The sequence below is a fragment of the Symphalangus syndactylus genome, chromosome 12 (assembly GCF_028878055.3).
Source record: "Symphalangus syndactylus isolate Jambi chromosome 12, NHGRI_mSymSyn1-v2.1_pri, whole genome shotgun sequence".
Lineage (NCBI taxonomy): Eukaryota > Metazoa > Chordata > Mammalia > Primates > Hylobatidae > Symphalangus > Symphalangus syndactylus.
The window spans coordinates 146035163-146290000 of record NC_072441.2 but is presented as its reverse complement, the minus strand read 5'-3'; the positions used below and the strand labels follow the sequence as shown (position 1 = coordinate 146290000).

The 254838-nt window shown below is 46.7% G+C and overlaps 6 protein-coding genes, 2 non-coding genes and 2 pseudogenes across 22 annotated transcripts; 5 read left to right on the top strand and 5 right to left on the bottom strand.

Moving 5' to 3' along the window:
- Positions 1-21691: 21691 nt before the first annotated feature.
- Positions 21692-23391, top strand: LOC134734897 (putative ciliary rootlet coiled-coil protein-like 1 protein). The gene is made up of 3 exons (XM_063628252.1): positions 21692-21826; positions 22764-22925; positions 23274-23391. Exons 1-3 carry the CDS (start codon positions 21782-21784, stop codon positions 23352-23354), a joined length of 288 nt encoding a protein of 95 aa, XP_063484322.1. The 5' UTR covers positions 21692-21781; the 3' UTR covers positions 23355-23391.
- Positions 23392-37151: 13760 nt separating this feature from the next.
- On the bottom strand, positions 37152-37653 carry LOC134734896 (FAM231A/C-like protein; annotated as a pseudogene).
- A 2910-nt stretch (positions 37654-40563) lies between these two features.
- LOC129468971 (uncharacterized) lies at positions 40564-42827 on the top strand. The gene is made up of 2 exons (XM_055255009.1): positions 40564-41896; positions 42454-42827. The coding sequence occupies exon 1, from the start codon at positions 40564-40566 to the stop codon at positions 41203-41205; it is 642 nt and encodes a 213-aa protein (XP_055110984.1). The 3' UTR covers positions 41206-41896; positions 42454-42827.
- TRNAE-UUC (transfer RNA glutamic acid (anticodon UUC)) lies at positions 41336-41407 on the top strand. The gene has a single exon. It is a non-coding gene; the product is annotated as a tRNA-Glu (tRNA).
- Positions 42828-44193: 1366 nt separating the features above from the next.
- Positions 44194-44267, top strand: TRNAN-GUU (transfer RNA asparagine (anticodon GUU)). Its single transcript has one exon. It is a non-coding gene; the product is annotated as a tRNA-Asn (tRNA).
- A 16980-nt stretch (positions 44268-61247) lies between these two features.
- NKAIN1 (sodium/potassium transporting ATPase interacting 1) lies at positions 61248-121214 on the bottom strand. Of its 5 annotated transcripts, none has more exons than XM_055255502.2 (8): positions 116367-116409; positions 70423-70565; positions 69612-69749; positions 66804-66884; positions 65382-65579; positions 63994-64054; positions 63327-63408; positions 61248-63222 (listed from the first exon to the last, which is right to left on the bottom strand). In XM_055255502.2, the coding sequence occupies exons 2-8, from the start codon at positions 70504-70506 to the stop codon at positions 63213-63215; spliced, it is 654 nt and encodes a 217-aa protein (XP_055111477.1). In that variant the 5' UTR covers positions 70507-70565; positions 116367-116409; the 3' UTR covers positions 61248-63212. The 5 variants fall into 5 exon arrangements, with proteins under 5 accessions (XP_055111477.1, XP_055111479.1, XP_063484065.1 ...); XM_055255504.2 differs by having other exon boundaries at positions 70448-70565; positions 116367-116406; XM_063627995.1 differs by lacking the exons at positions 70423-70565; positions 116367-116409 and adding an exon at positions 121050-121214.
- Positions 121215-135794: 14580 nt separating this feature from the next.
- Positions 135795-173416, bottom strand: SNRNP40 (small nuclear ribonucleoprotein U5 subunit 40). Of its 2 annotated transcripts, XM_055255487.2 has the most exons (11): positions 173181-173365; positions 169813-169942; positions 168501-168594; positions 165840-166005; positions 157793-157915; positions 147680-147800; positions 145453-145535; positions 144165-144226; positions 137706-137809; positions 137092-137478; positions 136125-136253 (listed from the first exon to the last, which is right to left on the bottom strand). In XM_055255487.2, exons 1-10 carry the CDS (start codon positions 173319-173321, stop codon positions 137108-137110), a joined length of 1395 nt encoding a protein of 464 aa, XP_055111462.1. In that variant the 5' UTR covers positions 173322-173365; the 3' UTR covers positions 136125-136253; positions 137092-137107. The 2 variants fall into 2 exon arrangements, with proteins under 2 accessions (XP_055111463.1, XP_055111462.1); XM_055255488.2 differs by lacking the exon at positions 137092-137478 and having other exon boundaries at positions 135795-136253; positions 173181-173416.
- On the bottom strand, positions 138782-142398 carry LOC129468798 (transcription initiation factor IIA subunit 2-like; annotated as a pseudogene).
- Positions 173417-173513: 97 nt separating the features above from the next.
- ZCCHC17 (zinc finger CCHC-type containing 17) lies at positions 173514-243011 on the top strand. 6 transcript variants are annotated; one of them, XM_055255497.1, is made up of 8 exons: positions 173515-173645; positions 186555-186675; positions 195565-195622; positions 213756-213856; positions 215545-215636; positions 223494-223594; positions 225685-225827; positions 242115-243011. In XM_055255497.1, the coding sequence occupies exons 2-8, from the start codon at positions 186610-186612 to the stop codon at positions 242274-242276; spliced, it is 723 nt and encodes a 240-aa protein (XP_055111472.1). In that variant the 5' UTR covers positions 173515-173645; positions 186555-186609; the 3' UTR covers positions 242277-243011. The 6 variants fall into 6 exon arrangements, with proteins under 6 accessions (XP_055111475.1, XP_055111472.1, XP_055111471.1 ...); XM_055255496.2 differs by lacking the exon at positions 186555-186675 and having other exon boundaries at positions 173597-173783; XM_055255498.1 differs by lacking the exons at positions 173515-173645; positions 186555-186675 and adding an exon at positions 194628-194684.
- On the bottom strand, positions 222172-252087 carry FABP3 (fatty acid binding protein 3). 5 transcript variants are annotated; one of them, XR_008652941.2, is made up of 5 exons: positions 251321-251734; positions 247455-247627; positions 245468-245569; positions 223430-223571; positions 222172-222293 (listed from the first exon to the last, which is right to left on the bottom strand). XR_008652941.2 is itself a non-coding variant. In XM_063628001.1 (4 exons), the coding sequence occupies exons 1-4, from the start codon at positions 251391-251393 to the stop codon at positions 238038-238040; spliced, it is 381 nt and encodes a 126-aa protein (XP_063484071.1). In that variant the 5' UTR covers positions 251394-251733; the 3' UTR covers positions 237967-238037. The 5 variants fall into 5 exon arrangements, 4 of the variants coding, with proteins under 4 accessions (XP_063484071.1, XP_063484070.1, XP_055111484.1 ...); XM_063628001.1 differs by lacking the exons at positions 222172-222293; positions 223430-223571 and adding an exon at positions 237967-238070 and having other exon boundaries at positions 251321-251733; XM_063628000.1 differs by lacking the exons at positions 222172-222293; positions 223430-223571 and adding an exon at positions 240256-240429 and having other exon boundaries at positions 251321-251741.
- Positions 252088-254838: the final 2751 nt, after the last annotated feature.

The window sequence follows — 254838 nt, the reverse complement described above, 5'->3', positions numbered from 1 at the left end:
CTGCCTGGAGGCAGCCTGATTTTCTCTCCAGCACAGAGGCCTCCAAGCAGCTGCTGATCACAGTGAGCCTGGGGGTCCTAGGCTTTGGCACGTGCACTCTGTTGTCCAGCATCACCGCACTCCAGCTAAAACGTGTCTCCAGCAGGCAACTGCTCCAACACCACGTGCCAAAGAACTAGAGGTCGGTGTTCAGTGGAGATGCTCATTGTTGGGTGGTTATGGTGGTTCATGTCTGTAATCCCAGCAACTTTGGGAGGCTGAGGTGGGAGGACCTCTTGAGCCCAGGAATTGGAGACCAACTTGGGCAACATCGCGAGACCCCATCTCTACGAAAAATTTAAAATTAGCCAGGCATGGTGTTGCATGCTCGTAGTCCCAGGAGGAAGCAGGAGGATCACTTGAGCCCAGGAAGTCAAGGCTGCAGTGAGCTGTGATTGCACCACTGCACTCCAGCCTGGTTAACAGAGACCCTGTCTCAAAAAAAAAAAAAGTCTTCCATTGTCCATGGGATGCTCCACAATGTGATGCAGCTGAAAAGCTGCACCTACTAGAGTGGCTGATGGATGAGGTTTATCTGACAGGCACAATAACCAACCCCAGCCTGCCTTCGAAGACTGCTAAGCACAGCATTCCCACTCCCTGGATCCCAGCAACCAGTGTTGTGTGTGGCGTGCTGAATTCGACCCTCCCAGCCTATTGGTAACTGTGCTCTGACCGAAGTCTGTTGCCAAGAGACCAAAGCTTGGGAAGCCCCAAGGAAAGCTGTTTTGCAATATTAATAGGAAAAAAAAGGTCAGAAACATTCTCCTGACAATAAACCAAGAAGATCTACCCCCATTTATACCATTTCCTACCAAGAAAAAGAAAGTGGCACAAATAAACCAGCCAGAAAGCAGCAGTTACTTCCAGATAAAAAAGGAATAAACCTCCTTTCCCTGACATTCGGAAGATTCTGGGCCTAAGAATCCAGCAGACAGAAATTATTTTAGATTATATTTCCATTTCACTTCCACTAATTTTGATCTGGATACCAAAAGATGTGCAAAATAGCCCAATAGTAAGGTTTAGTTTTTAGTCCGGGCACGGTGGCTCACGCCTGTAATTCCAACACTTTGGGAGGCCAAGGCAGGCAGATAGCATGAGGTCATGAGTTCGAGACCAGCTGGGACAACATGGTGAAAGCCTGTCTCTACTAAAAATACAAAAAAAAGAAAAAGAAAAAAATTAGCCCGGTGTGGTGGTGCACGCTTGTAATCCCAGCTACTCCGGAGGCGGAGGCAGGAGAATTACTTGAACTGGGAGGCGGAGGTTGCAGTGAGCCGAGATCACACCCCTGCACTTTAGCCTGGGTGACAGAGCAAAACTCTGTCTCAAAAAACAAAAACAAAACAAAAAACCATCAAGTGACATTTAGAAAAAAAATTTTTGTTTGGTTTTTGTGTCTTATTTCGTTTTTTGAGACAGGGTCTTGTGCTATCATCCAGGCTGAAGTGCAGTGGTGCGATCATAGCTCACTGCAGCCTCTAACTCCTGAGCTCAAGGGATCCTCCCACCTCAGCCTCCCAAGTAGCTGGAATTATAGGTGTGTGCCATCATGCCTGATTAATTTTTTAAATTTTTTTGTAGAGATGGAATCTCCTATGTTGCCCAGGTTGGTCTCAAACTCCTGACTCAAGCAATCCGCTCACCTTGGCCTCCGAAAGTGCCGGAATTACAGGGACAAGCCACCATGCCTGACCAAAAATATTATTTTTAAATGGCTTGCTTTTATTTTTCTTTTAAAAGCACATATGTTTTGAGTGTTATAATTTATGTTAGAATTTGACACCATGATATGAGTGCTTGAACAAGCACCAAAGTTGCTTAAATTTTTTTTTTTTGAGACAGAGTCTCGCTCTTTCGCCCAGGCTGGAGTGCAGTGGCGCTTTCTTGGCTCATTGCAAGCTCTGCCTCCCGGGTTCACGCCATTCTCCTGCCTCAGCCTCCTGAGTAGCTGGGATTACAGGCGCCCGCCACCGCACCTGGCTAATTTTTTGTATTTTTAGTAAAGACAGGGTTTCACCGTGTTAGCCAAGATGGTCTCGATCTCCTGACCTCGTGATCCACCCGCCTCAGCCTCCCAAAGTGCTGGGATTACAGGTGTGAGCCACCGCGCCCGGCCCTAAATTTTTTTTTTCTTTTTTATTTTTGAGAAAAGATTTCACTGTCACCCGGGCTGGAGACAGTGGCGCGATTTCCGCTTACTGCGACCACGACCTTCTGGGCTCAGGCGATCCTCTCACCTCAGCCTCCTGAGTAGCTGGGACTACAGGTGTGTGCCACCATGCCTGGCTCATGTTTGTGTTTTTTTAAGAAATGGGGTTTTGCCACATTGCCCAGGCTGGTCTTGAACTCCTGGGCTCAAGCGATCTGCCCGCCTCAGCCTCCCAAAGTGCTAGGATTACAGGTATGAGCCACCACACCCAGCCTCTTTAATTTTTTTCTAGGGAAAAGCTGAATTAGATCACACGTTTTCAGAGGTTTCTCAGTTTAAGGAATGTGTGTGTTGGCTGGGCGCAGTGGTTCACACCTGTAATCCCAGCACTTTGGGAGGCAGAGGCAGGCGGATTACCTGAGGTCAGGAGTTCGAGGCCAGCCTGGCCAACATGATGAAACACCATCTGTAATCCCAGTTTGAACTGGGAGGCGGAGGTTGCAGTGAGCTGAGATTGTGCCACTACTGCACTCCAGCCTGGGTGACAGAGCGAGACTCCATCTCAAAAAAAAAAAAAAAAGAAAAGAAAAAAGAAATGGTATGTTGGCAGGATGCAGTGGCTCGCTCACTCCAGCACTTTGGGAGGCCGAGGTGGGTGGGTCATCTGAGGTCAGGGGTTTAAGACCAGCCTGGCCAACATGGCAAAACCCCGTCTCTACTAAAAATACAAAAATTAGCCGGGCGAGGTGGGGTGGCGGGTACCTGTAATCCCAGCTACTCGGGAGGCTGAGGCAGGAGAATCACTTGAGCCTGTGAGGCAGAGGTTGCAGTGAGCCGAGATCATGCCACTGCACTCCAGCCTGTGTGATAGAGCGAGACTCCGTCTCAAAAAAAAACAAGAAAGAAATGTGTGTTGCAATCCACTTCCCAGTTTTTTTTCTGCCCGAATATGCCTTAATGGGTAACAAATCAGAGCACAGTAAAAGGAAAGTAAAAGGAACAAAAGATAACGCATGGCACTGTGTACATCAAGCCTTCTTTGTCATTAGGAAATAGAAATACATTGTGCATATCTGGATTAAAATATCTCTTGCAGTCATAATTAGTAAACAAGAATAGCAACAAAGAGACCACACATAGTTAGGTCCCAGGTTAAGGAGGTATTGGAAAGTAAGTTAGTTTGCTGGAGAATGATCAAGTTCTTTGTTCCTGGTGAAAGTCATTGATACTGGCTAGCTTTCAGGCTCTCCCATCTCAGGGCTATTGAGTATAATCTGAGCAGCCATTCTGTAATCATTACGGGACTTGGATTCCTGAGTGAGGTAAAGAGGATGTGCATTTATGATGGTCAGACTTAGGGCGGGATAGGTTAGGGAGCTGTGAGCCGTGTAGCAGAGATGGAGGGGCCGCTCAGTTATGTGCAAAATTACACATTTCACTCTGAGATTATTGTGCTAAATCAAATGCCTATTCATATGGCGAATGTTATTAACTGCCTTTGAAAATGTGTTCCACCTCCTAATACTTTAAAAATTTTAATACACTGTCCATCTTTCATCACGGACAAGACTCTCTGCTTGTTCTTGGCAGACGAGAAAAGAAAATGGACGAGGCCTTTAATAGGATTACAATTACATTTTACTCTCCACGTTTCCTTCTTTATTAAACTTTCTATATGCCACAATTTTAACGTTGATATCCTCCAGGTGCGGTGGCTCACGCCTGTAATCCTAGCACTTTGGGAGGCCGAGGCAGGTGGATTACCTGAGGTCAGGAGTTTGAGACCAGCCCGACCAACATGGTGAAACCTCATTTCTACTAAAAATACAAAATTAGCCAGGCATGGTGGCGCGTGCCTGTAATCCCAGCTACTTGGGGGGCTGAGGCAGGAGAATCACTTGAACCTAGGAGGCGGAGGTTGCAGTGAGCCAAGATCATGCCACTGCACTCCAGCCTGGACAACAAGAGTGAAACTGTGTCTCAAAAACAAAACAAAACAAAACAAATTGATATCTTGTGCTTTTCAAAGTTGTTGTGAGATATTAGACTAAATGATCCATCGCTAGGCTCTAAAACATTCTTTATTGCTTTATTATAATAGAATTAAATTGTGGCCAGGCACAGCGGCTCACACCTGTAATCCCAGCACTTTGGGAGGCCAAGGCGGGCAGATCATGTGAGGTCAGGAGTTCGAGACTAGCCTGGCCAACATGGTGAAACCCCATCTCCACTAAAAATATAAAAATTAGCCAGCATGGTGGCAGGTGCCTGTAATCCCAGCTACTTAGGGGGCTGAGGCAGGAGAATCGCTTGAACCTGGGAGACAGAGGTTGCAGTGAGCCGAGATCGTGCCATTGCACTCCAGCCTGGGTGACAAGAGTGGAACTCCATCTCAAAATAATAATAATAGTAATAATAGTAAAATTGCAGAAGGAAAAGGAAAAGAGGGAGAAAATAAGAAATAGGGAGGCCATTCTGAGAGCATCTAACATACAGTCCAGGAGTTGAGAATGGGGTGGATGGCAAATACTTTAAGAAATAAGATCTGAGGATTTTTCCAGAATAGAAGAAAGACATGAGCCTTCAGATTAAAAGTACCCAAATACTGAGTAGCTTCAATAAAAATAAGTCGTCAAACACATCAAACTGACGGCTGTGGTAGCCTCCGAAAGGGTTGGGATTGGTTTGATGCTCATAGGAGATCTTCGCCTTAGCTGTAACGCATACATTTTTTATGAGGAGACAGGATCGGTGCGTTTCACATGCAGTCAGGAACTGTTTTTAAAATAATCTAACCAGACTTAAACGTCGAATTCCTAACCGGAAAGCTAATACTTGGAAGCCAGGGAGAGACGTCTTAAGTGAGCGGTCACTTGAATCATCATGTAGGGTGTCTGCCCTGGAAAAGCCAGAGCGTAGGGGAGGAGACAAAGCCCCAGAAAAATATACTGGGAAAACTCCCAATATAGACGGAGATACCAACTGCTGGCACCACCAGCCCCTGTTGGTGATATGCTATGTGCCTAACAAACAGTAGCTGATCTAAACTTCATGGCCATCCTACAAGGCTGGGCTATCATTATTTCCACATTATAAAGAATCTGAGGCTGGGCCCACTTTGGGAGGCCAAGGCAGGCGGATCACTTGAGGTCAGGAGTTTGAGACCGGCCTGGCCAACATGGTGAAAACCCGTCTCTACTAAAAATACAAAAATTAACCAGGCATGGTGGCATGTGCCTGTAGTCCCAGCTACTTGGGAGGCTGAGACAGGAGAATTGCTTGAACCTGGGAGGCAGAGGTTGCAGTGAGCCAAGATTGTACCATTGCACTCCAGCCTGGGCGACAGAGTGAGACCCTGTTTCAAATAAATAAATAAATAAATAAATAAATAAATAAATAAATCAGAGCTGTGCTCTTAATTAATTAATTAATTTTTGAGAGGGAGTCTTGCTCTGTCTCCCAGGCTGGAGTACAGTGGCATGATCTCGGCTCACTACAACCCGTCTCCAGAGTACAAGCAATTCTCCTGCCTCAGCCTCCCAAGTAGCTGGGATCAGCACGCCTGGCTAATTTTTGTATTTTTGGTAGAGATGGGGTTTTGCCATGTTGGCCAGGCTGGTCTCGAACTCCTGACCTCAGGTGATTCGCCTGCCTCAGCCTCCCAAAGTTCTGGGATTACAGGCGTGAGCCACCACGCCCAGCCCACTCTCAATTTCATATTTTGCAAATGCAGTGAGGACACAGAGGAGACGAGGGGCTAACTTGCATTTGTGGATGAGGGGCCCAGAGAGGAGCAGCGCAGGACACATTTGAGTGGGCCTTGAAGGGCAAATAGGGTTTTGCCAGAGCTGGGAGAAAGGACCATCTCACGGAAGATAACTCATAAGCAAAGTGGCAGGGCTGGATGTGGCCTGGGGGGAGTAGGGGAAGTGGATGTGAGCAGGAGGGCGAGTGTCCCAGTGAGGGGAGGTCTCTAATGGTCTCTTATGTACTTGAGCTTAAACCCCAGACTATGAATGAGCGAGCCACCTGCTCTGTCCTGTTTCTTTTCGAGATGGAGTCTCGCTCTGTTGCCCCGGCTGGAGGCAGTGGCACTATCTCGGCTCACCACAACCTCCGCCTCCCAGGTTCAAGCTATTCTCCTACCTCAGCCTCCCGAGTAGCTGAGACTACAAGCATGTGCCACCATGCCCGGCTAATTTTTGTATTTTTAGTAGACATGGGGTTTCACTATGTTGGCCAGGCTGGTCGAGAACTCCTGACCTCATGATCCACCGCCTCGGCCTCCCAAAGTGCTGAGATTACAGGCGTGAGCCACCGCGCCCAGCCTCCTCAGTTTCTTTTCTGTTCAGAGTACATGAGACGAAAGCGCTCAAACGTGCCTAGTGCATCCTAATTCTCAGTATGTTCGTTATAATTAGTTTTGATACAAGCAAGAGTAGTTGCCCTCTCACATTTCTGTATCAGCCATGACTTGTTTCAAGTGACGGAAACCCAGATCAGACAAATGGTTTTTATTTTGTTTTCTTTTGGAAGACTGGCATCGCCATGGAAAGTGCAAGGGTCCAGGTTGCGTTTGTTTCAGGGATGGCTAGATCCAGGGTCTCAGACGCTGCCCAGTCTCTCATCTCTGCTTCTCTCCACCTGAACTCTATTGTTCCAAACCTACACTGGAGTCATGGTGACCAGTGGCCATAGAGTCTCCCATCTTCACCACTGAACTGGAAGTCAGAGTCCCTCTCTCTAGCTCCAGGTTTAAGCAATCTTGGGGTTAAACACGCTTTGACGTAACATGGCCAGGGAGGTGGGGCCTGTAAAGACTTGTGGGTACCCATTTGGAACACATGGTGTATGTGAGGGAAAGGAGGATAGGAACATTCGCCAGAAGAGTGAGGTGTAGTTTCTGGGCAGATAAAACAGTCGAGTTCACTGTAACTTCACTTACATCCAAAAAAAAAAAATCCTTGCCCATACTGGTTTTTTGTCCAGTAACAGAATGAGTATCTTTTGTTTACACAGATTTAACATCAGTGACCAGACTCTGTGTGTGCATGCTTGTGCAGTTTACATCAGCGTATTTTCTTCTGAACACAGGATCAGAAAACTTGTTTTTCTCTCTGGAATCTTGTAACATCTTCTTTTTGTCTCTGTTGTTCTGAAATTTTATGCCAAGTTACCTTGGCATGAACCGATTTTCATCCAATTTTCTAGGAACTTAGTAGACCCTATGGAAACCAATGTTCTTTAAACTTCTTGAGTTTTCTTTGAAGATTTCCTTCCCTCTGTTTCCTCTGTTTTTTCTGGAACTGTCGAAACTCAAATATTATACTTCCTAGACTGGCCCTCTGATTTTCTCATTTCTCCCCTGTTTTATTTATTTATTTATTGAGACATGGTCTCGTTTTGTACCCCAGGCTGGAGCACAGTGCTATGATCTCGGCTCACTGCAACCACCACCTCCCGGGTTCGAGCGATTCTCCTGCCTCCCAAGTAGCTGGAACTATAGACACATGCCACCATGCCCAGCTAATTTTTGTACTTTTTGTAGAGACAGTTTCACCTTGCTGCCAGGTTGGTCTTGAACTTATGGACTCAAACAATCAGTCTATCTTGGCCTCCTAAAGTGCTGGGATTACAGGTGTGAGCCACTGTACCTGGTCCTATTTTCTGTCGATGTTGTTTTGCACTATTTTCTGTGACCTTCCCGTAACATAACTCCAACTCTTCTATTCTAATTTTCATTGCTATTGTCATTTTTATTTCAATACCTGTTTTATATGTGTGTCAAACATGATTTTACATAAAAAAACTGCTTTAGTTTTTTTTTTTTTTGACAGGCTGGAGTCGGAGGTTGCAGTAAGTTGAGATCGCACCACTGCACCCCAGCATGGGCGACTGAGCAAGACTGCCCTCACCGCAAGTGAGGGTTCCTGGATCTCGTGCAAGAAAGAATACAGGGAGAGTCCATAGAATAAAGTGAAAGCAAGTTTATTATTATTATTTTATTTATTCATTTTTTTTTTTGAGAAGAAGTCCTGCTCTGTTGCCCAGGCTGGAGTGCCAGTGGCACGATCTCGGCTCACTGCAACCTCTGCCTCGTGGGTTCACGTGATTGTCCTGCCTCAGCTTCCCGAGTAGCTGGGACTACAGGTGTGCGCCACCACGCCTGGCTAATTTTTTTGTATTTTTAATAGAGACAGAGTTTCACCGTGTTAGCCAGGATGGTCTTGATCTCTTGACCTCATGATCCCCCGCCTCGGCCTCCTAAAGTGCTGGGATTACAGGCGTGAGCCACCGCGCCCGGCCGAAAGCAAGTTTATTTAAGAAAGTAAAGGAATAAAAAATGGCTACTCCATAGACAAGGCAGCCTGACGGGTGCTGGTTGCCCATTTTTATGTTTCTTTTTTTTTTTTTTTTTATTTAAATAGCTAAGTAATGGGTATAGATTATTCATGCCTCCCCTTTTTAGACCATATCGGGTAACTTCCTGCTGTTGCCATGGCATTTGTAAACTGTCATGGCACCAGTGGGAGTGTAGCAGTGAGGATGACCAGAGGTCACTCTTGTCGCCATCTTGGTTTTCGTGGGATTTAACTTCTTCACTGCAACCTGTTTTATCAGCAAGGTCTTTATGACCTGTATCTTGTGCCGACCTCCTGTCTCATCCTGTGACATAACTGTCTGGGAATGCCTTAACTGTCCAGGAATGCAGCCCTGGTCTCTGCCTTATTTTATCCAGCCCCTATTCAAGATGGATTTGCTCTGGTTCAGATGCTTCTGACACCACCATGCCCAGCTAATTTTTGTATTTTTTGTAGAGACAAGGATTCGCCATGTTGCTCAGACTGGTCTCAAACTCCTAGACTCAATGAATCCTCCTGCCTTGGCCTTCCAAAGTGTTGGGATTACAGGCATGAACCACCGCACCCAGCCAAACGTTTTTTTTGAGACAGAGTTTCACTCTTGTTGCCCAGGCTGGAGTGCAATGGCTCAATCTCAGCTCACCACAACCTCCACCTCCCAGGTTCAAGTGATTCTCCTGCCTCAGCCTCCCAAGTAGCTGAGATTACAGGCAAGCGCCCCCTTGCTGGCTAATTTTGTATTTTTAGTAGAGATGGGGTTTCTCCATGTTGGTCAGGCTGGTCTCGAACTCCCAACCTCAGGTGATCCACCCGCCTTGGCCTCCCAAAGTGCTAGGATTACAGGCGTGAGCCACAGCGCCCAGCGCAAAAGTTCTTTTTAATTAAAAACGTGATTTACAGCTGGACTTGGTGGCTCACGCCTGTAATCCCAGCACTTTGGGAGGCCAAGGCAGGCAGATCACGAGGCCAGGAGTTTGAGACCAGCCTGGCCAAGATGGGGAAACCCCGTCTCTACTAAAAATACAAAAAGTTAGCCGGGCATGGTGGCACGTGCCTGTAATCTCAGCTACTCAGGAGGCTGAGGCAGGAGAATTGATTGAACCTAGGAGGCGGAGGTTGCAGTGAGCCGAGATTGTGCCACTGCACTCCAGTCTGGGCAACAGAGCAGGATTCAGTCTCAAAAACAAACAAACAAACAAACAAACATGATTTAAAAATATAGACAGAGCCGGGTGTGGTGGCTCACACCTGTAATCCCAGCACTTTGGGAGGCTGAAGCGGGCAGATCATGAGGTCAGATCGAGACCATCCTGGCTAACATGGTGAAACCCCGTCTCTACAAAAAAAAAAAAAAAACACAAAAAAATTAGCCTGGCGGGTGGCGGGTGCCTGTAGTCCCAGCTACTCAGGAGGCTGAGGCAGGAGAATTGTTTGAACCGGGAAGCAGAGGTTGCAGTGAGCTGAGATCGCGACATTGCACTCCGGCCTGGGAGACAGAGCGAGACTCCATCTAAAAAAAAAAAAAAAATATATATATATATATATATATATAGACAGAGAGAAGAATCCAGAAGGCCCAAGGGCAAAGGAGAGACAAAAGACAGCATTGACTCAGAGAGAGGGAGACAGAGAGAAGCTAACAGTTTACCAGTCCCTCCTTTCATTCATGTAGCAACCATTTACTGAGCCTGTCTTCCTTGCTTGTAACTGTGCAAGTCATTATGTATATGGATGAACAAGACTGAAGAGGGCCTTCCCCTTTTGGCACACGCACTCCAGTGGGGGAGAAATACTGAAACACATAGCCGCATGGATAATGATTTCATTAATTAGAATTTTTTTTTAGGCTGGGCGTGGTGGCTCACATCTTTAATACCAGCACTTTGGGAGGCCAAGGCAGGTGGATCACCTGACATCCGGAGTTTGAGACCAGCCTGACCAACATGGAGAAACCCTATCTCTACTAAAAATACAAAATTAGCCGGGTGTAGTGGCGCATGCCTGTAATCCCAGCTACTCGGGAGGCTGAGGCAGGGGTGTCACCTGAACCAGGAGGTGAAGGTTGTGGTGAGCCGAGATCAAACCATTGCACTCCAGCCTGGGCAACAAGAGAGAAACAGGATTTTGCTCTGCCATTCAGACTGGAGTGCAGTGGCACAATCTTGGCTCATTACAACCTCTGCCTCCCAGGTTCAAGCTATTCTCCTGCCTCAACCTCCCAGGTAGCTGGATTACAGGTTTACACCACCACAACCAACTAATTTCCATATTTTTAGTAGAGACAGGGTTTTGACGTGTTGACCAGGCTGGTCTTGAACTCCTGGCCTCAAGTGATCTGCCTGCCTCAGCCTCCTAATGTGCTGAGATTATAGGGGTGAGCCACCGCGCCCAGCCTATGATTTCATTTATTAGAATTGTAACTCTTAATAGTGCCATTGCCCAATGCATACGGCAAGTCAATATGTCAAGACACCAGGTTGCAGCAGAGAAAGAGGTTTAATCACAAGACTATCAAAGGAGGAGAGGAGAGGAGACCTCAAATCAGTCTCCCTGACGAGTTTGGGGCTAGAGTTTTTAAAGGTTTTGGAGTGCGCCGAAGTGTAGAGATCATTGGTCAAAGAATGCAGGATGAAGTGATAGGACACGGAGATGTGGAAATGGTATTCTCATGCTGGTTCAGTTCCTTGGTGACGGTTTTTGTTTGTTTGTTTGTTTGTTTTGATAGAGAGTTTAGCTCTTGTCGCCCAGGCTGGAGTACAGCGGTGCGATCTCGACTCACTGCAACCTCCGCCTCCTGGGTTCAAGCGATTCTCTTGCCTCAGCCTCCTGAGTAGCTGGGATTACAGGCATGCGCCACCATACCCGGCTAATTTTGTATTTTCAGTAGAGACAGAGTTTCTCCATGTTGGTCAGGCTGGTCTTGAACTCCCGACCTCAGGTGATCTAGCCACCTTGGCCTCCCAAAGTGCTGGGATTACAGGCGTGAGCCACCATGCCCGGCTGGTGAGGGTCTTTAAACTGGTTGGTCAGCTGTTCCTCTGACATTTAGGTTCTGCTTAATCAATTCTTTTTTTTTTTGAGACGGAGTCTCACTCTGTTGCCCAGGCTGGAGTGCAGTGGTGCGATCTCGGCTCACTGCAAGCTCCATCTCCCAGGTTCATGCCATTCTCCTGTCTCAGCCTCCCGAGTAGCTGGGACTACAGGTGCCCACCACCGTGCCCAGCTAATTTTTTGTATTTTTAGTAGAGATGGGGTTTCACTGTGTTAGCCAGGATGGTCTTGATCTCCTGACCTCATGATCCACCTGCCTCGGCCTCCCAAAGTGCTGGGATTACAGGCGTGAGCCACCGCTCCCAGCCTTGCAATTCTTTTTTTTTTTTTTTTTTTTTGAGACAGAGTTTTGCTCTTGTTGCTCAGGCTGGAGTGCAATGGCATGATCTTGGAGTGATCTTGGCTCACTGAAAACTCTGCCTCCCAAATTCATGCAATTCTCCTGCCTCAGCCTCTCAAGTAGCTGGGATTACAGGTGCTCACCACCATGCCCAGCTAATTTTTTTGTATTTTTAGTAGAGATGGGATTTCACCATGTTGGCCAGGCTGGTCTCCAACTCCTGACCTCAGGTGATCCACCTGCCTCGGCTTCCCAAAGTGATGGGATTACAGGCGTCAGCCACCGCACCCTGCCCTGCTTAAGCAATTCTTAAAGAAAGCCTTATGATTTTAAGTCAGAAATCCTATCTAGAGGAACACTGGGGACACAAATGGTCATTATCTAGTGTTACTTGACTTTTGATCACAAGGAAGTGGGTCAAAGTGCAGCCTTGTTAATTAATGCTCAATTATAACTGTATATCTGTCTGGAATTCTTGTTAACTCTGTAAGGACATCCTTACAGTCATAATCACAGATGTGAATTCATGACAAGACTAATTATTTGTAAGTGCTCCAAAGGTAAAATAGAGTGTACTCTAAAGACATGTTAAAAAAAAAAAAAAAAGGGGCTGGGCATGGTGTCTCACACCTGTAATCCCAGCGCACTTTGGGAGGCCAAGGTGGGTGGATCACTTGAGGTCAGCCATTTGAGACCAGCCTGGCCAACATGGTGAAACCCCATCTCTACTAAAAATACAAAAAGCAGCTGGGTGTTATGACACATGCTTGTAGTCCCAGCTACTGAGGAGGCTGAGGCAGGAAAATCACTTGAACCCAGAAGGCAGAGGTTGCAGTGAGCCAAGATCCTGCCACTGCACTTCAGCCTGAGTGACAGAGTAAGACTCCTTCTCAAACAACAACAACAACAACAAAAACAACTTAGGGCTGGGTGTGGTAGCTCATACCTGTAATCCCAGTAGTTTGGGAGGCCCAGGTGGGATTGCTTGAGCCCAGGAGCTTAAGACCAGCTTGGGAAACACAGTGAGACACCCCATCTCCATTAAAAAAAAAAAAAAAGAGGCCGGGCACGGTGGCTCACACCTGTAATCCCAACACTTTGGGAGGCTGAGGTGGACGGATCACCTGAGGTTGGGAGTTTGAGACCAGCCTCTCCAACATTAGCAAAATTAGCCGGGCATGGTGGCGAATGCTTGTAATCCTAGTTACTCCAGAGGCTGAGGCAGGAGAATCATTTGAACCTGGGAGGCGGAGGTTGCAGTGAGCCGAGATCACACCATTGCACTCCAGCCTGGGCAACAAGAGGGAAACTCTGTAGTCCCAGCAACTTGGGAGGCTGATTTAGGAAGATCACTTGAACCTAGGAGTTCAAGGCTGCAGTGAGCTATAATCATGCCACTGCACTCCAGCCTGGGCAACAGAGTGAGACTCAAAATAAATAAATAAATAAATAAATAAATAAATAAAATAAAATAAAGACTTATAACAAAATTGGAAAGATATATGACACCCAGCCTGGGGCCTCAGGGAATAATTTTCTGCTGGGACCTCCAGGATAACTAGGAGCTAGCCAGACAAAGAGCAAGAGGAAAGAATATTGTAGAAAGAAGAAATAGGGGCCGATCATGGTGGCTCACACCTGTAATCCCAGCTACTTGGGAGGCTGAGGCATGAGAATCACTTGAACCCAGGAGGCAGAGGTTGCAGTAAGCTGAGATCTTGCCACTGCATTCCCGCCTAGGTGACAGAGGGAGACTCCATCTCAAAAAAAAAAAAAAAGAATAAGAAATAGGGTGTGCAGGCTGAGCACCGTGGCTCACGCCTGTAATCCCAGCACTTTGGGAGGCCGAGGAGGGTGGATCACCTGAGGTCAGGAGTTCGAGACCAGCCTGACCAACATGGAGAAACCTTGTCTCTGCTAAAAATACAAAATTAGCCAGGCATGGTGGCACGTGCCTGTAATCCCAGCTACTCGGGAGGCTGAAGCAGAAGAATCGCTTGAACCCGGGAGGCGGAGGTTGTGGTGAGCCGAGATCGTGCCATTGCACTCCAGCCTGGGCAACAAGAGCAAAACCCCATCTCAAAAAAAAAAAAAGAAACAAATAGGGTGTGCAGAGGCCTTGGGGTAATAAAGAGTATGTCACATTCAGATAACTGGGGGAAAGCTGGTATGGCTGGAGTGAACAAGAGGAGATAAGACATAAGCCACTGGGCAGGATCAGATCAGGCCACTCCTGCGGCACAATGGGAAGCACTACTATGTCAACCTAAAGGGAAAAAATGAGGCAAACTTAGAAGTAGAGAGTTAATTTTGGCCAAATTTGAGGGCTGCAACCCAACAGCATAGATTCAAGTTGTCCCGAATATACATTCCGATTAGTGACAGTTACAAATGAGATTTTTAAAGGAAAAGAGGCCAGGCATAGTGGCTGATGCCTGTAATCCTAGCACTTTGGGAGGGTGAGGCAGGCAGATTGCCTGAACTCAGGAGTTCGAGACCAGACCAGCCAAGATGTTGAAACCCCATCTCTATTAAAAATACAGGCTGGGGCCGGGCACGGTGGCTCACGCCTGCAATCCCAGCACTTTGGGAGGCCAAGGTGGGTGGATCATGAGATCTGGAGTTCAAGACCAGCCTGACCAAGATGGTGAAACCCCATCTCTACTAAAAAATACAAAAACTAGCTGGACGCGGTGGCAGGTGCCTGTAATCCCAGCTACTCGGGAGTCTGAGGCAGGATAATTGCTTGAACCCGGGAGGCGGAGTTTGCAGTGAGCCGATATCGTGCCACTGCACTCTAGCCTGGGTGACAGAGCAAGACTGCCTCAAAAAAAAAAAAAAAAAAAAAAAAAAATACAGGCCGGGCGTGGTGGCTCATGCCTGTAATCCCAGCCCTTTGGGAGGCTGAGGTGGGTGGCTTACCTGCGGTCAGGAGTTCAAGACCAGCCTGACCAACATGGTGAAACCCATCTCTACTAAAAATACAAAAGTTAGCCAGGCATGGTGGTACATGCCTGTAATCCCAGCTACTCAGGAGGCTGAGGCAGGAGAATCACTTGAACCTGGGAGACAGAGGTTCCAGTGAGCTGAGATTGCGCCATTGCACCGCAGCCTGGGAGACAGAGCAAGACTCTATCTCAAAACAGCAACAACAACAACAAAAAATTAGCCGGACGTGATGGTGCGCACCTGTAATTCCAGTTACTCGGGAGGCTGAGGCACGAGAATCACTTGAACCCAGGAGGCAGAGGTTGCAGTGAGCCCAGATGATGCCATTGCATTACAGCCTGGATGACAGAGCAAGACTCTGTCTCAAAAAAATAAATAAATAATAAATAAATAAAGGAAAAGAGGAGGCAATTCCTAAGCTGTTTACCAGGAATTTACATGAAAACAACATAAGCTATTGATCGGCTGTACACTGTTGTTTGTATCACAGATTCCTGCAACAGGAAGATAATGGGTGAGGTAGCTAATCAGAAACAAAATGCTTTTAAACAATTGCCCCTGGGCATGAGTGGAGAGGCATGACTAAAGTCCCATGCTTATGTATCTCTGGGCTTGATTTTTTTTGCATATCTCACTGAGCTCAGGCTGCTCTGTGCATTTTTCTTTTCTCAACTTCAAGGCCTTTAAGGAGGGCAGCAGCCCGATGTCACAAACAGTTTAGGAAGGTCACCCTGGAGGCAGGTCCATATGTGCTGCCATGGAAAAACACTCAAGACAGACTCTTAAAGAAGCTGGCTGCCAAATGAAACACAGAGCTATCCCAGTTATGAAAACACAACCAAACAAAATACAGGTCTGAGTGAAAATACACAGTCAAAGGTCTAAAAGGACATACAGATAACTAATAACACAATTTACCCCCTTGAGGAGCAGAGGACTTGGAATTTGTGAAATTTAACATTTGCTTTGTGCTGAATTTTGCTTGGATTTTGCAATGATAGTAAATGCCTGTATTACTTGCGTAATTAAATAAATGACCAAATAAATACATGAATTCTGTTTTTGTTTTGTTTTGTTTTGTTTTGTTTTTGAGAGGGAGTCTCGCTCTTTCACCCAGGCTGGAGTGCAGTGACGCCATCTCGGCTCACTGCAAGCTCCGCCTCACGGGTTCACGCCATTCTCCTGCCTTAGCCCCCCAAGTAGCTGGGACTACAGGCACCCGCTACCGCGCCCGGATAATTTTTTGTATATTTAGTAGAGACAGGGTTTCACCATGTTAGCCAGGATGGTCTCGATCTCCTGACCTCATGATCCGCCCACCTCGGCCTCCTAAAGTGCTGGGATTACAGGCGTGAGCCACCGCGCTCGGCCTAAATTCTGTTTTAATAAAAGCAAATAAACAAATAGGTTGGTTTTTCTTTTTCTTTTTTTCTTTTTTTTTTTTTTTGAAACAGGGTTTTGCTCTTGTTGCCCAGGCTGGAGTGCAGTAGCACGATCTCGATTCATTGCAACCTCTGCCTCTCAGGTTCAAGTGATTCTCCGGCCTTAGCCTCCTGAGTAGCTGGGATTACAGGCGTCCGCCACCATGCCCAACTAATTTTTGTATTTTTAGTAGAGATGGGGTTTCACCATGTTGGCCAGGCTGGTCTTGAAGTCCTGAGCTCAGGTGATCCACCTGCCTCAGCCTCCCAAAGTGCTGGGATTACAGGCGTGAGCTGCCACGCCTGGCCCACAGGTTGGTTTTTCAAAAGCAGACCCCAACATGAGAATGCTTGCACGAGTGCTTAATTAAGGAGGGCTGTACGGAGAAACTGGTAAGGCAGTGGGGAAGCAGGAAGGTGAAGGGGAAGAAGACAAACAAGGGTGTGATTTCAGACAAAATTCCCAGAGGGGTGCATTACCAGCCTGACCTGACCTGACCTGGCAATTCCAGGTTGGGTAGCGGGGCCGGGGGAACTAACTACTGCCTGTCCTGAGGTAAGAGTGCTGGTGTTCACTTCTATTCTGCTCAATCATTGGCCAAAGCATGTCCAGAGGGCAGGACGTGGGGAGGAGGAGAGGGCAAAATTTCCAGGTACTTCCAAGTACTATTGCCAAGACAGGGCAGCTCCAGTAGCTGAACACAGTCTTCTGAACAAGGTCCACGTGATCCACTGGAAACTAAGGCACCAGCTCTGAAACTAGGAAAGGAGCACACAGAAATGATAAGAAGATATCCAAGGGAATCTGGATTGAGCATCAACAGTCTCCACTTTGGCAGGCCGAGGGGGTTGGATGGCGAGATCAGGAGTTCGAGACCAGCCTGACCAACATGGTGAAACCCTGTCTCTACTAAACATACAAAAATTAGCCAGGCACGGTGGCACGTGCCTGTAATCCCAGCTACGTAGGATGCTGAGGCAGGAGAATCACTTGAACCCGGGAGGTGGAGATTGCAGTGAGCTGAGATGGCGCCATTGCACTCCAACCTGGGCAACAGAGCAACTCCGTCTCAAAAAAAAAAAATGGCTACTCCATAGGCAGAGCTGCCACAAGGGCTGCTGGTTGGCAAAAAAAAAAAAAAAAAAAAAAAAAAAAAAAAAAAAAAAAAAAAAATTGATAGATAATATGTTAAATTACCTATTAAGCGGCCAGGCGCAGTGGCTCACACCTTTAATCCCAGCACTTTGGGAGGCCGAGGCGAGCGGATCAAGAGGTCAAGAGATCAATACCATCCTGGCCAACATAGTGAAACCCTGTGTCTACTAAAAATACAAAAAAATTAGCTGGGTGTGGTGGTGCACACCTGTAGTCCCAGTTACTCTGGAAGCTGAGGCAGGAGAATCGCTTGAACCTGGGAGGCAGAGGTTGCAATGAGCCGAGATCGTGCCACTGCACTCCAGCCTGGCAACAGAACAAGATTCCGTCTCAAAAAAAACAAAAAACATTGTCTATTAAACATAGGTAATTTATGTTACCACGGTGGCTCATGCCTGTAATCCCAGCACTTTGGGAGGCACAGGTGGGTGAATTGCTTGAGCCAAGGAGTTCGAGACCAGCCTGGGCAATATGATGAACCCCATCTCTACAAAAAATACAAAAATTAGGCCAGGCGCGGTGGCTCACGCTTGTAATCTCAGCACTTTGGGAGGCCGAGGCGGGCGGATCACGAGGTCAGGAGATCGAGACCATGGTGAAACCCTGTCTCTACTAAAAATACAAAAAAATTAGCTGGGCGTGGTGGCGGGCGCCTGTAGTCCCAGCTACTCGGAGAGGCTGAGGCAGGAGAATGGCGTGAACCCGGGAGGCGGAGCTTGCAGTGAGCCAAGACCGCGCCACTGCACTCCAGCCTGGGCGACAGAGAGAGACTCCGTCTCAAAAAAAAAAAAAACAAAAAAAATACAAAAATTAGCCAGGTTTGGGGGCATGCACCTGTGGTCTCAGCTACTTGGGAAACTGAGGTGGGAGAATCACCTGAGCCCGGGAGGTCAAGGCTGCGATGAGCCGTGATCCTGCCACTCCACTCCAGCCTGGGTGACAGAGTGAGACCCTGTTTCAAAGAAATTAAAAAAAAAAAAAAGGTGATATGTGCCATGTTTGAAACCAAAAAATTCAGTTAATACAAAAATGGATATTCTCTCCTAGCCCTTGTTGCTTCGCCTCAGAAGAACTATGTTTCCAGAGATAGTCTATGCCTGTAAAAGTATGTATGAGGCCGGGCATGGTGGCTCACACCTGTAATCCTAGCACTTTGGGAGGCCGAGGCAGGTGGATCACCTGAGGTCGGGAGTTCGAGACCAGCCTGACCAACATGGAGAAACCCCCATCTCTACTAAAAACACAAAATTAGCCAGGCATGGTGGCCCATGCCTGTAATCCCAGCTACTCTGGAGGCTGAGGAAGGAGAATCGCTTGAACCCAGGAGGCGGAGGTTGCAGTGAGCCGAGATTGCGCCACTGCACTCCAGCCTGGGCAACAAGAGAGAAAATCTGTCTAAAAAAAAAAAAAAATTATGTATAGGCTGGACACAGTGGCTCGTGCCTGCAATCCCAGCACTTTGAGAGGTTGGGGCAGGAGAATCACTTGAGCCCAGGAGTTTGAAAACAACCTGGGCAATATAGTGAGATCCCGTCTCCACAAAAAATTTAAACATTAGTTGGGCCTGGTAGTGTCGGCCATTAGTCCCAGTTACTCAGGAGGCTGAAGTAGGAGGAGCAGTTGAGCCTGGAAAGTCAAGGTTTGAGCCTGGAAAATGAGCTGTGTTTATGCCACTGCACTCCAGCCTAGGTGACAGAGACATCTTGTCTTAAAAAAAGGAAAGAAAGAAAAGAAAAAAAAGGGTTTAAAAACTCTTAGCGTCCACAGATTTCCCCTTTTACTGTTTGCTGAAGAAAATTCTGTCTTTGACTCCCTTCCTAACCCTCTCCGGGCCTGTGAGGAGCTTCCTCCCTATTCAGTTTATTTCCTCCTCTGCTCCCCGCCCCGCCCCTGGCATCCCCCTCCTCTTTTTCAGTGAAGCCGCTGGAGGAAAGTCGGGTTTGGGAGAAGACCCACACAGGCAAGGACAGCAGGGGAACACTGACGTAGTTACACTCTTGTCACCAGCACTTTTATTAAGACGTGAAAAGACAAAGACAACAGAGGACAGCGGAGAATAATCTCTCTGTTTCAGCTGTTCCAGGATGTTATGCCAATTATCTGGAGTCCTTGATCTGATGTAGTAAAGAGCTAGGGACATTTTCCCTGAAGGCTTTCATTGCTGGCAAAATCTCATTACAGGTGTATACATTGATAGGTTGGCCACAGGATGGATAAAAGAAGAGCCTGTGACCTACATCTGCCAAGATACATGTGCGAAAATGCTCTCTGCAGCATTATTTTTTATTGTAAAATAGCAGAACGAATTTATTATTCAATAATTATAAAATGTTCAAATGTATGTGACTATATTCGGACAATGAAAAATGCAGCTGTTAAAAAGACAGGCAGAGACGCTCCTCACTTCTTCCCAGACGATAGGTGGCCGGGCAGAGGCGCTCCTCACTTCCCAGACGATGGGTGGTCGGGCAGAGGCGCTCCCCACTTCCCAGACGATGGGTGGCCGGGCAGAGGCGCTCCTCACTTCCCAGACGATGGGCGGCCGGGCAGAGGCGCTCCTCACCTCCCAGACGATGGGTGGCCGGGCAGAGGCACTCCTCACTTCCCAGATGGGGCAGCCGGGCAGAGGCGCTCCTCACTTTCCAGACGATGGGTGGCCGGGCAGAGGCGCTCCTCACCTCCCAGACGATGGGTGGCCAGGCAGAGGCGCTCCTCACCTCCCAGACGATGGGTGACCGGGCAGAGGCGCTCCTCACCTCCCAGACGGGGCGGCCGGGCAGAGGCGCTCCTCACTTCTTCCCGGACGGGGCGGCCGGGCAGAGGCGCTCCTCACTTCTTCCCGACGGGGCGGCCGGGCAGAGGCGCTCCTCACTTCTTCCCGGACAGGGCGGCCGGGCAGAGGCGCTCCTCACTTCTTCCCGGACGGGGCGGCCGGGCAGAGGCGCTCCTCACTTCTTCCCGGACGGGGGCGGCCGGGCAGAGGCGCTCCTCACTTCCCAGACGGTGGGTGGCCGGGCAGAGGCGCTCCTCACTTCCCAGACGATGGGTGGCCGGGCAGAGGCGCTCCTCACTTCTTCCCGGACGGGGCGGCCGGGCAGAGGCGCTCCTCACTTCTTCCCGGACGGGGCGGCCGGGCAGAGGCGCTGCTCACTTCCCAGACGGGGCGGCCGGGCAGAGGCGCTCCTCACTTCCCAGACGGGGCGGCCGGGCAGAGGCGCTGCTCACTTCCCAGACGGGGCGGCCGGGCAGAGGCGCTCCTCACTTCCCAGACGGTGGGTGGCCGGGCAGAGGCGCTCCTCACTTCTTCCCGGATGGGGCGGCCGGGCAGAGGCGCTCCTCACTTCCCAGACGATGGGTGGCCGGGCAGAGGCGCTCCTCACTTCTTCCCGGACGGAGCGGCCGGGCAGAGGCGCTCCTCACTTCTTCCCGGACGGGGCGGCCGGGCAGAGGTGCTCCTCACTTCTTCCCGGACGGGGTGGCCGGGCAGAGGCGCTCCTGACTTCCTCCCGGACGAGGCGGCCGGGCAGAGGCGCTCCTCTCCTCCCAGACGATGGGAGGCCGGGCAGAGGCGCTCCTCACTTCCCAGACAGGGTGGCTGGGCAGAGGTGGAGCGTATTATTCTTGTTTCTGAAGGCCCTTGGGGAGATGTGTCAGGCACTATTTTAAGCACATGTGAAATTTGTATCCTTGAAACAGGCTGGGCACGGTGGCTCATGCCTGTAATCCCAACACTTTGGGAGGCCGAGGCAGGCAAATCGCCTGAGGTTGGGAGTTCAAGACCAGCCCGACCAACATGGGGAAACCCCCGTCTCTACTAAAACTACAAAAATTAGCCAGGCATGGTGGTGAGTACCTGTAATCCCAGCTACTCGGGAGGCTGAGGCAGGAGAATTGCTTGAACCCGGGGGGCAGAAGTTGCAGTGAGCCGAGATCGCACCACTGTACTCCAGCCTGTGTGACAGAGCAAGGCTCTGTCTCAAAAAAATAAACAATGTCACGAGGCAACTGTTACCTCATTTTGCAGATGTAAAAACGGAGGCCCAGGGTCATGGAGCTAAGCAATAGTGGGCTTGGTTGCCCTGTGGCTCAGGCTCTTTCTCTCCAAACTCCTGCCTCAGGCCCGGTCCCCGCCCCAGCATCTTGCTGGCTACAGGAGGTTCAGGGCAGGAAAGTGACATGGGCCACCCGCCCGCCCTCTGTCCCGCAGCCACAGACAACTAGAGCAGCTGGAAGGGAAGCGCTCAGTCCTGGCCAAGGAGCTGGTGGAGGTGAGGGAGGTGCTGAGCCCACACCACGCTGCAACGGGACATGCTACAGGCCGAGAAGGCCGAGGTGGCCGAGGCGCTGACCAAGGTGGGTCCCTGTTTGCTGCACAACCACAGACCTACCTCTGACCCCCAGCCCCAAGCTTTCTCTGGCAAGGACTGGTCCCAGTGTCAGGCAGACGTCTGAGCCTCGTCACAGACTGACCCTTTCCTTCTGGATACAGGCTGATCTTTGTCACAGGCCACAGACCTCTGGACCTCTGGTCCCAGCCATAAGTGGACTGACCTCTCTTTATGGCCGTATCCCTGCTCTTCTGGATGCTCCTGGGGGCAGTGCCTATAGCTCAGGGTCATCCAGTGCCTGAGATTCAGCTCCTGGGGTCTGAGAGTTGGGGCCACAGCCCAGAGAGTCCTTGGCACGGACCTGCCCTGTCTGCTGCAGTCTGGGCTCTGAGCAGTGCTGTCCCTAGACCCTACTCGGGGGATCCTCTGAACTCTGGCCCTGCCCTGCAGCTTGAGCTATTTTTGCACAGCTCTGTGATGCATGGCTTTTATTTTTATTTTATTTTTTTTTTGAGACGGAGTCTTGCTCTGTCGCCCAGGCTGGAGTGCAGTGGCGCAATCTCGGCTCACTGCAAGCTCCGCCTCCCGGGTTCACGCCATTCTCCTGCCTCAGCCTCTCCGAGTAGCTGGGACTACAGGCGCCCGCCACCACGCCCGGCTAATTTTTTGTATTTTTAGTAGAGACGGGGTTTCACCGTGGTCTCGATCTCCTGACCTCGTGATCCGCCCGCCTCGGCCTCCCAAAGTGCTGGGATTATAAGTGTGAGCCACCGCGCCCAGCCCAATGCATGGCTTTTAAATGGCTCATAAGCAGCAGGCTTTCTGCGGTGATTTTTTTTTTCCATCTCACGCTGTGTCCCCTCCTTGTCTCCCCTCCCGTGTCTCTGAGGGTCTATCTCTCTGGGTCTCTTCTTGTCCCTCCTCATCTCCTCCTGGCCTTTCTGCCTTTCCTCATCTCTCAGGGCCTGACCCTGCAGGCTGAGGCTGGCCGCGTGGAGCTCGCGCTCTCCATGACGAAGCTGAGGGCAGAGGAGGCCTCCCTGCAGGACTCCCTGTCCAAGCTGAGCGCCCTTAATGAGAGCCTTGCTCAGGACAAGTTGGATCTGAACCGCCTTGTCGCCCAGGTACGCTGTGCACCTGCGGGCCCACCTGCCTTGCCCACCCATCCTCCCCATTCAGCGAGGCACCCCAGGCCCAGCCCTGCACCTGTCTTGGCCCCTGCCTCCCTCTCTGTCTCTTGTTCTCTGTCTGTCTCTGTCTGTCTGTCTATCCTCTCTAGGCATCAAAGCACAGAAGCTCCACAGGCCCTCCTCATCTCCCCCCTCCCCAGTGTCCCACACACCCAAGGGCACTGTCCCTCATTCCCTGGGAGCCTCCCCTGGGCTATTGTGGCTGGTGGGTGGGTGGAGGAGGCGTCCCGGTCCTGGGAGGGACGCCCTGCTCACGAAGCTCCACTCCTACCTGGCCCCCAGCTGGAGGAAGAAAAGGCCACCCTGCAGGGCTGGCAGCCGCAGGCGGAGCAGGAAGCCACAGTGGCACAGGAAGAGCAGTAGCGGCTGGAGGAGCTGCGTCTCAAAAAATAATAATAATAATGATACAGATTAATAACAGGTGAAGACTTTTTAGAATTGGAATCTTAGACTTTTGGGAACATCACATCTGGAAGAGACCTTCGGGTTTCAGGGATCCAGGGATCTTCATGCAGTGTCTATCCCGGAGCACCTGGGTTTCTGGGAGGGGCCTCTAGAGGATAGGGTAGGGGGTGCAGGAAGCAGGGTGCAGGTCTCCACCCTGAGGCCTGCGGAGCAGCTGCACTGGGTCTGTTTTATATATTCAGCTTCTCTGCTTAGGGTAATACAAGGGTTCTGTTACTCCCAAAGCTGAGCGAGGGCCCTTGTTTGTTTTTTTTTTTTTTTTTTTTTTTTTTTTTTTTTTTTTTTTTTTTTTGAGACAGAGTCTTGCTCTGTTGCCCAGGCTGGAATGCAGTGGCACGATCTGGGCTCACTGCAACCTCCGCCTCCGGGGTTTAAGCTGTTCGCCTGCCTCAGCGTGCCAAATAGCAGGGACTACAGGCGTGCACCACCATGGCCGGCTAATTTTTGTATTTTTAGTAGAGAGGGTTTCATCACGTTGGCCAGGCTGGTCTTGAACTCCTGACCTCAGGTGATCCACCTGCCAAAGTGCTGGGATTATAGGCATGCGCCACTGTGTCCGGCCAGGCCCTCGTTTTTGGACACATGTGCATTGCAGAGCTAGAGAAGGTAATGACTTGCCCAAGTACATATAGCACATCAGGGCAGACCCTGGGCTCGAACCCAGGCCTTCTGCCAGGACTGGGTTAGGCCCAGAGTTGGGGTGCTGCATGATGAACAAGCTGGGGGATGCTGGGAGTGCTGCTTAGTCTCTGGGTTGGGGCCAGCTCTCCCGGCAGCTGAGCAGGCGGGAGCAAGAGCTGGAGCAGGCCCGACGGGAGGCCCAGCTAATTGTTGTATTTTTAGTAGAGACAAGGTTTCGTCATTTTGGCCAGGCTGGTCTCGAACTCCTGACCTAAGGTTATCCACCTGCCCCAGCCTCCCAAAGTGCTGGGATCAGAGGCGTGAGCCACTATGCCCGGCCTTTTGTTTTTTTGAGACAGAGTCTCACTCTTGTCACCTAGGCTGGAGTGCAGTGGTGTGATCTCGGCTCACTGCAACTTCTGCCCCTTGGATTCAAGCGATTCTCCTGCCTCAGCCTCCTGAGTAGCTGGGACTACGTACATCCACCACCACGCCCAGCTAATTGTTGTATTTTTAATAGAGACGGGGTTTCACCATGTTGGCCAGGCTGATCTTGAACTCCTGACCTAAGGTGATCCACCTGTCCCAGCTTCCCAAAGTGCTGGGATTACAGGCGTGAGCCGTGGTGCCTGGCCTAGGGTTGTTATATGTTTGACATCCGTCCCATTTGGGAGGCCTTTTCATCAGTCATTTTATGCCTTTAATACCATTCTAGGTAGGCAGGAAAGGGGTCAGGACCAGTGGGCCCATGTGGCAGATAGGGAAACTGAGGCTCAGGGAGGGCAAGCCACTTCTTCAAGAGGACCCAAACTAGATGCCAGGCAGGCCCTCTACCTCTGGGATTTTGCCCATGTGGCTCACCTGGCCTAAGTCTGCTGGCCCAAGGAAAAGTTTCAACCCAACCCTGCCCTTTCCCCCATTCCTCTCGTGCAGGGGAGTTGGCGGGCCTGCGGCAGCAAATAATAGCTACACAGGAGAAAGCCAGTCTAGACAAGGAGCTGATGGCCCAGAAGCTGGTGCAGGTTGAGTGGGAGGCCCAGGCCTCTCTGCGGGAGCAGCGGGCAGCCCACAAGGAGGACTTGCAGCGACTCCAGCGTGAAAAGGTTCAGGCAGCTGGCGAGGGGTGGGCAGGACTCTGAGCCAATATCTCATCATCGTTCTTGCTCTGGCTTGGTCTCTACATCTGTGAAATGGGACTTCCTCTCTGTTGTGGAGGCCCTGGGGACAGCTGGGAGGACTGGGGGGGGGGTGTGGTGGGGAGGTTGTGGTCCTTATTAGACATGCAGATTCCCAGGTCCCAAATCTGGTCCAGCCCTGGTAATCCTGATGTAGAGGGTCCACAGCCACATTTGGGAAATGCTGACCTAACGTACGGCAGGAAGGCACTTTCATTTGCTAAGAAGTACTGTTTGCATATGAAGGACCACTCAGACCTGCGCCTGTAGGAAGGCAAGGGGCCAGGGAAGTTACTAGAACACTGACTCTGGGGTCGTATTGCCTGGGTTTGAATCTAATCTTGGTCGCTTACTGGTGATGCTACCCAAGGTGTCTGTGCCTTCATTTCCCCACCTGTAGAAATAGGGATAGGATAGTGGAAGGTATTGAGGATGAGCTGAGACCGTCTGCATAGAGGGCTTAGCATAGTGACTGGTACTTAGCAAAGGCTCCATAAGTTATGATTGCTGGCACTGGCATGCTCTCCAGAGTGGCCCTCAGGACAGGGGCCCTCAGCCACCAAATCCTAGACAGGGCTGCCTCTGACAGAGGTGCTATGACAGGGCGTGCCACTCACCCTGCAGTCCCCATGGTCATGGGTGGTTGTTATCACACTTCTCCAGCAGGTGGCGGTAAAGCTCTTTTTTTCCACCACTCCCCCTTCTCCCCCCGCCCCGACGGAGTCTCCCTCTATTGCACAGGCTGGAGTGCAGTGGCGCAATCTTGGCTCACTGCAACCTCCACCTTCTGGGTTCAAGCGATTCTCCTGCCTCAGCTTCCTGAGTAGCTGGGATTATAGGCGCGCCACCACGCCTGGCTAATTTTTGTATTTTTAGTAGAGACGGGATTTCACCATATCGGTCAGGCTGGTCTCCAACTTTTGACCTCGTGATCTGCCCGCCTTGGCCTCCCAAAGTGCTGGGATTCTAGGCATGAGCTACAGTGAAGCTCTTAAAGAAGGGGCGGCTTGGCCGGGCGTGCTGACTCATGCCTGTAATCCCAGCACTTTGGGAGGCCGAGGTGGGCGGATCACGAGGTCAGGAGATCGAGACCATCCTGGCTAACACGGTGAAATCCCGTCTCTACTAAAATTACAAAAAATTAGCCGGGCGAGGTGGCACATGCCTGTAGTTCCAGGTACTTGGGAGGGTAAGGTAGAGGAATCGCTTGAACCTGGGAGGCAGAGGTTGCAGAGAGCCAAGATCACGCCACTGCACTCCAGCCTGGGTGACAGAGTGAGACTCCATCTTTAAAAAAAAGAAAAAAAAAGAAGGGGCAGCTCTGTCTGCTTCTCACAAAGTTGCTAGGGGTAAGTGCTGAGGCAGGCACCTGCCCTCGGGCTCCCCAGGTGGGCTGCTATTTGCCTGTGGGCTCTGCCTGCCCGCCTTTCCAGTCCCCAGGGATCTAAACTCCTGTGACCTCCCCCTTGCTCTTCTTGCCCTTTGCATTGCCTGGCTTGGCCTCATTAACGTCCCCAAATCTGTGTTCTTCTCTCCAGCTCCTCTGGCAACCCCTGACCCCCTTTATTCCTCACAGCCATTCCTAACTCCCCTCCATCCCAACCCCAATCCCTCTTCCACAGCTGTCGGAACATCCCCTAAGCTAAAAATCAGATTGCTCCTTGTCACCTTGGCTCGAATCCTCTCTCCCACTCCCCTCACTGTCCTTAGAATCCCCATGGCCCACATGGCCTGTCCTGGCCCAGCCACTGCCTGGGGCTCTGGCACTGTGGCTCACCGCGTCCCGTGTCCCTCTGCGCCCTGCATCCTCTAGGCCTTTCCAGGGGCTGTGCTCTTGGCCTGGGGTTGTCTTTTCTCTCTTTACCTGGCCGACAGTTACTTGTCCCTCCTCAGGGCATCACGTTCGGACCACCAGGCCAGCCCACTGCTGTTCCTTGGCACTTTCTCCGCCCTGGCGTGTCCCCGTCATAGCCCTTATCACTCCCTTGTATTTCCCTAGTCACCCTCCCTGTCTCTGAGGGTATGGGGGCCAGATGGCTCTTGCTGCCCTGTTGTTTTGGGGGATCTGCCTGGGCCCCTCCTGGTGTGTCACACGCATCCGGTCCTGGCCCCCTAGGAGGCAGCATGGTGGGAGCTGGAGGCCGAGCAGGCCCAGCTGCAGAGTCAGTGGCAGCGTGAGTAGGAGGAGCTGCTGGCCCGGCTGGAGGCTGAGAAGGAAGAGCTGAGTGAGGAGATTGCTGCCCTGCAGCAGGAGCGCGCTGAGGGCCTTCCCCTAGCTGAGAGCGAGAAGCAGCAGGTTCGTGAGCCTTGGCGTGGCCTCTGCTGCTCTCTGAGCTGCTCCTGTTCTGGGGCTGGGCCCCGCTCTGCCACCTGGCAGCTATGAGCCCTGGGGCAGGCCACTGCCCTCTTGGGGGCCTCAGTTTCCTCACCTGCAGGATGTGAGGATTAGAAGGGGGCTCGTGAGGCTTTGCTGTGCTCCATGCCTGGCACACAGTGAGCACTTACTAAGTGACAGTGACAGTCGTGACACCAGGAAAGCTGTTCCGTATTCTCCCATGCCTTGTCCCACCCCAGGCCGGGCATGGATCCTTGTGGCTGCCTTCTGAGCAGTCCCCACGATGCTCACAGGCATCAGCTGACCTGTCTCCCCAAATAACAAATCCCTAACTTTCCTATAATGTAACAGAGACAGGGCAGACTGCGCCCATCTCCTCTCCTCACCAGCTGTGTTCCTGGGTGAGTCGCTTCACTTCCTTGAGCCTCAGTTTCCTCATCTGTAAAATGGGTAGAAAGAAAGACTGCAGTCAGGGTGCTGTGGCAGGTTAGTGAGCTCTATGAGTGGTATCCACGTCCGGGATTCTTGTGACTGCCGTCGTGCCCTTTTCCAGGGCTGCATGTCTGCCCTGGGTCCACCTGCGGTGGCACACTCAGGCCTCTAAGCCCGCAGTGGGCACATTTCCTAGGCAGCAAGAAGCCTGCGCATGCCCCCAGGACCAGCCCATCCCCCAAGCCCTTTGTCCCCTGCCTCTGCCCAGGCCTTGTCTCTGAAGGAGTCTGAGAAGACGGCGCTGTCAGAGAAGTTGACGGGTACACGGCACAGCCTGGCCACCATCTCCCTGGAGATGGAGCGGCAGAAACGAGATGCCCAGCGCCGGCGGGCGCAGGACCGGGTAGGCCTGCGGTCACAGGGAGGCTTGCAGAGCAGGAGCGCCTTCTCTCCGCCCAGCTGTCCCGCGGCTTCCAGCACCCACCTGGCGGACTCCTCTTCCTCTCTCTCCTACCCTGGGTCTTCTATCCTGGTGTTCCTTGAATGCCTGTCTTCCTTTTGTGCTTCAGAACCTCTCACGCCTGCCACAAGTTACTCTTTTCCTTGGTGGTTCTGAACTTTAAATAAGGTAATGTATGTAAGAGTGCCATAAATGCTCAATAATTGTCATCTGTTATTATTTTCATCAGTAACATCATCTGAATCATCAGGACTCCTCCTCCTCCCTCCCTCCCCGTCCCCAATCCTGATTCCTGTTTACAAAGAATGTTGAAAAACAAGGAATTATGTATAACAGTTCCCAGTTTACTCAGGAAATTCTCAGATTATAAAGAGACATTACAAATAAACAAGTGAAAAGAACCTTGGTGGTTCCAACATAGTATGGCCATTGTTTTATACTCAAAATATAGAAAGACAACCTCAGAATAAGAACACTTTTGGAATTGAATAAATCAAGTTTGTCATTAAAATGCAAAGAAAAAACTCTCCAAATGTTGCTGATCTTCTGTTTTAAACTACTGTTCGGCTGGAGAACCAGAGAGCAGGGGAATCCACCAAAGAGTTTTGGGTGAAAATTAATCACCCGTCTACCGTAGTCACACCCCAATGCCCTTGAGACCCAGTCCTTCGGAAGGAGTGTCCAAGAGGTATAAAGCAAAACCGAAAAAACCGTTCCCAAATTCTGGAGTTCGTTTTCTCTCATTAAAAGTATAAATATCAGGCTAACACATGTTGACACACAATAACAGGGACACAGAATCCCTCCTGGAAGACCGACGGGCCCAGGGACCCCACGGGTGCCACGGTGGTTGACGAGGTTCACTAACTTGGTTCAGGGGGTCTGGGCACACCTCTGCATGAGACTCTTGTCTCTGCTGCTCCTCTCATCTCTACGCTGATTCCTCCCCACAATCCTCCTTTTCCTTGGGCCCCCGACGCCTCTCCGACCAACAGTCTCCCCAGCCCTGCAGCTTCTCGGTTTCAGACCTTTACTTCTTGATCCTCACTCCATAGTGAGATGTGGCCTTTCAGCAAATAAATTGATGTGCTCAGGGAGACTGAAAGGGGTAAACCAGGATTAGTGCTGCAGGGTCAGAGCCTAATGACACAAGCTTCTCTCCTCAGGCCTATTCATTTGAGATGCATCTCAGGCACTTAAGCACAGCAGTGCTAAGTTAGTACCAATTATATACATACACACATAAATATATAAAAGCATATAAATATTACATATGTAAATATAAATTGTGCCAATAAAATCAACATCAAGCTTGTTTTTAATCATTCACTCAAAATACATTGAACAGCTACTGTGCAAAGTCTTGGGACTGCTTAGAAACTTAAGAGGGCCGGGCACGGTGGCTCAAGCCTGTAATCCCAGCGCTTTGGGAGGCCGAGGCGGGCGGATCATAAGGTCAGGAGACTGAGACCATCCTGGCTAACATGGTGAAACCCCGTCTCTACTAAAAATACAAAAAATTAGCCGGGCGTGGTGGCGGGCGCCTGTAGTCCCAGCTACACGGGAGGCTGAGGCAGGAGAATGGCGTGAACCCGGGAGGTGGAGCTTGCAGTGAGCGGAGATTGTGCCACTGCACTCCAGCCTGGGCGACAGCGAGACTCCGTCTCAAAAAAAAAAAGAAACTTAAGACAAAAATATTGGGCCTGTAGTCCCAGGTGAAACCTAGGCAGGAGGATGGCTTGAACTAAGGAGTCCAAGTCCAGCCTGGGCAGCATAGTGAGACTCAGTCTTTTTTTTTTTCTTTCTGAGACGGAGTCTCACTCTGCCGCCCAGGCTGGAGTGCAATGGCACAATTTTGGCTCACTGCAACCTCCACCTCCCAGGTTCAAGCGATTCTCCTGCCTTAGCCTCCTGAGTAACAGATTACGGGCGCGTGCCACCACACCTGGCTAATTCTGTATTTTTAGTAGAGATGGGGTTTCACCGTGTTGGCCAGGCTGGTCTCAAACTCCTGACCTCAAGTGATCCACCCACCTTGGCCTCCCAAAGTGTTGGGATTACAGGCATGAGCCACCGTGCCTGGCCAAGACTCAGTCTTTAAAATAATGAAATAAAATAAAAACATAAACCTCAAGCAAAAAGATAAACTATGATTTCAATCATTGTGAAGCTCTTGATCTAGTAGATGAGATAGATATGTATATACCAAATATATATATATATGTATATATGTATATATATATGTATATATGTATATATATGTATATATGTATATATATGTATATATGTATATATATATATGTATATATGTATATATGTATATATATATGTATATATGTATATATATATGTATATATATATGTATATATGTATATATGTATATATATATGTATATATGTATATATATATGTGTATATATATATATATATACATATACCAAAAATACTGTAATTTCAGAGAAGTGCTATACGGTCTAATGTTGAACAACTTCTGGCATTTGACTGATGCTGTTTAAAGCTCTTCCCCCATTTTCCAGGGGTATAAATCGAGGCAAGTTATTTTGGTATTTACTACATTTTGGCTTCTTCATATGCAAGGGGGTTATGACAGTAATACCTACCTCATGAGGACATTATGAGGACTAAACGAAATCATGTATGTGTAGCCTCCACCAGTGCCCAGAGACATTGAGTACTCAGCTAGATGTTAGCTAGTAGATTTTAAATTTGTATTTATTCTTATAGTTTTTAAGGTAAAATTTACATTCACTGAAATGTTAACTGTATGTTTTTTGACAAATGAATACACTTCTGTAACTCATATCCCTATCAAGAAAGAGACCATTTTTACCACCCAGAAATTTCTCTCATGTACCTTCCCAGTCAATCCCCTGCCAGAGGGAACCACTGTTACGATTTTTTCACCACAGATGAATTTTCCCCTTTCTATAATTTCAAATAAATGGGAAGGTATGTGCTCTTTTGTGTCATTTATCTTCACAGACTTTAAAATAAAAAAGTTACAATTTTAAACCTTTTGGGCATTTAGTAAAAATCTCCTTCCCACCAGTAGCCACCAGTCACCAGTCTTCATTTCTCTCTCTCTCTCTTTGAGACAGGATCTTGCTCTGTCATCCAGGCTGGAGTGCAGTGGCATGATCATGGCTCACTGCAGCCTCAACCTTCTGAGCTCAAGCAATCCTCCCACCTCAGTCTCCAAAATAGCTGGGACTACAGGTGCCCACCACCACGCCTGACTAATTTTGCTTGTATTTTATGTAGAGACAGGGTCTCACCAAGTTGCCCAGGTTAGTCTCAAACTCCTGAGCTCAAATGATCTGCAGGCCTTGGCCTCCCAAAGTGCTTGGATTACAGGCATGAGTCACTGTGCCTGGCTCAGTCTTCCTCTGTTGAAGCAACCAATGTTATTAGTCTTATGTGGGCCATCCCATGGCTTATCGTTATTAACTCAGGTGTTTACACAAGGCTCTTTGAGAACTCAGTTTTAGAGGTTACCCAAAGCATCCTATGACAACTCAGCCTAAAACGATATGAAATCAGTTTTAACATAACTGAAGTTTCTACATTCTGACTCCAAATGTCAGATTGTGACATTTTATCTTTCTCTGACTTTATGCCTAATTTACTTCAACTTCTAGCATCTATCATTCTCGTTTATGAACAAATATGTATTTAACCAATGTGGAAATACGAATCATGAGCCAAACCAAATCCTGGGCTTGTGTAGCCGATAGTAAAAAATTCACCAAAATAACCACCCGATTACAGTTTCATGCAATGTGATAGGAGTAAGGAACCACCACTGGGAGGTCAGAAGGTGCTTTTCAGAGGTGGAGACTACAGCTGTTCTCAGAAGGATAGGGGTTAGAAGAACCTTCCAGGCGCAGAGCAAAGCGTGAGCAAAAGCTCTGTGGAGGCCAGGAAGCTGGTAAATAGGGAATAAAAGAGGCCAGCTGGGCTGGAGCAGAGACAGCAGAATGGAACTGGTCTGAGTAGCGAGAAGAGATGAAGAAGTGGGCAAGGCGCCTGGCCGTTTGGCACTTGGTTAGTTAGGAGGTTTTGTCTAAGAGAATGGGAAAGTGTTTAAGTGCTTTAGGCTGGGAAGTGACACGGTCACATTATATTTTGAAAAAGCCACTCTGCCTGTTGTGTTGAGATTAGAGAGGCGATAAAGGGGATATGGGTAAACCACAAGAAGACTAGGTCAGTAGTCCCTCCAGCCTCACTCCCCAGGTGAAGGTAGCCTAGACTAGGGTGGTGATGGAGGAGATAGAAGAGGACAGATTCAAGGAAAATTTGGAAGGTAAAAACCAGTAGGATTTGCTGACGGATGGAATATAGGAGGGGAGAGGCAGATTATCAGGGATGTATCTTAGTTTTCTTATACAAGATAGATTCAGTTGCCATGAAATTGTTAATTGAAATTGACTTTAAAGAATGGCATGACCTAAAGTTATGCAAACATTTGCCTTAGATCAAATATCAAGTTTTCAAAATTTTTAGCTAGGTGGACGGCATGGCTTTACTTCCTATTTCTTGGTATTCTAATCTTGTTGAAAAAGTTTTTCTTTTTCTCAAAGGCTTATTTCAGTGGAAGCCCATCTGCAAAAATCTGTTATAAATTTAAATTAGAGGCCGGGCGCAGTGGCTCACGCTTGTAATCCCAGCACTTTGGGAGGCCGAGGCGGGCGGATCACGAGGTCAGGAGATCGAGACCATGGTGAAACCCCGTCTCTACTAAAAATACAAAAAATTAGCCGGGCGTGGTGGCGGGCGCCTGTAGTCCCAGCTACTCGGAGAGGCTGAGGCAGGAGAATGGCGTGAACCCGGGAGGCGGAGCTTGCAGTGAGCCGAGATTGCGCCACTGCCCTCCAGCCTGGGCGACAGAGCGAGACTCCGTCTCAAAAATAAATAAATAAATAAATAAATAAATAAATTTAAATTAGAAAATAACTACAAGTGCTATTGGCACGTTGGTTATTGTTTTTGCGCGTGCCCTAAGGCCACCTCTGGGGGAGCTGGGGGCTGTCTTCTGAAGCCTGCGCGACTGCACCGAGTGCCAGTGCCTGGAAGTCAGACTCGGGGGCCGTGCGGCAGCGGGAGGCCTGCGGTCCTAAGCGCGGGGTCGCTCCGGGCCCCCGAGGGGTGTGTCTCCTGCCTCTTTAACCTGGCAGGGGCTGTTCAAGCGGCGGGGAAATCAGCGATTTGGAGGGTGGAGGGCTGGTGCTTTGAAAGAGAGGCGGATGGCCGGGCGCGGTGGCTCATGCCTGTAATCCCAGCACTTTGGGAGGCCGAGGCGGGCGGATCACGAGGTCAGGAGATCGAGACCACGGTGAAACCCCGTCTCTACTAAAAATACAAAAAATTAGCCGGGCGTGGTGGTGGGCGCCTGTAGTCCCAGCTACTCGGAGAGGCTGAGGCAGGAGAATGGCGTGAACCCGGGAGGCGGGGCTTGCAGTGAGCCGAGATCGCGCCACTGCACTCCAGCCTGGGCGACAGAGCGAGACTCCGTCTCAAAAACAAAAACAAAAACAAAAACAAAAACAAATAAAAGCGCAAAGCGAGAACTAGCTTTTAATGAGTTTACAATAAAATCTAAACTAGTTGTCATGGTCTGCGCCGGCTTGCCTCCATTCCCCATCCGCTAATTTTTATGAGAACAGTAAATTATTAGTATTATTATTATTATTTTTGAGATGCAGTCTTGTTCTGTCACCTAGGCTGGAATGCCATGGCTCAATCTCAGCTCACTGCAACCTCCATCTCCCAGGTTCAAGCAATGAGAACAGTAAATAAACTACAGTTCACATAAAGTGCACAAATCTTTAGTGCAATTTGTTTAATTTTGATCAATGTAATCACCACCAAGCTTAAGTTATAGAAAATTGCCATCATCTGAGAAAGGCCTGTTAAAGACCCTGTCCAAGCGATTCCCACCCTGTGTCCTCTTAGTTAATCACTATTCTGATGTCTATTCCCATAGGTTACAATTGCCTGTTCTTAAAGTTCACGTGAGTGAATGTACATATCTTTTGTATCTGGCCTTTTTTCTGCAGTTATGTTCATTATACTCATGAGATATATCCATGTAGTTTCATAGATCACTTCTCAATTTTGGGGTTATTGAATTCTTGTGCTGAGTATTCTTTTTTTTTTTTTTTTTTTTTTTTTTTGAGACAGAGTCTCGCTCTGTCGCCCGGGCTGGAGTGCAGTGGCGCAGTCTCGGCTCACTGCAAGCTCCGCCTCCCGGGTTCACGCCATTCTCCTGCCTCAGCCTCCGAGTAGCTGGGACTACAGGCGCCCGCCACCGCGCCCGGCTAATTTTTTGTATTTTTTAGTAGAGACGGGGTTTCACCGTGGTCTCGATCTCCTGACCTCGTGATCCGCCCGCCTCGGCCTCCCAAAGTGCTGGGATTACAAGCGTGAGCCACCGCGCCCGGCCGCTGAGTATTCTTATAACAGTCTTTGTGTGCACTTGAGATTCATGGAAGTCCTTCAATTCATGACCTGAGTATAAGTTTAACATTAGTGTAAATTGCCAGTCTTCTAGAATGTTTTTTTTCACCAGCGATGACAGTTGAAGTGGCACCAAATTCTTGTCAGCATTTGGTGTACTAAGTTTGTTAAATGTAGCTATGTTCTCAGACCAGTCTGGCCAACATGGCAAAACCCTGTCTCTACTCAAAATACAAAAATTAGCCGGGCATGGTGGCATGCACCTGTAGTCCCAGCTACTCAGGACGGGGAGGTTGCAGTGAGTCAAGATGGCACATTGCACTCCAGCTTGGGTGACAGAATGAGACTATGTCTCAGAAAAAAAAACAAAACAAAAAACTAGCCATACACTGGTGAATGGTTAGTGCTATCTCAGTGTGGAATTAATTTGTACTTGCCTAATGAGCAATCCTATGAGGCGTATTTTCTGATGGCTTCCTGCATATAAGAAATTCTCCTCTGCAAAGGCCTATTCAAATATTTTGCCTGATTCTATTTGGCTTAGCTCTATATTACTGATTTACAAAATTTTCACATATATTCAGGAATTGAGTCATTTTTTAAATAAATATTTTGCAAATGACTTTTCCCAGTCAGTAACTCGACTGATAACTGAAAGCCGTCAATGGGAAAATCACAAAATTTATAAATTTAGAAGGCAGATTTTATTTTTTATAAAGGGTTACAGCCTGCAAGGTGGCCATTCTGACAGACTGGGAGGCACACCATCCTGCTGAAACCCGAAAAGCAGGTTTCCAGCGAGGGGAGGCGGGAACAGGGATTCATGTTGATCTGGTGGGCCACATATACATATTCAACAGGAAATAGGAGGAGCTCTGAATATTCATGAAGGGATCCTGCTGCATGCATGCTGAGTAAACATGCCTGTTACATGCAACCCATGTTCACTTTGGGGTGGAGACAACATTTAAATACATTATAATTAGGCCCTATGCTTCAAAAGGGGAAGCAGGGACACAAAGGCAATCAAGTGCACAGCCTCTGTAAACTGTCTAGAACCAGTCCACAGCCAGTGGTCTCTTATCAAGGGAAAGTTACTGAAATCAGTCTCTTGTCCAATCAAAGCTGTAGTTATGGCTTGTGTGGGGAGGGCTCAGTCAGTTCATGGTAATGGGTGAGCTGCAAGTGCTTCAGCATTGCTTATCTCAAGGCCAGTGCTTGTTTAGCTAGAGAAAAAAAGGAAGAAGAAAAAAACCTGTAGCAGTTAGAACATAGTTTATTCTTTAAGTTGAGGGGTGCATGACTCAACCTCGCCTGGCATGGCCTTAGGTCTTGTTTATAATACAGTATCTTACTACTGTAAGGAGTCTGTTCTGTCAGTCTTAGGATCTCTATTTTAACAATAATGCTGGTCAGTTGTGTCTACACGACAAAAGGGAGAGAGTATAAGGAGAGGTGTCTGAGCTTCCAAATACCGGGCAGGAACTCAGTATTTAAGACTTCTCTGGGGTCTCCTTGGCCAAGAAGCCGTCTGTCCAGCTAGTTGGGTGGCTTCAGATTTTAATTTTAGTTCTCAAAGCATTTAATTTGATGAAACTTTGCCATATTTTTTCTTTATTTTTAAAGCCTGTTATGTTCTATAAAAATCTTTCTACTCAGGATAGTGAATGTTTTCTCTTAATTTTATCTCTCCATGAGTTCCAGAGTTTCAGTTTTAATTTTTAAATTGATGACATCTAAAATTCTACTGCTAACAAAAACATTCTTGGGGGTGACCAAGGACAACTCCAAAAATCTTCCATAAATGGAAGTAAGACTTACTCCTGAAAGAACTTGCTGGGATCCTGAGCTGCAGGGCACAGTGGCTTTAGTGCACCTCTGCTCTTACGACTGTTCAGAAATTGTCTTTGTGAACCCATCAGGCTGTTTCAAAATCAGTAGTGTAGGGTTTGCTTGCAACATGCAGTTATGCAGCAGCTGTTTTTTGGATCTCGTGAGCGCCTGCATGCATACTTCCCCGGGAATTTTCTAAATTTGAATTCTCATGGTATTTCAAGTGGCTTAGTTGTCTCTTTCTTTTGCCTACTGCCACACACATACCACCAAATCCTGCACTCCAAGCTTCTCCTTCTGCACCCTGAACTCCCAACCTCCAGTTAGACAATCCACATCTTCCCACACCTGCCTCAGGCTCCATCAGGCCACTGTGCCTCCCGCAGCAACCAGGCCAGGGGGAATCTGGATTCCTATTACACTTCTGAGGAAGGTGATCGGGGGCGTGGAGGATGTGGGTGGGAGGGGGCGAGGTTGAGGGCAGGAGTACACTGTGGTCTTCTACCTCACTGGCCCAGGTGCTGCTGTCCTTCTGGTTGTCTGCTTTCAGCCCAGCGTGGGAAATCAGGTCTGCGCCCTGATCTTCCTGACTCTCATTTTATGAGGAACCTGAACAGATGAACCATCGCTCTTGTCCCACATGTTCTGTCCAAAAGGTGCCCTCCTGTCTGCTTGCTCGGGGGCCTGCCCTCTGAGTTCTGACACTCAGGCTGGGATGCTGCACATTACAGAGACTCTGCAGCCTGGCAGGGGTCTTACTGTTCCACACCAGCAGGATAAAGGCCGCGGGGCATGCTGTAGTGGAAAAGCATTCAGAGGCGTGGGCTGAAGGCCTCTCTTTCCACAGTCCCTTTGAAGACCCCATGGAAGTAGACACCCCTTTGAGGAACAAGGTGGCCCAAGGCCTGGCTTCACACGCAGGCTCTTGGGTCCCAGCGGGTCCTCTGTGTGCCTGGTGTAGCCGACTGCTTCATGCATCTTACCCAGTTCCTTCTCCTCCACCACCCAAGCTCCTCCTTGACCCCCTTGCTCGGCTGTCCTCAGGACAGCAAGATCCCCAGCCCTTGGAAAAGCCCCATCTCCAGTGCTTGGGGAGGGAGTTGGGTTCAGGTCATCTAACCACAGAAGAACAGAGAACCTGAGGCAGGAGGAAATCCCTTCCCTTGCTGGGTCTCTTGGCACAGCCCATCCAGGGGCCTGGGTCAGGGTCCAGGTATCCTCTACCCTCCTATAGGACCTGGATTTTTAGGCCCCCAAGGTTGGTCGACGTGGAGTCTTTCACACTGTCCATCTGGGAACTGAAGGAATATCCCATGGGGCCCTCTCTTACTCATTAGAGACACCCAGAAAATCCTCCAGCAGAAACTGGGTGCAGTGTACCAGACCACTATAATTATAATTGCAGGGTGTGGAGGTCAGATACATTTCGTGACTATTTTCTCTCTGTCTGTGGCTTGCTTGCCTTTTCACTTTCTTAGTGGTATCTTTTGATGAGAAAGTGTGGATAATGTTGATGAAGTCTAATCATGCCTTTCTTATATATATATTTTTTCTGTGTCCTGATTGTTTGTAGGTTAATCTTTGCCTACCAACAAGTCACAAAGTATCCTTGAAATGCTTTATATCTTTAACTTTTAAGTTTTGGTGTATAATGCACCTGAAATTGCTGTTGTGTGTAGTGTGAGGGAGAATAACATTGTTGGTCTCCCCACATCCATATAGAAGTCCATTAATCAAAATGATTCATTTTCTTTTATTGAACTGCTTTTATTGAAAACCCATTTATTGACCACATAGCTGTGGATCAGTTTCAAGTCTCTTAACTCAGTCTGTTTATCTATTTGTCACTCCTGATGCCCTGTCTATAATAGCTTACAGTAAGCCTTAAAGTCAGATAGTACAAGTCCTTGTTCTTTTTTACACATTGCAATAAATTTTGAAATAGGTAATAACTCATAAAACCATCACACACATCAGGATATGCTGTCACTTCATCCCTTTCTGATATGGTTTGGCCGTGCCCTCACCCAAATCTCAACTTGAATTGTATCTCCCAGAATTCCCATGTGTTGTGGGAGGGACCTAGGAGGAGGTAATTGAATCAAGGGGGTGGGTCTTTCCTGTGCTATTCTCCTGATAGTGAATAAGTCTCACTATCTGATGGGTTTATCAGGGGCTTCTGCTTTTGCTTCTTCCTCCTTTTCTCTTGCTGCTGCCATGTAAGAAGTACCTTTTGCCTCCTGCCATGATTCTGAGGCCTCCCCAGTCATATGGAAGTGTAAGTCCAATTAAACCTCTTTTTCGTCCTGGATTCTGTTATGTATTTGTCAGCAGTGTGAAAACAGACTAATACACTCTCATTTCTGAGTGGGACACATGCTCTCACTCGCATATGCTGGTTGCTGACTTGTGACGGAAGATTCTCTATTGTACCCTCTGGGGACAATACATCTCCAGTTGTCTGTGGGGAGGATGAACATGCAAAATATCCACAACACTCAGCACAGAGTCTGGATTTAGTCCCATTAGTCTGAATGGGACTAATGCCCTCATAAAAGGACCCCGGGGAGCTCTCGCCCTCTTTCTGCCCCCTGAGGATACAATGATACAGTCTGCAACCAGAACAAAAGGCCCTCACCGTAACCCTACCACGTCGGTACCTTGATCTCAGACTGCCAACCTCCAGAACTGTGAGAAATCAATTTCTGTTGTGAATCAGCCACCCAGTTTATGGTACATCGTTATAGAAGCCCGAACTAAGAGATGGAGTCCCATGGAGAGTCTCTAATTTGCTAAGCTGGTCATCAGGAGGGTTGTTGCAAGTGAGAAACAGGAAGAGTTGACACTTTGTGTATATGAAAGAAGACAGTGGACAGGCCCATTGTGTCGGCTTTGTCCGCCTTGGCAAACTGGAGACGGAAACTCCATTCACCATCGCCAGCCACGGGAGGACTGGCAGGACCTTCAGAGGAGGTGAGGTCGACTTCTTGGTAACTTTAGATCCTGAAACCTCCCAGGATTTCTCTTGTCTTCCCTTTGATCTCTCTTCTGCCTACCCAACCGGACAGGACTCTCCGCCTTTCCTTCCCGGCAGAAAGGGGTCCGCTGCGGACGGGACCAAAGTGAGCAGCTGGTTTCCCTACGTGTCCCTCCGGGCCTGGGCGTCTCGGGAGCTCAGGCTGACCCGAGACCTGACTCCCGGCGAGTGGGACCAGCAGGAGCCTGGAAGAGCGCGCGCACCGGGGTGGAGTTTGGGCGCCGGGGTCGAGAACCGCAGTCAAACCCTTTTCTTCCCCGGGCACCGCGCACCTGCCCCCGGGGATGCCGAAGGAAGTGACCCATAAAGCTTCTCTGCACCCGAAAGAGGCCTGAAGCTCCAGGAGGGCCGAGAGGAGCCTCGTGAGCGAACCCAGCCCTCTGCCTGGCTGGCGCTGGTCAACAGGCTCGGAAGAGGCCGATTTGGAGGACAGAGCGGGAGAAAAGACCTGGAGGTTTCGAATCTCATGATGTGGAGATGTTAAAAGCCTCCATCCTAAGGTCCGACTGTGCGGGGGAGCGCGGGGGTCTCAAGCGGGATCGAGCCCTGAGCCTTCATCTGGAGAGTCCTTTGCACAAGCTCAGAGCGCAGGACCACGCGCATCCGTGGTTCTCAAGAGGGGGCAGCTTCGCCCGGACACGCCTGTCCCATCCCCGCGGGGACACTAGGCCACGACTGGGGGAAGCGGGGACGGAGAATGTTAACCCCCCGGCATGTGTCTAGTCCGCGGAGGCACGGATGCTGCTAAACACCTTACGATCCACGGGAGGGCCCCTCCCCTACCCCGAAGTAGCCATTCCGCAGAGGTGGAGAAACTCGCGTGTAGCTCAGTGCCCACGCACTTGGCCCGTGGGAAATCACGAATTGATGAACAGTTGGATCTTGGATCTGAGGGAAAAAGTCCAGCGTCAGAGGGAACTCTGGAAGTTTTGCCCGGAGCAAACGGAAGGGTGGCGTTGCCATCGCCCAAGATGGGAAGATGGCAGGTGTCACAGGTTGCAGGGGAAGGTCGGAGAGCAGCTGAGGGCCCCGGAGCCTTCCTGGAAGGAGTTTCCCATCCAGCCGCTCTCGCTTTCCGCATCCGCCTGGTTCCTTAGAATGCTGAGGGTGCCGGCGTCCGGGTCCTTCATGGTGCAGAGGGTGCCCCCGTCTCACCCCGGGCGCCTCCCCGCTGCCGCCTCCTCCTGGAAACCTGGTGCGCGGCTCCGGACCTGGCGACCCGCGACCGGCTGGTCACTTGCTGTCGCCTCGCAAAGGCGCATCCCTGGTTCAGTGGTGAGCCGCGGCCGGGTCGCTGCAACTCGCTCCAGGACTCGGGACTCGTGGCCTCGGTGTCCCTCGCGGAGCCCTCGGGGTGTCGCCTGCAGGCTCTTTTTTTGAGCGGGGAGGGCATGGCCTTGTGAGAGGCTCCAGGAGGAAAGAGCGACCCTCCCCAGGCCCAAGTCCTCCCACAGCTCAAGGAAACTGTCGCTTCTGTCGGAAGAAGGGAGAGGAAGCTCCCTCCTGTGTGTCCCTGGTGGTCTAGTGGCTAGGATTCGGCGCTTTCACCGCCGCGGCCCGGGTTCGATTCCCGGTCAGGGAATTGTTTTGCACTGGCCGCCCTCCCGCAGGAATCTTCCTTCTCTACGCTGTCAGCCGGCCTGCTCCAAGGGCCAGAGGCAGAACAGTCTCCGCAGCGAGGGGCAAAGCCGGGCGAAGGAGGGCAAGTCCTGCTGGACCACCTCTCACCACACACCGCTGCTATTTATCTCCGTGCCCGTCATCCGCGGAAGCAGCTTTAGAGGGCGACTGAGCGTCTAGCTCAGGTGTGCACAGCCGGGCAGAGATGCCAGCCCCCGTGGAGCTGCACCCAATAAGCCCACCCTGTTTGCCATCGCCGCCCTGGAGGCGCCTTAGGGCTGAGCTGCGAATAACTAGGAGAGAGGCCAAGCCAAGTCGTGGCGTTTGTGCCAGCCCCGGACACGGGCACCGGCCAGTCAGCGGAGCCTCCTCACCTCCGTTGGCAGCTAACGCGCTCCTTGGGCCTTCGGAAGAGGCGACCGGAGGCGATGCCCGCGAATTTGTTAGGGGGGTGAGCGGCGGGTGAGGTCCTCGAGGGCGGTCCCGTTTGCTGATGGAGCGGTAGAGGGAGGCGATGCTCGCTGACCCATCAAGGGCAGCAGGTGGGGTAGGCACAGGTGGAAAACTGCTGCCGGTGCCCGAAGCAGAAGGCAGGTGTGAAAATCAGCACTGGGACGTGGAAGCGATGGTGCCACAGTCAAATCCCACGGTGTCTACACTCCACCAAGCACTTGCGCACGCTTCCCCTTTTCCATCCAGTACTCCCGAGAGGGGTTCTTCTGTAAGCTCAGGGGAGCGCGGGAGCCAGGCAGGTGAGGTGCAGACTGGGCAGAGGCGGCGGGCAGGACCCCGGGGGTGAGAGGGCGCCGTGGCTGCGGGGCGGGAGCCGCTGCTGAGAGGCGGCCTGGTCGTCTCGTGGGGTGACCGTAGATGGAATCTTCGGTGGAGAGTGGTTCGGAAGAATGGCGAGGGGGGCAGTGGGGAGGGTGGTGACCCTGAGCGTCCGGCCGGGACGAGGAGGCTGTGCTGTCCCTGCAGGGCGTGTGCACAATTCCACTTACCTGGCAGGGGAGAGACCGTGGTCACGAAGGGGGTCCTCCCAGAGTGAAGCTTCTTCATCGCGCTCTAGAGTTGCTGATCCCTGTGATTTCCTGAATGTGGGAAACCGTGTTTGTGCCGGAAGAGGGCTGCGCTCTTTACCTAACATAACGGGGTTCAAGACTGACGTCGCCTCACGCCCACCCGAAAACGTTTACATGGCTTCCTCGTCTCTTTTTTTTTTTTCCTGTCCTGAAGTTGCCTCATCCTCACATCCCCTCTTTTTTCTCTTCCACACTCGAGAGTGTCTCTCTCATTAAAAGTTCCACAAATATTTGAAATATCTCAACCAGAAAGACTGCAATAAATACATTATTTCATTCGTGGAAGCTACAGACCAGCTAGGTTGAGAGTTGCTTGATATTTTCTGCTAAAGAGTGAGGCGTAGAGCACTTCGAAGGTTTCTCTTTGGGCCGTTGTCTGTGTACTCTTGGGGTTCCTTCTTTTCCCCAGACAGTATGGCGCTGTGGGGCCAGCGGTAAACTCTGCTCTCTGGCTCTCTGGCTGCAGATAAAGGCCGCAGCCGGTGCAGGAATGAAAAGCAAACCAAAAGACACGTGGGTTCGCCCCAGTGGGTCCAAGATAGAGTCTGACTGTACCAGGATTCGGATTAGAACAGAGGTTGCTGCAGGTACAACGCAGACTACTAACCACTATAGAATGACCAACGCGCCCCACACTACTGCCTGTCGTTTTGCTTCCCCACCCTTCTTTTATTTATTTATATATATTTTTTTGAGAGACAGAATTTTGCTTTGTCGCCCAGGCTGGAGGGCAGTGGTGCGATCTCGGCTCACTGCTACCTCCGCCTCTCAGGTTCAAGCGATTCTCCTGCCTCAGCCTCCTGAGTAGCTGAGACTACAAGCGTGCACCCCCACGCCCAACTAATTTTTGTATTTTTAGTAGAGACGGGCTTTCACCATGTTGGCCCGGCTGGTCTCGAACTCCTGACTTCAAGTGAGTGATCCACCTACCTCGGCCTTCCAAAGTGCTGGGATTACAGGCGTGAGCTACCGCGCCTGGTCCCCGAATTTTTTTTTAATGTAAAAACATTATGGGGTTTTTACTTCTTTATTCTTGGGCAGCTGCAGGTTCTTGTGATTTTCTCTCAGGTCTTCTCCCCATTTCCCCCTCTCCATTCTGATACATGTCCCATCTTCTCTGCATCCAGCCGGTGCCCTCTGAAAGGGCATCCTGGGCTGTCCCATTGTGTCGTCCTGGTCTCCCCTGCTTCTCCCTCCTCCTTTTCACGGTTTCCCTTTTGACTCCCCTGCCTCTTTCCCGCTCCCGCCCCACCGACCCCATCTACTGAAGCCGAGTTGAGTGAGGGGAGAGCAAGCAGAGCAGATGATTGCCTGAAGGCGGCGCAAAAACACAGAAAGAGCTACCCTGAGAGTCGTCAGGGAGTTCAGCCTCCCTTGGGCCCTACTTGGCTCAGGCTGGGGTCGCAGATCCAGGCATTTCCAGAGCCACTGGCTTCTGAAGCAGGCGAGGGTGAACGCAGGGTGAAGGCCATTCGGCCGCCCTTCTGGCTTCAGAGTCACTCAATGCACGCATTTCTAACATGCAACAACACCATTAGTCGACTCAGCCTCTCGGGTTTTCCGAAGCTTTGTAGTCTGCACACTTGTCCTGCAGAAAGCAAATGGCAACCCCTAGAGTTTAGTGATTGCTTAATCTTTATTGAGATGAAAGCAACCAGTCGAGGTTGTCTCTGTGGCGCAATCGGTTAGCGCGTTTGGCTGTTAACCGGAAGGCTGGTGGTTCGAGCCCGCCCAGAGACGTGGTTTTAAACGTTGGTAGCTGTGGCCAGGCGCGGTGCCTCACGCCTATTAATCCCAACACTTTGAGAGGCTGACGTAGGGAAACCTCGCTTGAGCTCAGAAGTTCAAGACCAGTGAGAATCCCATCTCATTTAAAAAAAAAAAATTGCAGTTGTTTCTCCTCAGGCCTATCACTGTATTTAAAAGTGAAAGACTGTTCCTTTGTGTCTTGTACCTCCCATGAGGACACAAAGCAGAAGGTCCCCCTCTGAGCCTCCTAGAAAATAAGATCTCTCCAGAACAAACTAGGTTGTGCTTATGGGAACCTGAAAGTATATGAAGAAAAAAACTTCAAAAATTCTGCCTTGCTTTCCACAAAAATCAACCCATCACAGTCTGCCTTCAAGTGGTATCATACCTCTTCACATGACTCCTCTCCCTGCCTTTATGCTATTGTCATGCATTTTACTTTACTCATGTTATAAACCTTACAATCCATCTCTATTATTTTGTTTAAAGAGTCAGATGTGTTTTTGTTTTTGTTTTTTTGTTGTTGGTGGTGTTTTTAAGATGAGTCTCGCTCTGTCGGGCAGGCTGGAGTGTAGTGGCACGATCTTGGCTCACTGCAACCTCTGCTTCCCGGGTTCAAGCGATTCTCCTGACTCAGACTCCTGAGTAGCAGAGGTTACAGGTGTGGGCCACCACACCCGACTAATTTTTGTATTTTTACTAGAGAGGGAGGTTCACCATATTGGCCAGCCTTTCCCCACCTAAACTCTCCTGGAGCCTTGAAACCTCCTGATCCCCAGCCATGGTAATCTAGGAGCTGTTACTTTTTTTTTTTTTTTTTTTTTTTTTTTTTGGAGACAGAGTCTCACTGCTGGAGTGCAGTGGCACGACCTTGGCTCACTGCAACCTCCACCTCCTGGGTTCAAGCGATTCTCTTGCCTTAGCCTCCCGAGTAGTTGGGATTACAGGCATGCGCCACCATGCCAGGCTCGCCCGGCTAATTTTTGTATTTTTAGTAGAGACGGGGTTTCACCATGTTGGCCAGGCTGGTCACAAACTCCTGACCTCAAGTGATCTAACCACCCTGGCCTCCCAAAGTGCTGGGATTACAGGCGTGAGCCACTGCACCTGGTTGAGCTGTTACCTTTCAAGAGGAGGTAAGGGACTTGAGAAGGTCAAAGATTTGGAGGTAGTCTGGAGGCAAATCCTACTGTATCACACTCTGGCTCTAGGCAGGAAAAAAGCACATTCATGTCCCCAAGTATTTCCTCTTCCTTCCTCAGCCCCTTCCACACACTCAAGGCCTTATGCCCCACCATTAAGACTGTCTTCAATTCAGGCATTGTTAAAGCACAAATGCTGGGCCGGACGCGGTGGCTCACGCCTGTAATCCCAGCACTTTGGGAGCCTGAGGTGGGCGCATCATGAGGTCCAGAGATCGAGACCAGCCTGGCCAACATGGTGTAAACCCCACCTCTACTGAAAATACAAAAATTAGCTGGGCATGGTGGCACACGCCTGTAGTCCCAGCTACTCAGGAGGCTGAGGCAGGAGAATCGCGTGAACTCAGGAGGCGGAGGCTGCAGTGAGCTGAGATTGCATCACTGCACTCCAGCCTGGGCGACAGAGTGAGACTCCGTCTCAAAAAAAACAAACAACAATGAAAAAACCCCACAAATGCCTGGATGCTAGAGAAAGGGAATTTTACATCTATTACCTGCTGTGATCCTCCTAGAACCTTGCCTGGTGAGGCAGTTTGCAAATGAAGTAATTGAGCTTCTGAGAAATTATGAGTTGCCCAAGATTACTCAGTTAGCAATTGGCAGAGCTGGGATATGAACTCCCCCGGTCTAGTCCAAAGCCCACGACCTTTCAGGGGCCAAGACCAAAAACGGAGAGGGAGAGGGAGGGCTCTGGTTAGGCAAGAAGGATGATCACACATGCAGGAGGACTTGAACTTCCTGGGGCAGGGGTGTGCGCGGGGGAGGTGCTGGGGATGGGGTTGGGGCCAGTCAACTGGCAGAGGGATAGTTTCCTCCCAGTCTAGATGCCTGGTCCAAAACAGACAAACTACATGTTTTGTCTCTACAAAAACTACAAAAATTAGCTGGGCAGCCAGATGTGGTGGTTCACGCCTGTAATTTTGTAATCTCAGCACTTTGGGAGGCCAAGTCGAGTGGATTGTTTGAGCTCAGGAGTTTGAGACCAGCCTGGGCAACAGGACAAGACCTTGCTGCTGCTAAAAATACAAAAAAAAAAAAAAAAAAAAGCCGGGTGTGGTGGTGTGTGTCTGTGGTCCCAGCTACTCAGGAAGCTAAGATGGGAGGATTGCTTGAGCCTGGGGGAGGTCAAGGCTGCAGTGAGCTGTGATCATGCCGCTGCACTTTAGTCTGGGTGACATAGTGAGACCCTGTCTCAAAGAAAAAAAACAAAAGTCTGGGCATGGTGGCTCACTCCTGTAATCCCAGCACTTTGGGAGGCTGAGGCAGGCGAATCACGAGGTCAGGAGTTCGAGACCAGCCTGGCCAACATGGTGAAACCCCCGTCTCTACTAAAAATACAAAAAAATTAGCTGGGCATAACGGCGGGCGCCTGTAACCCCGGCTACTTGAGAGGCTGAGGCAGGAGAATCGCTTGAACCCGGGAGGCAGAGGTTGCAGCGAGCCGAGATTGCATCACTGCATTCCAGCCCAGCTGATAGCGTAAAATTCTTTCTAAAAAAAAAAAAAAAAAGTCCGGGCGCGGTGGCTCACACCTGTAATCCCAGCACTTTGGGAGGCCGAGGTGGGCAGATCACCTGATGGCAGGAGTTCGAGGCCAGCCTGGCCAACATGGTGACACCCTGTCTCTACTAACAGCACAAAAATTAGCTGGGCGTGGTGGCAGGCACCTATAATCTCAGCTACTCGGGAGGCTGAGGCAGGAGAACCGCTTGCACCTGGGAGGCAGAGGTTGCAGTGATTGCGCCACTGCGTTCCAACCTGGGCAACAAGAGCGAAACTCCGTCTCGGAAAAGAAAAAAAAAAGTCTAGGGGCAGCGGAGATATAGCGCCAGCCGGCAGGTGTCGCTGTGACACCCATTCTCTTTGGTGTTCTGATGGAAAGAGCAGAGTGAGATACTTGAGTCGGATTAAGATTGTGTAGACAAGGAAGAGATAGCGACAGTAAACACGGGCCATACCTCTGCTGGAGATAGTAGGGAGGTTGAACAATATCACTTAGGAAAAATGCCCAGCCAGGTGCTCAACGAACAAGGGTTATTTTCTAGGAACTTTACCACCTGTGTCATTTTTCTTTGTGTGTGTGTGTGTGTGTGTGTGTCTGTGTGTGTGTGCGTGTGTGTGATTTTTCTCTTCTCACTGAGACAGGATCTCACTTAGTTGCCCAGACCGGAATGCAGTGGCACGATCACAGCTCACTGCAGCCTCAACTTTCCCGGGCTCAGGTCATCCTCCCACCTTAGGCTCCCCAATAGCTGAAACTACAGGCAGGCGCTGATTTTTGTATTTTTTGTAGAGATGGGTTTTTGCAATGTTGCCCAGGCAAGTCTCAAGTTCCTGGGCTCAAGTGATCTCCTGCCTCAGCCTCCCAAAATGCTGGGATTAAAACTGTGCCTGTCCTTATTTTTCTTAATTTCTCTGTGCCCCCGTTTCCTCATCTATAAGATAGGATGCTGTGAAGATTCAGAGAGTTAATGTCCGTCTGGCATGTTGTAAGGACTTGGTAAGGGTTTAATGTTGATTATTTTCCTCCTGTCAGCAGCAACCTGCCTTGCTGGGCTCCTAGAGTTTTATTCCCCCCACCTGTGTAGACCTCTTGTCACACCAAGGACTCTCCCTAGACAAAAGAGCAGGATACTGAGGGGGACAGAGATGCGTTCAGGGTGTGTTCGCTCTGGAGGGTGAGAGGGTTTGAAAGTCAGTGTCGGCCGGGCGTGGCGGCTACGCCTCTAATCCCAGAACTTTGGGAAGCCTAGGCGAGTGGATTGCCTGAGGTCAGGAGTTTGAGACCAGCTTGGCCAACACAGTGAAACCCCGTCTCTACTAAAAACGCAACAGTTAGCCGGGTGTGGTGGCATGCACCTGTTGTCCCAGCTGCTTGGGAGGATGAGGCAGGAGAATCGCTTGAACTTGGGAGGTGGAAGTTGCTGTGAGCCAAGATGGCACCACTGCACTCCAGCCTTGGCAACAAAGCAAGACTACGTCTCAAAAAAAAAAAAAAAAAACGCTGGTGTCCATCGGCAGGTGACATCATTGCTCAAAACTCAGTTTTCCTCTCTATGAAATGGATATCAGTGAAAGAGCCAGCGGCGAATGTGAAACTCCAGCCTAGTGTCTGGCACAGAGTGGGCATTCAAATAGCAGTAGCTGAAGGGCTTATTGGCACTGGTGTTGGGGGCTTGGGACCCCTGCTGTCTCATCACAGATCACCAACCAAGCTGTGGTTATTTTATTTTATATTATTTTTTGAGACAGGGTCTCACTCCAGTTGCCCAGGCTGGAGTGCAGTGGCGCCACCTCAGCTCACTTCAGCCTCAACCTCCCGGGCTTAGGCGACTCTGCCACCTCAGCCTCCTGGGTAGCTCCGACTACAGGGATATGCCACCGTACCCAGCTAATTTTTTGGTATTTTTTCAGAGAGACGGGGTTTCACCATGTTGCCAGGCTGGTCTTGAATTCCTGGACTTAAGCAATCTGACCGCCTTAGCCTCCCAAAGTGCTGGGATTACAGGTGTGAGCCACCCCCTCCCACCCCCCCGACAGCCCAAGCTGTTTTGTTTTTTTTTTTTTTTGAGAGGGAGTTTCGCTCATGTTGCCCAGGCTGGAGTGCAATGCCATGATCTTGGCTCACTGAAACCTCCACCTCCTGAGTTCAAGCGATTCTTGTGCCTCAGCCTCCCAAGTAGCTGGGATTATAGGTGTCTGCCACCATGCCCAGCTAATTTTTGTATTTTTAGTAGAGACAGGGTTTTGCCATGTTGGCGAGGCTGGTCTCGAACTCCTGGCCTCAGGTGATCCGCCCACCTCGGCCTCTCAAAGTGCTGGGATTACAGGTATGAGCCACTATGCCCAGCCACCAAAGTTGTGATTCTTTTTTTTTTTTTTGAGACAGAGTCTCACTGTCTCCCAGTCTGGAGTGCAGTGGCGTGATCTCAGCTCACTGCAACCTCCGCCTCCCAGGTTCAAGCGATTCTCCTGCCTCAGCCTCTGGAGTAGCTGGGACTACAGGCACACGCCACCACGCCCAGCTAATCTTTTGACTTTTAGTAGAGACAGAGTTTCACCGTGTTAGCCAGGATGGTCTCGATCTCCTGACCTCGTGATCCACCCACCTCGGCCTCCCAAAGTACTGGGATTACAGGTGTGAGCCACCGCACCTGGCCAAAGCTGTGGTTCTTAATCTAATATTTGGTAACCTGTGATGGCAGACTGGGGTCCTCATGCCAGTGTGATGTTTCTGAAATCCAGAGAGCCATCCCATAGTTAAGTGGGAAGAGGTTGCTCAGGCCCACAGAAGAGTCTCTGTTTGGGGCTATCATCACCTCTCTAGGATGCCACATACTGTGTCCTGCCCAGCAGAGCTGCTGCGACAGCTGTTGTTGGCAAATGGGAGACTAATTAACTGTTAACCAATACTCTGTTTTTAAAAATGGGGCCTGGTTGTGGACGGTAGAAAGTGGGGAGCAGCTGAGCAAGGTGGCTCATGCCTATAATCCCAGCACAACAAGGCCGAGATGGGAAGATTGCTTGAACCCAGGAGTTCGAGACCAGCCTGGGCAACCTGGTGAAACCCCATCTCTACAAAGAGAAAAAAATTAACCGGGTGTGGTGGTGCACACTTTTAGTTCCAGCTACTCAGGAGGCTGAGGTAGATCACTTGAGCCCAGGAGGTCGAGGCTGCAGTGAGCCATGATTGTGCCACTGCACTCCAACCTGGGCAAGACAGCAAAATCCTATCTCAAAAAAAATAAAAAGGTGGGAGTGGCTGGGTGCGGTGGTTCATGCCTGTCATCCCAGCACTTTGGGAGGCCGAGGCAGGTGGATCATCTAAAGTCAGGTGTTCAAGACTAGCCTGGCCAACATGGCGAAACCCCATCTCTACTAAAAATACAAAAATTAGCTGGGCATGGTGGCAGGCCCCTGTAATCCCAGCTACTGGGGAGGCTGAGGCAGGAGAATATCTTAAACCCGGGAGGGGGAGGTTGCAGTGAGCCGAGATCGCACCATTGCACTCCAGCCTAAGCAACAAGAGTGAAACTCCATCTCAAAAAACAAAAAACAAACCAAAACACCAAAAAAACACAGTTAGTGTCTTTCGTCTATTGACCTCTTGCTTCAATTAGGCTGGTGGCTTTTCCAGGACTGGGATGTTTGTGAAAGACCCCACAGACTCTGTGTCCTTGCCAGAGAGGTGGCAGGCTTTCTGTCACTTCAGTTGTGCAAATTGAGGCCACAGGGCCACTTATCAATGTAGATGTAATACAGTGCAGGGGTTGAAAGCACAGGATTTTATTTCAGAAAGATCTTGATTTAGGTCCTAGCCCTACAACTTACTGTGTGACCTTGGACATAGTACTTAACCTCTCAGAGTCTCAGTTTCCTCAGTTATGAACTACAGATAATAATAGTATCTACCTCACTGGGTCATTGTGAGGATTAAATCGGACAATCCATCCATAGTGCTTAGCACACTGCGGGCAATTTCAGCATTCTGAAAATGCTGACCATTACTATTATTAGGAGATGCCATGGGGTTTCCACTCAGTGATATCAGGTTCCTTCTAACTCTGAAATTCCCAAAACATGCTAGGCTCTCTCATACCCCTGTGCTGTTTGACCTCTTTGAACAAGCTGTACTTTGGCTTAGAATGCTGTTCTCCCCACACGTGTCTTCCAAATACACTCCTCTTCATCCTTCAAGTCTTAGTTCAGGGGCCACCTCTTCTGTGAAGACTCCCTTGATTGCCCTCTTCTGTGTTTCCACTGTGAGCCTCCACCCGCCATGGAATCTACTGCCATTAGAGCATTGATTCTGTATTTTTTTTGTATTAAGTTTCTCCCCATCCAGTCTGACGGCGCTCCCCAGGAAAAAGGACTGGCCAGCATGGAGAAACCCTGTCTCTACTAAAAATACAAAAATTAGCTGGGTGCGGTTGGCGGGTGCCTGTAATCCCAGCTACCCCGGCGGGGCTGAGGCGGGAGAATCGCTTGAACCTGGGAGGCGGAGTTTGCAATGAGCCGAGATGGCACCACTGCACTCCAGCCTGGGCTATAGACGGAAATTCCATCTCAAAACAACAACAACAAAAACAAACAAACAAACAAAAGAACAGAGACAGAGTCTCACTCTGTTGCCCAGGCTGGAGTGCAATGGTGTGATCTCTACTCCCTGCAACCTCCACCTCTTTAGTTCAAGCGATTCTCATGCCTCAGCCTCCCAGTAGCTGCAATTACAGGCGCCAGTCACCACGCCCGGCTAATTATTTTTATATTTTTAGTAGAGATGGGGTTTCACCACATTGGCCAGGCTAGTCTCGAACTCCTGGCCTCAAGTGATCTGCCTGTCTTGGCTTCTCAAAGTGCTGAGATTACAGGCATGAGCCAATGTGCCCAGCTTTTTTAAATTTTTATTTTATTATTATTATTTTTGAAACAGTGTCTCTGTCGCCCAGGCTGGAGTGCAGTGGCATGATCTCAGCTCACTGCAACCTCCATCTCCCAGGTTCAAGCGATTAACCTGCCTTAGCCTCCCAAGTAGCTGGGATTACAGGTGCCCACCACCATGCCTGGTTAATTTTTTTTTTTTTTTGTATTTTACTAGAGACGGGGTTTCACCATGCTGGCCAGGATGGTCTTGATCTCCTGACCTCATGCTCTGCCTGCTTCAGCCTCCCAAAGTGCTGGGATTACAGGCATGAGCCACTGCGTCTGGCCTAATGTTTGTATTTTTAGTAGAGATGGGGTTCCACCATGTTGGTCAGGCTGGTCTTGAACTCCTGACCTCAAGTGATCCGCCCACCTCAGCCTCCCCAAGTGCTGGGATTACAGGCATGAGCCACCACTCCCGTCCCTTTTTTAATTTTTAAAATTCATTTTTTAGAGATGGGGTCCTACTCTGTCACCTAGGCTGGGAGGCAGTGGTACAATCATAGCTCACTGCAGCCTTGAACTCCTAGACTCAAGTGATCCTCCCACCTCAGCCTCCCGAATTGCTGGGATTACAGGTGTGCTTTGTCACACCCAGCTTCCTAAGTCTTAACTGCAATCTCATGAAAGATTCTGGCCAGCACCACTCAGCTAAGCTGCTCCTGAATTTCCGACCCACAAAAACCGTGGGAGGTAATGTTTGTTGGTTTTAGCCACTGTTTTGGGGTGATTTGCTATGCAAGCAATAAAAAAATTAAGAGTCTCCCAAGTTTTAGGGTAGTGGTTCATGGCTCTGGCTAGGCATCAGAATTCCCTATGAATGCTAAGAAAAAAATGAAAAGGAATTTGCGGTTAAACAATATGTGTTCGGTGGTTAGAGACGGATTTCAGGAGTCAGAGAGGCTGGACTTGAATGCAGGTCCTGCCACTTACTAGCTGTATAGACTTGGGTAAGTGACTTTATCTATGCCAGCTTTCGTTTCTCCATCTATAAGCTGGTGGTAATAGAACTTACTTTCTTAGGATTGTTAGGAAGACTAAACAGAACATTTATGTTGATTCTGTCCAGTAGGTAAGCTGTAAGAAAGAAATCTAGGGCCTTGCCTGTCCTGTTCACTGCTGTAGCCCAGTATCTAGGACAGTGCCTGGAACATAGTAGGTATTCATTAAAATTTCTTTTTCTTTTTCTTTTTTTTTTTTTGAGACAGAGTCTCACTCTCTTGCCCAGGCTGGAGTGCAGTGGCATGATCTTGGCTCACTGCAAGCTCTGCCTGCAGGGTTCAAGTGATTCTCCTGCCTCAGCCTCCTGAGTAGCTGGGACTACAGGCATGTGCCACCACAGCTGGTTAATTTTTAAATTTTTTGTAGACACAGTATCTTGCTATGTTGTCTAGACTGGCCTTGAACTTCTGGGCTCAAGCAATCCTCCCACTTTGGCCTCCAGAGTGCTGAGATTACAGGTGTGAGCCCCTTCCCCAGGCCCCTTGTTTATTTGTTGTGTGCATCCTCCCAGTAGACACCCTCACCAAGAGCAGGGATTACCGTCTGTTTAGTTCACTGCTTATTTGCAATTTCTGGCACATAGTAGGTGGTTAATAAACATTTGAAGGATGAATTCAGATGCATGGGCTCCAGGTTCCAATGAATTATAACCTGTTATGCAGGTGGAGCCCAGGAATCTGTATTTTATTTAAAAAATTTATACATATATATGTTTATAAACTTTATTTTAAGAGACAGGATCTCACTATGTTGCCCAGGCTAGACTCAAACTCCTGGTCTCAAGGGATCCTCTTGTCTCAGCCTCCCAAGTAGCTAGGACTACAGGTGCACCCCACTGAGCCTAGTGGAATCTATATTTTATTTTATTCTTATTCTTATTTTTGAGGCAGAGTCTTGCTCTGTTGCCCAGGCTGGAGTACAGTGGTGTGATCTTAGCTCACTGCAACCTCCGCCTCCCGGGTCCAAGCAATTATCATGCTTCAGCCTCCCCCATAGCTGAGATTACAGGCTTGTGCCACCACGCTTGGCTAATGTTTGTATTTTTAGTAGAGACAGGGTTTCACCATGTCGGCCAGGCTGGTCTTGAACTCCTGGCCTTGAATGATCCGCCAACCTCAGCCTCCCAAAGTGTTGGGATTACAGGCATGAGACACCGTGCCTAGCTGTATCTGTATTTTAGAAAGGCATTCCAAGTATAGTGAAGGTTGAGAAGCTCTATCCCAGAATGTCAGCAGTAAAGCAGCCAGTGAATATTACGCAAGCAAAGTCCAGCCCTCTCATTTCACAGATGACATCACCAAGACCAGAGCGGGAGTAGTTCCCCAAGGTCACAGGTTGTTGACAGAGGAAGGACTAGTGCCAACAGTAGTGTCGGATACCCAGCACAAGGCTCCCTGGAGCTCCGGCTGGCCTGGGCCTGCTCAGTCTCATTCCAGGGCTGACTGAGGGGAACTGCTTAGTCACTGGAACTGAGGCCCAAGGCAGAGTGTGGCCTCCATCACCTGGGTAGGGGTGGGGCAGAGTGGGACTGCCCCCACCTCCTCCGGGTGACTGAGGCTGAGGCTAGAAGAGGGACAGGCAGAGAGCTCAGACTGCCTCCCCATTCGTGGCACCCCCTCCCTTCAAGTGAAACCACCTTTGCAAAGATTGTAACTGAGGAAATTATGGCAGTGAAAGGGATCTGACCTAACCGACACTATCTTGCTTCTAACTTCTAAGCTGCCCTTGTTCATTCTTGGGTGTAGGCCAAAGTAACCTTGGGAAGGAATTTAGTTTATACTTTAACTTTGAAACAAAAATTATAATAGCCCTTTCCCGAAATAAACTCCCTTCGTTTTTTTTTGTTTTTTGAGACTGAGTCTTGCTCTGTCGCCCAGGCTGGAGGGCAGTGGCACGATCTCGGCTCACTGCAAGCTCCTCCTCCTGGGTTCACACCATTGTCCTGCCTCAGCCTCCCCCGTAGCTGGGATTACAGGTGCCTGCCACCACGTCCGGCTAAATTTTGTATTTTTTTTAGTAGAGATGGGGTTTCACCGTGTTAGCCAGGATGGTCTCGATCTCTTGACCTCGTGATCCACCCACCTCGGCCTTCCAAAGTGCTGAGATTACAGGCATGAGCCACTGCACCCGGCTGAAATAAACCCCCTTCTTGCCTGGGGACCATTCTGCCTTCATAGGACTAAGAAATTATTAGCTGGGTGAGGTGGCTCACGCCTGTAATCCCAGCACTTTGGGAGGCCGAGGCAGGCGGATCACGAGGTCAGGAGATCGAGACCATCCTGGCTAACACGGTGAAACCCCATCTCTACTAAAAATACAAAAAATTAGCTGGGCGAGGTGGCGGATGCCTGTAGCCCCAGCTACTCCGGAGGCTGAGGCAGGAGAATGGTGTGAACCCGGAAGGCGGAGCTTGCAGTGAGCTGAGATTGCACCACTGCACTCCAGCCTGGGTGACAGAACAAGACTCTATCTCAGAAAAAAAAGAAAAAAAGAAATTACATGATTAGAAATTATGGTTTATTGGGAGGCCGAGGAGGGCAGATCACCTAAGGTCAGGAGTTCAAGACCAGCCTGGCCAACATGGTGAAACCCCATCTCTACTAAAAATACAAAAATTAGCTGGGTGTATGATGGTGGGCGCCTGTAATCCTAGCTACTCGGGAGGCTGAGGCAGGAGAATCGCTTGGGCCTGGGAGGGGAAGGTTGCAGTGAGCTGAGATCCTGTCACTGCAGAGTGACTGGGTGACAGAGCAAAACTCAGTCTCAAAAAAAAAAAAATTACGGTTTAGGAACCATGCAGGCTCTGGCTGCAAGAGCCTGAACCTCCTCAAATTGCTCCTGGGAATAACATCAGTGTTGTAAAACCTAAGATCAGTGCTTGAGATATTTTGCAGACCTTGCTGTTCCCAGCTGACGCCATCCAGACCCATAATCTGGCTCAACCAGTTCTTTGATCTCGCCCTGAAACAGTAGACAGCATGAAAAACTCACTTCATAGGGGCCGGGTGCGGTGGCTCACGCCTATAATCCCAGCCCGCCGAGGCAGGCGGATCATAACGTGAAACCCCGTCTCTACAAAAATTACAAAAAAATGAGGCGGGCCTGGTGGCACATGCCTGTAATGCCAGATACTCGGGAGGCTGAGGCAGGAGAATTTTGCTTGACCCCGGGAGGCAGAGGTTGCAGTGAGCCGAGATCGTGCCACTGCACTCCAGCCTGGGCAACAGAGTGAGACTCTGTCTCAAAAAAAAAAGAAAGAAAAACTCACCTCAACCTCATGGTTCCTGTTGGTTTTATCTCCAACCTGACCAATTAGCACTCCCAACTTCTGAGCCCTTACCCACTTAATTATCGTTAAAAACTCCCATCCCTGAATTTTCAGAGAGGCTTATTTGAGTAACAAAACTCCATTCTCCTGTACAGCCAGCTCTGCATGAATTACTCTTTCTCTATAGCGATTCTCCTGTCTTGATAAATCGGCACTGTCTAGGCAGCGGGTAAGGAGAATTCATTGGGCGGTTACACCAGGACCCCAGTCTTTGACCAAACTAATCTAGTGGTGAAGTTAAACCAATACTCAATTTCAGGAATTGGTTATAACCATTGAAATGGCTAATCCATTTTTTAAAATTTTAAGATTGTTAGTAATAAATAAGATTAAGCTTAAATGTAATTCAGCTTTGAGAATCGCTTCTCGGCCTTTTGGCGAAGATCAAGTGAGAAAATATTCTTATTTTATTTTTATATTGTGAGACAGAGTCTCGCTCTGTTGCCCCGGCTGGAGTGCACTGGTGTGATCATGGCTCACTGCAACCTCCACCTCCTGGATTCTAGTGAGTCTCCTGCCTTAGCCTCCCAAGGAGCTGGGACTACAGGTGCGTGCCACCACACCCGGCTAATTTTTGTATTTTCAGTAGAGATTGGGTTTCACCATGTTGGCCAGGCTGGCCTCGAATTCCTGACCTCGGGTGATCTGCCTGCTTTGGCCTCCCAAAGTGCTGGGAGAGGAATGAGCCATTACACCGGCCAGCTTTGAGTAAATATTCTTTTTTTTTTTTTTTTTTTTTTTTTTTGAGATGGAGTCTCACTGTGTCACCCAGGCTGGAGTGCAGTGGCACGATCTCGGCTCACTGCAAACTCCGCCTCTCGGGTTCAAGTGATTCTTCTGCCTCAGCCTCCCGAGTAACTGGGACTACAGGTGCCTGCCACCATACCCGGATAATTTTTGTATTTTTAGTAGAGATGGGGTTTCACCATATTGGCCAGACTGGTCTCAAACTCCTGACATTGTGATCCACCTGCATCGGCCTCCCAAAGTGCTGGGATTACAGGCGTGAGCTGCTGCACCTGGCTTGGGAAAATATTCTTAAAGCCTAGCTCTTGAGATGAGGGAGCTGGCAGGCATAATTTGACAGGGCCTTGAAGACAGTGACATAGGTGGAGTTTCAAACCTGTTTGAATGCCTCTTCACCAGGGCCTAAGACTTCCCAAACCTGGATCACCTGGGGCACTGGTGAAAAGCACAGATTGCCATCACTGCCTTGGAGATGTTGGATTCAGTGTGTCTCAGAGTAATTGGGGCTCAGGAATCTGGATTTTAAGGGATTCTTAAATTCTGCAAAACTGGGCCAGGCGTGGTGGCTCATGCCTGTAATCCCAGCATTTTGGGAGGCCTAGGCAGGTGGATCGCCTGAAGTCAGGAGTTCAAGACCAGCCTGGTCAACATGGCAAAACGTCATCTCTACTAAAAATACAAAAATTAGCTGGGCGTGGTGGCGCATACCCGTAATCCCAGCTACTCAGGAGGCTGAGGCAAGAGAATCACTTGAACCCAGGAGGTGGAGGTTGTAGTGAGCTGAGATCGCGCCATTGTACTCCAGCCTGGGTGACAGAGTGAGACTCCACCTCCAAAAAAGAAAAAAAAATCTGCAAGATTGAAAACCACTGCCCTGGCCCTTTGGAATAATGAATCTTCTTAGAAAGGAATGAGGCCTTGGGGTCAGGACCTACTTCATCCCTAATCTGTTTAGAAGTTGCAAGACCCACATTCCAATGCACTGAAGAAAACATTATGTCCCTAAGTCCCAGCAGACTGTTGTGCTTGTCAAATACACTGTGGCTCAATCCACATCTCATTGCTTCAAAGAATGCCTTGGGCACCTTTGACTTGGCAGTTATTGGAAGATGGTCAGCCCTACCTGGATTATTTTAATATGCAGAGGTTGTGGGAAGATGGCCTCAGGATGGCAGGAACTAGGGGAACATCCACTGGACTGCCTGGGAGGACCAGCTCGACTGGTTCCAGAGTGGGGAATTTAATATTTGGATCCAGGTCTGCCTGGCTCCTGCAGTTCATGCTGATCATTACCATACTAGGTCTCCCAAGTTAATACACAGAGTGCTCATGATCACACACATAACCCTGAGACACATGCCTACATGCAGAAGTGAGACAAGCTAGGCCTCTTGCAGACAGAACACTGCTTCCTGCTTTCCTCCTCTAGCCTAACCTTCCAGCCCTGCCCACTCTCTCTAAAGTATGGCTCTAATTGATTAGCTTGTGATGGAGATCCTTCAGTACTTCCACATGGCTATCACGTCAGGCTGATGCATTGATTCAACATTCAGGACTGCTGTAACCCAGATACAGCTCCCTTTTTTTTTGAGATTGGGTCTCTGCCAAGTGCAGTGGCTCACGCCTGTAATCTCAGCACACTGGGAGGCTGAGGTGAGCGGATCATTTGAGGCCAGCAGTTCAGAACCAGCCTGGCCAACGTGGCGAAACTCTGCCTCTACTAAAAATACAAAAATTAGCTGGGTGTGATGGCACACGCCAGTAGTCCCAGCTACGTGGGAGGCTGAGGCACAAGAATCGCTTGAATCCGGGAGGCAGAGGTTGCAATGAGCCCAGATCAAGCTACTGCACTCCAGCCCGGGGTGACAGAGTGAGACCCTGTCTCAAAAAAATTTAAAAAAGAGAGAGATGGGAGAGTTGGGGTCTTGCTCTGTCACCCAGGCTGGAGTGCAGTGGCATGATAAGAGCTCACTGCAGCCTTAAACTCCTGGGCTCAAGCTATCCTCCTGAGCACACACCTGTGGTCCCAGCTACTCGGGAGGCTGAAGAGGGAAGATCGCTTGAGCTTAGAAGGGCAAGGCTGCAGTGAGCCATGATTATGCTACTGCACTCCAGCCTGGGTGATAGAGCAAGACCCTGTCTCTCATCTCAAAAAAAAAAAAAAAAAAAAAAAAAAAAAAGAAAAACAGAAATAGGAAACGAATATAAACAAATATATTATCCACTGAAGCCTTCTCCAACCAATTCATCTCCAACTATTCTTACCCTGGCCACTATGTATTTTCCTACCTCCACCCTTTTGCTCATGCTGTTGCCTCTGCTGGGGCACTCAGATCTCTCTCCTGAGCTCCTATTAATGATTGCCTTTCACTCTACTCTGTGCCCTCAGCATTGACTGCCCGCTATCAGCAGAAGATCAGAAGCTCCTTGGAGGTTCTGTGTCTGTGACTTATTTTCCTCTGGACCCCATAGTCAGGAGTGGTCCACAGGGGTTTGCATAACTGACTTGGGGCATCATTATGTAAGGACCTCTGATTCTTACCTGCCAGCTGCATCAAGACCTGTCACCATGGAAGAAAAAGAGGAAGCTCCACAGGAATTATTGGGGGAAGAGTTCCAAGATTAAGTGAAAGAGGCCAGGTGTGGTGGCTTACTCCTGTAATCCCAGCATTTTAGGAGGCCAAGGCAGGTGGATCACTTGAAGTCAGGAGTTCGAGACTAGCCTGGCCAACATGGCGAAACCCTATCTCCACTAAAAATATAGCACTCCAGCCTGGGCAACAGAGCGAGACACCATCTCAAAAATAAATAAATAAATAAATAAAATAAAAATACAAACATTAGCCAGGTGTGATGGCAGGCACCTATAATCCCAGCTATTTGGTAGGCTGAGGCAGGAGAATCACTTGAACCCGGGAGGCAGAGGTTACAGTGAGTTGAGATTGCGCCACTGCACTTCAGCCTGGGAGACAGAGCAAGACTCTATCTCAAGGGGAAAAAAAAAAAAAAGAAGCAGGGGGTCAAAGAGTAAGTAGAATATGTTGCCATTTGTGTGAAAAAGAAAAAAATGTGTAATTTTGTTTGTTTGTTTTTGAGACAGTCTTACTCTGTTTCCCAGGCTGTAGTGCAGTGGCACAATCTCAGCTCTCACTGCAACAACTTCTTGGGCTCAAGCAATCCTCCTGCCTCAGCCTCCTGAGCAGCTGGGACTAAAGGCATGTGCTACTCCATGCTCAGCTAATTTTTACTTTTTTTTTTTTTTTAAGAAATGAGGTCTCCCTATGTTGCCCAAGGTGAGTCTGGAACTCCTGGGCTCAGGCAGTCCTCCTGCTTCTGCCTCCAAAAGTGCTGGGATTACAAGCATGAGCCATCATGCCTGACCAAAAATTGTATAATTTTAAAAAGGCCTATCCTTGGAAAGATATGAAAAAAAGGTATGAGTATATAATCCCACTGGGACCTTCTGACTTCTGTACCTTATATACATATTACCCGTTCACCCACATACCCCCCGATGCACAAATTAAAACATTCTAAATACTGATTCTTGGGCTGTATCCCCAGAAAAGTATCCAGGATATCAAAGGTTGGATGCAGGAATCCGTGTCTAAAGCACTGTGTGTCACTTCATTCCACACCCAGAACTGAATTCTCAGGAAGAGCCAAGATGCAAAGGATATTTGAAAGCATAAACTTAAAATGCATTTTATCAGGAAAATAAGTAGGAAGATATCTAAGGGATTATGAAGCCACATTTGGGAACCCACTGATTTTGCTTGACCTCTGCTTTTTTGTTTTTGTTTTTGGATGAGTATAGAGAGGGACAGTGAGTTGCCTGAAACTTCACACCCCATCAGAGTCACAGGCCAGTGCCCCAGGATTTCTTTCTTTCTTTTTTTTTTTTTTTTTTTGAGATGGAGTCTTGCTCTATCACCCAGGCTGGGGTAGAGTGGCGCCATCTGAGCTCACTCCACCTCTGCTTCCCAAGTTCAAGTGATTCTCCTTCCTCAGCCTCCCGGCCCTGCCTAATTTTTGTATTTTTAGTAGAGACAGGGTTTCATCATGTTGGCCAGGCTGGTCTCAAACTCCTGACCTCGCGTGATCTGCCCACCTCAGCCTTCAAGAGTGTTGGGATTACAGGCATGAGCCACCGTGCCTGGCCACCCCAGGAATATTTGATAACATCAACATCAAATCATTCCTGCCTGCCTTCGTGCAGGGACTTCTCACTTAGAAAGTTCTATAGACCCAATGGGCAGGACAGGAAGATAGAGAAGAAAACACCATCTTTAATCAATCCGCCTGCACAGAAACCAGGAGAGCACTCCCCTCCTTGCAAGGTCCCAGTGAAGAGAGAAACTGGTCCCCTTCAAAAACCGTCTTATAAAAACAAAAGGCTTCAAAGCACCAGTGGCTACACCCGTTGAGTAGAAAGGGGCCTGGGGGAGAGAGGGGGTGAGAGAGGTGAGGGCTGGAGGCAGGTCTGGCCCAGTGAAGGGCAGTAGCTTAGCCTGAGGGAGCTGCCCCCCTCTCAAGCTGTACCCACCAGCCGGGAGCTCCATGCCTGTGGGGGCCAGAGGAACTCCTGGGGCTGGCTGCTTGCAGTTGAGATGGTGGGGTGGGGTCGCCAGCCTCGCTCAGGATATTTTGGCCTTAGAGAGTAGGGAATGATAGATTGGAGGGGTAGTGGGCGAGGAACGGAATGGTCACCACAGACAGGCTCAGGTGTGCAAACCATCTGCACCATCTGGGTGTCCCCCCCAGTCCCTCCATGTCTCCTGCCCTCCTTTCTAACCCAGGGCCATGCCTCTTTCACAGATGAAATGCTGAAACCTGATCCTCTCTCTATGGACGCACCAGGCAGTACATGGGATGCAGGGTCCTCAGGAGTGTCTGTGGAGGGAGGTGGGGAAAGTGTTCCCACCTCTACTTGCCCCCAAGGAAGGGTGAGGGTACTGGCAATCCCGACTTCCCCACTACTCACACCCCCATCTGCCCCTTCAGAACTCTTTCTGGGCTTCTTAGAGGAGGCTTCTGGCCATTGGATTGGTTGTAAACGCTGGTGATCCGTAAACACTGGAGTCTGGGCAGCACTGACCAGCATTACTCCTCTCTGAAACCACAAGCCTTCCAACTGGTGAGGTGGATGGACCGTCAGGGGTGAGTGGAGCTGTGGAGGTGATGGGGATACAGTAGAACCAGCCGCAGGGACCTGGAAGGGGGTGGGGTGACTGAGTTGGGGCCCCCCTTTCCTGGAGGAGAGAGCTTGAAAGATTTGCCAAGGGTGGACAGAGGCTGAGTGTAGGAAGGCTTCTCTGTGGGTGGGGCTGAATTTAGGGCTCCATCCATCCGGTTCCCAATAAGAGAACGAATGGGTATATTGCTTTAAGAGAGGCATTGGCAAGTGGTGGCGGTGGTGTGTGAATATGGTGGAGACCACATAGGTCCAAGATGGAGGGGGGCTTGGAAATGGAACTCAGAGAGCAGACACTGGGTTTTACGGTCAGAAACTGCAGAAAGTACACTGTGCTCAAGGCCCACTTCCACCAAAAATCTAGCTGTGTGGCCTCAAGCAAATCACATCTCTGGGCCTCAGTTTTAATGTACCGCAAAATGAGAATTTTAATCCCAGCCTAGCTCAGGGAATTGAGTTAAATGAGAAGTCTAAAAGAGTCCATTTGCTAAGGGATTAATTACTTGAGGTGCGGAAACCGAGGCTCAGAGAGGGCAAGGGCTTTGCTAGACGTCACAGTCAGTGATGGACCTGCGATTAGAACCCAGGAATCCTGCTCCTGGTTCACAGTAGCTTTCCCCAGAGCTGGTGAGTGAGTGTGGTGGGATGGGATGGGTCTGATGTCCTGCTGTTTTTGGACGGGGGGCGTGGGGGGCAGGATGCTGAGTGAAGAGCGAAAGGGAGAGGCTGGAGAAGAGGAAGGCCCCAGCTCCCGCCAAGGCTGAGATTAAAAACAAACAAACAAACAAAAACCGAAAAACCCGTGGTGCCCCTCCCCCGCCCCGCCCCACTCCTCCGAAGTCCGGGCTGCGAAGAGCCAAGCTCAAGTCCAAGACCAAGTCCAAGTCCGCATCTCCAGCTGCAGACCCGGGGGCGGGCGCAGGCTGCAGTGAGCGCGCGGGCCACCAGGGGGCGCGCCTGCGCCTTGGCCCGAGCTCGCGGCAGCTGCCGTCAGTCCAGCGGCCCCAGGGCGAGGCGCCGGGATGGGCGCGGGGCAGAGGCTACCCCGACCTGCGGGAAACAAAGGCAGGTTAGGGGCAGTGGATCCCAAAAGCACGGGGGCGGAGAGACCCGGTTGCCCGGCCCACCCCACGCCAGCAGGGGCCGTGACCCACGTGTACAGAGGCTGCAGCTGTAGATGCGACGTCTTCTGGGGCGCCTGGTATCCGTAGGAGTCAAAGCCGCCGATGAAGTCAACTGCGGAAGAGGGCGGCGCGTGTGAGGGGTCGGCGGCGGGGGCGAGGGGAGGGAGCCTGGGTCCTGGAGGGGGAGACTCTGAGGGCAGGACTCCCACCCCAGGACGCGGAGCCAGAGAAGCCATGAGGAGGGGAGCGGCGAGGGCCAGACCCCGCTCAGGGCCTGGGGCGGGGCTTCGGCTGGACCCGGAGGGATGGGCCTCTGGGGGTCTGGAGGCGGCGGGGCCGGGCCAGTGGAGGGTCAGGCCCCAGTCCTTAAGGCCTGGGCCTGGGAGGCCGGGCGGTCCGAGGGGAGAGAAGGCTCCTGGGGGCGGGGCTCGGGCCTCTAAAGGGGACGAGACCTCTGATGGGGGCGGGGCGAGATTGGGGAAAGGGGGTGCTGGGGCCAGGGACTGGGCACCTGGACGTCTGGACCCCAGCCTGGAACGGGCTGGTATGCAGAGCCTTCCATACCAGCCGCCTCTTCCCCTCGAAAGGGGCCCGTGGCCGACCCCGGGCTCCCTCCCGCCGCGGCGTCACAGGCCTCTGTCCAGGGTGCTGAAGGCGCAGGGCCAGATCCCCACTTCCCCAGGGGCGCCTTACTCACAGCTGTCCTCCTCCTCCAGGAACACTTTGCTCACGTAGCAGGCGAACACGAAGCCGAACAGCTGGGAGTGGAGGTCACACGTCAGGGAGGGAAGGAGGCGTGGGAACCTCTTCCTCCACCCCCTGCCAGGCCCTGTACACCCTGCCTGGCAAGGGAGGAGGCATGCCAGGATGAAGGCAAACCGTAACAACTTCCAGTTAAATGTTTTCACCTTAAAGTCAAACATACATGGTCTAACTCTTCTGAAAGTGTAACTTGAGACAAGTAATCACTTTACCTCTTTGAGCCTCAGTTTTCCCAGTTGGACTTGGGTAATACCTTATGGCTTGTTAAGAAGAAAGAGGATTATGTGACTTCGCGGGTACAAAGTGCCTAGGACAGGGCTGGCCCTTATAGAAACAGGAACTATTCCTATCTTAGAGTTTCTTTCTTTCTTTCTTTCTTTCTTTCTTTCTTTCTTTCTTTCTTTCTTTCTTTCTTTCTTCTTTTTCTTTCTTTCTCTTCCTTTCTTCTTTCCTTCCTTCATTCCTTCCTTCCTTCCTTTCTTTTCCCCTCCCCTCCCCTCCCCTCCCCTCCCTTCCCTTCCTTTCCTTCTTTCTTTCAGACAGGGTCTCACTCTGTCACCCAGGCTGTAGTGCAGTGGTGCAATCATGGCTCACTTCAGCTTCAACCTCCTGGGCTCAAGCGATCCTCCTGCCTCAGCCTCTCAAGTAGCTGGGTCCACAGGCATGAGGCATCACGCCCACTGGGGTCACTTTCTTATTCTCACAACTCTGAGGCTGGTATTGTCATTCTTTTTTGTGAATAAGGAAACAAGCTCCGAGAAGGCAGGTGACTTGTCCCACCCTAGTGGGTGTATTGAGCATTTAAACCCAGGACTGATTCATAGTCTGATGCCTCATCCTACTCACTAAACCTGTTCCCTCTCTGCACAGGGGCTGGGGCAGGGGTGAGGGAAGGTGGTACAGGATATGGAAACAGATCCAGACAAAAGGACAGACAGGCAGAAGACCTAGGTTCATTCCCTCTTTTTTTTTTTAATGGAGTTTCACTCTCGTTGCCCAGGCTGGAGTGCAATGGTGCAGTCTCGGCTCACCGCAACCTCTACCTCCTGGGTTCAAGCGATTCTCCTGCCTCAGCCTCTTGAGTAGCTGGGATTACAGGCATGTGCCACTACGCCCGGCTAATTTTTTATTTTTAGTAGAGACGGGGTTTCTCCATGTTGGTCAGTCTGGTCTTGAACTCCTGACCTCAGGTGATCCACCCGCCATGGCCTCCCAAAGTGCTGGGATTGCAGGCGTGAGCCACCGCACCCAACCCATCCCCTCAACCAGAGCTAAAGAAAGGGATCAGGAAGTGTGTGCAGGGTGGGGGACAGAAGGACTTACTGCCAGGAAGATCTGCAGGGCGCTGCTGAGGGCTTCAATGTAGGGATAGTCAAGCAGGCAGCCAGTGACAGAGATGACATGGTGGTCCTCCAGAGCCAGGCGGGAGTTCAGAACAGGTGTCACCAGGCAGCCTGGCCCATTCTCCATCCACCAGGAGCGGTGCAGGGATGTGTTGAAGGTCATGATGAAGTCCCGGTCCTGGGGGCAAAGGGGCCTGGGATACTGAGTGTGAGGGAGAGGGAGGGGGAGCTACTCCCCCAGCCCAGGGAGACTATATTGACGGGTGAAGGGATTCAGGGAGCCTGCACCTGCAAGTCCATATTTGACCAACAGGTGGCACTTAATGACCACACAGGCCTCACTCTTTTGTCACTGAGATGGGAAGGGGTTTGTGTGGACTCACAGGGGCCTCAGAATTTTCAGAGCTGGAAGGAACAATTTCCCAGCCACAGGTGAATCCTCAGTACCAGCCCCTTAACAGCCCATTCAGTCTGTCCACTGCTCCCCCTGCGTGCCACCCTGGGCTAACCTCTCCTTTGGGGCCTTGGTCTCCGCATTTGTTAAATGGAGAAGGGGCTGGCCTAGATCAGAAGTTCTCACCCAGGGTGTGCACCCATGTGCCCATCCATGCAGTCACTCATTCAGCAGATAAATACTCACTGCCTGCCGACCAGGGGCCAAGCAGTCAGATGTGTGACCTTATTTTATCCCCTCAGCAACCACATGAAGTTGCACTTGCTATCATGTCCACTCACTAGATGAGGAAACTGGGGCTCAGAGAGGATCAGCCACTTGCCCAGGGTAATACAGCTAGAAGGTTTTAGAGCTGGGATTTGAATCTAGCAGGGTCAAACTACAAAGCCAATGCTATTAAATTCACATATTTTGCCTCCTTTATATCTAAAAATAGAAGTTGTGTCTCTCTGGGCTTGCTCTTATTCAAGCAAAACAGCCCTACTTTCTTGGTCTGCTCAATCTTCCCTGAACAAACTCTAACTAGTCTCTTTCCCTTCTGAAAAGTATTGATTAGAATTAACTCAAATCTTTGTGGTCTAAGCAGTACAAAGCACATGGCATTTTCACCTCCCTTGCTCTGAATACTCTACCTCTATTAGTGGGGCCTAAGAGTAGCTTTCTGGGCTGCCACATCCTGTTGGTTTTTACTGAGCTTGTGATCAGCTGGGACACCTGGCTCATCTTCACAGGGACTGCTCTTCAGCCTTATCTGCTCCATCATTGTGTTGGAGGAGGCCAGAAATAAACTGTGTAGGTAGGAAATGGGGCACACAGATTATTTGGGCATGTAAGGAGAGAGAGCGTTCTTCAAGACATGATGCTCTGGTCCTATACCACAATACCCTTAGGGCAGGGGATGGGAATTGTCAGGCTCTGCCCTATGGCACTGCCAGGCCTGAGGCTTACCTGGGACAGCTGTCCAACCTCCAAGTAGAAGCAGATGATGAACGCATTCCAGCCAACCCAGAGCACCAGCCAGGCTGCATACTGGGGAAAGCAGAGGTGGGATCAGGGTGGGGCCTGGGGAGTGGGGGATGGGGAGTGTCAATGGAGACAGCTCAGGGATGAGGAGATCTGGGCAGGGGAAATTGTGAGAATACCTCACTCAGAGAGCACAGTGTAGCTTACAAATCATTTACACACCCATCAGGCCTTACAACCGCCCTGCAAGGCTGGCACTGCCCTCTCTTTAGAGAGAACTAATTTAAAGCTGAAAGGAAGTTTTAGCTTTCCAAGATCACACAGCTAGGAGGAGGTAGGGCTGCCACTCAAATCCAAGTTCTCTGATAGCTAATCCCATCCACTCTGCTAACAATATCCTCTAGACCAGCTGTCTCTAGAATACTGAAATCATTCAAGGATGTTTGTCAAAAATGCAGATTCTTGGGTCCTACCTCTAGACCTACTGATTCTGAATTTCTAGGGGTGTTTAAAAGGGATCAATTCCTAGGAGATTGTGACTCAGATGACACTTTCAGAAACATTTCCAGGTGGTAAGCCACTAAAGGGCGAGGACTTTGCCTGCCTGGCTCACCACTGCAATGCCAATGCCTAGCACAGAATAGCTGGATGAACCCCCCATTAAGACTATAGGAAATGGGCCAGGTGCAGTGGCTCATACCTGTAATCCCAGCACTTTGGGAGGCTGAGGTGGGCAGATCGTTTGAGCTCAGGAGTTCAAGGCCAGCCTGGGCAACATGGAGAAAACCCATCTTTTTTTTTTTTTTTTTTTTTTTTTTTTAAAAAAAAAGGAGGCCAGGCAGGCCGGGCGCAGTGGCTCATGCTTGTAATCCCAGCACTTTGGGAGGCCGAGGTGGGCAGATCACCTGAGGTCGGGAGTTTGAGACCAGCCTGACCAACATGGAGAAACCCTGTCTCTACTAAAAATACAAAATTAGCCAGGCATGATGGCGCATGCCTGTAATCCCAGCTACCCGGGAGGCTGAGGCAGGAGAATCGCTTGAACCTGGGAGGTGGAGGTTGTGGTGAGCCGAGATCACGCCTCTGGACTCCAGACTGGGCAACAAGAGCGAAACTCCATCTCAAAAAAAAAAAAAAAAAGAGTCTTAATTCTTTTTTTGTTTGTTTGGTTTTTTTAGACAAGATCTTGGTCTGTCACCCAGGCTGGAGGGCAGTGGATGCTGGGAACTTTAAACCAAAAGAGACAGGAGGTTATCCTGCAGCCTTGTGCCTGAGTATGTGTGTGACATCTTCTCACATGGCTGTGGCTGGAGTCTGGATATAAGGGAACCAGGGGAGGTGGAGGCAGGATCATGCATAGGGCCTGGAGAAAGGCTGGGGTGAGCAGACCAAACTGAGGCCCCAAGCACAGAAAGGGAGTCCAGCCTGGGCCCTGGGTGCCCTCCCTCCATCACTTTCCTCCTCCCTCCCCTCCTTGCTCTGTAAATTGTGCTTGAATGACACAGGTCAATGTGCCCCACTCCAGCAACCTTTCCATCTGTCTGGAGGGAGAGGGCTGGGATGGGAGGTACTGGGCACAGCAATGCTAGGGCAGCACCAAGGCCCTGGGCCCCTCAGTTTTCCCACATCCCGAATGTGGCCACCCCTGGGGAGAACAGCATTCCACCCATGGCAGTGAGCTGGAGAGGAGGTTAGGGTTGGTTTGAGAGCTGGATGCTTCTACCCAAGTCCTGTGCCTGCAATTCTAGTGGCTGTCACCTGGCAGACAGTGTTGTTGACAGTGGTGCCTGGGGCTTTCCTGAGAACTGGAGAGAAGTGTTCTCTTATGTCAGATGAGGGAGAGCCTTGTTAGGGTCCTGTTCACCTGGCTTCTGGGAGCTGAGCCTGTGGAGGTGGGGAGAGAAGTCCTAGAATGAGTGTGCGTGGGCTCTGAAGGCAGCATGACATTGCATGTCATTGTGATTGTAGGTGTCAAGCACGTATGTAGTAAATCTAGTGAAAAGCCTTTTCCCTCGAGAGAGCCATGTGAAGAGGTCACTGAGGAACAGCAGGGAATATGGGTGAATCTAGCTGAAAGCAGGAGTTTGACAGAGACCATCAGGGACCAGGACTTGGGAAGAGGCTGTCGGGGAGGAGGAGAGAGACCCAGACTCCTGGGGCTGGAGCACAGGGAGGACTGACCTCAAAGCCACACTAGCTGCTGCAGAACACATCCTTGATGTACGTCGGGCAAGAGAGACAAATGCCAAGCCTTCCTGAAGCTTCTTGAGATACTAAATAAGATGAAGCCCACCCCTCCTGTGTCCTTGTGCCCAACCCTTACTGAGGCTGTGTGGTGCCGTGGCAGGAGCCTTCACTGTAGATCTGATGTTCTAATCCTGCCTTGCTTTCATTAGCTGTGTGACCTTAGGAAGACTCGCAACCTTTCTGAGCTTCAGTTTCCTCATCTGGAAAATGGAGCTGTTAAGATCTACCTCACAGGGCTATTGTAGACATGAGACGAAGCACGTGAAATTTAGCAGCATGCCCGGCACATGCCAAGCACTCATTACATGATCCGTTTTGTTTATATTTGGATTATTTCCCTAAAAAATTCTTCAGGAAAAAAAAATCCTTGTCTCCTTTGAGCAAAGAAGCATTGGGCTGTGCACATTCACCTCATCTTGTTTTGGGTGGAGCCAAGACCAGTGCCCCAGTGTTGAGGGGCAGTTCTGGTTTTGAGGAGCAGGGAGGGGTGGAGTGGGCAGGGGTGAGGAGAGGAGTTGGCTTGGGAAGGGGCTAGGTGAGCCGTACCAGGATGAGGTACCGGGAGCGGTACTGCACGGTGCCAAAGATGCCCAGGATGACCGCCATGATGTGCAGGAAGTTGGCTAGGATGGGAGCCCACTGGTAGCCCAGGAAGTCAAAGATCTGCCGCTCCAGCGCAGCCACCTGTGGAAGAGACAGGCTGAGGCCACTGTCACTCCCTGAAAGGGAAGGACAGGGATTCCTGCTTGACCTTGGGGAGCAGGTGGCATCAGTTACCATGGTGATGAGGCATTAGTCTCAGAACCATCTAGTCCTTCACTACCAAAGGGATGCTGGGGGATCCTTAAGCCTGATCATCACTTTGGGGTGTGCTGAAAGGTGATAGGAGTGAGGGTTCAGAACACCTTCCTCCCCGTCAAGGAGGCCCTTCCCTCTAGCAGCTCAAGCTCCTGCACCTTCTCCATGTGGGGAAGATGGTGGGATCAGAATCCAGACTGCCACCCTTAGCTTTGGAGGGCGGGGGAGTCCTGGAGCCCGAGTCACCTCTTCCAAGGATCTCTATCTGGAGCTTGCCCTGGCCCATGGCATTCCTGGGCTACAGAGAAGGAATGCTTTTCACTCCGCTTCCCTGAAGGAGCTGGAATAGATTGCGAAATTGGCCTCGAATCCTCCTCTTCCTATTTCCACGCTCTTCAGTAGTGCCCTTCCACACTCATGCTGTGCTTGCACATGCGACTTGCTTTGCCTAAAGGGACTTTGGCAAACACGATGCAAACGTGTTTGAAAAAGGCTTGAAAAATGCATGCATCCGGTCTGGGCAACATGGTGAAACCCCATCTCAACAAAAAATACAAACCATTGCCAGGCGTGGTGGTGCGCACCTGTAGTCCCAGCTATTCGGGAGGCTTAGGTGAGAGAATCGCTTGAGCCCAGGAGGCATTGGTTGCAGTGAGCCAAGATCATGTCACTGCACTCCAGCCTGGGCGACAGAGTGAGACCCTGTCTCAAAAAAAAAAAAAAAAGAAAAAAAAACAGTGTTCGTTGGAGCTTGCCCACTTGCTTCACTTGTAACAATACCACCTTGTGAACAAGCCCCAGCTGACCTGCTGGACGACGAGAGGCCACGGGGAGGAAAGCGAAGGCACCCCAGCTGACAGCCCATCAGCCATCAACCACGTGAGCGAGGCCATGCTAGATTACCCCGGGTCACTAGCTGACCACAGACACAGAGCCCAGACCAGAAGAATCTCCCAGCTGACCCACAGAATCATGAACTAAATAAAATGGTTGTTTATTTTTTATTTCTAAATATTTATTATCATGATTTTTAAACACAGTCTCACTCTGTCACCCAGGTTGCAGTGCAGTGGAGCTATCTCAGCTCACTGCAACCTCCGCCTCCCGGGTTCAAGCAATTCTCCTGCCTCAGCCTCCCGAGTAGCTGGGACTACAGGCACCTGCCACCATACCCAGCTAATTTTTGTATTTTTAGTAGAGGCAGAGTTTCACCGTGTTGGCCAGGCTGGTCTTGAACTCCTGACCTCAAATGATCCACCCACCTTAGCCTCCCAAAGTGCTGGGATTATAGGAGTGAGCCACCGCGCCCGGCCAAATTTTGCTTTAAAGAACCACCACCTGCCACTCTGTCCACATGGCTTGAGTGGGGCTGACTCATTTCTAGCTTCTGGGGTGGGCAGGTAAGCCAAGTCTAGCCAAATAAAGACAATGATGAATTCAGGGATAGGCGCTCACCCCATGCTCTGCCCCTGAGAATCACCCTAGGTATTTGCTGGAACAATCAGAGCAGAGCTGCTATCCTGCCAGGATACCTGAATGGGTGTGGTGTGAGCTTGGAGCTGTTGGTGGCTGCCTTGGCCACCTCAGGTGGATGGCCTGCCTGCGGAGAAAGCCATAGCTAAGGTACACAGAGTGTGTGGGAGGAAGGCCGAACACACAAGGCGATGTCCTGTGCTATCTTTCAGGCCTCTGAATACAGCCATGCCTAAAGCTGGTTCTCCCCGCTTTTCCTGCTGTTTTTTGTCAGTTGCAACAAACAGTCCCAACTACAACAGAAGGGGAGAGAAGAGGGTGTGGCTGGGGAGGGGAAGGGAAGATTCAGATAAAGTGAGAAGACATAAGAAGCCTTTTTCCAGGCAGGGAGGCAGGAGAAGGTGGAGCTGATGCTACCACACAGATGGCAAGGCTTGGGCAGAGACCAAGGAAGCTGCAGGCTTGGGCAAGGTGGTGAGGAAAGCCTGGTGGTGCCAGGCCCAACCTTGGCATTTACCCACCTGGCACCAGCCTGCCTCTTGTTGGTGACTCCCCTCCCAGGGATCTGCAGATTGTAAAGCTCATCTCTCACTGGATGCTCCTTGGCAGAAAGGCAGAACTGGAATCATTATTTCATTTTGAGGAAAGAGAACATGAGGCTCAGAGAGTGGAAGTGACTTGTCCAAGGTCACACAGCAGGTTGATGGCAGAATAGGCCTTTCTCAGCCACCTGTCCCATCTTGGCACCACCTTTCCCATCTTGGCACTGGTAAGGGAGTCAAGAGGTGTAAATTGTGGTGGGAAGTCTGCCTCTGACTCCTGCGTGACTTTGGGCCGCCCACTTTCCCCGCTGGGTTTGGGGCTCCTCTTCCATGCATGGAAGTCACTGGACTAGGTAATCTCCAAGGGCCCTTCCAGCCTTGACTTCCATCACCTGCTGGCCTTGGGGGAGAAACTGCCACGGTCTCTGTCTGCTGCTCTTATCCCACACTTCCTCCACTCCACTCTTCCTCCTTCCACCCTGACTCTGCCCGGCCTTGGGAGCCTTGGTGGTCTGGGGTCCAGCTTAATGTTCTTGACTCAGCTGCTACCTGGCCCTAAGGGAGAAGGTCTCCATCAGAGGACGGAGGAGGCTGTAACAGAGCAATCCAGGCTCATGGTGCAGCTAAGGAGGCACCCTGCCAAATATTTCCACCTAAGGCCGGGCGCAGTGGCTCACGCCTGTAATCCCAGCACTTTGGGAGGCCAAGGTGGGCGGATCACTTGAGGTCAGGAGTTCAAGGCCAACCTGGACAACATGGTGAAACTCCGTCTCTACTGAAAATACGAAAGTTAGCTGGGCGTGGTGGCACATGCCTGTATTCCCAGCTGATTGGGAGGCAGAGGCTGCAGTGAGCCGAGATCACGCCACTGTACTCCAGCCTGGGTGACAGAGCAAGACTCCGTCTCAAAAAAAAAAAAAAAAGTCCACCTAAGAGATGATATCACCTCCACCCAAACTGGCACCCACTCAAACCCCCTCTGTTCTCTGCGACCTTATTGTTAGAAAACAGAGAGAGTTTTTGTTTTTGTTTTTTTAAAGCAGTCGCAGATTTGTAGTCATTTAAACTCAGATTCAAATTCCAGCTCCGATGTGTGACTTAGGGCAAGTCACTTTCCCTCTCTGAATCTATTTCTTCAACTATACGTAGAGAAGATGCTCCCCCTCTTGAGAAGTTGTTGTGGGGATATAGAGATATCGCATAAACTAACAGATAATTAGACTTGATACACAGTGGCTAATTAATAGAAGCCTTAACAGTCTAAGCTTCTTAGTTTGGCACTGAGGGCCCACTAGGATCTGGCTCAATCCTGTATTTCCCATCAGCTCCTGCCCCCAAGAGGCTGTAACAACAGTTGAAGTCCTACCTTCATTTGCCTTTGCCTTATTTTATATTTTATTTTGAGAAAGAGTATTGCACTTTTGCCCAGGTTGGGGTGCAATGTGGTGATCACAGCTCACTGTAACCTCAAATTCCTGGGCTCAAGGCATCCTCCTGCCTCAGCCTCCTTAGTAGCTGGGACTACAGGCATGTGCCACCACATCAGGGTAATTTTAAAATATTTTGTAGAGATTGGGTCTCACTATGTTGCCCTGGGTAGTCTTGAACTCCTGGCCTCAAGTAATCGTCCTGCCCTGGCCTCCCAAAATGCTGGGATTACAGATATGAGCCACTGAGCCGGGCCTCCCTTTGCCTTTATCCAAGTCCTCCTTAGTTTTCACAGTGTAGCTCAGTTCCCTCTTTTGGTAAGACGGCCTCCCTGAGGGGCCCACAGGCACTGCTCTCTCCACTTGACGTGGAGTGGGGGCTGTTCTTCCCGCTCTCAACGTGGCTCTGGCCTTCCTTCATCCTCACGCCCAACAATCATTCACTCATTTATCTATAACCAGCCAGACCCAGTTATCCATCCATCCCACATCTGACATGCCCTCACCCAGCCAGGGTTCATCACTTATTTGTTCACAGAACGTTTAGTCTATGTCAGGCTTTGTGCTAGCTCCGGGATGCAGAAGTGAAGAAGTTGGGGTCCCTGCCCTTTGGGAACTCAGGACCCACTTAGTAGAGGAGGGGGACAGGAAATCAGTACAAACTGGGGTAGTCAGGGCCATGACCCAGGCCTGAAAATGCCGTCTCTTCCTCCGATGGTGAGTGCAGATTAAAATAATTGTTTTTTTTTTTTTGAGACGGAGTCTCGCTCTGTCGCCCATTCTGGAGTGCAGTGGCGTGATATCAGCTCACTGCAAGCTCTGCTTCCTGGGTTCACGCCATTCTCCTGCCTCAGCCTCCCGAGTAGCTGGGACTACAGTCACATTCCACCATGTCCGGTTGATTTTTGTATTTTTTGTAGAGAACAGGGTCTCGCCCTGTTGCCCAGCCTAGTGTCGTACCCTCCTGGGCTCAAGGATCCACCCACCTTGGCCTCCCAAAGTGCTGGGATTACAGGCATGAGCCACCATGCCTGGCCTAAATATATCTTTTAAAAAATTTAGATGCAGCCTGGGTATAGTCACTCATGCCTGTAATCCCAACGCTTTGGGAGGCCAAGGCCAGAGGACGGCTTGAGGCCAGGAGTTTGGGACCAGCCTTGGCAACATAGTGAGATATCTATTAAAAAAACACAAAAAACAAAAAACAGATTCAGTGTCTTATAAACAATCTCAATTTTAAAGTTATTATTTTTTATTAGAAAACCAAGTCAAGGCCAGCACGGTGGCTCACACTTGTAATACCAGCACTTTGGGAGGCCAAGGTGGGTGGATCACAAGGTCAGGAGTTCAAGACCGGCCTGGCCAACATGGGGAAACCTCGTCTCTACTAAAAATACAAAAAATTAGCTGGGCGTGGTGGCGAGCACTTGTAATCCCAGCTACTCGGGAGGCTGAGGCAGGAGAATTACTTGAACCTGGGAGGTGGAGGTTGCAGTGAGCGGAGATCGCGCCCTTGCACTCCAGCCTGGGTGATAGTGCAAAATTCAGTCTCAAAACAAACAAACAAACAAACAAAAAACAAGTCAAATATTCCAGAACTTCTGCTTGTGTAGCAGTTACATGCAGCTAATTAACAAATAATAATAAGAACAAAATAAGAGGAATACCTTTCCCACCTGGTTGCATCAGCTCCAAAACACTAATCTGAGGGCTGTGGTGATTCTAAATCATAACCGGCCTTGCTGTGTCTCTGTTACTTGGAAGGGAGGAACTGTGCAGAGGCAACAGCAATCTACTCCTTTGCAAAAATTGCAAATGCATGTGCACTGGGGGAAAAATTCCTTCCTTCTTTTGGAGACATTTTTACCTGGTGAGCTGCAAGCCAAGCCAAGACACCTTCTTGAATTCCTCTCCTAAGTGAGCTGGGGTGAAAGTTCCTGGGGACAGTGGATACAGACTTCTCCCTGATCCCCTGTCAGGGGAAGGCTGGCCACCACTCCACTCAGTTACTTTTTCTAAAATACAAATCTCATCCCAGCCACACAGAATGAGCCCCCTGACTGTAGTCCCAGTGACAGATGAGTCACTCTGAGTCCCAGGCCTCACATCCCTGTCTTCACCTGCCAGTGCTCACAGAGGAAGCCCCACATTCCTGCCCATCAGTCCTCTCTGCCTTTGATCTCTGTTCTCCCCTGACCCAGCTCTTTCTTTTTCCTTTTCTTTTCTTTCCCTTCCCTTCCCTTTTTCTTTCCTTCTTTTTCTTTTCCTTCCTTCCTTCCTTCCTTCCTTCCTCCCTTCTTTCCTTCCTTTCTCTCTCTTTTTTTTTTTTTTTTGACAGAGTTTCGTTCATCACCCAGGCTGGAGTGCAACGGCGTGATCTCGGTTCACTGCAACCTCCGCCTCCTGGGTTCAAGCGATTCTCCTGCCTCAGCCTTCCCAGTAGCTGCAATTATAGGCACCTGCCACCATGCCTGGCTAAATTTTTTGTATTTTTTAGTGGAGATGCCTGGCTTAATTTTTTGTATTTTTTAGTAGAGGCAGGGTTTCGCCATGTTGACCACGCTGGTCTTGAACTCCCGACCTCAGGTGATCTACCTGCCTCAGCCTCCCAAAGTGCTGGAATTACAGGCATGAGCCACCACGCCTGGCCTTTCTTTCTTTCTTTCTGCCTTGCCTTGCCTTGCCCTGCCCTGCCGCCGTGGCTGGCCCCCAGCACCTGCACTCTGGATCCAGCTCCTCCTGTCTTCTCAGGAGCCCACACCATCCACAGTCCCTTCTCTCTTGTAAACATAGCTTCTCCCTCTCCCCCACATCCTTCTCACTGGCTCTTAAACAAGCTCAAAGCCTCTCCCATTAAAAAAAGAAAAAAGAAAGTGTCTGGGTATAATGGCTCATGCCTGTAATCCCAGCACTTTGGGAGGCCCAGGTGGGTAGATTGCTTGAGCTCAGGAGTTTGAGACCAGCCTGGGCAACGTGGCAAAAGCCCCACCTCTATAAAAAACACAAAAAATCAGCCAGGCGTGGTGGTGCACGTCTGTGGTCCCAGCTACTTGAGAGGCTGAAGTGGGAGGATTGCTTGAGCCCAGCAGGCTGAGGCTACAGTGAGCTGTGATAGCCCACCTGTCTCAAAAAAGAAAAAAAAAAAAGCTTCTTACCACCTTCCAGCTGATATCAGCCTTATCTATCTCAACACTCTCACATCCAAAACTACATAAAAGGTCTCCATGGCCTTCCCTGCCACTCAATCTGCCAGAGCGACTTTCTGCTTGGCCACTGAAACAGTTCTTACTAAGGTCACTGGCGATCTCCTTGTCATTAAATTCAGCAGATAAGGCCGGGTGCTGTGGCTCAGGCCTGTAATCCCAGCACTTTGGGAGACCAAGGTGGGTGAATCACTTGAGGTAAGGAGTTTGAAACCAGCCTGGCCAACATGGTGAAACCCTGCCTCTACTAAAAATACAAAAATTGGCCGGGCGCGGTGGCTCACGCCTGCAATCCCAGCACTTTGGGAGGCCGAGGTGGGCGGATCACGAGGTCAGGAGATTGAGACCATCCTGGCTAACACAGTGAAACCCCATCTCTACTAAAAATACAAAAAATTAGCCAGGCGTGGTGGCGGGCGCCTGTAGTCCCAGCTACTCGGGAGGCTGAGGCAGGAGAATGGCGTGAACTCAGGAGGTGGACACTGCAGTGAGCCGAGATCGCGCCACTGCACTCCAGCCTGGGCAACAGAATGAGACTCCGTCTCAAAAAAAAAAAATAGAAAAATTAGCCAGGCATGGTGGTGGGCACCTGTAATTCCAGCTACTCAGGAGGCTGAGGCAGGAGAATCACTTGAATCAACCTCCACTGGGAGGTGGAGGTTGCAGTGAGCCAAGATCACACCACTGCACTCCAGCTGGGGCGACAGAGTGAGATTCCATCTCAAAAATAAATATATAAATAAATAAATAATAAATTCAGCAGATGAATTTCAGTCCTCATCTTATCTGACCTCAATTGCCCTCTTTCCTGCTAGCAGCACTCTTTTCTAGCTTTTGCCCCATGGCACTGTCCCAGAGGCAGGATGACCCAGTGGTTAGGAGCAAAGCCTGGGTCAGAATCCTGGTGTGCTGGTTGTTATACAACTCTTAGCATGGCACTAACCTCCCTGTGCCTGTTTTTGGGTCAACAAAATGGGTATGATTCACAGTATCTTCCTCATAGGGTTGAGAGAAGAGTCAGTATTATTTAAAATTATATTTTTCTGCAAAACTCCCTACCTCCCTCCTTCCTTTATTTTTTCCACAGTGCTTAAGATTGGATTTTTACTTTTTTTTTTTTTTTTTTTTTTTTGAGACAGAGTCTCACTCTGCCTCCCAGGCTGGAGTGCAGTGGCACAATCTCGGCTCACTGCAAGCCTCGCCTTCCGGGTTCATGCCATTCTCCTGCCTCAGCCTCCCGAGTAGCTGGGACAACAGGCGCCCACCACCACGCCCGGCTAATTTTTTGTATTTTTAGTAGAGACGGGGTTTCATCGTGTTAGCCAGGATGGTCTCAATCTCCTGACCTCGTGATCCGCCCGCCTCGGCCTCCAAAAGTGCTGGGATTATAGGCGTGAGCCACCACGCCTGGCCTAATTTTTTGCATTTTTAGTAGAGATGGGGTTTCACCATGTTGGTCAGGCTGGTCTCGAACTCCTGACCTCGTGATTTGCCCGCCTTGGCCTCCCAAAGTGCTGGGATTACAGGCATGAGCCACCGTGCCCGGCGTTTTTTTTTTTTTTTTTTTTTTTTTCTGAGACGGAGTCTAGCTTCGTTGCCCAGGCTGGAGTGCAGTGGCGCGATCTCTGCTCACTGCAACCTCTGCCTCCCGGGTTCAAGTGATTTTCCTGCCTCAGCCTCTGGAGTAGCTGGGATTACAGGCGCCTGCCACCAAGCCCAGCTAATTTTTATATTTTTAGTAGAGATGGGGTTTCACCATGTTGGCCAGGCTGGTCTCAAACTCCTGACCTCAAGTGGTCTGCCCACCTTGGCCTCCCAAATTGTTGGGATTACAGGCATGAGCCACTGTGCCCGGTGGTTTTTTACTTTTTATTTTTATTTTTTTGAGATGGGATTTTCGCTTCGTCACCCAGCTGGAGTGCAGTGGTGTGATCATGGCTCACTGCAGCCTTGAACTCCTTGGCTCAATCAATCCTCCCACCTCAGCCTCCTGAGTAGCTGGGACTACAGGCATGTGCCACCACGCTGGCCTGTGCTTATCATTGGCAAACACACTATTTACACACTATTTAGTTATGGTCTGTCTTCTGCAGTGGATGGCAAGCTTTGTGAGGGCAGGAATTTCTGCTTGTGTGGTTCACTGCCATATTTTCAGTGGTGAGAGCAGTGCTTGGCACACTCCAGGTGCTAAAACCAAATTCTCCACCTTCCTAGAGCAGCAGGCCCCTAACTATTAGAGTGCCCCAAAGCTACACGCCAGGCCCTCTTCATGCCACACTTATCCCAGGAAACGCATGCCCACCCAAGCTTCAGTGACGACCTGCTCACCTGCAGCCCCCAGCTGCATTCTAACCAACGACTCAGTGAACAGCTCGTCGTGAACTCCATATGCCCAAACCTGGTCCGTGTCCAGTGTTTTGGGCCCCACAATGTGTGCAGCCGCTTGAGGTAGGAACCTAAACCTTAGGTTTCAGTCTCCCTCATGCTCCCCACTTGTTCCACGTCTCCCCCCGCAGCCTGTCCTCAAGCCCTGGCTCTCTGGGATCTTCCAAATCTCTCATATCTGGCCACTTTTTTCCGTCCACTTTCTCCCACTTAGCAACGCCAACCCCCTGCCCTCCAGCCTACTTCAAACCTAACTGGCCTCTCTGGGCCTCCCTGAGGCTCCCTGCTGCCCCTCCCCCTGCCCTTCGCTCCCCGCCCCCACCTCTAATTATTTATTTATCAGGTAGCTGCCAGCTGAAGGGGGATGCTGTTGCCATGGGAACCTTCAGCCCCGAGTCAGGGCTGCCTCTGTTCTCAGTAGGATGCTCTTGTCTGTCTAGACGCCAACCCCAGGAGCCCACACGAGGTGGGGAGTGAGGGACAAGGGCTGAATAATGCAGATGGGCCCACCCTAGCCCCAGGAAGCTGGCTGGGAGAGAAGGTAGGGTAGGGCCCAGGCTCAGGGCCACTGACCCATCAGAAGTCTCTCGTGCCCAACCCTTGCCAGCCAGTTCGGCAAGTCAACTACTTTCCTGGCCAAAATTCCAGCCATATCACCATAGGCCTTAGACACAGAAGTCAGCCTGTCTGGGGAAAGATGAGGGATGGACCCTTGAAGTTTCTGGAGAAAGCTTTGATCCAGCCTGGTTCTGTCTCTCTCACTGACTTCAGTCCACTGAGGGACAAACTCTCCATTTAAGGACAGGGAGGCCTGAGTTCCAGCCCCAGTTCTCATCGACTCACTGTGTGACCTTGAGCAAGTTATCCCTCTCTCTGAGCCTCAGTTTTCTCATTAGTGAAATGTCCTGAGGATTCAGACAGTGCCCATAAAGCTCGCAGCCAGCCGGGTGTCTGGCACACAGTTGGTGCTGACTATACGGCAACAGCTTTTGTTGCATCCCCGACCTCAGGCCCCCCTTTTCCCAACGGATTTCTGAGGCAGCTGACAAAATTAAACTCGACTCAACCCCTCATCCGTGAAATGAGGGAGTGGGATGAAAGCCGCAGACAACAGAGCTGGAAGGACCCCTGAGATCTGCTGGCCCAACCCCCTCATTAGGGAGGTGAGCAAACTGACAGCAGAGCAGGCAGTGATGTGCCTGAGGGGAGGGGCTCCTCCCTCTCCCTGGGCTCTGCCCCCATCTCCCCATCTCCGGGGGTCCATCTGGGGGCATTGCCATCTGAGCATGAGTTGAAATGAGATTCAACTCAACATAAGATTAAAAGGAACAGTCACAGAGACCAAGTGGTCTTTGACCTGCCAAATAAGATGGGCCCAGTAAGGACTTAATTCATTGAGCAAATATTTCTTGAGCACCTACTATGTGCTGGGCCCCGGGCATATGGCAGTGAATAAGATGGTGTGGATCCTGCCTCAGAGAGCTCGTCTGGAGACAGAGACCACCGTCCTCTGGGAGCTGATGAGCTGATGATGGGGGCTTCTCTGCCAGGTTCCCCTCCACTGTGCCTAGGGACCTGGGAAGATGCCTCCCTGGTCCCCGAACACACACACGCACACACATGCACGCGCACACACACACGCACGCACACGCGCGCACACACATGCACACGCACGTGCACACATGCACACGCATGCACACACATGCATGCACACCCCCTCTCCTGTCTTTCTTCCAGGGCTTTGGCAGCCTTTCTGCCTCTCTATCCCAGCCTGGATCCCACCCGGAAATGGCCAAGGCCATCACTGTTAGGTGAAAAAAGCTGCAGAGCAACATGATTCCGTTCGTGTAAACACCTCCCCCAAAAGGCACCAAACGCGTGCGACTGTAAACGCAGAACCAAAAGCCAGGGAGTTATCTCATAACAATAAACAGTTATGAGATGTTTCTAGGGAGTGGGGAGATGGGTAGACTTTGAATCTTAACTATATGCACTTCTGTAGTTCCGGAATGTCTCACAACAAAGTTGGACCAGAAGTCTCCTTCTCTCTCTCTCTCTTTTTTTTTTTTTGAGACAGGGTCTCGCTGTTGTTCCTGCTGGAGTGCAGTGGCATGATCAGGGCTCACTGCAGCCTCAGCCTCCTGGGCTCAAGCGATCTTCCCGCCTCAGCCTCCTGAGTAGTTGGGACTACAGGCAGCGGCCACCCACACTTGGCTATTTTAAAAACTTTTTTGTAGAGACAAGGGTCTCACTATATTGCCCAGGCTGGTTTCGAACTCCTGAGCTCAAGTGATCCTCCCCTGCCTTGGCCTCTCAAGGTGTTGGGATTACAGGTGTGAGCCACTGCGCCCAGCCACATTTATTTATCTCCTATTTGATCTAGACAGTATTCTGAGTACATAATATGTATTTGTCTTATAAACATTTCTCGAGTGCCTTTTTTTTTTTTTTTGACAGAGTCTCGCTCTGTCGCCCAGGCTGGAGTGCAGTGGTGCGATCTCAGCTCACTGCAACCTCCGCCTCCCTGGTTCAAGCAATTCTCTGCCTCAGCCTCCTGAGTAGCTGGGATTACAGGTGCCCGCCACCACGCCCAGCTAATTTTTGTATTTTTAGTAGAGATGGGGTTTCGCCATCTTGGCCAGGCTGGTCGCGGTGGCTCACGCTCCCAGCAATTTGGGAGGTGAAGGCGGGCGGTTCACGAGGTCAGGAGTTGGAGTGCCTCTTGTGTGCTACATCCTGAGAACACACTGGTGAATACAGTGCACCCAGTTCCTGTTCTCTTGGGGATGACAGTCTTGCCCTTTCCCTCCTCAGAGCAGACACCAGTAACATCTGTCCCATTAGGAAACAAAGCAAACCAAATCTCCCAGATCAGTAACCTCTCTCGAGGGGTCTACCTGAGGATACTTTATGGAGTGCTCATTGTCTATAAACCTCATGCTCATGTCACACCTTTTAATCCTACCCCTCCCCCCCCTTTTTTTTTTTGAGACGGAGCCTCGCTCTGTCGCCCAGGCTGGAGTGCAGTGGCGCGATCTCGGCTCACTGCAAGCTCCGCCTCCCGGGTTCACGCCATTCTCCTGCCTCAGCCTCCCAAGTAGCTGGGACTACAGGCGCCCGCCACCACGCCCGGCTAATTTTTTTTTGTATTTTTAGTAGAGACGGGGCTTCACCATGTTAGCCAGGATGGCCCCGATCTCCTGACCTCATGATCCTCCCGCCTCAGCCTCCCAAAGTGCGAGGATTACAGGCGTGAGCCACCGCACCCAGCCAATCCTACCCCTTTTTATAAATGAGGAAACTGAGGCCCAGAGCAGTGGCAGGCTTGCCTAAGGGGACGCAGAACGGCTGACTCCAACCAGTCTGGGGCCAAGCCCTTGCTCTTTTCCACCACTTTGTACCACGGTGCTCTTTGAGATTTGGCTGCCCAGCCTGTTTGCATGCCCCAGCATTTGGGAGTCTCACCCCTTATGGCGCTGCTGGAGGTGCCTTCCACCCTGGAGGGGTAATCGTCCTCCTCCTCGGGACAGGTCCTGGACCCCCAATCCCCTGACTGCCATCTGCCTGTCTGCACGCCCTCCTGCTGCGGCCCAGCCCTCTACCTCCGCTGGGCCTGGGGAGCCAGGGAGCATCTGCTCACCTTCTGCATCATTAGCCCTCAGATACCAGCTCGGAGCTGTTAGGGAGGCCCAGGATGCGACTGATTGGGCCAGCCCTGGTCTTGTCAGGAGGCAGCAGCAGGGGCCTGGCCTCTGTCTCCATGGTAACCCCATCCCCTCATCTCAGTGACCGCTGACCCATCCCCACCCCTTCCCCAGCTGGGGGGCTCTGCAAGCCCCTTCTGGGCAGATCCAACCCACTACACCTCTGAGCTGGCAGCTCCATTAGAACAAAGTGCCTGGTGGTGATTTAATTAGCATATATCTACATTAATTTGCATAAATTCTGGGCCAAGCGGCCCAGGGTGCTTCCAAAGGGAAGTCTAAAAAAAAATCAGGCCAGGGGCCAGGCAGGGTGGTTCACCCCTGTAATCCCAGCACTTTGGGAGGCCCTGAAGGGCAGATCATGAGGTCACGAGATCAAGACCATCCTGGCTAACACGGTGAAACCCCATCTCTACTAAAAACACAAAAAATTAGCCGGGTGTGGTGGTGCACGCCTGTAGTCCCAGCTATTCGGGAGGCTGAGGCAGAAGAATGGTGTGAACCCGGGAGGCAGAGCTTGCAGTGAGCCGAGATTGTGCCACTGCACTCCAGCCTGGGCGACAGAGTGAGACTCCGTGTAAAAAAAAAAAAAAAAAAAAAAATCAGGCTGTGCACAGTGGCTCACCCCTGTAATCCCAGCACTTTGGGAGGCCAAGGTGGGTGGATCATGAGGTCAAGAGATTGAGACCATCCTGGCCAACACGGTGAAATCCCGTCTCTACTAAAAATATAAAAATTAGCTGGGCGTGGTGGTGTGCGCCTGTAGTCCCAGCTACTCAGGAGGCTGAGGCAAGAGAATCATTTGAACCCAGGAGGTGGAGGTTGCAGTGAGCCGAGATCACACCACTGCACTCTAGCCTGGTGACAGAGCGAGATTCCGTCTTAAAAAAAAAAAAAAAAAAAAAAAGGCCGGGGGCAGTGGCTCCCACTTGTAATCCCAGCACTTTGGGAAGCCAAGGTGGGCAGACTCCCGAGGTCAGGAGTTCGAGACCAGCCTGGCCAACATGGTGAAACCCATCCCTACAAAAAATACAAAAATTAGCCAGGCATGGTGGCTGTAACCCCAGCTACTCAGGAGGCTGAGGCAGGAGAATCACTTGCACCCGGGAGGCAGAGGTTGCAGTAAGCTGAGATTGCGCCACTGCACTCCAGCCTAGGTGACAGAGCGAGATTACATCTCAAAAAAATAAAAAATAAAATAAATAAAAAATAATGCAAACACTGTGGATGTCTCTCAGAAGGGGTCACAGTCAATGGCAGTGCCTCCACACGATGGAACACAATGCAGCCATACGATGCAGTGTGGCAAGAGGGCCAAGCCGTCACACGTGAAACGGCACTGCAGAGCCACTTGAGTAGGACAACCCTGTTTTCATGCATAACAACAAAACAAAGAATCATCAAACTGTTAATTTGTTAACTCTAGGGAATGGGATCATGGGGGCCTTTGAGATTCAGCCAGATATATTTCTGCAAGGTTTTTACATAGAGGAGTAATTTTTTTTTTTTTTTTTTTTGAGACGGAGTCTTGCTCTGTTACCCAGGCTGGAGTGCAGTGGCGCCATCTTGGCTCACTGCAACCTCTGCTTCCCGGGTTCAAGCAATTCTCCTGCCTCAGCCTTCTGAGTAGCTGGGATTACAGGCGCCCACCACCACGCCTGGCCAATTTTTGTATTTTTAGTAGAGATGGGGTTTCACTATGTTGGCCAGGCTAGTCTTGAACTCCTGACCTCATGTGATCAGCCCGCCTCGGCCTCCCAAAGTGCTGGAATTACAGGTGTGAGCCACTGCGCTCAGCCTATAAGTAATATTTTTATAAGAAAACAAAGATATTCAAAGACAAAATTGATGGGGACAAATAAGCACGCCCCCATGAGTCTGCCTAAGACTGTGGGTGACCCTGAGCTGTGGATGTGACCGACTGTCCCAGTGCGCCTGAGACATGGGGTTTCTTGGAGCACAGCACTTTCAGGGACAAGTTCCAAATGTCCTGGGCAAACTGGGACAAGCCGGCCACATGATATGGAGAGGGGTATGGACAGCTTGGAGGCCTGGGGTGGCTCTGGATGAATGAAATGAGGGGTGGCAGGGTGGGGAAGACATGTGGCTGGACCTTGGATCCAGGGCTTTATTCTGCTGGTCCCTAGGAGGCAGGGAAGGTGTGAGCATAGAGACATGGAAGCTGGGTGCTTTGGGTGCAATGCTGTCTGGCTACAGGAGGAGGATGGACTGGAGGTGAGAGACCAGGAGGAGATGCTGAGGCCTTTCTTGGCAAGCTGAGACAGGGCCCAGAATCCTCCATGCCTGAGGTCCCACTCTGCCAGGACTCCCATCTTCTTGTCAGTTCCTACTCTACTTCTGCCCATGTTCCCACGTCTAAACTACTGAGGCATCACCAGTCCCATCTCCCAGATGCCGGACCCTGGCAAGCTCTGGAGTGGGCAGCCGAGGCCTGGAAAGAAGGTGCCCTCCAAAGAGGAGCACTGAAGACAGGGGTGAAGGGGAAGACAATCCAGGCAGGGCAAGCTCAGCAAAAACAAGGCTCTCCCAGGAGACGCCGGCTGCAGATAAATGAACATTTGGATAAATAAAGTGGTGATTAATCAGATTGCCCGACTAAGTACAATGAACAACACCACATAATTAAGCCAAAAACTCATGGCAGAAAGCACCTTAATGAAGCGGGCACTTAGGTAGAGAGAATTAATTAAGGCAGTGTTCAGAATTTCAGGAGTGGCTAGAGGGATGGAAGTGATGGGGGAGGCCAGAATGAAAACAAGCAGGAGGGTAACACCTGTCCAGGATGGGACTGAGGCTGCTGGAGAACCCCATAATTATCAGCTCAGGCTCTGCACTCAGGCAGGCCTGGAAGTGAGTCTCAGCTCTCACAAGTTGTAGGATCTGGGAAAGTCACCTCCTAGTGCCTCAGTTTCCTCAGCTGTGAAATGGGAACAATAAATCTGCTTCCTGGATTTGTGGGAGGATTCAATGAGGTGATGTGAATGAGTGACTTTGCATGTAACTGTTCAATAAATTATCACGGACTGGACAAGCAATTTTTTTTTGTTTAGACGGAGTCTTGCCCGGGCTGGAATACAATGGCTCTATCTCGACTCACTGCAACCTCTGTCTCCCGGGTTCACGCCATTCTCCTGCCCCAGCCTCCCGAGTAGCTGGGATTACAGGTGCCCGCCACCATATCCAGCCAATTTTTTGTTTGTTTGTTTGTTTTTTGAGACAGAGTCTGGCTCTGTTGCCTAGGCTGGAGTGCAGTGTCGCAATCTCGGCTTACCACAACCTCTGCCTTCTGGGTTCAAGCCACTCTCCTGCTTTAGCCTCCTGAGTAGCCAGGACTACAGGCGCGCCCCACCATGCCTGGATAATTTTTGTATTTTTAGTAGAGATGGGGTTTCACTATGTTGGCCAGACTGGTCTCGAACTCCTGACCTTGTGATTTGCCCGCCTCAATCTCCCAAAGTGCTGAGATTACAGGCGTGAGCAACCATGCCCAGCCGGACAAGCTTTTTTTTTTTTTTTTTTTTGAGATGGAGTCTCACTCTGTCACCCAGGCTACAGTGAGGCAGCACGATCGGCTTGGCTCACCACAACCTCCGCCTCCTAGGTGTAAGCAATTCTCCTGCCTCAACTTCCCAAGTAGCTGGGATTACAGGTGTGTGCTACCACACCCAGCTAATTTTTGCATTTTTAGTAGAGACAGGGTTTCACTATGTTGGTCAGGCTGGTCTCGAACTCCTGACCTCAGGTAATCCACCTGCCTTGGCCTCCCAAAATGCTGGGATTAAAGGCATGAGCCACCGCGCCCGGCCCAGACAAGCATTTTAAACTCTCTGGTTTAGGCCAGGTGCAGTGGCTCACGTCTGTAATCCCAGCACTTTGGGAGGCTGAAGCGGGTGGATCACCTGAGGTCAGGAGTTCGAGACCAGCCTGACTAATATGATGAAACCCCCACCTCTACTAAAAATACAAAAATTAGCTGGGCGTAGGGGTGTGCACCTGTAATCCCAGCTACTTGGGAGGCTGAGGCAGGAGAATAGCTTGAACCCAGGATGAGGAGGTTGCAGTGAGCCGAGATCACACCACTGCACTCCAGCCTGGGCAACAAGAGCAAAACTCTGTCTCAAAAATAAATAAATAAATAAATAAATAAATAAAATAAAAATAAATAAACTCTCTGGTTTAAATGAGAAATAAACATTTTTAAAAAGAAGCTAATAAAGCCCTATCTTCTTCATAGAGAAGTTAGAGAATGGAGTAAATCATAACCATGAAAGCAAGCTATATAGTAGTATGCAGTTTTTATTTTTATTTTATTTTTTTAATTTTTATTTATTTTATGTATTTAGTTTTTTGAGACAGGGTCTCACTCTTTCGCCCAAGCTGGAATGCAGTGGCGTGATCTCGGCTCACTGCAACCTCTCCCTCCTCGGCTCAAGCGATCCTCCTGCCTCAGCCTCCCGAGGAGCTAGGACCACAGGTGCACACAGCTACACCTGGCTAATTTTTTGTACTTTTGGTGGAGACAGGGTTTCGCCATGTTGCTCAGGTTGGTCTCAAACTCTTAAGCTCCAGCAATCTGCCCATCTCAGCCTTCCAAAGTGCAGGGATTATAGGTGTGAGCCACTGCACCTGGCCTATTTTTATTTTTCGGACACAGGGTCTCACTCTGTTGCTCAGGCTGGAGTGCAGTAGCATGATCGTGGCTCACTGCAGCCCCAACCTCTGAGCCTCAAGAGATCCTCCTACCTCAGCCTCCTGAGTAGCTGGGACTATAGGCATGCACCACTACGCTCAGCTAGTTATGTATTTTTTGTAGAGATGGGGTTTCGCCATGTTGGCCAGGCTGGTCTTGAACTCCCGACCTCAAGTGATCCGCACGCCTCAGCCTCCCAAAGTGCTGGGATTATAAGTGTGATCCAGTAATCCCACCTGGCTGTATGTGCTTTTTAAACTGTATAGTGCTGTGCCCACATGTGCCATTGTTAGGATAATTGTTAAATCCTTGGTTTCATACCAAGATCAGATTCTTGCTGCTTGTTCCCCAAGAAGCTGTACACCATAGAGGTTAAAAGTATGGCCTAGGAGCCAAACTATCTGGGTTTGAATCCTATCTTTAATACTTATGAGCTGTGTGACCTTCAGTAAGTCACTTAACCTCTCTGTTCTTTAATTTCAAATCCTGGCTCTGTCATTTACTAGCCAACTGTAAAATGGGGATGATGACAACAGTACCTATTTCAAGCGGATGTTGTGAGGCTTAAGTAGGGAATATGCGTCAAATGTTCAGAACACTGCCTGGTTCATAGCCATAGAAGTGGTAGCTACGATGATTGTTCCCTGTGGTGCAGACTCTGGGCCTGTGTTGCTCACACAGAGGACTCATGTACTGAAGGGGAAGGGATCACAGTTGTCCTAATGTGCAGGTCGCTTTGAGGCCAGGTGGTATTTCTCCCCACTCATCCCCAAGCAGCCCAGCAGCTGCCTGACCCCTCTGCCCCCCTCTTGTTCTCCTTTGCCCATGAAGCATTCATGGGCACTGACCCTGGGTGCAAAGAGGAACAGCCCCTGCCCTGGCCGCGAGCTGTGCCAAGTCTATGGTGACACAGACAAACTTCAAGTATCAAATTACACAAGCCCAAGGAAGAGGGCAAGGACTGAAACTGGCACTGCCCACCCTCTGGGGACTTGCACTGAGCCCACCCTGTACACACTGCTTGACGTCCATATCAGGTACCCCTCTCAACCTTTGGAGAAGTGTCATTTTACATATCTGGATACTGAGGCCCAGGGAGGTGAAGTAACAGATCCCAGGTTACACAGTCAGGAAGTGGTAGAGGCAGGAACACAGATCTGCAGGCTCTAGAGCCTGTCTGCCACCACCCCAGGTTTCCCCACTAGCTCTCCTGGTCCACAGATGGCCGCTGGGCCCCCAGAGCATCACTGCTGTGGCCTGACTCCCTGCACTACTGGAACTGGAAACTCTCCCGATGGATCCGCTCATGCCACTGCTGATGGCTGAGATGTGTTCTGTTCAAATCCCCACTCCACCATTTACCAGCCGTGTGACCTCTGGCAAGTGTTTAAATCTCCCTAAGCCCACTTCCTCATCTATAAAAAGGAAAAGAATAAAACCTCGGAGTCACTGTGACATTAAAGGATGCAAAGCATAATGCCTGGTACAGAAGAAGCACCCAACAAATGCCATTCTTTGGTCTCCTCTGAGTCCAATTCTTTCTTCCACCTCCCGCTTATGGAAACTTGTGTTCTGTTGGAGATCTGCCTCTGCTGCAGCTTCTCATTGCCGGCTTCCTTTCGTGAAGGTTTCTTTCATTCTTTCCAGAAGCCTTTCTTCCTTGCTAATAAGAGAAAATGCAGAAGTCCTACCCACAGGCCTTTGCTACCCTATCAAGCAGGGAAGCCTACCTGCCTTCACAGCACCCCTGGGGGTGGGGATCCCAGACACAGAGATACCAAAGCTTCACAGGGTCCTGCCATTAACCCAAGGTCTATGTGGCCCTCACACAGTGGGGGGCCCCTGGCAACCTCTAATGTAAGTGCACAGTTTGTTAGGCCACAGGGCTCCCTCAAAATGCTCCCTTGAAGCTGCCCCGGCCTTTAAGAGTGGTCAGCCCTTGTCTACAGCAGACACAAACCTCCTGACTTCCAGGAACTCTGGCTCTTCCTGTTCCGTGCCACACTCTGGTATAGGGTCTATAACGTGCTGTCGGACTCTGCGAGTTATGATACTGAGGCCTTGGGCAAATCACACTTGATGTTCCAGGGCCTCGGTTTTCTCATCTGTAAAATGGGCAATATAACTCCTACCCTTCTCACCTCCCAGGGGGTGGGAGTGGATCCAATGGGGTAATTGACATCCTGGGAGCCATCAAGCTCTTCTCTCACAGGGAAGATGCCCTCTGTGGCTTGAACAGGAAGACCATCCCACTGGGCCAAGACTGGGCCAAAAAATGCAGCCCCGGCCTGGAGCGGTGGCTCTCACCTGTAATTCCAGCACTTTGGGAGGCCGAGGCAGGTGGATCAACCTGAAGTCAGGAGATCATGCCCAGCCTGACCAACATGGTGAAACCTGGTCTCTACTGAAAACACAAAAATTAGCCGGGCGTGGTGGTGGGCACCTGTAGTCCCAGCTACTTGGGAGGCTGAGGCACGAGAATCGCTTGAACCCAGGAGACGGAGGTTGCAGTGAGCCGAGATGGCGCCTTTGCATTCCAGCCTGGGTAACAAGAGCAAAACTCCATCTCAAACAAAACAAAACAAAACAAAAAATCAACCAGCAGCCCAGCAGAGTGCTGCCTCCACCCCTCTCCCAGCTGAGAACCCCAACAGCAGAATCCACCTCCAGGGAGTCCCCTGCAAAAAGGGAGTCTCCTGGAACTCTGTTTTATCCTAAAAGAATATGTGTAGCCAGGCATGATGGCTCGCGCCTGTAATCCCAATGTTTTAGGAAGCTGATGCAGCATTGCTTGAGCCCAGGAGTTTGAGACCAGACTCGGCAACACAGTAAGATCCCTGTCTCTACAAAAAATAAAAAAAGTAGCCAGACATAGTGGTGTGTGCCTGTAGTCCCAGCTACTCCAGAGGCTGAGGTGGGGAGACCACTTGAGCCTGGGAGGTCAAGGCTGCAGTAAGCTGTGATCGCATCACTCCCCTCAAGTCTGGGTGACAGAGTGAGACCCTGTCTCTAAAAAGAAAGAAAAAAAAGTTAGCCAGGTGTGGTGGCGCATGCCTGTAGTCCTAGCTACTCAGGATGCTGAGGTGGGAGGATCCCTTAAGTCCAGGAGGTCGAGGCTGCAGTGAGCTATTGCTGAACCACTGCACTCCAGCCTGAGCAACAGAGCATGACCCTGTCTTATTAAAAAAAAAAAAAAAGATAAGAATGAAGAGGACTCACAGTGGCTGATCCAGCATCATCCAACACATCATCCAGCATTCTATTCTGAAATAGAGCCTCCTCCTTAGTTCATGCCCACCAAATTCAGAGCAGAATGATGCTTTGCAGAAATGCATTATGTCTTAGTAATGCATCTCTTAGGGCTTAGCACCCTCCTTCTCCCAAGCCAGCAGGTACAAGAACTGCAACCTGAGAAGCCAGCCATACCCCCAGGCCACACGGCTATTAGGTTTGGTGCAAACGTAATTGTGATTTTTGCCATTCTTTGTTTTTCTATTTATTTATTTTTTGGAAATGCAGTCTCACTCTGTCGCCCAGGCTGGAGTGCAGTGGCACCATATCGGCTCACTGCAACCTCCGTCTCCTGGGTTCAGGCAATTCTCCTGCCTCAGCCTCCCGAGTAGCTGGGATTACAGGCACCCACCACCACGCCCAGCTAATTTTTATATTTTTAGTAGAGACAGGGTTTCACCATGTTGGCCAGGCTAGTCTCGAACTCCTGACCTTAGGTGATCCACCCGCCTTGGCCTCCCAAAGTGCTGGGATTACAGGCGTAAGCCCCCACGCCCGGCTTGCCATTACTTTCAATGGCAAAAAACGCAATCGCTTTTGCACCAACCTAACAGTAGGTCACTCAACACCGCTGAGTCCGTTTCCTCATCTGAAATGGAGATCATTTCTAACAGAACCCACGTCTGTGCATCAGGCCAGGGAAAGGATGACAGGGGTGAGTAAGGAGAAAGGGTCCAACCTTGAAGTTAGGGACATGGACATTTAGAATCCCTGAAGGAAGGGCCTGGGGAGGCTGGGCTCCATCAGCTGTTGTGAATCCTCTTCATTCTTATCTGATTTGTTCAACCAATAAATATTTATTGGATGTCAATCATAACACTAGACAGTGGAGACAAAGCAGTGGACAAAGGCAAAAGCAGACATAGCCCCTGTCTTGACAGAAACACTCAACAAAATAGAAAGAGAAGGGAACTTCCTCAACCTGGTGAAGGGCATCTACAGAAAAGCCACAGCTGACATCATACTTAATGGTAAAAGACTGAAAGCTTTCCCCCTAAGATCCAGAACACAACAGGGATGTCCGCTCTCATCATTTCTATTCAACACCGTGCTGGAGGTTCTAGCCAGGACAATTAGGCAAGAAAAAGAAATCAAAGACATCCACATTGGAAAAGAAGAAGTAAAACTATTTGCTAATTGCAGATGACATGATCTTGTATGTAGAATAAACTAAAGAATCCCCCCAAAACGACTAGAGCTACTAATTTAGGTCAGCAAGGCTGCAGAGTCCAAGATCAATATACAAAAATCACTTGAATTTCTACACATTAACAATGAACAATCTAAACACAAAATTAACAAAACAATTTCATTTACAATAGCATCAAAAAGAAGAAAATGCTTAGCCTAAATTTAACCAAGGAAGTGCAAGACCTGTACGCTGAAAACAAAACATTATTAAAGAAATTAAAGAAGACCCAAATTTATGGATTGGGAGACTTGACATTGTTAAAATGGTAATACTCCCCAAGTTGGTCTACAGATTCAATGCACTCTATCAAAATTCCAACTACCTTTTATTTTTTTTTCAGCAATGTATAAGTTGGCCTTAAAATTCATATGGAAATATGTGGAATCTTGGCTGGGCACGGTGACTCACGCCTGTAATCCCAGCACTTTGGGAGGCCGGGGGGGTGGATCGCTTGAGGTCAGGAGTTCGAGACCAGCCTGGCTAACATGGTGAAATCTCATCCCTACTAAAAATACAAAACATTAGCCAGGCGTGGTGACGCATACCTGTAGTCCTAGCTACTCAGGAGGCTGAGGTAGGAGAATCACTTGAACCCAGGAGGCGGAGGTTGCAGTGAGCCGAGATTGCACCACTGCACTCTAGCCTGGGAGACAGAGACAGACTCTGTCTCAAAAAATAAAAAACCATTAGTATATCAAAGGGTACTATCAAGAAAGTGAAAATTTGTACAGATAAAGTTGTTGAGGTTACAAAAAAAAAGTGAGAAGTCAACCCATACAATATGAGACAATATCTGCAAATCATACCCTAATAAGTGTCCAAAATCCAGGATATATAAAAAACTTTTGCAATTCAAGTAAATAGATAAATAACCCAATTAAAAATGGAAAAAGGATTTGAATAGAATTTCTCCAAAGAAGGTATACAAGTGGCTGATAAGCACAAAAAAATATGCTCAGAATAGCCATTTGGGAAATGCAAATCAAAAGTGTGACATAATTCACACCCACTAGGGTGGCTCTAATAAAAAAGGCAGATAATAACAAGTACTGATGATGACGCAGAGAAACTGGAACTCTCATGCATTGCTGGTGGAAATGTAAAATGGTGCAACTGCTGTGGAAAATGGAGCTAGTTCTTCCAACAACTGGACACAGAGATATCATGCGGCCTTGCATTTCTACTCCTAGGTATATACACCTGAGAAGTGAAGACAAAGTTAACACAAAGCTTGTACATAAATGCTGATAGCAGCATTATTCATGGCAGCCAAAAAGTGGAAACAATCCAATGTCCATCATCTGATGATGGATAAAAAATTGCAACACAAGTCGGGTGCAGTGGCTCACACCTGTAATCCCAGCACTTTGGGAGGGTGAAGCGAGAGGATCCCTTGAGCCCAGGAATTCAAAACCAGCCTGGGCAATACAGGGAGATCCTGTCTCTACAAAAAATTTAAAAATGAGCTGGGTGTGGTGGTGCACACCTGTAGTCCCAGCTACTTGGGAGGCTGAGGCATGGGGATTGCTTGAGCCCAGGAGATTGAGGCTGCGATAAGCTGTGATCACATCGCTGCACTCCAGCCTGGACCACAGAGTGAGCCCCTGTCTCAAAAAACAAAACAAAACAAAATAAATAAAATAAATTAATAAAACAAAATAAAAATTTAAGAAGTGATATATCCATACAACGGAATATTATTAAGCCATAAGAAGGAATGAAGTATTGATACCTGCTACCACATGGATGACCCTTGAAAACATTATGCTAGGGAAGGATACCAGTCACAAAGGATCACCTACTGTATGATTCCACTTATCCAAAATGTCCAGAGTAGGCAAATCCAGAAAAATAGAAAGTGGATTAGTGGTTGCCAGCGGCTGGTGGCAAGGGGGAGTGGGGAGTGACTGCTAATGGGTTTGGGGGTCTCTGTTTAGAGTGATGAAAACATTCAGGAATCAGATAGTGGCGATGGCTGCACAACTTTATGAATACACTGAAAACCACTGAGTTGTACACTTTAAAATGGAACAATTTTATGGTATGTGAATTAAATTAACCAATAAAAATTTTTTAAAAAAGAAAACAACCAGAAACGGATCTTGGCCTCATAGAGCTTACATTCAGTGTATGTGTGCATGTGTATGTGTGCATGCATGTGTGTGTGCGCATGTGTTTGTGCATGTGTGTGTGTGTGCACACCTGTGCAGCACAAAATCCCTGCTGTGCTCAGTGCTCTGAAGGAAGGGTGCCAAGGACAAGAGCTATGATGAGTGGTCAAGGAAGACTTCCGCGAGGAAGTGACCTGAAGGAAGAGGTAACAGGATAAGAAGGAAAGGGAAGGAGAATCAGGCAGAGGTGAGCGCCTGTGCAAAGGTCCTGTGGAGGGAGGGAGGTGGACATAACAGGAGGGGCTGGAAAGGACCCAGGTGGCTAGAGCTGGGGGAATGAGAGGGAGCGACACCAAAGGGAAGGGCTGGAGGGGCCGTTGTGCCCTGTGGCCTGAGCAGAGAAAGCAGCCTGGGATGGGACACTAAGCCCTCTGGGTGCCCCCAGGGCCAAACATCATGCTGGAGGCGTTAAGCACCTGTGGTGGGGAGTCAAGTGTTCCCGGTCAGCATCTGGAAGGAACCCGGAGGTCATTTGTTCTGGCTGAGGCCCCTCTTCATGTGACCTCGTGGGAGGAGAAAAAAAAATCCAATTCCCTGACGTATTTAGCGGCAGGTCCTTGTACTGATTCTCTCAGGAAGGAAATTCTGATGAAAACCAGTCTCACTGCTATGGCAACAGCAACCACTTCTGACTTCTCCTTCCGACTAGAAGCCAGGTGGGGAAGTCTGCCTAGCAACAGCAGTGGGTGTCAGGAGCCCCTCGGGCAAAGTTGCACAGCAGTACTGCCCCCAAACCAGGGCTTCGGGATCCCCCTTACCTACTTTCTGTCCCAGTCTTGGCTCGGATCCCAGCTTCCCGCTTCTCCTTCCAGTGGAGAATCACAGCAGGCACCAACATCTGGACAGCGCTTCACCGCTCAGACTGTGATTTACGCTGCCCGTGATGTGGGACTGTTATCCCCATCGGACCGCCCGGGACACTGAGGCTCAGACACGTGGAGGGAGTCTGCCAGTCTGGTGTCCTTCCCTGGCACTGCACTACTCATCCCTATGCTGAGGCTCTGATTATCGGCACAGGCCTCCTGCTCTGATTCCTGCAACATGAAGGAATAAATGACACCTCCTCCACCCCTCCCTGCACTCCCTTTCCTGGTAGTCCATCGTATATGAGGGATGGGGGTGTCTGGCCCAACTGAAGGCCCTGGGAGGGGTCACCTGGGGCCTCTTACCGCTGGAGCAGTAAGAAGGAATCATGGCAGAGGCCATGAGTGGTGCATCTCTGACGGGTTACCCCCAGTGACTATGCTAGAAGGGTTTCCCTTCAGAATACCTGGCTCTGACCTATAATACAAGCACTAATAACAATGGCTAAGATATGCACACGGATCCTGGGCCAGCACTTTTTGTGCCCCACGTCATTCAGCTCTAACAACTACAAATGAGGGATGGGCCACTGCCCCCTCATTATATGAAGGGAACAAGACCTCAGAGCTGGAGAGGGGGCACAGCTGCGGTAAACCCTAGTGGTCTGGTCCCAGAGCCTGAGTTCTCAAGCAGATACCTGCAGGCCCAACCGCAGCTTTGCGGGGAGACCTTCTCCCCCTTTATCTCGCAGGCAGGCTGGGAAGATTAAAGGGGAGGGCAGAGGAGCACCGGGGAACGGAATGGAACAATCAATTCCTGGCCCTGGGCCAGAGGCGGCTGGTTGGACCTGCTGGAGGAAGCAATTGCCGTCTGCACGTGGGAGCAGGAGTGGAGCGAGGAGGGCAAGGAAGGCCGGGTTCTCACCGCCTAGTCTGAATGTGCATATGCCGAGCGCTGGTGTTCACAGGTGGCATATTTCCTTTCATCCCCAGAATGACACTGCGAGGGAATCATAGCTAATGCTTACCCTATGGCAAGCATCTCTCCAAGTTTAGAACGCTTTGATTCATTTAATCTTCAAAGAAACGTGCCAGGTAGAGCCTAAGGTCAAGCCCGCTTTGCATATGAAAGCACTGAAGCACACCAAAAAGTAACTTGCCCAAGGTCACACGGCAGATTAAGATTTGGACCAGGTGCCCTGGCTCATGTCCGTAAGTTTAACAGACTCGCTGCCCTGCTAGGAGAGCTGGAGGACTTTTCTTCCAGAGGAGGGGCGAGGTCCTCATCAGTGGGGTTTGACCTCCTGGGAACGCCTGTGGCATTGACTTTTATTTATTTATTTATTGAGACAGCTGGAGTCCAGTGGCACCATCTCGGCTCACTGCAACCTCCACCTCCCGGGTTCAGGTGATTCTCCTGCCTCAGCCTCTCGAGTAGCTGGGATTATAGGTGGCTGCCACCATGCCTAGCTAATTTTTGTATTTTTGTGTGTGTGTGAGATGGAGGCTCTCTGTGTTGCCCAGGCTGGAGTGCAATGGTGCGATCTTAGCTCACTACAACCTCCGCCTCCCAGGTTCAAGCGATTCTCCTGCCTCAACCTCCCGAGTAGCTGGGATTACAGGCGCGGGCCACCACGCCCAGGTCATTTTTGTATTTTTAGTACAGACAGGGTTTTACCATGTTGGCTAGGCTGGTCTCGAACTCCTGGACTCAAGTGATCCTGTTGCCTCAGCCTCCCATGTAGCTAGGGCTACAAGTGTGTGCCACCACGCCCAGCTAATTTTTGTATTTTTTGTAGAGACGGGGGTCTTACTATGTTGCCCGAGCTGGTCTCAAACTCCTGGCCTCAAGAGACCCTGCTGCCTTGGCCTCTCGAAATGCTGGGATTACTGGTGTGAGCCACCATGCCTGGCCTTGCATTATGATTTATTTAGTGGCACCTCCTAGACTGATGGGCACCCTCACCACTGCTCCCCACCAACCCCCACCCGGAAACATCAAGACCATGGGGAAAGGCTCTAGCAGCAGACTCTTGCCCAGAATTGGGCAGAGAGTAGCTGACTGCTTCCACCCACTGGGGGATCTTATTCTTGTTCCGGGTATTTTTGTCTGGCACTACACACCCAGTCTCCATCCGTCCCAGAAGTGGCATCAGCCCGCTTTCTGGAACAGCACAGGAAGGGCCTCAATGCCAGGCTCCCTGTCCTCTCCTGGGGCAGTGAGGAAAGGAGACAGGAGTTGGAACTAACAGGTGCCACTGTGTCCCTAGGGTCCTGTGTACTCATCTGTATAAACAAACGGCTGCAGGGATGTTCTCTGGGGACCCCCTTGGCTCCTGGATTCCAGGATTCTGTGCCTGGGAGGACTCCATTCAGCGAACAATCATGATTTATGCTTCGTGGGCGCACCTGTCCTCTAAGCACCTAATAATGATTCGTACTGGCCATAATTACAGCAGCTACCATTTTCTTTTTCTTTCTTTCTTTCTCTTTCTTTCTTTCTCTCTTTCTCTCTTTCTCCCTTTCTTTCTTTCTTTCTTTCTTTCTTTCTTTCTTTCTTTCTTTCTTTCTTTCTTTCTTTCTTGTTTCTTTCTTTCCTTCCTTCCTTCCTTTTCTTTCTTCTTTCTTTCCTTCCTTCCTTTTCTTTCTTCTTTCTTTCTTTTTCCTTCCTTCCTTCCTTCCTTCCTTCCTTCCTTCCTTCCTTCCTTCCTTCCTTCCTTTTCTTTCTCTCTCCCTCTCTCTCTCTCTGTCTCTCTCTTTCTTTCTTTCTTTTTTTGACAGAGTCTCGCTCTGTCGCCCAGGCTGGAGTGCAGTGGTGCATTCTCAGCTCACTGCAGCCTCCGCCTCCCAGGTTCAAGCAATTCTCCTGCCTTAGCCTCCTGGGTAGCTGGGACTACAGGTGCACACTGCCATGCCGGCTAATTTTTGTATTTTTAGTAGAGATGGGGGTTTCAACATGTTGGCCAGGATGGTCTCGATCTCCTGACCTCATGATCCTCCCGCCTCAGCCGTCCAAAGTGCTGGGATTACAGGCGTGAGCCACCGCACCCGGCCACAGCTACCATTTTCTAAGCCTTAACTAAGTGCCAGGTGCTGTGCTGAGTGCATTTCATGGATTCTCTCACTGAATTTGCTGGATGGCTCTAAGAGGCAGGTACACTCATCTCCACTTTACAGATGAAGAAACTTGAAACTGAGCTCAGAGAGGCTGGGCAACTTGCCTCCGTTCACACTTTTAGGAAGTAACAGATGCAGGATTTCCACCCCCTCAGCTTCCTCTTCTGCAAAATGGGAGGAAATCGTACCATCGCCTCATGCTGCTGGGAGAGTGAGTTGATCAGGTGCATCAAGCATTTGGCCATAGCAGGCCTTGATAAACTGTGCCCCTGTACCCTCCTCCTCACGTCCCCACTTCCTGTCCTATGTGTCCCTGATACCAACCAGCCCAGCCTGTCATAGTCAACAACCACAGTGTGATTCCCAGGCTGGGCCCCAGAGAGCCTCTCAGTTCAGGGGATGACCCCTGTCTCTGGTGGCCTGTCTTGAGGATGACAGCTAGTGGCAGCCTGGGGACGGCAGTACGCTCAGATGACTCGTGGGGCTGCTGACCAGCAGACAGGCAGTGGCACGCTGAGCAGCTGGCATCACCCGAGGCTGAACAGACACCCAGGGGAGCCCTGGCCTGCATTCTGCCCTCAAGTCCAGACCCTTCTCTAACATTTAGGGGCCTTGTGGACCAGGGCAGTAGCACCAGTGGGGGTCTACACCTCACATGCCTAAACATCTAAGTTACAAACCAAACTAACAACCTCCTAAATATATGTTCTGTCTTCTAATAGACTTAATGGTCTGGTAGGCCAGGCTGTGAATTTCAATTCCTCTGACTTCTTGGATTTCTGAGCCAGAAGGTAGTAGCATCTTTCAGCATATGGGAAAGCCAGCCCCAGCTAGCAGTCCCATTTCTGGCTGGGGTCTCATACACAGGTCTGGATCCCAGGACACATGTGTAAGCTATGTCCACACCCGCCCCTCCTTCCAAGCAGCTGGCCCTGTCTATGGGTGGAGATACACACACTGGCAGAGCAGGCTGTCCTCTGGAGAAGCCCCTGCAGGCCCTGACGGTGGGCTTGGGGCTGAATGGATGGGGGAACCTGGGGTCCTGAGTATCTGGGGTGGAGTCTAGGGTGGGAGCGTAGGCTTAGGTTTCCAGTGAGCATGTCCCCCTGATTCTGTGGACTCCCCGCCCTGGGGAAAGGGGCGTGGCCTGAGGAGGGCCACAGAAGGCCCCCTAATGCTTCCGGTACTGCCCAGGTCCCCTGTAGAGGGGCTGTGGTGTCTGTTGTGAGCAAACTTGTAAATCATCACTGGAGACACATTCCCAAAGGAGGGTCTCAGGCCACACAGGTGCCTAGACTCCAGGAGTAGCCCAGGGGTTTGGAGAGCTTGGGATCAGGAAATCCAGGTTCAAGTCCTAGCTCTGCCATGTGCTGGCTGTGATTGTGGCCCAGCGAATTCCCCCGTTGGGTCCCGTTTGCTCATCTGTAAAACAGGGATGACAGTTTCTGCCTAGCAGAGTTGTATGAAGGAGCAAATGAGTGCAGTAAGGTCTGTGAAATGTTTGTGCCTTGCTTGCACAGGCTGTTCAACTCCACCCTGGCCACTGCTGCTAAACCCGCTTCAGAACATTTATTTTTTTATTTTTATTTTTTTTTTTGAGATGGAGTTTTGCTCTTGTTGCCCAGGCTGGAGTGCAATGGCGTGATCTTGGCTCACTGCAACCTCCTCCTCCGGGGTTCAAGCGATTCTCATGCCTCAGCCTCCTGACTAGCTGGGATTACAGGCATGTGCCACCATGCCCAGCTAATTTTGTATTTTTTTTTTTTTAGTAGAGATGGGGTTTCTCCATGTTGGTCAGGCTGGTCTCGAACTCCTGACCTCAGGTGATCTGCCCACCTCGGCCTCCCAAAGTGCTAGGATTACAGGTGTGAGCCACCACACCTGGCAACATTCAGATCTTTTACGATCTTCTTTTCCTGTGTAACGCTCACCATCTGTGTCCCAACACGATCACTGACAGCATCTGAGTCCACGTGGGCAGGCACATTGCCTCCCATACTACTGTATCCCCAGCACCTACCTAGCACAGAATAAGCACCCAGTGGCCAGGCACGGTGGCTCACTCCTGTAATCCTGGCACTTTGGGAAGCCGAAGCCGGTGGACTACCTGAGGTCAGGAGTTTGAGACCAGCCTGGCCAACATGGCGAAACCCTGTCTCTACTAAAAATATAAAAATTAGCCAGATGTGGTGGCATGCACCTATAATCCCAGCTACTTGGGAGGCTGAGGCAGGAGAATCACTTGAACCTGGGAGGCGGAGGTTGCAGTGAGCCAAGATCGTGCCACTGCACTCCAGCCTGGTGACAGAGTGAGACTCCATCTCCAAAAAAAAAAAAAAAAAAAAAAAAAAAAAAGCATCCAGTGAATATCTGACTGGCTGGATAAACTATGAAACTTTGTGATTTGTGATTATTCACCTGGGCCTTCCATCTGCTCTTGGGGTTCATTCAAGCATCACACATTGACTGAGTTCCTTCTGAGGGCCACACTCCATGTCCATACTCAGTGGACACTTCCGGGCCTCAAGGAGCTCCCAGTCTAGGGAGAGGGATTTGATGTGGAAATAGAGCAGAATTACGACAGCATAGTACCTGCTGTGATGGAGGCAGGGGGCAAGGTGTCAGGGCTCAGAGGAAGAAGTCAGTGTGGTGAGGATGTGGGAGTATGGAGATACTCCGAGGAGGAAATGACGGATTAGCAGGCCTAGGAGATAAAGAAGGAAAGAGCTTCCAGAGAGGCAGGCACAGCAAATGGCAAAGGCTCTGAGGTGTGAAAAGACCCAGGGTGTTTAGGTCCATGCGACCTGAGTTTAGGGACATGGAAGTGGTGAGTTTCGGTTAGCAGGCAATCCTGGGCAGGCTTTCAGTGTCTCTCTGGTCTAGACGAATAATCCTCATTGTGTGGCCCCTGGACTAGCAGCATCAGCATCACTCTGGAACTTGCTAGAGATGCACATTCTTGGCCCCCATCGCAGACCTCCCAAATCAGAAACTCTGGGGGTGAAGCCTGGAAATCCATATATTTTTTTTTTTTTTTTTTGAGATGGAGTCTCGCTCTGTCGCCAGGCTGGAGTGCAGTGGTGTGGTCTCAGCTTACTGCAACATCCGCCTCCCGGGTTCAAGCGATTCTCCTGCCTCAGCCTCCCGAGTAGCTGGGACTACAGGCGTGCACCACCAAGCCCAGCTAATTTTTGTATTTTTAGTGGAGATGGGGTTTCACCATGTTGGCCAAGATGGTCTCGATCTCTTGACCTCATGATCCGCCCACCTCGGCCTCCCAAAGTGCTGGGATTACAGGCATGAGCCACCGCGCCTGGCCGACTGCTGGTACTGTTATTATTACCATTAATCACCTGGCAATGAAGGGAACCCTGCCTGGTAAATTGCTTCCTCCAGGTAATTTGCGTTTCCTATTGTCCTTGTAGTCTTCATTCACTACAACCTGCTGAACGAATGTTTTCTAGAAAGCAGGATCCATGTTATACTTTTTAGTTTTCCTGCAATGCCTGTCCCAGTCCCTGGCAGGGAAGCACCCAAGAAGCTCAGCAAGGAAGGGACTTGGAGATCATCTGCTCTAACTCAGTATGCAAGACAGATGCTCTCCTCCCTAGCCTTATCAATTGCTTGAATGCCTCCAGGGATGAGGCATCTCCCTGTAGAGAGGTTTCCAGTGTCCAGGACTCTGGGGAGGCTGAGCTCCACGGGGTGAGTAGGAGCTGAATGGGCAGCTGCAGAGGTTGGGGACATCCCCCATGCCCCAGCAGCCCCCCTTCCCTCCCTCTGAGAGCCGATGATAGGAGTGGTTCTAATTATGCTCTAATTGCTTTCTTCCAGGCAGTTTCTCTGGAGCCAGGGAGTTCAGAGTTCATGAATAAATGAACAGGGAGGAAGCGGGAAGGGATGTTTATTGATCCACAAATCTCTACGTGCCAGTGTCCGCCCCACAAATGCTGGGGCATGCAGCAGTGTGCAGTATCGAATACAGATGCTCCTTGACTTATGATGGGGCCACGTCCCAATCAACCCATCCTAAATCGAAAATGCATTCCACACCCCAATAAACCCATTGTAAGTCAAAAAACCATGTTGAACCACTGTAAGCTGGGGACCAGCTAGCTGTACATACAAGCACAGAAACACACCACAGCCCCCAAATGTCCCTCTCCAACAGACTGGTGGGGGATAAAAGGAAGTTAACAAGAAGTTTCCTAATAGATGAAGCAACTTGAGGCTCATGAAGCTAAGTGCCCTGCCCAGGGCCTCAGAGCCAGTGAGTGGTAGAGAAGGCACCTGGACCCAGAGCCCTTGCTCTTCCCCACCCGGTGTCCCACCAGCATGGAGATGACAGTCACCCAAATGTGGGTTCCTCCTCCCTCTTCCCTAGTGCCTCCTCTCTTGGAGGGTGGCCAGCTTTTCTTGGAGGATGAGGCATTTGGATGGAGGGGCAACCTGAGGGGGGCAGTGCCCACCTGACAAGGGTAGAGTTGAGAGTGGGACCCGAAGCCAGCAGACACTGCACATGGAGATCTGTGGATCAAATACCCTTGACTTAGACTGTGGTCTTGGGCAAGCCATAGCCCATTTCTTTTTCTTTCTTTTTCTTTTTTTATTTTTTTGAGACAGAGTCTCACTGCGTTGCCAGGCTGGAGTGCAGTGGTGCGATCTTAGCTCACTGCAACCTCTGCCTCCTGGGTTCAAGTGATCCTTCTGCCTCAGCCTCCCGAGTAGCTGGGACTACAGGCACCCGCCACCACGCCTGGCTAATTTTTGTATTTTTAGTAGAGATGGGGTTTCACCATGTTGGCCAGGATGGTCTTGATCTCCTGATCTCATGATCTGCCTGCCTCAGCCTCCCAAAGTGCTGGGATTACAGGTGTGAGCCACCGCGCCCAGCCTTTTTTTTTTAAAGACAGAGTCTTACTCTGTTGCCCAGGCTGGAGTGCAGTGCCACCATCTCGGCTCACTGCATCTTCTGCCTTCTGGGTTCAAGTGATTCTCATGCCTCACCCACCTGAGTGGCTAGGACTACAGGCACCCACCAACATGCCTGGCTAATTTTTGTCTTTTTAGTAGAGACAGGGTTTGTGCTCTTGGCCAGGCTGGTCTTGAACTCCTGGCCTCAAGTGATCCACCCACCTTGGCCTCCCAAAATGTTGAGATCACAGGCATGAGCCACCACGCCCAGCCTCATAGTCCATTTCTGGACTTCAGTTTTCCCAGCTACATAGTGTGAAGGTGGAGGTGACGTGTGAGAGCTCCCCCTCAGAAAATCTAGAATTTAAGATGTCCAGGGGGGACTCATCCAGCCAGATAGAGTCTTGGGCTATGCCCCTCTCAGGTGGGCACTGCCTCCCTCAGATTACCCCTCCATTCAAATGCCTCATTCCTCCAGGAGAAGCTGGCTGGAGGCTCTAGGGAAGAGGCGGGAGGACACACATTTCGGTCACTGCCACCTCCATGCTGGTGGGACACCGGGTGGGGAAGAGCAAGGGCTCTGGACTCAGGTGCCTGCTCTGCCACTTACCTCACTCAACTTATGCTTCTTGAGCCTTAAGTTGCTTCATCTGTTAAATGGGAATGACAGATTATGTTATGAAGGTCCACCCAGGGAATATAAGAGGTTTAGCTGACTGCCTGGCACATAGTATTTGATAAGTGGTAGTTGTTATTGCTAACATTGCCAACAACCCTGCAAGGAATAGGCTGTCGCCTTCATTACAGATGAAGAAACCAAGGTATAGAGAGGTCAAGCAATTTGCCCAGCATCGCACGTTAAGCGCCAGGATTTGAACCCACTGTCTGATCCATCTGTGTCCCCAGGAGCTGGCACATAGTAGGTATCCATAAATAATGTGCTGAATTACAGAGAAATGGAGCAAAAAAAAAAGTGCTGTAAGAGCAGGTCCTGCTTCTAGTGACCAAGGTGGGGTAAGCTGATAGAGGAAGGGCTAGACCAAAATTTCCTTCAAGATCAAAGTGAAGTGCTGGGTCTGAGGGACCCTGGGACTCCTTGACTCCTCAGTGGCTGGGGCCAGGACAGATGGGGATATCGGGGCTCCATGGTATGTGCTTGTTGAAGAAAATCTTTTTTTTTTTTTTTTTTTTTTTGAGATGGAGTCTCACTGTCACCCAGGTTGGAGTGCAGTGGCACGATCCCGGTTTATTGAAACCTCCGCCTCCCGGGTTCAAGCAATTCTCCTGCCTTGGCCTCTGGAGTAGCTGGGATTACAGGCGTGCACCACCACACCCAGCTAATTTTCTATATTTAGTAGAGATGGGGTTTCACCACGTTAGCCAGGCTGTTCTCAAACTCCCAACCTCAGGTAATCTGCCCGCCTCCGTCTCCCAAAGTGCTGGGATTACAGGCGTGAGCCACCACACCAGGCCAGAAAATCATTTTTTTTGGAGACACAGTCTTGCTCTGTTGCCCAGGCTGGAGTGCAGTGGTGCAACCTCGTCTCACTGCAACCTCCGCCTCCCGGGTTCAAGGTGATTCTTGTGCCTCAGCCTCCCGAATAGCTGGGATTACAGGTGCACGCTACCACACCCAGCTAATTTTTGTATTTTTAGTAGAGACGGGATTTCACCATGTTGGCCAGGCTGTTCTCAAACTCCTGGCCTCAAGTGATCTGCCTGCTCTGGCCTCCCAAAATGCTAGGATTACAGGCGTGAACCACTGTGCCCAGCCAAAGGAGATCTTTTTACCCCTTTATGAGTTCCACTAAGAAGCCAAAGGTAGGAACCCTGGCTGTTGGCACCAGCCAGACTCTGCTCTGCCGCTGCCTCGTTGCGTGACTTTGGCCAAGTGACTTCAGTTCTCTGAGCCTCAGAGTCCTCATCTAGGAAACGGAAATGGGTGTGACGAAGTTCCACCTCTAGGGCTGTTGTGAGGATGACCTCAGGTGGCACATGTGAAGCCATGTGGCATTGGGGTTAAGGGCGAGACCTGGGTTTGCGCAGCTCTGCCGCTGCTGGATGTGACTGCTCTCAGCCTCAGATTCTGCTTCGGTGAAATAGAGGTAGTAGCTGTGCCCACCCCACAGGCTGCCATGAGGATGAATGAGCCACTCCAGGTAAAGCAGTTATAGCAGAATGAGGTGGGTCATAAGTGCTCAGTAAATCTTCTCTATTAGACTATGCCATGTGCAGAGACCCTGCAGTCCATTTTATATACGGGGAAGCAGAGCCCCCAAGAGGGCCAAGGACTTGCCCAAGGTCACAGAGCTAGTTCACAGCAGAGCCAGGCCTATCTACGAACCCGGTGTAGGCAGGACCCCCTGTCCAGACCTTTGATTCCATGACAGCATGAGATGTGTGAATGGATAACCACAAGACCTTTCATGGCCCCGGGCCATCCTGCTCATGCCTTGCGGACTCTGGGGGTGAGAGGTGGCTGATGCTCCCCTCCCCTGTCCTCCCTGGTGGCTCCAATGCTGGCCTGAACCAGTGGGGTGTGTCAGAGTCCAGGGAGGGTTGCCCCACCTTCCTGCCCCCCTGGCCAGCCCCTCCACTCCAGTGCTGGCTGTTGGAAGCCTTAGAAACAATCCAAAGGCCCAGGACCAGAACACCATTTGTCAGCTTTGTGTGGTGGTGGCGGGCTTGTCTCCATGGCAACAGTGCAGTGTGAAGGCATCCTGGCATCATTAGGGAGCGCGCTGCGTAGTATAAACAGAGGCTGCAGTAGATTACATGCCTATTATGAGCAGTCTCGGGCTCTGAGCACTGGTAATTATGCCTAATTGTGCATCTAATTGTGTAATTGAAAACCCACATCTCTGGTTCAGGCTGGGGCTGTGGAATATGCCCACCGCCTCCCAAAAAACAGGCTTAGGAACCAATCTTTATCCTGAAAATCTCAGAATTGTTGCCCTTCTAGGGCAAGGAGTGGCCAGAGCAGGTAAAGGGATAAAATGCCTATAGATTTCCATTTCCCCTACTGCCTGTGCCACGAGCTCACCAGGCCCTGTGATTTGAGGTAGGGGGTGGGAATGAGTATGCTCAGGAGAGGGGACGTGGTGAGCTCACAGAAATGTTCATAATTGTAGATATCATTGTCTGCTGTTAGCACTGTCCTCTCAGGACCTAGAACCAGCATTGAGTGGTTCCAAGGGATCTGGGTCATCACTAGATCCATTATATGTCCAAGCAGTCATCCAACCTACACATAAATTCTTTCTTGCTTTTTTTCTTTTTTTGAGGCTGGAGTGCAGCGGTATGATCTCGGCTCACTGCACACTTGTCCTTCTGGGCTCAAGTGATCATCCTACCACAGCCACCTCAGTAGCTAGGACTACAGGCTGGCACCACCATGCCCAGCTAATTAAAAAAAATTTTTTTAGAGGTGGGATCTTACTATGTTGCCCAGGCTGGTCTTGAACTCCTGGCCTCAAGTCATCCTTTGGCCTCAGCCTCCCAAAGTGCTGGGATTATAGGTATGAGCCACCACGCCTGGCCACACATAAATCCCACTGCCTGGGACAGGAAACTCACCACCCGGTGATCAGCCCCCACCCCTGCACAGCCTCTGGAGAGTCTGAAAGCTGCTAACAGAGTTCAGTACTCTCCTCTCGTTTCCCACTTCATAGGCTGTGATAAATGAGGCCCAGAGAAGGCCAGGCCCAACTCAAAGTTGCACAGCAGTGAGTACTAGAACCCAGGGATTCTGTCTTGCAGCTGAGGGCATGTTTCATACCCTAAGGTGACTCAGCACCTAGAATCATGCATGGCAGTTTGTGTGTGCTTGATAAATATTTGCTGGATTCAACTCCAGGTAGAGTTAGCTGGAGGCAATTCTCACTCTCTGACCCAAGAGTATTAGTCTTTCTGTAGTTCAGGAAGCTCACCTTTGGTGAGCTGGAGGTGACTGATGGGCCACAAGCCTCCCAGCTCTGAATCTCTGTAGTTTGAGACGTGATCTTACAATCAAAATATGCTACATGGGCATCTGGGATGGGAGCAGTGCAGCCTGTGTTGCCCAGGCTGTAGTGCAGTGGTACAATCATGGCTCACTGCAGCCTCAACCTCCGGGGCAAAAGCAATCCTACCCTCTGCTTCAGTAGCTGGGACGACAGGTGCATGCTACCATGCCCAGCTAATCTTTTACTTTTTTTTTTTTCTTTTTTTGAGACGGAGTTTCACTCTTGTTACCCAGGCTGGAGTGCAATGGCGTGATCTCAGCTCACCACACAGACAGACAGACAGAAGAAAGATGAGGTCACCAGAGTCCCTGACAACCTGACGCCCAGGTGTAAAGTCTTGAGCGAGCCATCAGAGGCAGAAGTCTCCTCCTGCCCCCAGGCCCTGATACTCCATCAGTCACCACTGCCTGCAACAAGGTGGGCCAGGCAGCACCTCTGACCTCCCACCTGGGAAAAGAAGGCGCTCAGTACTGACTCGGAGCTGGAAGCGTCCTTTGAGATGATGAGTCCAACCTTTTCCCCGTACAGAGCAAGAGAGAGCCCCACAGAGCCCACGCCTTCATCTTGGAACCCCTCTTAGTGAGTGGCAGCCTGTGCCCACGGCTCTCCCTGCATTATCTCAGGTTGCCCTCATTACAGTCCTATGAGGTGGGTGCTATTATTATTCCCATTTTACAGAAGAGAAGACCAGGGTCCAGCAATGCCAAGACCACACAGATGAAGAAGAACTGCTGCTCCAGCTTGAACCTTCCATTCATTGAGAAAGGGGAGTCATCTCATTATTTCCTACCCCACAGTACTCGCATTTGCAGAACCTGCAGCCTCATTTCCTGGGCATTCAAGAGTGTACCCCCTTTGTGAGCTCCCCCTCCGCACATTTCATTTCAAAGGAGCCTCCCAAGAACTCTCTGAAGTAGATGATTATTATCCTGATTTAGAGAAGTGCAAGTGGAAGCTCAGAGAGGCTAGGTGTCTTCTTGCCCAAGGTCATCCAGCTACAAAGAGGCAAAGCTGGAGCTCAAATCCCAGCCTGACCCCAAAGCCCGGGTTCTCCCCAGTTCCCAGGCCACCTCCTTGTCTCTGGATTTGTCAGCTGCTTTGAGAGGGGCCAGGAGGCCAATGTAAATGAGGAAAACCTGCAACCACGCTTAACAGCTCTTCTAAAACCTCAGTGCTCATTCAGTGCCTTCAGGGGAAGTTTGCTTTGCTATCTGAAGCTCTCCCTCATCTCTGAATCAATCAGCATCCCTCTCCAGGCCAGGGCAGGCAAAGCCAGGCAAAGCACTGGGACTTGGCTTCCTGGGCCTAAACCCAGCTCTACCCCCCGGCCTGGATCTAGTGTTCAATTTTAAAAATGTTTTTAATTTTTAATTTTTGTGGGTACATAGTAGGCATATATATTTACGGGGCACATGAGATATTTTGATATCGGCATCTACTGTGCAATAGTCACATCAGGGTAAATCAAGCATTTATCCTTTCTTTGTGTTACAAATAATCCAATCATACTCTTTGGGTTATTTTTATTAATTTTTTTTGAGATGGAGTTTTGTTCTTGTTGCCCAGGCTGGAGTGTAGTGGCACGATCTCAGCTCACTGCAACCTCCGCCTCCCGGGTTCAAGTGATTCTCCTGTCTCAGCCTCCTGAGTAGCTGGGATTACATGCCCGCCACCATGCCCAGCTAATTTTTTGTATTTTTAGTAGAGATGCGGTTTCACCATGTTGGCCAGGCTGGTCTCAAACTCCTGACCTCAAGTGATCCACCCACCTCAGCCTCCCAGAGTGCTCAGATTACAGGTGTGAGCCACAGCCCCATCCAGCTATTTTTAAATGTACAATAGATTTCATTGACTGTAGTCACGCTGTTATGCTATCAAATACTAGATTTATTCATCCTATCTAACCATGTTTTTATACAACCTCCCCACTCCCCGACTACCTTTCCCAGCCTCTGGTAATCCTTATTCTACTTTTTTTTTTTTAATAGATGCAGGGTCTTGCCATGTTACCCAGGCTGGTCTCCAGTTCCTGAGCTCAAGCAATCCACCCACCTTGGCCTCCCAAATTGCTGGGATTACAAGAGTGACCCACCGTGCCCACCCTCCTCATTCTACACACTGTCTCCATGAGTTCAATTGTTTTTGTTATTGTTGTTGTTGTTTGAGATGGAGTCTCACTCTGTCGCCCAGGCTGGAGTGCAGTGGCGCCATCTCAGCTCACTGCAAGCTCCACCTCCCGGGTTCATGCCACTCTCCTGCCTCAGCCTCCCAAGTAGCTCGGACTACAGGCGCCGCCACCACGCCCGGCTACTTTTTTCTATTTTTTAGTAGAGACAGGGTTTCACGGTGTTAGCCAGGATAGTCTCCATCTCTTGACCTTGTGATCAGCCCGCCTCGGCCTCCCAAAGTGCTGGGATTACAAGCGTGAGCCACCGCGCCCAGCGAGTTCAATTGTTTTAATTTTTAGCTCACACAAATAAGTAAGAACATCTGAAGTTTGTCTCTCTGTGTCTGGCTGGAACTAGCTTTTTTTTTTTATTTTTTTATTATTTTTTTTGAGACAGGATCTCACTGTGTTGCCCAGGCTGTAGTGCAGTGGTACAATCATGGCTCACTGCAGCCTCAACCTCCTGGGCAAAAGCAATCCTCCCCTCTGCCTCAGTAGCTGGGACCACAGGTGCGTGCTACCATGCCCAGCTAACTTTTTATTTATTTTTTTCTTTTTTTGAGACGGAGTTTCACTCTTGTTGCCCAGGCTGGAGTGCAATGGTGTGATCTTGGCTCACCACGACCTCTGCCTCCCAGGTTCAAGCAATTCTCCTGCCTCAGCCTCCTGAGTAGCTGGGATTACAGGCATGAGCCACCATGCCTGGCTAATTTTGTATTTTTGGTAGAGATGGGGTTTCACCACGTTGGTCAGGCTGGTCTCGAACTCCCGACCTCAGGTGATCCGCCGGTCTCAGCCTCCCAGAGTGTTGGGATTACAGGCGTGAGCCACCATGTCCGGCCCACTTTTTATATATATATATATAGAAGGAGGGGGGCGTCTCACTATGTTCCCCAGGCTGGTCTCAAACTCTTGGGCCCTCCACCTGCCTTCCCAAAATGCCGGGATTACAGGTGTGAGCCACCGCGCCTGGCCTGGAACTAGTTTTTAAAAATACACCTGTAGCCTTAGTCTGCCTTCCTGTCACCCATCTCTCCTTAACACCAGAGGAGAGTAGTTTGAGAATCTCCTGCCACATAGGATAAAAAAATAAAAAATAAAAGATAAAAGGACTGACTGGAGGAGACAACATGTTCCAGTGATCAGAGCTGACTATCTCTGCTTGGTCCAGATTCTATAACAATTGTTCTCAAACCCTTTCCTCTTGATGACTACTCTGAGGCTCAGACTATTATCTCCTGTTTCCTTGGAGAGATGTCATTTTACTCTTCTGAGCCTCAGTATGTGCATCAGTTAATGGGTGTAAAAACCACACCTATCTCATAGAGTTGTTATGAGGATGGATCAGTTGTAGATACAAGTTAGTTTATTCCCTGGTTTTCTCAATCTGTATCACAGCTCCTTGGCTCACTGCAACCTCTGCCTCCCGGGTTCAAATGATTCTCCTGCCTCAGCCTCCCGAGTAGCTGAAATTACAGGTGCCCACCACCACGCTCGCCTAATTTTTTGTATTTTTAGTAGAGATGGGGTTTCACCATGTTGGCCAGGCTGGTTTCGAACTCCTGACCTCAAGTGATCCACCTGCCTCGGCCTCCCAAAGTGCTGGGATTACAGGTGTGAGCTACCACACCCAGCCATGCATCACAGCTCTTTTAAGTCCAGCACAGAGTTTGGGGGTGGGTAGAATGGGGAGAGGGGGCATCTGTGTAAGCAGTTAGATCTGGCGTTTGGTAACAAGCCCCGTGGCTGAGGAAAGGTTTGGATTTCTCCACCTGCTTCCCCTCCAGCATCCCACAATACTAGCAGGGGGCAATGGGACATGCAGGGAGAAGCAGTGGAGTCCCAGATCTGAGTTTAAATACTCATTCTGTACCTATCATTTATGTGGCCACGGATAAGCCACAGAGTAGCAAGAGACATATATAAAATGCCTAGTACAATGCCTGGCTCATAGCAGACACCAAACAAAAAGAAATTCTCACTATGTTAATTTCCCACTCAGCCCCATATTTTCCACATGAAGAAGAGCTGGAGTGTTTTGTGGGAATGACCCTGATCACAAAATCCTCTAATACAGGCAGAGATGGGGCTGATGTGACCTGTCCAAGTCTCAAGGCAAATCATAGCTAGCCCAGGAGAGGCCAGGGCCTCCTAGGCCAGGGACCGTACTTGGCTAACCCGGCATCAGCTTGCGAACTCCCCAAACTGCCATGGGCTGGTTCGTGGGGTAGAAGCTGTTCTTCTGACTACTTTGTAAGTAAGAAGGCAGAGGCTCAGAGAGGGTGCAGGACTTCCTGGGAGTCACAAAGCAAGGCCTGATCCCAGATGTAGTGCTCCTAGCCCCTGTGCCAGATCTCAGAGAAGCTGCCATTTATGGGCTGCTTATTTAAGAACCATCCACTCACCTACTCTTACAAAGGAGGAGAACCAGGGCCATCCCCAGGTCCCCTGGAGGACTTCTTCTCCATTCTACCCCGCTCCGCCCATATCATAAGGGCCTCGAGGGCAGTTTGGCTTCAGTCTGTTCATTCACAAAAGGGAGTTGATCATCCCTGCCAACTCTGTCCAAAGGGGTATGAGGAACAAAAGGGGCCAGTGGCCTGCATAATTTCACGCTCCTGACTCTGATACCCGGCCCAAGGACCTCAAGCACCCAAAGCAGAACCAGACCCTCCGAGGAAGCCGTGAGCTTGCAGCTGCAGCTGCTCCAGAGTGCAGGCCCCTGCTGGAGCCCATCTCCCTCTGCTCTTCGCCGTCACTATGGCTAATAACGACATCAATCAGGTTGACCATGTTTCACACCATTACTCGCAGCTCAGCTGGAAGCTACATCTCGCCCCCGCCCCCACCTTCCAGAAAGCAAAGAGCTTTCTAGAAGGGAAAAGAATGAAACCAACATTTTTCTGAGTACCTACTATGTGTCTGGCACCTGGCCAAGGAAGCCCTTTCTACAACTCTGTGGGCTAGAGATGACTCTTCCCCTTTTACAAAGGAAGAAACGGTGGCCAGAGGAGTGAATGCGTGTGTCCAAGGTCACACAGAGCTGGGACAGAAACCACCATGGTAGTGATCTATTATCAGGCACTCACTGGCTCACAGGGCAGGCACTATGCATGAGGCTACCGAAATGTGATCATTTTCATTTTCAGATGAGGAAACTGAGGCTTGGACCTGTCTGGGGTCAGACACTGGTTAAACGCGAGCAGCAGAGTAGCATGGGGCTGAGAGGGTGGCTCTCTGTTCAGACAGAAGAGTCCTCGCATCTTGGTTCTGTCACGGACTAGCTTAGTAAGCTTGGGCAAACGTCACACCCCTTCGCACCTCAATTTCCTCACCTGAAAAAGGGGATAATAAACACATCCATCCCACTGCGTGGAATTGCAATAAGAAGGGTGAAAGCAGTAAAAGAGCTAACGTTTATTGATCGTTTAACATGTACCAGGCACTTTGCCAAGCACTTTACATATGTATGCTCATTTGGTTAAATGAGGTAATGCATATAAAGTGCTTAGCACAGGACTCCTGAAATGGGAATGATAATGATGATGATGAAGAAATTGATGGTGGTTCCCTAGGGCAAATCTCACTGGTTCATCCCCTTCCAGGAAGAACAGAGTGGCCTGTAAGGTTTCAGGAAGGAGGTGAACAAGGAAGAGCTGGGTTTGGACAGGAGAGAGAAAAGGCACAGGATTAAAAATTAGAGGGTGAATATGTTAATAATGTTGTCAAGATGATACACCAAAAAGAATTCTGGAAAGCAAGGGACCCAAGATGTTCTACAGAAAGGAACCAGACCAAGATGCGACAAAACTGCCATGCCAAAGCCAGGTGTGGTGACATGCACCTGTTGTCCAAGCTATTTGAGAGGCTGAGGTGGGAGGGTCACTTGAGCTCAGGAATTTGAGGCTGCAGTGGGTTATGACTGCCACTGCACTCCAGCCTGGGCAACACAGCGAGACGCCTATCTCTAAAAAATAAAAAATAAATAAACAAAACATGCCAGTCCAGGCATCACGCTGAGTTCCCGACAAGTAGAGCTGGCAGGATCCCGGCGAGCCAGACCAACAATCCATCCCATTTTACAGATGGAAAAACCAAAGCCTAGAGTGTGGAAGAGACTTGCCCAAAATTGCAGGATGTCAGAAGCAGGGCTGGGCTTGAATCCAGGTCTTTTGCCTCTCAGCTCAGTGCCCAACTACCTGCTACTTCCTACAAAGGACAGTCCACAAAGGACAGTGCAGGGGGCCACCTGGATATGTTTGGGCTACAATGCCACAGACACATCCCATGATACGAATCATTAAGATAATAACAATAAGCTACAGTTTAATGAGTACTCACTCTGTAACTGGCACAGTGCTAAATTCATTATAAAGACTGAGTCCTCACAACAACCCTAAGGATTAGGAACTGTTTTATATTCTCTCTATTTAACAGATGACAAAACTATGTGGTTCAGAGAGGGTAAGCAACTTGCCCAAAATTGCACAGCCAGGAAGTGACAGAACCAGGTCTAGAAGCCAGGTCTGTCCTGTCAAACTCCAGAGCCTTAACTACTATCCTACACTTACCCATCTGAAAGGCACAGTCCCTACCTGCTTCCCTTAAACCCCGCGGCACCCTCACACCTCACTCCCTCACCCAAATCACATCGATCCCAACTGAGGAAGAGGGTTTCCAACTGGCCTGATTCATTGTAACGATTAAACTCCATTTGAGAAAGAAAAATGACACAGTTCCTCCTAAGTTTTCAGCTGAAAGATATTTAACAGCCTCTTTTTTTCCCTCAGTCCCTTGGATGAGAAAACCAAGACTCCCTTCTCCCCTCAGGCTGGTGAATTCCAACATCCTGGGGCACATCATGGAAGCTATCAGGCAGTAGGGGCTCATGGGGGTTAGTGACAACCGGACGATCCACTCTGCAATGAGCCCAGATAGTGCAACGGAGCCAAGAGAGCAATTTTTCAAGTCCCTCCCGCAAATGATCCTGTGCAACCTTCACGAGCTGCCCAAAGCCACCCAGCCGGGACATGGGAGAACAGAATCCCACCCAGGTCTCATCTAACTTAAGCCTCTAGTGCTGGTGAGATCCTCTAAGTGGAAGACTGGGGTTAGCTTAGCAAGGGAGAACCACGGAGGAAGGGAAGTGGGAGGCAGAGAGACTGGCCAGAACTACTTATTTTATAATTAAGAAGGCAACAGAGGACCTGGCCAACCGCCTGGATTCAAAGCCTGGATCCTGGCTGGATGTGGTGGCTCATGCCTATAATCCCAGGACGTGGGAGGCTGAAGTGGGAGGATGGCTTGACCACAGGAGTTCGAGACCAGCCTGGGCAACAAGAGTGAGACTCATCTCTAAAAAACAAAAAAATTAGCTAGGCATGGTGGTGTGCACCTGTAGTCCCAGGTACTCAGGAGGCTGAGGTGGGAGGATTGTTTGAGCCTGGGAGGTTGAGGCTGTAGTGAGCTATGATTGCACCATTGCACTCTGGCCTGGATGACAGACTGAGCCCATGTCTCAAACAAAAACAAAAACAAAACCCCCAAAACAAAGCCTGGGTCCTAGTTCCTGTAGAATTCTGGACAAGTGACTTCACAGGGTTGCTAGGATTAAATGAGTTAATACATGGAAAAGTGCTTCCAAGAGTACCTGACACTTAGTCAAGGGCTCTCCAAAGCTAACCGTTGTTATCGCCAACAGAGAATGAGCTTTTATCTTTTACTTTTATCTTCTGTCCTGTTTGATTATGTATTTATTTTTTACAATATATGTATATTACTTTTCTAAATAAAAAAAATCCCTAGTTTAAAATTTAAAAATTAACAAACACAGAAGAATCCTCTGAAAGATTTAAACATTTCTTGGCATTTCATGTTCCTCAAAGTAGATAAAGAAAAACAGACAATCTCTGCCCTTCTGGAGTTTCCATTCCACTTGATCTTAATTAATCCCCTCTGCAATCCTCAGGGATAATCATTTTACAGATAAGACGACTGAGGCCGGCCAGTGGGGGGAAGTCACTTGTCCAGTCTCCCACAGCTGGGAGCAGGGCTACAATCTCCAGAGCTAGGGCTGTTTCTACCACTGTCCAGGCCAGGTCTGTGGATGGCATGTTTGAAGCCGGTGTCCCCAGGAGGAGAGAAGCAAGAAGAATGAGGAGGTCTGCATGTCCAGGCTCAAAGCTTCACTCTACATTATCAATGGGTCCTGTGGTGGGGAGGGCGTGATGGATGCAGGCAAGAGTGGAAACCCAGAACAAGGAGCCCAGCATGAGGGGGGCTCAGGCTCCTCGCGGCTCACTCTCAGACCTGGGTTCGGCGATGGAGGTCCCCATGCACCTCTGCCTAGAGGAGAAGCACAGCTTCGACCTCCCTAGTTCTTTAATCTCAGCTCTGTGGTAGGTAAGAGATCCCTGCCTCTCCTTAACCACCCTCCCAAATTCCCCTGCCAGGGCCTGATTTGAAGGGCAGCGCTGTTTCTTCTAGTCCACTACAGTCACTCCTCCCTGAGACAAGAACCTGCGTTCCCTATGCTGGGGCTAGGCACAGTGTCCTCAGAAGCTCTGGTCCTCCCTGGGGCACCCAAGTGTCCCCACCCCAACTGGTGCTGGCCCGGGCAGAGGAGTTGCTCTGGTGGGTGGAACTGATGGAACCCCCATGGCCACAGCGGCCAGACCAAAGCAGGAAGTGTGGTCCAGGCTGGGTCAGGCTGGTCCAGGATCTGGCAGCTCCTGGTGACCCTCTCCAGGGAGGTGGCTCCCCTTTCCCAGGGCTGCCCCGTCAGGAAGGTGAAGGGAGGCAGAAACAGCACAAAGGATTAGAGGGTTCTTGGAGTCCAAGATCCCAGAACACAGATGAACATGGACCAGAAATGGTCAGCGATCTAGAGACACACCAAAGAGAAACCCAGAGAGACACACGCGGGAGCAGAGACTTTGCGGGAAACGCTCACACGGGGGTGGTGATCATCAGAAGCAGAGACCCAGAGGAAGGGAGAGACCCATGCAAACGAGGGATCTAGAGGGAAACACAGGGCAGGACCTCAACGGATCCACAGATCAGCCTCAGACACACCCCCAGTCCCAGCAAGCCACAGTCCCACAGCGTATACCCCAACAGGAGGCCACTTGTACAGTGCGGGCGGGCCGGGGACTCGCGCACAGGACGCACTCGGGGACCCGAGGAGCGCCGGGCACAGCAGCGAGAAGCGCACACAAAGAGACAGCCCGGCCAGCGGGAGCAGGCTCCGCCCGACCGCTCCGAGACTCCAGACCACCCCCCGCCCGGGCACACGCACCAGACACACACACAGAGACACACGCAACCCCATCCGCACGCCCTGGGACCGCGCCCCGCCGCGCCCCACCCTGCCCCGACTGCCTGGGCACGCAACGCTTACCAGCTGCAGGCAGCAGAAGGCGACCAGCGTGCAGCGCCCGCTGCACTTGCCCATGGCTCCCGGGGCTGCGCGGGCCGCCCGCCGCGGCGCCCTTCTTGCTCCGCGGCCGCCGCCTGCTCGCGCCGCGCGGGCTCCGCGTCCTCCCCGTTGGGCGCGCCGGGCGGCGGGGCCGGGCGCCTAGGGCCGGGCCCGGGAGTGTCGGGTCCCCAGGGCTGGGGCCGGCCGCCCGCGCTCCGAGTCCATGGTCCGTCCGTCCCCGCGCTGGCTCAGCCGAGCCGCGCCTCCTTTGTCTGGCGGGCTGTCCGTCAGGCGCGCCTCCTGCCCCGGGGCTGCTGGTGGGGAGCGCGGAGCGAGGAGAGCGAGCCCCGAGCGCGGCGCGGCGCAGAGCAGCACTGCCCAGCTGGGGCAGCCGCCCGGGCTCTCGTCGGCCGCGGCTTCCCGGCCCCACCACGTGGCTCCGCCGCCGCCACCGACAGGGAGGGAGTGAGGGGGGAACAGCAGAGGGGTGGGGCGGGGCCGCCGCCGGAGGGGAGGGGAGGGGAGAGGGGTAGGGAGGTGGAGGGTTGGAGAGGCAGGGAGTGAAGTGGAAGAGTGCGCGCGGGCTTAGGGGACGACAGCCCTGAGTCAAATCCAGACTGCTGCTCACTCGCTGTGTGACCTTGGGCAAATCATGTCACCTCTCTGGACCTGTTTTCTCATGAACGAAGTAGGAATAATTATGCCTCTGTAGTGTAGATATGAAGATGAAATGCAGTCATGTGAATAAAGCGCTTAGCCCTGTGCCTGGCCTCCCGGCTTGGAGCACTTTTCTGTCCACCCTGTCTCTAGGGCTCCAGGGGTCCAGCTTGGACTTCTAGTTCTATTTCCGTTCCCAGATCTGCTCCTCACCCCAGCCTCTCCCCTGAGTGCCTGGCCACATTTTTCGCCTTCCTTCTTTCCTTCTACTGGCATTTCTTGAGCCCTGACGGCATACACACTCCTGGGGGCCCTGCGAGCCAGAGATGAGACCTGCAGCACTGTTCCAAATCCCGTAGAGCTTCACCACCCAGGGAACAGATAGACTCCCAAGAGCACGCCAGTGAGATGGCAGAGATCTGCCCAGGTGGAAGTAGGGAGCCCCTACCCTGGGCTGCAGTAAGGAGACAGTCAGAAGTTTCCCAGCAGAAGACTGCCTTCTCCAAGCCACCCCCAGAAGCCCTCGAACTGGACACATCTCAAATCCACGTAATCATTCCTGTCCCATTCCCAACTTCCTATATTCACCTTGGCAATTAGCATCACCCAAGCGGAATTTCCTAGACTCCTACAGTTACATCTGATCTGTACAATTACAGGCTTCCCTACAATTACATCTGATCTGTCATTACATTCTATAAACTGTACTTTCCAACTAACATTTATGAAATACCCACCATGTGCCAAGTCCTCTGCTGGGGATAAGGGAACAAAACCCGACAAAATCTCTGCCCTCATTGAGCACACAGTCTAGTGAGGGATTGTCATTAAAACAAGGAAATATACAAATAAATACACAACGTTCTGATGAATACTCTAAAGAATATTAGAGAAGAAATGTGGCACGGTGGCTCGCACCTGTAATTTCAGCACTTTGGGAGGCCGAATCAGCTCACTGCAACCTCCACCTGAGTGGAGATCGGCCTCCCAAAAGTGAGTGGATCACCTGAGGTCAGGAGTTTGAGACCAGCCTGGCCAACATCGTGAAACCCCGTCTCTACTAAAAATACAAAAATTAGGCAGGGATGGTATCAGGTACCTGTAACCCCAGCTACTCAGGAGATTGAGGCAGGAGAATCGCTTGAACCCGGGAGGTGGAGGTTGCAGTGAGCCAAGACCATGCTATTGCACTCTAGCCTAGGCGACAAAAGTGAAACTCTGTCAAAATAAATAAATAAATAAATAATAAAATACTAAGGGAGAAAAGGGAGAATGAGAGGGGCATAATTTAGGTTTGGGGACCAGGAAACACCTCTTTGAGGAAATGACACTGATACTGAGAGGACATAGGAAGGAAGGAGAGGCAGGGGAGTGAAGAGTGTTCTGGTGGGAGAAACAGAAGGTTCTTATTCTTTCCCTTCCTCTCCACTCTCACTAGCCCTCTTGATTCGAGAGATGCAAAGTATGGTAAGATGTAGGTTAGGACCCGTGGTTTTGGACCCAAATGGCCTGGGTCCCAGTTCCAGCACTGTCACTTGTTTGCTGCTCACAGACTAAGCATACAAATAAATGTGTCAATGTTTTCTTCCAGGACTGGCTACACAGTTTGGGGGGCCCAGTGCAAAATGAAGATGCAGGACTTCTTGTTAAAAAATTAAGAATTTCGGCCAGATGCAGTGGCTCATGCCTGTAATCCCATCACAGGTGTCCCTCTTCCACCCATTCTGCAGGATACCACTTTGTATTTTAAAAGACACAGGATATTCCCACAGTTGAATATCCTATGTGTGCTGAGGTTTTCACTTGGGTCAATAACCTAAGATAACAGTGGGAACTTTTCTTTTCTTTTTCTTTTTTTGAGACAGGGTCTCGCTCTGTCGCCCAGGCTGGAGTGCAATGGCAAGATCACGACTCGGTGCAGCCTTGACCTCCCAGGTTCATTTGATCTTCCCACCTCAGCCTCACGAGTAGCTGGGACTACAGGCATGTACCACCATGCCTGGCTAATTTTTGTATTTTTTGTAGAGACAGGGTTTCGCCATGTTGCCCAGGCTGTCTCAAACTCCTGGGTTCAAGCGATCCCCCCACCTTGGCCTCCAAAAGTGCTGGGATTACAGGTGTGAGCCACAGAGCCTGGCAGAACAACAGGAAATTTTCTCAGCCATGCTTGGCAAATAACAGCTGTGTCCAACCAGGTTCCGTGACTAGACAGGCTTCCAGGAGTCTGTGAAGTCCCTGAAATAATATGCAAAGCATCATGTGAGCAGCTGTGCCTTTTTCTGGGGAGAGGCACAGCTTTCGTCAGGTTCTCCAAAGAGTCCGTTTCCCACAAAAGAATAGAACCACCTCCACAAAGGCTCAGCCCAGAGGTAATGTTCTCTACCAGATCCTCTGCTGGGTCTCTTCCAGATATAATCTCTGCCAGTTACCTCTGTGGGGCTAACAATGCAACTCAATAACAAAAAGACAATAATAGCTACCATTTGTTGAGTGTTTACTCTGAGCCAAGCTTCTACATACATTATCTCATTTAATTCCTATAGTAACAGTGGATTCCACTGGGGCTCTGACCACCCCTGCAGGCTCTTGACTATATCATGTCATGCCTGTAACCCTCTATTCCAAGGCCTGGCTGACTCACTCATAAGTCTGTCCTATGGGACTGGGGATGGCCTGTCTGACCTCAGTAGAATTAACCTCTGCCCCTGGCTCATTCCCGCAAGTGCTGCCCTGATGAATTCACGCACACAGGATGCCCTCTCGTACTTCCACTCTTAAGCAACTATGTCATAAATTATCTCTACATCCTACAGGGCTAGGATCAGGGCAGGAATCAGCAAATGTGTAGCAAATGAATGATTGCACACCCAGCACTCCTGTCGTTCCCGCTTCAGTGCCCAGCGTATCTTGTGCCCTCTTTACCACCTGGAAGTCAGGGTTCTATGGAGGAAGGCGGCCTAACTCTAGGAACAGATAGAAACATCTTTGGCAAGAAGTTGGAGCAGCTAGGAGCTGGGGATGACATCAATATTCACCTTGAAGGATGACTAACCCTTGGGCCAAAGAAATGCTGTGGGGAGAATGAAGCAGGGTTTGGAAATAAAGGAGAGAGATGATTCAGAACATATCCACACTTCCTGAGCGAGAAGACAGAGGCATGGTCAGCCCAGAGAGAAGCATGTTGGGTTCTGTTGAGGTGATGAGATTTCTAGAGGGTTAAGAAGTTTCGGCCGGGCGCGGTGGCTCACGCCTGTAATCCCAGCACTTTGGGAGGCCGAGGCGGGCGGATCGCGAGGTCAGGAGATCGAGACCATCCTGGCTAACACGGTGAAATCCCGTCTCTACTAAAAAATACAAAAAAATTAGCCGGGTGAGGTGGCGGGCGCCTGTAGTCCCAGCTACGCGGGAGGCTGAGGCGGGAGAATGGCGTGAACCCTGGGGGACGGAGCCTGCAGTGAGCCGAGATCGCGCCACTGCACTCCAGCCTGGGCAACAGAGCGAGACTCCTTCTCAAAAAAAAAAAAAAAAAAAAAAAAAAAGAAGTTTCTCCCCTGCCCTAAACCAAGGCTTGTCAGTGTTTCAATCTTCCACCATTAGTCTCTCTGTGGGTTAAAACACTAAAGGCTTCTGAGAAAGTTCACTTATAAGATAGCTGAGTTGTTGAACATAATAATTTCCCCACTTTCAAGTTAGAGGACTGAACATGCTCCTAATTACAGCCTCTGGGATGTTTTCTGGTTTTCTGACATCAGCCAAATTCTTCAAACCAACTGGGGGGCCAGCAATCCGGTTCAATTCTGACCCTAGTTATTTGGCGTTAGGGTAGACCCCACAGGTTAAGGACTCAGTTCTTCAAGACTTCCCCTACTTCAGGCCAGTCACAAGTCTCTGGCCACCCACCTATACTGCTGATAAACTGGCTATAAACTGGGGGTTCCTGGGATCCCCTCCTCAGTTCTAATAGTTTGCTAGAATGGCTCCCAGAATTCAGGAAGGCACTTTACTTACGTTTGTCTGTTTATTTTGAAGGATACTAATGGCAGCCAGATGAAGAAGTACACAGGGCGAGGTCCAGAAGAGTCCCAAATGCAGGAGTTTCTGTCCCTGTAGAGTCAGGGAGCGCCACCCTCCTGGCCTTGGATGCATTCACCAACCCAGCTCTCTGAATCTCATTGTCCAAGAGTTTTCATATAGCTCAGTCTTCAGCACCACCCCCCATTCCCAGAGATCAGTGGGTGGGACTGGAATTTCCATCCTTCTCATCACTTGGTCTTTCTGGTGACTAGTCCCATCCCTAGATCTAGGGGCTCTACCTAAGTCACCTCATTAGGGTAAACTCAAGTGTGATAGAAGGGGCTTATGAATAACAAAAAACACTCCTATTGCTCAGGGAATTCCCAAGATCCAGGGACAAAGACCAAATATGTTTTTGTATTATACCACTGTAGCCAACACTTATCAAGAACTATGTGCCAGGCCGGGTGTGGTGGCTCATGCCTGTAATCTCAACACTTCGGGAGACTGAGGTGGGAGGATTGCTTGAGCCAAGGAGTTCGAGATCAGCCTGGGCAATGTAGCGAGACTCCGTCTCTACAAAAATATTGTTAAAAAATTAGTCAGGTGTGGTGGTGCAAGCCTGTACTTACAGCTACTTGGGAGGCTAAGGTGGGAGGATCACTTGAGCCCAGGGGTTTGAGGCTGCAGTGAGCCACGATTGTGCCATTATACTCCAGCCTGGGTGACAGAGCAAGACCCTGCCTAAAAAAAACCCAAAGAAACAAAAACGATGTGCCAGGCACAATTTCTATGTATTAACTCATTAAACCTCACTACAGTCCTTTGAGGTAGGTGCTATTATCATCATCTCCATTTTGTAGATGAGGAAACTGAGGTTAGATCACTTGCCCAGGGTCATATAACAAGGAAGTCATAGAATAGGATTTGATCCCAGGCAGAACTACTTTGCCTATATCATTCGTTACGTTTTCAAACTTTTCTTTTTTAACAGTAGACCCTTTTTTTCAAAAGAAAGCATACATTTCTAAAACAGAAAAAAGTAGAACTTGTCTGATTGTATAGGGAAAGAGGACTAGCAACCTGCTCTCTCAATGTGCCCTCGCCTCCTGTGAAGGCCTCCAAAATCAGCTCCTCAGTCCAAGGTCTCTAACAAACAAAGTAGAAAACCCATTGGCCTAGATGATCTTCAAGGTGCCTTTTTTTGAAGAGGGGAGAGAGAAAGAAAGGGAGAATCTGAAGGGCAGAGACCTGAGTGAGTTCTTTTTTTTTTTTTTTTGAGACGGAGTCTCGCTGTCGCCCAGGCTGGAGTGCAGTGGTGCGATCTCGGTTCACTGCAGGCTCCGCCCCCCGAGGTTCACGCCATTCTCCTGCTTCGGCCTCCCGAGTAGCTGGGACTGCAGGCGCCCGCCACCGCACCAGGCTAATTTTTTGTATTTTTAGTAGAGATGGGGTTTCACCGTGTTAGCCAGTATGGTCTCGATCTCCTGACCTCGTGATCCGCCTGCCTCGGCCTCCAAAAGTGCTGGGATTACAGGCGTGAGCCACCGCGCCCGGCCGTGAGTTCTTTACAGTTACGTAGCACTTAGGGGCAGAGCTGGATCTCAACACTTCTGGGTCACTTCGGTTTGGTTACTCTGCCAGGTATTGTGTTAGGAGCTTCGGAAGCAAAGATGAATGGCACAGGTGTGCCCAAGAAAACCCTGGGATAAAGACCTGAGGTTAGTACAGTGGCCAACAGTGTGGCACTGTCCACCGATCACTGTCTTAAACTCATCAGCTTCAACAGTTGTTTTTCCTCTCTGGCCTCTACTGGCATCTGAGTTTGTGACTCTTAGGCCTGTTGGAGAGGCAAAACATATAAACAGAGTTATAAGCAATACATAGATGGGCAATAGCGTCTATGAGGTACATAAACAGAATAGTGGAAGAAATCATTAACTTTGCTTGGGATTAGGCGGTAATGAAAAATTTCAGCGAAAAGATGGTGCCTGAAATACAGGTTTCCAAACAAGAAAAGATGTGCAGACACACAAGTGTCTAACTTCTCCTCCTTCTCCTTCTCCTTCTCCTCCTCCTCCTCCTCCTCCTCCTCCTCCTCCTCCTCCTCCTCCTCCTCCTCCTCCTCCTTCTCCTTCTTCTTCTCCCCCCCAACTTTTTTTTTAAATAGATATGGGGTCTTACCATGTTGCCCAGGCTGGTCTCAGAACACTTGGGTTCAAGCCATCCACCTGCATTGGCCTCTCAAAGTGCTGGGATTACAGAGTGAGCCACCTCGCACGGCAGAAGTGTCTAACTTCTGCCCATACTTTTTCAGGAACTATGACCCCTCTTTTCTTCAACTTCCACCCACACTTTTTACTTCTTCTTGCCTCCTTACTGCTATTACTGTAAGTTACTTCCTTTAACTATCTTCCAAATCTCACCTCCAGAGCAAATATTAAAAGGAGAAACAGGCCAGGCGCAGAGGCTTATGCCTGTAATCCCAGCACTTTGGGAGGCCGAGGCAGGTGGATCACAAGGTCAGGAGTTCGAGACCAGCCTGTCCAATACGGTGAAACCCCGTCTCTACTAAAAAATACAAAAATTAGGGCCGGGCGCGGTGGCTCACGCTTGTAATCCCAGCACTTTGGGAGGCCGAGGCGGGCGGATCACGAGGTCAGGAGATCGAGACCACGGTGAAACCCCATCTCTACTAAAAATACAAAAAATTAGCCGGGCGTGGTGGCGGGCGCCTGTAGTCCCAGCTACTCGGAGAGGCTGAGGCAGGAGAATGGCGTGAACCCGGGAGGCGGAGCTTGCAGTGAGCCGAGATTGCGCCACTGCACTCCAGCCTGGGTGACAGAGCGAGACTCCGTCTCAAAAAAAAAAAAAAAAAAAAAAAAAAATACAAAAATTAGCTGGGCATGGTGGCGCATGCCTGTAATCCCAGCTACTCAGGAGGCTACAGCAGGAGAATCACTTGAACCCAGGAGGCGGAGTTGTGGTGAGCCGAGATAGCACCACTGCATTCCAGCCTGGGCGACAGAGTGAGACTCTGTCTCAAAAAAAAAAAAAAAAAAAAAAAAAAGAAACAAAATCTCTGATCAGAAAGAATGGTCAAGAAAAAGGGAAGAGGTTAGGGGTTAGGACAGGGTGTATATGAAAGGCAGCATCTAGGGATCTAGGGCAGGAAATCCTAAACAGTTCTGATGGCAATAAAGCTTGTAGAAAATTTACTCTTTTTTTTTGTTTGTTTTTTTGAGATGGAGTTTCGCTCTTGTTGCCCAGGCTGGAGTGCCATGGCACGATCTTGGCTCACCGCAACCTCCACCTCCCAGGTTCAAGCGATTCCCCTGCCTCAGCCTCCCGAGTAACTGGGATTACAGGCATGAGCCACCACTCCCAGCTAATTTCTGTATATACGTTTTTTGAGATGGAGTCTCGCACTGTCGCCCAGGCTGGAGTACAGTGGAGCGATCTTGGCTCACCACAACCTCTGCCTCCTGGGTTCAAGCGATTCTCCTGTCTCAGCCTTCCGAATAGCTGGAACTACAGGTGAGCGCCACTATGCCCAGCTAGTTTTTTGTATTTTTAGTAGAGACAGGGTTTCACCATGTTGTCCAGGCTGGTCTCAAACTCCTGACCTTGTGATCTGCCTGCCTTGGCCTCCCAAAGCGCTGGGATTACAAGCTTGAGCCACCACAGCCGGCCTAATTTTTGTATTTTTAGTAGAGGCAGGGTTTCTCCATGTTGGTCAGGCTGGTCTCGAACGCCTGACCTCAGGTGATGTGGCCGCCTCAGCCTCCCGAAGTGCTGGGATTACAGGCGTGAGCTACCGTGCCTGGTGAAAATTTACTCTTCTTGTCTGGGCTGTGGGGTCCAGTCTTTAGCACAGACTCTGTTGACAGCCGAGACAAATCTCCCTTTCCACCAGCCTTTGGAAACCATGTGGGTTTTCAGTTTAAGTCTGCCCTCAGGCCAGTGGAGCTGGGGACAAGGAGAGATGGCTAGAGGCCTTCTCGCCAATTGGCCCCTTGCTGTGTTGATTCATTATGCTGCACTGGGGTTGTCTAGGGACTAACTAGGACAGGAAGACAGATGGAGTCAGCTGAAGCCTGGCCCCTCTAGCACATCCCAAATGCCCTGATGAGATTCTCAACTCCCTGCTGCTCCCCACTCCTTGTCATTTTCATAGGGCCTCATCCAGGTGCCTCTTCTCAGCCAACAGTTCTTAGGATCCTAAAATTACCATCTTCGAGTCTGAGGAAAACTGTCATCTTAAAATCACAGAACAGTAGAGCTGGAAGGACTTTCTTTTTTTTTTTTTTTTTTTTGAGACAGGGTCTCACTCTGTTGCCCAGGCTGGAGTGCAGTCAGTGTGCAGTGGCATGATCTCGGCTCACCACAACCTCTGCCTCCTGGGTTCGAGTGATTCTTGTGCTTCAGCCCCCTGAGTAGCTAGGATTACAGGCATGTACCATCACAGCCGGCTAAGTTTTTTTTTGAATTTTTAGTGGAGATGGGGTTTTGTCATGTTGGCCAGGCTGGTCACGAACTTCTGGCTTCAAGTGATCTGCCTGCCTCAGTCTCCCAAAGTGCTGGGACTACAGGTGTGAGCCACCGTGCCTGGCTAAACTGGAAGGACTTCTAAATGGAGCAGTTCCCAAATGTTAGTGTACAGACCACCTGCATCTGAATCAGGGATTCCACACCAGCCCAACTCAAACAAAATCCGTGGAGGTGGGACCTGGTTATGGGTGTTTTTAATATACTCCCCAGGGATTCTGATGAGTAGCTCGAATCCTCTGAATCCATCCGACAGGAATTCCTGTCTAATGGCCACCCAGCTTCTGTTTGCATACCTCCAGAGATGAGGAGCTCCCTACCATTCTGGAAACAGCTCTGATGGTTGCTCTTTCTTTTTTTTGGTTGTTATTTTTGAGACAGAGTCTCATTCTATCACCCAGGCTGGAGTGCAGTGGCCCGATCTCGGCTCACTGCAACCTCTGCCTCGTGGGTTCAAGCGATTTTCCTGCCTCAGCCTCTCGAGTAGCTGGGATTACAGTCATGTGCCACCATGCCCGGCTAATTTTTGTATTTTTAGTAGAGACGGGGTTTCACCATGTTGGCCAGGCTGGTCTCGATCTCCTGACTTCCTGATCCACCCCACCTTGGCCTCCCAAAGTGTTGGGATTACGGCCATGAGCCACCATGCCCGGCCTGTTGCTCTTTCTTTGTTCATTATAAACCTGCCTTCTTATGGTTCACTTTGTCTTGGCTCTGCACTTTGAGGCATCCCAGAATAAGAGTGTTTCCTCTCTTTTCCAAGGCAGCTTTTTGCTGTTTAAGGCAGCGATCTTATCTGTCTTCTTCCCTAGTTCCTACAACTGTTCCCCACAATGACTTCCTAAGAGGGCACCCAGAACCAAAGGCATCCTCAAGTGTGGTTGACCTCTTGTGCAGAGTACCAAGAACCCTCTGGTGGCTCCCTTTCCATAGGACGAAGCCAAAGCTGCCAACTTGGCTTTCCAGGCCTTTCATAATTTGGCTCCATCACTTTCCAAGGCTTCTGCTCATCTGTTACTCCCCCAACATGCTGTCACCACATACGCTGCGTGTTATTTTTGAACACACCAGATTTGGCAATCCGTGTTGTTGTCCATGTTTATTCCACTATCTAGACGGCCCCTACCCACACTCCCAGCTCCCTCCCTTCTCCACAGTTTCTGATTCTCCTTAAGATTCACCTAGGCTGGATGCAGTGGCTCACGCCTGTAATCCCAGCACTGTGGGAGGCCAAGGTGAGCAGATCATTTGAGCTCAGGCGTTCGAGACCAGCCCAGGCAACATGGCAAAACTCTGTTTTTACTAAAAATACAAAAATTAGCTGGGTGTGGTGGTGCACACCTGTAGTCCCAGCTGCTCAGGAGGCTGAGGCAGGAGGATTGCTTGAGTCTGGGAGACAGAGGTTATAGTGAGCCGAGATCGGGCCACTGCACTCCAGCCTGGTCAACAAAGCAAGCCTCCAGCAAAAAAAAAAAAAAAAAAAAGAGAACAACAGCAACAAAGATTCACCCTGTGTTTTTTCCTCAGTAAAACGTTTCCTAACTCCTCCCTATGCATTGCCTCCTTTGCAGGTATGCCTTTGACAGCGTGTATTAGACTGTATTTGAATTGATAACTGGTCTAAAACAAGTACGTGAGAAGACACAAAGCATAGGGTAAATGTAGTTAGTACATCTTCCTGGAGTGTCCATTTTAGTTGGTGCTAAGTCATTTAAAGCATGTATTGGCTGGGCATCGTGGCTCATTGCGTGTAATCCCAGCACTTCGGGAGGCTGGGGTGAGTGGATTGCTTGAGCCCTGGGATTTGAGGCCTGCCTGGGCAACATTGGGAGACCCTGTTACTACAAAAAATAAATGAAAAATTGGCCAGGTGTTGTGGCACTGCCTGTAGTCCTAGCTACTTGGGAGACTGAGGTGGGAGGATCACTTGAGCTCAAGATGTAGAGGCTGCAGTGAGCCACAATCCCACCGCTGTACTCCAGCCTGGGCAACAGAACAAGACTGTCTCAAAAAAATAAAATTATCAACATAAAACAAGCACAACAATATTATGAAGCAACATACAAAACCATGTATCTTTTAAATTTTATTTTTTATTATTATTATTATTTTTTTGAGACGGAGTCTCGCTCTGCTGCTCAGGCTAGAGTGCAGTGGCGCGATCTCTGCTCACCGCAAGCTCCGCCTCCCGGGTGCACACCATTCTCCTGCCTCAGTCTCCTGAGCAGCTGGGACTACAGGAGCCTGCCATCACGCCCGGCTCAATTTTTGTATTTTTTAGTAGAGACGGGGTTTCATCATATTACCCAGGATGGTCTCGATTTCCTGACCTCATGATCCACCCGCCTCGGCCTCCTAAAGTGCTGGGATTACAGGTGTGAGCCACTGCGCCTGGCCTATTTATTTATTTTTTGAGACAGAGTCTCACTTTCTTGCCCACCAGAGTGCAGTGGCATGATCTTGGCTCATGGCAACCTCCACCTTCCAGGCTCAAGCGATTCTCCTGCCTCAGCCTCCAGAGTAGCTGGGATTACAGGTGCACGCCACCACGCCTGTCTAATTTTTGTATTTTTAGTAGAGATGGGGTTTCACCATGTTGGCCAGGCTGGTCATGAACTCCTGACCTCAAATGATCCACCTGCCTTGGCTTCCCAAAGTGCTAGGATTACAGGCGTGAGCCACCGCGCCCGGCCCACACACCTTTAAATAATCAATTTCCCTGGGAAGAAAGGTAAGGGGACTGTTCTAGATTGAGACACTAGAAAGAATAGCCAAAATATGAAACTTGATTGATCTTTGATTGAAAAATAGCTATATTTTTGGTGCCGGTATGATCATTAGATGGCATTAGGAAATTGTTTTTAATCTTCTGAGGTATGGTAATGGAGAACATTCCTAGGAGATGCTTACTGGAATATATATATAATATAATATATATATTAATTTAAGAATATTTGGGAGTAAATAATTATGATGTTTACTCAGTGTGGTGGTGTTCACCTGTAGCCTCAGGTACTAACGAGGTTGAGATGGGAGACTTGCTTGATCCCAAGAATTCAAGTCCAGTCTGGGCAACAAAGCAAGACCCCATCTTAAAAAAAAGGAAAATTAGGGTTGGGCACAGTGGCTTACACCTGTAATCCTAGCACTTTGGCAGGTTGAGGTGGGCAGAGCACAGTATCAGGAGATCAAGACCATCCTGGCCAACGTGGTGAAACCCCGTCTCTACTAAAATACAAAAAATTAGCTGGGCATGGTGGCACGTGCCTGTAGTCCCATCTACTCGGGAGGCTGAGGCAGGGGAACCGCTTGAACCTGGGAGGCGGAGGTTGCAATGAGCCAAGACTGCACCACTGCACTCCAGCCTGGCGACAGAGAAAGACTGTCTCAAAAAAAAAAAAAAAAAAAAAAGAAAGAAAAGAAAATTATTATGGAGGATGTCTGCATCATCTTACTTTCAGCGGCCAGTGAAAGTCAAATATGTATGTGTGTACATACATGTGTGTGACAGCACAAAGATTTTGAATTATTGAATCTAGGTGGCATACAGATGTTCAGTACATTAATCTTTCAATTTTTATATTTGAATTTTTTTTTTTTTTTGAGACGGAGTCTCGCTCTGTCACCCAGGCTGGAATACAGTGGTGCGATCTCAGCTCACTGCAAGCTCTGCCTGCTGGGTTCACGCCATTCTCCTGCCTCAGCCTCCCGAGTAGCTGGGACTACAAGTGCCCGTCATCACGCCCAGCTAATTTCTTGTATTTTTAGTAGAGACAGGGTTTCACCGTGGTCTCGATCTCCTGACCTTGTGATCCACCCGCCTCGGCCTCCCAAAGTGCTGGGTCGTGAGCCACTGTGCCGGGCCTGTATTTGAAAATTTTTAAAGTAAAAAGTTGGAGGATCACAGATCGAAGGTAAAATTTCTTTTTAAAAGAATTTTAAAAATTAAAAATAAATTTGAGACAGGGTCTCATTCTGTCATCCAGGCTGGAGTGCAGTAGCGCAAACATGGGTCACTAAAACCTCAACGTCTTGGGCTCGCATGATTCTCCCACCTCAGCTCCCAAGCAGCTGGGACTACAGGTGCATGCCACCACGTTCAGCTAATTTTTTTTAAATTTTTTTGTAGAGATACGGGGTCTCGCTTTGTTGCCCAGGCTGGTCTTGAACTCCTGGGCTCAAGCGATCCTTCCACTTTGGCCTTGCAAAGTGCTAAGATTACAGGTGTGAGCCACTGGGCCTGGCCAAGGACAACTTTGTTTTTTTTTTTTTTGAGACAGAGTTTTGCTCTTGTTGCCCAGGCTGGAGGGCAATGGTGCAATCTTGGCTCACCACAACCTTTGCCTCCCGGTTCAAGCAATTCTCTTGCCTCAGCCTCTCGAGTAGCTGGGATTACAGGCATTTGCCACCATGCCTGGCTAATTTTGTATTTTTAGTAGAGATGGGGCTTCTCCATGTTGATCAGGGTGGTCTCAAACTCCCGACCTCAGGTGATCTGCCCGCCTCAGCCTCCCAAAGTGCTGGGATTACAGGCATGAGCAACCGTGCCCGGCCAAGGACAACTATTAATAAGTAAACAGGACAAGGCTCTGGCACTCTCCCAGGAAAGATTAAAACTTTCCAAGCCTGTAGAACAGTAGTTCTCAAACTTGCACCAGAATCACTCAGATGGCTTAAAACACAGACTACCGAACACTTTACTCCCCCGAAATTTCTTGAAGGAGAAGTTAACTTGGCTATAGTTCTAGCCATAGCCAGCATCAGTGTTCTCAGCCTTGACTGCACACTGGAATCACCTAAGGAAGCTTTAAAATCTGACGTCCACCTCAGAGATTCTGATTTATTTTATTTATTTAATTGATTTTTATTTATTTTATTATTTATTTTTTTGAGACGGAGTCTCGCTCTTTTGCCCAGGCTGGAGTGCAGTGGCGTGATCTTGGCTCACTGTAAGCTCTGCCTCCCAGGTTCACGCCATTCTCCTGCCTCAGCCTCCCGAGTAGCTGGGACTACAGGCGTCGGCCACCACACCCGGCTAATTTTTTTGTATTTTTAGTAGGGACAGGGTTTCACTGTGTTAGCCAGGATGGTCTCGATCTCCTGACCTTGTGATCTGCCTGCGTCGGCCTCCCAAAGTGCTAGGATTACAGGCGTGAGCCACCATGCCCGGCCAGAGATTTTGATTTAATTGGCAGGCCTTGGTGGGGCACTAGAAACTGTACTTCCAGGAAGTTCTCAAGTTGTGGATGCTGTTGGTCCAGGAACCCCACTTTGAGAATCACTGCTCTAGAGCAAGACTGCTCAAAAGCATCACTCATGACATTCTAAAGCAGTTAATTCTTTGAGCATCTCTGGCCTCTACCCATTGTATGTCTGTAGCACCCCTCTAGATAGCTCCAGACATTGTCAAATTGTTCCCTGGGAGGCAAAATTGCCTAAGGTTGAGAAGCACTGCTCTAGAAGATCTAAGTTAAAAAAAGAATGCAAGAGTCTAAATGGGTTGCAGTGTCAGTTGAAGAAAAGGAGTTGAAGCCTAGAAGAAAGAGTTTGGAACATCCCAGGGCTTGATGCAGAGGATGGCCATCATGCAGGCTTCTTTCAGAGAAGCATCATTATGTGTCTGGTGTTCAGAGACAATTGATCAAAGGACAGGCTAAGAGCTCAGACCTGGCATCATTTGGTTCCACAGGAACAGGGCTGTCCATTTTAAGTCAGGCCCCTCCCTCTTTCCTAAGACATCAGCTGTCAAGCCCCAAAGACTCTTGGAAAAAGCAATCCTGTCCTAGCCCAAATGGGCTGACAACCTTTCTTTAAGGCTCAACTGCCTCGGGCTCCAAATTGCTCAGAGCTCTCTTTTACCTCAGTTTCTCATTCTTCTACTTTGAGATGTTAATAAGCGGCAGACTCTAGTCTATTAGTTAGAAGCAAATACTCTAGTTTTGTTGTGAAGAAGCAACTCTGATAAGCCTTTACCTGTTCTTTCTAGCTACTAACTAGATCCAATCCCTGAAAAAGATTGTTCTTGTCTTTGAAACCAGCAACTCTGCCTATTATCTATTTACTTGAAATAGAAGACAACGTCTGGAGGCTTGGATCTGCTTCCCTATGGGCCTCATCCTTGTGTAACTTCACTAGGCCCAGGAAGGTCTCCAGGGATTCGCTTCTCTAACCTGAAAAGGGATCGAGCATCCCTGAACAACCAGGGGAAGTAGGTGAGGGAAGACAGTACCAATTTTTGTTTTGATGGGCTGGCCTGTAAATAAACTGTTTAGGGGGTTGGGACTGAATGGGATTAGGGCTACTGACTAGCAGAAGAAGTAATTATATCCGGGAGGCCAAAAAAACAACAAATGGAAAAATAACCTGAAAATCTACCTCCCTGAAAATTCAACCCACAAAACTCAGCCACGCAGCAAAAAAGAAATTTGGCTCTTTAAGTGCCAACAGTATTAAGTGCTAGAGATTGTGGAAGTCATAAAGGGAAATTAACTGAAAACCAGAGATGCCATTACTCATTCGGGAGCAATCTCTCTCTCCCAAAGTGAGAATACAATCTGCACCCTCTGGGGATCTTTTATACTCAAATCTTTATTCCCCAGGCTGGGGCTTCTATTTTCTTCAAATTCTAAGTGGTGCTGCTATTTCCTGCTAATGGCTTCTACCCAGCCTCTTGAAGAAGGCACCTGGGAGGGGACTGAAGAAGGAAAGCCCTCGCAGTCTCCAGGGTCTTGGCTCTTTCCAATCACTGCCAACTTCTCAAGGGATTGGTAGGCTTTTAAAAGGGCAGTGTCAAGGTTGAAGCCCTGTTTTATTCCAACCCAAGAAAAGATGAGGGTGGGTGGAAGGGACTGGACCAGTTTTCAAGTATAGGTTGAATATCCCTTATCCAAAATATTTGAGACCAGAAGTGTTATAGATTTTGGATTTTATTATTTTTTTTGAGACAGGATCTCACTCTCACCCAGGCTGGAGTGCAATGGCAGGATCTTGGGTCACTGCAGCCTCCACCCACTGTGCTCAAGCGATCTTCCCACCTCAGCCTCCCAGGTAGCTAAGACTATAGGTGCATGCCACCACGCCTGGATAATTTTTGTACTTTTTGTAAAGACAGGGTTTTGCCATGTTGTCCAGGCTGATCTCAATCCTGGGCTCAAGCAATCTTCTCGCCTTGGCGTCCCAAAGTGCTGGGATTACAGGCATGACCCACTGCACCCAATTTCTGAATACTTGCATATATATAATGAGATATCTTGGGACCCAAGTCTAAACACAAAATTCATTTGTTTCATATACACATAGCCTGATAATTTTGTAAAATATTTTAAATAGTTTGTGCATGGAACCAAGTTATTACTATTATTTTTTGGAGATGGGGTCTCACTCTGTCACCCACGCTGGAGTGCAGTGGCATGGTCATAGCTCACTGCAGCCTTGACCCCCTGGGGTCAAGCGATTCTCACCTCAATCTTCCAAGTAGCTGGGACCATAGGTGTGTGCCACCACACCTGGCTAACTTTTAAATTATTTGTAGAGATGAGGTGTTGCTATATTGCCCAGGCTGGTCTCGAACTCCTGGGCTCAAGTGAACCTCCCACCTCAACCTTCCAAAGTGTTGGGATTACAGGTGTGAGCCAGGTCCAGCTGAAACAAAGTTTTGACTGCGACCTGTCACATGAGATTAAGCGTGGGATCTTCCACTTGTGGCATCATATGGGCCCTCAAAGTTTAAATTCTGGAGCATTTAGGATTTTGGATTAGGGATTCTGATATAGTTTGGATAGTTGTTCCCTCCAAATCTCATGCTGAAATTTGATGCCCAATGTTGGAGGCAGGGCCTAGGTGGAGGTATTTGGGTCAAGGGGGTATATTCCTCATGAAAGGCTTGGTGCTCTCCTTGTGGTAGTTTTCACGGGTTATTTATAAGTGCATGGCACATCTCCTCCTCTCTTGCTCCTTCTCTTGCCATGTGATACACCTGCTCCTCCTCTGCCTTCCACTATGACTGGAAACTTCCTGAGGTCCTCACCAGCAACAGATGCTAGTGCCACCCTTTTTGTACAGCCTGCAGAACTGTGAGCTCAATAAACTTCTCTTTATAAGTTACTCAGCCTCAGGTGTTTCTTTGTAGCAATGCAAAATGGACCAAGACAGATGTTCTACCTGTATGTGGACCTGGTGCTTAAAAAGGATTATTAGGGAGTGTTCAGTGATACTGCTGGAGGTGTGAAAAGCAGCTTGCATACTATCTTTGTCCAAATTTCTCCTGGTTAAAGGCATAACCATATATATATATATATATATATATATATTGCTCAGACCAGAAATCTGAAAGTCACTATTCCCTTTGGAGATTCTACCATACTATGTATATTAAAGGCTCTAAACAGTCCTGCAGTAAATAAACTGGCTTCACTTTATTTAACCTGGTCTTGAGCATGGGATCTTTATGCCCCAAAATATCTAACAAACAATCTGAAAAAGTGTTCTGTGCAATGCACTTTGGGAAACCTCAACCTATGGATCATGTACATGAAGTACAAGCTTTCTTGGATTTGGCTTTTAATTCTGTAACTTTACTGTTTGCTGCTCCCCAACTCTAATCATCCTCAAGTTCTTTTGGTTTATAAAATGTGCCACACTTTCAAGCTTGTGCCTGCTGTTTCCTGAAATGCACATGTTCTTTGTCCACCTGGCAAGCCCTACTCATCCTCCAAGTCCCAATCTAAGCATAATCACATAATCTGTGAAACTTCCTAAATGCTCCAAGGCAAAATAAATTGTTTACTCCTATGTTTCCAGTGCACTTTATTCACACGTTATTCACTGTATTAAAAGTAATTGGTTTGAAAGCTTTACCATCCTGCTGGTTCCTTCATTGATGAGTTGTATAAATCTTTGACATGTGCTCACTTAAAAAAGTAATGAATTTGAGATGGTTTTTTCTACTGGTGTGTGCACTTCTCAAGATGGCAAGGACAGTACCTTATTTATCTCTGTCTTCAGCAACAATGGTCATGCCTGCCACATAATAGGGGTTGATGTGTTTGTTGAATGATGATGCCCCAAACGCAGGGTAGATATCCTCTCTCTAACTTAAGATAAATAGATGATTCAGGTTTGTGAGCCAAAAGTATACAACCAAACATGCTCAGAACAGGTTAGAACTGTGAAGATCTCTTTGTTCTGACATAAGAGATTCAGAAAAAACACACTCTACTCCCCGGTGCCAGATGAGATTCACTAGTGTCTATCTGTGTGCTGGGTGTAGTCACCCAGTGATCCAGGGAGACAGTAACCTGTCTTAGTGGTAGAAGGAAAATAACAGCATTTCTTAATATCCCTGTCTGATTATGCGAAGCCAGACAAGTAAACAGAATCATAAAGGTGTCTCAGATAATGTCACAGTTAAGTTGCACCCAAACATTCTCACATTCCATTTGAGTTGAGTTTGATGCAGCATTCTGGGCAATGTCATTTCTACCAGCTGAGACTGCCCCAAACCTTCCCACTTTCAAGAGCCTGAGTATAGAGAATGCTGCTCAGAAAAGTTCTTTTGGCAGGAGGCAGAGTAAACACAGGCTTTGTTCATTAAAGATCAGGTGAAAGTACACAGAACCAGGTTCTTTTTTGTTGTTGTTGTTGAGACAGAGTCTTGCTCTGTCACCCAGGCTGGAGTACAGTAGCGCAATCTCGGCTCACTGCAACCTCCGCCTTCCAGGTTCAAGCGATTCTCTTGCCTCAGCCTCCCGAGTAGCTGGGATTACAGATGTGCCTCACCACGCCCAGCTAATTTTTGTACTTTTAGTAGAGACGGGGTTTCATCATGTTGGCCAGGCTGGTCTTGAACTCCCGACCTCAGGTGATCTGCCCACCTTGGCTTCCCAAAGTGCTGGGATTACAGGCATGAGCCACCGCGTCTGGCAAAACCAGGTTCTTTTAGAACTTATTTATCACCTCTTGGCTGCTATGCTTCTAGTAGGAAAAAAGTATTGTTACTGATAAATAATTATTCTCTGTCATTTTCATGGAAGTAAGTAAACCTAAAAACACAGAAAAGGGGGAAAAACAAAACAAGCGAGCAGCTTCTTGGAAGCTTAAATGAATTGTATTCTGTGGCCACATCATGCTCTATTCTGATTTATAGCAATCAAGCCTCAAAATAAAGACAGCAATAAATCCAATCCACATGACTCTTATAAAAAGGCATCTATTTGGCTTTTAATACAAAATGATTTAGAGAAATACAGAAAGAAAATATCATACAAGCCAGTTACAAAAAAAAAAAAAAAAAAAACCCCAACCAACAAATTTGTCACATTGGGCCTGCATTAGAAAACAGGAAAAAAAAAAAGAAAAAAAAAAAACAGTCCCTGAAATCTGGCAGGTGATTTTTAGAGGCCACGGGGAGCTTGCCTTAGTCATCCTGGTGAAATGGGAAATGGGACAGAAGTGGTTTTTGGAATATGGCCACCGCCTCCTGTTTCTTGCTAGCATGGTCATCTGAAGGGAGAGTGCTAGCCCGGACATCCAACATTTGGTGTCACTTATGCAGCCTGAGGTCTCAAAGACAAGCGGCCTTGGAGTCTTCCAGTCCATATCTTCACTGAATCTCTCCCATATACAGTCTCTTGTCACTTGATGCTGAGATAACTGAGGTAAAAAGAACAGATAAGATAACTAGAAATAATGAAGGCTCAAGGAGACTTGGTGCTCAAGGGCTCTTGTGTCAAGAGCCAATTTTGGTATAAAAGAGCAATTGGACTTAGCTTAAATTCCCCTCCTAAACACCATCCACAGGAAATTGTAGCCTGGCTTTTCAATCCAAGTCCTCTAATATCATGAGGATGACTGTACTATGGGAAATACATTATCAGACACTAAATACTGACATCCCTTGTCAGTCAAACCCCAAGAAAAAGACTTTCCCAGTCATTCTAGAAGAGAGGAATCTATGGCTGTGCCAGTCATTTTGTAAATGTGCTTCTGCTTGTTATACTTAGCCCTAGAGAAAGTTACAGTTTCTCCTTTAATTCAAGGCCTAAATTATTTGGTTTAGCCAGTCAAAAAATTTTAAGCTGAAATTTGTATCTAAATGTTAAGAAGTATCATTCTTGGCCAGGCGCCGTGGCTCACACCTGTAATCCCAGCACTTTGGGAGGCTGAGGTGGGTGGATTACCAGAGGTCAGGAGTTTGAGACCAGCCTGGCCAACATGGTGAAACCTCATCTCTACTAAAAATACAAAAATTAGGCAGGTGTGGTGGTGGGTGCCTGTAGTCCCAGCTACTTGGGAGGCTGAGGCAGGAGAATCACTTGAACCTGGGAAGGCGGAGGTTGCAGTGAGCCAAGATCGTGCCACTGCACTCCAGCCTGGGCAACAAGAGCGAGACTCTGTCTCAAAAAAAAAAAAAAAAAAAAAGTATTCTTTTAATCAAATACATCATTGAAACAGACTTGATGGAAGTAAATTAAAAAAAAATTAGACTTACCAACTTCCCTTTGAGATCAAGAAGAAAATGGAGCACTGCTCTTAGTCTCACCACTTATGAGCAATGGTGAGACTGTCATTGATACCCACATAAAGACTGTTTGCAGCTGGGCACAGTGGCTCACACCTGTAATCCCAGCACTTTGGGAGGCTGAGACGGGTGGATTACTGGAGGTCAGGAGTTCATGACCAGCCTGACCAACGTGGTGAAACCCTATCTCTACTAAAAATACAAAAAAAAAAAAATAATAAAATAAATAAAAAAAAATTAGCTGGGCATGGTGGTGGGTGCCTGTAATCCCAGCTACTTGGGAGGCTGAGGCAGGAGAATTGCTTGAACTCAGGAGGCAGAGGTTGCAGTGAGCCGAGATTGCACCATTGCTCCAACCTGGGCAAAACAGCGAGACACTCTCAAAAACAAAACAAAACAAAACAAAAACAAAACCCAACAACAACAACAAAAAACCAACAACAACAACAACAACAACAAAAACACCCAAAGGCTGTTTGCATGGAAATTCGCATAAAACAGATACCCACTTTTGACTCTGTATTCCCAGGATCCCTAAGGGGAGATTTCCAGTTTCCCTTTCCCCCTCGTTTGGACAGACTTACTGATGGGCTCGTCAGGGTGGAAAGCAACTTCATTGATGGAGCCAGCATGGCCGGGCAGCTTATACAATATTCTCCTGCTTGTGGTATCCCACACATACACAAACCTGTAAGGTATCATGGAAAGCAAGGGTAAGGCCTCCTAGAGCTGGGGGTAGGGCAGAGGCATGGCTTTTTAAAGGAAATGGAAGCAACAATTATTTACTTACCTTTCATTTACTGAACCGTGTTCTGGCTTTTAGAAATTAGGAATACAGAGTTTGAATAAGACATGGACTCACCTCTTGAGCAACAGGGTGGAGAAATAAGAATAACTAAAAATATAAGCATGACTGACATGTTTGAATACAAGCTTCTGAAATGGGAAACACCACAGGGAAGAAAAAAAGTTTTTCCTGCAGACATCACACAAAAACCTTTTTCAGAGTGTCTAGTATAATTAGGCTACAGTTAACTTCATACTCATCCAGGAAGTCTAAAAGGTAACCCAACTCATGGCAGGGTGGGAGCTTAGGCTGCAGATCCAGGTGAACTTTTTAGTACTGTATTCAAACAGAGCCCTGAGAAGGGACAGGAAGTGTCTGGTATATAAAATATTTATAGTATTTGCTAACCTAATACTCCTTGAGCCAAATTTTCCATTGAATTAACAGGCAGAAGGAATACTGAATTCTAGTATTTGCTAACCTAATACTCCTTGAGCCAAATTTTCCATTGAATTAACAGGCAGAAGGAATACTGAATTATAGAATGGGAAGGGACCAAGAGAAATCCGCTTGTCTAGGCTGGGTGTGGTGGTTCATGCCTGTACTCCCAACACTTTGGGAGGCCGAGGTGGGTGGATCGTCTGAGGTCTGGAGTTTGAGACCAGCCTGGCCAACAAGGTGAAACCCAGTCTCTACTAAAAATACAAAAAATTAGCCAGGCATGGTAGCGTGTGCCTGTAATCCCAACTACTCGGGAGGCTGAGGCAGGAGAATTGCCTGAACCTGGGAGGTGGAGCTTGCAGTGAGCTGAGACTGTGGCACTGCCCTCTAGCCTGGGTGACAGAGTGAGACTCCATCTCCAAAAAAAAAAAAAAAAAAAAAAAAGAGAAAAAAGAAATCAGCTTCTCTAAACTCCTTATTTTAGAGATAAGAAAACTGGGGCACAGTGACGTTTCCAAGGCAATACAGTTCATCAACGGCATAACTAAAATTAGAACTCTTAAAAAAAAAAAAGAGCTTATTAGAGAATATTCTTAGGAAGACAACATTTTTATTTGTCATTGAAAAAAAATTATGAGGCTGGGCATGGTGGCTCACATCTGTAATCCTAGCACTTTGGGGGGCCAAGGCTGGTAGACAGCTTGAGCTCAGGAGCTTGAGACTAGCTTGGACAACATGGTAAAACCCAATCTCTACAAAAAAATTAGCCAGGTGTGGTGGTGCATGCCTGTGGTCCCAGCTACTTGGGAGGCCAAGGAGGGAGGACTGATTGAGTCCAGTACATACAGGCTGCAGTGAGCTGAGATGGCACCACTGCACTCCAGCCAGAGTGAGATCCTGTCTCAAGAAAAAAAAATTGTTTTTTTCATGCTGTATAATAAAGGTAATGTAAGAGGTTATAGAGTTTTAAGCTTCTTTCTACTGAAATACTCTCAATACTACTGAAATACTACTGAAATACTGAAATAACAGAATGTACTTTACAGAAAGTAAATGCTAGAATAAATAAAAAAAAAACTTCTACATTTCTCTTCAAAAGTGATGAATAATAACAGAAGATGTCATAAAAATGTGATTTTTTTTCTTATTCATTCTGTAGTATTAGAGCCAGTATTTTTATCATCACAGGCCATAATTTTCACTTTATCCACTTTAACAAGTTCTATCACCTTTTGGAATTCAGTATCATTGAATACAAAAGTCTACATGTTATCACAGAATCTTTTTGTTTTTCTAAATTATTATTATTTTTTTTTGTAGAGACAGTGTCTTGCTATGTTGTTGAGGCTGGTCTTGAACCCCTCGCCTCAAGTGATCCTCCTGCCTTCACCTCCCAAAGTGCTGGGATGACGGGCATGAGCCACCATGCATGGCATATGGCAGAATCTGTATGTATTTAGAGAGCCCCTGAAATCAACTCTGTTCCTAATCCTCTGAGCCAATGATGACTTTATAGCCTTATCAAACTGAAGTAAAACTTGAAGGGCAAGTTGAGTGAACTGCTGAGATTTTATGAGCTCATCTAGGCTCTCCTGAAGACCGTTTCCCAAAGTAGTACTTCTGTATAACTGATATGATATGGCTTAAGAAGAAGAAATTGTTTTTCTTATTCAAGCTTGCCTTGATGTCCTGTGCTGAAGGTTTCCTGCCATGGAGCAGACAGAAGTGACCAGGAGCCCAGCAGGGGGTTCCTATGTTTCTGACCACCTCTTCAGCAGCCACAGAAACTACAGAGCTGAACCGAAGACTCTGGAGCTCTTAATATAGTCTTGTATTTTACTTTCACTTGCCCTCCATAAATATACTGGCTGAAAAAAAAAAAAAAAGTTCCTTTGACCCTCAACCTTGCTTAAGTCATTAAAGGGTAAAGTATAGAGCTATTATCTTAATCTGATGATGTAAAACTCATCTGTTGGTAAATATAAAGGGCTGGTAGTTTTGAAGCAGGTATTTAAAATTATTTACATATTTTGTTTTGTGCAATCAACAACTCACCAGTACTTGATCATAAAAATGGTACATTCACCAGTACTGGATTATAAAATGCCTAGTTCTAATCCAACTTACACTTTTGGTCAAAAACGCAAATAAACAAGAGCTTCTTAATTATACTATTTAGCTGTCATCAGCTAGGCTCCATAGAAACTAAGTTCTGAACAAGATGGAAGAGAAGCAGGAACTCCATCTGTCTAGACTCCTTGGCTCTGATACTCACGCCCTTCCTACTATCTTCTTTCCTGTCATGCACAAAAAGCTGGTCCTCATTAATTCAATGAAGGGCAGTATGGCATAGTGAAAGAGTATGAGCTCTGGAGTCAGAAAGACTGGGGTTCAAGTCTCAGTGCAGCTATTTACTAGCTAAGTAAGCTTAGCTCAGAGAAGTTAAATAATTGCAGATCATTTAACTTCTCTAAGTTTCTTAGTTACAATGATGGAGAAAATATTGATCTCATAAGTTTGTTGAGAAAAATAATGAGGTAATATATGCGAAGTGCCTGGCACACAAAATTAATTATAGCTATTATTATTATGAGTACACTCATCATCAAAACAGAAACTCATGAAGTCAATGGGCTGAATAAATCACTCTTGGCCGAGAGACTGGCCAGTCTTCCCATAGTCTATAGGACTATTTAGAGTTTCAAGTTTGAATATAAGGAGGTGATCTGTAAGTTATTAGTTAGTAGAAAGGAGAAATTTGCCAAATCCAGGCCAAGCTGAAAAGTAGTTTTCTGAGGATGCATTTCCCAGGCACATAAAAGACAGAATCCCAGATCTCCAAGGGTTTACACTTCAAGGTCTCACTCTTGATGGCTGCCAATTAGATGCTAAATTTAGAGGGGTTCCTTGCCCTCTCCTTACTTTGGCATGGCAACATTTGGCAGGAACCAGGAGCCTTACGTAACAGAGCTGCTTGTTGACTTGGGGCCAATTGGTGAGGTGGCCTGTCAAATCTTGCCAACCCCCAGCAGGTAGAGAGGGGTAGGCTTTCCTCAGACATGCTTTCACATGTGAATTTTTTTTTTTAAAGAGATGGGGTCTTGCTCTGTTGCCCAGGCTGGAGAACAGTGGCATGATTGCAGCCCACTATGTCCTCAAACTCCTGGGCTCAAGGGATCCTTCTGCCTCAGCCTACCAATTGGCTGGGACTACAGGTACGCACTACTATGCCTGGCTAATTTTTTAAAGATTTTTTTTATAGACACAGGGTCCTGCCATCTTGCCCAGGCTGGTCTTGAACTCGTGAGTTCAAGCCAGCCTTCCACCTCTGCTTCTCAGAGTGTTGGGATTAAAGGTGTGCACCATCGACCACTTGTAAAGTTTAAAGGAACAGTAGAGAGGGAAAGAGGAAAAAAAGGACATTGCCATTCAGAAAGGGCCAATGCCAGAAACAAACTGCTCATCAGAAAAAAAAAAAAGTATGTAAATATAACTTAAAAATTTAATTACAGCTGGGTGCGGCGGTTCACGCCTGTAATCCAAGCACTGAGGCGGGCGGATCATGAGGTCAGGAGATTAAGATCACTCTGGCTAACATGGTGAAACTCCGTCTCTACTAAAAATACAAAAAACTAGCCAGGCATGGTAGCGGGCACCTGTAGTCCCAGCTACTCGGGAGTCTGAGGCAGCAGAATGGCGTAAACCCAGGAGGCGGAGCTTGTAGTGAGCAGAGATCGCACCACTGCACTCCAGCCTGGGCGACAGAGCAAGACTACGTCTCAAAAACAAAAAAATTTAATTACAAAAGAAAGATACACTCTTTCTGCTGAAAATTATGTAAAAATACTTAGGATAGTTCTTACTATATCAGAATATGAGACACCTTAGTCTGTTTCTTAAAGTCTTCTCTAGTAACTTGACAACTTAAAATTCTTTAGATTTCCCTCTTCTAGGCAGCTCTCTAAACCACTTGCACTCAAATCATCAATGTGACACTTTCACTTGGACACTTTCTTTTTCCTCCAGAAAATACCTGAATACTTGTCCATTTTTCTTGGCATTAAACTTGTCAGGAAAAAAGAAAAGTAGACTCTGGAATTTAAATATGTTCAGAATTATTCATTAATAGAAAGGTATGGGACAGACCACAGTGCAGCTTCTAGGGCCCCAAATAGGTGAAAACCCTGGAATATGCTGAAAGCCCTGGCTAGCCCAAGAAAGGCTTCCTTTTTATAGGATGGTGCTTGTTTCAGTAGGATTGGAAGAGAAACTCTAAAGGGGAGGACAGGATTAAGCTAAAAAGGGTTAAGACACTGCCCAACGAGAGCTAAACACAGGATTTGCTGTCAGAGGGTCTTATTGCTCTTTACCAGGCCTCATTTGCAGCCCATCAGACTCGACACCTGGACATCCCTATTCAACTTCTGATTCTCCCCCAAGCACAGGTTACCACAGACATGCCAAATACAACAGCATCTGACAGAAGAATTCTCTCCCTTCTGTTTCTCATTCAGCACATAATGCCTGAGCCAGTTTAGATTCATATTTCATAAAGCCTTAGCCGATTAATTCAGCATGGGGTGGAAAATACCTAGTTCACATTTTGCTACACCTTGCACCTAGCAATCATTGCACTTCCCACTAACCCAGACGCAGCTCTGAATCATCTCCAACACAGGCAGGCTTTACCAATAGCTGAGCTGCTATGCAGGGTAAAATTGGACTGCCATTCTTCAGCTAGCAATTCATTCATGTAATATAAACTAATTGGTTAGAAAAGCTCAAGCACTGACAACAGTGCCATGGGTTCACAGAAATGACTAAGATTCATTCCCTAATCTCTAGGAGAAAATAACTTAGTGGAGGTACCTCACTTTGTGTATCTGATTGTAAGATGTAATAAATGCTAACAAAGGTTAGATGTATGAAATGGGATAACAGCACAAAGAACAATTAGTTATGTCCAAGAGGTAATAGAGAGAGGGGACCAGGGACAGGTTATGGATGTAACATAGAGGTGGTTACTAGAGAGACATAGGAGTTTGGATAATGAAGAGGGAATGTGAGAGAGAACCTGGAGGTGAGAACGCAAAAGGAGGTTAGAATATGAAAATTGCATGTGAGCAGCACTGTGGTGATGGTGGGGGAGGTGGGTATTTAATATGTATTCAAATGAACTGAAGCATGGAAGAAGAAATGTGGTGAGGGAGACTAGAGACAGATTATGAGACTGAATTTTATTCTGATGGCAAAGGGAACCCAACAGAATCAAACAAATTGTTGATCATCAAGGTCTAAAATGTCTCCAAAGTGGGTAGAAATGATCTGTCAAACATGGTTTTGAAACCCTTCACACTGCACACAGCTTCATCTTCAAGCACAGTCATAACTCTACGTCTGCTCTAGCTCCATATCCACACTTTATGTATAAAACACAAGAAGACATCCTGCATAGCTACATCATTCTTATCATTCTTTTTTTTTTTTTTTTTTGGAGATGGAGTCTCGCTCTTGCTGCCCGGGCTGGAGTAGTGCAATGGCGTGATCTCGGCTCACCACAACCTCCACCTCCCAGGTTCAAGTGATTCTCCTGCCTAAGCCTCCAGAGTAGCTGGGATTACAGGCATGTGCCACCACGCCCGGCTAATTTTGTATTTTTAGTAGAGATGGGGTTTCTCCATGTTGGTCAGGCTGGTCTTGAACTGACCTCAGGTGATCCGCCTGCCTCGGCCTCCCAAAGTGCTAGGATTGCAGGCACAAGCCACCGCATCCGGCCGGCTACATCATTCTTTACTTTGCACCCACTAATCCTTACCTGTCGGCTGAGCCAGCTGCTATTTTGCTTCCATCAGGTGACCAAGAACATCTCAGGAGGTTCTATGATAAATAAGAATCCACTGAATAGTAATATACCAAACTCCTCTTTGCAAAGCTACAGAATCACTAAGAGGCTTTAAATTTCCTAACTAGAGTTTTAATTATTCTTCTCAGGAAGATGGTCAGTAATTATCTTATATTCTATGGCCCAAAACAGCATACTTTGATATTTTACACCATATAAAAACTATAGAAAACACTTAACTTACAGTTAATTAGATTGAACCTGGCAACAAAATTTTGTTCTACTTATAAATGGAGGCTCCCTTTGCTCCATTTATCTTGATACTCATTTTTTTTTTTTTCCTATTTATCTTGAAGCAAAATACACGCAAACCCAACAAATAATAAATTTTGGGTTTTTTTTTTTTTTTGAGACAGGGTCTCGCTCTGTTGTCCAAGCTGGAGTATAGTGGCACAATCATAGCTCACTGTAGTTTTGACCTCCTGGGCCCAAGTGATCCTCCCACTTCAGCCTCCCAAGCAGCTGAGACTGTAGGCACATGCCACCACACCCAGATTTTTTATCTTTTGTAGAGACAGTGTCTTACTATGTTGCCCTGGCTGGTCTCTAACTCCTGGCCTCCCACCTTGGCTTCCCAAAGTGCTGGGATTACAGCTGTGAGCCACCATGCCAGGTCTAAAAAATAAAATTTGATTTATACAGTGTAACTGAATCTCAATGAGCTCTCAAAAAAAAAATTAATCTCTATTAAATTCTCTGAGGGGAAAAGCTTTCAATAGAGCTGACCTTGAAATTTGAGGGTTTGAAAAAAATTTTCTCTCTCAGAACTTGGGCTGTGGTAGTTACTGAGGGGAGAGATGTATTCTTAGGGTTCTAACACACGTGGTCATGGGATGGGGAGGCAGGTAGGGAGACCATCCAGGTAACAGCTATGGGAGCTTGGGTTCCATATGGAAAACTGATTTAGGAGGGTAAAATTCCCAAGTAATTAAAAGGCCAGGAGTCTCCTGTTGAGGGTGGTGTCAAGTCAGATGCTCTCAGTTTGAGGGCTGGCTCCATTCCTTTTGGGCTATGTGACTGGCTTCTCTCCAGTCACTATTATTTCTATTAGTTTTATTTTTGGCAACAAGTTTTGATTAAGAGCAGTGTTATTGGAATGAAGTCCATTTTTGGCAGAGCTACTGCTCTCTATCCTCAATACCACCTTGCCTGTCTCTCTGAAGTAAATGAACAGGGAAACTCCTCTGCCTGCAGAACTCACCTTTTCAAAGTTGTGCACATTTCCTTGAAATATCTTTACACACCTCTCTTTGGGGGCGAATGGCCGGACATCCCAGACACGAACTGCAAAACAAATCCAAATAAACAAACTAACCAAAACAACTATTGGCCAGAGGCCTCCTGGGCACCCAGCTGAAATTAGTATCATGTCAATCAATGGCAGATGCTGTTTCCTGGGTGGGCGAAGTCCAACGTGACATACTGCTACCTGTTAAGGCTCTTTTCTTTTTCAAGCAGGAAACTACATCTAAATCCCAGTAACTGGGGCTAGCTGAGGGGGCAGGAAGGAAAAATGTCACATGCAATGTTGGTAATTTGCAACAGAATGCAGTTGGGTGTGATACTAATTTCAAAAAGATATTTTGCAAGATTTCTCTGCCAGCTTAGTCACATCCAGCAAAGCTTCAATGTGACAAACTAAATACCAGGAACTACTGTGACAATGAACTTATAAAAGCCAAACTTACATTGCCCTTTCCTAATTTCCCTCATATGGGCACCTGATAGTCTAAAACTGAACAAGGTCAGATATATATATAAAATATATAAAAGGTCAAATAAATCAAAAGAGCACCATACCATACCAAAAATCAGAAAAAGTAAACACTGATTCTAATTCTATCTCTGTTACATATTTGGGTGATGTCAGGTAAACAGTGAGATTGTTTGTGTTTTGGTTTTCCTGTTCTGTAAAATGAAGAGAAAATCATCTGTCTTCTTTTTAAATAATATTATTGACTGATTGATTGAGATGGAGTTTCGCTCTTGTTGCTCAGCCTGGAGTGCAGTGGCACGATCTCGGCTCACTGCAACCTCCGCCTCCCGGATTCAAGTGATTCTCCTGCCTTAACCTCCCAAGTAGCTGGGATTACAGGTGTCCACCACCACACCTGGCTAATTTTTGTATTTTTAGTAGAGATGGGGTTTCACCACATTGGCCAGGCTGGTCTCGAACTACTGACCTCAGGTGATCTACCCTGCCCAGCCAATAATACTATTTTAAAGATCCAATGAGATGATATATATGCAAAGGTTCTAAAATTTGTAAGCAACAAACAAAAATAAAGAATTTATAATTGTATTATTCAGCCACAAGAAATTATTCTATCATTTTTTCCTTATTTTAATATCAATCTAGGAAACCTCATTGTTCCTCATTATAAAGAATGCTAGAATTAGCTAGGCATGGTACTTGGGAGGCTTGCATGGGCCCAGGAGTTTGAGACCAGCCTGGGCAACACAGCAAGATCCTGTCTTATCAAAAAATTTGAGGAAAAAATGTTTTTTTAATGCTAGATTAAATGTGTATAAACATCTATTGTAAGCAGTAGCTATAGCCGCTGTAACTGAAGCTATACCTATAGTGGAATTTCAGTGATGTCATTTTATTTTAGTATGAAAAAAGTATTATCAATCCTTGGAGTCAGATAGGCATAAAAAGGCAAAGGTATGCATGAAAGTTTGCCATTGAGAATATAGTTAAAAGGTAAAGATGTCCATTCATTCAACAAATATTTATTAAGTACCCAGTGAATGTCAGGTATTGTTTTTGTTACAAAATGTCAGGGAATACATTTTAGTTCCTGACAAGCCTATAATTTTGTATACCAGGGCCATTTCCAAACTCCCTCAACATTAAGCATATAATCCAGCAAGTCACCTTACTTTTTTTCTGTAGTAACCCATCCTCCCATCCTACAGCTCAAAAACAAGTAAAGAGAAAGAGCAAGAGTGTGTTTGTGTAAATCCAGAATGTTTTAATGAAGACCTCTTCTCACACCAATGCTTTCAGAGTGGGGAGGGAAGACAGACTGGCAGGAAAGAGCAGAAGAGATCATCCAAGCTTGGTGCTCTCTGAAAACGCACAAGAACTGCCTTGAAAAGACCTCTAGATTCACATCTTTTTCATTAAACTCATCACCTAGAGTTTCTAATATCCTGTTGGATACACAGCATACCAGAACTGAGATGGGTCTTAAAGGTAAAGTCCAGTCCTCTTATCAATGTAGAAACTGATGCCTAGAGAGAAATGCTGTGAGCAAAGTTGTTCAGGGACAAGACAGAGATCTGAGACTACAGTCCTAGATTCTTGACTATCTCACCTAAAGCTTTCCCCATTACAACACTTTCTAATCATCTGATGGAATCTGTGAGCAATCTTTGACTTTTTCCTTGGATCCGGGGAGAGATTTCCTTTCCAAAGTTACCTGTATTGTCCATTGCATTGGACAAAAGATAAGAGCCTTCAGAACTTAAACTCAGGCCAGTCACTGAATCTGCATGGCCTCTCATGGTGTAGGTTAGCTTGTTCTGGCGCAGGTCCCAGACCTGCAAAAACAAAAAGGTACACCCAGAAATCAAATTTTAATAAAAGCAGAGAAAGAGAACGATGACACAAGAGACAAGAGTCAATTGCCCAGGGACACTGATATTACTCTACTATAAAACACAGGATTTCTGTCAAAGAGAAAAACACCTTTTTTTTTTTTTTTTTGAGACAGGGTCTCACTCTGTTGCCCAGTGCAGTGGCATTATCATGGCTCACTGTAGCCTTGACTTCCCGGGCTCAGGTGATTCTCGCATCTAAGCCTCCCCAGTAGCTGGGATTACAGGAGCATGCTATATACCCAGCTAATTTTTTTGAAGAGACAGGTTTCACCATGTTGCCCAGGCTAGTCTTGAACTCCCGGGCTCAAGCGATCCTCCCACCTCATCCTCTCAGTGTTTGGATTATAGGCATGAGCCACTATGCCTGGCCAATCTCTGTCTTTCTAAAAAGGTAGTTAAGGTTACCACGTTTGATTAGATAAATATAAACGAATGCATATCAAATGTTAAGATAAAGTTTTAAACAAAAAAATAGAATTCAGAAAGGTTATTTTCAAATCATAGAAAATAAAAACTATTATAGAAAAAACTAGAGTGCTTAAAATGCTTAAACTATGATTCTTAGCCATTAAAAATTATAAATACATAAAACGAACATGTCATTTAAAAAAGGCATTATGATTACATTTGTGTAACAATATGAAAAATATAGATGCTTAAAATTTTTCATTTAATGTAACAATATGTGACTATATATGTACATGTATGGATATGTACATGCACATACACTATGGAAAAGCACATTTATTAAAATAAAAATAAATTACAGGTTCACTATTGCTTGTATAGGAAAGGTAAGATACAGAAAATAACCTAAAAGTCAAGCAGGAAAAATAGTGGTTTATTAAATTATGGTTCATAAGCACACTGCAAAACTGAATTCTCATACAGGAGATAGCACGACAGAGTAGAAAGTGGTGACTTAGGGTAAGAATAAACTGGTCCTTGCCACTTAGAGTTATGTGTCATTGGGTCACTAACTCTTTCTGGGCCTGTTTGGATTAGGGATAACAATAGCTACTTCTTACGGCTGGTAAGGATTATAAGAATGCTTAGCATATGCCGGGCACATGACAGGTCCTCAATAATGTGTAGCTATTGTTAAGCAGTTGCTAAAAATAACTCAGAAGACCAAATGTAAAAATATTTACATAATAAGCTATTAAGCAAAAAAGGAAAATACAAAACAGTATTTATCTTTACGCAGACTACAACTATGTAAAATACGTATTTTCAAGCTAACAAATAGTCTGGAAAGTCACACTGCAAAAAGAACAGTAATTTTGTTAAGGTCACTGGTATTACATAAAATACAAATTTTCCCCCAATTTTATTTCATATTGCAATGTAGTTTTCTAAGTGAATAAAACTTTTGCTGTTCCTTAAATCAAGACACTTTTCCTTATCTAGAAATGAGTTAGGTGTTACACAGCAGAGCAATACATAGGACAGACAACTCCACTTTCTCCATCAGTAACTCATTCATGTGTGGAGCCCAACACATTTTCTATATGATCTTTTTTTATATCAAGATGTTTGCTGCTTCAGTAACCAGGAAAGCCTGAAATGTCTGACATTTTGTTCAAGCTGTTGTTCCTTCTCTTCTGAGAAGGCACTGTTGAAATCTAGCTTTGTAACAACTAGGAGAGAATACACTTTGCCAACCCCTCACAGAACTTGTGTGTTATTTCCAAACTTCCTCCTTGAGGCCTGTATACCTTGTTTGTGCAGGTCCAAAAAGTATCCAGGATTTGCCACAAAAAAAAATCTACAGCAGGGGTGGCTCACTCCTGTAATCCCAGCACTTTGGGAGGCCAAGGTGGTTGGATCACCTGAGGTCAGGAGTTCAAGATCAGCCTGGCCATGGTGAAACCCCGTCTCTATTAAAAATACAAAAAATTGGCCGGGCATGGTGGTGCACACCTGTAATCCCAGCTACTCAGGAGGCTGAGGCAGAAGAATCGCTTGAACCCGGGAGGCAGAGGCTGCAGTGAGCCAAGATCACACAACTGCACTCCAGGCTGGGCAACAAGAACAACACTCTGTCTCAAAAAAAAAAAAAAAAAAAAAAACTACAGCAGGAATTTAAGCAAAACATTTTGCAAGTATCCTAATCGCTGTTCAATGAAAATCTGGGCATCTGATTAGTGGCAGGTACTGCTGGCAATTAAAAAAAAGACATGGCCCCTGCTCTGAAGGAGTGTTCAGTATAACAAGGAAAACTTAAGACGTTTAAACAAGTAACGACAGGCCTATGCAAGGTACAGTTGCAAAGGGGTCAGAGGGGTTGGCTCTGGTGGAACAGAGAAGAGAGTGAGAAAGGGAAGCTTTCACAGAAAATGAAGCACCTGAGCAGGGTCTGGAAGAAGGAAGTTTTTTTTTTTTTTTTTTTTAACTTAGACAAAGTAGAAGGGTATTTACTAGGACAAGATAATTTATGGAAGTAGAGGGGCATGAAAAACACTGCTGGATTGTAGGAGATTAGGCACCCAGAGGCAGCAGATGATGAGGTAGACAGGCAGAGGCCAGCTCATGAAAGGTTTTGAATGCCTGGCTTGCACTTTATTTCCTTCACTGGGGAGTCACAGAAGGGTTCAAAATAGAAAAATGAGACATTCAGTTGTATATTCTGGAAAGATCCTGCTGGCTCATTGATTAACTGATTGAGACCGAGTCTCCCTCTGTCGCCAGGCTGGAGTGCAGTGGTGCAATCTCGGCTCACTGCAACCTCTGCCTCCCGGGTTCAAGTGATTCTCCTGCCTCAGCCTCCCGAGTAGCTGGGACTACAGGCGCGCACCACCACACCCAGCTAATTTTTGTATTTTCAGCAGAGATGGGGTTTCACCATGTTGGCTATGGTCAGGATGGTCTCGATCTCTTGACCTTGTGATCCGCCCACCTCAGCCTCCCGAAGTGCTGGGATTACAGGCGTGAGTCACCGTGCCTGGCCTGGCCCATATATTTAATAACTGAAGGGATGAGACCCCCTAAAGTGCAGGGATTACAAACATGAGCCACCACACCTGGCCTAATCTATCCTTTTAACCATTACATTAAAAAAAAAAAAAAATACAAACTGAACTCCCATCCTAACTAGAGCTCAGGATTACAAGAAATGCCAGATTGCCAGCCAGACCATCAGGCTCTCAAGTGACACATTTTCTTCTTTCTTCATTTTCCTCTGACTCCCCAATCCTGTCACCAGGTAGGAAGTTCCAAGAGATTGGTGGGAAAAGCATTATCTGCTCACAAATATACACAGAATTTGTTCACCTCAGATTTTAAAAGGGTTCCCACTCCTTATTTGTTTCTCTTTGTTAGAACAGGCAGTGTTACCTAAGATAGACTGAGAAACAAACAAAAAACAGGCTCTCTGAGGAGCATCTCCTAATGTAGTGAGGCAGTATGGCGATTTGTCACACAAGGGCTCAAGACTGGTAAGCCTCTAGGTGCTTAAAAGGTACTTGTTAATTGACTAGAGGTAACAAGACAGAGTGGTAAGACTATTAGCCCTCTAGAGAGCGAGCTCTGGTCCTGTCTCTACCACTGACTGAGTGATGACTATTTGATCTTGGCCAGATCACTTAACCTCTTAGGGCCTCACTTCAGTCACCTATAAAGTGAGGGATGGAGGTGATGTCTAAGGTTCTTTTCAGGTTTGACATTTCCTGAGTCTTTCTGATTGAAAAGGAGCCTCTCTTTTGCATGTTTAAAGAAATTTATGAGGTCTTTTAGGACAACTAAGAGTCTTCCTGAGTTCGAGAGAGCAATTACTCTCCCCTCTGCATGTAACAACAGGGTATGTTTTTTGTTTTTTTGTTTTTTTATCAGGACAGAGTCTCACTCTGTCATCCAGGCTGGAGTGCAGTGGCGTGATCTTGGCTAGCTGCAACCTCCACCTCCCGGGTTCAAGCGATTCTCGTGCCTCAGGCTCCCAAGTAGCTGGGACTACAGGTGCGTGCCACCACGCCCAGCTAATTTTTGTATTTTTAGTAGAGACGGGGTTCCGCCACGTTGGCCAGGCTGGTCTGGAACTCCTGGCCTCAAGTGATCTGCGCGCCTTGGCCTCCCAAAGTACTAGGATTACAGGCATGAGTCACCGTGCCTGGCCATCAGCAGGGTATTTTTAACAGGGAAAAGACTACCTTCTAACTAAATTCTAACACACACACAACTCTCTCCAGTCCATCTCTGTTATACAAGAGCAAAAATAAAGAAATAATTCTAGCAACCTGGTTTCAAATATTGTATTAACTGCTGCTGCCAGAAAACAATATGGCAGCCTGTATCTCAAATATGAAACATCCTTATACTTGTTTAAACACATTAATTTTCATCTGGAAATCTATTCTAAGAAAACAAATATAGAAAAAGTTTCATGCACAAATATGTCCATAGCGGCATAATCTGTGATGATTCACATGAAACAGCCTAAATGTCCAATGACATGGTTGTCACTAAATTATTTAATACTGTAATTTAATAAAAAAAAGATGATGATAATGGCAGCTGACATATATTGAACACACTATGTCCCTGCCACGGTGCTAGGAATATTATATCCTTACTTCATTTAATTAATGTAACAATTGTATGAGGTGAGCTGACAATTCCCATTTAGACATAAGAAATGGAGACGATGAGGTTAAAACAACTTTCTTAAGATCACAAAGCTAGCAATTAAGTGGCAAATTGCAAAATGATGCCAACTTCGCTTAAGCACAGGAATTCAAGGTTACAGTGAGCTATGATTCCACCATCACATTGCAGCCCGGGCAACATGAGTGAGACCTCAAAATAAAACAAAAAAATGGAAAGGAAAATGATTCTAACTACAATTCTAAGAAATTGAGAATGATTTGATAGAGAGCAACTAGAGGTGAGCTTAGTTTAGGAAATACTTTCTAGAAGAGATATCTATGTTGTGATCTGAAGATAAGAAAGCAAGTCACAGCAATGCATCAAAGGTGGGGGTGGGGGATTCCTGACAAAGGACCAGCTATGTGATAGTAAGTGAAAAGAGATCATGGCTGGGCACAGTGGCTCACGCCTGTAATCCCAGCACTTTGGGAGGCCAAGGAGGGAGGACTGCTTGAGGCTAGGAGTTCGAGACCAGCCTGGGCAATATGTTGAGAACCCATTTCTAAAAAAACAAAAAAGAAAACAAACCAAACTGGCCAGGCACAGTGGCTCACGCCTGTAATCCCAGCACTTTGGGAGGCTGAGGTGGGCGGATCACCTGAGGTCAGGAGTTCTACAACAGTCTGGTCAACATGGTGAAACCATGTCTCTACTAAAAATACAAAATATTAGCGGGACATGGTGGCGGGTGCCTGTAATCCCAGCTACTCGGGAGGCTGAGGCAGGAGAATCACTTGAGTCCGGGAGGTGGAGGTTGCAGTGAGCTGAGATCGCGCCATTGCACTCCAGCCTGGGCAACAAGAGTGAAACTCCATCTCAAAAAAAAAAAATTTAGCTGGGCATAGTGGCATGCACCTATAGTCCCAGCTACTTGGGAGGCTGAGGTGAGAGAATTGCTTGAGCCCAGAAGGTCATGGCAGCAGTAAGCCATGATTGCACCACTGCACTCCAGCCTCGGCAGAGCGAGACTCTCTCTTGAAAAAAAAAAAAAACATTATCTAAAGAGTGAATATTATGATGTTTACATACAAAACATTGTGGTACAGAAAAGACTTGAAGGAAGTACACTGTGAAATAGTAAGAGAGACTGAATTTGGATGATGAAACTACAGTGACTTATCTATTTTTATAATTCTTGTACATTTTCTGCACTTTAATATACAAAGTATCACTTTTATTACTAAATCTATTTTAATTGTAATTAATTTTTAATAATGTTATTCCCAATAAAGTTGATTTGTTAAACATATATTTGAATCCAAATTTTATATCTGCATAAAACATTTAAGGTAAATAAGTAGACAAATTAGGAAAAGTCTCTACTGATTTTTTGTTTAGAAAAGAGAATACAATATATACAGTACACAAACAAGGGGACTCTCTCAGTGCTGGGTGCACTTCTAATTAAAAAATTCCCCAAAAATGAAGCATTGGCAGAAAAATTTGAATATTTGTGGACGGATTAAACACTTTTTAGCTTTTTTTTAATTTTTATTTTTTGAGACAGGGTCTCTGTCGCCTAGGCTGGAGTGCAGTGGTGCAATCTTGGCTCACCACGACCCCCGCCACCCTAGTTCATGCCAGTCTCGTGCCTCAGCCTCTTGAGTAGCTGGGATTACAGGCGCATGTCACCATGCCTGGTTAATTTTTGTATTTTTAGTAGAGACGGGGTTTTGCCATGTTGGCCAGGCTGGTCTAGAACTCCTGACCTTAAGTGATCCGCCTGCCTTGGCCTCTCAAAGCGTTGGGATTACAGGCGTGAGCCAGCATGCCCAGCAAACACTTTTTAGTTTACTATCACTGACAGAGTACTGAACAGTTTTCATCACCCCAAAAATTTCCTAATTATTCTCCTTTGTGTCAAACCTCTTCATCCCTAACACTTGCCGATTATTGATCTCTTCTTTGCCCTATAATTTTTCTTGAGAATATCATATAAGGAATCATATACATACATATATATATATATATATATATATATATATATATATAACCTTTTGAGGCTAGCTTCTTTTATTTAAGCTGTGAGAATTTGTGCTATATAGCACTATTGTCTTTAGAAGGCCCAGAACAGTCCAGATAAAGAGCCCAAAGTAAGCCATACTATTGGTAGTAAGAAGACTTTACTAGCACAAGAGTATTATTGTTAGGTTAGTCTCTCCCCACAGTGGAGATGAGGGCATCAATCAAATTTGGTACTCTGTTGGTGACAGTGAATCTATGCAAACATTAAAATTCTTATAACTGTACACCAAAAATGTTTATTTCACTGTATGTAAATTTACATGTCTTGAAAAGTATAAAAGTTATCATAGCTTGATGACAACCTATTTTCATGTGTACAAGAAGGCTTCTAGTGATTCTGATGCCAGTGAGCTCCCAACTCCATTCTAGGAAATATTGTGCATAGCTATTAAAGTTGATCTAAGTTTCCATGTTCTGATTATTCATTCTCCAAGTATTTATATGATGGAAAAGGGATGGGAAGTTCAATTTTGGAAAACCTGAATTCTTAGGTACTTATGAGACATTCAAATGGGGGCTACTGAACAGCTAGTTGTACACAAGGACCTGAAGCTTAAGATCTGGGGTGGGAAAATTGTCTTCGGCAGAGGGATGATGGAGTCATGGAAGTAGGCCAGATCTGTCTTGGGGAATGTACACAGTGAGAAAAGCAAAGGCCCTTGGCGAATAATGATGTTTAAAGACTCCACAGAGTAGCTCATAATGGTAGGCAGAGAAGGAGAAGGACCTACCAGATGGATAGGACAGTTTGTTGTCACAGAACTCAGGCAAGAGAGAAGACCAAGTCTATGGTACAGAGCGATTATGTTAAAAAACAAAAACACACACAAAAAACAAAAAAAACCCAGACTATTAGGAATGAAGAATGAATGGTATGTGAGGAACTGAAGACAGTGAGTGCAGAAAAATCTCCAGCGGATTCCTCTAAGTATTAAGAGTATAACTCTAGAACGAAACTCTGGGATTTGAACTGAGGTTCCATCACGTATCAGCTGTGTAACCTGGGTTTAAGCTGTTGTGCCTCTTTTAGCTCAGTTTCCTCATCTGTACAATTGCATCAGTAGGATTTATTTCATGAGGTTGTAAAGTCAAAGTCTTTAAGATCCGTGAGGAGGTCAATAGTGAAGCTTAAATGAATTAATGATGTAAAGTTCTGAGAACAACAACTGGCAGAAAGTAAGCACTATGTGTTACATAATGATGATAACAATATTATCACCACCACCATCATCATCCTTTTTAAGAAGTTTTGGGCCAGGTTTGGTGGCTCATGCCTGTAATCCCAGCACTTTGGAAGGCCGAGGCAGGTGGATCACCTGAGTTCAGGAGTTCGAGACCAGCCTGACCAACATGAAGAAACCTTGTCTCTACCAAAAATACAAAACTAGCCACGCATGGTGGCACATGCCTGTAACCCTAACTACTCAGGAGGCTGAAGCAAGAGAATCACTTGAATCCAGGAGGCGGAGGATGTGGTAAGCCAAGATGGTGCCATTGCACTCACACCTGGGCAACAAGAGTGAAACTCTGTCTCAAATAAATAAGTAAATAATTAATTAAATACAATAGTTTGGTTGTGAAGGGAAGGATTCACAGGGCAATATGAGATGTGGGGTTGAAGGAAGAATTTTTTTTTTTTTTGCCACCCAGAGAAGAGACCTAAGCATGATGAAATACTCATAAGAAAGTAGAAAAGTAGAAAAGAAAGGCTGGACGTGGTGGCTCATGCCTGTAATCCCAGCATTTTGGGAAGCTGAGGTGGGCAGATCACGAGGTCAGCAGATCAAGACGATCCTGGCTAACTTGGTGAAACCCTGTCTCTACTAAAAAATACAAAAATTAGCTGGGCATGGTGGCACGTGCCTGTAATCCCAGCTACTCAGGAGGCTGAGGCAGGAGAATTGCTTGAACTGGGACTCAGGAGGCAGAGGTTGCAGTGAGCTGAGATAGCACCACTGCACTCCAGCCTGGGCTACAGAGCAAGATCCTGACTCAAAAAAAAAAAAAAAAAAAAAAAAAAGACTACCTTTAGACAAAAGCAAGGATATTTCTTTCTTTCTTTTTTTTTTTTTGGAGATGGAGTCTTGCTCCGTGGCCATGCTGGAGTGCAGTGGCGTGATCTCCGCTCACCGCAACTTCTGACTCCCAGGGTTCAAGTAATTCTCCTGCCTCAGCCTCCTGAGTAGCTGGGATTACAGGCATACACCACCACCACACCCAGCTAATTTCTGTATTTTTAGTAGAGACGAGGTTTCACCACGTTGGCCAGGATGGTCTCAGTCTCCTGACCTTGTGATCCACCCGCCTCGGCCTCCCAAAGTGCAGGGATTACAGGCGTGAGCCACCGCACCTGGCCAAAGGCAAGGATATTTCATCCAAAGTAACAGCAAAGGAAACAACGAAGGATGGAAATACAGTACAACTTCTAGGTAAGGACAACACAGAAAGTTGAGTATTTATCTGACAGTTACTCTTCTTACTGTAAAGCAGAAGGTAAGGTCAAAGTCGTTAAGATGCCCAAGGAAGCCAATAAGAAAGGAAGACAGAAGCTGTGCAGGCCCAAAATAACACATTTCCTGGCACTTGTTATGTCCAGGAATTCTGCTAAGTGCTTTAATGAATCAGGCTCGTTTAATCCCCACAATGGTATGTGGTAGATGCTACTGTTTTTTTTTTATCATTACCCCCTCACCATTCGCACAAGAAAAAGAGGCTTAAAGAAGGTGCTTGAAGTCACAAAACTAGAAAATGGTGAAACTGGGATTAGAACCCAAGTCAATTACTCGAAAGTTTGAGCTACACTGTACTGCCATATGGTCTATTGCCTCTTTAATATCATTACCTTCTCTCATTCTTAGAGAAACTTAGAAAACTCCCTTTCCATAGTATCAAAAAGAAAAACACAGTGAGAGATGAGGATACAGAATCACAAACTGATTCACTGCTCTCTTTAAACCAAGATGGTTAAAAAAAGATTTTGAATGTCTTTAAAAGGAAATGCACTCTTTATTTTTTACATAGTCCCCCTACAGAGACTTCACACTTCACATTAAGTGCCTGGTCCCTGACAGCATTTATAAGATCTGCAATGCAACCTTTAATTTAGGAAGTCAATGAAGACAGGAGAAAAAGAAAATAAGTTCCAAGTTACTATTTTCCTTTCAGTTGGTATTAAGTGCAAAGCTACCACAATCTGAGAAGTTTGAAAAAATTCGTCTCTAAGTGCAGATAGATGAATGGAAATATATCATAAACATCAAACATACCTTGATATCATTGTCTATTCCACCAGAAATAATCTGATCACTTGTGTCATTGAAGGTCACAGCTAACACCTGGTACGTGTTCTGAAATGTCTGGATGGCTGCTTTCTTCCGGATGTCCCAAAGCTGAAGCAAAGGACAAGACAGACTATCAGTAACATCACTCTAAGAAGCAATTGCACAGTACAAATATCCCTTAAGTACGAGGACTCTGTGGACATGAACACGTCTATAATTGGGATCCCATATCACTAACTCCTGGATATCCTAATAACACACATGGTAAGCAGTGTCCTCAATTTTGCCAAGACATTTGAAGGCTGGTGAAACAAAACTTCGGTTATATTTTCAGACTTCTTTGTTAAAGTCAACAGAGTTAAATCAACATACTCTTAGAATGGAATTCCCCTAACTACTTAGTTCATATATTTTTTAGGACAACAAGGATATCAGACAATTTTTTCAAACTGTAGATACTAATTCATTAGTGGGCTGCAACCCATATTTAAAAAAAAAGAGGGTATGTCAGTGAAAATAGTATAATAAACAATGACAAAAGCTTGTCCTTCCACGAAAGCAGCAAATTAACCAGCAAAATCTGTCAGAATCAACTGTCGGAACTCTCAAAACTAATCAAAAGTTTATAGTAACCAGGCAAACCCTTAATGAGGAAAAAGGAAACAAAAAACTACCTGAGTCCCAGTAAAAGGGCTTTGTAGTGTTTTAACTTGTACTGGCTCTGTCTCCTGCTCAGCAACAGCTTTGAAGATAACCCATATTCCCAGTATGGTTTCCTAGTACTGAGGAAGCAAAGGGGGCCTATTTCTTATTGTCAAAGAATAAACAATAAAAATTGTTCATTTTTATCTGTCTGGTGGCTCCCTGAAGGATGAGCCCAAAGGACTTACATTTATTTTGCCTAACTTGGAACTTTCCTTGAAAACATTTAAAGGAAAGGACATTATTAGCCTCTGGTTCCTGGGGACAAGGAAAAACAGTTGGGGCAAAAATACAAACTGAAAACCTTGGGAAGAAGGGCTGGGGAAGGAGACAATTTGGGGAATAAGAGCTTTGAAAAGCACTGACATATTCCTGGCTATCTAATCAATCAATCTATCTATCTATCTATCTATCTATCTATCTATCTATCTATCATCTATCTACTATCTATCTATCGACAGACCCTATCTATCTATCTATCTATCTATCTATCTACCTGTCTATCTATCTATCTATCTATCTATCTATCTATCTATCTATCTATCTATCTATCTATCTATCGACAGACCCTATCTATCTATCTATCTATCTATCTATCTATCTATCTATCTATCTATCTATCTATCTATCTACCTATCTATCTGTGGACAGACGCTCCCTCTGTCGCCCAGGCCAGGGTGTGGTGGTGCGATCTTGGCTCACTGCAACCTCCACCTCACGGGCTCAAGCAATTTTCATGTCTCAGCCTCCCGAGTAGGTGGGATTACAGGCGCATGCCACTATGCCCAGCTAATTTTTGTATTTTTAGTAGAGACAGGGTTTCGCCACGTTGACCAGGCTGGTCTCAAACTCTTGGCCTCAAGTGATCTGTCTGCCTCGCCCTCCCAAAGTGCTAAGACTACAGGCATGAGCCACCATGCCTGGCCCATCTCTGGCAATCTAGACCACTTGCATGTCCAGGGCTGGGCACATACTTAGAAAAGATCTGAGAAGGCCGTAAGCTCTCTGGTTGACCTTCAGGCTCTGCACAAGCAGGAAGTGAAAGCTAAGGAGAGATGTAAACTGCATGGCAAGGAGTTGAAGGCTGGCTCCAACATACAAAAAGACAATCTGCAAAGACTGGGAGAATTTTTGTTCTTGTTGTTGTAGGTAATTTAGGAAACTTCTGTCATTCACTAGCTGACCACTAAGCTAACAAAAAAAAGAATTCAGTGGTCACAAAGGACAAAGAATACAAACTTTACAAAATTAGTTAAAAAATTCACTAAACAGGCCGGGCATGGTGGCTCATGACTGTAAGCCCAGCATTTTGGGAGGCCGAGGTGGATGGATCACTTGAGGTCAGGAGTTCAAGACCAGCATGGCCAACAAAAACCTTGTTTCTACTAAAAATACAAAAATTAGCTGGTCATGGTGGTGTGCCCCTGTAACCCCAGCTACTCAGGAAGCTGAGGCACAAGAATCACTTGAACCCGGGGGGTGGAGGTTGCAGTGAACCAAGATCGCACTACTGCACTCCAGCCTGGGCTACAGAGGAGACTTCATCTCAAAAACCAACCAACCAACCAACCAACCACCCTCACCTTACCCCAACCCACAGAAAGTCACTAAACAAACAACTACAACAAGCAGCTCTGGGGACCTAATTTCCCGAGTCACCATGCTATAATATTTAAATGCCTAGTTTTCAACAAAATATAAGTCATGCAAAGAAGCAAGTAACTATGGTCCATATTGAAGGAAAAAGTAGTCTTCTCAACAAATTGTGCTAAGACAACTGGCTAACCACATGCCAAAGAATGAAGGTAAGCCCCTGCCTAACATGATACACAAAAATTAATTCAACATGGATCAAGGACCTAAATTTAAGAGCTAGAACTATAAAATTGTTAGAGGGTTAGGTGTGGTGGCTCATGCCTGTAACCCCAGCACTTTCGGAGGCCGAGACCAGGAGGATGGCTTTAGCCCAGAGTTAGCGACCAGCATGAGCAACATGGTGATTCCTCGTCTCTACAAAATGAAAACAAAAAGTTGGGTGTGGTGGTATATGCCTATAGTCCCAGCTACTTGGGAGGCTGAGATGGGAGGATCACTTGGGCCAGAGAGGTTGAGGCTGCAGTGAGCCGTGATTGCAGCTCTGTACTCCAGCCTGGGTGAGAGCGGCGGCATCTCGGCTCACTGCAACCTCTGCTTCCGTGTTCCAGCAATTCTCCTGCTTCAGCCTCCTGGATAGCTGGGATTACAGGCGTGCGCCATCATGCCCAGCTAATTTTTGTATTTTTAGTAGAGACGGGTTTCACCATGTTGGCCAGGCTGGTCTCAAACTCCTGACCTCAGGTGACCCACCCACCTCGGCCTCCCAAAGTGGTGGGATTACAGGCGTGAGCCACTGCACCCGGCCAAGACCCCATCTCTTAAACAAACAAACAAACCAACCAACCCTTATAGCTCTACATTTTTAAAGCATGGATAACACAGAGAAGGCTCAGATGATGTTTCAATAAATGAATGACACACTTGAGAAGATGAACCACAAGTAAATGTTTTAAGAGTATGGGTCATTTCATTCAGAAGAAAGAGACTTTGGGGTGACTGTTCCAAGTTTTAAAGGGCCGGCATCAAAAAGAAAGGAATCAGCCATGGAACCTTAGGGAAGGTCATAGGCTTAAATTCAATCCTGTAGTCAACAAGGAGAGTCTGAGTAGGATCTGTGCCAAGATGCCTCTTCCTCCCAATTCTCATGGTTTAGGATGAAAAGTAGTTTCTTCTTTGTTCATGTAAATATGAACTAAAAATTAGTTCATTACTCAGATAAATGGTCCAAAAAGAATGCTTCACTCCTCTCCTACAAACCCAACATCTCCCCCTCCCCCAACTCCTGTGGTTACAAAATCAAGTCCAAACTTCTTAACTTGGAATTCAAGGCCTTAATAATTTAGATCCTATATCTTTTATAAACTGTACTATAATCTTTGTCTCAATAGATACTTCACTCAGGTCAAATCTATCTTTGTCTTTCTCCTAAAAGTCATGGTGGTCAAAGGTTGTTTAAAATAATTTAGAATTTTAGTTCCAGATAACTACCACTTTTAATAATTATTTTACTTTGAAGCAATCATAAATTTATAGAAAACTTGGAAGTAAAAAGAGCACTATTTTTGGTCTAAATCATTTGAGAGTAAGTTGCTTACCCAATGCCTTATCACTTTTCTTTTTTTTTTGAGATGGAGTCTCGCTCTGTTGCCCAGGCTGGAGTGCAGTGCTGTCATCTCCACTCACTGCAACCTCCAACTCCCGGGTTCAAGCAATTCTCCTGCCTCAGCCTCCTGAGTAGCTGGTATTACAGGCATCTGCCACCATGCCTGGCTTTTTTGTATTTTTAGTAGAGACAGGGTTTCATCATGTTGGCCAGGCTGGTTTCGAACTCCTGACCTCAAGTGATCCACCTGCCTAGGCCTCCCAAAGTGCCAGGATTACAGGCATGAGCCACTGCACCTGGCCCCTTATCACTCCTAAATAGTGTCTGTCCTACAAACAAAGATGTTCTCCTACATCATCTCAACATAACCATCAAAATCAAGAAATACAGATACACTATCACCATTTTATCCTCAAGTCCCACTCAAGTTTTACCAGTTATCCCAAATGTCTTATTGCACAAGGATTCAGTCTGGAATTATATGTTAAATTGAGACTCCAGCCTGCAAGACTCTCTCAAACTTTTCTTGAGTTTTATGAACTCAACACTTCTGAAAGTTACAGGACAGTCATCATCCCCAATTTAGGTTTGCCTTATGTTTCCTCTTGATTAGATTTAAGTTATACATCTTTGGTGGGAATATCACAGAAATGATGCTGCATCTTTGTTGTATCCTAGCAAATGGCTCATGATTTTGTCTTGTCCCATTACTAATTAGGTCGATTTGATAATTTAGTTAGAATGTTCTTTTGACAAAATAAGCCTTGACAAGTACAAGGCTAATCTTGTACTTTCACTGCCCCCGGGCTGAAATAGGAGCCCTGGTTCCTTTTAGTGGAAAACAGTACCTGCGCAGTAAGGGGTGCTATTGCTATTGGGGTCTTGTTGCTCCTAAACCTTTTCAGTGGACAGTCAGGCAATATATGTACATTTAGGTACACACACACCTACACACTCACACATTTATGTCAATTTTTTTCTATATCTGTTTCTACATTGAATATTGTGAGTTCACACTTATACCTCACACAAGATTCATTTTAGTTTTCTCTTTTGTACTGGTAACTCTCTTCTTGGACAGAGAAATCAGCCTCCCATTAAATTCAATATATTCACTTATTTGATTACGCTTCCTGCATGCAACCAGTTTCCCATATTCTCTTTCACCCTTCCCCTGCATAATTTTCCTCCTTTCCCTACTTGAATTGTGATTCCCATTCTTGGTTGAAGCCATGTGTGACTCTTCCTTACCCAACTTGGGTCACTCCTCTGTGTGAACACCCTCATCACTGTGCTACGGCTCTTTTCCAGTCTGTACTTCTCCAACCATGCTGTCGTCATCTTGCTCAGTCTCAGACTCCCTACACCAAATCGTTTCTACCGTGTGTGGATGCCCTCAGTTCAGGCTTTGACATCCACACTCTCCCCATACTGCTTCATGTACAGGCAACCCTTTCACCCCATTAGGGAGCTGACTCTCCATGTTGGGCTGCTGCCCCTCCCTCACCCTCAAATTCCCCACACTGGTTACCTACCCTGTGTTGTATGGATGCCTTCCTCACTCTCTGACTACTCCCTACAATGTACTGCCCTGCCTAATGGGGAGGCTCTCCTTACCACACTTGTGCTCTGACACCCTGCTCTGGGCCACCTTGGCCCATCTCTAACTAGAGCACCTTCCCTGCTTTGGCCTATATAACTGGCTTTAGGACTGAACTGCTCATGAAAGGGAAATTTATATATATATATGAGTATATACACACATACACGCAGTATTTCACTTAATTTTATTAGAAGAATGCACTTGATAAAAAGTTTGAAAACGATCTGTAGGAATAATGCCCAGAACGCTACTTTTAGACTAAAGATGCAAGTGCTGTTGGAAACCTTTGCTTTCTGTTAAGAACTCTGGCATTTAAAAAGCAACATGACTTTTTTTCCTCTTAAATTGAAGTTATTCAATTCCTATACTTGCAACCTAGTAACAAAAAAACAATAACACAAAGCATTCCAACTTCACAAGTAACTGAAAAGTACATTGCAAAAAGCTGTTTAATGATGCCTTAAATATAAATATACTGACATTAAAAATAGGAGCTGGTTAAAAAGCAGTCATCTTTAGGTGATGTGACATACTGCTCATTTAAAAAAGTATTAACTTGAGTAATAAGGAAAAAATAACTATTCCAAATCATGTTTAATTAAGGCAGAAGAGAAGCAAAAAACCAAAAGAAGGAAGACAGAAAGGACATATACTCTTTTCCTACTACCTAAATAGTTCCTAGATGTTTATTATAGCAGGCACTCAATAATAATGTTAACAAAATTCACTGGGGCATTTCTACCTCTTATTATCTTCTGAAATGACAATTAGTAAATCAGCTACTGTTAAGACTCTCCAACTACAGTGACATCTAGGTCAGAGCTCTGGTTTAGAAACCAATCTTAAACCACAGACTCTCCTCCCATCCAACCATCAAGGGGCCCCAAGTGATTAGGTATAAGAAAACCACTCAGTAGAAAAACATCTCAGCCAAGTGTGGTGGCTCACACCTATAATCCCAGCACTTTGGGAGGCCAAGGGGGGCGAATAACAAGGTCAGGAGTTTGAGACCAGCCTGCCCAATATGATGAACCCGTCTCTACTAAAAATACAAAAACTAGCTGGGCGTGATATGGGTGCCTGTAGTCCCAGCTACTAGGGAGGCTGAGGCAGGGGAACTGCTTGAACCCAGGAGGTGGAGGTTGCAGTGAGCCGAGATCGCGCCACTGCACTCCAGCCTGGGCGACAGAGGCAGGTGATTGCTCTGAACTCAGGAGTTCGAGATCAGCCTGGGCAACATGGTGAAACCCTATCTCTACTAAAAATACAAAAATTAGGCAGGTATGGTGGTGCGCACCTGTAATCCCAGCTACTCAAGAGGCTGAGGCTGGGGAATCACTTGAACTCGGGAGGTGGAGGCTACAGTGAGCCAAGATTGTGCCACTGCACTCCAGCCTGGGCGATAGAGCAAGACCCTGTCTTAAAGAAAAAAAAAAAAAGCAAATTCATTAATTCATTTAAAAAGCAATAAGAAGTATGGGGGTGTAGTTTCCCAGATGTACTCTTTTGAAGTCCCTCACTGTTTAATAATTAAAATATAAACCAGAGTCCAAAATTTGTGTCAAAGAAAGAATCAAATGGTTCGTACTATGATGTACTGTGTCCTTGTGTGCCTCTGAGATAAGTTATTATTTCTAGGCCTCAGTTTCCTTATTTATAAAATGAGGATGCTCAATGAGATCAGTGGCTCCCAGAATGTGAGACTGGTTACACTGAAATCACTTGAAGGACACATTAAAATATCTGATTCCCATTGCAGATCCACTGAACCAGATTCTTTGGGTATTTTTAACAGGTTCTTCAGGTGATGATGATATAAAGATGGGCTGGCAACCATCTGACTAAACGATGTTTAAGTTCCCATCTGGTGCCATACTAAAACCATTCACTAAACTTTTTATATATTGTCTATAATCTCACAACAGCTTTTTTTTTTTGCTGCCTCTCTGTTGGTGGGGATACTCATATCAGCCTTGAAAGACACGCATATTACTATCACTGTTCTTTTTTTTTTTTTTTTTTTTGAGACGGAGTCTCGCTCTGTCGCCCAAGCTGGAGTGCAGTGGCGCGACCTCAGCTCACTGCAAGCTCCGCCTCCCGGGTTCACACCATTCTCCTGCCTCAGCCTCCCGAGTAGCTGGAACCACAGGTGCCTGCCATCACGCCCGGCTTATTTTTTGTATTTTTACTAGAGACGGGGTTTCCCTGTGTTAGCCAGGATGGTCTTGATCTCCTGACCTCATGATCCACCCGCCTCGGCCTCCCAAAGTGCTAGGATTACAGGCGTGAACCAGAGCGCCCGGCCTATTTCAAGTAACAATTTATTCTATGGTTCTATTACTATTCTGTAGGGTAATTAAAACATGTATTAAATGTTTTATTTTAAATGAGGAAAAATTTCAAGTGTGTTATGGGAAATGACTGCTAAAATTAAGTTTTGCAGAGGAAGGTAGAGTACAAGTGGCAAGGCAAGATAAGGTTCACATCACATCACCTCAGAAACTGGAACACGGAGAGACAATACCTACCTTAACTGTGCCATCGTCACTGCCAGTGCAAACAAGCTGAGGGCCTCTCCTGGCTGGATAACAGGAATTCACAAACGAAGTATGTCCCTTTAGCCTTTTAACCCTCTCACCTGTTTCGCTATCCCACACAGCCACAGTTTTATCTGTGGATGCTGAGAAGAGCATACTAGAAAGTAAGAGAAAGAATAAAAAAGAAAAATGTGAAGATAAACAGTAACCATCTATCTTTCCTACTTGCCAAAAGGTATCAAATTTTCCAAGATCACTGACCTGTTGTGCTATGCCAGTTTGACCATGATGCTGGAATGCCTCATCCTACCAAAATCCTATTTGTGCTCTAGGCCCAGATGGCCCAGACAAAAGATCTACCCCTGTGAAGTTTAAAAAATTCCCCTTCTTTGAGTCCCCATGACATACATCTAATGTAGCAGTTTGCTCTATCTTTTCCTCTTTTGTGATAGGTAACATTTTAAACATAAGACACCCTCTCACTTGGAAATGTTTAATAACTCCCTGGTGCTGCAGAGATCAGACAGACTGTGGTATCGACCCGACAGCTGAGTAACTTCAATCTTTTCTCTTTACCAAAGTTTTTCTTTTGTCTCTGAGGACAATTTCTTTCTTTCTTTTTTTTTTTTTTTTTTTTTTGAGATGAGATCTTGCTCTGTCACCCGGGCTGGAATCATGGCTCATTGCAGCCTCGACCTCCTGGGCTCAAGTGATCTTCCCACCCCAGCCTCCTGAGTAGCTGGGACCACAGGTCTGTGTCACCATGCCCAGTTAATTTTCAAAAATCATTTGTAGAGGCAAGGTCTCACTATGTTGCCCAGGCTGGTCTTGAACTGGGCTCAAGCAATCTTCCTGCCTCAGCCTCCTATAGTGCTAGGGTTACAGGCATAAGCAACCACGCCCAGCCTCTGAGGATGATTTCTAAGTTATAACTGATCTTGTAATGCTTTCTTTTTTCATTTTTTTGAGATGGAGTCTCACTGTGTTGCCCGGGCTGGTTTTGAACTCTTGGGCTCCAGGAATCCTCCTGCCTCAGCTTCCCAAATAGCTGGGATTATACGCACATGCCACCAGGCCCAGCTTTCTAATGCTTTATTTAAAATGTATACAATGCTATGTATCAATTGATGCAGCACCCTAAGATTTTAGAGGTCAGAAATGTAAAACAATGAATGTTTACCAGACTACCTAACAATGGAATTACTTTTGTATAGCCAGATCTCTATATTATCTATAATATAGTCTAAAATAATATAGTCATTAAAATAATGTTTATGACATCAGATGTTGGCTGAGCAATGTTAAGAGAAAAAAGCAGCAAATAAGATTGTACACATAGTTCTGGCCAGATGTGGTGGCTCATGCCTGTAACCCCAGCACTTTGGGAGGCCGAGGCGAGCAGATCACAAGGTCAGGAGATCGAGACCATCCTGGCTAACACAGTGAAACCCCATCTCTATAAAAAACACAAAAAAATTAGCCGGGCGTGGTGGTGGGCACCTGTAATCCCAGCTACTCAGGAGGCTGAGGCAGGAGAATGGTGTGAACCCAGGAGACAGAGCTTGCAGTGAGCCGAGATCGCGCCACTGCACTCCAGCCTGGGCGACAGAGCACGACTCCGTCTCAAAAAAAATAAATAAATAAATAAAAAAGATTGTACACATAGTTCTAACAAATATGCCAAAACTAAACAGGTCTGAGTAGAAAAAAAGGCATTAGAAAAATGTATAAAATTAACAGTGATTGGCCAGGCGTGGTGGCTCACGCCTATAATCCCAGCACCTTGGGAGGCTGAGGTGGGCGGATCACCTGAGGTTGGGAGTTCGAGACCAGTCTGACCAACATGGGGAAACCCTGTCTCTACAAAAAATACAAAATTAGCCAGGCGTGGTGATGCATCCCTGTAATCCCAGGTACTCTGGAGGCTGAGGCAGGAGAAACGAATGAACCTGGGAGGCGGAGGTTGCAGTGGGCTGAGATCATGCCATTGCACTCCAGCCTGGGCAACAAGAGTGAAATTCCGTCTCAAAAAAAAAAAAAATTAACACTGATTATCTTTAGAGTGGTGGAAATATAGACTATTTTTTCATCTTTCTGATTTTTTTGGTTTCTCAAAAGAAATGATTTTTATAATAATAAAAATAGCTGATTTCAGGCCAGGCATGGTGGTTAATGCTTATAATCACAGCATTTTTGGGAGGCTGAGGCAGGTGGACTGCTTGAGCTCAGGAGCAATATAGCAAGACCATGTCTCCACAAATGAGTTTTAAAAATTAGCTGGGCATGGAGGCGTGGGCTTGTGGCCCCAGCTATTTGGGAGGCTGAAGTGGGAGGATCCCTCGAGCAGGAGGTTGAGGCTGCAGTGAGCCATGTTTGTGTCACTGCACTCCAGCCTACATATACAAATCACATTTATTTTATGTCTTAAAAAAAGAGAAATGTGTCTGGGTTGTTGAAATGACAGATATAACATCTTTATATTCGCATATACAGACTGTGAACACCTCACTTGGGGTGACAGTGATAAATCGGATACTAAAGTAGCTGCCCACAATTAGTAGTTTTTGATAGCAAGGTCTCCTGAGAAAGGATGGTGAAAGGATGCCAAGAATTAGTATGAGAAGCTGTCATTCCATTATGCAGAATACTCACCTGCCATCTGTGTTGTAATGCAGTTCCATCACTGCTCCACTGTGTCCCTTCAGTGTGGCATAGTTATCACAGTCACCATAGACATTCCACAGTACTGTTAGGGAGACACGGGTTCTGTGAGCATTACTAGGCAAAAGGTACTTATAAATTTATCAAAACAACAGTTCTCAGGCCGGGCGTGGGGGCTCACACCTGTAATCCCAGCACTCTGGGAGGCCGAGGCGGGTGGATCACTTGAGGTCAGGAGTTCGAGACCCGCATGGCTGACATGGCAAAACCCTGTCTCTACTAAAAATACAAAAATCAGCCGGGTGTAGTGGCAGACGCCTACAATCCCAGCTCTTGGGAGACCGAGGCAGGAGAATCACTTGAACCCGGGAGACGGAGGATGCAGTGAGCCGAGATCACACCACTGCACTCCAACCCGGGTGACAGAGTGAGACTCTGTCTCTAAAAAACCAACCGACCAACCAAACAAAAAAAAAACTATGTAGTTCGTCTGATGAAATTAAGCCTATCAATAATTCGTATATGTTCTGCAAAGATCCCTAAGCAATCCAGACGTTTGGCCACTAGTAAGCTTAAGGATCATAGAGCCCAGAACATCCAAATCAAAATGGGCAGTGAAGACGGGTATCATCCACCCGGCACCGAGGAAAAGAGTCAACAGAAAAGAGCCAAAGAACTCATTTCATCTCATAATCTGGCAAGAGAGTGGCAACAGAAGCATCTGACTTTTTTTCCTTCTGGCTTCATTTGGTGGAGTATAAATAAAATGACTTTTTCTACTTACTTCTCAAAACTGGGTGTGAGAAATTCTACTTATTTCTCAAAAATGGAAATCTGGTAGTAGATCCTAATGATGTACAGGTAGATTATTTAAGGGAGTTACCACTTTAGGATTCCTTCCTTCCCATATGCTAGCTAGGATTCTGGGTGTGAATTAAGAGGACCTTATCCCTTTGGGAAAATAAAAGTTATTTCTCTCCTCATTACTGCCATTAACCTGTTACGTCTAGATTGCTAAGTGCCTTGGTAGATTAGCTGGAGATTTGCCTCTATGAGGAAGATATTCTCAAACCAGAACAACTCACTTTCCAACTAGTAAAATAATGGCTTCTGTATTTACTGCATGGACTCCAAGTTCTACACCCAAGATCATTCAGCATGTTCATGCCCCAATTTTAGCATATTAGCCATGTGGCCTGTTATGTTGCCAACATAGGGTGATACCTTCTGTGGCACCCAAGATTTTAAAAATAATCACTATCTGGCAGGAAAAATTATTCCAGATTCAAAAACTATGCCTCACATATCAGTCGGTCAAATCCTGCAGATGCTAAGGTGGATCCGTTGGGGTGGAACTTGCAGCAGTATACTTCCCCTTCATGTCCAGAGAGCAGCATGATTGGGGCTTGAAGGGAGGAACACCTTGGAGGTCCCTAAAGAAAAGAGAAGCACAAGGTAACTACTGCATACAGGCAAAGGAGGCTACAAAATCAGGGGGTGGGGAGGGGAGGGAAAAGACCAGGAAAACAATGATTAAGTGGGTTTCATCTGACTTACAGAATGGCAGCTCTTCTCACATGAATGCCTCCAACTTGACACTCTCTGAAACTTTCCATTATCTACCTGTTATAATGACTCTGTTGTTCACTCTCTCGGCTCTTGTTGTATGACCAACTTTTTTTTGGAGATAGGGTCTCACTCTGTCACCTAGGCTGGACTGCAGTAGTGTGACCATGGTTCACTGCAGCTTCAAACTCCTTGGCTCAAGTGATCCTCCTGCCTCAGCCTCCTGAGTAGCCAGGACTACAGGCATGAACTAGCATGCCGTGCTAATTTTTTTAGTTTTTGTGGAGATGAGGTCTTGCTACGTTGCCCAGGCTGGTCTCAAACTCCTGGCCTCCCTCCTTGGCCTCCCAAAGCACTAAGATTATAGGAATGAGCCACCACATTTGGCCTGGCTCATTTAACAAATGATGGAACTGACTTTCCCAACAAGTCTGCATAGTATGGAGTACTGGGTGAAATAGTTTTGTTTTATTTTTAATTTTTTGTGTGTGTTTTGAGACAGAGTTTTGCTCTGTCACCCAGGCTGGAGTGCAGTGGTGTGATCTCAGCTCACTGTAACCTCTGCTTTCTGGGTTCAAGGGATCTGGTGCTTCAGCCTCCTGAGCAGCCAAGATTACAGGCATGCACAACCATGCCCGGCTAATTTTTGTATTTTTAGTAGGGACGGGGTTTCACCATGTTGGCCAGGCTGGTCTCAAACTCCCAGCCTCAAGTGATCTGCCCACCTTGGCCTCCCAGAGTGCTGGGATTATAGGCATGTGCCACTGCACCTGGCCTATTTTTCTTTCTTATTTTTTCATAGCAAAGGGATCCTCAGCATGGGTGAAGTAGTTTTGATTATGGTCTTGGACACCAAGACGACACTTGGGCAATTCATCTAAACATGGGCTGATATGCTCACTTGTCAAATGGGAGAAGTATACTACCCATAATCCCCAAATCTCTTCAGTACTTTCCAGCATTTTCATATTTATTTATTTATTTTCTGGGAAGGAGTCTTGCTCTGTTGCCCAGGCTGGAGTACAACGGCGTGATCTTGTCTCATTGCAAACTCCGCCTCCTGGGTTCAAGTGATTCTCTTGCATCAGCCTCCCGAGTGGCTGGGATTACAGGCGCCCACCACCACACCCGGCCATATTCGTTTAGTTTTAAAAAATGTTATGTGCAGGCTGGGCACGGTGGCTCACACCTGTCATCTCAGCACTTTGGGAGGCTGAGGTGGGCGGATCACTTGAGGTCAAGAGTTTGAGACCAGCCTGACCAACATGGTGAAACCCCATCTCTACTAAAAACATACAAAAATTAGCCAGGCCTGGTGGCGGGCGCCTGTAATTTCAGCCACTCGGGAGGCTGAGGCAGGAGAATCACTTGAACCCGGGAGGTGGAGGTTGCGGTGTGCCGAGATCATGCCATTCCACTCCAGCCTGGGCGACAAGAGCAAAATTCCATCTTAAAAAAAAAAAAAAGAAGTTATGTGCTAGGCACTGGGCAAACAGCAATGAACAAAATAAACAATAGAGCTTGCTGTTCCAGTAGGAAAGAGGGAAGGGAGAAGGGAAGGTGAGAGAAAACAAGCAAAATATATATGTGGTGTTATGTGCTATAGAGCAAAAGAAGGGATGGGCATGGTGGCTCATGCCTGTAATCTCAGCATTTTGGGAGGCCAAGGTGTGCGGATTGCTTGAGCTCAGGAGTGAAATCCTGTCTCTACAAAAAAATACAATTAGTTAGGTGTGGTGGTGTGTGTCTGTGGTCCCAGCTACTCAGGAGGCTGAGGCAGGAGGACCACTTGAGCCCGGGTGGTGGAGGCTGCAGTGAGCCAGTGGTCAACACAGAGAGATTCTGTCTAAAAACAAAAAGAGAAGCAATGTGGGTTCCACAGTATGTGGTACTGCAATTTAAAATAGGGTGGTCAGGAAAATTCTCACTGAAAAAATTACATTTGGGCAAATATTCGCAGGAGCTGAATAGCAAACCATGTAAACATTTGGGAAGAGCAATCCCACAGAGAGGGCAGCAAATGCAAAGGTCCTGAGGCAGAGGCTTGGAAGAGAGTGTAACTGAAGCCAGGTGAGCAATAAGAAATTGGTCAGAGAGGTAAAGGGAAAGAGGGCAAATAATTATAAGAATTTTGGTTTTTACTCTGGATGAAGTACAAAGCCACCAGAAAGTTTTCTGCGGAGTGTAATGTGATCTGATGTTTAGAAGGATTCCTCTGGTTATTGGCTTGGTAACAGGTGCTGATACAAAGGCAGAAAGTGGAAGACCTGTTAGGGTCCCACTACAAAAATGCCAGATGAGATAATAATGGCTTAGGCCATGAGGCAATGACGGAGATGGTAGAAGTAGCAATTCTAGACCTATTTTGAGGACGGTGCCAGCAGGATTTATTGAGGAGATGAGAGGACACTCGTATTTCCTCGTCTGAGCCTAAACCGGACATTAGAAGTGTGATCACTATTTCTGTCTTACAAAAAATGTAGTTAGGAGCATGGTTTCTCAGTTCAAAATCTGTTTCTATCACGTACTTGGTAAGTTTGTTTTTCCATCTGCAAAATGGGTTAATAACGTTCCTAACAGGCTGCCACCAAGATCAATGGAAATTCCATATATGAAACACTTTAGTACAAGAGTCAATGAATGTTAGCTGCTATTTAGTTGTTAATAATACTAGTGCAGAGAAATAAAGGGAAAAGCAACTTACCCAACGTCCCGAAACCAGCCAACACCAATCATTTCCCTTGTTTCCTCTCTCCCTCATTCATTCATTCTACAAACTCTTCGGAATTTTTGTTCTATGCCAGATCCACGTTAGAGTCAGGATGCTTAAGCCCGGGTCAGGGTTTTGAGCCCAAAGTCCTCAACTCTAATTCTAATGCTATCTCAGGGCAGTCGAGAGGCTGAAAATGAGCGCCAAACGGGGCAACACGTACGGAACATCCGCAGGCTATGGGGAGCTTTTACAGTGTTTATGTGCTTTAACTCTTACGTAGAAACTCTCGTTCTGCCCCCGCAATGCGGGAAAGGGTCGGGGATCACCAGATACAGCGCTCTGAGGGGAGGAAGATGAGCTGAGGGCCAAAGGCCGCCCGCTTCTTCACTTACCGCTTGCAGCAAAGCTCCCGGCGTCGCCTGCTGCTGCCCGGCTCCGGGGCCCGACCCCGCTCCCAACAGCAACTCATGCCGCTGCCGCTTGACTGGAACCAGCGGCAACTCTGGGCCCTTACGCTTCTGCTGTTCTATCATGGCGGCAACCGGTCTCTTCAGCGCCGCCGCTGACCGCGCTGCCGCCCTCAGGCGCCACGCAATTGGTTCCAACTTAGTCCTTCCTCCACAACTTCCGCTTGGAAGAACCAATCGGCTTTCAATATTCCCATTTGCACCGCCCTCGGATAGTCTCTTGTTATTGGGCATATCTTTCCGACGTCATGAGAGTGCGATTTCAGGATTGGTGGACGGAGCTGGCGCCCTCCCTAGGCGCGCTGGGTCTTGTGGGTGGAAACGCGCTGGCTGACTGGGGGTCGGCGTTTAGTTCAGCGCCGCGACTCGGGGACCTGGAGCTGACGCCTGGTACGTATGAGGAAGAGCGGGGTGGGTGGCTGCCTGAGTCTGGAGGCGACGCCTCGGTTGTGCAGTCTGAACCTGCCCTTCTCAGCTGAGGGTGCTGATAGCAAGGGGTGGGAGGCGGGCCCCGAATCCCCAGCTGTGGTAAGTAGTAGCCTGGGCTCCCTTTCGGGGCAGGAGCGGAGCCTCGGGGTCTCTGGCGGCAAGACCCAGCCCCTGCGGCCCCCCTCTTCAACAGCGCCCATCGTGGCCAGTCCCGTGCCGGGCGTTCCCAGGGAGAAAGGCCTGCGTCCCAGCCTCCTCCGGTGCCCCATCTGGCCGAGGAGGCTGACTTGTTTCTGCCACTGATTTTGCAGTTTTTGATTAGGGCCTACTCTATGCCCCCCTGAGAGAGACAGTGATGAAGGAAATGTCCGACTCCTCCAGAGCACAGTGTTGCTGAGAAATTTGAGACTCATGCCCATGAGCGTGGTCATTGCCTTAGTCGTCCTGCTGGCATTTATTTAGCAGCGCGTTGGGGGTACGTTGTGAACCGGACACGGTCCCTACTCTCAGGGCGTTTAAGTCTGGTGGGGAAAACGTTAAACAGTGACCTCACTAATACACGGAAATGCCTCCTAGTGCTGCAGGATGCTGTGAGTGCCTGAAATAAGCAGGAAGGTGTTTCAGAGGAAAAGATGCCTGCGCTGGTAGCTGCAGGAAGAATTGTAATTAATTAGGTGAAGAGGTGAAGGCAGAACCTTCCATAGAGAACTACTTGTTCAGAGCCTTGAGGCACTTGGGAGGAAAATCACTAAAAGCACAAAGAGCCAATGGGGCTGGTACAAAGAGAATGAAGGGGAGTATGGTACAAGATGGAGCTGTGCGTGATAGCGGTCAGACCTTGCAGGAATTTGTAGCTTTTATTTTAAAACGGATGAGATACCACTGAGCCGTCCTCCCCCAGTGGGGTGTGATGGAAGAGGGGTCTTGATCCCTCAGGCTCAGTGGTGTGAACAGACTGGGGTTGGGGAAGCCCTAGTCGATGTATGTGGACCACTTAGGATATGCAGTAATCCTGGTCAGAGATGTCAGTGAGGACTGAGATATGGGTGGAACTGCAGAGAACTGGACAGATTCTAGAGGTATATAGGAGGTAAAATGGGCGGGACTTGGTGATGGGTTGATTTTAGGGAGTGAAGAGAGGAATCAAAGGTAACTCCTAGGTTTCTGGCTTATGTAGTTGAATAGATGGTGGTACCATTCACTCACTATCACGGAATCCCCCAAGCTAGATAGGGAACACTAGAAGATGACTAGAGACCATTTTTTTTTCTTTTTTTTTTTTTTAAAGACAGGTTCTTGCTCTGTCACCCAGGCTGGAGTGTGGTGCCGCAATCTTGGCTCACTGCAACCTCCACCTCCTAGGTTCAAGCAATTCTCCTGCCTTAGGCTCCCCAGTAGCTGGGATTACAGGCGCCACCACTGCGCCGGGACAATTTTTGTATTTTTGATGGAGATGGGGTTCCACCATATTGGCCAGGCTGGTCTCCAACTCCTGGCCTCAAGTGATCCACCTGCCTTGGCCTCCCAAAATTCTGGGATTACAGGCCTGAGCCACTGCTCCCAGCTGAGACCAGTTTTGATTGATCGATCGATTGATTGATTGTGTGGGGTCATTCATGACATCCAAGAGGCAGTTTGAAATATAGCTTTGTGCAGAGAAGAGATTTGTGTTGGGAATATAAAATTGGGGATAATTTGTACATACGTGAATTGAGCCATAGGTGTGGGTAAGGTCAGCTAAGTCAGAACCTTGACTAGTTCCAACATTTAATGGTGAAGAACAGGTGAATGAACCTACAGGAGATACAGAAGGAAGGAAGGTGGACTGGAGGAATGTCTCAGAAGCAAAAGAATGATTTGTGATAGAAACTTCTAGAATTTAATATGAAGATTGAAAAACATATTTTGGCTTTTATCATGGAGGTCATAGTAACCTTAGCAAGAGTTATTTTGTTGGTGTAATTGGGCCAAAAGCCAGATATGAGGCAAGGATTTGGACAAGACAATGTAGGTCGTGAACCTACACAGTATTTTTCATAGATATGATTGTAAAGAGGAGGAGAGGATGTGCTAACCGATGGGGATCCAATTGAGGATACAATTGTGAGAAATTTGACGATATTGTAGAAGATTTGAAAGTCATTGTGGAGTGTGGGAGAATGAGGTTACTAGAGAAATGTAGGATGCAAGGAAAAAAAAATTAAAAATTTTTTCCAGCATATCCAGCGGTTTAGTGGATGCATGGAGAAAACCTGTCTGGCTATGGCAAGGACATCGCTTGCTCAAGACACATTCTAACCTCTAATATGTCTTCTCTTACTGAAAAACCTGGAAAACTGAAAACCGTTTTCTAGACTCCCTTGCACCTAAGGTGAAGATTGAATTTGGAACTGAGTTAAATATGGAGAGAAGGAGGGTGTGAGTCATCCAGTTTTGCTGCCAGTCATGGCAGTAAATTTCTCCAGTCAATAGCTCCCTGGCTTGCTGCAGTGATAGCCATAACTTTCTTGGATTGTGGCAAAGGTGGTGTTATTTTGTGGGTTAGGTGTTGTTCCTGGAAGTTCTGCCAAAGTCTTTTCTTGCAATACATCCCTTTCTGCTTGAGTGGGCTCTGTTGCCTGCAACTGTCCCTGACCAGGTTAGAGGTACTGCCAGAGAGTTAAATATAAAGACAGAGCTAAAGGGAGTTTAGAGTGTTGTTGGAATGATGGGCTATGGAATCTAAGCTGATTGGAAGAAAACTGAAGAAAAAGGGGAGGGCTGATAGATTGGAAGAAAATAGAGGCCAGTAAATTTAGTGAGGTCAAAGAAAGTATTCTCTGCTAGAGGATTTCTGTTTATCCTAAAAGGCTTACTCAGTTATCTGTTTAACTTCCCTACTTCCCCCAGACCCTCTTTCTCTTCCTAGCTACTACTTTTGTTTGTTTGTTTTGAGACAGAGTCTCACTCTGTTGCCCAGGCTGATTGCAGTGGCATGATTATGGCTCACTGTAGCCTCGACCTCCCAGGCTCCAGTGATCCTCCCACCTCAGCCTCTCCAGTAGGTGGGACTACAGATATGTGCCACCATGCCAGGCTAATTGTTGTATTTTTTGTAGAGATAAGGTCTTGCCATGTTGTCCAGGCTGGTCTCAAACTCCTGGCCTCAGGTGATCTTGCTGCCTTGGTCTCCCGAAGTGCTACGATTGTAGGCATAAGCCACCATGCCTGGCCCCCAAGCTTCTGCTTTAGCACTTATCACATTGCAGTGTAATTGGTGTTATTTTGTGAGTTAGGTGTTGTTCCTGGAAGTTCCACCAAAGTCTGTTATTGCAATACATCCCTTTCTGCTTAAGTGGGTTCTGTTATCTGCAACTGTCCCTGACCAGGTTAGAGGTACTGCCAGATAGTTAAATATAAAGACAGAGTTAAAGGGAGTTTAGGGTGTTGTTGGAATGATGATATCTGATATCCCTATCAGATTAGGAGGTCTTTGAGAACAGGGACTGTGTTGAAAAGGGTGGTTTAGGCCGGGTGCCATGGCTTACTCCTGTAATGCCAGCACTTTGGGAGGCCGAGGCAGGTGGATCACCTGAGGTCAGGCGTTCGAGACCATCCTGACCAACATGGTGAAACGCTGTCTCTACTAAAAACACAAAAATTACGGGCATGGTGGTGCGTGCCTGTAATCCCAGCTACTCGGGAGGCTGAGGCAGGAGAATCGCTTGAACCTGGGAGGAGGTTGCAGTGAGCTAAGATCGCGCCATTGCACTCCAGGGGTGGTTTAGTGGCAAGTGTGTGTGGCCCTTGGAATGGCATAAGATTTGTCTCTTTCTTGCTATGTGGTTTTGGACAAGTTATTTCATTCCTGTAAAATAGGATTACTTGCTTTGTAGAGGAGTTTTAAGGATTGAAAGCAGGTTTATAAAGTACCTTATGTATAAACATCAATCAATAGCATACTGAATTGATGAATTAACAATTTAAATGGGGTAAAATTAAATACTTCACTATTTTAGTAGACAATTTCCATGTGTGTTACACTGTGCTAGGCACTGGAGATTTGGGGAGGAAGGATATGATGATGTGCAAGACAAAGGCATGCTTACAAGAATTCCACATTCTACAGAGGGAGGAAAAAAATGTCCCTAAAAATGATTTGGATCCCATCTCCATCATTCATATTTTGCAATCCTGAGCAAGTTTACTTAGCTTCTCTTGTGTCCTCATTTTTAAAATGGCAATGATAATTGCCTGTTTTATGGGATAGTCAAGAAGAGAATTATTGAATGTCATGAAGATAAAATTTTAAAAAGAAAATTAAATTAGTTAAGAGAAGTAAAGCTCTTAGATTAATACATGGCAGATATGAAGCACTCAAATGTTAGCTATTATAAGACTTTGAAGGGATCTTAGGAATAATTGACTGAAAGAGTAGTGTCGGGTGGTAGAATAAGTGCTGATCCTGGGGTCTTGTACCAATGTTGCTAACTGTGAGCAGCCTTTGTCAAATCACTTGGCTTCATTTTCAGTTGCATAAGAGTAATAGGTTTAATTATTTCCGTAATTCCATTAAGCTTTTACATTTTCTGAGTTCACCTTTTGTGTTTTTCCTGGCATTTTACTATTCCTCTTTCCTGCTTTTGGCTATTTTCTCAACAGGTCATGATTGGAATTTGAAAACAAGAAGCATCTATCTTACATGGTCACTCTAGAATTTGGTGGGAGGGAGAAAAGTTGGACCACCAGTTTGACATTTGAAAGTGTCACGGCCGGGTGCGGTGGCTCACACCTGTAATCCTAACACTTTGGGAGGCCGAGGCGAGCGGATCACTTGAGGTCAGGAGTTTGAGACCAGCCTGGCCAACATGGTGAAACCCTGTCTCTACTAAAAGTACACAAATTAGCCGGGCGTGGTGTTGCATGCCTGTAGCCCCAGCTACTTGGGAGGCAGAGGTGAGAGAATCGCTTGAACCCGGGCGGCAGAGGTTGCAGTGAGTCGAGATCGCACCACTGCACTCCAGCCTGGGCGACAGAGTGAGACTCTTTCTTAAAAAAAAAATAATAAAAAAGAAAGTGTTCCATCTGTTGATCTGTCCAACATATTAAATGGAACCTAGCTCCTTCTCGTTCTATATCCTTTAGACCAGAATGTGTTCCCCCCTCTTTCTCTACCTGTGCTTGGCATATAGTAAGGCTCAGTTCACTCATTTAAAAAAACTGAGCACTTGTAGTATACCAGGCCCCAGGAACACAAAATCAAATAAGAAATGGTCCTTGGTTTCATGTTTGAATGAATGGATCCAGACCTTGCTCATCCTAGCTCTTCCATGAATGATATCTGCATTGATTCCTTTAATGTTGGGACTTAGTTAGTGTTAGAGCTATACTCTACAAAATTTAGATTTAGACCGTGTATTAGCTCATTTTCACACTGCTCTAAAGAACTCCCTGAGACTGGGTAATTATAAAGGAGAAAGGTTTAATTGACTCACAGTTCTGAATCACTGGGGAGTTCTCAGGAAACTTATAACTCATGGCGGAAGGTGAAGGGGAAGCAAGGCACGTCTTATGTGGTGTCAGAGGAGAGAGAGAGAGAGAGAGCAAGAGAAATTGCCACATTTAAACCATCAGATGTCGTGAAAACTCTCTCACTATCATGAGAACAGCCTGCAGGAAACCGCCATGATCCAGTCACCTCCCACTAGGTGCCTTCCCCAACATGTGGGGATTACAATTCAAGATGAAATTTGGGTGAGGACACAAAGCCAAACCATATTAGATTGTAAATTCTTTTTGAGGTATAGTGCTTAAGAATGCAGGCTCTTGGCTGGGTGCTGTGGCTCATGCCTGTAATCTCAGCACTTTGGGAGGCTGAGGTAGGAGGATTGCTTGAGCCAAGAGTTCAAGACCACACTGGGCAGCATAATGGGATCCAGTCTCTACCCCCCCCCCCAAAAAAAAATTTAGCCAAGCTCGTTGGTGTGTTTCTGTCCCATCTACTTGGGAGGCTGAGGCAGCAGGATAGCTTGAGCCCAGGAGGTCAAGGCTGCAGGGAGCCATGTTTGGACCATTGCACTCCAGCCTGGACAACAGAGTGAGACCCTGCCTCAAAACAAAAAACAAAACAAACAGTGCAGGCTCTGGAGTCATTATTCTGTCTCTGTTCATATCCTAGTATTTTTAGTTAGCTTACTTTGCTCACAATTCCAGCACAGCTTAAAAATAAACTAAAATTCCTTTAAATTCTTTAGGGTTCTAGTCAATTAGTACTCTTAAGTAACAAAAAATCTAAATCCAAACAAGCCGGAAAATGATAACAACAAAAATCTTGGCCAGGTCAGTAAGGTGACACATTAAATGAAGTTCCAAAAAGGCTATGAAATGTCTGGCCAATTTAATATTGTTGTTTAAACTTTTCATTGCTTGGGGGATAGGAGGACAGGATGTGTAGGGTTTTTTCCCCAGTTGCATGTGTACTTTAAAAATTTTTTTTTAAACTATCACAAAATTATGGAAGCATGTACAGATAACATTTTTCTGAATTATTTGAGTTAAATTGCTGACCCAGTACTCCAACAGCCCTGAAAACTTTTTTTCCTACAAACAAGGACATTCTCCTCTATAGCCACAGTGTAATTACCAACATTATGAAATTAACATTGCATTACTTCTTTGATCCTCAGGCCCCACCTCTTGATGTTCAAGCTCTGACTACCCATTCTGGGCTGCTCCAATGTGTGCCTTCATCACTCTACTCTTCCCTATATTGCAGTTCTCTTTGTGGATTTCCTCCTCACCCAACATAGACTGACCTCACTCTGGGCCACCATTTCTTCTCCTGTATCCTTTACTTCCATCCCATACTTTCCTTGCTCTGTCCCTTGTTTTGGAAAGAAGAGTGGCTAGTAATTGGTCCCCTGTTGCTTCCCTATATAACACAGTTGTTTAAAACATTCAAGCAGAATGCTTTGTTCTGCATTCAGAACTATTGCAAGGCAACTCCAAATGGTGTACCCCAATCCTTGTCAACTTACTGGCTCTTTTAAGTGTATGAATGTGGTCCTGTCTGACTGACTATATCCATCTTAATGTTATATACTCTTTTTTTTTTTCTTTCTGAGACAGAGTCTCTGTTGCCCAGGGTGGAGTTGCCCAGGGTGGAGTGCAGTGGCATGATCTCGGCTTGCTGCAACCTCCATCTCCCATGTTCAAGTGGTTCTCCTGTCTCAGTCTCCCGAGTAGCTGGGATTACAGGTTCCCACCACAATGCCCAGCTAATTTTTGTATTTTTAGTAGAGATGGGGTTTCATCATGTTACTCAGGCTGTTCTCGAACTTCTGGGCTCTAGTGATCCGCCTGCCTTGGCCTCCCAAAGTGCTGGTATTAACAGGTGTGAGCCACTGTGCCTGGATCAATGTTATATACTCTTATTTATTTTTTTTTTTTTGAGATGGAGTCTCGCTCTGTCGCCCAGGCTGGAGTACAATGGTACGATCTCAGTTCACTGCAAGCTCCGCCTCCCAGGTTCACGCCATTCTCCTGCCTCAGCCTCTCGAGTAGCTGGGATTACAGGTGCCCACTCCCACGCCCGGCTAATTATTTGTATTTTTAGTAGAGACGGGGTTTCACCATGTTAGCCAGGATGGTCTCGATCTCCTGACTTCGTGATCCACCCGCCTTGGCCTCCCAAAGTGCTGGGATTACAGGCGTGAGCCACCGTGCCCCGCTGTATACTCTTTAAAAGTAGCAGAACTCTTTTTTTTCCAAGTGAAATCTTACACAGAATTTTAGTATGTAAACTGGATCAAAGCAGAATACATTGTTACAGTAGGCACCCTTGCAGTAATTCTCACTCACTCCCCCTTTCACTGTGGCCCACCGTAAGGTTGGGAGATTAACTGTGAATCAGTAATAATTGACCTTTGCCTGATTACTGAGGAGAGGCTTCTACCCAACTGCTTTGAGTGGGACTTCTCCCAGCTCTAGTTTCTTTGGGGGTTCTACTCCCTCAGCCTTTGGTATGGAGGCTCACCTCTGGTTGATTGACTTAGAGGCAGCCTCATTGGTCTGGGACCTTGTGGTGACCTAGATATTTCAGAGTTGACTTTTTTTTTTTTTTAATTTCTTTTTTTTGAGACAGAGTTTCATTTTGTCTTCTAGGCTGGAGTGCAGTGGTATGATCACGGCACAGTGCACCCTCCATCTCTTGGGCTCAAGTGATCCTCCTGCCTCAGCCTCCTGAGTAGCTGGGACAATAGGCACGTGCCACTATGCCGAGCTAATTTATTTTATTTTTTGTATTTTTAGTAGAGATAGGGTTTTACCGTGTTGTCCAGGCTGGTCTTGAACTCCTGACCTCAAGCGATCCACCCACCTTGGCCTTCCAAAGTGCTGGGATACAGGCGTGAGCCACCATGCCCGGCCATAGTTTTCTTTTCTTTTTTTTAAAATATTTTGTGGAGATGGGGTGTCGCCATGTTGCCCAGGCTGGCCTCGAACTTCTGGGCTCAAGCATTCCTTCCACCTCGGCCTTCCAAAGTGCTGGGATTACAGGCGTGAGCTACTGTGCCTGGCCTGGTAGTTGACTTTTTAAAAATAAATTTGGATTAACTAAGGAGGCTCTGAGTAACCGCAATAGAACCTTCGGTTTCTACAGAATTTGAAAAAAAGTTTTATATTCCATGTTTAAAAAATGACAACCATTTACTTTCCTGAAATTGTAAACCTGTTATAGTCATACCCCCTTGTTCATGGGGGATACATTCCAAGACCCCCATTGGATCCCTAAAATTGTGGGCACTGCTGAACCCAGTTGCCATCAATTGGAAGACGTTTCTGTTTGTATTTTCTACCCACAAATTTAATGCCTTCTCCATCTTAACTAAGCACTTATCATACACTGTGGCTATAACTTTAGCAGTTTGAGGTGCAACAGCAAAACTAACATGAATGTTTTTCTCTTCCTCATAATTTCAGACATTGAAGATTCATTCTTACTATAGATCTTAGCAACCTTAGCATACAATTTTTTTTCCCCTTGAGAACTTTCACCCTTTCACTTAAAGGAAGCACTTTACAGCTTCTCTTTGGCATACCGAAATTGCCAGCATTACTACTGTGCTTTGTGGCCATTACTAAGTAAAGAAAGGATTAGTTGAACACAAGCAGAGATACTTCAACAGTCAGTCTGATAACCAAGATGGCTACTATGTGACTAATGGGCACTTAATGTACACTGACTAGTGTATGCAGCATGGATATGCTGGACAAAGGGGATGATTCATATCCCAGATGGAACAGAGTGGGATGGCATAAGATTTCATCACACTAGTAAGAACAACATAACAGTTTTAAACTTATGAATTGTTTATTTATGGAATTTTTCATTCGGTGTTTTTGGACCATGGTAGACTGTGAGTAACTGTGCTGTGGAAAGTACAGCTGTGGATGGGAGGACTACTGTACTGTTATATTTCAGGCTTTCCCTCAAAAATGCATGCCAGTTTTTTTGAGATAAGGTCTCACTGTGTCGCCTCGGCTGGATTGCGTTGGCATGATCATACCTCACTGCAGTCTTGATCTCCTTGGCTCAAGCGATCCTCTTGCTTCAGCCTCCCAAGTAGCTGGGATTATAGGCTGGTGTCACCACACCTGGCTGATTTTTTTTCTTTTTTTCTTTTTTTTTTGAGACGGAGTCTCGCTCTGTCACCAGCCTGGACTGTAGTGGCGCGATCTCGGCTCACTGCAGTCTCTGCCTCCCAGGTTCAAGTGATTCTCCTACCTCAGCCTCCCAAGTAGCTGGGACTACAGGTGTGCGCCACCACGCCTAGCTAATTTTTGTATTTTTTGTAGAGACGGGGTTTCACCACGTTGTCCAGGATGGTCTCGAACTCTTGACCTCGTGATCCGCCTGCCTCCGCCTCCCAAAGCATTGGGATTACAGGCATGAGCCACTGTGCCTGGCTGATTTTTTTTTTTTTAAGTAGAGATAGAGTCTCACTGTGTTGTCCAGTCTGGTCTTGAACTCCTGGCCTCAAGTGATCCACCCGCCTTAGCTTCCCAAAGCTGGGATTACAGTCGTGAGCCACTGCACCTGGCCCCAGTTTCCTTCTTGAAGAACTGCTCGGGATTTCTTAGGCTACTGTTCTACAGGAGGTACAAATCTGGGAGCATTAAACCTAGCTTTTTATATGCTTATCACAACAGAAGTCTGTAAGCAACAATGTAAGTTCATTTCTGCTTTTGACCTTTTTTTTTTTTTTTTTTTTGAGATGGAATCTTGCTCTGTTGTCCAGGCTGGAGTGCAGTGGCCCGATCTCAGCCCACTGCAGCCTCTGCCTCACCGGTTCAAACAATTCTCCTGCCTCCAGAGTAGCTGGGATTACAGGCGCCTGCCATCATGCCTGGCTAATTTTTGTCTTATTTTTTTTTTTGGAGACAGAGTCTCACTGTCACCAGGCTGGAGTGCAGTGGCGCAATCTCGGCTCACTGCAACCTCTGCCTGCTGAGTTCAAGCAATTCCCCTGCCTCACCCTCCCAAGTAGCTGGGACCACAGGTGTGCACCACCACGCCCGGCTCATTTTTTGTATTTTAGTAGAGATGGGGTTTCACCGTGTTGACCAGGCTGGTCTTGAACTCCTGACCTCAGATGATCCACCCACCTTGGCCTCCCAAAGTGCTGGGATTACAGGCGTGAGCCACTGCACCTGGCCTATGACCTTTGTGTGTAGAGGAACAGATGATAGATTAAGATGTTTGAAGTTAATTTAGATGTTTCAGCTGCTGGTGCCCCTATGGATTCTGTACCTCACTAATACGTTTCAAGTGTTGGAGGGATAATAAAAGTCTCCTGATAGAACCTGATAGATTAGTAACTCCTGTTCTAGCATGTGAGGTGAGGGATACTGGACAGAGGGAAGGGACAGGCTAGAGATGAGATTGTATTGCTATGAAATGGAAGAGGCAGGATTTAACCAGAATGTAAAACTTGGAATTAACCTGTTTATGAGCTATTTCTCAAGAACTGACAAATCTGCCTGTATTAGCTCTGTGTACTTTTAGTAAAGTAATAAAAAGACACTTTGGCTGACCTAAGCAGAAAAGGGCAAGTTTATTATAAGGATATAAGATTATCTTATGAACTTGAGGACAGGGATGTTCCTGAGCTGTGGGATAATACTAGAACAAGGGTTTGGATGTCCTGACAGGATTTTCTTTCATTTCTGTTTCAAGTGAAGCTGTCTACTTAATGGATGGTCATTGTCAATCAGGAATACTTACCAAATCAGGACGTCAAGTCATCCTCTGAAAGTGAAAGGAAGCAGTGGGGGTTGAGGAGAGAAGAAAGTATTTACCTGTGAAAACACAAGAAAAATAATTTTAGGTCTTACTGGTGTCAAGTGTAATTGGGAGGAAAGAGAACTGAGGATAGTACCATTAGATTTATCTTGGCAGTGATTTATCCAACAGAGTAAAGAGGCATGTTTAAGAGCCGCTAGATTGCTGGTTTCCGCTCTGTGTAGGATCAGGAGGCTGAACAAGATTATCTCTGAGGTAAGTATCCAAAGCTGTCAGTTTTGCTACCTAGGCAGCATCAGTGTCACCTAGTAGCTGGTTGAAAATGCATTATCTCAGGTAACACCTCAGACCTACTGAACTGCAATCTGCATTTTCACATAATTCAGAAATAGTTAAATGAATTTGGTACATCCAACAATGGATTATTAGGTACATGTTAACAAAAAGTTGTGTATGTGTATGAATTGCTATAATAAGAAAATGTTAATGATTTCATGATTCCATTAAAAAACCGCTTCTACATATTAAAAAACTGTAAGAATATAGATCAAATTGAATTACAGATGATTTCATTTTCTTTATTATTAATGTATTATCTGAATTTTTTTATTATCTGAACTTTCACAGTGTGTATGTGTTTTAATTTTATCAAGAAAAAAAAGTAAGCCCTTTTCTCTTTGAAGTCACTTCAGATTTAACACCTAGCATAGTAGTTAAGAGAATGGACTCTGGAGTCAGCTAGTTTGACTCCCCATTTCCTGGCTTTTTGACATGCTTAGTAATTTGACTTCTGGAAGCCTTTGTTCTCTCATCTGTGTAATATAATAGTAATTGAACCTACATTTTAAGAGTTTTGAGAATTGTTTTGTTTTGTTTTTGAGATGGAGTTGGCTCTGTTCCCCAGGCTGGGGTGCAGTGGTGTGATCTCAGCTCACTGCAGCCTCCACCTGCCAGGTTCAAGTGATTCTCCTGCCTCAGCCTCCCAAGTAGCTGGGACTGCAGGCACCCGCCACTATGCCTGGATAATTTTTGTATTTTTAGTAGAGACAGGATTTCGCCATGTTGGCCAGGCTGGTCTGGAACTCCTGACCTCCGGTGATCGTCCGACCTCAGCTCCCACAGTGCTGGGATTACAGGTGTGAGCCACCATACCCAGCCTGAGTTTTGAGAATTAAATGAGATTGCATGTCTAGTGCTTAGCACAGTGCTTGGACATAGTAAGTGGTCCATTAATGTTTTTATTTCTGTTATTCCATGTTTTTGAGATCCGCTCAAACATACTTACCATCTTTTCCCACCCTCCCCCAAAATTCTTCCCCGGCAAAAAAAATAGCAAAAATAGCAATTTAAAGAACCAAACACAACAAAATTAGTAGCCTGATGACCTTGGGTAAGTAACAAATTGTTGAGAAATAGGATCAAGGTTTCCAAAACTCCCCACAATTAGAATAAACAAGAGAGATTTGGATAAAAGTGTATGGTGTTAAATCTAGTGGTATTATTCTGTATAGAATAGCTGTGGATTGTCTGCATATTCATTTCTTTAATGCAGATATCTCTGTAATTGGTGTCTGATTTCTTTATGACAGGACACTTGCATTAGCTTTAATAGAAGAGAAATGGAGGAGCCATAGAATATTAAGGATGAATTCAGGAAGGCCTGAGACCATGGAAAACTTGCCTGCTCTCTACACTATTTTCCAAGGAGAGGTATATTCTTTTGTGTTTTGAAAACCCACCATTTATGTTAAGAATAGATTGAGGGTGACAACTGGGTTTGATGTTCCTGTCCACTTAAGTCTGTCTCGAGCATTACAGCTTAAATGGGAAGGGCCAGCGGAACATGTGGCAATCACATGTGCCTTCTCTAAGCTCCAGATATTTAAGTGTGTAGTTGACATCATCACTGGAATACCAGCATGTCTAATTTATGTTTTAAAATGAATTTATTTTTTCACTGCTGTGGTTTGAACATCCTAAAAAGCATATTTTGGAAACTTAATCTCCAGTGCATCAACGTTGGGAGGTAGGGCCTAGTAGGAGGTATTTAGGTCATGAGGGCTCCACTCTCCTGAATGGATTAATGCCAATTATTGAAAGGCTTGAGGCTGTGAGTTTCATCTCTTTCTCTCCTTCTTACCCTCTTACCTTCCACCATGGGATGACACAACAAGAAGATTCTTGCCAGATGCTGGCACCTTGCTCTTGGACTTTCCAACCTCCAGAATTATGAGCCAAATAAATTTCATTTCTTTATAAATTATCCAGTCTCTGGTATTCTGTTAAAGTAACACAGAACATACTGAGACACTCAAAAAATTGTTTCTCTTCTAGATGTTTTCACCTCAACAAATAGAACCACTATTCTGCAGGTTCCCAGACTACACATCTGGCCATCATCCTTGATTTCTCTTCCTGATTTGATTTTGATTTTCCCTCCCACTCCAGTCTATTTGCAAGTCCTAATTATATCTCTGGTCTGTGTACTTCTTTATCCCCTTGGCACCCTATTAGTTAAAACTCTCCATCTCTTGCCTGGTCTTTACTGGGATCCCTGCTTCATTGTAGCTGCTCTCCAGTCTGTTCTTCACATTGCAGCCAACATAAGATTTTTGTTTTTGTTTTTGTTTTTTAATTCTTTTTAAAAAATTGAGCTGGGGTCTCACTATGTTGCCCAGGCTGGTCTCAAACTCCTGGGCTTAAGTGATACTCCCACTTCAGCCTCCCAAAGTCCTGGGGTTACAGGCATGAGCCACTGTGCTTGGCCTAGAATAAGATTTTTAAAGTAGGTCGGACATGTTGCTTTCTCGCGTTTCTTCAGAAGCTTCTCATTACAATTGAATACAGACACGGACCTTCCACAGCTTGCCGCTGGGTGCTCTCATAATGTTGTTTGTTCTACCCTACTCATAGTCAAGACACACTGGCCTCCTTAATAGCTTTGAACAGTCTGAGTTCTTTCTCTCTTTTTAGGATTTTTGCACATGCTGTTTTTTTTTTTTAGTCTGTGCTGCTATAACAAAATACCTGAGACTGGGTAATTTATAAAGAACAGAAATTTATTTCTCACAGTTCTGGAGGCTGGGAAATCTAAGATCAAGTTGTCAGCAGATTTGGTGTCTAGCGAAGACTACTCTCTGTTTCCAAGATGGCACCTTCCTGCTACATCCTCTGGAGGGAAGAAATGCTGTGTCCTCACATGACAGAAGGGACAGAAGGAGCGAACTCACCCTTTCGAGCCCTTTTATGAGGCACTCATCCATTCATGAGGGGCCTGAAGGCCCCACCTCTTCATACCATTGAATTGGGGATTAGGCTTCAAAGTGAATATTGGAGAAATACCAAAGTTCATATTGAACTTTAGTCCCCCACGTGGGGGTATTAAGAGGTGGTATTAAGAAGTATTAATCACTTGGGAAGTGGTTAAGTCGTGAAGGCTCTGCCCTTGTAAATGTGATTAATGCCCTTATAGAAGAGGCCTCTCCATTCCTTCTGCTGTGTGAAGACACAGCGTTTGTCACCTCCAAAGGATACAGGAATAAGGCGCCATCTTGGAAGCAGACTGAACCCTTATCAAACACAGAATCTGCTAGCACCTTGATCTTGAACTTCCCAGCCTCCAGAACTGTGAGAAATAAATTTCTGCAGTATTTTGTTATAGCAGCACAAACAGACTAAGACACTCTTCCTTTTAACTACCCACTTTCCCATCCTGTTGTATTCATCCTTTAGGTCTCAGCCCTAATGTCTCCTCAGAATTTTTTTTACCCATTGTAAATAAATAGGTTCACACTGTATTTAACTATATACTTGTTTAATGTCTATCTTCCTCACAAGACACTAAGCTCCATGAGGGCCGAGTTCTGTCTGTTTTGTTGTATATCTCAGTCTTAGGTGGATGGGTAGAAAATAGTAAGTGCTTGATACATTTTTGATGACTGAATGAATTATCATCGTTTGGTAGAGAAGGCATTATATTTGTTTCAAGACCAGAGGCTTTGAAACCAGACAAAATTGGGATTCTAGTCCCACCTCTTTTGCTTACTATGTGAGCCTTTAGGGTGTCACTTAATCTCTTTGAACTTCAGTTTTCTTGTTTGTTAAATGGAGGTTCCATTTATTCACAGTAATTCTCTTCCATAGAATTACTGTGATGGTTAAATAAGCTATCATCTGTGGGTAGCAAGACACCCAGGTGCCAAGGCAAGAGACTGAGGACACGAGCTGTTCCAGTATAATAAAATATAAAACAAGAATAGTTATAGCAGATATAGGACTTAGATATGATTATATATGAATATAATTAATCATTAGTAGTACTTATTCTTTATTCCAATGTTATAATAATCCTCGCTCTATAGTCATAACCTGGAAAAAACCAGGCCATACAGAGATAGGAGCTGAGGGGACACAGTGAGAAGTGACCAGAAGATGAGTGTGAGCCTTCTGTTATGCCCAGACAGGGCCACTAGAGGGCTCCTTGGTCTAGCAGTAACGCCAGCATCTGGGAAGATGCCCGTTGCCAGGCGGACCGTGGTCTAGTGGTAGCGTAAGTGTCAAGGAAAAACACCCGCTATTTAGCAGACCGGGAAAGGGAGTCTCCTTTTCCCCGGGGGAGTTTAGAGAAGACTCTACTCCTCCACCTCTTGTGGAGGGCCTGACATTAGTCAGGCTTGCCCGCAGTTATCCGGAGGCCTAACCTTCTCCCTGTGATGCTGTGCTTCAGTGGTCACGCTCCTAGTCCGCCCTAAATATCAGTGCAGCCTGGCATTCGGGGCCACTACCGGTCTCCGTGTCTTGGTGGTAGTGGTCCCCCCGGCCCAGCTGCCTTTTCTTTTATCTCTTTGTCTTGTGTCTTTATTTCTACACTCTCTCGTCTCTGCACACGGGGAGAGACCCACCGACTCTGTGGGGCTGGACCCTACAATCATCTATAAAAATACAATGCCTGAGACATAGTAGGAATTAATTAATGTTGGCTGCCTCCTCTTGAAGTGAAAGTAAAGCCAAAAAATTGTTTTCAGTGTCTTACAAGAGCATGTGGTTTGTTTGTTTGTTTGTTTTTTTGAGACGGAGTTTTGCTTTTGTTGTCCAGGTTGGAGTGCAATGGTGTGATCTCAGCTCACTGCAACTGCTCACTGCAACCTCCACCTCCCAGGTTCAAGCAATTCTCCTGCCTCAGCCTCCTAAGTAGCTGGGCTTACAGGCACCCGCCACCACACGCAGCTAAATTTTGTACTTTTAATAGAGACAGGGTTTCACCATGTTGGCCAGGCTAGTCTCCTGACCTCAGGTGACCCACCCGCCTTGGCCTCTCAAAGTGCTGGGATTACAGGTGTGAACCACCACACTGGGCCTCTTTTTTTTTTTTCCTTGTTTTTGAGACAAGGTCTCACTCTGTTGCTCAGGCTGGACTGCAATGGTGTGATTTGGCTAACTGCAGCTTCCACCTCCTGGGTTTTAAGTGATCCTCCCACTCAGCCCCTGAGGTAGCTGGGACTACAGGCACACACCACCACACCTGGCTAATTTTTCTTGGCGACAAGGTCTCACTACGTTGCCCAGGCTGGTCTTTTGAACTCCTGAGCTCAAGCGATCTGCCCACCTCAGCCTCCCAAAGTGCTGGGATCAGGCGTGAATCATCGCACCTGGCCTGAGCCTATAGTATTTTAATGGTATCATTTATACTTGGTATTTATACTTGGCATTCATACTTGCTTTTATATGGTTGACAGAAGTTTTACCTCCTAATAATGTGAGGTCTTGGAGGACAGACTTTGTGACTATCAGTCAGTTATAGATAATTGTGGCTCTTGACTTCTGTTAAGTTGATCCCAACTTGTAATATAACAGTCGATACAAAGTATAATACCATTTTAACACATAGCAAACAGCTCTGCTCTTTAAAGCCTCTGTCCTTTTTCTTTATGGCTCATGGTATCCCCAAAGGTTAGTAAGGTACCGGAGCTTAGAAGAAGGAAGTGTAGCACTGGAGGTGAAACTGATTTTTCTGATCATGAAGACCTCACTCATCAGGTGCTGCACAAAAGAAAGGGAAGAACACTCTGCCCTCCACAGAATAACTCGGATTTCTAAAGTGGATCCTAACCTACAGCTTGCTCTCTTCTCTTCTATTCCTCTTTTTTTTTTTTTTTTTTTTTGACAGAGTCTCACTCTGTCACCCAGGCTGGAGTGCAGTGGTGCAATCTCAGCTCACTGCAACCTCTGCCTCCCGGGTTCAAGCGATTCTCCTGCCTCAGCCTCCAGAGTAGCAGGTACTACAGGCGTCAGCCACCACGCCCTGCTAATTTTTTGTATTTTTAGTAGAGACAGTTTCGCCATGTTGGCCAGGCTGATTTCAACCTCCTGACCTCAGGTGATCCGCCCACCTCAGCCTCCCAAAGTGCTGGGATTACAGGCGTGAGCCACTGCGCCCAGCCAAGAGAATTCTTTTGACTGAATTGAGTTATAGGAGGAATATAGATAAATTTGGTGGTTCTATGGTCCTTTGTTGGTACAGCTCTGTTACAGCATTTATCCTGGTCTGTCTTGTATTATTATTACTTGTATGTCTCTCTCTCCACTACTAGATTGTGAGTTACTGTAGAATAGAGGCCATGATTGTCTCATATGTCTTGGTAACTACTTCAAATTCATTTAAAATGACTGGGCATCCCTTTTTTAAAGTTGTCTTTATTTCACAGTACCTGACATGGTATCTTGTACATAGTAGGTAGGTGCTTAAAATGGAGTCCAAGCCTCACAGGACTAGTTGTCCTTGAAGAAGGTGGTGTTTCAGCCCATGTCCCAGCTCTTCTCTTGGTGAACTCAGCAGGGATTTGGGACCTAGTAATTAAATAGCTGAGAAGCCAATATTCATTCTCTCATCCTCTGAGAAGCATGTTGGTAGCAGAGTGCATTATATTAATACATGGTAGGGGTACAAGCATAGCAGTGAGACTTGGGATTTGGCTTAGGCTTGCCATAGCCAAAGAAATGCTGAGGGGAGATTCATGTTGGTAAGGTCGAAATAGCACTGGACTAGAATTAAAAAAAAAAGTCTGTGTTGTACTTGGCTGTGCTAGTATCTAACTTTGTGACTTTTGACAAGTAACTTATGCCCCTGAGCCTCAAATTCTTCATTTACGTTATGATGATAACAAGTTTCAAGGCCATTTGCCACCTATAATCTGAAGATGGGAAATTTATTTTACCCAAGTCTAATGAATTCAGTTGAGATAGTTACTGAATTTTTTCCCCTGAGCTATTTGACTAATTATTCTTGGGACACCCGGCAGACTGCGTGATCATCTATGGCAGGTGTGACTGCACCCTAGGAGACACAGTGATGAAAACACCTGGTGCTAGACATCTGAAACAATGCCTAAACAGTTGAGTGCAACCATTCTGGAGCATATTAATCTTTCCTTTTGGGAGAGGCCAAATTAAGGTCTGTTATATTACCTCTAAAGACCATAATGTGACACTGGAGCTTCAGGATTGAAAAGTGAGATTCTCTTAATTTACAGCAGTGAGGTGATTTTGGCTCTAACTTCCAGATTTATTTATTTGTTTATTTATTCACTTATTTATTTATTTGTTGACAGAATCTTTCTCTGTCACCCAGGCTGGAGTGCAGTAGCATGATCTTGGCTCACTGCAACCGTGACCTCCTGGGTTCAAACGATTCTCGTGCCTCAGCTACCCAAGTAGCTGGGATTACAGGCATGTGCCACCATGCCCAGCTAAATTTTGTATTTTTAGTAAGATGGGGTTTCACCATGTTGGCCGGGCTGGTCTTGCACTCCTGGCCTCAAGTGATCCACCTGCCTCAGCCTCCCAAAGTGCTGGGATTATAGGTATGAGCCACTGCACCTGACCCAGATGCTACTGTTAAGTTTGTTGGATGATTATGCTCTTTAATAATGTTGTTACACAGTATGAGACTTTTCAGCCCTCTTTCTAGAACTGTGGAACAAAAGCCAAAGTGCCTTCAGTTGGTCGAGAAAGAAGCTATTTGCTTTTATTTTAATTAAAAATTGGGAGACTTATCTTTATTATGTGGCCCTCTTTTACAAAGAACAAATTGCTTTTTAAACTCAGGTAAGCGCTTTGTATCTCTGATCTCTACATTCCTCATCTGAAACATGATAGAAATGGACCAGCTAATCTCTAAAGTCATTTTGTTGGCTCTACCTTGCCTTGATTTTAAGTATCTGTGTGATTGTACTGTTTCTTTAGGACTCTCTGGTTCCTAACCCAGCATAGCATGTTCAGCAGTATAAAACATGAGTTTAGAACATTTGGTTCTTAACCCATTCTTCATGTTGTGTCTTGGAGAGTTCATTCAAGTGCTCCGTCCGATGTCTCCATTAAAAAATGAGAATGAAAGTTTTTATCTATTTCCATCCTAACATTGAAGTAAGTAATGATGATATTTGGTTAAGTATAAGACATTGGACTAGGGAGTCAAGGGACCGAGGTTCTATCCCCAACTTCTTTTTTTTTTTTTTTTTTTTTGAGACGAAGTATCGTTCTTGTTGCCCAAGCTGAAGTACAATGGCACCATCTTGGCTCACTGCAACGCCTGCTTCCCAGGTTCAAGTGATTTTTCTGCCTCAGCCTCCCTAGTAGCTGGGATTACAGACACCCATCACCAGACCCAGCTAATTTTTGTATTTTTATTAGAGACAGCGTTTCACCATGTTGGCCAGGCTGGTCTCGAACTCCTGACCTCAGGTGATCCACCTGCCTCGCCCTTTCAGAGTTCTAGGATTACAGGCATGAGCCTCTGTGCCTGGCCTCCCTAACTCTTAAGTAGTTGTGTGGCTTCCTACCAGTCACTAATATTTTTGTGCTTCAGTGTCTTAGACTGTAAATTATTGAAAAGCTACACTTTGTTGAATGTCCATTATGTGCCACATACCTATGTCAGTCACTTTATGTACATCATTTGTTATCTGCAGCAGCAAAGTGAGAACAAATGGGAACTTAGGCCCTGAAAGGCAAGTTGTGTGCAAGATTCTACAGGTGGGAAATGGCAGAGCTAGGATTAGAAGCCACATCTTTCACTCCAAAGCATGTTCACTTTCTATACCTATACTGTTATTTTTTCTTTTATTTTTTTAAAAGGTTTTTTAGAGATGGAGTCTTGCTATGTTACCCAGGCTGGATTCAACTCCTGGGCTCAGGCCACCCTCCAGCCTCAGCCTCTGGAGTAGCTAGGACTACAGGCACGTGGCACAGCACCCAGATACACCTATACTATTCCACTTCATTTGCAACATAAGGATCTACTGTATATGCTTTCTAGGAATAGATAGGATATCAGATACCACATTGCTTTTGGCCATTAGAATTTTATAGTTAGAGGGGACCTATGAGCAGCTCCTATGAGCAGCTCTAGTGTAATTAAGACTCCGGATTCAAATCTCAGCTCTGCTACTTATTTAGCTTTGGACCTCCGATAAGTTACTTAATCTCTTCATGCATCTTTTTGTTGTCTATTGAATAATAGTGCCAACTCCATACAGTGACGTAAGGATTATGCAAAGCATTTTGAATATTATTTTGCATATAGTGAGTATTCAGTATATATTAGTAAATAGCAGTGCAGTCAGGATTGTTTTAATTACTCCCCTTGTTTTAGTTATGGTGAAGCTGAAACAGTGCTCAGGATGAAGCAGCTAGTTAAAGACACTGAAAAGAATAAAGTTTATGTATGTAAGATTATATTGAATATTTTACAAATAATCATTTAGTGTTAAATTCGGTATATGATGACAACATTACCCTCAATCCACAGGTCAGGGGATGGGCTAGGCTACAGGGGGAAGAGAGAGCTAGAGCCTAGCTTAATTATTTATCTTTTATCTGGCAGGGGTTCTGGGCCTTTCATCACTACCATTTATTGGTTGCCTATTACATAGACCCATCAAGCCTCTGACTTCTTCATCTTAGACAACTCTGCAGAAGACTGGGGGGACAACTCCTTCTCTCTGATTAGATCTTTTCAGGTTCTGTCAGTTGTATACGTATTGGCTTTTTAATCTAGTTGTCTTGATGAAACCCAGGACTCAGACTTGGAGTTAAATGTAACAGGCTATCTGCTCTGGTTTGATCTGAAGTTCAGGTATGAGGGGAGGAATGCCCTGCGTGATCCATCCCAAATTTATTAAAGTTCTCTGTATTGGGTTTGGAGGCCTCAGTCCTAGCTAATATAAAGTATAGCTTTATTACCTGGTTTTTTGCTTTTTGTTCCTTTTGTTCATGAAGCTCCTCTGGTAATATCAATATGTTCCCTTTGTTCATGAAACTCCGTTGGTGATTTTACTAGGTATAGGATTTGGGTATTCCTCAGTATCATCACACCGTGTGATAACACTCTAATCTCCCAGTGTTTTTAATGTGTACACACATACCTGTCAGTCTAAATTTCAAAAAAACCCAGAAAGAATGTTTGACAGAGCATCATTTTTAGGCAGTTTTGTAGCATACAGAGGCAGTCAATATGAAGTACAAATTTGGGGAGACTAGCTTAAATGCTACAGAAGAAAGATTCTCATTTATGTGACACTGATTTTCCCCCCATCTTTATAGGTTGCTATGGTGACAGACTATGGGGCCTTTATCAAAATCCCAGGCTGTCGGAAGCAAGGTAGGAGCCTATAACTTGATATTCAGCCCTCTGATTCTACTCTCTGCTAACACCCCACCACCTCCTACTTATAGGCTGTACATTTTTCAGACAGTAGTTTTTCATTCGTTTTCTTTTTAATGTATAGATATGAATACAAAATGACAATTCATTTTTAGCAGGCAGAAGAATGGTGGTCTCTGACTCAGGAAGAAGACTGGGGTATAGCTAATTGGGTTTACTTCTGAAACTAGCTCCTCCTTAGACTTCACCTGTGACCCTAGGCAAATCACTTGACTTCTTCAGACACAGGATTTGCGGGAGGGCAAATCCAGTATAATATAGTATAATGCAGTATATAGTCTTTTGTGACTGACTTCTTTCCCTTAGCATGTTTTCAAGGCTCATCTGTTTTATAATATGTACTTCGTTCTTTTTTATTGCCATTACAAATTAATTTATTGCAATTCCATCAGTTGATGGATATTTGGGTTGTTTCCACTTCTTTAGTATTATGTCTGAGGCTGACAGTGTGAGTTTTCTAGTATATAGCGCATGAAATGGGAATAGTATTGTAAGTGATACAAACATATATATATATAATGTTTCAAGTTTTTTTCATAAAGAGGCATCTGTTGAACATTTTTTTGAGTATCCTGTTGTAAGTCTATAATCTTATTTATTTACCAAAACTATGTTAAGCCGAAAAGGCAGGTTCCACAGACCAGTTGTCTGCCCAGAGTGATTTGGCTAGGTAGTGGCATAGCCAAGACTAGAACCCAGTCCTTCTGATTCCTAGCCCCTGGATCTTTCTACTATGTCGCACTGCTGGTGGATCCAAAGATTCAACTTGCTAACTTCTTATGCTAAAATAAGTTAAGGTTTAATTAAAGATTTTAACAATAAAAAAAAAAGTAACCATAAGAGTACTAGAAGAAAATCTAGAAGAATATTTCACTACATAAAAATTAAAAACTTAATTGCAAAAATCATTGTAAGCAGAGTTAAGTTGGGAAAAAGAATTTGTAGTACACATGATAAAGAGCTAATACAAAGGGAGTATTAGGAAAAGGTGCCAAGGATATGAAAAAACAACTCACAGGATAAAAAAATATTACTTGGTACTATAGTAAAATATACTCATTCTCAGTATGATTAAAAAGTAACTTAGACTGGTAGATTCATATAATGGGATATTACTCAACAATACAAAGGAATGAGAATAAAATATCCATAGATGCAACAACCTGGATCAATCTCCAGAAATTATACTGAGTGAAAAAAGCTACTCTCAAAAGGTTATACACTTTATGATTCCATTTATATAACATTCTTATGTTTTACTTGAGATATGATTCACATACCACACATGTGACCTGCTTAAAGTGTACAAGTCAGTGGTTTCTTTGGTATATTCAGAGTTTTGTGACCATCACCACAATCTACTTTGAGAACATTGTTGTCACCCCAAAAAGAAACCCTGTACCCATTAGCCAACACTCCAGATTCTCTCTATGCCCCCAGCTTTAGGCAACCATTATTCTACTTTGTCTCTGTATATTTGCTTATTTTGTACATTTCTTATAAATGGAATAATGCAATATATAGTCTTTTGTGACTGACTTCTTTCACTTAGCACGTTTTCAAGGTTCATCTGTTTTATAATATGTACTTCATTCTTTTTTATTGCCATTGCAAATTAACTTATTGCAATTCCATCAGTTGATGGATATTTGGGTTGTTTCCACTTCTTTAGTATTATGAATAATGTTGCTATAAATATTTGTGTACAGCTCTTTGTGTGGATATTTGCTTTCATTGGGTATATACCTACGAGCAGAAATACTGGATCATATGTTAACTCTATGTTCAACTTTTTGAGAAACTGCCAGACTGTTTTTCCAAAGTGCCCACGCCATTTTACATTCCTACCAGCAATGTATGAGGGTTCTACTTTCTTTACATCTTTGTTAACACTTGTTGTTATCTGTTTGGGTATGGCCATCCTAGTGGATGTGCAGGGACATCTCACTGTGGTTTGAATTTCCCTAACAGCTAATGATGTTAAGTCTCTTTTCTTGGGTTTATTGGCTATTTGTATATCTTTTTTGGGGAAATGTCTATTCAAATCTGATATATTTTGGCTGTGTCCTCACCCAAATCTCATCTTGAATTGTAGTTCTCATAATTCCCATGTGTTGTGGTAGGGACCAGGTGGAGATAATTGAATCATGGGGGTGGTTTGCCCCATGCTATTCTCATCATAGTGACACAAGATCTGATGGTTTTATAAGGGAAGCCCCTTATAAAACCATCATTCACTGGGCACTTATTCTCCTTCCTGCTGCCCTGTGAAGAAGGACGTGTTTGCTTCCCCTTTCCCCATGGATGTTAAGTTTCTTGAGGCTTCCCCATCCATGCTGAACGTGAATCAGTTAAATCTCTTTCCTTGATAAATTACCCAGTCTCGTATGTCTTTATTAGCAGTGTAAGAACAGACTAATACAAAATCCTTTTCTTTTTTGAGACAGAGTCTTGCTGTATTGCCCAGGCTAGAGTGCAATGGTGCAATCTTGGCTCACTGCAACCTCTGCCTCCTGAGTTCAAGTGATTTTCATGCATCAGCTTCCTGAGTAGCTGGGATTACAGGCATGTGCCACCACACCCGGCTAATTTTTAGTAGAGACAGGGTTTTGTCATGTTGGCCAGACTGGTCTTGAACTCCTGTCCTCCAGTAATCCGCCCTCCTCAGCCTCCCAGAGGGCTGGGATTAAAGGTGTGAGCCACTACACCTGCCTTTTCCCTTTTAAAAATAGGGTTATTTTTGTTTTTATTGTTGAGTTAGGTGTTTCTCATATATTCTGGATACTAGTCACATATCAAATATATAATTTGCAAAGATTTTTATGTAACATACTTGAAATGACAAAGTTATTTAAATGGAGAACAAATTATTTAATGGTTGACAAGGATTAAGAAGGGGAAGGAAGTAGCAATATGAAGGATCCTCGTAGTGAGGGACCTGTTCTGTATCTTAACTATGGCAGTGTATACATGAATCTAAGTGGTAAAATTACATGGAACTAAATACATACACATACACAAACACAAATGAGTACAGGTAAAACTGGGGAAATCTGAACAAGAGCCAGTTGATTTTATCTGAGATGTTTTTTCCTACACCAACCAATTCTCCAGTTTTCTGATTCTCTAACATCAACTGGATGTCCCAACAATTCAATTCAATTGTGACACTAACTACGTGGGAGTTAGTGTCAGATTCCACGTACTTAAGGGCTCAGTCCAACATGACTGCCCTCACTTCGGATGCCAGCCCCAATATTGAATCCTCAGATTACCTACACTTTTGTCTCACTTGGCGACAATTTCTGGAATTCCCAGCACTTCCCCCCGAAAGTTGGTAATTTGCTAGAGTGACTCACAGAACTCAGAAAAATACTGTAGTTAATATTAGTTTATTTTAAAGGATAAAAATGAACAGTCAGATGAGGAAGTACACAAGGTGATGCTCAAAGGGTTCTGAGTACAAAGCCTCTGTCCCCATGGAGTTGGGGTGCGTCACCCTCTTGGCACACGGATGTGTTCACCAACTCTCCAAACTCCATTGCTAGGGGTTTATATGGAGGATCTGTTACATAGACATGGTTGATTAAATTATTGGCCTTCAGTGATGCAGCTCAGTCTCCAGTCCCTCTCCACTTCCCAGAAGTGAGAGGGTAGGGCTGACATTTCTTTTTTTTTTTTTTTTGAGAGGGAATCTAGCTCTGTTGCCCAGGCTGGAGTGCAGTGGTGCGATATCAGCTCACTGCAACCTCTGCCTTCCGGGTTCAAGCGTTTCTCCTGCCTCAGCCTCCCGAGTAGCTGGGACTACAGGTGTGCACCACCATGCCTGGCTAATTTTTGTATTTTTGGTAGAGACGGGGTTTCACTATGTTGGCCAGGTTGGTCTCAAACTCCTTTCCTTGTGACCCGCCCGCCTCGGCCTCCCAAAGTGCTGGGATTACAGGCGTGAGCCACCATGCCCATCGCAGGCTGAAATTTCTAACCCTATCTAATCACATTGTTGATTTCTCTGTTTCTGAAGCTATCTAGGGACCCACCAGTAGTCACCTCATTAAGGGACTTAATAACAAAAGACACTTCTATCACTCAGAATAGTCCAAGGGTTTTAGGAACTCTGCCAGGAACTAGGGACAAAGATCGAATATGTATTTCTTATACCACAGTATCAATGCCAGCATCCTGGTTGTGATAGTGTACTATAGTTTTCCAAAATGTCACCATTGGAGAAAACTGGATAAAGTGTACATAAAACCTCTGTATTCTTTCTTTCTTTTTCTTTTTTTTTTTTTTTGAGACGGAGTCTCGCTCTGTTGCCCAGGCTGGAGTGCAGTAGCACAATCTTGGCTCACTACAAGCTCCGCCTCCTGGGTTCACGCCATTGTCCTGCCTCAGCCTCCCGAGTAGCTGGGACTACAGGTGCCCGCCACCATGCCTGGCTAATTTTTTGTATTTTTAGTAGAGACAGGGTTTCACCGTGTTAGCCAGGATGGTCTCGATTTCCTGACCTCATGATCTGCCTGCCTCAGCCTCCCAGAGTGCTGGGATTACAGACGTGAGCCACCGCGCCTGGCCTAGACCTCTGTATTATTTCTTTTGAATGCAGATGAATGTACAAATATCTCAAAAAAATTTTTTTCACATAGGGCAGCAAAGTTATCAAATATTTTTTAAAAATGATTTAAAACACTCCTAAAATCTTTGAGATTAACAAATATTTTAAAAGATTGCTGTTAATACCCAATGTTAGAAATGGACACTTTTACTCACTGTCAGGAGCATAATTTCATAGACTTTTTAATACCTATTAACATTTTTAATGTGCTTATATATACCCTTTAATCCAGAAATTCTTTGGAGAATTTAATGTAAGTAGAGAATTACATAAATTATGTGCATCTGTTTTGTAGACTATGCAGATGACTAAAAGAATGACTGTATTTCTAAGACATACTTATGCGTCATCTTACCAGAAAGATGGCAGTGGAAGGTTTTCACACAATTCCATCACACTGCTACCTGACTGGTAACAGTTGTAAAACATCATTGATTATGAGAAGCACTCCAATTTCAGAGATATTAAAGTGAGAGGAAAGAAAGAGCATCTTAGAATCAATGAAACAGAATAGATTTCAATGAAACAGAATAGATTTCAGTTTACTGACATGAGCTGGGAGTGGTGGCATGCACCTGTAATCCCAGCTACTTGGGAGGCTGAAGTAGTAAGATCACTTGAGGCCAAGAGTTTGAGGCCAGGCTGGGCAACATAGCAAGACCCCATTGGTGGCAATGGAGGCCTGTCTAGAGCGGCTGCTGCAAAGATGCCAGCCATAGTGGGGGCTGTGCGGCCAGGGCTGCACATTCCATGGAGCTGGCAGGAGCCCTGCCCCCTTATGAGTTAGTGGGGTGGGAGCCCGCCCTCACGGGTGCAGCTGCAGTCACCCAGCCCTGGCTGCAGACCCAGGCATCTCTGCACTCTTGGAGGTCCGGGAAGACCCCTTTCCCCCACAGTCTCAGAAGTGCCTGCTGCCACTGCCTGGACTCTCCCAGCCCCCGGCTCCTGCTCTGATTTTGGAGCAAAGTTGAAGCTGAGCCTGGGCACTATTGCAACCTGGCTGGGTTTCCGCACCTTGGGGTGGTGCTGACATGCCAGCTTCCTACCACCTTGGCCCCCTCCGGACTTTGGGTGCCAGTGAGCACAGGAGGGAGGCCAAGAGGGTGCTGAGGGTGGCTCAGCATGGGCCTGCAGGTGCCCCTGGGCAGGGAACAGCTGGGCGTCATGGACAACATGATTGATGGCGACAAGAGGCAGACAGGCTCCTGGGTGGAAAGGGGCAGGTCTCGGTGAAGCCCCACCTTCAAGCCAGGGATGGCCTGAAGCATAGGGGCCAGGCTGTCAGTTCCAGGTGGAGTCTGTGGCCCAGAGTGAGAACTTAAGGTGCTTTTCCTGGGCCTGCCCATGGACCAGTCAGCACACACTTCTGAAGACTGTAAAAACCCTGGACTCAGCCAGACTTGGGCAGACACTGGGAGGACCTGCCTGTGGAAATGGGTTATCCACCCTGGGTCTCCTCTCCGTTGAGGGCTGCAGATGTTGGGATGACCTGCCTGCAGATAAAAGCTGCCCATTCTGGGTCTCCTCTCTGCTGAGAGCTGCACTCAACAGGTTGACCTGCCTGTGGAAAGGAGCTATCTACTTTGGGTCTCCTGAGAGCTGTACCATCACTCAATAAAGCAACTCTTTGCCTTGCTCCAGTTGTCTGCGTACCTCATTCTTCCTGGATGCAAGACAAGAACTTGGGACCCGCTGAATGGCGGGACTGAAAGAGCTGTAACAGATCCAAGGGCTCCCTGAGCCAGAGCTGTGACACCTCTTTGGGGCTTTGCGGTTTCTGGCATCTCCACGCTTCTGGGCACCGCCATGTTCCCGAGAGTCCACAGTGGAAGCCACTTGTGGTATGCCTGGTCCATCCACAGCCTCACATGGAGCTGGTGCCTGCGCCAGCACCTGGAGCTGCCTGCCCAGCCACAGCAGCCAGTGTGCCTGGCCGTGCACAGTGGCTGGACCCCATGCTTACAAACTCATGCACCCCTCGCCACTCTGAGCCTGGCTCGCCCTTGGCAGGTGTGGGATCTGGGACGGCAGCATGAGCCGAGTGCAGCCCGCTAGACCAAGTGGATGGAACAGGCCTAGTGGCCCTAAGCAAAGCTGAGTGCAGCCTGCCAGGCCAAGTGGGCAGAACGAGCCCAGCAGGTCCAAGCAAAACTCGGGCAAAGGTGCTGCTGGCCACAGCAGCTTCTGGCTGGAAAAGCGACACCTGAAGAATCTTGTGACACCATCTTTACAAAAAAGTTAGCTGGGTGTGGCAGCAGGAGGATCACTTGGGCCCAGAAGTTAGAGGCTGCGGTGAGCTATGATTGTGCCACTGCACCCCAGCCTGGGTAAGAGTGAGACCCTGTCCCTTAAAAAAAAAAGAAAAAAAATTACTTACATGGAAAGAAGTCCAAGATAATAAAATTTAAAAACATGTTGCAGAAGACTGTGTAGCATCTCTCTTCCCCACCCTTTTAAAGCAAGTGTGCGTATGCCTTTATATATCTTTTTTTCTTTATATATTTTAAATTACTGCCTATGTTTAGAAGAAAGGCTGGAGGAATATTCAACAGATTAGCAATGGTCACCTCTGGGAGATGGTTTTGCTAACGAAGGGATGTACATGGAAGAGGGACTTTGACTTTTGGAAATTTTTTTTTAAAGTTTTTTCTATTAAAAAAAAAAATCCAAGAGGTGATCTTTGGATAATAAATCCATGCCTCTAACCTTGTAGACTACTATTCTGCAAATTGCATCTTTGCTTTAGAAATGGTTTACCAACAGTTTTCAAGCTGGCAGTCAGCAGTCTGTAATTGAGTTTCTCATTTTATCTAGTCTGGGATTTAATGACAACGAACTCTTCCCCACCCCACAGGACATTCATCTTTCTGTCTGAGCACAGGTTTTCTTGTTAGTATACTTGCCATAGCTGCCAGTGCCTGAAAGTCCCATTATAACTTGGGTATATGTGACACTTTGGGGACTGTGTGGGATTAAAGGCCTGTGACCTTCCAGCAGTCAATCTTCAACTCACTTTATCCATACCCTGTCAGGTGATGCCTCTGATTGTGGCTGACAGCTTACAAGTGAATCTGTCAGTCTGACAGCTGGGCTGAGACAAGCCTCAGAGGGAAAGCTCAGGGAGCCAAATAATTAGGTGGAAACTGTGAGTTTTAATCCTGAGATCTATAGGTTTATTGGATAACTTGAGCAATTGACTTCCTTACAGTGTATCTTAGTTTCTCTGCCCATAAAGAGGGAAGATTATTAAGTCTCAGCCTGAAAGGACTGAGTTAGAAAATAACTCTGGTCTGATCAGATCTTAACATCTTTGGCTCAGGTAGGTAGATTGTAATTTGAGCTAGTTTCCCAGATGTCCTGTTCTCAGAATACTTCAGCCACCACTGAGTTGAAGACCCCTTCCTAGTATTCAAACCTAAGCTAGATTTTCTTTCCCCTCTCATAGTATTATCCAATATAACTTTCTGTGATGATGAAAATATTCCTTATGTTCTCTGATTTGTTTTCTGACAGCAACCAACTCCCCAATTCTCTGGACATCAGCTGGGTGTCCAACGACTGACTCAGTTCAATTCTGACATTATTTATCTGGAGCTTGTGTTAGATCTCACAAATTAAAGGGACTCAGTCCCACAAAATTGCCCCCCCTTCAGATACCAGCTGCAAGTCCTGGGCCACTTGTACTTCTGACCAATCAGCTGTAAATAGGGGTTCCATGACCACCTACTTATGTTTGAGACTTTGCAGTCCCACCTCATCTGTGCCTTTACTTTCCATGGTTTCAGTTACCCTAGGTCAACTGAGATTTGAAAATATTAAAGGGAAAATTCTAGAAACAATTCATAAGCTTTAAGTTGCAGTTGCAGTGTGATGAAATCTTGCGCTGTCTTGCCCCATTCCATCTGGGACATGAATCGTCCCCTTGTCCATCCACACTGTGTACGCTACCCACCCATTAGTCACTTAGTAGCCTTCTCAGTGATCAGACCGACTGCTATTGCAGTGCTTGTGTTCCAGGTAACCCTTATTTTACTTAATGGCCCCAAAGTGTAATAGTGATGCTGGCAATTTTGATATGCCAGAGAGAAGCCATAAAGTGCTTCCTTTAAGTCAAAAGGTAAAAGTTCTCGACTTCATAAGGGAAAAACAGGGACCCCTAGAGGGGGGACTGAGGAAGGGGGTGTACAATGGTTGAAAAATTTAACTTCGAGTACTATGCTCAGTACTTCTGTAACGGGATGATTCATATCCCAAACCTCAGCATCATGCAGTGTACACAGATAACAAACTTGAACATGTACCCCCAGAATCTAAAATAAAGGTTAAAAAAATTAAGGAAAGAAAACGTAATCTTATCCTGTGGTTGCTAAGATCTACCCTAAGAATGAATCTTCTATGTGTGAAATTGTGAAGAAGAAAAAATTCATACTAGTTTTGCTGTCGAATTTCTAACTGCAAAAGTTACAGCAACAGTTTGTGATAACTGTTCTTACAGTATGTTGTTATATTATTATTGTTAATCTATTTCTGTGCTTAATTTATAAATTAAGCTTCACAGCCAGGCATGGTGGCTCACACATGTAATTTCAGCACTTTGGGAGGTGAGGTGGCTGGATCGCTTGAGCTCAGGAGTTCGAGACCAGCCTGGGTAACATGGTGAAACCCTATCTCTATAAAAATCCAAAAATTTACTGGTCATGGTGGTGTGTGCCTGTAGTCCAAGCTACTTGAGGGGGCTGAGGGAGTAGGATTGTTTGAGCCTGGGAGGCAGAGGTTACAGTGAGCTGAGATCATGCCACTGCACTCCAGCCTGGGTGACAGAACAAGACCCTGTCTCAAAAAAAAAAAAAAAAAAATTAAACTTTATCTTAGGTGTGTATGTATAGGAAAAACATAGTATGTATAGGATTCGGTACTATTCTTTGCCAGTTTATTATAAAGGATACAACTTAGGAACAGCCAAATAATTGAAGAGATACATAGGGTAGTGTATAGCTGGGGTGGAGTGGGGTCAGGTAAGGTGTGGTGGGGAGCTTTCATGCTCTCTGGTATGCCACCCTCCCAGCACTAGGATATGTTTGCCAATCCAGAAACTCTACAAATCTCATGTATGGGAGTTTTTATAGAGCTCAGTCTCTAACTCCCAACCTCTTTCTTCCTAGAAGTAGGAGATTGGTGGGTGGGATTGAAAATTCCAGTCCTCTAAGCCAGCATGGTGGTGAGCACCTGTAGTTCCAGCTACTTGGGAGACTGAGACAGGGGGATCAGTTGAGCCCTCCAGGAGTTTGAGTCCAGCCTGGGCAACATAGCAAGATCCTGTCTGAAAATAGAAAAAGTTCCAGCCCTCTAATCACTTGGTCTTTCTGGTGACTAGTCCATCCTGAGGCTATCTAGGGATCCCACTCTGTCACCTCATTAACATAAACTCAGGTATAATCAAAAGGGGCTTATTATGAAAACAGAATACACTCCTATCACTTAGTAAATCCCAGGAGTTTTAGAAGTTCTTTGCCAGGAAAGGGGACAAATGTATTTTTGTATTATACTACATCTGTGCTGATACATGACTTTTTCATTTTATTTATTTCAACTAATTGAAATTGAAACTTAAAACAGCTACATGACTAGTGACTATCTTATTAGGCAGTGCAACCCTATACAATTATAAAGTTCTTTTTTTTTTTTCCTACTGTCTTCTGCCCTCCAGCACTAAACTGAAATTTTGAGAACAGAGAGTTTTCAACATTATACTTTCAGAGTTTCTTGTTTATGATAGAAGCTCAAATATATTTAGCAGTGGATTCAGTTTAGCAAATAATTGTTGAGTTCTATTTTCTGATTAGCTTTTTTGGTGGGAACACAGGGGTAAGAGAAACATAATCCCTTGCTGCCCTCGGATTGCTTACAGTCTAGTGACGTAAACAAATTAGAGTGGCGTGTAATAAAAATGAGTGTTGTTGCACTTAGTCCATGGAATTGTGGAATGGTTAGGCTGTTTGGATGAATCAGGGCATAGCACAATACCTGAGGTATAGTGGGTGGGTGTTCACTGAATGAATGAATGAATTACAGCCTCAGCTCTACCATTAACTGGCTTCTTGGCAAGTCGCCTCGTCTTTGAGCCTTAATTTCCTTATCCCTGAAATGAGAATGATGTGCATATTTTAGGGTCTTGAGTTTTTTGACTGGGAGGACCATGTTTCACAAACCCTTGGATATATTTTTGCCTATAATATAGTAAGCGTTTACTAAATGTTTTAGTGAATCCTTAATCCCAACAAGATAAAGGGTGTTAAAACACTTTCACTAATGTGCTTATGTTATTGTCATATACCATTGATTGGGAGATGAATTGACTTGAAAAGTGTGGAGAGGGAATTAAGATTCCCCAAAGGTAACAATGACCGTTTGTTTTGACATTTTTTTTGGCTGCAGCTGTCCTCTAATGATTTGAGATTTTCACTTCTTTCCTTTATTGCCAGTGGAAGTTGTGGAAGAAATTAATGTTGAACCTAACGCAGTTGGGGTAATGGTTTTAAGGGGACTATAATGGGCTAACTCTGTTACTCTCATATGGTGGTTGAGGAGCTAGCCCTTTCCAAGTTGTCAGGTTTGATTTTTCTCCTATTTTTACCAGGAGACACTCAGATGGGACTCATTCTGTTTAAGTGTCATGTTAGGTTTATTGAACTTGATGATGGACTTGATATGCCTCTTGGGCATTGATTTATGGCTTGATGTCAGAAATCCAAGCACAGATTGCTCTGAAGAGCTCCCTTGGGTGTGGCGTGGCAAGCAAAGCATTTGTGTGTGTTTGTTTCTGTTTGATTTTGGAGCATATGCTAGAACAGAATTAGATGTGCTTTCCTCTATTTGTAGTAAGCTCATCGTTCTCCTTTTTTTAGTTGAAAGGATAATATAGATTAATAATAAAAATAGGGAAAATATTGGTATGATGTAGGAGACCTGATAAACTCATATTTGAATTGCACTTCTGTTATTTATCAGCCTTGTGATCCTGGATAATTTATATGATTTCTAGACTGTTTTTTCCTATGAACCTTTGTCAAAGAGGATTAAATGAATGGATGGATGTAGTATATATAGCGGGGTACTCAGCACAAAGGAAAGGGGGCTCAAATATTTTATATGGTGTCCTCCACTGCATACACGCCATCTAACTTGTGGTGGTGTGTCCATGTTAACAATGAAGTCTCTCCCAAGAATTCAGACTGCTTTCTGAGAATGAATCTAGTCGTGAATTCCCCCCCATACAGAGTATAGTTTCAGTCATAGATAGAAGTAAACCAGGTAATTGCCTATAAAACTGACTGAAGAGATGGGAGCACTCAAGAATTAAACAAGACAATCTGGGTGTAATTCCAGGGAAAAGGGATTGGAACAAAATTGTAATTTAGGAGAATGAAATCTAGTTGATTGTATCATAATCTTTTTTTTTTTTTCTTGAGACGGAGTCTTGCTCTGTCGCCTTGGCTGGAGTGCAATTGCACGATATCAGCTCACTGCAACCTCCGTCTCCTGGGTTCAAGTGGTTCTTGTGCCTCAGCCTCCCGAGTAGTTGGGACTACAGGCAAGTGCCACCATGCCTGGATAATTTTTGTATTTTTTTTTAGTAGAGACGGGGTTTCTCCATGATGGTCAGGCTGGTCTTGAACTCCTGACTTTAAGTGATCCACCCACCTCGGCCTCCCAAAGTGCTGGGATTACAGGCGTGAGCCACTGTGCCCGTCCTGTATCATAATATTCTACTGAGGGAGAGATTATGGGAACAAGCAGGGGGTTGTCAGCTTAAAACATGGTAAACATAGTAAAAGACAGGCTGAGTGCTTGAAGTTGGCAGAGTTTATCTTGCCTTATTTAGGGCAGAAATGAATCTGATGATAGGAACTGTAGAGATGGATTTTTTTTTTCTTTTTTCTTTGAGACGAAGTCTCGCTCTGTTGCCAGGCTGGAGTGCAATGGCTCGATCTCGGCTCACTGCAACCTCTGCCTCCCAGGTTCAGGCAATTCTCCTGCCTTAGCCTCCCGAATAGCTGGGACTACAGGTGCGTGCCACCATGCCCAACTAATTTTTGTATTTTTAGTAGAAATGGGGTTTCACCATGTTGGGCAGGATGGTCTCAATCTGTTGACCTCGTGATCCGCCTGCCTCAGCCTCCCAAAGTGCTGGGATTACAAGCGTGAGCCACCACACCTGGCTGAGATGGATTTTTTTATGAAGAAGTGATAGTACACTAAACCTTCATGGACAAAAAAAGTATCTCAAAATAGTTGTCTCCCTTTTGTTCTGATTCCATGTGGAAGCAATTTCTGATCACTAATGTAATTGTTCAGGTATTTAATACTGAAGGCAGCAGCTAGTTTACCTAGATAAGGACTGAGAACCTTCCAGGTATAAGGAAAGTATATCTTGTATTGTAAATTAATAAACTGGTGTGTGTCTCTCTCTGAACCAGTCACTAAACTGACAGTCTGGTAAATGTATTTTAGTATATAAGCATCTGCATGCTAAAGACTCCTGCACTTATATCTATAGTTCATACCCTTCCCCTGAGCTACAGACTTGGGTATGCAACTGCCTACCTGACATTTGCATTCAAGATCGAGGGTGAGGGCTAGACCGTGTCTTTTGTTTAATTCACTGTATAAGCTAAGGCCTTTTGATAATAAGCTGTTAATGTCTCAACTTTAATAATCCTGTACCCCGTTATAACTATTTTTATGTTTCCTTTTGGTCTATGTCCATATGAGACATAGTTTTACATTATTTCATAGTGTATATATTATTTAATTATAAAAAAAATTTTATGATTGGAAATAATGCATGCTCATCATAGAAAAATAGAGGGAAAAACACACGACAGAAAATGATCATTATGTGCTATTACTACCATATAGAGATAGGCACTGTTAACATTTTGGTGTATTTCCTCTTTTTTGAGATGGAGTATTGCTTTGTCACCAGGCTGGAGTGTAGTGGCACGATCCCGGGTTCAGGCGATTCTCCTGCCTTAGCCTCCTGAGTAGCTGAGACTGCAGGTGCCTGCCACCACACCTGGCTAATTTTTGTATTTTTAGTAGAGATGGAGTTTCACCATGTTGGCCAGGCTTGTCTTGAACTCCTGAGCTCAAGTGATCTGCCCGGCTCAGCCTCCGAAAGTGCTGGGATCACAAGCATGAGCCACCACGCCTGGCCAACATTTTGGTGAATTTCTGTGTATTCACGGATGTGTATACAATTTAATATGTTGAGATTAAGATTATACTGTATATTTAAAATTTGTAGTTTTTTTACACATAATGGACCTTAAACATTTCCCCATTAAAAAAATATTTTCTATAAACATTTAATGCTTTATTCTGTCATTCAGATGTACCACATAATCATTTTAAGTTGTTTCCAGTTTTTCACTGCTAATGCTTTTAGACTTGTCATGTTTATCCAGGAGAGAGCTACCTGTACCAAAAATAAAATAAAATAAGTAAAATAAAATAACAAAATAGAATTAAAAAAATGCCGGGTGCAGTGGCTCACACCTGTAATCCCAGCAGTTTGGGAGGCCGGGGCGGGTGGATCACGAGATCAGGAGTTCAAGACCAGCCTGGCCAACATAGTGAAACCCCGTCTCTACTAAAAATACAAAAAATTACCTGGGCGTGGTGGCAGGTGCCTGTAATCCCAGCTACTCGGGAGGCCGAGGCAGGAGAATCAGTTGAACCCAGGGGGTGGAGGTTGCAGTGAGCAGAGATTGTGCCACTGCACTCCAGCCTGGGCGACAGAGTGAGACTCCATCTCAAAAAAATTAAAAATCAATAAAATAAAATACATATGTGTGTGTGTGTGTATCTAGTTTACCCTCACTAACTCTTACATATACTCTGAACACCCATGGAAATTCAGTTGTAGCATAAAATAAATACATTTATAGCATAAAATAGCAAAATATTTCAAATTAACTTGCTTAAGCTACTTAAAGACAAAAAAAGTTCATTTGAAATCCTTTGTCATTTTTCACTGGTCATATGGAATTGGGTGAGAGAAGGACAAGTTTTGATGCCATTATTTCTATGTGGTACTCCAGTAAATAGACTTTCTGTTTTAGGGAAGAAGAATAGGGTTCCCTCAAGTATATTAGGTTCAACATTAATTTCCTTCGTAACTTTCATTTAGCCATAGAGGAAAGAGATGAATTTTAACCAGTAGAGGACAGTTGCAGCCAAAAACAAGTCAAGGTGAAGGGCTTCCCCTTTATGGGATCTGAATTTCCTCTTCAAACTTTAAAATTAGGCTAGTTGGCTCATTACATCATAGGGGAAAAAAATAAAACCCCATTTGCATGAATTTCACCAAATTTGGAGATTATGTGTTGATCTAAAATTAAAAACATCATGTATATAAAACGTTTTAGAGGCCCCAGAGTTGTTTAGATAGGTAGGCTATCAACCTCCAGAATCAGCTTATGTAGGTATGAGAGATGTTGTGATAATGGGTAGAGAAAGTAGTGGCTCCTAGTAGGAGCTCTAAACAGAAAGGGCAGGTACTTTGAGTTTCAGGCATGTGCAGGCATCCATGTGCATCTCTCTCTCTCTCTCTCTCTGTCTGTCTGTCTGTCTGTGTGTGTGTGGGTGTGTGAAAGAGAGAGTGGGAGAATGAGAATGGAGGTGGATAAATTTCCCAAGCAACTTTAGGGAGGGCAATTATTTTAGACAGGATGACTGATTTGTATTCATTCAGAGTAATTATTTATGTTCATTTTCTCTAGAATCGAAGTAATCCTCTATTATTATTATCGAAAATAAATGAAAAGGTTAACTTGTAATACTATAACCACTGTTAGCATTTCAAGTCATTTCTTTCTGATTTTTAAAATGTTTTTAAAGCATTTGTAATCATACTGTATAATTTTGCATTATGCTTTTGTTATTTAGCATGGGAAAATGCTAGATACCTACAGTACTTAATAAATAATAGGCACTCAATGAATATTTGCTAAAGAAGGAATTATTGACTTGTTTAAAAATCTTTTGAATGGACCCTCAAGCAACTATACCATAATTGACTTAATTGTTACCCTTTTGTTGGAAATTAGGTTGTTTCTAAATTTTCCTGTCTTAAAAATACATTGAATATTTTGATGTAGATCACTTTTCCTGAAGCATATAGTTTTTCCTATGTATAAAGTTATTTTCTTAGGACAGGTTCCCAGAAGCAATTGCGGTCAAATAAAGTATTAGAACTTTTGGTTGCAAGGGGCAGAAACTTAATTGGGAAGCATTTTGGCCTATCTTGTCAGGGGCTTGCAAGATAAATCTCAGCTATGTTTCTCAGTTATGTTTCTGCCCCTTGCGTCTCTTTCCTCTATTGCTGGGACTTCAGCCTTTGCTGTATTGGGTGCTCAGTTTATACTCCCAGGGCTTTGTTTCTTGTTTACCAGTGCTCTTCTTTGCTTTTCTTTGGCAGACTCTTGCCATCTGGTGGTAAAGATTGGCATTGGCAATTTTTTGTAGTTTATAATCCGGATTTGTATATGTAAAATGTAATAAGCAAGGTGGTTCTCCCAAGGAAAGGATTTTGGACAGACAGGAAAAGGATGTTTGCTGTAAGTGTTTTATTAAATGTTATTAAATTATTATTTGATTTGATTTATTTTTGAGACAGAATCTCGCTCTGTCACCTAGGCTGGAGTGCAGTGGTGCCGTCACAGCTTACTGTAGCCTTGACTTCCTGGGCTCAAGCCATCCTCCCACCTCAGCCTCCTGAGTGTCTAGGACTACAAGCATGCACCACCACATCCTATTAATTTTTCTGTAGTCTTTGTAGAGATGGGGTCTCACTGTATTGCCCAGGCTAGTCTTGAATACCTGGGCTCAAGCAGTCCTCCCAAAGTGCTGGGATTACAGGCCAGAGCTTCCATGCCCAGCAATTATTTGATTTTAAATTATTTTTATTAAATGTGTAATAGTTTATGAGTATTTTATCATTCTTGGTAGCCACTGATAGTGACTTCCAAAAGTTTATTCTAGCCTCAGTAATAGTTCTTATTTTACTATCCTTTCACCACATTGAATATTATATTCTAAATACTTTGCTAATTTAATGGATTAAAAATAGTAGCTTGTTTATATTTCCTTTTTTAACTTAATGTCGATCATAATTATTTTTTGTAATTAATATAAATGGCTGTTTACTTTTTTATTCCACAGATTTACCATGTTTGCCATGCTGTTTTCTAGTTATTGTTCATCAGGGTTGTTGTTTTATGGTTCTTACATATTTTTTAACCTCTGTAGGTAATAATACTGCAAGTTATTTATGTATTTATGTATTTATTTATTTGTGAGACGGGGGTCTTGCTCTGTCACCCAGGCTGGAGTGCAGTGGTGCAATCTCAGCTCACTGCAACCTCTGCCTCCTGGGCTCAAGCAGTCCTCCCACCTCAGCCTCTTGAGTACCTAGGATCACCGGTTTGCACCACCATGCCCAGTTAGTTTTTGTATTTTTGGTAGAGATGGGGTTTTACCATGTTGCCCAGGCTATATGCAAGTTATTTCAGCTCTATAAGTTTTTTGGCTCTTTTGAGTTTTTCCTTTGGAAAAATTTCTATTGATGATATTCTTGCATCAAAGATATATAAACATCTTTATCTTTTTGCTTTCAAATAATTTTACCAACTTACGTTTCTATCAGTATTGTGTAACTACAGATATTTTATCACATCTTTACTAATATGGAGCATTAAATTTTTTTAATTTTTTGTTTTTTATTTTTAAAACAAGATTTGCAATATTTAAAAAATAGAGATGGGGTCTCGTTATGTTGACCAAGCTGGTCTCAAACTCCTTGCCTCAAGGTATTCTCCCATCTTGGCCTCTCAAAATGTTAGGATTACAGGCGTGAGCCACTGCGCCCGGCCTGTTTTATTTACTTATTTTTTTGAGCTGAGGTGTCACTCTGTCACCTGAGCTGGAGTGCAGTGGCGCAGTTGCAGCTCACTGCAGTTTCAGCCTCCTGGGCTCATGCGATCCTCCCATCTCAGCCTCCTAAGTAGCCAGAGCTACAGGCATGTGCCACCATGCCCAGCCAGGTTTTTTGTGTGTGTGTTTTTTTTTTTTTTTTGTAGCGACTGGGTTTTGCCATATTGCCCAGGCTGGTCTTGAACTCCTGAGCTCAGGCAATCTGCCCGCCTCAGCCTCCCAAAGTTCTGGGATTACAGGCATGAGCCACTGTGCCCGGCCACTTTGAGCATTATTTTAAGAATGTTTGTTGGTTGATTGGGTATAAAAAGCAGTCTCAATTTGCAGTTTTAAGTTCCACGCTTTTCAGTGAAAATTTTCATTTTTCCCTTGCATTCCCCAACTCTTACCTTCTTATCCAGTTTAGAGTATAAATATCAGATGTGCCCTCTGCTTTATGTTATTTCTTCTTCTTGTGCCCAGGTTTGGTCCATCGAACTCATATGTCATCCTGTCGGGTGGATAAGCCCTCTGAGATAGTAGATGTCGGAGATAAAGTGTGGGTGAAGCTTATTGGCCGAGAGGTAAAGTTCTGTGCGGCTCCCACGTGGTTAGAAAGGATTAGGAAGAGCTGGGATTTTTGATATTTTATGATAGTGAGTGTGTAAATTTTGTTAATTGTGGCTGATAATCTTATTTTTAAATCCTGCCATTAGAATCTATTCCGAATTCAAACCTTCTGGTAGACTGCCCTGCAAACTCAGAAGGAATGATAGGAGCTATAAACGTGTGGTGCAATAAGTGCATGTTTGTAAAACATCCCTCCCTGAAGTTTACCCATAGGGTGGGCCGGAGGAGAAAAAAAAGAACCAAAAAGAGAGAAGGAAACTTGATCTATGGGACAAGTGTTTATCACGAACTTCAAAGAATACCTGCCAGATACACTTCAATTTGGGACAAAATAAAAAGAACACAGATAGTTTACAGTCATTTTCCCTAATATCTGGCACCATGCAATGTGCAGAAAGTGAAAAAAATCTGAAGGACCCTGTTACTCACTTGAGGGTATGAGGGCTGTGGGTGTGGGCTGACCACAGGAGAAATAAGAGCATACACTGAGTCCTGTTCTTCTACCAGAGAAAGGCACGGGAGATAGGCATGAAAGAACTATTATTCAACAATATTTAAGTGTTTAATATGTGCTAGGTTTGGGAGATATAAGAGCGAACCAGACGTAAATGATCCCAGCTATTATGGAGCTTATATAGAATATAAATAGAAACAATTTTTCTTTCTATTTTGAGACAGGGTCTCTCTTTGTCATCCAGGCTGGAGTACAGTGGTACCATCATGGCTCACTGCAGCCTCAGCCTCCTGGGCTCAACTGATCCTGCCACCTCAGCCTCCTGAGTATCTGGGACTACAGGCACGCACCAATAAACCTGGCTTTTTTTTTTTTTTTTTTTTAATTTTTTTGTCAAGACGGGGTCTCACTGTGTTACTACCCAGGCTGGTTCAAACTCCTGGGCTCAAGTGATCCTCCTGCCTTTGCCTCCCCAAGTGCTGGAATTACAGGCATGAATTTCCATGCCTGGCCGAGACAAATATTCATAAAATAATTGCAAGTTATATTAAGTGCTATATTGGGTTCAAACACTATTGGAGGAAGATTTCTAGTTGTCAGGAAAGGACTCTTTAAGGAGGTGATATATGAGCTGAGACCTTAAAGAAAAGGAACTAGTCATGGAAGACTTGGGATAGGAACATTCCAGGCAGAGAGAATAACTGATACAAAGACCCTGAAGTGAATAAATGCTTCCTGTGCTGTGGGAAGCAAAAGAAGACCAATGTGACAAATGTCTTCATGCTTAAAGAAGCTCTAGACCAAGTCCAGAAGGAGATCTAGTCTCCTGAAATGTTCAAAAACCTCTTCTGGACTTAGAGATCTCTGAACAAATCACTATACTGAACTTACCTGGAAGAAAAGCTTTTATTTTCTGCCTGGTTACTTCCACAAGCCTTGGATTTTTTGAGCTACCATTTTTGTCTTTCCCCCAGAGGGACAGGAATGAGATTAAGACTGTTTCCTAAAATTCTTCTGCCGTAGGGTCTACCTGTTGTGCTTATTTGTATCCACAATGTTCCTAGCACAGCACCTGGTCCATTAAAGAAGCTCAATGTTATGACGATGAAAACGTTGACTCTTAATTTTAGACTGGCCATCTAAATGATGTATTTAAAGTTTTTGGTGACTTTTTTTGGTCTCTTTCAGATGAAAAATGACAGGATAAAAGTATCCCTCTCCATGAAAGTTGTCAATCAAGGGACTGGGAAAGACCTTGATCCCAACAACGTTATCATTGAGTACGTAAAAGGTTTGGAAAGGTGAAAATTCTTCTGCCTCCCAAAGCATAAAATGCTTTAGTAAATCAGACTGAACTGGTAACTCTACCATTTATGGACTTTGTGATATTGATGAGTTACGTAACCTTTGCAATCTTTGGTTTTTAGAAATGTAAAATGAAGTTAGACCAGGCATGGTGGCTCACGCCTGTAATCCAAACACTTTGGGAAGCCGAGGCGGGCGGATCACCTAAGAGGTCAGGAGTTTGAGACCAGCCTGGCCAACATGGCGAAACCCTGTCTCTACTAAAAATACAAAATTAGAAATTTGCTGGGTATGGTAGTGCGTGCCTCTAGTCCCAGCTACTTGGGAGACTGAGTCATGCACTAGAATCTCTTGAACCCAGGAGGCAGAGGTTGCAGTGAGCTCAGATCGTGCCACTGCACTCCAGCCTGGATGACAGAGTGAGACTCGGTCTCAAAAAATAAAATAAAGTAATAAAATAAAAATAGTTAACACCTTGCTGCATAGAGTTCTAAGATGAAATGTTAACGTACCAAGCTCCTGGCATTGGAGTGCTCCATCAATGGTTTTGTTTCCTTCCCCTTAATTTCTTTCTGTTTCTGCCCTTTAACAAGTTAGCTAATAAGCATTCATGAAGAACTGTTCTTTACCTCTCTCCCAGTGATTTCTGCAGTGGGGTTACGTGGGTCTCTTCCCACAGAGACCATGTGGAAGGGTGGAGTAATCCAGGAGCAACTCCAGCGGGGTTTAGACTCCCACATCTTGGGATACACTGTGCTCTGAAAACAACATCTTCGTTTCATTGGCTCTTCTGACCTTTCTTTTAGGAATGGGAAATTATCTACGTAGGACAACATCTGGCAATACAAGGAATTTTCTGTCTGTCTCAAGTCTTTCTTGAATTTCTTTTTTTTTTTTTTTTTGAGACGGGGTCGCCCAGGTTGGAGTGCAGTGCCATGATCACGGCTTACTGCAGTCTTGACCTCCCGAGCCCAAGCTATCCTCCCACCTCAGCCTACTGAGTAGCTGGGACTCCAGGCATGCGCCACCACACTTGATTTTTATTTTGTAGAGACAGGGTCTCCCTATGTTGCCCAGGTTGTTCTTGGACACCTAGACTCAAGCGATCCTCCCACCTTGGTCTCCAAAGTGCTGGGATTACAAGTGTGAACCACCATGCCCAGGCTTCTTTCTTAAATTTCTCATCGGAGGTTCTTGGATCCCTAAAGTCCCTTAAAGGGGGATCTTGGAGGGTTTGTTTGTTTTTTTTTTTGAGACAAGTTTCGCTCTTATTGCCCAGGCTGGAGTGCAAAGGCACAATCTCGGCTCACCGCAACCTCTGCCTCCCAGGTTTGGGTGATTCTACTGCCTCGGCCTCCACAGTAGCTGGGATTACAGGCATGTACCACCATGCCCGGCTAATTTTGTATTTTTAGTAGAGATGGGGTTTCTCTATGTTGCTCGGGCTGGTATCGAACTCCCAACCTCTGGTGATCTTCCCGCCTCGGCCTCCCAAAATGCTGGGATTACAGGTGTGAGCCACCGCACCTGGCCCTTGGAGGGTTTATTAACTGTTTTTAGTGTTTTTAGAAAGCCATCCAAAATTGTATGTGTATCCTCAGGTTAACCATGCTGTTATTTTGTTGCTTTTGATGATAAAATATCACATTGTTTGTCTTATGTTAATTAGGTGCTCTCGATGACAATTATGTCATTGATGAATTTAAAAGACAAGAAAAATGATAGAATGTTATTTGAGTGGGATCTTATTGGTGAAAAGTTTGGAAAGCCTTATGTTTATAGTTCTGAGCAAAATCACTTTGAATATGAAGGAATTTTATCTGGAAGTAAGGGAAATGATATTGAATACATACAGCAGTGCCAGGCATTTTACGTACATTCTTGTGTACATAACAACCTGCAAAGTGGACGTTATCCCCATTTTACCTTATATTCCTACTTTATAGCTTGGTGCCTGGTGATAAGTAACTTACCTGTGGTTACATAGCAAATTATCAGGGACTCAAAATTCGGTCTCTCTGACCTTAAAGCTAATGCCCTTTTCACTACATAATGCTTCTCACTCTTGCATGTGACTTACAGAGCTTTTCAGTGGTTTAGTCTCTAAATATTAACATGTTTGTAAGGCTGATTATTGATCAAATACTGTCAGTAATAGTAGAAATCTTTTATAACTCAGAGTGCAGAAGTGTTTAAATCTGGCTGTGGTTCAAGTTAGTGTTTGGAAAAGAAAAAAGAAAAAATTCTGATGATTGCATTGTAATAAATTGCTTCTGCTCCAAAGAATCCGATGCTATATGGACTCATTAAAAAGTAGTGAAATTTCCCAAAGCCACCCTTACAGTGATAAAATATAAAACATGTAAGATAAAAGAGCTAACCCTGTTTCTCAGAAAATGGGTAGGGAAGGGAAAGGGTTCCCTGGTTTTGGGCTGTCTCTGTGTAAGACTATTTTTAGTAATAATCAAGTGGCTGAAACAGTAACTTTGTTGTAAATTATGTCTATAGCTGCATCCAGGAAAGAAGCATGGCATAATGGAATGATTAGAGGATTTAGAGCTAGACTTGAATCAGAAAGAGTACTAGTTCTGCTCCAAACTAATATATGACTTGGAGCAGATTACTTAGTCTATCTGAATCTTAGCTTCTTTACTATAAAAAGGAGATAGTAACATATATCTCAGGAATGCTTGAGTGGTTTAAGTAAAATCTTATTTGTAAGGAGCCAGCTTCATGTCTAGTCTATGGTAGACATATATGTAGCTACTTGTAGTTATTGTTTTAAATGCCGCTTTGTTTTTTCCTCTAATACCTGAGATTATAGCACCTTTTCTTTTTTCCTCATACTATGGTGTACAGAACCACACCTTTGCTTTTGAAAGAACGTGTGTGTAAGACCCACAAAAACAGAGACCATGACTTGTCTGCCATTGTGCCTGATGTATAGCATTCATGGTATTCATTTAGTTTTTTTTGAGATGGAGTCTCACTCTGTCACCCAGGCTGCAGTGTAGTGGTACAATCTTGGCTCACTGCAACCTCTGCCTCCCGGGTTCAAGCGATTCTCATTCCTTAGCCTCCTGAGTAGCTGGGATTACAGGCGTAGGCCACCATGCCTGGCTAATTTTTGTATTTTTAGTAGAGACGGGGTTTCACCATGTTGATCAGGCAGGTGTCAAACATCTGACCTCAAGTGATCCCCCGCCTCAGCCTCCCAAAGTGCTGGGATTACAGGCATGAGCCACTGCCTCTCTGCCCTAGTTAGTACTTTCATTTACTCATTTGTTCAACAAATATAAGGCAACTTGTAATAAATACTAAAAGAGTAGTTTAAAGCAGTGGTCCCCAACCTTTTTGTCACCAAGGACTAGTTTTGTGGAAGACCAGTTTTTCCATGAATTGGGGGCTGGAATGGTTTTGGGATGAAACTGTTCCACCTTAGATCATCAGGCATTAAATTCTCATAGGAGGTGCGCAACCTAGATCCCTCACATGTGCAGGTCACAATAGGGTTTGCACTCCTATGAGAATCTAATGCTGCCACTGATCTGACAGGAGGCGGAGCTCAGGTGGTAATGCTCCTTCACCTGCTGCTCACCTCCTGCTGTGCAGCTTGGTTCCTAACAGGCCATGGACCAGTAGCAGTCTGTGGCCTGGGGGTCAGGGACTCCCTGTTTAAAGAAAGGGTTCTAGGGATTCACTTGAAGAGGAATAGTTTACTTCAGGCCTTGATGGTCAGAGAATAGGTGGTATTTGAGCTAGGTTTTGAAGAACAGATAAGATCTTGTCAGACAGCAGGGGAAGGAATGGTATTTCAGGTAAAAGAAATTATTTGAGGAAAGGAATGAAGCAGGAAAGCACATAGTACATTTGGGAACCTTGTTTAAGGAAAGAAGAGGATATGATCAAGTACTAGAATGGAAGGCTTAAAAGATAATTTAGGGTCAGATTGTGGAGAGCCATGAATGTCAGTTAAAGAATATGAATTTTTATTTATTTTTTGAGAGGGACTCTTGCTCTGTCACCCAGGCTGGAGTGCAGTAGCATGATCTCCGCCTGCCGGGTTCAAGCAATTCTCCTGCCTCAGCCTCCTGAGTAGCTGGGATTACAGGCACCCACCATTGCGCCCAGCTAATTTTTGTATTTTTAGTAGAGATGGGGTTTCACCATGTTGGCCAGGCTGGTCTTGAACTCCTGGCCTTAAGTGATCTGCCTGCCTCGGCCTCCCAAAGTGCTGGGATTACAGGTGTGAGCCGCCGCACCCAGCCCATGAATTTTTTTAAAAGAGCCTTTGGACAGAGAGGCTTCTGGTCAGATTAACCTCCCCAGGAATCCCATTGTCTGGCCTTGCCCTGTTATGCTCAGTATTCTCATCCTGTCTTCAGCCACCCTTAGTTTGTCAGCCACCTTTCATTTTCCATAAAAATCTAACTCTTACATTCATCCCGTCAGGTCTCAAAGTGTTAACGAGATAATCTAATAAGTGACTCTGTAAATGGAAAGGGGCTAAAAGCAGTTTCCAATTAGGCGTAACCCACAAAGTACAGTCTTTTTCTTTTCTATTATGATCAAGATCAGAATTGAGTGTAGTATATAATTTTTTTTTTTTTTTTGAGACAGGGTCTTTCTGTCCCAGGATGGAGTGTAGTGATCATAGCTCACTGCAACCTCAAATTCCTGTGCTCAAGTGATCCTCCTCCCTCAGCTTCCCAAGTAGCCAAGACTATAGGTCCATGCCACCATGCCCCACTAATATATTTTTTTTTTTTGAGACAAGAGTTTCACTCTTGTTGCCCAGGCTGGAGGCAGTGGCACGATCTCGGCTCACTGCAACCACCACCTCCTGGGTTCAAGCAATTCTCCTGCCTCAGCCTCCCGAGTAGCTGAGATTACAGGCATGTACCACCATGCCTGGCTAATTTTTGTATTTTTAGTAGAGACGGGGTTTCTCCATGTTGGTCAGGTTGGTCTTGAACTCCTGACTTCAGGTGATCTGCCTGTCTCGGCCTCCCAAAGTGCTGGGATTACAGACGTGAGCCACCATGCCTGGCCTAATTTTTAAATTTTTTGTAGAGATGACGTCTTGCTGTGTTGCCCAGGCTGATCTTGAACTCCTGGTCTCAAGTAATACTCCCACCTTGGCCTTCCAAAGTGCCGAGAGATTATAGGTGTGAGCCACAACTCCTGGCCCGTAGGGTAGTCTTTAGAAAAAGCACATATGACTTAACTGTGTTAAAATTATTCATTTGTATGTCTCCCTCCATTGCCAGACTATTAGTTCATTCCAGAAAAGAATCATGTTTTGTTCGTTTTGGTATACGTAATTACTACTATCACTAGTATTAGCACTGGTGCTATCCACTTACTAGCTATACTGGAAAAATGAGATTAATCTCAGAATCTGTGCTGGGATGGATTGGAGGAAGAAAATTGGAGGCAGGGAGACCAGTGAGGGAGTTATTACTCTAGATGAAACATGATGGGAGGCTAAACTAGAATGATGGCAATGAGGACAAAAAGAGAGACGTGGGTGACTGACACATCTGTTGAACTGAGTGTTAACTGGGAAGTATGATTTGGTTTGTAGTCTGTTAGAAGCCACAGAGTATTGGAATTGATTGTCATGGGGGTTGCTTAAGCTGCAACTCACAGCTACTTGAAACTCATCTCTACAAATAGATATGTGAAAGCGAAAACCACGTTTGTGAGTTGCTTGAGTTATGTCCTCAAGTTTCTGCCTTGGTTATGGGTTTTTTGTTGTTGTTGTTTGTTTGTTTTGGAGACAGGGTCTTGCTTTGTTGCCCAGGCTGGAGTACAGTGATGCAATCTGCTCACTGCAACCTCAATCTTGCAGGCTCAAGTGATCCTCCTGCCTCAGCCTCTCTAGTTGCTGGGACTACAAACACAAGCCACCATGCCTGGCTAATTTTTTTTTTTTTTTTTTTTTTTTTAAGTAAAAGGAATCTGTACTGTTAGAAATTAGAATTGTGATTGCCCTTGGGGGAGGCAGGTGACTAGAAGGGAGCATGAGATGGGCTTCTGAGATGCTGGCAATGTTCTGGGTTGTTTTTGGTTTCTTTTTTTGAGACGGAGTCTCGCTCTGTTGCCCAGGCTGGAGTGCAGTGGCGCGATTTCGGCTCACTGCAAGCTCTGCTTCCCAGGTTCACGCCATTCTCCTGCCTCAGCCTCCCGAGTAGCTGGGACTACAGACGCCCGCCACCTCGCCTGACTGATTTTTTGTATTTTTAGTAGAGACAGGGTTTCACTGTGTTAGCCAGGACGGTCTCGATCTCCTGACCTTATGATCTGCCCGCCTTGGCCTCCGAAAGTGCTGGGATTACAGGCATAAGCTACCGCGCCTGGCCTTAATGTTCCATTTTTTGATCTGAGTACTGGTTACTTTGGTATGTTCAAATTGTGAAAAATCAAGTGAGCTGTATACTTATGATAAACATATATATATAAATTAGTTTGTTCTCACACTGCTGTAAAGAACTACCTGAGACTGGGTAATTTATGAAGAAAAGAGGTTTAATTGACTTATAGTTCCACTGCCTGTATAGGAGGCATGGCTGGGGAGGCCTCAGGAAACTTACAGTCATGGCCGAAGGGTGAAGGGGAAGCAAGCGTATCTTCATATGGCGGCAGGAGAGAGAGAGAGCAAAGGGGAAAGTGCCACACACTTTTAAACCATCAGATCTCATGAGAACTCCCTCACTATCACATGGGGGAAATCTGACCCCGTTATCCTATCACCTCCCACAAGGTCCCTCCCCTAACATTGGGAATTACAATTTAACATGAGATTTTTGTGTGTAGGGGAACACAGAGCCAAACCATATCAACATATATATTATATTTTGGTAAGAAGTTTAAAATTTTTTTAAAAGGCTATGAGAAAGGCAACAAAGAGATTAATTCTGTCTGAGGAGCTCAGAGGAAAAGACTTGATAGAAGGAGAGCTAGTAACTGAACTGAGCCGTGAAATGTCTAGGTATAGTGAAGTGGTGAGGTGAGAGTCAAGTGGGGAAACAGCATTTCAGAGAGGGGGAGAACTGCCTGAGCAAAAGCACTGAACCACATGGATAAGAGAAAATAGACTTCTTTTTTTTTTTTTTTTTTTTTTTTTTTTGAGATGGAGTCTCGCTCTGTCGCCCAGGCTGGAGTGCAGTGGCGCAATCTCAGCTCACTGCAAGCTCCGCCTCCCGGGTTCACGCCATTCTTCTGCCTCAGCCTCTCCGAGTAGCTGGGACTACAGGCGCCCGCCACCCTGCCCGGCTAATTTTTTGTATTTTTTTTAGTAGAGACGGGGTTTCACCGTGGTCTCGATCTCCTGACCTCGTGATCCGCCCGCCTCGGCCTCCCAAAGTGCTGGGATTACAAGCGTGAGCCACCGCGCCCAGCCTGAGAAAATAGACTTCTTTGGCCAGAGCATATTGTGTAAGTAAAGATGAGGCTGGAAAAGTAGTTTAGAGACAGACTGTGAAAGGCCTTGAATGCCAAGGTAAATAATTTGGAGCTGATTTTCTAGAAAGCCTTTGAAGGTATTTTAAACCTACGAGTGACCTGGTAAGGGTTGTAGGGTGTTTAGCATGGTGAGTAATTATATATTTTCATCCTCTGTGCATTAGTGAGATGGTTAGTCTCACTCGTAATTGTTAATTTAGGGCTATTTCACATCATTGCATTTACTGCCTGTCTCGTTCTGCCAAAAACTTTCTTTCTCCCCTTTCCCTCCCCAAAACAAAAAACCAACATACAACCTTACCTTGTAGTATATCTCTGGCCGTATCTCTTAAGGGGGCCGGCAGTCAGTATCTTTTTCATTATAGGCAAGAAGAGAGGCGGAGGCGATCCTTCCAGGATTACACTGGGCAGAAGATCACCCTTGAGGCTGTCTTGAACACTACCTGCAAAAAGTGTGGCTGTAAAGGTAGGGTGAAGCCTTTGCCCTTTCCACATTTCTCTCCTTGTAGATGGACCTTTTTCTGGAAGAAGGAGGCAGCCCAGTGTGAGTTTAGTTTACCCTGTTTTTTAGCCAAGTGATGGCCTTTGCTGTTTTTTCCACCAGACTCACATCAGAGTTCATGGGGTGATGCATTTTCTGTTTTCTTTTCTGAGTGCTGGCCCTACCAGATACTATAGCACTACCACCACTCCTCCCACCCCACCCACAGCATATGCCTTGTCTGGGCAAGACCCCCATGAACTATGCCAGGAGGGGTAAGAGTGTTGGATTATGATTAACACTCTAATTATATCTCCAAGGATGATGATTCAGCAAAAATTAAGCAACCTGGAAATATATAACTTAAAGATCCAAGTCAGACTCTCATCTTTATCTCTTTAATGTCAGAGTTCTGAATACAATATTCTTTTACAGGATATTGAATAAAGAATACAGGATAGTCACTTCTTTTTAGCTCTATTTCCTCAGGTTTCCTCTACTCTTACTCAAGTATTAAAAGGTCTTTCAGCCTGATTTCCCTAGTTGGAGATATAATGAGAGAGATTGCCAGCTTCTCATTTTCAGTGTGACCTCAATTGTCACCCCTTCTCCCTGGTCTTCCATGTACCCTACTGTGTTGATTTTTCTATGATAACTGGTAGCAGATTTGCGCCCTGGTTGAAGTTGTGGGGTTTTAAGCCCCTATTTATCATTAGCGTAGAGGGGAGAAGGAAAAAATAAAATTGAGAGAAAGAATACCTCCTCAGGAAAACTGTGGGAACATTCCAGGTATTTGGAAAACTCTGCTATATTTCCCTGCCAGGTGCCACCCAGCTGCTGGACCCAGAGATACAGAGTACTTTACACATAGCTTTTTTTTTTTTTTTTAAGATAGGGTCACCCAGGCTGGAGCGTAGTGGTATGATCATGGCTCACTGCATCTTTGACCTCCTGGGCTCAAGCAGTCCTACCTCAGCCTGTGAGTAGCTGGGACCACAGGTGTGTACCACCATGTCCAGCTAATTTTTAAAAATTTTTTGCAGAGACAGGGTTTCCCTGTGTTGCCCAGGCTGGTCTCCCTGGGCTCCAGGGATCCTCCCGCCTCAGCCTCCCAAAGTACTGAGATTACAGGCATAAGCCACTGTGCCCAGCCCACACATAGCTTTTTGATTATCTCATACAATTCCTCTGTGCCCCTAAGACAGGATCTACCACAAACTCAGACACAACTAGCAGTGTGGAGCATATTATCTGTTAAAGGGACCCTCAATACCACTATAAGCTCAGGGAAGGTGGGGGTCTTTTAACCTTAACCGTGTCCAACAGGCATTACATAAAGAAGAGAAGAATAATGAGAGGTGGAATTTGTCCCAGTTAGTAGAGGTCAGGTCGAAGGTAGTTGGTTTTGGTGCAGCAGAAAGCACAGGGCAGGGAGGCATGAGACCCAGGGTAAGTTTGAACTCTGCTTCTGTCTGTATGACCTTGAGCTACTTCTCAAATCTGGGCTTTCATCTTCTACAAATGTAGGATGGATCTGATGATCTCTAAGGTGCTTGCCAGACCTGACAGTCTGTAAATGTTTAGTGCCCCTAGGTGACTGTGCCTATTTCTCTGTGTGTTAGCTTAGATGTGAGTGCCCACTTGCTACCAGCTACCTACAAGCTATATTCCTTTAGGGCTTGGCCTGCCACTCAGCTCCCTCTGCTAAACATCCTGCTCTCTGGAGCAGTCTTTGATTGTCAGGAATATGTTCCAAAATAGATCTTAAAAAATTAATAAGCCCCATTGCTAATGGAGGGCAGCACAAACCTGCATCCTCGTATCCTCCACCATTTCAAGAACAGTACCAGTATTCCCCACAGCTCTGAGACCAGCTGCTAGTCTGGCTGTGGTTGAGTGAGCAGTGTCATGTTGAGGTGGTGGAAAGTCTACCCTGAATCAAACAGCTGCTTTGAATGAACTCAACAATATTTCCTGAGCCAGCTAGCCCATTTCAGGAGCCTTGGGGGAAGATTCACTTGCTGAGAAGAGAGGCTACTTCCTTCTTCTATACCTTTTCTACTTCTCTTCTGCAGGCCACTTTGCAAAAGATTGTTTTATGCAACCAGGTGGGACCAAATACTCTCTGATACCTGATGAGGAAGAGGAAAAGGAAGAGGCAAAGTCAGCAGAGTTTGAGAAGCCTGACCCCACAAGGAATCCTAGAAAAAGAAAGAAGGTGAATGCTACTTTGCTTTTATTTTATCATGTCTTTTTCAGGTTTTAAGATGAAAATCTGAAAAGCCTCATGCAGCAGTACACGCCTGTAGTCCCAGCTACTTGTGAGGATAAGGTGGGAGGATTGCTCGAGGCCAGAGGTTTAAGGCTGCAGTAAGCTGTGATTATGCCTGTGAATAGCCACTGCATTCCACTCTGAGCCACACAGTGAGACCCAATCTCTAAAAAGAAATTTTTTTATAAAAAAAATGAAAAATGAAAACGTGCTTTTTTGCAGAAATTTTAGAAATACTGAAAAATATAATGAAGCAAACCAAGATCTTCTGTAACCTTTCTACCCAAAGAGACTCTTATTAGCATTTTATGGTATATTCTAATCTTTTTTCTTTTTTCGAGACAGGGTCTCTTGCAGTGGCATGATCTTGGCTCACTGTAACCTCTGCCTCCCAAGTTCAAGCGATTCTCATGTCTCAGCCACCTGAGTAGCTGGGACTACAGGCGTGCACCACCATGCCTGGCTAATTTTTGTATTTTTAGTAGAGATGGGGGTTTTGCCTTGTGGGCCAGGCTGATCTCAAACTCCTGGCCTCAAGTGATCCGCCTCAGCCTCTGAAGGTGCTGGGATTACAGGCATGAGCCATGACACCCGTCCACTTTTTTCCAGGTAATAATAAATACAGATATATATAGCTACACATACATGTAAATACAAAATTGTGGTCATACTAGGTATAGTTTATACCTTTTTTTCATTTCACTTATCGAAAGCATTTCCTAGTATCCTTAAGTGTTCAAAAACTTGATTTAAGAGCAACATAATATTCTACCCTGTGGCTGTATGATGATATATTTAATTATTTTCCTATTACTGGATATTTTTTATTACTTCCAACCTAAATTTTTGGCCACATCTCTTATTGTTTTCTTGGATAAATTCCTAAGTAAGATTACTGAGTTAAGGCTTTAAGGCTCTTGATACATTTTATCAAATTGCCTTCCAGAAAATACTTATCTGTCCCCAGCAGTGTATCAGAGCATCTGTCTCACTGAATTCCATCTCCTATATCTACTACTATGGCAGAACAATTCATAAAACAGATATTATTGTGGTCCAGAAAGAAACAGTGCATTTGTAGCATGCTACACAGGAAATAAAAACTACCAAACACTGCATGTTCTTACTCATAGGTGGGAATTGAACAATGAGAACACAGGGACACAGGAAGGGGAACATCACACTCCGGGGACTGTTGTGGGGTGGGGGGAGGGGGGAGGGACAGCATTAGGAGATATACCTAATGCTAAATGACGAGTTAATGGGTGCAGCAAACCAACATGGCACATGGATACATATGTAACAAACCTGCACATTGTGCACATGTACCCTAAAACTTAAAGTATAATAATAATAATAAATAAATACTCGGACTGGGGAAAAAAATACTATTCTGTAGGTTGATCAGGAAATATTTCTTCTATCATGTAGGATTTTTCTAACTATGGCCAGTATATTGACTTTCGTTTTGTTTTTAAATCTTTGGCAAACTTTTGTTGAGGGGTCATTTTGTACCAGGCATTGTAACTCTAGGAATACAAAAACTGTGATGAGGTCCTTGCCCTCAGAGGTTATTATCTATAGATTAAGTATTATCTTAATTTTCTGGGTGAGGAAAAGGTCTTATTATACCATTACAAGAATTAGCCAAGTATATGAATAATAATTTCCCAATCTATATATTCTCTTTCTGGGTGATCCTGTCCCTCCTGAGACATTAGCTGCATTACTGACTTCCACACCCTCAACTAGGATGCCATGGGTACCTCAGACTTTGGCTGGAGTCAGTCAAATCCAGACTTGAGGCTCTTCTGTGCTATTTACTAGCTGTTAATTTGGGGCTTTATTTTTTATTTTCTTTTTGTTTTTTGAGATGGAGTGTCACTCTGTCTCCCAGGCTGGAGTGCATTGGTGTGATCTCAGCTCACTGCAGCTTCCGCCTCCCAGGTTCCAGCAATTCTTCTGCCTCAGCCTCCTGAGTAGCTGGGACTACAGGCGCAAGCCACCATGCCTGGCTAGTTTTTGTATTTTTTTAGTAGAGACAGGGTTTCACCATGTTGGCCAGGGTGGTCTCAAACTCCTGACCTCAAGTGATCTGCCTGCCTTGGCCTCCCAAAGTGTTGGGATTACAGGCGTGAGCCACTGCGCCCGGCAAACTTCCGTTTTTTCATTTTCAAAGTGGGATTGTTGTGATCTTTGATGACAATGTTCTTGCAGAGGGATGCCCGGCTCCCAAAAATAGATATAAAGCACTGACAAGTAAGTTCCTAATTAGCGTTGGCTGTTGTGACAGCCCTAATTATCTTTTTTAGTCCTCCTTCCTAAACATACACACACACACTGCCACCATCACCAGTACCACCAAAACCCTTGTTTCTGTCTATCATATATTACCTATTAATGGCAGCAATACTCTCCCAGTCTCCCAAGAAAGAAACCAATGTCATTTATTTTCCTCTCCTTTTCCATCCCACATCTAGTCAGTCTCCAAGTCCTGGCAGTGGTGCCTTTTAAGTACATATCTCAAAATTCTTTATCCCATTCCCATTCCCACTGCTACTGTACAGTTTATCCCCTCACTTCTCTTACAGTCAGACTATTGAACACTGTAGCCTAGGGAGTTTTAAAAAATACATCTTTGCCCTCTGCCTCTTAGGTACCATGTTTACAGGGCCTAGGTCTGGGCATTTTTTTTTTTTTTTTAAGCACCTTTTTTGGCTGGGCATGGTGGCTCATGCCTGTAATCCCAGCCGAGGCTGGAGGATAGCCCAAGTCCGGGAGTTTGAGACCAACCTAGGCAACATAGGGAGACCTTGTCTCTATAAAACATACAGAAAATTAGCTGGGCATGGTGGGGCATGGCCTGTGGTCTCAGCTACTCAGGAGGCTGAGGTGGGAGGATCGCTTGGGCCCAGGGGTCAAGGCAGCAGTGAGCTGTGATTATGCCACTGCACTCCTGCCTGGGCAACAGAGTGAGACCCTGCCTCAAAACAACAACAAAACCACCTACTTTATGCCACTGCCCACTTCTGTTCATTGTTGATTTCTCACCCTATGCTTTAACTCTGAATGTTGGAGTGTTCCAAGGGAACCTCATCCTGTCCTATGGTTTTAAATATCATCCCTGTACTCATAACCCCCAAATTAAGTGCTTGTAATCCGTATTTTATCCAAATCTACATTGCTATTCTTAACTTTTTTTCTGGAACTCCAAATTTAGTTAATAGACTGCCTACTTGATGTCTACATCTGGAACTCCAAATTTAGTTAATAGACTGCCTACTTGATGTCTACATCTGGTTGTCTAGTTAACATCAAGCTTAACACACCTCCAAAACTTAATTTTCCTAGCCAAAGCTGCTCTTTCCACATTTGGCCCTGTCTCAGTGATTGGAACTCATTGACCCATTTGATAAGCCAAAATCTGCAGCCTTTTTGTATAGTGTTTTTTGTTTGTTTTTATGGTAAAATACACACAACATAAAATTTACCATTATAGAAGTGTACGGTTCATTGGCATTAAATACATTCATATTGTTGTACAACCATTACCGTCTTTCATCTCAAGAACTCTCTATACTCATTAAACAGTAATGCCCCCCATTCACCCTTCCTCCCTGCACCTGCAACCACTGTTCTACTTTCTGTCTTGGAACCATATGGTATTTGTCTTTTTGTGACTGGCTTATTTCACTTAGCATAATGTCCTTGAAGTTCATCTGCATCGTAGCATATGTTAGAATTTTCTTCCTTTTTAAGCCCAAATAATATTCTGTTCTATGTATTTATTTTTTGAAGCAGGTTCTTGTGCTGTTGCCCAGGCTGGAGTGCAGTGGCACAATCATGTCTCACTGCAGCCTCAACCTCCCGGGCTCAAGTGATCCAGGAGCGTGCCACTACACCCAGCTAATTTAGTTTTTGTAGAGATGGACTCTTGCTATGTTGCTCAGGCTGGTCTTGAACTCCTGGCCTCAAGCAGTCTTCCCACCTTGGCCTCCCAAAGTGCTGGGATTACAGGCATGAGCCACCATCCAGCCCCATTTTATGTATATACCACATTTTGCTTATCCGTTTATTTGTGGTGAACACTTGGGCTCCTTCCATATTCTGGCTATTGTAAATAATGTTGCTGTGCACATGGATGTATAAATATCTCTGAGACCCCACTCTTCTTTCTTTTTGGTATATACCCAGTAGTAGAATTGCTGGATCATATATTCTGTTTTTAATGTTTTGAGGAACCGCTCTGTTTCCCATTGTACATTCCCATCAATAATGCACAAGGGTTCCAGTGTCTCTACATCCTTGCCAACACTTATTTTCTGGGTTTTGTGTGATTTGGAGAGTAGCCATCCTAATGCGTGTAAAGTGACTTCTCATTGTGGTTTTGATTTGCATTTCCTTAATGATTAGTGATATTGAATATCTTTTCATGTGCTTATTGGCCGTATGTATATTTTCTTTGGAGAAATGGCTATTTAAGTTCTTTGACTATTTTGCATAAGCTTGTTAATTTTGTTGTTGTTGTTGATATGTAGGAATTTTTTATATGTTCTGGATATCAATCCCATCAGATATATGGTTTGCAAGTATTTTCTTCTGATCTGTGGATTGTCTTTTTACTCTGTTGATAGTGTCCCTTTTTTCCCTATCAGATTTAGATTTTGTAAAATAGTGGTAAAGAACATATAACATTTACCATCTTAACTATTTTTAAGTGTATAGTTCAGTAATGTTGAGTATATTCCTTATAGTATTCATTGCACAAAAAAATCTTAATCTTGGTTAAGATAAACTTACCTTTTTTCCCTTATTGCTGATGCTTTTAGTGTCATACTCAAGAAATCATTGCCAAATCCAATGTCATGAAGCTTTTCCCTTATATTTTTTCTAAGAGTTTTGTAGCTTTAGCTCTTATATTTAGGTCTTTGATCCATTTTGAGTTTATTTTTGTATATGGTATACAGAAAGGGTCCAAAATTTCTTTGCACGTAGATCTCTAGTTTTTAAAACACCATAGGTTGAAAAGACTGTCCTTTTACCCACTGAATGGTCTTGGTACCCTGTTGGAAATCATTTGACCAAATAAGTGAGGATTTATTCTATCATTGGTCTGTGTGTCTTTATGTCAGTACCACACTGTTTTGACTACTGTAGCTTTTTAGTAAGCTTTGAAGTTGGGAGTTGTTGATCCTCCAGCTTTGTTCTTTTTCAATATTGTTTGGGCTACTTGGGGCCCTTTGAAAGATTTCATATGAATTTTAAGATAGATTTTTATATTTTTGCAAATTTTGATAGAGATTGCATTTAATCTGTAGACTGCTTTGGATAGTATGGGCATTTCAACTGTATTAAATCTTCCAATCCATGAAAATTGATATCTATTTATTTGTATCTTCTTTAATTTCAGCAACATTTTGTAATTTTCTGTATACATGTCTTTCATCTCCTTGGTTAAGTTTCTTCCTAAGTATTTTATTCTTTTTGATGCTGCTGTGTGAATTGTTTTCTTAATTTTTTTTCCGATTGCTCCTTGTTACTGTATAGAAACACAACTGATTTTAGCATGTTCGTTTTGTATTCTGCAACTTTGCTAAATTCACTTATTCATTCTAACAGGATTTTTTTGTGGAATCTTTAGGGTTTTCTACATAGAAGATCATGTCATCTGTAAACAGAAATAATTTTCTTGCAGATTTAGTTGGTTTTTTTTTTTCTTTTGAGGCAGAGTCTTGCTGTATCACCCAGGCTGGAGTACAGTCACATGATCGTGGCTCACTGCTGCCTTGACGTCCTGGCCAGACGTCAAGCCAGATCTAGATTTTTAATTGTGATTCTATTTGTATGTTCCAAGCATTATTCTTTCTCTTTTAACCTTTTAGAGGTAAATGGTACTTCTTACATTCCTAAAGTGGTTATGTGGATATCTCACTTCTGTGGGTCTTTGGTTGAGTTCTTTTTGCTGAATATATTGAGTACAATTTGTTATTCCTTTGTTTCTAAAGCTGCTTTGAGATATGTATTTCAGTTCACAAAACCAGTTATTGAGGATCTATCTGCTAGGTCTGAGGCTCTTTATGACCTGCTTAGTCAACCTACTACCCAGCCCTCCTCCTTTCACTTAGTGGAGGAATGCGCTGATGAACAATGGCAGTAATAATCATTATACATTATTATTTTTTAAAAGTATCTTTGGCCGGGCATGGTGGCTCATGCCTGTAATCCCAGCACTTTGGGAGGCCAAGGTGGGTGGATCACTTGAGGTCGGGAGTTTGAGACCAGCCTGGCCAACATGGCAAAACCCCGTCTCGACTAAAAATACAGAAATTAGCCAGGCATGGTGGGAGAATTGCTTGAACCCAGGAGGTGGGAAGGGTAAAACTTTCCTCTTTTTTTTGAGACAGAGTCTCGCTCTGTCGCCCAGGCTGGATGGAGTGCAGTGGCGCGATCTCGGCTCACTGCAAGCTCCACCTCCCGGGTTCACGCCATTCTCCTGCCTCAGCCTCCCGAGTAGCTGGGACTACAGGCGCCCGCCACCGCACCCGGCTAATTTTTTGTATTTTTAGTAGAGATGGGGTTTCACCGTGGTCTCGATCTCCTGACCTTGTGATCTGCCCACCTCGGCCTAAAACTTTCCTCTTGATGCCCACTATTTCTACCAAGATAGCATCTAGCATCATTGTCCTTTCACCTCATTGTTAATCCCGTCATTATCTTTGATGCCTCATATTTGTTTAGTGCTTACAGTTTATAAAATACCTTCCTGTTTTTGTTTCTTTTTATCATTATACAATCCCATAAGGTAGCCAGAACAGATATTATTATCCCACCATTTTACACATGAGTAAAATGGAGCTTCAGAGAAATTGACGTAACTCACCGGAAGTCACACAAATATAAGAGATAATGCTGAAAAAAGAACCCATGTCTTCAGATTACTAACAATATTCTTTTCTGTATATCACACTTCAACCATTTATTTAACTCTTCAATTATTCATTTACTGAACAAATATGTATTATCTGCTTCATAGGTATCTAGCATTGTGTTAGGTACTTGACATATTAGGACTCATCAAGTCAGTTTTTGGTGAGTTTTTGTTTTGTTCCTAGCTACCATTAGCAGCCATGTGATGTTATCTATTGATTTGTTTCTGTTCACAACTGTAAATCAAGATTCCAGCCCTCCTGACTGTTTCCTTTTACCCTCTAAATCTTGGATTCCAGTAGGAGGTTGGTTTTCCTTACCAGTAAAATCTTCTGCCTGAGATGGCTTTTCTGGTGTGTGTGTGGCAGATTTGGACACTTGTTTCAGGACTAGTCAGCTCTGGGAGCCAAATATGGAACTGGGTAGATTTGTGAAGGAACATGCCTTTAGCAGTCCATGCTCCTGAGTTGGACAGTGGAGAGTAGGAATGCCTGGCGTGTGGAAGGGCATATATGATAGTAACTCATATAAGTTCAGTTAATGCATTTCTAATAGTTAAAAAAGTAACTCATGAAATAAAGATCATATAGTACCGACACTCAAGCAGCTAATCACAGAAGGAGAAAGATAAGCAGCCAAGGTATGTGTGGTGGTAAAGGATGGAAACACATTCCAAGGAGGTTTGGTTTTATGGACATCCAAGGACAGGAAATGCAGTGTAGTCAGGCCACCTAGGACTAGAACTGGAAAGTCTCATTAGGTTCTCATCTCTGTTTTTTCACAAGTCTGTTTCATTACCTCCATTTTTGTAGTCTGGTGGAAGACAATGCAAAGCCTCTTAAGACAGAAAATGGTAGACCCGTTGAGGAACCACCAGAAATAGTCCAGGATAAGGAAAGGATGTCACCTTTTACAGATAATGCCTGGTGCTTACTAGGAATACATGCACTAACTACCTGTGAATAGATAGACTTCATAATCTGTGCTCTCTGTCATTCCTTGGGTGTCGTCACTCAGTGAGACCTGCCCTCAGGTTGCAGAGTAATAGTTATTGACTCTTGCTGCTGGCAGTGGGCGATAATGAAGGGAGCAGGGGCAGGAGTAAGAATAACGCATCTTCCTAACCTTGAGCCTTCCCACCTCTTTTCATTAAAACTTACATGCATTGAACGCCTTTTCCCACAAGTCCAGGATGCATTGATTTAGTTGTGTGCATCTGGCACCATGAACAATTTTGTCCCAGTGACTGAATGTTACAAGTAATTTTTGTTGGGCATAATTAGAATAAAAGGAAACTGTGTGTTGCAATTGGAATGGGCTATGAAGTGGTTGGTAAAGTAGGAATGGAGGTTTTGTAGTGAATCCCTGAATAATCTTCTGATGAACTTGTGGTCTGTGCTCTACTGGCCTCTTTCATTAATCATATGCCATCGTAGGTCTTTCTGAATCAGTGTTATGTTATGAGGAAGTAAGTGCCTTGGGGACCAAGCTGCCCACTGATTATAGTAAACTTTGGATATATTTGATTCAGAATATAATTTTCTTTTGATTTTACCATATGGTTTTCTGCTGTACCATATATAGAAGAACAAGAAATAGGAATGTCATTCTTTGGCTGCAGTGTTGGCTCTGTCCTGCTGTCCAGAGAACTTCTTCTGGTGCCTATATAGAGAAAGGTTGCCAGTCCTGAGCCCACTCAGGGACACATTCTCTGCCTATTCAGATATAGCAGAGAGCATTGCCCAGTGTTGCCTACTCAGAAGCCTTCAGTGGTTCCCTTTCTTCTATGACATAAAGTCTAAGTTCCTTTAAGACTCTTCACAATCTGCCCAGCTTCCTAGCATCATTTCCCACCAGTCTCTTCCCACACACTATACTCCAGCTTCATTCATTAATAGAGCTTCTACTATGTGCTAAGCTCTGTTCTGGCCACTGCAGGTAAAATAGTGAACAAAACAGGTAAAATCCCTATCTTCATGGCACTTAGATTCTAATGGATGGGGTCGATTAATACAGATAATAAACTGGTAAACAAATACAAAATAGTAAAAATAATGTATCAAGTAGTGATAAGTGCTATAGAGAAAAATTAATTTGATTATGGGAGATAGGGAGTCCTAGAATGAGGATGTGGGGAGCAGGTGACTTTCATTTTAGATAGGATGGTAAGGCCAGGCCTTTCTTTTTTTTTTTTTTTTTTCTTTTGAGACAGAGTTTCGCTCTTGTTGCCCAGGCTGGAGTGCAATGGTGCAGTCTTGGCTCACCGCAACCTCTGCCTCCCGGGTTCAAGCGATTCTTCTGCCTCAGCCTCCCAAATAGCTGGAATTACAGGCATGCACCATCACGCCCAGCTAATTTTCTATTTTTAGTAGAGACAGGGTTTCTCCATGTTGTTCAGGCTGGTCTTGAACTCCCGACCTCAGGTGGTTCGCCCACCTCGGCCTCCCAAAGTGCTGGGATTACAGGTGTAAGCCACTGTGCCCAGTCTAGGCCAGGCCTTCCTCATGAAGTGTTGTTTGAGTGGATATCAGAAGGAAGTGAGGACACAAGCTATTCAGGTAAGTGGAGAGAGAGCATTTCAGCAAATGTAACAGCTGATGTTGGGAAAGAGTGTGGCATGATTAAGGAACAGTAAGGACGCCAGCGTGGCTACAGTGAAATGAATGAAAAGAGAGTGGTAGGTGAGGAAGTGAGATCAGAAGGAACCCAGATCATTGGGGCCTTATAGGTGATTGGGAGGATTTCATCTTTCACTTGAGTGAGATGGATGTTATTAGAGGGTTTGAGCAGAGGAATGACGTGATCTGACTTCCTTTTAAGAGAATTATTCTGGCTGCTATGTGGAAACGTAGATGGTCAGAAAGCAAGAGTAGAAGCAGTGAATTGATAGATAATAATCCAGATGATGGTGGCTTGGACTAGAATGATAGTGGCAAAAATGTTGAGAAAGGAGTTGGAGTGTGTATATATTTTGAAGATATAAGAGCAGGTGAGGATGGCATCAAAATTTTTGGACTGTGTAACTGGAAGATTTGAGTTAAGAGAAGGAATGCAGGAGAAGTAAATGTGGGAGTAAGGAGCAGTCAGGAGTTTAGTTTGAGTTGCTGTCTACATAGATGGAAAGAAAGCTGGGACAGTCTAGGTTTGGGAGGGGGCGGGGCATAGAAATTGAGATGCCTATCAGATATTCAAGTAGACCATGGAGTAGACAGTGGATATATAGTTTGGAGTTCTAGGGAGAGGCCCAGGTAAGATACATAAATTTGGGAGTCATCTACATATAGATGGTATTTATGTTCATGAGATCACCTGCAGAGTAAATATAGGGAAGAGACTGAGCCCCAGAGTGCTCAACACTTAGAGGTTATGGAGATGAGGGTGAACTAGCAAAGAAGACAGGAAAGGAACAGCCAAGGAAGTTTGTAGAAAAGTAAGAGAATGTGGGAGAAATAACATGAGGAATGTGTTCTAGGTAAGATGGTCTATATCCATCTTGACTGACCAAGTAAATAAGACCCAATAATTGACCACTAGATTTGGCCATGTGGAGGTTACTGGTAATTTTGTTTGTCAGTTTTTATAGAGACAGGGTCTCACTATGTTTTCCAGGCTGGTCTCGAACTCCTGGGCTCAAGAGATCCACCTGCCTTTAGAAAATTAAGTACTGGCTGGGTGTGGTGGCTCAGACCTGTAATCCCAGCACTTTGGGAGGATGAGGCAGGTGGATCACTTGAGGTCAGGAGTTTGAGACCAGCCTGGCTAACATGGTGAAACCCCGACTCTAGTAAAAAAAATATACAAAACTTAGCCGGGTGTGGTGGCATGTGCCTGCAGTCCCAGCTACTTGGAACTACAAGCAATTCAAGGAGAATTGCCTGAACCCAGGAGCCAGATGCTGCAGTGAGTCGAGATCACACCACTGCACTCCAGCCTGAGTGACAAAGCAAGACTCCGTCCTAAAAATAAGTAAATAAATAAAATAGAAAATTAAGTACTCAATAAATATTCACTGCTATATTCTCTTTTTTTAGTTTTTGCTTTTATTTTTGTTTTTCTCTCACACTGGGCTGCTGCTATCCTGTTTCAGAACTATAGTGAAAATGGGTAGACTAGCTGCTCTAGCAAGACTAGAGAGCAGTCTTTGAGATGTTTGAGCAGTGGCTTCTTTCCAGTGCCCCTCTTGACCTGCGCCATGGGCTCACACCCCTATGCCATTTAAAATTTTTTTAATTTTTAATTTTCTATTTCCATCTGATACTTGAATCCATGTCTTTTTTTTTTTTTTTTTCCCATTATCTTCTGTTTCCCTTCTCACTTGAATGAAGTTGAGAGAGCAGAAGCTTGGTTCATCTTCTGGCTCTCAGTCTTCCCCCACCCCAACTCCTAACTTTGCTTTTGAACTACAACCTTTTTTTTTTTTTTTTTTTTTTTTTTTGAGACGGAGTTTCCATCTTGTTGCCCAGGCTGGAGTGCAATGGCACAATCTTGGCTCACCCCAAACTCTGCCTCCCAGGTTCAAGCAATTCTCCTGCCTCAGCCTCCCAAGTAGCTGGGATTACAGGCATGTGCCACCACGCCCAGCTAATTTTGTTTTTGTGTGTGCGTGTTTTTTTTTTTTTTGAGACAGAGTTTCGCTCTTGTTGCCCAGGCTGGAGTGCAGTGGCACGATCTCGGCTCACCGCAACCTCCGCCTCCCAGGCTCAAGCGATTCTGCTGCCTCAGCCTCCCGAGTAGCTGGGATTACAGGCATGTGCCACCACGCCCAGTTAATTTTGTATTTTTAGTAGAGACGGGGTTTCTCCATGTTGGTCAGGCTGGTCTCGACCTCCTGACCTCAGGTGATCCACCCACCTTGGCCTCCCAGAGTTCTGGGATTACAGGCATGAGCCACTGCAACCGGCCGAACTACAACTTCGGATGTGATTGTTCTTTTATTCTGTAGCTCAAGGCTGGATACACAGGGAAAATGACGCCATGTGCAGGAGGATTGGATTGTCTTTGTTCAGGCTGCAAAACAGCTTTTGCATCAGTTGAGGTCTAGGAGAAGGCCATCTCTGTGAGCCCTTCTTGCTAGCTAGAGTCCATGTTCCAGCATGCCAGGACTCTCTAGTGATTTGTTTTTATCTTCCCTCCTCCTGAGCCTTCATCTTTGAGAGAGAAGAAAGTGGAAATAGTGCCAAACTCTGTGTTAGAAAGTATAGTGGTTTTGCCGCTTTAGCCTTGGTCAACTCACTTTACATTTCTGAGTTGCAGTTTTTCCATCTGTAAAATGGGAATAATAACTCATGAATTTTGACTCTACAGACTATTATTGTAAGATAAGGATGCAAAAAGCTTGATAAACTAAAGCACTGTTTAGGTGTAAGCTGGTATTATTACTCTCCTCACTTCTTTATCCAGGCTGGACCAGGCTTGCAGGGAACTGGTACCAGACTCTGTGTTTTCATTTTTACTTTCCCAGGATATTCACCTATGTAAAGGGCAGAACCCAGTGAGGCTCCTGACCCCATAATATCCTGTGATGGACTTCCATGGTCTTGCCATCCAGGAAGGTTCAACAACATAGCTAAACTATTGATTTGCCAACTCTCAGCTCCTCCCAGCCATGGTTGTTATAGCTTGGTAATGTGGGTCTGAGAAGCTTTGTTCCCTTCTCTCTACTCCACTGGAGATGCCAAGAAAGAATTGTTATTTCATCTCCTCTTAAAACTTTTGACTTATCTCCTGTAGACGCTTGGCCAGGCTGTCAGAACATCCTGGGAGTTAATGAGAGAAAAATACATATAGCTCCCACTAAGTGCCTATAATGTGTCAGGCACTATAGTTGGTGCTTATCTTGTTTAAACCTCATAGCATCCTTTGAAATAGGTACTTATTATTTCCAGTTTACTGAAAAGAAAACTGAGGTTCCAAAAAGTTAAATCCCTTGTTCTGAGCCACATAATAAGTTAAGTTGCAGAGCTAGAATTTGAACTTAATTCTATCTTATTCCAAAATTTGTTGTTCTAATGACCATACCATGAGGCCTCCTGTTACTAAACAGAAAGAGGGGCCATGTGCTATATAGGAAAACTCAGGAGATTTCCATTCATATGATCTACATGAAGATCCCAATTGTGCCTGTGCGATCTGGGACAAGTGGCTTTCAACTTGTCCAAGCCTTAGATACTATCTCATTAACTTGTCACCATAGGTGTTTTTTTTGTGGGGGAGGGGGGCGGTATTATTTATTTATTTATTTTTTGAGACAGGGTCTTGCTCAGTTGGCCAGGCTGGAGTGCAGTGGCAGGATTATGGCTCACTGCAACTTCCAGCTCTCGGGCTCAAGTGATCCTCCTACCTCAGCTTCCTGAGTAGCTGGGACTACAGGCCCCCGCGACCACACCCGGCTAATTTTTATATTTTTAGTAGAGACGGGGTTTCGCCATGTTGGCCAGGATGGTCTCGATCTCCTGACCTCATGATCCACCTGCCTTGGCCTCCCAAAGTGTTAGGATTACAGGCATGAGCCACCGTGCCCAGCCAGTAGGTGTTGTTCTTATCTCCAGTTTACATTTGAAGGGAACAGGCCTCAGTGAGTTCAGATGACTTGCCCACGGATGCAGAATAGTAAATGGCAGAGCCAGAACTCAGGTCCAGGTCTATCTAACACCTGCTTCAGTGTTCTTTCCACCGTTTTTCACAGCCAGTTCCTAAGACCTGGTGTATCATTCAGCTAGATTTATAGCTCTGAGGGTGCTAGTTGGAAGCTGGCATCCTTTTCTGCTCTCTTTCTCCTCCCATACTTTCTCCCTCTTCTTAGAAACCTTACAGAGGCAATATAGGTATTTGGAATTCAAAGAAGGGATTTATGCCGTGCTTAAAATCTGCTTGTACTGCCCCATTAGACACCTGGGAATCTGCCTCTCGTCTTTTGTATGGGTTTGTACTGTTACTTTGGTAGCATGGTGTGGTGGGTATAGTTTTGGGAAAGTTCTTTCTCAGCTCTTTTCTTTCTTTCTTTCTTTCTTTCTTTCTTTTTTTTTTTTTTTTTTTGCAGTTGCAAGATTTAATAGAGTGAAATAGAGTGAAAACAGAGCTCCCATACAAGGGGAGGGGACCCAAAGGGGGTTGCCATTGCTGGCTCGAATGCCTGGGTTTATATCCTGGTCACTGTCCTTCCCACTGTGCTCTCAGGCAACAGATGATTGGCTATTTCTTTACCTCCTGTTTTTGCCTAATTAGCATTTTAGTGAGCTCTCCTTACTATCTGATTGGTCGGGTGTAAGCTAAGTTGCAAGCCCCGTGTTTAAAGGTGGAAGTGGTCACCTTCCCAGCTAGGCTTAGGGATTCTTAGTCGGCCTAGGAAATCCAACTAGTCCTGTCTCTCAGTCCCCCCTCTCAACAGGAAAACCCAAGTGCTATTGGGGAGGTTGGCTGACAACTGCTGTAACTGCTTCCGGCTGAATTGGGGCATAGTAGGGGTCGTGCAGTTGAGATTTCCTTGGGAGGGGTGCCTTTGATGTCATTAACACTGGAGCATGGGCTAGTAGGCCGGTCCAGGGGTCCGCGGTAGATCTTAGTCATGGACTGCATCTGGGGCTCCATTTGAAGAATGATTTGTAGTTTTACAGCTTTGATTCTGGAAGAGAAAAACACTTTGGATGTCCCTTCGTGGTCACCAAAATGTTACCGGGGGTCCTTGCTCACAGAGCTTCCAAGATGGTGGCAAGCCTCGTGTTCTCTGACCTGGGGTTCTTGGCCTCACGGATTCCAAGGAGTGGAACCTTGGGCCATGCGGTGAGTGTTACAGCTCTATTAGAAGCTGTGGGTCATGGAAGAGAACCGTGGAACCCAGTGACTAGTGTTCAGCTCGATTAGGATGAACCCAGGCACTTAGCCATGCAGGAACAATGGTGAGCCTTTAGCCCGATCGGGAGTGGCAATGGGCGCCTCGCTGGATCAGAAGCACAGCGGACACCCTGCCTGATCCAGAAGAATGGAAGTCAGCGGCGGTCTGCGATGGCGGCAAAACAGCAGTGGTGGACAGCGAGCGAAAGCTCAGCTCAAGCCATAACAAACACGGACCAGAAGAGTGCAGTTACAAGATTTAATAGAGTGAAATAGAGTGAAAACAGAGCTCCCATACAAGGGGAGAGGACCCAAAGGGGGTTGCCCTCAGCTCTTCTTTATGAGTATAATCTTGTGAGGTGGCTATAAAGTTAGAGATGATGAATATTCAAGGGTAGCAAGTACAGGCTTATTTGATGGCAGTTATTTCCCCTGGCACCAGGATCTAATAGAAACCAGAATAGGAGTCAGGAGTTCTAAATCTTTTACTCCTATTCTTTGACCTTGGATATGTGAGTCATTGTTTCTAGATAGACTGGCTAGTCTTTAGGGACCCCTTTCAGCTTTAATATCCTGCACTTTAAAAAATGAAAGTAATAAGATACTTGTTTAAAAAAAAATCAAATTGGACAGAAGTATTTGAAGGAAAAAGTGAAAGACCCATATCCTTTCCCCGATTCAGTTCATTCCCAATGTGTAACACTTATTACCAGTTTGATGTATCCTTTTCAGTGTTCTCTGTGTATACTAAATATACACAAGTATGTGTAACATACACACTTTATATCATGTGCATGTATATATAAATACACATGTATATGTTATACGCACTGGAACCTACAATACATATTATGTCTTGGTTCTTTTACTTAACATGTTTTAGCTATTTTTTTCTTGTTGGTACTTAAAGATTTACTTCATTGTTTTCAATGTCTTATACTTTATTAAGTGTTGGCTGGACATGGTGTCTCACACCTGTAATCCCAGCACTTCGGGAGGCCGAGGTGGGCAGATTGCTTGAGCTTAGGAGTTTGAGGCCAGCCTGGGCAACATGGAGAAGCCCCATCTCCATAAAAATTAGCAGGGTGTGGTGGTGCATACCTGTGGTCCCAGCTACTTGGGAGGCTGAGGTGGGAGGATTGCTTGAGCCCAAGAGGTTGAGGTTGCAGTGAGCTGTGATTGTGCCACTGCACTGCACTCTAGCCTGGGCAACAGAGCGACACTGTCTAAAAGAAAATTAAGTGGTCCCCTATTGATCGTGTGCTATAATTTTTCTTTTTTTCTCTTTTTAGAGATGAGATCTCACTATGTCAGCCAGGTTGATCTTGAACTCCTGGCCTCAAGCATTCCTCCCACCTCGGCTTCCCAAAGTGCTAGGATTACAGGTGTGAGCCACTGCACCTGGCCGATTATGTGCTATGATTGTTAAAAGCAAATATACACCTACAATGTTGACTTTTAAAATTTTCTTTTCAGGAGAAGAAGAAAAAGAAACATAGAGATAGGAAGTCATCTGACTCTGACAGCTCAGACTCTGAGAGTGATACAGGCAAGAGGGCAAGGCACACATCAAAAGACAGCAAGGCAGCAAAGAAGAAGAAAAAGAAGAAGAAGCACAAGAAGAAGCACAAGGAGTGAGAGTAGAAAGAATGTAGGGGGTGGTTGAGAGGAAGGAACTAGGAGCCTTGTGCCTTGAGACTCCTAGAAAGACTCAATGGTGAGAATACAGCCTCCCACCCCATTAACTTCACTCCCATGGGAGACGGCTTCCCTCATGCAACAGGCAGGTTTGGGAGTTGGAGGTCAAAAGCAGCTGCCTGAATGAGTTGTTGTTTCCCTATCACTCCTGGTCCCTTTGCAAGTGAACCCTGCAGCTCACCCATTCATTCACCCATTCAGCAGGAGGTCCTGTTACCCTCTCCAGCTGCCACTGCCAGAGCTGGATTCCTGTAAAGGAGTCCACGCTAGAGCCACAGAGACTGTTGTGGAGGTGAGTTTGGCTGTAGTTAGAGTGATTGGACCCTTCCTATTGGTCTGTCCTGGGCCAGTTGGTGGGTGATCTCTGCTGCATCCAACATGGGAGCAGAGAGAGACTGGCAGCAGGAGGGGGAACATGGTGAGAAGTGGTGCTCACTTTTCCCATTCCTCCTAACATAGTTCTACTGTGCTAGAAGTGGCATCCAGCGGCCACAGCTAGAAAACAGTCTGCAGTGTGACTTAACTTGTGTATTGCATTCCAGCAGACCACTGAACCAGACAGCGAAGCCAAGATCATTGTTCTACTTTGTATTTACTACAGTGTGAATCAGTTGATTCTACTTCAGGTCCTTGCTTAAATTCCTGTCACTAAATGGAAATGTGTTTGGTTTTAAACTTACTGAAAGTTATTTTTCCTATAATCCTTCTTCCTGGGTAACTTACAGACTTAAAGTCACTGAGCCTGCATTAGCTGACAAAAACATTTAATATGTTACCTTAGACCTTGGAGAGATGCCCAGCAGAGGTACAGAGCCAAAGGCACTAGCAGATCACAGCCTTCTTGGGAGATCACTTATAAGCCCTCCCTTTTGTAATGATCGGATGCCCTCTTCCCTCAGGGTTGATTAGAGAAGCAGTAAAAATTTGTAGTCCTGAGTACTAGCCTGGTGCACAGGTCAGCAGTCCTCTTGGCCAGTGGTCATTTTCTCCCACCACCATGGTACAAGCCTGGGTTCTGTGCCCTGAACCTGAATTCTGGAAAGGGAGAGACTACAGCATTTCACAGAGAACAGCCAGACCCAACAGCTTTCAGTGTAGGATGGGCCTGAAGTGACAGTTCAATAGCCAAACCTGGGGAAGCCCTCTCACTGACTGAACTAGGTCATTTGACCATGGAGGGGGGGCAGTGTAAAGGCAAAGTGTAGGTACAGCTGTTTTATTATTGGATGTGTAAGGTGATCAGCTGATTAACAGGTTCCGAGACTGTCCATTTCAGTCTCCTATCCAGTGCTTCTTCATGAGTAACCTTCAGGCAGTTATTTCTGCCCACTCTCTGACACACAGGATAAACCAAGACTCCCAGAGTTATGTTACCAAAGGCAAAAAGGCAACTGGGTGGCCTTGGCTCTGCTTTATTGACCTCAGAGCACCCTATGAGTGCAGTTAAAAAAAAAAAACAAACCAAAAAAAAACCACATACACCATGGGAACTGGAACTGGATCCCGGTCAGTAGCACCTGACGCCAGAAGAATTCGTGGATTTGTACAAAATGCAGAGGAATAAATGAGGCAATGTGGTGCTGAGTCGAGGGGTAGCCGATTGGCAGAGTAATAGTCAGCAACAGTGCAGTCAGGTCATGCCTCTTTCTCATAAGTGCGAGTGCAAACTGCAGTGCCGTGGGTGAGTGTCTGGAAGGAAAGACAGAGTGAGATGGGGGGTGGAGCCAGGAAGGCCATTGCGAGCATTCTACCCTCCCTTCCTCCTGATAATTGTCACTTGAATACCTACTATGTGCCAGCTATATGTAGGTGTGTGTGTGTATGTGTATTTGTGTGTGTGTGTGTGTATATATATATATAAATTTTTTTTCTGATATGTACAGCAAATCCTTAAGACAGGCATTGTAATTCTTAGAGATTTGGAAAAAACGAGCCTTTAGAGAGGAAGTAATTTGGTCAAGATCCTGAGTGTGTGTCCTTCCCTTACACCATTTGGCTTCCTTCATCCTTAGTGTCTAAGATGGTGCCTGGCATATAGTTGACAAATAGGAAAAATATCCAGAGACTCAGGAAAGGACTGTGTTTGGCTACTGACTCCAATCCTTCCCTAACTTAGGGTAGTGCCAGGGCCAGAGCCCTGTACCTCCCACTATCCAGTCTGGCATCATAGAGCCGGACCCATGACCTCACCATAGTTCAGTTGCCGCTGAGAATTTGGTCCTGCATATCACATCCCCACCAGAGCTAGGCACCTCATTCCAAACTTCAAGGGGACGCCTGTCCCACATGAGTGCAAGAATGCAGTTAACAGGTTATGCTGACCCAAGAAGGTGTGCAGTGAAGATGCCTAGGTGAAAATCTGAGGTCCTGTGGTTAGGCAGAATCCACAGTCGGCTGCTCTCCCTGAGTCTGGGGGGAATTCAGTCAAGGCTAGATTCTCTAAATGAAGTCCCCAAGCTTGAACAGATCTGCCAGCCTGGCTGCGGTACTTCCTACCCAGGCAGTAGTCAAGTAGTTGCAGTAGGCCAGACATAGAAAGCATGAAAATGGGGTAGGACTAGAATGGGGAAGAAAGGACTGTACTGTCATTCAGTGTCCCCACCAGTCACGAGCCTGTCCCTGCAAGTGACGATGCAGTCCTAGGAAGGAGAGGAAAGGGAATGCTGAGATAGGCAGTGGGAGCCTCTCCTAGAGGGCCTGCGATCAGACTTGGCCGTTTTCTACTTCTTCCTGAGGCGAGGCAAGGTAGAAACAGGAAGAGCAAACAAAGGACATGGAGCACCTGCTGTGTCCTCAATCGGTGATGCTTTGTGCTGTGCACACACTGTCTCTTACAGGCTTCCCATCAGCCCTACAAAGTTGGTATTATTAATACCCATTTTACAGTTGCACTTGGAGAAGGTGATTTTCCCACAGTCATGCAGCCTGTAAGGTAAGATTTGAGTCCCCGCCTGTGTGAGTCCAAAGCCACTACACAGAAAATTCCCACATGATACCACCCTGACCCACAACCACTCTCTTGTCCCAGCTTCTACGGCTCTCGGGGGAGGACCTGGCTTTTTAGAACAGGCTTGGCTGAAAGAGCAGTAGTAATAACCAATCAGATATGGCTCCAAAGTTGCCCATCTTACCAGGATGAGTTTTCCATCAATTAGCTCCCGCACAAGTGTCGTCTCTTGCCCGTCCCATTTCTGCAGGTGAACAAGTTTCCCTCCATCCAGTGTCACAATGGACTGTGGAAAGAGGGTAGAGGCCTGAGCTGTGATCACAGTCAGGAATCGAGAGGCAGGATGGGCTCTGGACCCTGGGGCCATAGAGGACACAGCCTTTGACCCAAACTAGTGATGGTGTGAGGACAAGAGCTCAGGCAATCCACCTCCCAGCTAGCCCTGCAGGACATCTAGTTCACCTCCAGCCTCTGCTCCCCTACTGCCTTGCTAGGGAAAAGGCCTTCAGATATTAGGCAAGGAGGGAGAGGCAGGCAGTATGGGGAAGCCAGAGAGCCTGGCTCTGAGAAGTACCACAAGCCTTCAAGATAGACACGTATCTGTACTCCAGGTGATGCCCATAGCCTGGTCCCCTCAGATACAGGTGGGATTTACTAGTCTATCCCTGGGAAAGACTGACTGAGGAAGAGGAGTAGTCCTGAGAATCTTTATCCAGCCTTGTGGTTAATCCACATAATGTCTAAAAGACCCTTAGTGATAGGAAGTAGTGGATAATTAGACTTCCTGCCCTGTATTCCTACACCTTTTCTTGGTCCACATCATGTGACCTCTTTAGCAAGAGGGCAGCAACCACAAAGTACTGTGACTGGATGCCCTTGAAGTGTTCCTCAGCTCTGGGTGCTGCCAGCATACATATATCAGCTGGTTCTCATTTGGCAGCTCTTCCAGGTCTCTCTTTCCGAGGAGTTTGGGGGCCACGAGGCCAGGCTAAGGGATCCTGATGAGCAAGGTGGTTCAGTAGGAGAATCCGAGAAGGTTCTGTGTGTTGTTCAGGTGAGAAGGAGTATGAGGCCTGTCTCTTAGTGTGCTCTTTTTTATCCTTAGCTTACTCCTTGTTCTCATTCCCCTAGTTTTTTTTGCCTACTCAGAGTAGATACTTTTGCCTTAGGCATTCCAGGGGGCTATTGTGTTTAATTGGGGTTCTTGCCCCTTGAAAAAGTAGGCAAGTCCAAGGAGGTAGGAGCATGTGGTGGGGCAGCCCCCTTTATCCAAGGTAGACTGCCATTTTGGGCACCATCCCCAGCTCTGCTGCCAGCCACCTGTGTGATCCTGTTCTTTCTGGGGACAGCTATGAGGAAGAGGAAACAGCTGATGGGGCTGAGTGATAGTGTCATGATAGAACACTGCTATAGGGACATCCTATAGAGGTCAAAGCCCCTAAGTTCTCTCGCTCCCATGCCTGGCCTGGAAGGCTGAGGCAAGCTGCCAAGACAGCCACTGCAGGATGATAGAACCCTGGGAAGAGGGGCTGAGGCTTGGTGGGAAGACATTGCAAACACATTCATGACAAGGTGAATGCCCTATCACGGAACATAGCTCTTCCTGCCTGTCATCTGGCAACATCGGAAATAGTTTGTCAGGGTCATTGGCCATGTCTGGGAGTTAGAAGTTGAAGCGGCATCTGAGTAGGTGCTTCTTGTTTCTGGCTGCCTTTTTTGCTGCTGGAGGCCACGATGACCTCAGTCAGTGGAGGGCCCTGACTTCTGGGCATCATTCCTAAAGCACTTCAGGTCACAGCCATGGCCACATAACTCTGCTGTCTATGGAAGGGGAAAGAAACCTAGAGCTACTGCATACCTTGCACGGGGTCACCCAGCTGGAGCTGGAGTAGATACTGAGGTCAGAAGAACATCCTGGCTCTGTGCTGCCCATTCCGAGGCAGATAATAGGTGAATCCCAAGAAGGGCGGGAAGAAAACAAGAGGACAGAACTGACGTGTAGCATCAGCGGCATTCTAGCACTACACAGGCTTTATGAACCTTGTTTCATTTAAATTCCCCAAGATAGTCTGCCCCTCAGGGTGCAATACCAGGGAGCCAAGACTACCAGCCTATTCTCTTTTAAAAAGAATCTCAGCACTCTCCATTCCCCACCCGTTTCCCTGACTTACCTTGACCTTCCTGTCATCTGCTGTTGTCTCATCGAACTCCACCCCCAGCTTAAAGCTGATCTCTGTGTTCTTGAAGGTGCTGTGTGTTTTTACGGTGAGAATGTCCCCATTCTTTTCGATGATTGTGGTAGGCTTGGTCATGCTGGCCACCTGCCTGGTAGCAAAACCCACACCTGAGGGTAGGGGGAAGGTTATGAGTATACGAGCTGGGGTAGAGAAGCAGTGTACGAGAAACTCAGTGAATAACTCAGGCCTGGGTATGGAGAAGTGGAGGACGTATCTTTCAAAGCCTTTGCATGGGAATTTTAAAATTCAGTCTTGCCCTTAGTTCTGTTTGGTGAACACAGATTACTGATCCCATTAGATGAGATACTTAAGGAACAGCGGTGTCATAGCAAGTCAGTGGCAGAGCTGGGATTAGAACAAGCTACTATTGGGCTGAGTGTGGTGGTTCATGCCTGTAATCACAATACTTTGGGAGGCCAAGGCAGGCGGATCACATGAGGCCAGGAGTTCAAGACCAGCCTGGCCAATATGGTGAAACCCCGTCTCTACTAAAAATACAAAAAATTAGCCAGATGTGGTGGTATGTGCCTGTAATCCCAGCTACTCAGGAGGCTGAGGCTGAGAATTGCTTGAACCTAGGAGGTGGAGGTTGCAGTGAGTCGAGATTGTGCCACTGTACTCCAGCCTGGCCGACAGAGTGAGATTCCATCTCAAAAAAAAAAAAAAAAAAGCTACTGTTAAGTACTATGAGCTTTTTGTGTAGTAAGCACTGTACATGTTATCTCCTTTAGTTCTTCCTGTTCCTCTGAAGACTGTTTCCACGTTACAGATGCAAAAACAGGTAAAGCCCAGGGTCACAAATCTGAGATTGAAGCCCAGAACTCTCTGACTCCAGAGCTTACTTAAGTGCTCAGCTATACTCCCTCACAAGGTTGGAACATAAGGCTGCCTTCCAGGGCACCTGAAAAGCTCTCAAAGCCTTAGGAATAAGGCTGAGGAAAGAAGAGAAACATAGAGTTTCCCTTCCAAAGCCTTAGGCATAAGAGTTTTCCAACTTTGGAAGTTTTTACCCTGAAACTAAGAAGTGTTAGTGCTCTTGTCCCTTATATATGGCAACCCATCATTTTCAAAGCCCGTTATCTATGATCTAGGAGTTAGAAAGTATTTGTCCTATTGTACAGATTAAGGAGGAGCCTAAAGCGGTAGCAACAATGAGTTAGACTCAAACCTCTCTCCTGACTCCCAGTCTAAGGCTCTACAGAGACTTTTCCTGACCCAATCATGGCTTCCTTGGGTACTGGGCAAAGTCCTAAGTGTCCTGCAAGCAAGTAAAGAACAAAGAACTAATCATGACTGCCCCCTCTCCCCGCAGCAGCTTAACGCTGAGCTGTCCCCCAAGGCAAATATGAGGCAGGAGGCAGCCCAGTGTAGTGAGGTGGTGTGTGTAAAGTCTCCAAATGTACCTGGCTACATAGTGCTTGCTGGAAGCTAAGTACTCTGCACATGCCCTACATGGGTTGTTTTACTTAATGCTTGTAACAGCCTTGAAGCGTAGATTATCCCCAGTTTATAATGAAGAGAGTGAAGTGTCTTGTCTAAATTCAAATAAACTACTGACATAGATTTGAATCTAGGCTCCAAAACTGTTGACTGTTTTCACTGGGCGATTCTGCCCAGCACATACTCAATCCAGGCCAGCAGTTGTGCCTGTGGTCACTGGTACTAGATGGGACCCCTTTGCCCCTTGAGAGCCCTAGGTCTACAGCAGGACGGGCAGGGGCTGCCTCTGCCATTATGCTGTCAGCCCACCCTTGCTTGGCCAGTGAGGAACTTGACATTCCCCCTTGCTATCAGGATGAGTCAGGCCAATCACACTCCCCTGCACAGAGCAGGACCTTGTCACGGCACTGGGAGCTCTGTTCACTTAGGACCTACCCAGAGGTATGGAGTGTTTGAAAAGGAAGCCACTGCGGGATGAGTGAGGGTCTGAACCAAGAGAAACTAAGAATATTGAGCTGACAGAATTTAGGAGACTCAGGGAGATCTGGGTTCTACTTAGAAATGAAGCCAGCACTTTGGCTGGGCGTGGTGGCTCACACCTGTAATCCCAGCACTTTGGGAGGCCGAGGCGGGCGGATCACGAGGTCAGGAGATCGAGACCACGGTGAAACCCTGTCTCTACTAAAAATACAAAAATAAGCCGGGCGCGTTGGCGGGCACCTGTAGTCCCAGCTACACGGGAGGCTGAGGCAGGAGAATGGCGTGAGCCCGGGAGGCGGAGCTTGCAGTGAGCCGAGATTGCGCCACTGCACTCCAGGCTGGGTGACAGAGCGAGACTTCGTCTCAAAAAAAAAAAAAAAAAAAAAAAATGAAGCCAGCACTATTTATTGAGAGCTGAGGAGGGTATTTTCCCAGGCTTTCCATTCCTGTGATAAGAATGCAGGCTGCGTTAGCGCAGGCTGCGTTACCATAAGCTGCTGAAAGATAACAGGACTTCAGGGAGACCAGCCGGCCGACCCAACTTGTGGCAGAATAAGGGAGCAAGAATGGTAAAGTTGTTGCAGCTCAGTTCAAGACTCAGCTCTGGCCCAGCTTTGGAAGGAGGAACTAAATCTGGGCATTCCAACTTCCCAGTAGCTGCTGGGCTGTGTTTGTGGGGGCTGGGGGGTGCTCCTCTAAGAATGACTGCCTACCTGGAATTACTGGGCATAGTGCCCAAGATAGGGTAGGGGCTGTTGAGAGCTTTGACCTCTCCGTCTAAGCCCAAAGCAGTATAAGAAGGGCTGAGGTCAATCATTAGCTAAGCAGTTCCTACTTTTCTTCCCAATCCCAGGGCCTGTAGGGTAGTGGGAAGAGCTGTGGGTTACAGATCTAGAAACCTTAGGTTTTCATATTGGCTCTGTCGTGGAATTGTTATAATACATTTCTACTCTCCGGTTTCAGTTTCCCTGTTGAACTAGATGTTATGGGAATCTCCAAGTTCATCACCTGTAAGATTGTTTGAATCCTTATTCTTCTCCATCCCAACACCACAGCAGTTCTCCACATCCTGCTAAACCAGTGATCCTCCCTCCCAGGTCTTGACCTTGCCTTGGGACCCTCTACTGCACATCAGAAGTCCAATGGCTTTCTCTGCCTACCCCTCACACAAATAGGTGAGCCTTGGGTTGCAGGAAAGGCCCAGCTGATCATGGGCCTCTTGCCCCACCCTACCATGAGGCTCACAGACAGTGATGAAGGCCTGGATACATAGACTGCAGGACAAGGTCAGACTGGCTGGTGAGAAAGGGCATCTCCAGCAAGAATTCTCTTCCCTAATCCAACATGGAGAGATGGGGATTGCTGCTTAATGCAGGTTCCTGTCTTACGTCCTTCTTATATCTGATTCACTGATCCACGGTTTTTTCCCCACTAATCTTTTTCCTCCTAGGTATTTTCTACTTGTTTAAGGTCATACATAGTACACTCCCTAGCTGCCCCATTCCCTTTCTGGGTTCAGTCTCCTCCAATTTCTAAACTACCCATGCCCCTGTTCTTTTTCTTCCCTAGCTAGACTCCCCTTCCTGTGATGAGTGTTCTTTATCGAAACCCTCCTCCTACCTCGAAATCATATATCCCTCTTCCTGGAAAGAGCCTCCCATACAGCTGCCTCCTTCCTCCACCTCCCTACCTTGGTCTCTAACCAAATTTGGACCACCAGTGCCCCCTCCGAACAGGCCCCACCTGCTCTAGGCCAGGCTGCCATCTCCCCGCTCCCCTATTCCCCAGTCTTAACCAGGAGGGATGTGGCAGGAGTGCTGCGTGGGGCACGCCACCAGCCCGTCCCCAAGCCAGCATCCTGAGCCCCGCGGCTTGCTCACCGAGTGACTTCATGTAGTCATCGAAATTCTTGCTGTCCACTAGCTTCCAGGTGCCCAGGAAAGCGTCCACCATAGTGATGCTGGGCTAGGCTGAGAGAAGCTACGAGAGAGCAGGCTCCGACGGCGGCTCCCTGCCCGGGCTGCCGCTTTAAATAGCCCTCGCATCACATGAGGAGACGTGGCCCACGCCCCCGGCTCCCGAAATAGGAAGCCCCAGGCTAGGGCTCACCCAGGAGGGGCTGGTCCGCCCATCCCCCAACCCACAGAGGTGGGTGGGGACCAGCCAGTGGCGCCCTGCTTGCCTGCGTCAGCGCCAGTGCCTGGCCCCCGAGTCCCTACCCCAGGCTGGCAAGACCTTCTCCCTTTCCTGGCCCCTAGGCACTCTGGAATCTGAGAAGGAAGCAGCCGACACCAGCCCGAGAGCTAGGGCGCATGCCATGGATATCTTCCGTCCCCCAGTCCCTCTTTGAGCTTGGGGTCAGAGCAGAGATGAGACTAGAAAAGCAAAACGCCCTTGAGCTGGTGCCCACGCCGGGGAAAGCTCTGGTTGACTTCCGGCATCTGTCCTCGTTTTACAAGTGAAGAGCCCGAGGCTCAGAGGGGAACTGACAAGGTCTCAAGAAATGGGAGGGGGTGAATGGAGCTCAGATTGCAAGCTTAGTCTAGCGGGCTTCAGAGCTCGCGCTCTCCCTTCACTCTCACTGCCTGGTGGCGGAGACAGTCACCAGGGGCTCGGTCTGCGGCTGAGCTGACCTTGTCCTCCGCCTGTTTTGAGCAAAAGCCTGACCCTTCGCGCCCCGCCCGCCTCACACGTGCTTGCCCCTCCCTGCGGAATGTCTCCTGCTGGCCCTCCTCCCTCCCCACCCCACCCCACCCCACCCCACCATCCAGCTCCCCACCCGCCCCTGCAAGTGCTCCGGGCTTTTCCGGTTTCTTCTCACAGCTCCGAGCTTTAGCTCAGGTCGTTCCTAGCTCCCCTCCTTCAGAAATTCTCTTCAAGGCCCACGGCTGCCTTCCCCACCTGCCGCCCTTTCTTTGACCTGTGCACACTAGCAAGCCGCCTGCACTTTTGGGTAATTTGCTGCCTCCTTTCGAGAGCCTGTTGTGCGGTGGTTTGTCACTGTATAGTTTACTAAGCACTTTCAGTAAAAATAAGACCTGCCTTGTATTGCTATTTATTGCATGCTGAGGGCTTTAGGTGTATTATTTCATTGAACTTTTTATTTTATTATTATTTTTTAGAGACAAAGTCTCTCGCTGTGTCTCCCAGGCTGGAGTGCTGTGATGCCATCATAGCTCACTGCAGCCTCCAACTCCTGGGCTCAAGGGATGCTCCTACCTTAGCCTCCGCAGTAGCTGGGACTATAGGCACACGCCACCACACCTGGCCTCATTGAACTTTTAAAGCAAAATCCATGAAGTAGGTGTTACTGTATTATTTTCTCTTTTTAAAAAGATGAACAAGGTGAAGCTCTGAGGAGCTCACTCATTAATTCAGCAGTTAATAAAGCACCTACTTTGTGCCAGGCCCTGCTTTGGAGAGAGACAACAGGGAACAAGACACATTCACCTCTGGGCAGCCAGACACAAAACTAGTGTGGTGACTCTAAAGGGAGTCCTGTCCTGTCCTGACCTGAGGGCCCAATGTAGGCTTCTCAGAGGAAGTGAGGTACAAATGAGTTTCTGAGGGATGGCAGGAGGCCCTGCACACCAAGGAGTAGTGCCAAACTGAACTTCAGCCAGCAGCAGCCTGTCAGGGTGGGCCTGCAGAAGCCAACACAGGAGCCCTGAGGCCTGCCATGTGCGTATAGTATGGCAGGCCCTCCTTCCTGGGACTCTGTTTCTCCATGTGCAAACCCTGCCTCCCTTCCCTGGACTGTTCTGGGAACAAGGCCAGGGAGGAAGAGCCCTCTCCCCACCCTAAGATCTTGATTCCTTTGGACAGTCCAGTTGCCAGAAGACTCAGAGGCTCATTTCTGCCAAAGCTATAGGGACCGACCTCAGGGCTGGGCATGGAGCCTTGGTGATCTCACTGTTGGAACAGGTGCCAGGAGAGGAGGAGGGGAAAAAGATGATTTCTGACTCAAGGTCACAGCCCTCACACATAGGGCCTCCTCTCAAGGACTGTGTGGCCATGAACCAGAACTGACTCCTTATGTGGCCCTTATAATGCAGTGATGGAGAGCTGGGGCTGGGCTAATGGCTGCTGGCAGATCTGGTTCTGAACTGAATTTTGTTGGGTACTAGCTGTGTGGCCTCGGGCAATTCACTTAAGCCATTCTGAGTCTCCATTTTTTTTTTTTTTTTGAGAAGGAGTCTCGTCGCCCAGGCTGAAGTGCAGTGGTGTGATCTCGGCTCACTGCAACCTCCACCTCCTGGGTTCAAGCAATTCTCCTGCTTCAGCCTCCTGAGTAGCTGGGGTTACAGGCAACTGCCACCACACCTGGAAAATTTTTGTATTTTTAGTAGAGATGGGGTTTCGCCATGTTGGCCAGGCTGATCTTAAACTCCTGACCTCAGGTGATCTGTCTGCCTCGACCTCCTAAAGTTCTGGGATTGCAGGCATGAGCCACCACACCAGCTTCAGTGTCATCTTTAAAATGAAGGGATTTTTTTTTCTGGAGATGGAGTCTTGCACTCTGTCGCCCAGGCTGGAGTGCAATGGCATTATCTCAGCTCACTGCAACCTCTGCCTCCTGGGTTCAAGCGACTCTCCTGCCTCAGCCTCCCAAGTAGCTGAGACTACAGGCGCGGGCCACCATGCCTGGCTAATTTTTATATTTTTAGTAGAGATGGGGTTTCGCCATATTGGCCAGGCTGGCCTTGAACTCCTGACCTTAAGTGATCCACCTGCCTCGGCCTCCCAAAGTGCTGGGATTACAGGCGTGAGCCACTGCACCTGGCCTATTTATTTATTTGGAGAGAGTCTCACTCTGTCACTCAGGCTGGAGTGCAGTGGCATGATCTCAGCTCATGGCAGCTTGGACCTCCCAGACTCAAGGGATCCTCCCACCTCAGCCTCCTGAGTAGTTAGGACTACAGGCGCATGGCACCACACCTGGCTAATTTTTTGTGTGTGTTTTTTTGGTAGAGACAGGGTTTTGCCATGTTGCCCAGGCTGGTCTTGGACTCCTGGCCTCAAGCAATCTGCTTGCCTTGGCTTCCAAAGTGCTGAGACTACAGGTGTGAGCCACGACACCTGGCCTGAGATAATACATTTAAATGCCAAGCATGGTTGACTTACTAAAGTTCACTGCTGCTGCTCCTCCTGCTGCTATTGTTATTATCTCCAGGGATAGTGCAGACACCTAAGACCTAATCTGAGCTCCGCCACTACCTACTGAGTTAGTTACCCACGGCAGATTGCTTTGCTTCTTTAATCCTCAGTTTTCTTATTTCTGGGACAGGATTAGAAACTGCTGCAACTGTGAAAAAGGGGCTATAGAGGTTTTTCAGGATGGGTTGGGGTGGGGAGCACTGCCAGAAAATCCATTTGCTCCCTCTCTTGGGCCTGTCCA

What these genes read in the sequence shown, in the direction of transcription:
- ZCCHC17 (XM_055255496.2), top strand. Translation starts at nt 173,652, where the DNA reads ATGAGGAAGAGCGGGGTGGGTGGCTGCCTGAGTCTGGAGGCGACGCCT. An exon ending in GCCCCGAATCCCCAGCTGTG is followed by an intron (nt 173,784 to 195,564) that starts GTAAGTAGTAGC and finishes CCATCTTTATAG; the next exon opens with GTTGCTATGGTGACAGACTA. An exon ending in TGAAGCTTATTGGCCGAGAG is followed by an intron (nt 213,857 to 215,544) that starts GTAAAGTTCTGT and finishes GGTCTCTTTCAG; the next exon opens with ATGAAAAATGACAGGATAAA.
- LOC134734897 (XM_063628252.1), top strand. Translation starts at nt 21,782, where the DNA reads ATGCTACAGGCCGAGAAGGCCGAGGTGGCCGAGGCGCTGACCAAG. An exon ending in TGGCCGAGGCGCTGACCAAG is followed by an intron (nt 21,827 to 22,763) that starts GTGGGTCCCTGT and finishes CTCATCTCTCAG; the next exon opens with GGCCTGACCCTGCAGGCTGA. An exon ending in TGAACCGCCTTGTCGCCCAG is followed by an intron (nt 22,926 to 23,273) that starts GTACGCTGTGCA and finishes CCTGGCCCCCAG; the next exon opens with CTGGAGGAAGAAAAGGCCAC.
- FABP3 (XM_055255508.2), bottom strand. Translation starts at nt 251,393, where the DNA reads ATGGTGGACGCTTTCCTGGGCACCTGGAAGCTAGTGGACAGCAAGAAT. An exon ending in CAGATGACAGGAAGGTCAAG is followed by an intron (nt 245,570 to 247,454) that starts GTAAGTCAGGGA and finishes CTCTTTCCACAG; the next exon opens with TCCATTGTGACACTGGATGG. An exon ending in TTGATGGAAAACTCATCCTG is followed by an intron (nt 244,026 to 245,467) that starts GTAAGATGGGCA and finishes CTTTCCTTCCAG; the next exon opens with ACACTCACCCACGGCACTGC.
- NKAIN1 (XM_063627995.1), bottom strand. Translation starts at nt 121,187, where the DNA reads ATGCATCCAAGGCCAGGAGGGTGGCGCTCCCTGACTCTACAGGGACAG. An exon ending in AGGTTGGACAGCTGTCCCAG is followed by an intron (nt 65,580 to 66,803) that starts GTAAGCCTCAGG and finishes CTTTGCCCCCAG; the next exon opens with GACCGGGACTTCATCATGAC. An exon ending in CCTGGAGGAGGAGGACAGCT is followed by an intron (nt 63,409 to 63,993) that starts GTGAGTAAGGCG and finishes CCTCTTCCGCAG; the next exon opens with TTGACTTCATCGGCGGCTTT.
- LOC129468971 (XM_055255009.1), top strand. Translation starts at nt 40,564, where the DNA reads ATGCTGCTAAACACCTTACGATCCACGGGAGGGCCCCTCCCCTACCCC.
- SNRNP40 (XM_055255487.2), bottom strand. Translation starts at nt 173,321, where the DNA reads ATGATAGAACAGCAGAAGCGTAAGGGCCCAGAGTTGCCGCTGGTTCCA. An exon ending in AGGATTTGACCGACTGATAT is followed by an intron (nt 168,595 to 169,812) that starts GTGAGGCATAGT and finishes TCTCCCTAACAG; the next exon opens with TACTGTGGAATGTCTATGGT. An exon ending in CATTACAACACAGATGGCAG is followed by an intron (nt 166,006 to 168,500) that starts GTGAGTATTCTG and finishes CTTACTTTCTAG; the next exon opens with TATGCTCTTCTCAGCATCCA.